At 34.4% G+C, this 225,015-nt stretch overlaps 4 protein-coding genes and 1 long non-coding RNA gene across 7 annotated transcripts; 2 read left to right on the top strand and 3 right to left on the bottom strand.

Moving 5' to 3' along the window:
• Nucleotides 1–813: 813 nt before the first annotated feature.
• On the bottom strand, nt 814–44,423 carry LOC126829603 (protein diaphanous homolog 2-like). Its single transcript, XM_056102655.1, has 25 exons — nt 43,557–44,423; nt 36,558–36,725; nt 34,225–34,326; nt 32,683–32,801; nt 31,733–31,801; nt 30,058–30,121; nt 28,470–28,603; nt 27,123–27,231; nt 25,939–26,049; nt 25,485–25,603; nt 24,994–25,110; nt 23,481–23,596; nt 22,366–22,529; nt 20,993–21,346; nt 20,746–20,860; nt 19,606–19,698; nt 12,787–12,983; nt 12,537–12,623; nt 10,463–10,615; nt 9,890–10,019; nt 8,814–8,938; nt 8,098–8,262; nt 7,100–7,235; nt 6,577–6,693; nt 814–2,015 (listed from the first exon to the last, which is right to left on the bottom strand). The coding sequence occupies exons 1-25, from the start codon at nt 43,593–43,595 to the stop codon at nt 1,801–1,803; spliced, it is 3,318 nt and encodes a 1,105-aa protein (XP_055958630.1). The 5' UTR covers nt 43,596–44,423; the 3' UTR covers nt 814–1,800.
• Nucleotides 44,424–44,510: 87 nt separating this feature from the next.
• On the top strand, nt 44,511–64,282 carry LOC126829607 (tudor domain-containing protein 3). 2 transcript variants are annotated; one of them, XM_050559553.2, is made up of 13 exons: nt 44,511–44,547; nt 46,101–46,182; nt 46,349–46,410; nt 47,049–47,209; nt 48,049–48,190; nt 48,575–48,680; nt 49,776–49,918; nt 50,719–50,929; nt 52,006–52,125; nt 52,873–53,525; nt 55,232–55,300; nt 55,658–55,783; nt 60,333–64,282. In XM_050559553.2, exons 4-13 carry the CDS (start codon nt 47,082–47,084, stop codon nt 60,561–60,563), a joined length of 1,929 nt encoding a protein of 642 aa, XP_050415510.1. In that variant the 5' UTR covers nt 44,511–44,547; nt 46,101–46,182; nt 46,349–46,410; nt 47,049–47,081; the 3' UTR covers nt 60,564–64,282. The 2 variants fall into 2 exon arrangements, with proteins under 2 accessions (XP_050415510.1, XP_050415509.1); XM_050559552.2 differs by having other exon boundaries at nt 44,515–44,547; nt 46,345–46,410.
• Nucleotides 64,283–66,871: 2,589 nt separating this feature from the next.
• On the bottom strand, nt 66,872–88,381 carry LOC126829606 (protein cramped-like). Its single transcript, XM_050559551.2, has 21 exons — nt 87,979–88,381; nt 87,307–87,578; nt 86,475–86,575; nt 85,076–85,229; nt 84,617–84,685; nt 82,920–82,968; nt 82,750–82,785; nt 81,980–82,035; nt 81,378–81,577; nt 80,410–80,560; nt 79,092–79,723; nt 77,327–77,557; nt 76,312–76,440; nt 75,488–75,755; nt 74,446–74,502; nt 73,849–73,934; nt 72,555–72,717; nt 71,923–71,991; nt 70,282–70,439; nt 69,517–69,645; nt 66,872–69,162 (listed from the first exon to the last, which is right to left on the bottom strand). Exons 1-21 carry the CDS (start codon nt 88,044–88,046, stop codon nt 69,058–69,060), a joined length of 3,183 nt encoding a protein of 1,060 aa, XP_050415508.1. The 5' UTR covers nt 88,047–88,381; the 3' UTR covers nt 66,872–69,057.
• A 2,232-nt stretch (nt 88,382–90,613) lies between these two features.
• LOC130013984 (uncharacterized) lies at nt 90,614–103,772 on the top strand. The gene is made up of 4 exons (XR_008788956.1): nt 90,614–90,792; nt 95,133–95,305; nt 99,099–99,160; nt 100,767–103,772. It is a non-coding gene; the product is annotated as an uncharacterized LOC130013984 (long non-coding RNA).
• Nucleotides 103,773–111,630: 7,858 nt separating this feature from the next.
• Nucleotides 111,631–146,895, bottom strand: LOC126829605 (inverted formin-2). Of its 2 annotated transcripts, XM_050559549.1 has the most exons (16): nt 146,706–146,895; nt 143,163–143,278; nt 128,403–128,562; nt 127,284–127,317; nt 125,780–125,918; nt 124,101–124,793; nt 123,432–123,596; nt 122,526–122,611; nt 122,035–122,135; nt 119,466–119,536; nt 119,007–119,114; nt 118,691–118,761; nt 118,440–118,560; nt 117,523–117,687; nt 117,025–117,106; nt 111,631–116,730 (listed from the first exon to the last, which is right to left on the bottom strand). In XM_050559549.1, the coding sequence occupies exons 1-16, from the start codon at nt 146,770–146,772 to the stop codon at nt 113,105–113,107; spliced, it is 5,805 nt and encodes a 1,934-aa protein (XP_050415506.1). In that variant the 5' UTR covers nt 146,773–146,895; the 3' UTR covers nt 111,631–113,104. The 2 variants fall into 2 exon arrangements, with proteins under 2 accessions (XP_050415506.1, XP_050415507.1); XM_050559550.1 differs by lacking the exons at nt 111,631–116,730; nt 117,025–117,106; nt 117,523–117,687; ... (2 more) ...; nt 119,007–119,114; nt 119,466–119,536 and having other exon boundaries at nt 121,274–122,135.
• Between the last annotated feature and the right edge of the window lie 78,120 nt (nt 146,896–225,015).

The following is a 225,015-nucleotide window of genomic DNA, read 5'->3' as shown; positions in this document are numbered from 1 at the left end:
ATTCCTTCAAGTAGTTCTTACAGCATTAATATTAGGCCATAATAATACATTTGTCAGTAATGTATGGAAGACCAAACAGCTCTTTATTTAGTGTTCTTCATTCGTAATTCATCGTCCTGAATTCTTATTTCTTCATTTGTTGTCGTATTTCGTTGGATACTTTAATTAACATTTATTTCTTAAAATCATTATTTGTTTTACAAATCAAACATTTGTCATATCAGATTTGTAAGTTGTATCTTTGTTTAATTTAATTGTATTTTAACAAAGTTAAAAATAGGTTGCCTGGCAACGAAACATACGCCCACAGCAGCTAAATCATTCAAGTGGTCGATAAGGGTTGACGAATATTCATTCTTTTGTAGGTAATTGGGGGCATATACAAGACAATTTCATACAGATTAGATTCTAATATTCGTCGTTTGAGGGTTCACAAGGTTCTACAAACAGAAACAAGGGCCTTAACGCTGGAAGCAATATACAGAAATCGTTGAAATTTAACAGGCTATTTCGTTTTACTAATTTGAATAATGTATATAAATTTCATACAGATCGGATGATAACTTTTGTCATTTGAATGTTCACAAGGTTCAAGAAAGTAAAACAAGGGCCATAACTCTAGAAGTAATCAACGGAAGTTTCACAAATTTCAATGATGCATATAAATTTCATACACATGTAATTTTTTGATTTTCTAAAATAAATTTCATCTTTATATTAAAATACAATTAAATTTAACAAAGACACAAATTACAAATCTAATATGACAAATATTTGATTTGTAAAACAAATATTGATTTTAAGATACAAACGTTAATTCTAGTATACAAATGTTGAAATACAACAACAAATGAAGAAATAAGAAGTAAGGGCTATCAATTAAGAACACTGAATAAAGAACTGTTTGGTTTTCCATAATAATGTACATAATTCCCATCAAATTATTCAGAAGAGAAAATAAAGGGAGCTTGATACATTGGAAGACAGGCTTTATAAAACATAAAAAACCCTCAAAATGTACAGTTTGGAAATATTTAAGATGAACTAGAGAACATCAAAAGTGATTGCTTCAATAACCTTAATTGTAAAGAAGAGATTGATTTGAACTAATTCGTGTTATTGATAATGTTAATGAGTTTTGCCTGTCATAAGCAAACTGCATTCAAACATTTTCAGCAGTAAAACAAATCATAAAAATATACTTAATAGTATTATAAATCACAACCTAAATTGAACAGAATATTATTCATATGATTTTATTTAAAGTATACAATCTGATTTTATAAGCTTCAAACTAAATTTAACACAACATGCAAACTTACAAGTTCACAACTCACTTGGATTATATAGTCACACAGTGTTAAAATCAATTAATCAATCCTAATAACCCACAGTTTCGATACTGTATTATATGTAGGTAGATAAAATATATAATAAGGTACTCTTTTAATATTAAAGATGCCATTAGCTACTACACTAAATATTTATGCATTGATAATCTGTTGGTAAGGAATGTTAAAACACATTAAATCATAATTACCCACTGAATAAATATAAGTCATCATTAGTATCTACTGGATAAATGGAAATCACTTATTGGATAAATACAAATTGATCATAATTACTCACACCCAGTGGATAAAAAGAAGTCATTTTAATTGCCCACTGGATAAATAGAAATTATCACAACTATCTATTGAACAAACAGAAATGATCGTTTTTACCAACCAGATAAACATAAAGCATCATTCCAACAGGATATAATATTATAGCAGAAGTGTTTAAACATGAGGAAGTTGTTTATAACTGTTTCAGTCTAGCAAGTAATTTTTCAGCCTCAGATCCTTCATTATCGTCTTTATTTTGAGGTGATCGCCGTGTGCGAGTTACTTTCACAGGAGAATCCAGACTGGACATGTTGGAATCATCAAAGTTTATTTCACGGGCTGTTGAATTGTCTAGGTTGAGGAGGTTTTGTCTAGACCTGGAGCGTGCAAGCTGAGCCCTCCGTTCCGCTAAAATAAATAGAATAAAAACCAATATTAAAATCAATGCACATATTGATTTTTCACATAAATAAGCTAAACCTTTTAGCTTACGTCAAAATTAAGAAATTAGATATTCAGTTGGTTGAATCCACATGTAGTTTTTATTATTGACTGAACAAAATCTATACGATTGGCTCTATCTGTAGACCTAAAATCATAAATATAGATGCACTTCACAAAGCAAATCTACATATCAAAATTGATTAAATTGACAATTTTTATTTGTTAGCCAATTCAAAGATGTCTACCATTAGTCATTTTAAATATAATATTGTTTTGTTCTATATCTAGTAAAAACATCACACATATATGTAATACTAGTGGAGCTAGTTCACCATCTCAAATACTTAATAAAATTAATTATTAGAGGATTATCATTCAAATACTTTATACGTACAGTGTCATAGTATTAAACAGTGCATACCAAGTATGATAACAAAGACATCCAAATAGCCTGTTAGTATATTGAATTTATATTTCTTAAGGAAAACCTTTCAAACAAAATGCTCTTACAGAGATAGGAATTGAATATTAATTTTTACTTAAAACATCAGACAAAATATAAATTGGAAGCAATTAAAAGAAAGTATTTGGAATTAATTACCATGCTTATTATTATTTGTTAGAATAATATATTTGAATTATTAGAAATAGCAAACTTATTGAAGATTCTGATGTGAGCTTATTCTCAAACTCGTTTGATTCTATTTTTTTTGGGGGGGGGAACACCAACATATAAGTGTGATTTTCCAGCAATAAATATTATAACTGATGTCTAGAATCATCTATAACAGCTTGTATAATTTGTAGCATATATACATATTGATTATTCGTTATGTTGAATCTCTGTCTTTTTTTTTTCAGATGATATGGTAGGGTTATGTCTTGTTTGTTTTTATACATTCCCTTAGTCAAATATGACATGTTTATAAACTTGATAAATACACCTAATTCTGCATTCAAAAGGTGAAAATATTTGATTAACTATGTCATGCATTCTATCATGTCCCTTGACAGTTCTATATAATAATCAGAGTACATTTCTGTTTTCTATAGATGTCTACCTCCACTGGCCATGTGTTCTGTATGACCAAATGATCATCGGCAAATCATTGATTCTTCCTGAATTTGAATGAACTATTAGCCAATATTATGCAGACATTCAGCTCAGCATTGATAGAGGATCATGCATAGAAAATATGGGATTCAAGTTAAAAATTACAATCCCCTTCAAAGTTCAAACTATGAAAGTGACTTACAGATATTTCATTCTCCTAAAAAAAAAGTTTATGATTTAACCTGTTGTTAACTAAAAGCACTAAACATAAGTTACACGACAGACTATATAGTTCTTGATTAAACACAATACATGGAGATCGATTGGGCAAATTTTATAGCTCCTCCACACTCTTCATAAAAGACTGGAGACAAAAATCTAAGGATAGGTAAGAAATTGTACTATCTAGAAATTCAATAAAAATAGCAATAAATGAAAATCAAAATAAAAATGTAATCTACTATTTACAAAAATAACCAAATAAATATCTAAGCTACAGGAGTAATATATGATAATACAATGAAATAAAAAGACACAACTTAATTATAAGCTAGTATACAGTACTGAAAAAATGAAATTAAATAAATACACACAGACATAAAGAATTCTACAGATCAGAAAAATTAGGTTATCTTTTTACATATAATTAACAAGATCTAGATTTCACAGCATTTAAGAAGTAAAAAAATTGAACAAAATCTACATTTTGATAATTATAGTATTGACTCTTAATGACAACATTATTACTACTGGGACTTCATTCTCAACAAAATAATGTTTAATTCTAAATTAATGATACCATGCAATTACACAATCCAAGAACAACAATAATGTCATGCTCTTGAATAAATCAAGTATTCACCTCATATTGTGAGGGCTTGTTTTTCCATATTCTTGATCGGGACAGTGTACTGAAACGGTCAGCTGTCAAAAAAAGGTTTTCAATATAATGCATGTTGATAATGACCCAAACTATCCAATCAATACAAGCCGACCATCAATACTACTGTAAGTAATCCCAACTTACACCAACCTGTAATACTTTTACGGTCTATATGATATGTATCATATCTTATAAGTAAATAATACTGTACTAATATATGAAACTTGTATTTCTTATTATCAACACAAATATAACCAAAAATCTGAAAATTAAACTTGATAAAAGTAAAGTTATACTAATTACTAGGAGAAGATGGGAATGAGGTTTTCCATGAATATCAGCTACATAAAGGATGTGGGGAAAAAATCTTTACTTCAGGAATTAAAGAAAGAAAGAAAAATATTCTCTGTTCCTTAGATTTGGTGAAACTTGAACAACTAATTAATATGTATAAATAGATGTGAAGGAATTGATACTTAAATATTTTGTGCCAATTAAAAAATAAAAGAAATTCATTTAAACTTTAAATCTATAAACTTGACAATGAAGAGAATAAGAAGTAGACAGCAATATATGAATCCACTGAACATATAAGGTAACAAAATCGCCATAACCTATCAAAAAGACAGTTCAATAAGAATACCTAATTTTAAACAATAGATGTTGAAAAATCTAATTCTAGAATAATCTTACCAATACAAACTTTTTCAAAATTCTTGAGTAAATTGTACGAAACCACCAAAGGTTGTCTCTATGGCAGATAAATGAACATATAACTTGACATTTCAAACATTTAAATTAGATAATTTCTAGTCATATATATTAGAACTGTAAACTGTTCCTACCATAGCAATCATTCTAATCTTGATTACTACTGAATAAGAAAGTAAGTATATTTGTATTCTTATTTTGTCTGCAAACCTACAACCTCACCTACATATTCTTATCTTAATACTGTATCAATAATTAAATACATTAAAGTTTCAATAAAATATCAATCTCTGCAATTCTTTCACTTGTTGGCGATATCACTTCAGTGGAAGCAGACCTTAAATAAAGCTATTTCACACCCACCCACTCAATCCTTTCTTCCAGTCCCCTACAGTTGTCTGTGTATGAATAACAGAATCAAAAAGTTCCTTGTTGAAACTGGGTGATGAATTATATTTACAGACTAGCTTCACAGCTAGGATATGGTTAGAGCAAAAGAGTTAGACATTTACATTGTACTTTGTTTGACACAAGGATTATCAATATTGCTGAAACAAAGATATGTCGCCAGGCAAAGAAATATACCCACAGCAGATACATCGTCCGAACAGTCAACAAGGGTTGTCACATATATATGCTTTTGTAGGTAATAGGAGCATTTACAAGACACTGATATCAATTTCATACAGATCGAATGTTGACAAGGTTCAACAAAGTGAAACAAGGGCAATAAGTGTAGAAGTCATAAACAGAAATTGCTTAAATTCAAAAGGCTTCTTCATTTTACTAATCTCAATAATGCATACTTTTTTAGATTTATATATGTGATTACTTCATAATGCTGATTAAGACAAAGATAGTGTGAAATTCGTTGTTATAAACTTTGATGCAATTTGACTTAAAACTTTGTGAGTCACAGAGCTCTGTGTAAACAGTGCAAATGAAGGTGTCTTACGTTTTTTATTCTTAGTCAATTCTTGCATTTTGGAAAGGAATAATTAAATATACATAAAGTTTTATGTGAGTATTGTGGTCTGAAGTCTATTTATTGAACATTAAGTTAAATATTCTTGCTACCTGTTAGACTTCAATTTCGTTTGTTAATGACAAGTAGACAGGTAAACATTTAGAGTCATGCATGGAGAATACCTGGGCGCTCAAATAGATCTTTTCTCGACATTGATAATATCTTGTGTAACAATTACCTTTTATTACCTACTACCCAACATGTACATTCATCATTACTTATCCACAAAACACTCAATATAATCATCTGTTGACAACTATATATATCTATTCAATATCAATCCTGAAGTGATATATGGCTTCTATGCGTGTGCACTAATCTTTACAGACCATTAAATTATAAAATGACCAATGGGTTCGAAAACATTGCTATCATGACCAGCATACATGGCTGAGTTAGAACCCATGCTCAAGGTATATGCCATGTTCTTTTCTTCTTTGGTGATTAATTTGATCTTCTATTAGTTCAATCATAAATCAAAGCCATAATTAATTTGATCAAAAAGGTCTATGGTCGAAAATTTATGGATGAGATAGTGAACATTAGTAAATGGCAAATTTGTGGTTGCTGGTCTAATCCACAATTATTAACCCTTCAATTAACCTTTTATAAGTGAATGCACTAACCAATTAGTTACCATGGTACACCTAATGATTACGCTATTGTCACTGATTGGCTATCATGGTACACAAAATGATTACATTATTGTCACTGATTGGCTACCATGGTTCACCCAATGATTACATTATTGACACGGACTACCAAGAATCACCTAATGATTACATTATTGTTACTGAATGTCTGATTTCTGTATAATTTAAAAACAATAAATACATGTATAATATATTACCTCCAGCTGCTCTAGGAGTCTTTCGTTTATTATCACGTTTTTCTCGATTAACACTAAATGCAGAACCTGTTTTTAATGCTTCAAGTAGATTATCCATCACACCCTCTTGGTCATCATCTATAAATACAGAATACAATATTTATTCTCAGAAACAGTTTATCTATTTTCAATCTTAATTAAATATAAGTAATCCAAGTGCAAAACTAATAGCAGCGAGAACAGAAGACATGAATTTTGGCAACCCCTTGAATATCACACACCTATAGTTCAGAGGAGATTGTCGAGGGCAAAAAAAAAACGTGTGTGTTTAATGTATGATCAATAAACAAATTTGTGACAAATCCACCAAGCGCTATCTGAGCTACTCCATAGTGGTAATATAAAAATGTTAGTGCAAAAAATAATTGCCCTAGACTTAAAGCTTTTGAATCATTGTTTTGTTAAAGATAATGTTTACAAATAACATCAATTGAATCATATTACCTTTGATTCAAAATATGAAAATTAACTACAAAGACTTTACCTGTTGTCATATCTAATAACGCTCTCTGTCTGGCTTTTTTATCTTTCTTTTCACGTTCAGCTTTTTCTCGTGATTCTTGAGCTCTTCTAATCTTTTCATTGGTTTCTCGTATTTTGATATTTTCTTTCTGTGCTGCCTTTATTGAAATTATATTTGTTAGTATTTAATATTACCATGATTAGGCCTGAGTAAAATATCAATATAAACTGATAGTATCTATTGGACGGCACTGAAAAGCACTATCGATAGGGATAGGTTACCATCGAGTATCGCTCTGCCTATTTTCTTGCATCTAAAATGTCAGTGTTTTGTGCCAGTTGATCATAATACATCGAAGAACATAATAACCTCATTGTCGTGCACATAAAAGATCCCTTGAAAATTGGAATTTGATATAAGAGTAGGTTGTAGCGCTGCTGTTCGAGCAAAATTTTCCTCATAGCTCATTGTATGGTGTATGCCCGTCTTCATTAGCCCAGTCAGAGCAGAGCAGTAAGATGTTAATGTTCATTTCATTTTCATAATAATAATGTAACAAAATAACAAAACGTCACTGATTAACGAACAGCTGTTTTCATAAATTCAATCATTTAAACAGTTTCGAGAAAATCTGCGAGAACGACCCTTACAGTGTTTAGAATAAAAAATCTATCTCAAAAGTGAGCTAATTAGGTATGTTAAGTTTCGAGAAGTTTGTCCAAAACTTGCAGCCTGTACGTGATTCACATTGGTCATGTGGACCAAAATCAATAGGTGATTCATAAGATTTTTAAGCAGGGGCCGTAACACCTATATCGGCTCATCCCTATAAATAAGATTAATTAAATTTTACCCTTGAAACTGCCCTGTTGCTGCCCTATGGGTGAATGCAATATCATTTAAGCAAATCAGAATATACATCCTCTTGGCAACATACCACTGAAATCTACCATGTGGTTTAGTAAAGTCAAAATTAAAATAAATTCACTTTAAAGATAAAAATCTGTTTAGTGACTTACCACATAACATTCTTTAAATGTTTTTAAATCTGTGAAGAATTCTTCTAAAGAGTATTTTTTGTTGTCAAAAGTAAGATATTTAGAAAGTTTAGTAAATAAAGTATCAACTTTTTTGTACATATTGTTTAATACTTCATACTGATCTCTAGCTGTAGTTACAAACTTGTATACAAGGTTAAGGATACAATTTACACAACAAAAATTATAAAAAGATCAAATAAAATACGAAGAGAAAGCTTCATATAGATAAACCCAGACATTGATTACAAGCCAACATCTCATACAAAACATTCTAAAAGACATCTTTTGCATTACTGAAAACTATTGCTCCAAGTTGCTGTAAGTTGTGACAATAGTGGGTATGCTAATTCTCTGTAGAACATCTAATACCATTTCTAAGTTCAGATATGTGTAGTTAGAGCAGACTTTTCCTCTTTAACTTAGGCGATATTCAAGTTAAATTGAACATGCTTTTTAGATTCAGTGTGAGATAAAATATTCACTGAGTCGAGTTAGCAGATATCGGACTATAATGAAGACTGACTTTCATCTTACGAAGTAATTTCAATTTTGAATTAAACCAAACTGGCATTTTTTTTAACCTAAATCCAAGAGGTCCTATCCCATTAACAGTTTCTGATGTATTGTTTAGTTCTAGATGAAAACTTAACATACTAAATTACTAGTGCCAGTAATTCGTTTTAACAAAAGGATATATTCATAACATTTGCAAACTGATCTCCTTCCATTTGCTGCTTGTTCATATTTTTCAGATCAATTTCTAACTGTTTTAATTGCGTTTCCATTGCCTTTAAATTTTTTGTTAACTGTTCATCAGAGACTGTAAGAAAAGATGATACATATTAATTAATTGCTCATGCATCTTTTTGAAAAGTATGGAGAAATCAAACTGATTATCTATACTTAGTGTAAGCAAAAAATGTTCACGATCGTACTCTGTCGAGGTTTTGAAGTACCTGGTAGTGAAACTCTACACTAAGTTTCATCACTCTCCATAAGTTAGAATCAAAGTTATCTTGTCCAAAGCATCGACCAATGAAATTTAGCTTTGGTGGAAAATGTTAATCACTGAACTCAGTCAAGACATTCACCTGATGAACATCTACATCAAGTTTAAACATTCTACCTCAATTAAAAGCAGAGTTGTTATGTTCCAAAGTCTTAACCAATCAAATTGCTTATCGCTAATTAGCCTTAGCAGAAAATTATTATCATCAGACTTAGTCAAGGTATTGATATCATGAATCTATACTCTGGAGTTTCATCATTCTCAACAAATTAGAATAAAATCTATCGTGTTCCAAAGTCTCAACCAATCAAATTGCATATCTCTGCTAAGCCTTAGTGGGAAATGCAAATGATCGACCTCTGTCAAGGCATTCACCTATTAGATACCTACACCAAGTTTGAACATTCTTCTTCAATTAGAGGAAGAGTTATTGTGTTCCAAAGTCTTGACCAATCAGATTGAAGTCTCTACTTAGCCTAAGCAGAAAATGCTCATGATCGAACTCCATCAAGACGTTCACCTAATAAACACCTACACCAAGTTTGAACATTCTACCTCAATTAGAAGGAGAGTTATTGTGTTCCAAAGTCTCGACCAATCAAATTGCTTATCGCTCTGCTTACCCTGAGCAGAAAATGCTTATTATCCAATTTAGTCAATGAAACTATACACCAAGTTCCATCACTCTCACTTAATAGGAACCAAAGTTATCGTGTGACAAAGCATAAACCAATCAAATTGCTCATCTGTGCTTAGCCTTACCTCGTGCTGCTTTATCTGTATATGATAATTCATCAATAAATCCAGCTATATCAGGATATTTATCCTCAACAATCTCAGCTAAAAAGTTTAATAATGTGGTTTTTCCATCCTGAGATTTTGTATTATTCAACTAGGAGAAAAAAATATAAAATCACACAGCTATGGAGTAATTGTATATACTTGTTTAGAATTTCAAGTAGCCTATCTAAGGTTTAATTTGTAGCTATAATCATAGCTTGGAAGAACAAAGGAGATGAAGAATGACATGTAATAGCACATGTTTACGGCATATATGAACTCTCTCATTAACTGTTATTATATGTTTATACAGGAATCTGAATGGCTGAAGGTAAATCAATTGTGAATGAAAATCAAATCCATATTACATGTGTATATTTATTATTGAAAAAAAACCCAACCCAGTTGATTCTAAACAAAGAAGGCAACACTTAAATACCTTAAGGCAATTTAGGATGCCCTGTTAAATGTACATATTTGACTTTTTTATTATGATAAGTGTAGTTTTTACACTCAGTTTGGATTTGAATCTACAAGTAAATGGCATCAATATACCTTCGTTAAAAAGCTGATATCAAAACCAACTGTTTGCGCATTCCTAGAACCTGCATTTAAATAATTTCCAACAAGTAAGACTAATTCCATTAATTTAGCAAACTTTTTACTGTTAAGAACTTCTTCACAAGCCTCAGTTGCTGCTACTAAATCCTAAAAACAAAAATGATATAATTTGAAAATCTACAAATAGGGAGGAGAAAACACAGATCTTTTCATTCAATGATAATCAAGGAAATGGTAAAGATCCATCTCACCTGGCTATCATCAGTTATTACAAATAGTACATGTAAGGCACTATATATCAATATACCATTAACCTAAAACCATCAGGTTTTCAATCAAAATACCAGTTCACCGTGGTCACACAAAAGTACAAAACAAACATGCCAACCCTACACACCAGTCCTAAACATGGGCAAAATATAAATCCCATACTTCTTTACAAAAATTCATGTCTGTGAATGTGGTGATATAAATTTCACATGAATTTCCACTTATTTTTCGTTGATAGTAATCCATCAGAAACACACACAAATGGAAATAGTGATTTTAAATACTTCTGTTATCTGCATTATAGAAAATATTAAAAATCATTATTCCTTTTAGAGTTAGAAGAAGCGCCTCAATAAACTAGACCTCATTCTACCCGAATTTTCAGGAATAGGTATTTTAACTTTTTCAGAAACTTGGATTCCTAATTCATATGATATTGATTTGTTGAAATTTAAAAGGTTACCATTCACCCATCCTATGCAACCTTAACACAGATATTGGCAGCAGAGTTGCTATTTATATTTAAGAATCCATTATTTTAAACATCGTAAAAACGTAAAAGTCTTGGGTCTTGGAGCCATAATGGTAGAAATAACCAAAGACCAAAATTCCCTCATAATAGGCACATTTTATAGAAACATACGTCGTATATTTCATTCTGGAAATTATCAGAGGAAAGTTTTGTTTTCGCTATTGACTTAAATAAACCATGTATTATCCTTGGTGATTTTTACATTGATTTTTTGCTCAATCATACCAGTAGAATCCATGATATCATAAACCGGTTCAATCTTATGCAAACAGTAAAGAATGCTATGTGTATTACACCTAATTCGACAACCCTCTTAGATCCTGCTATTGTTAGGAGTGCTGCCTTTATAAAACACACTGAAGTTCTTGAGTGCAATTAGCAAAGACTTTGACCATGTGTGGCATAAAGGTTTGATTCACAAACTGAGTTGTATAGGTATTCGATGTAAACTCAGTCGTTATTAAAGCTCTAATTTAAATAATAAAACTGCAGAGGTTCCCCAAGGATCAGTATTGGGTCCAGTTCTTTTCCTTATTTATATCAATGATATTACTGAAAATACCCAAATATTACTACTTCGGTCAACAAAAATCTCAGATTATCCATTCCAGACATTGGAAGTGTAAAAATGTTCTAAATTTTCATAGATTTTTAATGCATATTTCTGATAACCGGATAACATTAAATACCCTGCCACTTAAAATCCAAACATAGTAAAGCAATTCTTTATGGTGATCCCAATGAAAATTACTTGTACACCAAAGTCATTTTTAGACAAGTATTTTAAATGATTTATTCATTTATATATTTATTTATGTAAATATGTAAGCTAAATGATTAGAACTATGATGATTTATTTATCTATTTATTTATGTAAATATGTAAGCTAAATGATGATGATTTATTTATTAATGTAAGTTTATACATATAAATATATAAATTACATGGAGATGAATTTATATAAGCCTTGGCTTGTTTTCAAATCCATTATATCAGTATTGTCTACTCATGTACTCGAAATAAAATATTGTTTAAACTAACAAGCCAAATTACTGGGGAAGCAGAAATTATGCGATCAAGTTTATACCAGATCCCTCAACCACCTATACATTCAAAATAATTACCAGTTTATTTTGTTAAAAAAATTAGATAGTACATTAACAATTGACATCAGTTTAGGACAATTTCGTTTTTTAAGACATTTTAAATAAAACAATATCTAATGATTAATTCTGAAACTAAAACAAGAGAAATTGAGTATCTTACTGGTTTAATATCTGCAACAGCTTCTGCAAATCCCATTTTGAATAGCATAGATTTTAAACGTGGTGTAAGTCTTTTAATACTACTCATCTGAAATAATAATAAAGACTTCCATTTTAAGATACTACTTTTCTGGACCATCTGATCAAAATGAAGGGTGACATACATAATAAATACTATCTGCAAAACATGGATTCCATTGATATCTAATTAATTAATGCACATTCTAGCTCATATTTCACAGGTAACTCACTGTAAGACAGAACTGTTCAGCTTCAGCCAAATCATTGTAATCATCTTTTAATGCTGCTATTTTGTTCATTTCTTCTGGGGACGGCATAAATTTAATAAGTTGATCAATAACTTGAGCGGATAAATTTTCTTCATCCATAGCTAGGATACGTCTCTTTATTTCAGCATATGGTACTTTGATAGAACCAAGAAAGATGGCTGAAAATGAAAAACAAAAAATTAACAAAGACTGAAATATTTGTTTGCACATGTAAGAAAGAAAATTTACAAATAAAGAGTTCTGCGTTAAACATACATTATGTAAGAGCTAAATCTGCCTATTGCAGGTCTTTGTTTAGGCCTGAAATGTTTTCTAAATTATTAATTAGACATTAATTAACTAATCAAGGCCATAATCAACTCTCGATCGGATGGCATCGGATTTCTCCGATATTAAGAGCCATTCCACAAGAAAACCATGCAATATCAGGCCGATGTTCGAAGGTGGGGGTCGGCCGATTGATTTCATACTCACAGGGTTTTGTCAACCCATCGAGCCTACTCTCCAGCCAAGATCGCCGATTTCAGAAATCAACCGTTTCCGAGATACAGGCCGATTACATTTTTCGGCTGATTTTTGTCATTTTTAGGGCAAATTTTAGCTATTTTTGTCGCTCTACTACCGCTGTTGCATGACCCTGGCGAACTAGGTTTTGGTTGTTCGTGATAGTCGGGGTCTTACCCTATCACATTATCATGGTCACCCGGTTCAAGTTAATTTTCCATAGGTGTCAGGAAAATACACAAGATACGTGTCTGGAGATACCTGAAATGTACCCTATCTTCAGATCGCGATAACTCCACTGGAGCAGGATTAGCAATAAAAATTAAAATCAATTTATTTGCAGCTTAACCGGTTCTAACAACATAAGAAATAAAATCGTTGTCAGCTAACTTGCAAAATTATGAAAATTCGTGTCGAAAGTTACCAAAAACTTTAGTTTTGATTGGGATACATCGGCGGATAATTCAGGTACCCAATCGCCAATATTGTTATTCAAAGGGTCAATATATCAACTTCGGCTCCCCTTCAACCTGCTTTGCCAAAATATTCAGTCTCGGTGTGGTTTGGTATCTAGTCCACAAATACAAGATGGCGTCTCCAAGTGAATATGGATTTTCGCAAATTCTCGATCTAAAATGTTGATCCTGATTATTTAAACATTTTTTTTTTCTATGAAAAATGAGAAATTTCAATTCAATATTTTGAAAAATAGTCGAGTTAGAGCAGATGAAAGTCGACAGTTATGCAAAACAGACGCAATTTCCATGAAAATCGCCTATTTAGTCTTCACCGTGACCTTCAATCGCGAGGTCATCAGGGAAACAATTTGAAGTTCACACGTTGCTCTATCGACAAACCATATATCATTCGAAAATATTGAAAAACAAATGAGTTATAGTTGGGATTTCAAAAATTTGCTTGTCGGACATTTTACCAAAAATAAAGGGGTATAACTCTTATCGTTATTTAAGCAGACGGATTCATACCACAATTAAAAATCATGTGTCAACAAAATATTCAAATCCGCATGTAATAAAAATAGGAACACCTCGCTATTTTTGTACGCCCACATTCTCGTGTGGACATATATTGTCGTCGCCCCTGTCCGCCCATCTGTCAACCATTTGTTTATGGGCACTCTACAGTACAGGTCACAATTTTTATCCATTTTCAACAAAACTTGAAATATAGGTTTATGCCCCAAAGAATTCGGCTCCTGTCGATATGGGTATGTATCCGACCGTAACTTCATGGACTATGGCCCCTGAACTTACCAAAAATCACGTTTTTAGTTTGTGGACACTGGAGGTTACAATTTTTTATCTGATTTTGATGAAACTTAAAAGGTATGTTTATAACCCAATGAACTCGTTTTTTTTCAATATTCTCGCATATCGGATCTTAACTTCCTGGATTATGGCCCATGATTGTACAAAAAGTCGCGTTGTACAACTTTTATTCGATTTTTAAAAACATTTTAATATATCACCGTTACACGCTAATGATGGCGGAGTTCGAATTTCTTGAAAATCGGATCAAAACTGCAGGACAAAATGACAGCTCCTCGTACGCAAATAGTGTAAAAGTATGTAATTCCAAAGTTGTGGACACCCTCGAGGTCACAATTTATATCTGATTTTCATGAGACTTAAAATAATTATGTTTAGATCCCAAAGATCTCGGTCCCTGTCGATATTCGCGCATATCGGACCGTAACTTCGTGGAATATTGCCTGTGATTTTAAGAAAAATCGCGTTTTTAGCTGGAAGTTCCTCTTGAGGACACATTTTTTATCCGATTTTAAAAACTGTTTGAATATCACCGTTACGCCCTAATGACAACTAAGTTCGAATTTCATGAAAATCGGAGGGAAGCTGCCGGACAAAATGGCCGCTCCTCATAAGCAAATAGTGTAAAAGTATGTAATTCCAAGATTGTGGACACTCTAGAAACACAATTTTTATCCATTTGTGATGAAACTTAAAAGGTATGTTTATATCCCAAAGATCTTGGTTCCTTTCGATATTCGCGCATATCACATCGTAGCTTCCTGAATTATGATCCCTGAATATACAAAAAAAACACCTTTTGATCTTGTAGTCCCTCTTAATGTCACAATTTTTATTCGACTTGATGAAACTTTTATATTATATACTTTTATATCCAGAAGATCTTGGTTCCTTTTGATATTGTCTCATGTCGGACTATAACATACTGGATGATGGCCCCTGGTTGTACGAAAAATCAGATTTTATTTAGCTTGTTCTCTGTCCATCTTTTGCAAAATGGGGTTGTATCTTGCATGGCAACCACTTATTCTTATTTAATTCCCATGTGGTATTCAAATTTATGTCAGTAATATTCCTACAAAATTACGTGTTTTCGTAATACGATAGAATGAAATTTGCCAATCCGCGCCCGTTTCAATCAAAGTCACGCCAGTAATATTCCCCCAAAATTACGAGTCTTCGTTTATACGTCTGCAAATGAAGAAAGGCGTCCGAAATAAGAAAAGTCCAACAAAAGAGAAGCAATGACTTCTGTTCAAGATTAGATTGATGAATTTCCCGACAAAGTAATAAGTCAGTCAAGCAAGGCAGATTAAGCAGGTAAACAACGTAGGTGTATAGACGGTATAATACGATAAATACGCTGATCACTTAAAGGTACATTATGGGAGATAAGATAAAGAGATGGTAGTTCTCGCTATAATAGTTAAAAACTAGATAGTGTAAAGGTAATTTGCTGAAAATTTCAGTCAAATTGATCCACTATGAGTCGAGAAAGAAGCGGGTGAAATTTTTGCATAGTCTCGTTCATCATTACTTAAATCATTAATATAAACAGCATAGTCTCGATTATCCACTTTTTCTGATTTAATTATCAAAGGCCGTTGGCGGCATATAGGAATCTAATCCAGCCAACATCGAAGGCTAGCCTTGACATCGAGAGTTTTTTATGGTCTGGATAAGTTAATTAATGTCTAATTGATAATTTAGATAACATTTCAGGCCTAAAGAAAGACTTGTAATAAGCAGATTTTGCTCTTGCATCATGCATGTTTAATTACCTAATCAATCCAGCCTATTATCAACAATTATCGGGATGAGTGGTAGTTATACACTCAGTTTACAATATTAATTTTGAAATTCTGAATATTATTCATCATATCTTGATGTCCGATTGGGCATATTCCTGGCTGGACATTAGGAAAATAGCGTAGGACATGTCCGGAATATACCTGACACCTACGGAAAGAGAGGTTGCATTGGGTAACCATTATAATATGGCAGGGTGAGACCTGGACTATAATCACCAACCAAAACTTAGTTCGCCAGTTTGATTAACGGCTATCGCAATGCTACAAAAATGGTCGAAATTTGACCTGAAAATGACGAAAATCATCCGAAAAACGTAATCGAGCTGTATCTCAGAAACGGTTGATTTCTAAAATCGACGATTTTGGCTGAGGAGTAGGCTCGATGGGTCGACCAAACCCTGTAAATATGAACTCAATCGGCTGCCCCCCACCTTCAAAACTTCTGCATGGTTTTCACGTGGAATGGCTCTTAAATAGATTAGAACGGTTCAGCCATATTTTGATTTAATCTAAAAATGGAGGAGCGAGACTTAGCTTCGAACAACCAGTACGGTGGTCGCATTAGAGTAATTCAAATGAAATTTTCAAATTATTCATAATTTTACATTATCTATTTTCAAACTATTATAGCAAGATTGGCTAGCTCTTTATCTAATTCTTACATAATGTATCTTTAAGATCCAATAAATATTTGTTTGCATATGAAAGAAAGTGGATGTACATTGTACAGATATAAATGAAATGAAATGAAATTGGGTTTAACATCCTACAGAGGGTTGTACAGATAGCTAGGGGTCTACCTTATAGGTATAACCCAATAAATATTTGTTTGCATGTAAAAAAGTGGATGTACCGATAGAGTTCTACATTATAACCCAGTCAGTTTAGAGGCTGTAGAGGTGGTAGAACTAATTAGGCATATAAAAGTGAAATGTAATGACATGTGGTTTTACTGGGCAGATGAAGGTGGGCATGCATCATGCAGTGCGCTATGAGGGAAATTTTGCCTAGACAACGACACTATGACCTACTCTTATTTCGAATTCCAACTGTCAAGGGTTCTTTTATGTGCACGCCAATGTGTACACGGGACCTTGGTTTTTCATCCCATCCGAACAACTATACGTTGTCCCTTGTCAGGCACACCGACCTAAACCACTGACAAGGGGGAACCATTCCAAAAAATCCTGATGAATTTTCTCGATCAACGCAGAGATCGAACACTAGACTTCCAGGTCAGTGAACAGACATCCTACCCGGCTGAGTGAATGAGTGATTTAAAATCAAGTAAACACAAATGACATTACACATGAATGTAATGGACCCAAAAAGAAACATTTAAAAAGCAACCATAGTCACATAGTGACTTGAACAATTTAATTTGGATACAGTTAAATGAAAATTTGGACTTATAAATGCCAGATCTGTACTTAATTATACACCCACAAAGAGATTTATAAGGCTGAGAAAAATCGCGTTGCTAGACTGACACTAACAGTGATAGAGGAGGCAAAATCCAAATTCTATTCTGAGAAAATTGCATTAATAGACTGATAGAGGAGGCAAAATCGAAAAGCGTGACAACAAACAAAAAGAATTATTGAAAATAGTGAATTCTCTATTGGGTGGTCATTGTGGTAACAAAATTATTCCAGAAAGTATTTGTGACAAAGTATTGTCAGACTCATTTGTTTCATTCTTTCACAATAAAATCAATATAATCAGAAAAAAATTCATTGAAACAAACAATTCTATCAACTTTGATCCACACATCTCGAAAACCCATCTGTATTTTCAAAATTTCATCATGTTTCTGAATCTGAAGTCTGTAATATTATAAAAGCTTCCCCGTCAAAATCGTATCATCTTGACCCTCTGCCAATCCATGTGTTTAAAAAATGTTTATCTCAGATTAATTCTGTAATAACAGACATTATAAATTTGTATATTTCTACTAGTACTGTTCCTGATGTTTTTAAAAATGCTGTTATAACTTCTATGATTAAAATTACAAATCTTGACTGTAATGTTTTAGAAAATTATAGACCATTTTCCAACCTTACTTTTATTTCGAAAATATTTGAGAAATGTATCACTTCCCAGATAATGTCTAACGTTGAACAAAACTGTTTAAATGACCCATTACAAAAGGTTTCACAGCACAGAGACTGCTCTGACACATGTTTCTAACAATATTTTACTTTCACTTGATAATCATCATTGTATTAATTTTATTAGACATGTCTGCTGCTTTTGATACTGTTGATCATTTTATTCTTTCAAATTGTCTTTGTTTTAAATTTGGCATTTGTTCTGCACCGAAACTTTTAGAAAGCTATTTATGTGGAAGGAAACTGAGTCTTATTATTGTTATAAAATGTCAGTCATCCTCTGAATGTGTATTAGATTTTGGTGTACCACAAGGCTCAGTCCTTGGTCCTATTTTATTCACTTTGTATACATCACCTCTAGGTGATATTTTCAAAACAATGGTCGTGATTTCCATTTATATGCTGATGACACACAGCTGTATAATTTGGTGTACCACAAGGCTCAGTCCTTGGTCCTATTTTATTCACTTTGTATACATCACCTCTAGGGGGTATTTTCGAAACCATGGTCTTGATTTCCATTTATATGCTGATGACACACAGCAGTTTATTATGTATATATACTAAGAAGTCTAAGATCTTCTGGTGATAAATTTCTTTTAAAACCAAACTCTCCAAAACTTTTAACTTTTGGTCAATGCTCATTTACTGTTAAAGCATCTCTTTTATGGAATAAATTACCTATTACTTTAAGATCCTGTAATACTGTTTATAGTTTTAAGAAAAATATGAAAACACATTTATTTTTAAGAGCTTTCCCATCTTACAATCTTTTTTTATCTTTTAATTGTAACTCTGTAAAGCACCCCTGAACATCTGTATGAAACTGCGGCTATATAAATTTTGTAATAATAATAAACAAAACAAAATAATAATAATAAATATCTGTTTGCATATGTAAGAAATGGAATAAATATTTTCAATAAAAAAGGTGGCAGGAGAAATGCAGCAGATAACAACAATACAAACACATACATTAATCACACAATTTACATGGAAAACAAAATTTTTGAAAATCCTATAAAATAGTTTGTATTCTTTATAAAATATTATTTATGTACTCACATAAATTTTGGCCCATTTTACCATCTAAAACTTTTAATTCTTTCACTTTTCTACCTTGTTTCTTTACTTCCACACCGTCAATCTCTTTTACAGCTGTAACATATAATATTCTATAGTCTAGTATATATTGTTTCTCTTAAGTTGGTAATATCAAACAATGGATGGTAATAGCAAACAAGAGTTATTAAAGGAAATAGTTGAAATTTGATCTATAGGCTTTTCCAGTTTAGCAATTTAAATAATGAATATCAATGTTACTGCTGGCACAATATATTGTTGAATTGATGCATTGCGAATCACCTTTGTGTATTGAATCGTGAGCCTCTATATCGATTTTTTTACAATTCTTTATGTTTTTTTCTTTTTGTCAATTTAGTAACTACCCGTAAATAGTTTTAGTCCTTATTTTGATCCACATGAATATCGTGATATAAAACTAGTTTATTTCTTCATCATCGGCAGGACTAAAAGTTCTCGCATCAGCAACTCGAAACATTCATGCAATTACATAACACAATGCTCTAAATTAAATATAAAGTCCAATAACTTCGCAGTTGAGAAATGTGTAGAATTCAGATTTTATAATATCCACAATAAATTGAATATCAAAACATGACTGCACACTTGTACGTGGAACTATTCTATTATTAACCATGTGTTAATAGGCCCCCCTGGAATTCCTTGGTCACATAACAACTATATTTACGTTTAAAATTATATTTATAAAATACTCTCCAGCACAAATTATTTGATTTTATCAAATGTTAGTGAATTATACATAACCTTTATTTTTGGACAAGGTTATGAATCATAAGTGATTTAATACCTAATATAATGATCTGTGGACATTGCAATTTGAACCACAATATATACTGCAGTGCCGTTATGATGATAGCAGAATTCGGTCACCTAAATAGGACTTGGTGGATGTGGGTGTATAAAAATGTAGCCTCAATCGTGTTCATAAAATTTTTTGGTAAAGGGGAACATAAAGTCGGAAAAGTACAGCCTCTATCACGTTCACAAGGTTTTTGAAAAAAGGGTTATAACGAAAAATTGTGCAATGTTGAAAATCAATAGGGTTCATCTTCTAATGACCACAATATTTCACACCAAAATGAGTTAATCATGTTTACTTACGAGCTGCCTTCACAGCAAAATTCGATTCTAATCCTTTTAATAAAGCCTCAGTTTCCAACTCTTCTTCATTTAACTTCACCCACAGTGCCTCTTCATCCAAATTCCTTACATTAACCTTAACAGATAATATATTGGTTTTTACCATAGGTAATCACAGATATTAGAATTTAAATAGTTTATAATAGACAATTAAGTGCATTACCAAAATTCTCTTACAATATACAATACAATTAATGTATAAACTTACTTTGTTCCAATTTAATCTTTTGGTTTGCGTATTTGTTGAGTATTTCTTCTTCATTGTCATTCCAAATGGTAAAACATTAGTTGGTGGTGATGGTATACCTGGAGGGCCTGGAATACCTGGCATACCAGGAGGACGAGGGACGCCTGGTGGAGGAGGGGGCCCCCCCATTCCTGGTGGTGGTGGAGGAGGTGGTGGACCTCCACCTGGGGGCGGTGGTGGTGGTGGTGGTGGAGGACCTCCTCCTGGTCCAGGTGGAGGTGGTGGTGGCGGGGGACCTCCTCCTGGTCCAGGAGGGGCTCCTGGCACTCCTTTAGATATAGCTGAACTAACAACAGCACCTATTCCATCATTTAACTACAATTAAAATGAACAATTTTATAAATTAAAGTAATATAGCTTCCGAAAGGAAAACTTGGATGTTGAGCAATTTGATAATGATCTAGGATTGAAGAAGCTAACAGTGAGTCTGATGTCCTCTGCCAAAATCCAAAATAAATAGATGAAACATATTAATTAATTGAACATTTGTTTTTTTATCGAACTGCTTATCTATACTTATTCCAAGCAGAAAGTATTCGTGATGGAAATTAGTCATTGTTTTCATGTAGTGAAACTACACAATAAGTTAAGTTTCATCGCTCAATTAGAATCAAAGTTATCGTGTCCCAATGTATTGACCAATGAAATTGCTTAGCTCTGCTTAGCCTTAGCACAAAATGTTAATCATTGAATTCAGTCAAGACATTCACGTAATGAGAATTTACACCAAGTTTGAACATTTATTGTGTTTTCATCAGATAACAGACAGTTAACTTAAAGATACATTATGGGAGATTTTTATAGAGAGTTGGCCATTCTTGCTATAACAGTTCAAAAGTAGATGATGAAAGAAGAATATTTTGAAAAATTCAGTCAAATTACTTTATTCTGAACATAGTTATCATCGTTGTAATATTTGCCTAGAAATGGTAGCGAATTGTGTCTTCACCTTCGCTGATCGTTTGATTGACAGGCGTTAACTCCACCTACATATCTCGATTATCAAGTAAAGTTTTCAATGGCATACGGAAACGCTTTACAGCGGCCTCGCTAAGTACACTCTATCATTTAGCCTCGATCTAACTGACGTATTTTCATCAGGTTACCCCTTATCTGATTTAATCAATTAGTGAAATCCTATTTAAATCCGAGCTGTAGCCGAGCCATCCGTGGGTCTACAGAGTTGATTTTGGTCTTGTTTAAATAAAGATCTAATTTATAATTTCTATAACATCTGAAGCCTAAATTAAGACTTGCAATAATCAGATTTAGCTCTTGCATAATGCATGTTTAAGTGTATTACAATTGTTAATTACTACCTATAGTCGTCTTACCTTTTGTTTTAATTGTGTATTTTCCTGTTCTAATTGTTTTAATTTTTCTTCTAAACCTGTTGTTTTAGCCTCTGCTTCTTGTTTAGATGTTAGAGCACTTTCTAATTTAGCACTTAATCCACCACCTGTTAGCTCGGAATCTTCAAATTTTTCAGTTAAATTGCCTGAAAAAGAGAGAAAATCCTAATGGTTCATATCTAATGGTTACTAATTTCACCTGATAGGTACTATGACATACAAACTAGTATTTCTTCACAAGTCCCACATATATAAAAATAATTGGCATCATTATGTAATCTGGATGTTAAGGACTAAAAGGAGTTAATGAGACGCGTATTATATATATATAATATATTGGTCAATTCAGTACCGTATCATTTCAAAATACTAAAAGTGTGTCATCATTATGCATAGTTTATCATGTTTTAAAAAAACAAGCGGTTGCCATGCAAGATACGTCCACATATTGCAAGAGATGGAGAGAGAACAAGCTCGTGATTTTTCGTACAATCAGGGGCTATAATCCAGGAAGTTACGGTCCAATATGCATGAATATCTATAGGAACCTAGATCTTTGGGATACAAACATATTTTAAGTTTCATCAAAATCAGATCAAAGCTGTGACCTCTTGAGGGTCCACAACCGTGGTATTACATACTTTTACACTATTTGGGTAGGAGGGGACGCCATTTTTTCTGGCAATTTTGGTCCGATTTTCACGAAATTTGAATGCAACCGCCATTACGGTGTAACGCTGATATATTCAAACTATATTTTTAAAATCAGATAATAATTGTGACCTCTACAGGGACCACAAGCTAAAACCACAATATTTTTTTACAATCTGGGGCCATAATTCAGAAAGTTAAGATCCAAGATCTTTGGGTTATAAACAGGCATTTAAAGTTTCATCAAAATCAAATGAAAATTGTGACCTCTAGAGTGTCCACAAGCTAAAGACGTGTAGAGTTTCCACAAACAAATTGTGGATGCACGGAAGTCCAGGGGCAATGGCATAATACATCCACGTGAAAATGTGGGCATATAAAAATATTCCAGATGACTTAATAAAGTTATTTATTATGACAAAAGAGAATGGGAGCCATCTACTTACTAAGTAAAGGTTCTACATCTATTTCAAATCTCTGTGTTTTAAAATCTGGATCTACACCATTTCTATGTAAAACTATCTGAGTAACACATTCTTCTATTAATTTATAATACTGAGGTCTAAAATGATAAAAAAATATAATATACATTTCAATCGTCACTGGTCATTGATAGTGCAGTTATTCCCATTGCCAAATAAAACATGCCGATTCTAAGATATAATAGACGATAGCAGTTCAGTTGTCAAGCAGTCCACACAGGTTGTTACATATTTTTTCTTTTGTTGGTACCATAATGAAAGCATTTACAAGAAACTAAAAACTGATTAAGATTAAAAACCCATAAGTAATTATCAGACATCATTAGGATTTAGCTGTTCAAGCTATCAGAAATTGTAATAAGTCAATAGGATTCTTCGCCTCAAGAACAAAAACACTGTGAAAAATTAAAGTCAATCAGATGATAACTTTGGTCTTTAGATCAAGGGCCATAACTCTGGCAGTAATTATCGGAAAATCAGTATGATTCTTTGTCTCATGACCTTAAATACTGTGTATAAAATTTAAAGTCAATTGGGCGTTGACAATATATGACCACATTTCAATATGAAAAATATCGATATTAAAATTAGTTGATATACAATAATAAACAGAAAACAATACAAAAAACATAATTTTATCCAACGTTTAGTCCGTAAAGATACAAACTTCTTCAGGGATGAAGAATTAAACACCAAATGAGTGGAAGTCAATTATGCCATCATAGCAAGTTACGACATCATAGACTTTGATTATATCATAGTAAAAATGATCAAATGAAATTTTGAAGGAATATTATGCATGATTATGAATGATTTTGAAACCCCCTGGATTTACCTCATTTAAACCATTTGGTCAAACTGAAAGTCTAGGAATCCAAATATTATCTGCTGTGTTCATTTTTTTATTCTGATCTTTGTATGGTACTATGGTAAACACAAATTAATGACCAGCCATATTGAAATGGGGGGCTACATGGGAATGGCCAGCTTTCAAAGCTTTATATTACAGCTATACCTATTCAATCTAATGCTAAATGGAGTAATAGTTTGGCCTACATATTGCATTTTACAGGTTTTACATGTTAAACAATAAATTGTATATACTTTGAAAGATAATAAATTGAGAACTACTAATACTAATAATAGTATTGAAGACAAAAGTTTATATGGATGTCAACCTTGTTTAAGGAAATTATGCAAATCATGTGAGACTATGTGTACAACCCAAGAAATAACCAGTCAAGATATGAAATCATTCAAAATTAGAGAATGTCAACTGTGCTAGTACTTATGTTGTCTATAGAAGTAATATAAAGCTTCAAAAACCTGGACATTCAATGTGGGCATATAAATATCAAAATCTTTGGTTTAAAACAATGTTGTTCAAAGACATTCTTAGATCTGTGATGCTGTGAATAACAAAGAAAATATAAAAGTGAAACAAAGATATTAAAATTGATAAGCTTATACTACTAACCTGGAGTATGTATCATCTCTGATAGATAATAAATGTTGTAATATTGATAAAAAATATGGTTCAGCTACTGTATTTCCTACTGTATTGATTATTATTTTAAAACACGCCTCAGGATCAGTGACAACATTAAGGACAATAACTTGTAAATGACTACATACATTAAGCTTTGTACAGTATTCTATTGACAACCAATTTACGAAATGAAATGGGGTTTAATGTCCTACTGTTCTGCTCGAGGTCCTGTGTACACAATGGCGCGCATGTAAAAGACCCCTTGGCAGTTGGAATTTGATATAAGAGTAGGCCATAGCACCACTGTCCAGGCAAATTTTCCCTCATAGCACAATGTATGACATATGCCTGTCTTCATAAGTCGAGTTAGAGCAGAACAGTAGGACGTTAAAACCCATTTCATTTCATTTCTTTTAGGAGTAACATTTAATTTTGATCTGATGGTAATAAGTACTAATTGTATCAATAATAAAGGATATTCCAACTCCAAACGAATATTGTCATAACGATGTGAAAACTCTTCATGATCTTCTTCTTTATGTTCATTAAAAATATTTACATGTGTCTTTAATTCACTATCAATAGATTTTTCTAATTGCTGAAATAATAAAACAATACAGTGAGTATATTATATACAGGGTAAACATTTCTTCCAAACAAACTGTTGGAATGCTAGATATATGCCCACAGTTTGCAATGAACAATGATCAAAATATACATTGTTTAATATGTTCATTATAACATCTTAATGTGAAAGGTATTAACAAAATAACTCACAGTGAATATATATACATGATATAAGTGGGTATATCACACAAATTTGAAACTTGTATACAATATGCATTCTGATAAGGCATCTGACTGACAATTTTCTAGCCCACACTTGAGATATTAATAATGGAAAAAAAGATAGGAATAATATAAATAACTTACAGTTAAAAGTTGATTTAAACCAGTTCTCATAAATTCATTTCTCAAATGTAATCTAAAATCTAAATCTTCTGGTGTACTAACAATGGCATTTACTAACTGCATACAGGCTACCTAAAATAACAAAATATACAGCATTTATGATTTACTAACTGCATACAAGTCACTTAAAAAACAAAATATATAGTTACTAACTGCATGCACGCCACCTTCAATAACAAAATATATAGTTACTAACTGTATACACATCACATTTAACAAGAAAATATATAGATACTAACTGTATATATTTAACCTTCAATAACAAAATATATAACTTTACCTAACTGCATCCATCAATAACATATTATTTAGCCTATTATTTAGCCAAATACAAATATTATTAGCCAAATCAGAAACTTCTAGCCAAATTATTTATTCATTTGTTATATAAAATAAATGATTAATTTACTTATTTATATATTAGTACACAAGAGTATTATTTATTTCATTTAGCCGTTGCAGCAAGTTTGCTTTGCTATTTACCACGAATTGCCGTATGTGCTGGAAATAAAATATTAAGCCAGTCTAAATTAGAATAAAATGTTCTTTTGTTACTAATATTTGACCGAAAGAAGTGTGGATGAACATGATGTTTAGTTCAGAATATTTTATTTACAAAAGATTTTTCGCCTGGATGTAACATTTTATTGCAATTGACGAATGTTTAGTGTGGTCACGGATCTATGGATGAAAAAAAAAATTCATTGAACGTTATTAGATAAAAGGAGAAAAATAGAAACAGCCTGTACATTTCCTTGTTTTTATTTATTCTATACTTAATAAAAACATGGTAATGCACAGACTTTTTCTATTTTCTTTTTGTTTTCTCTTATCTAGTTGCAGTCAATTCTTTTTATAAATTGTCATATAACAACTTTTGGTCTTCGAAGGAATTATCAGTGAGCTGAAATTCGCAAGGTATCTGTTATCGCTTGTTACTTCAAATCTCCGTTACGCACCTATTGCATCAATGATCTAGCTCTGTGTTAAAATTATATTTGGAACGTGTTTAGTTTTATCACATATGTGCTAATGGCCGACATCAATATTGTCCTTTAACAATTCAAAACGTTGTACTTTCAATTTCAAATATCGTTTGATATAACAACTAATAAATTCACTCCAAAAATATTATATGTACCTACCTGCATGGGTAGATTATCACTCATGCCTAAACCCATAATTATAGGTATAAACCTATCTTGACTTCTAATTTCTCCACAAACTGTTATTCCTTCTAAAGATTTCTCTTGACTACAAATAAAATATTATATACATGTTTAAATAAATATCAATAAAGCAAGGGTTATTCATACCTAAACAACACAGTTTGTACAATTTCTAGCAAGTCATTTGCAGTGGATAAATTCTTAAATCACAAGTAATTATCAGAAAAACCATTAGAATTTGTTTGGTTTTTATAAAGTTCTGTCCCATGTTAATGTTTAGTATACAAAACTTTTAATATCATGGATTTAGCTGTTCAAGTTATAAAATTTCATTGAAAATCAATATACTTGTTCGTCTCAAGACCTTAAACTCTGTGTATCAATCTGAAGTCAATTGGATGATAACTTTAGCCTCTAGAGCCATCAAGAGATTTTTCAAAGTGATCAAGGGCCAATTTGTTTGGCTTCTATTTCTGCCCCACACTAACGTTTAGTATACAAAACATGAAAAGTCATGAATTTAGCTGTTCTTTCTATTAATCAGAAATAGTTGAAAATCAAGGGCCATATTTCTGGCAATATACATCATACACCATTGTAAATAGGCTTCATTGCAATTGTCTCATGACCTTAAACAGTACTTATAAACATAAAGTAAATCGGATCATAAATTTGGTCTCTAGAGCGTTCATAAGATTTTTGGAAGTGATCAAGGTCCATAACTCCTACAGTAATTATCGCTGTTTCATGAACTTAAACACTGTGTATAAATTTAAAGTCAATCAGATGATAACTTTGCTCTATAGAGTGTACACAAAACTTTTCAAAGAGGTCAAGGGCCATAAATTTGGCAGTAAATATGTACAAATTTGAAGTCAATCGGATGATAACTTTGGCCTACGCAGTGTTCACAAGATTTTTTCAAAGTGATCAAGGGTCATAACTCTGGCAGTAATTATCGGAAATTGCTGAAAATCAATAGGCTTTCTCATCTCATCTCACAAGCAGCTATTCAGGGGCTTATCTCCTTCATGCGGTGACATTTCACAGCATATGAAGCTGCTAGTGGTGCACAGATTTTATTCAGACATGGATATAATGATTTTAGATGATATTTGATGATTTGAAATGGGTTGTAAGACCTGAAACATTATGAATTAAATTACTACTGTAATCTATATAAGTCTGTACTTCTGTTCAGCAGGGACTACTCTATCTTCTATAAATATATATATATTTTAGTATATGATGGGAGATTATTCAAAAATCCCAGGAGCAATAAGTTAGCTGTGGTAAGATATTGATATGTGTACATAAACCTACCCATTAGGAGGGACTAGACATAAAGCTGCCAATATTCTGACAGCTTCTAACATGGTAGCAGGATCAGACGGGTCTATGGTACGAGCTAATATTATTAAGGCTTCTTCATGGTTTAATATTTGTAATAAACCAAACTGAAACAAACATCAACATGCATGTATGGTTAGTAATACAGGTGCAAAAACAATACCAAAACTACATTCTTATTCAATATTCATCAAAGTAATAAAAATAATTTCTTTCAAAAATTTCAGCCATTAAAAAATATATATATTAAAGTGTCTGATCTTCATTTGCGGGATCATTAATCCATTGCTAATTACAATGTTGTTAAAGTTCGATCTCTAAGAAAGAAATATCTGTCCAACAAACGTTTGCCATGCAAGATAGGTCAATATTTTGCAATAGATAGACATGGAGAACTGCGAAATAGGGCTCATCCTCTCATTGTTCAAATGCTTCACACTGAATTAGGAATAAAGCTGTTAAAAGCTGTAGCACCAAGGTTTCCGGAAAAGGGCTTTGGAACCGAATGTCACAGATCGCTGACTATCGATATGGTTTGTCCTCTCATGAACCGGATGCTACGCACCAAATTTGAAATAAATATGTTAGAAATTGTAGCCTTTATCGCATTCAGAACCTTTTTGGAAAAGGGGGCTAACTCTAGAGGGTTCGTCCTCACATGAACCCAATGTGAAACTTTGTACATATTTCACATTTGGTGTAAAAGGGGGCATAACTCCAGAACGGAGGGTCTGATGCACACCAAAATCAAACTCATCCAAGATCTTTTCATCCCTAAGTACCTAACACATATTTCAAATTTCTAGAGGGGCTACAACCTTGACATACATATCAATGGAGCAGCCATTTTGACGGAAAGTTTCTGTCCCATTTTCACCAAATTCAAACTCAACTATGATTATGGTGTAATGGTGATCTGATTGTACGGTTTTTAAAATACACAAAAATTGCGTTATCTAGAGGGTCTTCAAGTTAAAAACTATTTTTTTTGGTACAATTAGAGGCAATAATCCAGGAAGTTACGGTCCGATTTGCGCCAATATCCAAAGGAACCGAGATCATTGGGATATAAACATATTTAAGTGTCCACAAACAAATTTGAACGGGTGGAGGGATGGAAACAAGGACGGACAGGGGTGATGACATAATACATCTACAACATTTGGCATCCTCTATTGTAAATGGGATATGGTCAAAACAAGCTATCACCACCTATAATCTTCACTAATATCTTCTGATGGGTCTCTTTTTAATCTGACTGAATCCAAAAACCGGCAGATTCTGTTGATATTCTCAACAAAATATTAAATAATCAGTTTGACAATAATTTTATCAGCGAAAATTATATATTGCCATATAAATGCAAATGGCTATCAGCGGTTTTAAGAATTAAATAATACATTAAAAGGATTTAAAAAAGAAATAAATTAGTTGAAAAACAATTCTGAGATAAGATAAACAAGGTATACAATAATAGTAAGTGCAGGTGGACAGGAAGAGTTAAATTAAGTGTCCAATCATTCAAAGCATGATACAGATATAATAAAATGAATTGACAAACCTTGTTGTTCATAAACGCCTTTAAACACCGCACACACTCGTATGTACTTCTTCTTTCAGCTTTACTAATAATGAAATAAATAACATATGATAATAACTCACATAGGGACCGAGACCTCCAGGATATAACCATATATTTTAAATTTCATCAAAATTGGATAAAAACCTTGGTATTACATGCTTTTACATTATCTACGCAAAGTCCCATAATTCTGGAAGTCGAAATGAAATGGGGTTTACAGTGTGCTATGAGGGAAATTTTGCCCGGGCAGCGAACTATGGCCTACTCTTATTTTAAATTCCAACTGCCAAGAGATATTTTACGTGCGTGCCAATGTGTACATAGGACCTTGGTTTTTCGTCCCATCCTAATGACTTGACAGCTGTCCTTGTCAGGCCCTCTGTCCTGCACCACTGACAAGGGGAAACAACGTCGGAGAAAAATCCTGAAAGTCATAGTCTGGTATGTGCTAATATCGAAAAGAACAGATTTTTGGGATAATAAACATTTAGGTTTAACCAAATTGAATAAAACATTTGTGACCTCTAGAGGGTCCACAAAATAGTATTACATGCTTTTACACTACTGGTACTTGCGCAAAGTGGAGAAGCCATTTTGACGGGTATTTTCACAAAATTCAATTATTAAACAGGCATTATGCAAGAGCTGATTCTGCCTATTGCAGGTCTTTCTTTAGGCCTTAAATATTACATAGACTATTAATCAGACATTTATTAACATGACAAGACCATAATTAGCTCTCGATGCCATCTGATAGGTCCGATTTTAAACAGACTTGAATCCGATCTTGAACATTCTACCTCAATTAGAAGGAGAGTTATTGTGTTCCAGTCTCAACCAATCAGATTGAAGTATCACTTAATTAGAACCAAAGTCATAGTGTCCCAAAGCATCAACCAATCAAACTGCTTATCTCTGCTTACCCTAAGCAGAAAATGCTTATTGCTCTACTTACCCCGAGTAGAAAATGCTCATTATCAAACTTAGTCAAGTTATTGATGTAATGAAACTATATACCAGGTTTCATCACTCTCACTTAAACATGCATTATGCAAGAGCAAAATCTGCTTATTACAAGTCTTTCTTTAGGCCTGAAATGTTATCTAAATTATCAATTAGACATTAATTAACTTATCCAGACCATAATAAACTCTTGATGTCAAGGCTAGCCTTCGATGTTGGCTGGATTAGATTCCTATATGCCGCTAACGGCTATTGATAATTAAATCAAGAAAAGTGGATAATCGAGACTATGCTGTTTATATTAATGATTTTAGTAATGATGACCGAGACTATGCAAAAATTTCACCCGCTTCTTTCTCGGCTCATAGTGGATCAATTTGACTGAAATTTTTAGCAAATTACCTTTACACTATCTAGTTTTTAACTATTATAGCGAGAACTGCCATCTCTTTATCTTATCTCCCATAATGTATCTTTAATTAGAACTAATGTTATCGTTCCTCGGAGCATCAACCAATCAAATTGCTTATCTCTGCTTACACCTACACCAAGTTTAAACATTCTATCTCAATTAGAAGGATAGGTATTGTGTCCCAAAAAGTGTGATATGCAGACGGAGAGACCCATTTTAATCTCTTTGCGTAAAAGGCAATGGCCATAATTAGAGGCATGATTAATCCTTAATACTTACGAATCACAGCAGTATGTTAAATTTCTTAATATTCCATTAAATCCTTTTTCTCCAAATTCTTGTACCCAACTGTAATATAAATCAATACAAGACGATCGGTACAAATAAGGCCTCATCCACACATTGTCCCAATGCTTCACATTGAATTTCAACAAGTGGTTGCCATACAAGATATGCCCATATTTTGCAAGAGATGGATAGAGAAAAAGCTAAAAATAATAATAATAATGTATATTTATAATGCGATAAATTAATCCATCCATATAAGCATGCGCAAAGCACTACATTTAATAATAATTGATAAATATAGCGCCAACAATTCAACTCAGCGAGCTGCTCTCGGGCGCTTTACAAAAGTACAACTAATATAAAATTACAACAATCACAACACATTAATCCATAAAATAAAAGATATAAACAAAAAACGGAGAATATTATTTAGTACACATGGTAAAAGTCTGACACAAACCCAGCTAGAATTGTATTCAATCAGTTGTATATTTGATTAAAAAGTTCGGTTCTGTATAATAGAGTTGAAACAAATGAGTTTTTAGTTGTGATTAAAGAAATGTGAAAGTTTGAGATTCTCTTTAAAATGTTTACTGGCAACTGATTCCACAGTAGAGGTGCAGCAGCACTGAAACTTTTATCACCACAGTTATTTTTTGTACATTCAGGGGCCATAATCCAGGATGTTACAGTCCAACATGCGTCAATATCAAAAGGAATCAAGATCTTTGAAATATAACCTACATTTCAATTTTCTTCAAAATTGGATAGAAATTGTGACCTGTAGGGTGTCCACAAAGAAATGTGAACAAACGTCAGGACATCGTCGACAAAATACTTCTGCATAAAAATATATTGCATCTTCAACTATCTACAGTAAAATGCATTGTTTTATACATGGATGGTTACAATACAATTATTTTTAAATCAATAAAACTAACCTGACAGGATTACTAGTTAAAGAAACACGCAATGATTCTAAAACTCGCAATCTTTTATCTCCTTTTAAATCAGCATTTTGTAATTCTTGTATAAATTCTTGTGGTGTTTCTTTATCAGGCTTAAAAAAAAGAATAAACATTTTGTATAAGGTAATGTGCAGTCAGTCATGTTAACTGATTTTTTTTGCTATCGTGTAATAATGGTAAAGCTCAGCCAGTCATGGTAACTGAGGTTATTGTTATCATGTAACAATGAGAAACCTCTATTAACATGTAATGTATACTATACCATGTTTATTGATTCTAGCAGACCTTCACATTTGACATGCACTGTTCCTCTCACGCACCATCTCTCACCAAAGGCCCAATCTAGGATTGCTTTTTTTTTTATTTCTCTCAGTGATTACGGCATTATCGGAACATGATCTCAAATGGAAATCAACGCTTTGAACTCTTATTACCACAAACTTGTTTAGAATCAATCTCTGATTCAGTAGTAGTGTTGAAAATCGGATCGAGATTTGTGATCCGAATACTTTTCTTGGCTATCCGAATACTATTCGGATAATTCGGAGACGTGAAATTCCACTAATTAATACGCATAATGTTGACATTTATGCTCAGAGCTGCGTACGTGATCAATTGCATTGATGAAAATTTCAAAGTAATCAGATGGAAAAATGGCTAATTATAGAGATAGAGCATACAGGATGTCAGAATATATTGTAACGAATAGTAAACGGATAGTAAAATGATTCGGATAACCCTTATTTTGTATCTGTTAACGAATATCCGAATAGTAGTTTCAACACTATTCAGTAGTGTTAATAAATAATATACAACTTTGATCATTGCTCATCCTGTTTTTTTATTAGAATTGTTTTAACAAGATTATCAGTAACCCAGTAATCTCATAAAACAAACTATTTCTCTGATTTCATAAGTTTTTTATTTTAATGGAATTTACAAAAGTTAATCAAAAATTAAATTGGAAACAAAAATTACCCACAAATATTTCTGTTAATATTTCAAACGAGGTGGAAAACACGCATATTCTATATCTGATATTTTTTTAAAACTTTTCCTTTGGAATCTAGAAATTAAGATTCAGAGACATTTTGAACATCTTCTTCTGTTTGGCTAAGCCATGTTGTGAAAGACTACCCCAGTTCCTTGAATAAAATTATCGAAAAATGATAAATTTCATACCGTGTTATATCCCTGAGCAGTCCCAAACTGTTCAATAAAGCACAGCAAACCACCCCACCCACCCCCAGTCATGAAAATAGTTCTCTGTGTTGTTTGGGGCAGTCCAAGTGCTAAAGAGTTAGGTACTGACAATGGCAAAGTTTATCAACTCTGTATGTAAGGAGGAGAATTTCTGAAGTATTTCAGATAATATTAAGAACTGAAATGATTCCAACCCAATAACTTTCTGCATTTTCTTGACTAATAATAACAATTTACAAACCTCTAAAACATTTAGTAAACTACAGTAACATTACATTTAAAGAGTATTGCAATTACTAATCAAACCATTACCTTAGTGGCCCCTTTGTAGTGCATAGAAAGCATTGAACGTTTTAATTTTACGTCTCTCTGTCTTAATGGAGCCTTTTTCTCTTCTGTTAAATTCATGTCATCCTACAATACATAACATCAACATTATATTCAACATGAAATATCAAGTTTATTCATTTTCTATCTGATTAAAATGCTGATCTAAATTTAGGGGATACCTGGTGCTGTAATATGGTTGTCCTATATTTTTTTCTTTTTTCGGTTAGGTAATGAAAACATTTACAACACACTAAAATCTGATTAAGAGTAACAACACATTAAGTTATCAGAAATCATTACGTTTCTAATGTTTGTATACAAACATGTAATATCATGAATTTAGCTGTTCTATTATCAGAAATCATTGAAAATCAAGGGCCATATCTCTGTTAATATTTACCAGAAACCATTGTAAATCAATAAGTTTCGTTGTCTCATGACCTTAAACACTGTGTATAAATCTAATATCAATCGTATGATAAATTTAGTCTCTGGAGCATCCACAAGATTTTTTAAGGGGATCTAGGTCCATAACTTTGGTAGAAATTATCGGAAATCATTGAAAATTAATGAAAATCAATTTGAAGTCAATCAGATATTAACTTTAGCCTCTAGAATGCATAAAAGCTTTTTTTTAAAAGGGCCATAACTCTGTCAGTAATTATCAAAAATCAATCAGCTTCTTCATCCCATAGCAATAAACACTGTGTATAAATTTAAAGTCAATCGGATAATAGCTTTAGTCTCTAGACTAGAGTGTCCATAAGATTTATCAAAGTGATCAAGAACCATTATTCTGGTATTAATTATCAAAGATGGCTGAAAATCGAAAGGCTACATACAGGTACATGTATCATGATCATAGTCACTGTGTATAAATTCCAAGTTAATCGGATAATATCTTTAGCCTCTAGAATGTCCACATGCAATTGTGGAAGTCTGATGGATGGATAGATAGTGTGAGACAATATACAACCACATTTCAATTTGGGCAAATAAAAACTAATATATTTTATGGATGAAGCATTTTATTAGCAAATGGTAGCCACAATGGCCTAGTGAGTAAGATATTGGCTCACTAACCAGGTCCCAGGTTCTACCCAGTGTTGACTGAGAAAGTGCCCCCGAATTAATTGTTCAGTGTGCGTTCAGCCTGTCACTGTCAGAACTACATCTAGCCATTTGGATGGGATGGACATCAAGGTAAGGTATCATGTACACGTTGGGGTGCTCGTAAAACAACCCACTCCTGACAGCTGGAATTCGATGAACAGCAGGCAGGAATGGTCGCTGTCAGGGCAAAATTTCCCTCACGGGAAATTGTATGGCAAGGATGGTTGATATCTGCTATTTTCAACATTACAATATTTCAGTATTCATACTGCGATATAACTATATATTGCGGCAATATGCAACATTCTGTTTATTTGTGAAATAATTGTGATATACAATAATATCGGCCTGTGTATAGCCTTTTTATATTGTTATTTGTTTATCCGGGATGACAGATCAATATTATGCAAATGTAAACAGGGTTACAGGGGGTTACTTTAGTTCCTACATGCCAAACTTCGTCTGTACATAAATAAGAAACAAGTAGTATTTACTATTACCCAGAATAGTAAATAACAAACTGCTAGGTTCAAAGAAAAGACTGTCATTGGTATAAAGCTAATTTGCCCATTTAATTAACAACATTCTGTCTCATTTTACACAATCAAGTAAGACTTTAATTAATAAGGGAGTAGGGTCGCCTGTCCAACCTCGTGGGTTTTCTCCGGGTCCTCCGGTTTCCTCCCACTGCTAAAGACCCCTACGTGCATGCAAATTATGGAAATATAATTGAACCATATGTTAGTCCCGAAATGACCTAGTTTGTGCCAAGTGGACATTAAACCCCATTTCTCTCTCTCTTTTAATTAATAAGAGTACTACCAGTATAATGTTAACTACTAAGATAAGAAGATAAAAACAAATATTAAGAATTATGATATAGTACAAAAACGTCACTTCAAAAGTGTCATACGCAAAATGATGTATTTATCACAATTTCTCAAATTTTTCTGTAAAAAAGGTATGTGAAGCATGACCATAAACACTGTATAAATTTAAAGTCAATCGGATGATAACTTTTACCTCTAGAGCATCCACAAAGATTTTAAAGATACATGTAAGATGCCAGGCAATGAAACATATATATGTATGTCCACGACAGCAATGTCGTCCGGGCAGTCAACAAGGGTTTTTTCTTTCGTTGCAAGATACAACCTTTTGATTTCCCACCGATGATCAATTGTACAAAAACTGAAACTCACCAACAGTTTTTCAAATTTTTCATTTATGTCTTTATCAGTCATCTGTGAAAAGGGATCTGGTGTAAAACCACCATCATCATCTTGAAAACCACCTTTAGGATAGCTGGATACACTCTTTGGTTTATTTCTTTCTTTACCCATTCTAAATGTCCCTCCCACTTTATCAAACTGAAATATATATCAAATGGTAATAAAAACTAAAGATTTCCATGTGTATATAAAAAAAATTACATAGAAAAAAGAAATCAACACATGTTTTAAGCTAACATTTTCAGTTCACTTAAACCTCTTCAGGCCATAATATAGTACAAGATAATGACATTATGTCATAGCATATATGTAGTTCCAGAACAGGAAAATATATTAAATTAATTAAACATGCATTATGCAAGAGCTAAATCTGCCTATTGCAGGTCTTTCTTTAGACCTGAAATGTTATATAAACTATTAATTAGACATTATTTAACATGAAAAGACCATAATCAATTCTCAATGCCATCTTATGTGTCAGATTTTCATTGAATTTGAATCCGATCTGCTGTTCAACATCTGTTGATGATTAAATGCAAAAATGGATAATCAAGATTTTGTTAATTATCGTGACAGTGGTAGCAATGACATTCGAGGCTACAGAGATTTCAAAGCAAGATTTTCTCAGCTTAGAGTGAAGCAATTTGACTGAAATTTTCAGCATATTCCATTTACATAATCTAGTTTTTAACTACATGTATTGTATAGTAGCTAAATCTTTAACTCAGTATCATCCACAGTCTTCGACATTGCAAACACGACTTATTGGTCAATTTAAATCCAAATTGATGTTGTTATCTTACAGTTAAAAGATGGGTTTCTGGTATCCCATATTTAAGACACGGTGAAAATTTTAAACTTGGCACACGAATCACGTGCCAAGATGCACCATTTGTAATGAAGTGACTGGACAAACAAGGCTAAACATATTCCTCAAGGGAAGACTACTGGAGTAGACTGGAATAAACAGATGCCAAAGACTGGCATACAATTGTACTCCATACAATTTTCAATGAAGACAGATTGTCATCCAACTACAAAAATCAACATTTAAAATCAATGAAATCAACAACTTTATCTTTTACCCAAATAGGACAAGACTGCTACAGACATTGTTTATAATATCTTAAGGACATTGAACAAACTCCAAGAACTCAAGCTTTGATTATTTGTTTATCCCAATCAGGTCATTCTCAAAATAGAACAACGAATAATACAATTTCAACTTGGTTGTCAGCATACCTTAAATAACATATAGTAATAGTAATACTACTGATATCACACCTATTTAAAGTGCTGGTACAAAAAGTCTCTCAATGATTTATTACTACAATAAATTCATTCATTTATCAATAATTCACAATGATTTCATTAAATTATGTTACATTTTACATAGATCTACACTACATAATGTACCTGAATATTGATTTTTAGAGAATTTTGGAACTGATATTCAATTGGATTGGAATTTCTCTGCTAGGCATTTAGTAATTGAATATATAAACACAAGGTACAATTTTATGGATACACAATTACTGGGTTTATTAATATTACTCCATGTATAATATGTTTCAACCAGGAAACTCTCGTCTTTATCAAGTAAACGATATAAATATGTGAATAGTAGACAATCGTATACAGAATATGCAACAAGAATAACACTGAACTACTTAACACCTTTGATTAGGGGAGAGAGAGAGAAATGGGGTTTAACGTCCACTCGACACAAACTAGGTCATTTCCTGACTAAAATATGGTTTCATTTTATTTCAACAATTCGCATGATTTAGAGGGGGGGGGGGGGATCCTGTTAATTAACTCAGATTGATCATCAACACCGTTATTAATGGGAAACAAATTAACCAAAGTCATAGATAAACAATAATTAAAAGAGAATGTGTGTTGGGGGGGGGGGGGGTAATATTGAGTAGAAAAAAGTAATCCATAACGCAAAGGAAACCGTAAATATATTAATTCAATAAACTGAAAAATATTAAAAATAACATCTCTAAGTTTTTGCATTTAGACTGTAAACTTAGATAAGTGAGAGGGTACTGACGTGGACAGTATGGATATAAATAACAGAGGGTGGGGGGTAAGGGGCAATGTATAAGTTGGTCATAAGCCCTTGGTAGTATATCAAGTCCCACTTTACGGTTTAACTTGGGTTTATTGAATTAATATATTTACTGTTTTCCTTGCATTATCGATTACTCTTGTCCACTCAATATATTCATCGACTAATATCATTTGCTTGATAAAGACAAGAGTTTCCTTGTTGAAACGTCGCATAGAATAAACTCGGTAACTGTGTATCCATAAAATTTTACATTGTTAGTGGATTGCAATTATTTACAAGTTGGGTACCATACTAAATATATTGTCTGCAATCTCCCAAATATATGTTAAAATGGCAATCAAAGTTTCCACTGTGTCTTGAAACATAAGGCTTTTAATGTAATTGTAAATCAGTGCTTATATAATAGAGAAATACCTTGGCATGTCTGACAGTTGTCAAAGAGGTTTATCCAGCCACAATGTGATTGCTAGTCAAAAAGCCTACCCCCAACTGGTACATGTACAGTACATGTAGTACAGAAAACTGAGGATTGGTATTATTTGAAATCACAGTTTCAAATATATGAAATTTCCGTGAATAGATTATATTTCTTGCTCTAACTTATATTGTCTTCGCTTGGAATACAGTGAATATTGGTTTTGGATAGTACATGTACTAGCATCCATTTTGTGGTAACTGGCTGTTCAAGACACTTAAAGGGGATCACGTGGCTAAGTGGGTAAGACGCTAGCTCGCTAGCCTGGAGGTCGGGTGTTCGATCCCTGCATTGGCCGAGAAAGTTCATCCAGATTTTCCGGCGTGGTTCCCCCTTGTCAGTGATGCAGGACGGAGGGCCTGACAAGGATAGCTGTCTAGTCCTTCGGATGAGACGGAAAACCAATGTCCCGTGTATACATTGGAATGCACGTAAAAGATCCCTTGGCAGTTGGAATTCGATATAAGAGTAGGCCGTAGTGCCGCTGTCCGGGCAAAATTTCCCTCATAGCACACTGTATGGCGTATGCCCGTCTTCATTAGCCCAGGTTAGGAGCAGAATAGTAGGACGTTAAACTCCATTTCATTTCATTTCATTTCATTTCAAGACACTTAAGAGTACACCTGTGAAATGTCTGAATTAACCAGAATGATCTAAATTGGTACTTGATTAGTAAGGCATAGATGGGACAGGTTAAATGGCTATCGTGATGATGTTTTCAACATGTAAGTCAGCACTATAAATGTACATAACATTTGGACGTAATTGAGACATGATGGTCATATTTCAAATACAAGCTGAAGGCCACTTTTTTCCCCCTTAGCCACTGTTATACATGTATTTCACTAATATTCTAAAACAAAATAATATTATATTTTCTTATGATCCATTTATTTTAAATCAAGAATAAAGAACTCTTTCTATTACATGTAGACTACATGTACATGTAGTTTATCATTAACATTTCAAAAACATAACATAATTTATCATGTGTGAAAAACACTATACATGTATGGATTTAACTCGATCCCAAATAAATTATGTCATACTTTTAGATGTGTTATATATAAATAAACAAATACAACTTATCTGTGTGTATATACATGTACAGAGTGTAACTCTGTGGCGTAAAAAAAAAGAAGACATTTTTATACTACATGTAAATACATGTACTTACAGACATTCGTAAATTTGGCATAATGTATATTTTAAATTCACTTATCTATTTCACTAAGTTAGAAAATATGTAAAGAAATCTGATCTTGAACGTTATCAATAAAGTGGCAGACACACTAGGCTAATTTCTGGCTGAAGGAATCAGCACCGAAATGACGACTGGGTGGACATTCTAGACAAATTCTCCGCATCTCCTTTCATATCACATAATTAAACATGGCAATGACCAAGAAAAAGAAAAAAATAGCTGCAGCAGTGGGATTCTTTTATTTTACGCTGTATGCGTCGGCATAGAAAGAGGTGGGCGAATAGTAGTGTCTGGACAAAAACAGATTTTTTCTTTATCAATCTTGTTTGAGAATTGGCCGAAAAGACGTTGGCGGTTATGAAGCCATGATAGCAGCCATTTTGTCTTCAAGAAATTATGTCACTTTCTCAACATCAGTGATTGGCTAATGAATTCTACAATCAGGCGGTGTCTTCGGCAAGCCAGGCACACTAGGCACATATACACGCGGCGAATGAAAATGTGCCCAAATATAGCAAACATGTTTGATACAGGCGAATTCTAATTCGGCCTCTGGACAGACTAGACGAATTTCAGCGGTGATTTGGCCGAATGGGTTCAGCTAGCTTAAAAGAACATGATGCATACATGAAACTGTTAATATCAGATCATCTTTACTGTAAAGATGATCTGATGTTAACACAGTTTCATGTAAGAATGTAAGCTAATTTACTGATGACAAGAAGTTTATGAAAAGAAAAACAATTTATTAAATTAATTTTAGATAAATGTTAGAATTATTTCCTCATCTATAGCATAATTTACATTACAACTAACATTCTGGATTGTCATATGAACACGTCTATCTACACATACAATATAGGTGGTTGGGATGGCCTAGTGTCGCGCTTCGACCTCCAGCTGGTCGTCACCCCTGGCTTGTAGTAGTTACTAGTTGTAGTCGTGGTTTTAACCCCTGGTGTGACCGTGTGTGGCTTGAAGATAGAGGTCCCTTCTGAACCTCGTAGGTTTACTCCGGTTTTCTCCCACAGGAAAGACCTCTGTGTGTGCGCTGGGCCCTTATTCACGAAAACTTAAACTAAGTTACAACCGAAATTTTAAGAAATACTGCAACTTCATTGGATATATGCAAATTGATTTTACTGGTCAGCCAATCGAATTGCAGTATTTCTTCAAATTTTGATTGTATCTTAGTTTAAGTTTTCGTGAATAAGGGCCCTGAACATAGTAAAATAAGACAACTTGTCTGTGATATCACCCTCGGTGGAAGTGAATGTTAAACAATAATTGAAGAGAGAGAGAGAGAGAAATGGGGTTTAACGTCCACTCGACACAAACTAGGTCATTTCGGGACTAACATATGGTTTAATTTTATTTACATAATTCGCTTGCGCGTAAGGGTCTTTAGCAGTGGGAGGAAACCGGAGGCCCCGGAGAAAACCCACGAGGTTGGACAGGCGACCCTACTCCTTGCCACGTACAACCGGGGATTCGAAACCACGCCAGTCGACTCAATGACAGACTTTATGATACAGCGCGCGCGCTAACCATTCAGCCATCCAACCCCCCCAATAATTGAAGAAGAACATACAATATTTTATAGCCTACCAATTAAACAATTGCTAATTAGTTTGCATTTTACACCAAAATATTAAGGCTGATCAATAGTTACAATGTCGTACAACTGCCAATTACCAAGCATTCCCTGTCACTGTCAGTAAGTGTACAGTACTCACTCTCCTAGATTTTGGTATAATATACATGTAAATATCTTCTGGAGTATTTGGTATAATATGTAAATATCTTCTGGAGTGTTTGGATTATTTTGGATGGTAGGCTTTTTGGCAAGGTACATGTAGCACCACAGTCTACTGACTAGTACTGAGATACATGTATCAGCATCAGAGAAATAAGAGGCATGCCATTGCCATTTTACAGACAGGGTAGTACTAGTAAACCAAGTTTATTAGCCTACCAATATCATACATTATGAGCCATGGTTATTAATATTTCAGGATGACTTGCACTTACAGTTACATGTACTTCATATCAAATGATTCAATTTTACAAATTAGAGCTAAATCTTCCATTGTAGGTCTTTGTTTTGGCTTTAAATTGATTAGGCATTTATTCACATGACATTGACAAGCCCATAATCAAATCTCTAGTTCATCGGATGGTTGTGATTTTGAATGGATTAAAACACAATCGCCATTTAATAATTGAATGTAAAAATAGATAATCAAGACTTATTGAGGCTATACTGTGAAAACTTCAAATACCCATATATATAACTGTGGTCAGAATATAGTAATTTGACTGAAATTTTCAATATTTTCATTAGCTCTTTATCTAAAACTTACATAATGCATCTTTACTATACATGTAAGTTTCTAAATAAATGTGTAAATAATTCATCATTCTGTCACATTTAGCCATAACCTTTCAGTTTGAGCATTATGTACCTTATAAGACAGGTCCATGGTTTGAGGTCTACGGTCTACCATCTTTATCCAAAGAACTACATTTGTATGCATATGATCAATTTATGTCAAGACTGTTCACCTGGCCTACATCCATTGCAGTCATGTACATTGTATTTAAGTTTCCATATCGGCATAGCTACAAGAACTCACCAAAAATGCTTAGCCTACATAAATACGATGATGTCACAGTAAATGCCATTGTGATTTATGATAATGTACATATAGCTCTACTAGGTAGAAATATTAGTGTGGTACCCCCTTCCTCCTCATCTCGAGACACTGAGGTTGTGATGAGGTAGGCCTGCAGAAGCTAAAATGGGTCAAAACCTAAACTGATTTAAATTCAGTTTTAAAATGTATTATTGCAATTTCTAATCAGGTCGATGAAATATGAGAGTAGTACAAATTGAATGGCAGTTATTTACATCTGGTTGATCCATAATCTTTAAGTGGCATTTAGCGATTGGGAAACACATTAACATAACACAATTTTTATGGGAGACAATCACTGGTTTTATTCTAAAAGCATGTTTTGACAGATCCTCTCATCGTTATCAAGCATTTTGTTCCGTAATGGTTGATCCAGTCTATGACACTACATCAGTCGTAGGCCTGCATTGACGCTTAACTTGCCTCGTTCATCAATGTACTTCATTACAAATAAAACAGAATAAAAATACATAAAGTGATAAAGTGTAAATAATAATTAATACCAGGTACTTACAAAACTATTTCTTTTATCTTTTGAGTCTTTCTTATCCATTTTGATTCCTGTGCTTTACCTTCCAATTATTTAAATTTACAATCCTATCTATCTTTGCCTTTTATAGTTTTATCTGGATATCAATGCCAATTACCAATCACTTCATTAAATAATTGATTACAACAGGCTTAATTCCGAACTTACTCAGTTATTGGTTTCACATTCAGTGACATTGACACTGTCGAAATAACAACAGTCGTTTTTATTATTTCAAAGTTCTACAAAAGTGGATGGTCTTTTCAGTGAAAGTTGTATATTAGAAATTAAATGCAGGGTACCATATAAAACCCATCCACTAAGCAACTTGATATTACTGCCCATGTTATCATGCATTTCATAAGTATCAACTATATTTATAATATATTATTATATCTTGATCAAGTCATCCAATTTAAACTCAAGAGAAGGGTGGTGAGTCAAGATAAAGAGATCTCGATTTTTGACACTTTTGGGGTTCTTTGGACGTTGGTTTAATCATAACCTTTAGAAATCAAACATTGTTTAGTTACTAGTTAGTTCTTACAATCATCAGTACCTAAATGAAAGAAACTCGACGAATATAATTCAAGTTAACGCAGAAGTTACACTTCCCATTTAGATTTAGTCAACTGTTTCCGCCATTACAATATGTACACAATAAGGACATGACACAGCCTATCAAAATTGCTGTCACATCTGGGCGGCCACCTGTTCACGTGCAGGACTGAATACGGCGAAAAACACTATTTTTTTGTTGACAGCTTTACTATCACTGTTAGTTTAATGCATTTACACTAAAACTTGACCACGTTGTAATCAATTAAGTTTTTCAATCAATAGATCTCCTCCAAATTACGCGCAACCTAACCCAGTTCATAAACTGTAGCAGACACTTGGTCTGATGCACCAATGAAATCACGTTTAACAAATAGGTCGGTAAGATGGCGGGTGATGAATTGGCAAGGAAAGGATGGTAGGTGTCAAAAGTTTTTTTGAGCCCATGTCCAATATTGTACGTCTGTTGCACAATAATTGGCGTATAAACGAAGTATTCTAGATAATGAATAGGTAGAATATATCCTTAAATAAGTATTTGCCTAGCCAGATTACTTTGTATTCGAGAATGTAGCTGACAGACGAGAAATGTCGATCCATCATCATGCACACCGACACACACATTTAATACTGACCATACAGATAGGTACTGTTCTGGGAATGGCTGTCATTTTGGTAGGCCAAGCAAAGCAGCAATAGACAACATCAGAAATAAAACTATTTATAACAATTCATTAAAGTAATGCCTACATATAACACAATATTGTATTGACATTGTAGACCTATCTCTGTCATCAATATCAATAAGCTTTTATTATAGACTTCCCCCAATCCAGATGGCAGATGCTTTCATCATCAGTATTTGATGGAAATGATATTCAAAATCAAAGATCAAATTCACAATGTAAATGTAATTTTTTAAAAATGTTTTCAGAGGCTTGTTAAATGCTAGGTAGTAATTGATGTAGTCTGAAGTGAATCTCAGCTATGCTATATCTTATCATGAAAAGTTCACATTAGACTACATACATGTCTGAGCCATCTTTTTATGAATCAGAGGTTTTGATTTGCTCCAGAACAGAGCAATCAACAATTTAAATCCCATACCACTAAAATTTATGTTATGTCATGGTGCTTAAAATTCATTTCACAATAAAATATTTGCACAATTTCATTAAACTGGTGTACGGTACCTTAACAGTGTAACCCAAAATACTTAACTCCAAATGAAAAGTATTACCAAATTGTGTGCATCAAAAGTGAATCAAAATATATCTCTTAACAAAAATTAGGATAATGAGATGTTAGAATCTATGACCCCATTATTGGCATATAATATATGGTATAGTCAGACATTCTCTGTGTTTTTTAAAATGAATTTCAGATACATGTAACAATTATAACGAGGTATTCAGTTACAGAGTAAATATATTCTAGTTTATACAGTTTCAAAAACTGGTCTGTTTCCGCCATTGATAATTATGTGAATCTTTTTAAATATGTGTTGAATTACTTCCCGAGTTGTTGTTCTTGCTCATTTTGTAGAATCTTGTCAACTTTGATCTAGCAACAGAAGTTACAATATGAGCTGCTTGAAATTTATATGCATTATTCAGATTAGTGAAACAAGCAAGACCATCATCTTTCTACAATATCTGTTGAGTAAACTCACATATAGAATCTTGTGAACTGATGAAATTTATGTGCATTATTCAGATAAAATTTGAACAATTTATACTCCCTGCATTGAGACCAGATTCATCCATTGCTCACTGGCACAATTGTTCTTTGAAATCACGAAGACAAAAGTGCAAAGGTATGAGAAACTAGCTTAAAATTAAAAAAAAAATATGAATTTCAATTTGATAAAGAAATTGAACGGTTCAATATGATAATCATCACATTTTTGTGACCATTGTCGTTTGTTCGCAATGTCCCTGACTGCCTCAGTCTTTTATTTATTACTTTCAGGCATTTAACAGAGCAAGGATTACAGGAATGTATGGAAGATGGAAATAAGAGAACAGATGTAATCGTAAAAAATGCTTTAGACGTAAGACAACTGTACAGTTAGAATGTCGAGAGATATTAAAAAAAAGTAAAAATTTTAAAAAAAAAAAAGTTTGCCAAACTACTGATTCTTCTAATGAACCAATGAATAAAGCATTTACTTTTATTATAATTAATGATGCACACTTTAAAATTTATCTTGCAGACAGATTTAAGAGAAATTGGTGCAAAATGGCTTCCAGAAGAACTTCAAAGAGGGAAATTGGATTATGTATGTAACAGAAGGTTATCATTTCTTGTCAGAAACATAATAGTTCTTTAAATATCAATAGGAAGAAAGTCTTAAAGTATTATCTTAAAGCTTGAGTTTATTAATCAACATAAGTTAATACAAAACTATTTGTATGAATATTATCTTTCAATAAGGAAGTTTAAAGATACATTATGGGAGATTCGATAACGAATTGGCGGTTCTCACTATAATAATTAAAAAGTAGATCACGTAAAGGCAATTTGCTGAAAATTTCATTCAAATTGATCCACTATGAACCGAGAACTAAGCGAATAAAATTTCTGCCTAGCCTCGTTCATCATTACTAAAGTCAGTACGTTAAAGAGCATAGTCTCGATTATCCATTTAATCGTTTAATCGAGAAGGAAAGTTATGCAGTAAATCGGATCACAATCCACTTAAGATCGCAGGCTAGCGATGCCATCTAGAGTTGATTATGGTCTGGATAAGTTAATTAATGTCTAATTAATAATTTTGATAACATTTCAGGCCTAAAGAAAGACCTGCAATAGACAGATTTAGCTCTTGCATAATGTATGTTTAACTTGTTTATCAATTATAATAATAAGCCTATATATAAAATGTTTGAACAATTTTATGGTGTAAATTTGTTTCAGATCCAAGGACCTACTGTATTACAAATAACCAAGATGAAAAATATAGCTGCTCCAAAAGAAAATGAAGAATCTCAAGGGGCACCACGTATGATGAAGATAATATTAACAGATGGTCAAACCAATTGTACAGCTGTAGAGACAGAAATACTTAAAAACATGGGGTAAGACAATATTGACCTGACAACGCATTCATCCAATAGCCTTATTTTTAAATCTTTTGCTTGGTGGAGTAGATGCCAGATGCAATCAAATGCCACATTATAAAGATGTAGCTTATTCACCTTGAAGTTCCAGCTCAAAATATTGAGCTGTTCCTGATATCATCACCAAAATGTGCTTAACAGGTTACATTAGGTAGCTCAAATATAGAATTTTGTCTGATTATTTACAGTACTGAATACCTTATAAACACAATCAGGTCACGTAAGATCACAGACATGATTATCCAGATACTATGTCTGGGAGTTTGGAAACTTGTAATTTTTAATTCATCAATACTAACCATTTGTATTTTCTTCGAAAATGTCTTTATATAAACATGGGAGCGGGATAAATGTTTCTTGACTTTTCTACATAGAAATAATATTGGTGATGCTGTTTTGGGCCAATATGCCGGACATGTCCTACGAGGAGTGACAATCGTCCATCCAGGGAATTATGACCAATCAGACATCAAGATATGGTGAATCATATTCAAATTTCCTGTGAAAATATTATCTGTACTGAGGGTACAAGTATTTTCATCTCAGCTGATTAGCTTGTGTTTGTGTTGTATTAACAGAGACGCATAATTATTGCAGAATATTGTCGGCATGAATTTGAAACTGGTACATAAATCAAATATTGAAAATGTCGAGCAGTTACTGAGCTCTTTTAGCTCCAAAAATGTCTGACATGCAAAACTTGGAAACAACATCTGTTATTTTATTCAACAGAATATATATCTGAGACTGCGGATATAAATGATGTTTTAATTAAGCTTATGTTTGTTTTATTTTAGGTTTAATACACCTCCTGGTTCTAAGATATTTATAGATGGAACAGTTGAAGTTGAATGCAATATATTACTGCTGAATAATAAAAATACACGTTTTATCGGTGGGCATGTGGAAAAACTGGCTGAGAACTGGCAATTAAAAAAGGTATTTTACAGATATCTTTTATAATAATAATTAATTAAGCTTTCCTGTCAAATTATTAACATACTAGCTTTTTACCTTATTTTACTCACATTGAGCTGCTTGCAACGCTTCATTATAAATTTTTCTTGAAACTGGAAGTGGTACAACTCTGAAACCTAAAGTGGTATTGCAATGTTACTGACTAGGATCTGGAAGAGTTGTTATATAACCCGCGTTGTGGCTGATGTGAGGGATGTCTGATGTCAAATTTCAGCCTTGGGACAGCCTTAGTGTAACCGACAACCCTGAACAGACAAACAGACAAATGACAGTCAGAAATATATGTATAGATTAAACAAATTTTTATGAAATTTGGATTTGAATATTTGCCATGTTACATTGCAGTCTCTCAAATATCAGACTAGATCTAATGTACGCTCAGAAGGTGGACCACCAGCATATGTGCCTTTTGGACAGAAAAATACCTCACAGTTACCTAATCCTAGAAAAGGTATGAAATTGATAATTAGTGGTGATGAATTTCTGTTTCAAAAAAAGTGTAAATTTATATTTTGGTCATTAAAATGCTTAAATATACAACATTTTGCTAAATCTCATTAAATATGCGTAAAATCATACTTTCTGTTTTTTGAATATCTGACGACTATATTTGAGTGACTACTTCAAATATTGCTATTTTATTCACCATGATGAAGCCCACCGTATGCGTAACTTCGCAAAGATGGGTGTGTCTTTGCACTGTCTACGGATGCCAAGTTATTATCCTTACGAAATAACAGGAAATGGTCTCTGTTTTGAGGGAGGTTGGATGGTTGAATGGTTAGCACGTACGCGCTGTATCATAAAGTCTGTCATTGAGTGAACAGGCGTGGTTTCGAATCCCCAGTTGTACGTGACAAGGAGTAGGGTTGCCTGTCCAACCTCCCACTGCTAAAGCCCCATACTCGCAAGCAAATTATTGAAATAAGATTAAACCATATGTTGGTCCCGAAATGACCTAGTTAGTGTCGAGTGGACGTTAAACACCATTTCTCTCTCTCTCTGTTTTGAGTGATGACGGTAAACGTTTATTACAAATCCATTTCCACAGCAGAACTGGAACTTGTTAGTAAACGCCAGTGACCTAGTGTTTTTAAACATATTGTTGCCGTAACACATTATTTGTTTTTCATAATTCATTTAGGTATTTAGACTTCGAAGTACATTCAAATATTCTTGAAAAGTATCAAATTTTGATCTTAAACTTCCTTGAAAATACCAAATTGAGGTCTTTGAAAGTACTGAACCATGTATAAAGATTTGTTTACGGTACTATAAATCCATATGATAAGCATATACAAGATGGCATAGGCACTATTCAGATGTTTCATTAAGAGCTGACTGGTGAAAGAAATGAAACTGTCGATGATTTAATCAATGGGCGTTGGAGATATCAGATAAATGTTAATAATTTTTATACAACACATTTTCATATTAATGTATTATGTCATCGATCTTGTCCATCCGTTCACATTTATCTGATATTGACAAAACTTGAAATATAGATTATTATCTAATTGATTTAAACTTTATACAATTGTTGTAGAGAATTTCAAGTCTTTTGACACAAATAAGGAAAAGTCGAGTGGCGATAAAAATGAATTTCAACAACAGAGACAAGCAACAATTGCAGAAGCGTTACAAGCCAAAGATTCTAAAGCTAAAACATTTGGTGGTGGTGGTAAATTGGTGAGTAGAATAATAAAACAATCAAGTCTGGACATAAGGCACATGTAAGAGACATTGTCAGACACAAATTATCACATATATACGTTCTGGTATAATTTGTGCCTGACAGGTTCCAATGTCCAGGCTTGTATATATTCGTTGTGTGATAATTTGTACTTAACAAACTCTGTGATAGGTTCCTTATTTTCAGCCTTCTGCGACTTTCCGTTCTGCTGTTAGCCTCCCTTTGCAGAAAACCTTGTGAATACAAAATAGGCTACAGTTTTCCAGGGATTCTTTTCAAATTTAGTGTGGGCCAATTATGTCGTCAGTCCTGTGAAGCATCGTGGTCATGTGAGGATGAATCTTTTAAATTTTCAGCATTCTGTGACTTTCTTCCCGGATTTATAGCCCCTTTTTATTCGCCCGCATTTTCATGTGGACATATATTGTTGTCACCTCTGTCTGTCTGGACATCTGTCCACATCTACTGTACTGTCATTAATCCAAGAATAAAAATTCAAGTGATAAAAATCCTTTGTGTTGTAAAAACCAGAGTTGAAAACTCCTTGAAAGCTTAACTTTCCAACAGTCGTGATTTAATAGCAGACTTGATTATCAAGTCTATTTCTTTAATTAATAAAGATTACTACTGTACCATACTGTTTAATATACTTCGGATGAAGTGTCTGGTTAAGAAAGTGGTTCAAAGATAGTGGGGGAACTGTTGTTTGTCACATGCAGTTGTCTTTTTTGCCTAAAACAGTTTATTAGATATGAATAGATGGACAGGCTCTGTAAACTTATGTTTATAATTACAGGCTTTAGAAGACAATGATATTGCTAAGATTGTTGATATGGGATTTTCAACAGAAGATGCAACTAATGCTTTACGTTTCTCCAATGGCAATGTCAGTGATGCCATTCACAGTCTTCTTAGTAAAGGAAATAACTCCCGAGGTCGACCTCGTCAAGATAAACATGAACGACCATCTGAAAGAGTGGATAGAACAGATAGAAAAGAAAAACCATGTATGTATTGGTTATTGTATATAAGTTTAGTTTATATTCAATTAGCTTTAGTAATATGACTAGTGTAACTATTTGATACAGATACAGAGGATGTGCTCTTATGCCTGGTTACGTTTTGTTTCATAATGCATCCTTCATTTCCTAAACCTATAGGCTAGCAGTACAAGTCCTTACTTTTTCCGATATCCCTACCTATGGTAGAACAAAGGTTATTTGGTATGGTTGAAAACGTAATTTTATCAACAATATTAAACTGGTTCTTGGGCGATTTTCAAAATGGGATATAATTGTCATTTCTCCTGGTTTCCATGGCAACTGTAATAAAATAATAGATTACAACTGTATACGTAAAATTCAACTATTTAACGATAAGGAAGTATGAAATCAGCTATATTTTGTGTTTTGCTCTAGCACACTCTGTTATTTAAATTTAAAAAAAACGCAAATAGCACACACTATCATTTTTGCATCAGGTACTTGTCCCTAAGTGCTACTGATATTGTTGTCCCCCGCCTTTCGAAGAAAGCAGGGAGCCACAGTGGCTAAGTAGGTAAGACGCTGGCTCACTAGTCTGGAGGTCACGTGTTCAGGATTTTCCGACGTGGTTTCCCCTCATCAGTTCTGCAGGACAGGGGGGCCAGATGAGGACAGCTGTCTAGTTATTCGAATGGTGTAAAAAAACAAGATCCTGTGTACACATTGACGTGCGTATAAAAGATCCCTTGGCTGTTGGAATTCGATATAAGAGTAGGCCATAGTGCCGCTGCTCGGGCAAAATTTCCCTCATAGCACACTATATGGCGTATGCCCGTCTTCATTAGCCCAGTCAGGAGCAGAACATTAGGACATTAAACCCCATTTCATTTCATTTTGAAGAAAACAGGGACTATTAAAGTGCTTTGGCACAAGATAACTTTGGTTCTAATTAAGTAAGAGGGATGAAACGCGGTGTATAGTTTCATTACATCATTCGATAATGAGCAAGAATAAATATGTGACAACCCTTGTCGACTGTTCAGACAATTTAGCTTGGCATATGTTTCATTGCCTGTCAAACTATCTTTGTATTTTTACAGCTAGTCGTCCAAGGAGAGGTGGGAACCCTACTAACACTGAAGAATCATCAGCTAATAGTCAACCTAGTGGCCCCAGTACATTATTTGATTTCTTAACAAATAAGATACCAGTTAAAGAAGGTTTGTATAGATGTTAAATTTGATTCTATTGCTTTCTAAATTCACATCAGTTCAACCACTTCAAAATAAAGATTCTCCTACTCCCTACAAACAGATGATACATGGTGTCAGAATTGAACACAGTGAACATGTTTCGACTGTGGTTATTGATGGAGAGATTTCTTTATTCAGTTAGTACATGATTTATTACCCGACACTCTTCACACTGATCAGCAGTGAATTTTCACTAGGCCGCTACAATCACTGATAAGGATGACATTGATGCGACTTAATGAGCCAGAAATATTAACATTTTTCATACGACAAATTAAATTCTAAAACATTTTTTTAGAAAAATACATAAAGGCGTTTTATGTATTTGTAGGTAAAAAAATATTTCCTATTTAGGTCAAATGGGTATTAAAATGAGTAAAAGGCTCCATTCTGCCCGAACTAGAACGTCTCATGTAAACAATGCACGTGCCATTGAGCCAATGATTGACGCCACGTGATGTCATGAGATGTCACATGTTAAAGGTAGTCATCTTTTATAGAAATATTAGAAGACTTTCGTAATCCTCTGTGAAACCGATTGAACACTCTTGTGTTTAATTGTCACTGTAGCATGGTAAAAATTCAAAAGAATGTTTGAGTACCAGTAGATGTACAGTAGGAGGTATTCTTTTACAAATTAAACCATTCATTTAAACTTGATGTATTGATATTTTAAATGATATTTTGTTTGCAATCGATCATTAATATTTTCAGAAACAAAACCATCTAGTTCTACCAGCAACTACAAATCACAGAGTCGCTTTGTAGCAGAGCATAATGAAAACAAAACCAATCAACCATCACAGTCAACTAATAGTTATGATAATAAAAGCAACCCTAATAGAACTAACAGATCTAATCCTCATTATGAAGCTAGTAGTTCAAATCATCCTGATAATAAATCACACTCATCTTACGATAATCATAATTATAATAACAGACGTCAAAATGTGCCACCCCGTTTTGCTCAGAAATATGGGAAGGACGCTGCTGATGGTCACTATAATTCTGGTATGTCCAATAGTTCTAATTCAGACAGTGATAATTTTGACAGAACACGACATAAAAGACAGGAGAACTATCGAAATGACTATAATGGAAGCTCGAGAGACTCAAACTATCGTTCTCAGAACAAATATTCACAAGATTCACGGAAAAGTGATAATTACGATCCTCCTCCTAATCGCTCTGGTGCATCTTCACGACCTATAGAAAACAAGAAATATAATGACTATTCTAAAACAAAGTCTGCTGACGTGAAATATTCTCAAGCTGGTGGAATAAAATCTCAAAGTGATAGATTGGTCAATTCTCAAGTACAGAATAATAGATCTACTGCCACTACCACAAGTTCTTCTAAATGGGAGGTAAGATGGTTTCTTTAATTTACCCTTTCATATTATATTATATCTTTATACTAAAATATATTTTTATATCATTTTCACCCGTATAGATAGTCCATTTGTTTGTCCATAGTTTTTTTTTGTGAAAACGCTTGACAGATTGTTTTTCAGATTTGCTGAATCCTATCAAAATTCATTTTTCTTCTATCATAAAATTTTCTAGCATCAAAACAGATTTATTTGACTATTAGAGGTTATTAATTAATTGCCTGACCCAATAATTAGCTGTCACAACTCCATTGCTCGCGTTGGAAGAAAGTCGTTTATTACCGATTTGTAGCCTTTTTTTTTTAAAATTATGTAGTTGCTATGGCAACCACCCAAAGTTCTTAAAGATACTTTCCCAGAAAAGTATTTATAGGGTGGTTATTTTCAATAAAAGTACAGCAATTTTGGTATATATGGAAAGTAGAAATATCCAGTCTTACTAGAAAAATACTGGATTCCCTTAAAAACATCCATGGAATGCATACAGAGCAAAAATGTAAGGGTTTCCCTAATTGACAGCTAGGTAGTGCCTCAGCTAAGTCACGTGACACAAACATGACTTTTTTATACGCCCATATTTTCATGTGGACGTATATATTGTCATCGCCCCTGTCCGGACGTCCGTCCACAATTTGTTTGTGGACTCTCTACAGGTCACAATTCTTGTCCGATTTTGACGAAACTTGAAATATAGGTTTATCCCCAAAAGATCTCGGCTGCTTTCGATATTGGCATGTATCGGATCGAAACTTCATGGATTATGGCCCCTGTTTGTACGAAAAATCACGTTTTTAGCTTGTGGACCCTATAGAGGTCACAATTTTTATCTGATTTTATTGAAACTTGAAATGTAAGTTAATAACCCAAAGATCTCGGTTCCTTTCGATATTTGCGGATATCAAATTGTAACTTCATGAATTATGGCCCTTGATTGTAGGAAAAATCACTTTCTGTTGAGCTTGTTCTCTATCCATCTCTCGAAAATGTGGGCGTATCCTGCCTGGCAGCCGCAGGTTAAATAGATTTTTTATAAGTAGGGGTATTCTCTCACGAAAACTGTGTTTTGAGAAGGATTTGAAGCAAAATTATGATAGATTATGTTTTTAGTCCAAATATATCATCAAATCACCTAGTTGTATGCGGGAACGTATCTTTAATATTTTACTAAAAAATTATGCAATTAATAACATTTATTGTTATATATTGGTTTTAAATATGCTAAAATGTTTTCTTTAAAATGGGGTGATCACTTTGTTTCATTATCACATAAATGTTTAGATTTTGTTTATTGTTTTAAAAATTTCTATAAATTACTTCCAGAATTAAGGTCCTTAATTCAGTTTGTATGACCTTGTGAACCCTCAACCACAAAAATTATAATCTGATCTTTATGAAATTATTTTGTAAATGTCCCCAATTATCTACAATAGAATGAATATGCGACAACCCTTGTCGACTGCTTGGACAGTTAGATGCTGTGGGCGTATGTTTCTTTGACTGGCAACCTATCTTTTCCAGAGCAGGCCCTGTTATTATTACTGTTATTATTATTATAATTCAACTTCTATAGTGCTTCATTATATCCGGTGTTCTGTTGGTTGGAAACCTCTTAAGAATTCAATTTTGGGGGAAAAAACTCAGTATGTTTAAAAACAATTCCCACTTACTTTTATATTTTGTAGACAAGAAATGATCTAGCAGGCTGGAATAAAGGTGACATGTGTTTAGCCAAGTACTGGGAGGATAAACAGGTAACTATTTCTTTAATTCTCAAATGTAAATAATTGATAGAATACAACTTTAAATACTTTACAAAAGGGGGTGGGGTAATTCTGCTGAAATGTGTTGTGTTCCACAAAATGTGTCTTGTTTCACATTTACTGGTATGTACTGTTGTGTAATGTCATGCCCCAATGCATAACCATTATCCGTTTTCCAGAATTTTTTCCACTTTTGGATCTTAAGCGGAAATCTGATCCATATATAAAGAGTATGGTTAGATACAGATGAAGCAATAGAATAGTTGTGTAAAATGTAGATAAAGTTTGCTACTTTTATTGTGTAACTTACAATGTGTATAGATGTATAATGATTATATTATATTCTAGTTTTACCCTGCTGTAATAGAAGCTATAGCACAGAATGGTTCAACTTGTGTTGTAACATTTCCTGATTACGGTAACCAAGAAGAAGTCTTTTGTACAGACATGATGCCTATGCCAAACCAAAATTGGGTAAGGGTTGTTATATTTTTATACGCCCACATTTTCATGTGGATGTATATTGTCGTCGCCCCTGTCCGTCCGTCCATCCGGACGTCCACAATTTGTTTGTGGACACTCTACAGGTCACAATTCTTATCCGATTTTGACGAAACGTAAAAATATAGGTTTATCTCCGAAAGATCTCGGTTCCTTTCGATATTGGAATGTATTGGATCGAAACTTCATGGATTATGCCCCATGATTGTATGAAAAATCGCGTTTTTAGCTTGTGGACTCTATAGAGGTCATAATTTTTATCTGATTTAAAAAAAAACGTATTATTATATCACCGTTACACCCTAAGGATGGCTGAGTTCGAATTTCGTGAAAATCGGCCCAAAATTGACAGACAAAATGGCCGCTGTTAGCTCTCAAATAGCGTAAAAATATGGTATATCAAGGTTGTGGACCCTACAGAGGTCACAATTTTTATCCGATTTTGTTGAAACTTGAAATGTAAGTTTATAACCCAAAGATCTCGGTTCCTTTCGATATTCTCTAATAATGGACCATAAATTCCTGAATTATGGCCCCTGATTGTACGAAAAAACGCATTTTTAGCTTGTGGACCCTATAGAGGTCATAATTTTTATCCGATTTAAAAAAAAACGTATTATTATATCACCGTTACACCCTAAGGATGGCTGAGTTCGAATTTCGTGTAAATCGGCCCAAAATTGACAGACAAAATGGCCGCCGTTCGTTCTCAAATAGCTTAAAAATAAGGTATATCAAGGTTGTGGACCCTATAGAGGTCACAATTTTTATCCGATTTTGTTGAAACTTCAAATGTAAGTTTATAACACAAAGACCTCGGTTCCTTTTGATATTTGCGCATATCGAATTGTAATTTCCTGAATTATGGCCCTTGATTGTAGGAAAAATCACTTTCTTTTTAGCTTGTTCTCTATCTATCTCTCGAAAATTTGGGCGTCTCCTGCCTGGCAGCCGCTGGTTGGTTTGTATCATAGATTTGTTTATAAAACTATTTGTAATGATTAAACAATTTATCAAATTCTTGAAATTTACGATAACTATGTATCCCAGCCCTCACACATCACAAATGACACCAGCTGAAGAATCTGATATATACATAATCTTTGTCATGTACTTATGGTGACAGGTAAGCATTGCAATGAAACAGATGTCATCTATGCAAGTGTGGTTTCAATTCTAATTGTGTTTGACAATGAATAAGGTCCCTGCTGCTAGAGCCTGCAAATAAAATGATGACCTTCGAACTTCAATTAGAATGCTGCTGTGTGATACCTGTGATGCTAAGTCCGATTCCCATTGGAATCAAATTAAATATGGATCCAAGTGAATCCAGATCGAGCAAAAACAATATCGATCATTCAAGCAATGTAGATAGTATTATTACATCCAACTAAATGGTCTTTAGATCCTGAAGATCAAACAAAATTTGTCCTTCATTAAACAAAATATAAGAGTATCAAGTTGCATATCATTCCGTTGAAACCCAAATTGCCTTCAATTGATGCCAGTGGGAATCATGCATTATATTTAATATGATGTTTAGTAAAACATGTTAATACAGTATAAAGTGTGTAGAATTACGGTTAATATGACAGTATAAAGTGTGTAGTATTATGGTTCATATGAAAATACAAAGTGTGTAGTATTAACGCTATGGTTAATATGAAAATATGTATCCCAGCCCTCACACATCACAAATGACACCAGCTGAAGAATCTGATATATACATAATCTTTGTCATGTACTTATGGTGACAGGTAAGCATTGCAATGAAACAGATGTCATCTATGCAAGTGTGGTTTCAATTCTAATTGTGTTTGACAGTGAATAAGGTCCCTGCTGCTAGAGCCTGCAAATAAAATGATGACCTTCGAACTTCAATTAGAATGCTGCTGTGTGATACCTGTGATGCTAAGTCCAATTCCCATTGGAATCAAATTAAATATGGATCCAAGTGAATCCAGATCGAGCAAAAACAATATCGATCATTCAAGCAATGTAGATAGTATTATTACATCCAACTAAATGGTCTTTAGATCCTGAAGATCAAACAATATTTGTCCTTCATTAAACAAAATATAAGAGTATCAAGTTGCATATCATTCCGTTGAAACCCAAATTGCCTTCAATTGATGCCAGTGGGAATCATGCATTATATTTAATATAATGTTTAGTAAAACATGTTAATACAGTATAAAGTGTGTAGAATTACGGTTAATATGACAGTATAAAGTGTGTAGTATTATAGTTCATATGAAAATACAAAGTGTGTAGTATTAACGGTATGGTTAATATGAAAATATAAAGTGTGTACTATTGTGGTTAAAATGACAGTATAAAATATGTAGTATTATTGTTATTATGACAGTACATAGTGTGTAGTATTATAGTTAAAGGACAATATTGGTGTCAATCATTATCACATATGTGATAGAACTAATTAAACACATTCCAAATATAATTTTAACACAGAGATCATTGCTACGATAGCCGAGTAATACAGGTTTCCTGAATCGGAAGTGACAAACGCCAAAGGAAAACACGAATCATACCTCTATATAACTGACTGATGTGACGAGTGATAACAGATATACGGCCGAATTTCTTCCTTCCAAGACCAAAAGTTGTTGTGTGAGATTCAATTACTTTATTGAATTGTCAGGTATCCTCTTACAGTCCCATATAACAACTTTTGGTCTTTGAAAGAATTATTAGTGAGCAGAAATTCGACCGTATATCTGTTATCACTCGTCACTTCAGTCAGTTATATAGAGGTATGACTCGTGTTTTCCTTTGGCGTTCGTCACTTCCAATTCAGGAAACCTGTATTACTCAGCTATCGTAGCAATGATCTCTGTGTTAAAATTATATATGGAATGTGTTTAACCAGCTCTATCACATATGTGCTAATGACTGGCACCAATATTGTCCTTTAATATGACAATATAAGACATACAATATAATGTTGCAATAGTAGATATACTATTCAAAAAAAGTAGGGGATATTTGATTTTGGGGGCATAATACTAAAATATGCAAATGACTACGAAAAAAGTCACTATAGAACCTAACAGAAGAAACATTTCCAGTTACATGTGACGCCCAAACGCACCAATAGCTACCGCATGGAATGCAGGTGAGGCTTGGGATCATCATGGGGGTCCAACCCAAGATTTGCACGACTCTGACTTTGAATGTTACAGTCATTGTGGCATTGAATTCCAGGGTGGAAACATCAGTTTAATTGTTTTAGTGACCAGAAAACAAATTTTGATATGCGTCGGCTTACCCAAAATGAAAGGTTACGTGCCCTTGGCATGCTACAGATCGGCACAACACAGGCGGTTGTGGCGCGGACGATGAATGTTTCTCAGTCTGTCATAAGCAGGCTATGGTCCAGATACCGTGATACACAATCTGTACAGGACAGACCACGCTCAGGTCGACCAAGGGCGACAACTCAAGCCCAGGATCGATTTATCCGTACCTTGGCCTTGAGAAATCGTGTCATCACAGCAAATCAGATCAGCGCTCGTCTTCAAACAGACACTGGTGTGAGAGTGAGTGGCCAGACGATTCGGAATCGACTGCATAGGGGTCACCTTCGCGCCCGACGTCCTCGCGTGATCCCTTGTTTGAGAGATCATCACATTCAGGCAAGACGTCGTTGGTGTAGGGATCGTCAACACTGGGATAATCGACGCTGGAGCAATGTGATGTTTTCAGATGAGTCAAGGTTCACTGTTGATTTTTTGGACAGACGTAGGAGGGTGTGGCGTCGTCGAAACGAGCGCTTCCAAGACGTTAACGTCATCAGACATGATCGATTTGGGGGTGGTTCTGTTATGGTGTGGGGAGGCATCACTGTTGCTGGAAGAACGGCTTTACATGTTGTTGCAGGGCGTGTTACAGGCCAGTACTACCGGGACAACATCTTGGCAGTCCATGTTGTGCCGTTCGCACGACGTCATGGCCGCCGTTTCATCTTCCAGGATGACAACGCAAGATGTCACAGGTTACAGGTTACCTCCAACAACAGAACATCACCACATTACCTTGGCCAGCACTGAGTCCCGACCTCTCCCCCATCGAGCATGTCTGGGACATGCTTGGACAGAGGTTACGTCAACGTCAACAACGTCCTGCCAATGTCCAAGAACTTGCTGCTGCGTTGCAACAGGAATGGGACAATCTGGACCAAAATGACCTTAGACGTCTCATTAGGAGTATGCCACGTCGGATCAATGCTTGTTTGGCAAACAGAGGAGGATTTACCCGTTACTGACTTGGTTGTGATGCTGTGGTAACTTTGCTGTTTGACCCCGGGTATCATTTTACCCTTATAATGGTCAGTCTGTGCCTTACTTAGTCTAACGATCATTTGGAATAAATCGATGAATGTGAACTTCATTTCATTTTGTCATTTGTTTCTTCGTCAGTTTCATTAGGTGACTTTAATAACACTTAAAAATCAAATATCCCCTACTTTTTTTGAATAGTATATAATATTGTTTAATTTCAGACTGATGGTGTACAAAGTATGAATCAAGTTACGTTTACAGCTCCTCCACCATTTTATCCAAATCAGATGCCAGTATGTCCACCTTATCAACCAGATCCATACATGGCAGCTGGTCATTTCACTATGGAGTTTAGACGGGGCGGTAATGGTCCACAATACAACCGTAAACAGGACAAGGGACGTCCAACGCAACAGTTTTATCAACCACCTAGTAACAAGTCATATCAATAACAGTTATACAATCAGTTATTCTTAAACTTACAGTCTCTTTTAAATCAACACAAAATACTATTATAGAAATCTAGTCAAAAATATAACACGAAAATAACTAACTGATCATATTAGAATAAAGTGCCTATCTTATTTTGTTAATGATTGTCTGCTTGATGTGAATTTCAATTACCAAGGAAATGGCACTAAGGAATACTCATGATTTTTCTGTAATATGATTACTTGCTCTTTATATTTGTATAATGTCTTTGATAAGAATAAATGTTTATATTTAAAGTATTTTTAATATTAGACTATATTAGGAGACTGTAGCTTTAAACTTGTATTTATTTTGATATTTGATTCAGAAAAAGTATTGACCTGATCAATGCAAATATTGATTTCATGGTCATTTAAAATCCCCAGCCAATGTTTTGTTTATTTATTGGTTTTGTGCTTATTTCTTGATAAAATAATGTGAGTCTTACTTTCATGAACAGGAGCTTATTGGTCAGTCATTGTGATTATAGATAAATAAAGAAAACCAAAGATCGATATAAATCATAAAAAGTATATATTGTATTTGCACAGAAATCAAAGATGTGTAACATTTACCCATTCCTGTTTAAAACCATATTTCGTGGAATTGGTAATTATTGTGAAATCCTAGCGTCTTTGTTCAAATTATTAAAATATTGTTGAATAATAATGGTGTTACGACAGTTGCAATTAATACCTCATAGTTTAAGATGGCTTATGACAGTTTTTATATATTTTATATAGTTTACACTGCACTTAGATTTTATTAAGTATTTGTAATAAACTCGACATGTACAATATTTCCAAGTAATGACTTTTATCAAAATTTCATCATTTGTATACAGAATAATAGTTATATAGAGGTTGAATTTTCATTTGTAGATCAACTGAATAAACAAAGAGTTTTCTGTCAAAACAGGGCAGAGGGCCTGGCAAGGGACAACGTATAGTCATTCGAATGGGATGAAAAAGTAAGGTCATGTGTACACATCGACATGCACATAAGAAAACTCTTGGTAATTGGAATTCGATATAAGAGTAGGCCATAGCGCCGCTGTCCGCACAAAATTTCCCTCATAGCACACTGTATGGCGTATGCCCGTCTTCATTAGCCTAGTCGGATCAGAACAGTAGGACATGAAACCCCATTTCATTTTCTCTTGGAAATACTGTATTTTTTTTTGTATTTTTGTGCCAATTATATTTATGTTTATATTTTGGGTTAGTGTATAAGTAGTTACTGTAGCATATGTTTATTGTTCTAATATTAACCACTACTGAACTACTACTTAATATTTAGAACTTTGTGCTAGACATGTATTAATGATATCAATAAAAACACAGAAAAAAACCCCACACAAATCAGTGCTGGATAACATGACAGGTGTCCTATTTCCAGGCTTCATACAAGAGCTACTATAATATATAGTCCCATAGGTAGGCATCTTCAATAGAAGGCTTGATCTCGCTTCAACTCTGTACATCTTATCAAGACCTTCACGTAAATACTCTGCATTTTTCGTCACTAATTTTGATTGGTTAATGACCCAGCTTGTGACCTCTCAGATTCCTCGATAGAAAATAGCATCACAAGTTGAAAGATTCAAGGTTCGTTCAATTTTACGATTGCTGGAACTTTTCCACTTCAAACTCAGCATTTAACATATCTATTCCTTTATGTGTCTGTAATAAAGTGAGATAACGTACCTAAAAAATTTTGAAATTCAGACTTATCCGGCAATGGCCAGATAAGTAAAAACCTCAATCGTTGCTTCAGGAACATGACAGCTAGGGTGCCCCATCATAAATTAAATATATTGACAATTATACCACAATATTTATATAACTAGCCTTAACTTATTTCTAACATTTATCATCACTAAATAACGGTTATATTGAATTTAACAAGTTCTAACCATTTAAACAGCAATAAAAAAAAATAGACTAAAAAAGTAAACAACTACCAACTGTTCTCCTGCTGATTGACAGGCCTGGATAATCAAGAATTATTTTCTACGAAAATACTACTGGTATCCTCTTGCCTAACGTGAGTGTTTTGGAGATATTAAACCAAAAGATGCCACTCCTAATGTTATAGTTAATAATAGAGTAAATTAAAAAACAAAACAACAGTAATTTTCTAAAGCTGCTGTAACAACCTAAACGCTAAATATTACTGTTATTCAGAATCATTAACAATAGATTTTTTACGGCTTTAATAGTTTATAAATGTGTAGAAATTGTCTCGTGCGATGGATAATAGAACATCTCCAGATTATGCACATGCTCCACCTCAACCCGGTTATCACATGGGAACTTGTCATTTGAGCATGAACAACTTTTAATTGAGCAACATTTTACTGTGTGGGGCACCCTACGATAGGATCAAAACAAATATTCAGAATTTCAGATACTGTCTGGTCATTAAGTATTAAGAGATGTAATAATTTAAATATATGGTAAACGATAGCTGTCTGTTAAGTGCAGGGATGAGTATAATGCACAATAAAACACTGACACGTTATTATTTTTGTTTTAGCATGACCACCTTCTGCTTTTTAGTTCATACATCATAGGTTATTTCAAACATTTCACAGGATATTCAATTCTGACTTTAAACTTCATATTTTCTATTTTCTGAATGATAGTTTAATTTAGAATTATGGTTGTATTCCCTTCCATGATAATATAAAGCAAGGGATTAATTAATGTCTCATCATTTTAATGTGAGCTGAAAGAGGTTTATAGAAGTACTTATAAAAATGATACGACCCAATTCTTGTAATTTTAACATATAAGTCTGGTTCCATTTACCATGGTATAAAATATCATTGAGTAGCCTATCATTTGATCAGTCACTGTTTATTATTGTTTGGAAAAGTATTATAATACCACCGATTTATGGGCTAACTACACCCTGCTGTATTTTATGGGACATAATGTGTTGAAATTACTGTGACTGTCAAGAGGGTTTACATTAAGAAAGGTATTCACATTTTCAAGTTATTAATGAACTGGATTATTATTTTGTTCCTGATTTGTGAAAAAGGTGAGCAAAGGTGGTAAGGTAAACAGATTTTTGTCTCAATTTGAAAAAAGGGTTTTGTTATAATATGGAATGTTAATTGTTTGTCCAATGATTTATATATCCAGAGAATGAATCGAAAATCATGATTACTTATGGTGCATAAATTTATATGTTTTGACAAGAGCCTGTTAACATATACTTAAATATTCTATTATATGTAAATGAATCTTGCCATTATGTTAAAGATTTATGACAACATGTGGTGTTAGTTTTACATATAAAACTATGTAAATTATAATTGATTTATAAAATGGTATTATATAGTGGGACAAATTGTACAGATTGATATTGGAATGATTTGTATAACTTGTAGTTAAAATATATTATTGAGAAATAGAGTCTAGTTTGATTATTAAAGTCTTTTTATGACTGGAACTGTTTATAGCTTTGTCTTTAAGTACAACATAATTCCTGATTGGAAACAAGCTTTAGCTGAGGTAAATCAAATGCATCATTTGTGACCCGTGCTGGCTAAATGTGTTGGAATGCGCAAAATCTAATATTGAGCAAGACAAAACAAGTGAAAATATTGATTTTGGTCGAAATTGAGTCTATAAATATGCTATCAATCAACCTAAAAGATCAAAATAGCAATAAAATATTTTGAAACACATTTATTTGGACATTTTGTGAGAGTACCTTATTCATAAATTTGCTAATGATACATTAATTTCAAATTGGCTAGTAGACTGTTCATGTGATTTTTAAACCAGATGTGTGGGCTAAGGGGAGACAATATGGGGTCAGTGACTTTTCTACACAGTTACTTCCCCTCTTTTCACAGCTTTTTATACGTCCACATTCATAATGTGAACGTATTATGCCGTCGCCCCTGTCTGTGTGTGTGTGTGTGTGTATGTATGTATGTGTGTGTGTGTGTGTGTGTGTGTGTGTGTGTGTGTCTGTGGTTCGCCTACAGGGCGCAATTCTTCATGGATTTTCTTCAAACTTGGTATACTTATTCCTTATACCCCAAGGAAGATCCCTATTGTTTTTGGTGCATGCCCGACCCCCAGGGGCAGAGCCACGCCCATTTCTAGTATTTGTTTGTTTGTCGTCTACAGGCCACATTTCTTAACTTATAATCTTGCATACACATTCTTTGTACCCTAAGGAACATCCCTATCGTTTGGGGTACATGCCCAACCCCCAGGGGCAGAGCCACGCCCATTTCCCATTTTCTTTTCGTGTGTCTTTGTGTCGCCTACAGGGCGCAATTCTTACTGGATTTTCTTCAAACTTGGTATACTTATTCCTTATACCCCAAGGAAGATCCCTATTGTTTTTGGTGCATGCCCGACCCCCAGGGGCAGAGCCACGCCCATTTCTAGTATTTGTTTGTTTGTCGTCTACAGGCCACATTTCTTAACTTATAATCTTGCATACACATTCTTTGTACCCTAAGGAACATCCCTATCGTTTGGGGTACATGCCCAACCCCCAGGGGCAGAGCCACACTTTATATACTTATTCTTTGTACCCTAAGGAACATTCCTATCATTTGGAACATCCTTATCATTTGGAGTAGGCCCTACATGCCCAACCCCCAGGGGCAGAGCCATGCCAATTTTCTTTTTGTGTGTCGCCTACAGGCCACAATTCTAAATCGATCATCTTGAAACTTAAAATACATATTCCTTATACCCTGAGGTTGGTCCCTTTTCTTTTGGGTGCATGCCCGATTTTGGGGAGATAACTCCATTTAACAATGTCAAACTCCATTTAACAATGTCAAACTGACGTGATATGCTTTAAATAGTTGTCACCCATGTAACATTCGGGTTTTTGTGAGTGGTTTCTGAGAGCCTTTGTTCAACTTATTTTTCAGAACGCTTTGTAAGTGTTAGAAGTATTTATACCGGTTATTTGTTGACGTTTCAAACCACCGTTTTCTCCCCCTTTCCTCCCACTGCTAAAGACCTTTTGGTACTGCAATGACAATGTCTCTCTCTCTCTCTCTCTCTCTCTCTCTCACACTAAATAAATTATAAATTCATGTAACTGCAAGTACATGTGCGTTTTCAGGATGTACATTTTTAAAAAGTCTTATGTTTGGGTGTCATTCGTTATTATAATTTAGTACCAAATTTATTATTAATAATTTGTCTTTTAAGAATATTAAGTACTTTTGTCAGATTGGGATTTAATTTCAGACTTCGGTTTCACTTGGTTCGGAGGAGATAACTCCGTCTAACAATGTCAAACTGGCGTGATATGCTTTAAAGAGTTGTCTCCCATGTAAAATTCGGCGTGATATGCTTTAAAGAGTTGTCTCCCATGTAAAATTCGGGTTTACCCCAAGGAAGATCCCTATTGTTTTTGGTGCATGCCCGACCCCCAGGGGCAGAGCCACGCCCATTTCTAGTATTTGTTTGTTTGTCGTCTACAGGCCACATTTCTTAACTTATAATCTTGCATACACATTCTTTGTACCCTAAGGAACATCCCTATCGTTTGGGGTACATGCCCAACCCCCAGGGGCAGAGCCACGCCCATTTCCCATTTTCTTTTCGTGTGTCTTTGTGTCGCCTACAGGGCGCAATTCTTACTGGATTTTCTTCAAACTTGGTATACTTATTCCTTATACCCCAAGGAAGATCCCTATTGTTTTTGGTGCATGCCCGACCCCCAAGGACAGGAACTATTGATGTTGATGCACGACCCTCAACGCTAAACAAACCAAAAGCCTAGCCTTCTTGACAAAGTACCTTGTCAATCAAAGCAGAATTGGAATGTGGACGTATATTGTAGCGTTAGCGTTATGTTTCACCTAACATGTAGAGATGACCTTAATCCAGTAGTCACAATCAGATAACCTTATGCTTGTACAACAGTGATAAAAATGAATACTGGCTGTTTAATCTTTTTGTCAATTATTCACAGTAGAAATTTGCGATATCTATAAATTCCATTTCCGTGATCTGATGTTACATTCTGATTTGAAATATCAAAATGCATCTTTCAAACCAGTTTGACAATCAGCCTTCTATAAAGTGGTGTGTTTTCATTGAGTCTCAGTATATATGCCACAGATGTAACAATCAAGCAAGATTTGCTTTGAGGCCACCCTGTTAAAATGTATGGGATAAAAAGGCAAGGTTTTTAAATATGTCCTTGAAAAACAAGATTAACTTGACATGGGTTATTGCTCTTGGGATATTGTCGTTTAAATAAAAGGCTATAGGAAAAATAATCAAATTAGTCTTCTTGGTATTGCTTTAATGAGCGTTCAAAATATATCGATTTTAAAGAAACAAAACAGTTAAACTGTTACTTTAGAACAGGAAAATATACAGTTCTTTGGTTTTAAGGATAAGAAAAAAATCACAAATGATTCAGAACAAAAAACCAAAGGACTGTATAACAAGCGGTTGCCATACAAGATATGCCCACATTTTGTAACAGACGGACAGAGAACGAGCTAAAAGCGATTTTCGTACAATAAAGGGCCATAGTCCAGGATGTTACAGTCCAACATGCATCCATATCAGAACAAAGAAGGTCTTCGAGATATAAAAATATATTTTAAGTTTCATCAAAATTGGATAAAAATTGTGACCTCTAGAGTGTCCACAAGCTAAAAACGTGATTTTTCGTACATTCAGGGGCCATAATCCATGAAATAACGGTCCGATAAATGCCCATATCAAAAGGAACCAAGATTTTTGGGATATAAACCCAAATTTCAAGTTTCGTCAAAAATGGATAAAATTTTGACCTGTCGAGTGTCTACAAACAAAATGGGAACCTTCGGACGAACAGGGGTGACAACAATATAAGTCAACATGAAAATATGGGCGTATAAAAATTATTCAAGAAATATTATAAGCAAAACAAAATAGGCTAATCAAATTAATATTAGGCCATCTAGCATCATAAAATAAACAACCATTTTCCATGCCAATTTCATTCAATAAATATTTTAATCTGACATGGTTCTCAAGGATAGTATAAATATTATTGGTAAATGTCAATATTAACATGCTATGGTTCATTAAATGATGACTGCAATATAAACTGTCATGTAAATCATATATAGTTTTAAGCTGAATACTTTGTCTTAAATAAATAAAAATAGAAAAAAAAAAAAATATGCTATTAAAAATTGAAGCTTTTAATACAATATTAACTTGGAAATAACATAACTTAAAGTAATAAAAGGCAAGATATGCCCTTTTTAATCTTGAATACTGATTAATATTAAGTAACATTTGGGACACATTCCAATATTGTAAGAATAAATAATATTTTACATATCACATTAATACGCAATTAAATTGTACACAGCAAGCCGCAACACAACTTACTGACAGAAAATACTTTACGTATATATATTAAACAAAATATAATAATTTTTCAATAAATCAATATTACCTAAGCTGAGAAAAATATGAAAACTTGACACATGTTGGAATTATCTGTAATTAAGGTACAAAAAGGTTTTAATTTAATTAAAAAAAACATCGAAGCTTTTGCACATTGAGGCCTTTTTGTTAATTCAACAAACTATAAAAATCTAGTAGGTCCTATTTCAATTATGTAGCCGATTTACATTGTCGTTGATTTTATAGAATAATTATCAACATCTCTATCAACAGATCCACATTTTTAAAGAAAACCTGTAAATACGATGTGACTGAATATAAAACTCAAATTCCTGTGACAGTACTCTTACGACATCAATCATGATATGGAGATCCATTTTATTGCCATTTCAAATTTACCAACATGTGGTTTATCCAAACACCCAAATATCTGTTGATCCTAAATTGCTAAAATAATTTCACAAACCCACTGAAAATCAAATTGGTTTCATTTATGATGTAATGGCTGGGTTCTTTACATTCACAGCTGAATTTTTGATAACTTTTATTTGTGGGAATATATTATTCTGAAATAAATTTAAAGCAACCGCAGATAACACTAAGTTTAGTGGTAAGGATTTTATAGTAGGTTATTGCTTTGTTTTGAATTAAACTGATATCTCTGATTTATAAAGTAGATGGCTCATATAATAAGAATTAACAATTAAATACATACAAAATCAACCAACTGATATCTATATCACAACTGTTTGCAAATCATATATGAAAAAAAAAAAAATCAAACAATCCTTATTTCAGAAATAAATTGTATACCAGTACATTGAAAAAACACACTCCAATCAAAATCATTTACTATTACCTTTTTTTTTACAAAATCTATTAATTTATCTAAGTTCATTATGAACATAACTACTAAAATGTATTTTTCTTGAACTGCAAAGACTATATATTACTATAGTAATATTAGTGTGACTATTTTGTGTAATGTGCAGTATGAACATGTAAGTATTGTAACTATATAGTAACTATCTATTGTGTACAAGGTAACTGTATTATATTTTGACTACGTTTTATCTTGTGGACCAGCTATGTGATCAGCTAATTTAGCAAACTTGCTGACTAAATCTATACTACTTTCATTCATCATAGACTGAAAAGACGTCTCTACCTGAAATATAACACAAAAGGTTTTACTAAAGATGACAAGAAATGTTGCAATTCAAATGACTGATTTGATTCTTTATAACTGTACCTTTTTTAGTTTGTAATCTTTGTTTGTATAGTTATAAAGAAAGCAAAAGGCAGGAAATTCGGCTAAACATCCACTTGAACACAAGTCAGTCATTTAGAAACTAACTCTGTATTTCTAAGAGCGGTTGGCGTTTAAAAATGTATTTGCACAGAGCCATTTAGTAGTTGAAGGAAATCAGGGAACCCAGATAACTCTGTGAGGTTACTTCTGGTTGTATTCATTCATGAGGATGAACCCAAAAACAAAATAACATGTTATAATAAAACTTACTAGAGAATCCTGAGAGTGTTCGCTGAAGATATTTTGTGGTGGTCCAAAACTATTAGAGTTGGAGGAGCTGCCTGTATTCTTTTTCAATGGTGAATCAGTCAAAAAACTGCTCAACGATATGTCTTGTCCCTAAAAATATATAATAACTTTATAATGAAATAACAATTTAAATCCTAGAATTTTATATGAAACAATTAGGATATAAACATCTGTCTAGAATTCGAAGACTGTTATTTTTCATTTGATACTTCTTATCTTTCAAATACACTCATTCATTATTTTTTTGTGAGCATGTGTTTCGGGCGAGTGTTTCTATATATGTATGTAAAATTTCATGAAAATTTGCTGGAATAAAGTTTTGATATAATGGAAGTGTTAAAATACCTCAAATTGATAATAATATACCAGATGTTACTCTAAATAATGTACTTTATTCACTGGCACTGATTTTTAACAACATATGTCTATAATGACCTATGGTATTTGATTCTGTTTGTGTGTGGTGCAGTTCTCCTGCACTAACTATAACTAATAGTGGAAGGTAAAATGTGAATTCAGTTTATATTGAAGATAACCACGTAAAGCATTGAAATATGCCGACGCAGCAGCTTGGTCTCAACTGCAGCTTATCTGAGAAAGGAAAACTTGGATGTTGAGTAAAATTGATAACACCGGAACCGAAAGTCCCAGAATGCTCATCATCAATAGGGTTCATCCCCAATGCTTCTAACCATAGAACAGTGTTTAAATTAAGTTAATACATACCTCTCCATTTAACCACTGAACATCTGAAGCTGAGAAACCAAGTTTTAGTAGGGTAGGATTAGGACTGGTTGGTGGCGATATATTACTTCTATCAGGGTATGTTGATGTTTTTAATAATAAATCACTTTTACTGCTCTTGATAGGAGTATCTAGAAAGGCTGAAATTATATAATAAATAACATAAATATATATCTTAGAATGTGTGTTTAAAAAGGAAGATTTTAACAAAATGTTTAAAAGTATGCACAAGTCTTTCTAGAAGACCAGATACAACTCCCCAATATGGAGTAAGGAGTTTGTATAATTAATAAGCGGTTGCCATGCAAGATATAACCATAGAACGAGCTAAAAAATTAATTTTCGTACAATAAGGAGCCAAATCCCAGGATGTTATTGAGCGACATGTGTCAATATTAAAAGGGACTGTGATCTTTGGAACATAAACCTCTATTTCAAGTTATGTAATTTTTTCTGATTTATTGATCATAACTGCCTAGATGGGACGTAAAATTTCAAGAGATTGCACAGCTACTTTGGAGCATTTTCATCCACTGATAGCCAATAGACAATATTTTGAAATCGATCCTGGCTTGAACAGACAACCAATGTAGTTTCTTCAGTACTGGCGTGACATGAGTGCGTGGATTTGACATAGACAAAATGTGAGCTGCTGTATTTTGGATGCATTGAGTTGTTCTATTTGATACTTTAAAATGCCAACAAGTAGACTATTGCAATAGTCAAGTGTAGACAATATCAAAGATCTAACTAGAGCAGGCCTTGACATAAGGTTAAATAAGGGGATCAACGAATCGTTCTCCTGGTTTTTCAATGAGGTGATCAGTTTTATGATCGCCTCAAGACACAAGGAGATCAATTGATCTCCTAAAATGATCACCAATCGTGCAGTCCACCTGCCTTGATAATGACGGAATAAATTTCCACGATGCACACACTCGACACCGTTTGCGAGGTTAACAATTCCCTTGAAGGCGATACCTTTGACATATCTCCGACCGGCTTCAACACGTATCACTGACAGATGACTTGAACATATTTTGCACTGAAGTTTGGTTATATCATCATCCAGTTGTAAAATTGTGAATTCGTCTTTGAAAGGCAACTTATTGAAAGTTTTCAGATGCACAGTTTAAGGCTTTTTCGTAGCCATATTTGGCGGACTTCGCAAAGTGTAAAAAACGTGATATTTCATTGGCCATGTGTATTCCAGCTGGCCAAGCAAACGCTTTATAACTTACGGGTCACTCTGACTTCGGCTCCGCGAAGCTCGTAGTTCTTGCGGAAAAACCCGATTGAGACTGAACCATGAATTTTTTCACTATAGATATCTATGGATCGAACACAATTCGGCTAATTACTTTCAATCTTACGTACACGAAAATTGAATGCTGAATTTTGTTTTGAATAACACAGGAATTGATGTAAAATAAGGTGAACTATTCGTCCGTTCGCCTGCTGTTCATATCGTGATCGAAATGTTGATCCCCCTTATTTAGATTTTGGTGATCGGCAGGCGATCGACCGGTTCGATCTCCTCTTATGTCGAGGCCTGCTAGAGCTGTGGATGCATGTTCACTATAATAGTTGGTAAATGTATACTAAGTAGATAACTAATCTTACTTGCAAATCCTGAATTAGAATTAACCAGAGCAATATCAAGTAATTTTTCAGCTGTACTGTTATCAGCTCCTGAAAAAATTATGAAAAGTGGATTTATAAAACTGACAACCTTACCCATCATCTGTGTACATAAAGAACATCAATAGCTTTGCTCATGTACAAAGTAAACTCCAAAACTCCCAAATTGTTTAAGGATGTATTATGTGAAGGTTAGATCTGTCTATTGCAGGTCTATTTTCTAGCTTCAAATTTTATATAAATTATCTCTGGGCCAACGGATGGCTTCAGATATTTAATGAATTTAAACTTGTCTTAAAATTTAACAACAAAAAAGGTAATCAAGACTATTTATTATTTTAGCAATGGTACTTGATATGACGACTATATTGTCAAAACTTCAAACACTTCGATGAGAATAAAGTAATTTGACTGAAATTTTCAATATTTTCATTTCTCGTTATTTATTTTTGAACTATATAGCAAGAACGGCAAGCTCTTTATCTAAATCATACATAATTCATTTTTAGCTAACATTGTGTACTTTAGTTTTGGTTAGTTCCCATTAATTGCTGAATTAGCAGCAGCTGGAAAGTAAAAGAATGAAATGTTTATATAAATAATTGTATAATTACCATTAGGGGGTCCAGGTAATGACATGTCTAATAATGTTGATAGATTAGGTGGTGATGTATGTCTGATTGATTGCATCCTATCTTTGACAGGTGAAGATAACATACTAGATAATCCACTACTTGAATTACTACATGTAACTGTATTATCTATTCTTAACACAGACTAGAAAATAAAAGAAAACAAATTTTTTAAGCCGCCGATTGTCATTTGCATTTTCGAGATATTGTTTCAATTTTCACAGCTCAATCCACAATAAAATGGACTCAAAATGATGAATAACAAGCCAACAGTGAGGCAGATGACATTATTAGAAGCAAAGTTATAGTGTCCCAAAGCATTGACCAATTAATTTGCATATCTCTACTTAGCCATAGCAGAAAATGATCATCATCGAACTAAGGCAGTCAACTTCTACACCAATTTTATAAGTATTTGCTACAGCAACTGTTCTGGTTATGGCATTTATAAGACAAATGCTGAATAGGATCTTAATAAGCTATGCTAATTTGTTTCATATTATAAAACAAATTATTCTATAGTTAAATTAACGATGTGTCATTTGCATTTTTTGCTAAAGTATCAAATTTCTCATGGGTTGGTCCAAGTTAAATTGATTATTTAACATTTAATTTAAAAAAACAAAAAAAACAAATCAAAATATCAATGCTTGAATTCAATCTGATTTTCACAAATATTCCTCCAATCAGGGGCCATAATCCAAGAAATTATTGTCTGAAATGCACAAATATCGAAAGGGGCTGAAATCTTTGGGATATAAATGAAACGAAATGAAATGGGGTTTAACATCCTACTGTTCTGCTCCTAAACTGGGCTAATGAAGACGGGCATGTGCCATACAGTGTGCTATGAGGGAAATTTTGCCCCGGCAGCGGCACTACGGCCTACTCTTATATCGAATTCCAACTGCCAAGGGATCTTTTACGTGCACGCCTATGTGTACCATGGTTTTTTGTCCCATCCGAACGACTAGACAGCTTTCCTTGTCAGGCCCTTCGTCCTGCATCACTGACAAGGGGAAACCACGCTGGAAAATCGGAATGAAAATTCTCGGCCAGTGCAGTGATTGAACACCCGACCTCCAGGATAGCGAGCCAGCGTCTTACCCACTTAGCCATTTGATCCCCTTTTTGGGATATAAAGACAAAAATTGTGACCTCTAGAGGGTCCACAACCTTGGCATTACATACTTTTACACAATTTGCTTTTTTAGTTTTATGTGCTGTTTAATAAAATAATCAGTATGAAATAAAATTACATTAAATATCAATTTACCTGTTGCATATTATTATTAAAGGGGATATCTATCGAGAGATTTTCTTCACGGTTCTTCTGTTGTATTAGATCCAACTGTCCTGTTTCTGGAAAATAATAAAGTAATTTATAAGATGATCATCATTGATATCAACATTTTCACATTTCTCGCCAATTTTAAGCATTAATGTTTCAGAAAATAATGTTTTACTTATCTACAGGGGGATCATCAAGACCAATTTGAAACCAAATTTAGTATTGCATCCTACCCACAAAACTCAAAAGATGCCCATAGGGCCATTTTATACGCTTATTTCATGCAAGAAATTAATGTTTTATCAAATTTACCAACAATTTTACGCTTTGCTGCCCCCCCTCCCCCACAAATAAATACCACCCCACAAAAAGCAAAACAGTTGCCTAAGGACATTATACATACTTCTATAAAGATGTACAGTGCTATAAATAAATGTTATACTAATTTATAAGATTATCGAATGGCCTGCCTACATCCCCTCCCGCACCCCCCAATACACAAAACATTTATCCAAGAGGGTCATATCTTTAGACATTGAAACCACCACACCCCAGTAGTAGTAGTAAAGAAAATGAGCTCACCTATAGTAACCGTTTCTGTAACTGGAACCGATATAGTCGACGGATTTTCACCCATACCTACATAAAAGAATGTCAAAAATCTTCAGTTTTCATCTAAGTAGACAATTTATTGTAGGTGGCCAATGTAAATAGAGGTGGTCTAGGTTGATATAAACATACCTGTTTTCATAATAGTAAGTGCTGGAGGCACATCAAACTATATAAGTACTATCCAATCAAGTGAATGGATGGATGTGGTAGCCAGCTGCACATAATTACAGGGAACATAAGTGGATTAGGTTTAAACATAAACATTATAGGTAATACAATCATACCTATGGTTACATGTAATATAGGTGGACAGGGTTGATATAGACTTACCTATTATTACATGTAATATAGGTGGACTGGGTTGATATAAACATACCTATTATTACATGTAATATTGTAATATAGGTGGATTGGGTTGTTATAAACATACCTATTATTACATGTAATATAGGTGGACTGGGTTGTTATAAACATACCTGTTATTACATGTAATATAGGTGGACTGGGTTGTTATAAACATACCTGTTATTACATGTAATATAGGTGGACTGGGTTGTTATAAACATACCTGTTATTACATGTAATATAGGTGGACTGGGTTGTTATAAACATACTTGTTATTACATGTAATATAGGTGGACTGGGTTGATATAAACATACCTATTATTACATGTAATATAGGTGGACTGGGTTGATATAAACATACCTATTATTACATGTAATATAGGTGAACAGGGTTGTTATAAACATACCTATTATTACATGTAATATAGGCGGACTGGGTTGTTATAAACATACCTGTTATTACATGTAATATAGCTGGACTGGGTTGATATAAATATACCTATTATTACATGTAATATAGGTGGACTGGGTTGTTATAAACATACCAATTATTACATGTAATATAGGCGGACTAGGTTGATATAAACATACCTGTTATTACAGGTGAACTAGGTTGATATAAACATACCCGTTATTACATAGGTGGACTAGGTTGATGTAAACATACCTGTTATTATAGGTAATATAGGTGGACTAGGTTGAGCTGTTTGTAAAGATGAGTTGAGACTTATTGGAGAAAAAGGTTGGGTGATAACACTGCCTTGGTTTAAAGGTAAAGTTGTACCACTGTTTGTTAATAACTGTTGTTGGTTAGATGGTAAATTTGACATGATAGTAAAAGCTTGTTCTTTTGTTGTTTTCGGTAAAAGTGTTCGCTGAATGATGATGGACTTATTCCGCTGTTTCTTTCTTTTACGTGGTATAAGAAAATTAGCCTGAAATGGATAAAGGTACATCGTAGTTTATATGCTGAAAATATTGTATCAGTTTATTTAAAGGACTTTTGTGTACGTGTGGATAAAGGAAATGAAATGAAATAAGGTTTAACCTCCTACTGTTCTGCTCTGACTGGGCTAATGAAGACGGGCATGTACCATACAGTATGCTATGAGGGAAATTTTGCCTGGGCAGCGGCATTAGGGCCTACTCTTTTATCAAATTCCAACTGCCAAGGGATCTTTTACTTGCATGCCAATGTGTACACGGAAACCTCGTTTTTTGGTACCATCCGAATGACTAGACAGCTGTCCTTCTTAGGCCCCCTGTCTTGCACCACTGACGTTGGAAAATCCTGATAAAGTTTCTCGACTGCTGATAAAGGAAGAGGTGCATATATCTATTTATAATTATAGTAGCATTGTAGATTTTTATCCACTGTCTTCTGCTTCATAATGAAAATAAAAGGCTAGACACCTAAAACTTGATTAGTGCTTATTCCTTGGGAGTTAAAATATGTTTATACCAAGACATTGTTTGAAAATGTAAACTTACTTTTGGTTCAGGTGGTCGTATTAATTGATTAACTGCTGCCTGTGAAACTCGTGTTTGTTGACCACCACATCCACGTAATGGTACAGCCATAGGTACTCTAAATACACCATTTTGTTGTGATATAGGTATCTATAGAAAAAGAACAAAATAATTGATATCATTTTTTGAAAGAGATAGACAGAGAACAAGCTAAAAAAGTGATTTTTTGTACAATCAAGGGAATCCAGAATGTTACTGGCTGACATGCATCAATATCAAATGGATCTAAGATCTTTGGGATATGTGATAAGTTTCATCAAAACTGAATAAAAATTATGACCTGTAGAGTGTCCACAAACAAAATGTGAATGGACGTTCGGACTGACAGGCGTGACGACAAACTAAAAACATGTCTTTTCGTATAGTCTTTACCACATTCACAAGCTGACGGACAATGGACCGACAAACTATCGTTGCTGCATTCAGTCAGTTAATTACATGACAATTTCGTGTATATCTTTGTCCATTGTTGCCCAAAAATTAAATTCTAGTGTTTTGAATATCAACACTTATTTTGTAAATCTTTTGAAAAATACAGTACAGATCATTCATTAGAAGTAGGTTCTGTACAGGTTATGCATTCCACACCATTAAGACAGGTTGTCAGGCAAAAAATCATAATCATATGCCCACAGCAGCTAAGTTGTCCACGCAGTCAATAATTTTAACTTGTCACTTTTGTGGTTCATTAAAACTGGTTCGATCTCTGCACTGGCCGAGAAAGTTTATCAGGATTTCTCCTTGTCAGTGGTGCAGGACGGAGGGCCTGACAAGTACGCATGGAAAACCGAGGTCACATGTATACATTGGCATGTATATAAAAGATCCCTTGGCAGTTGGATTTCAATATAGCACACTGTATGGCGTATGCATGTCTTCATAAGCCCAGTTTGGAGCCGAACATTAGGACGTTAAACCCCATTTTATTTCATTAAAACTGGCATGTTATTTTTCTACAAGATAAAACATAGATTACCTGAGTGGCCATAACCTGACTTGCACATGGGTTAACAACAGAAATATCTGGTGAAATCATATTCCCAGTCATACCATCATGTGAGACTGTATTCATCATACTCTCTGGTGGTTCTTCTTCTATTGTTTTAATACATTTGGTTCTTGTATTAACACCCTTGTTAGCTGTTTGAACTTTTGATCTTGAAGCAACAGTTCCACACATAGAACAAGGAGTAGTTTTGGATGAGTGCTGAAATGAGAAAAAGGACCAGTAAAAATTAATAATTAATATCTAGTTAAAAAGCTGTATAAATAGCCATTGAAAAGGGCTTGTTTTCTTTCTACTCCACAAAAGCTTGAACTTGTAAACAACAATGAAAAACTTCACCAAGTTTTAAATAAATCCACTGAGAAATTCATACTATAATAATGTCCACAATATTTAAGACAAAACGTGAATAGACATTATGCCATAGAAAGCGTTTCATATTTACAATCTGAAAATTGTGAAATTGGATAGGGGTTCATTCTAATGCTATAATGAGCAATCTCACTGTGTTTTAAAAAATTCTTTTGAGATCTTGGGTTTACAATATTGCATGAATTTAAAAGCCAATGGTAGGGGGAATGACAGAAAAACTTGACATTCAAACCAAATATAAATTTGAAGAAATACTAATGAGTAATGTTGGAGCAATGATTATCTGCATAACGTTTTAATTGATTAAAATCTCTGCTCTTAACCCTTTAACCATCAGATGTTACATATGGAACGTTTCTGGAGGCCATTTTACAGGTCATGATATATAAGTAACATTAATCAATAGGAGCTTTTACAGGTTTCCTTTCTGAAAACATTTTTGGTCATGCACAGTGCATGGCCTTTTTTACTTGCAGAAACTTGTAGGGCATAGGCTGTACATGATTTTGATTGCTTGTATCGCTTAAAATGGAACCCACAACTATTTTCATTTAACTTAAGTAAAAGGTTTACCGACCAGTACCAGAAGTTGCTATTTATGAGACAATTATTTATAAAGGGTCAATCAGTGGTTATAATTCTCCGATTCACGTAAACACAGGTCACCTCTCTATTATTTACGCTGATCCTTGCATTTTACAACTAAATAGATGATATGTATCAATTATCGTATTTACATTCAACGGCCGACTGGACAGGTAAGTCAGTTCAAAAAATTACTATCATTATTCGTTTTCATATCATATCTGACTTTCAAACCATTAATCGTTGCTACCATATTGTTTTCTTTCACTAAAGACAACACAGACCTACATACTTTATAATGCACTTATTATTTGTAATAAATCACAGAAAGTTAACATCTTTAAATTCCTGCTAAAAGTTTTGTTTTTGTTATTACCACTCTCTCAATCATGACTTAGCCTTGATTATCAGGTACCAACTGACTGACAAATTGTTTTATCACTCTATATATAAACAGTCTCAAAGTTTGATGTGATGAAATAATATTAAATAGGATATCGAATGCTAATGAAAGGCTTGTTTTAATTGGATAGAAGCCTGAAATAAGCCAATAGAATACAGTGTCCACAAACAAAAAGTGAACGGACGGACAGGGGCGACACCATAATACGTCCACATGTTGGCATATAAAAATGTATACTAAGCTATTTCTTAAGTACTTTGGCTTATTCATGGGTAAACAAATATAGAATCTAATGTGTTCACAAGGACATGTGGATGGATGGAAGAACACGGGTGACAAAACATTAAATGTGGGCATAGAAAAATATGAACGTACCGATTTTGATTTTGTATTTGAAAAGTCTGAGAACTCTGTTGCTGCCAAATGAGCCAATCTCCGTAACATATTTGCTAAATTATTTGTGAGAAGTTCATTACTAACTGTCTTAGGACACCATTCATACTCCAAGAATAACTTTTTGTCTTTCCCGCACATGAGCATTAGCTGAGCTAAGGTAACATTTTTGCCTGTTTCAGCAGTCCATCCTTGCTTTGAATCTTCATACAGTTTCTGAAGTTTTTCCTGAACGGAATCATGACTTTCATCACAGTTCGTTTTGCCTTGTGGTGTATTTGCACTTTGCATGGGGCTCTCACTGGTTGAACCCTTAGAAGTTTTATTATTATTTTCAGTTGATGATGTACTAGGTACAGAATCACAATTAGAGAACAAGTTGTCCGGAAATACAGCATTTTCATCTTCTAAGAACGGAACTGTATCCGACTTAATGGACAGCTGTTCTTCAGGTAAGTCTTTTGATTTACCAGGTGGTGTTTTGTTTATTTGTTTTGGTGGTGTCGTCTGGTTGATCATTTGCACACTGGGTTCACTAGAATTATCACAAACAACTTTTACACTTTCATCCACTACTGGAATCACAGATTTCCCTTTATTTACACTTGGTGAATCTGCAATTTAATTAAACATAGTTTACTTAAAGTGGGGCTATTCTGTTATAACCATTATTAAATGTAGAATACAGTAATTTATAGATTTTCTGAAAATATTATGGAACATATACTTTTTCTATTTTTTTATGTTTTTTTTAAATATAACACTTAAATTCTGATTGTCAAGTTTTGTCAGGTATTGCTATTGGTCAACGCTATCATTGTCAGTCTGCGAATATAGCCACATTGGCTGGCACCCTAGGGGAAATTTAAATATTCAAGATGGTCACCATGAGGTATCTTCTGGTTTTTTAGTGGAGAAAAAAATCGGTACAAATTCTCTCAGACCTCGGTTTGAAAGTGGTTTCCATAAGAATTCAACAAGCTGAATCCAATGTAGTCTGTTCACAAGAAATTGTGGACGACCGCTGGACGGAGGCGACGACAATATACAACTACTTTCCCCGCCAACATTGGGATCAAACCCAGGATCTCCAGGTTAGAACATATTTTTAGGCCATTCTGATTTAAGACCATTTTGTCTGTAACTAAAGAGCTTGGAATTTTGAGCAACCAATATAGTTTATGTTCTTCATTGTGATTTTAGCACCATTATCTGCCAAAATTGCAAAGATATCACCTTTGAGTGTTAATGTGAAATTCTGAGTCTGATTAACAACTCCTAAAAAAAAAAAAATACTTACTCAAAAAGTTTTCTTTATAATTAGAGAGTGTTAGATCTAATCTGGGAACACTTTGTGGTAACATGGTTATAGCTTGGTTCAATTTACAATGTCTACTGGGAAATATTGTCAAATCATCTTTATTTACTTCACATTGATCCATATTCTCCAACTTTTTCATATGATTAAGGAAATATTTATGACACATGGTTTATGAGATATGCCCACTAGAGCATAATATAACCTAGAACAAAAATTTCAAGATATTATCAGTATATCGCGATATCTTGCAAAATGTCAATAATGTATGGTATATCACATTTTAAGTAAATAAACATGCCTAAAAAGTTGGAAATACAATCTGAGTATTCACTTGACATTTTGTAATCAATATTATAAACAATATATTTACAAACAAATGATCAGATTCAAACATAGATCTAGCCACAACGACTTGATAAAAATGCTGGTCTATATTGTTATTGTTTATTACAAATACATTAATCATGATATTATGGACAAGTCGATTTAATTAAGAGTATTTATCTGTCTGCCCGAAAAGTCAGCTGCCCTACCCCTCACAAATATGTCGCCTGAAAAATGTCGCACAAAGCCGAGTGGCTCCAGACAAAATGTTTTAATCCATAATCAATTCAATACAAATTTGCGGTATTCAATTGAAAGAAAATTAAAAATAATGTTTTATTAGATTTTGGGCACTTTATTTGGCCAACCAGACGATAGATTTTATTTTTTTCACTTTACCTGTCTGCCTGAAAAGTTAGCTGTGCTGTTTGGAAATTATATTTATGCAACAGTCCTCAAATCGAACACCAATATTCTTTCAAACAATTATAAATTAGCGAAATTATTTACAAGTTGACTTATATAAATTCATATGAAAATATCAAATAGGATTTTTAATGTTTCAGTCAATAAGACTTCAACTTAAGTCCTACTATGGGATTATTTTAAAGTTCAAAGGATACCACTCTGACACGATGACTCTTCCATTTTTTATTCAAGTATTCTAAGACAGCTCCGAGAGTTCTATCGGACATTAAATTCATGCGCAGACGAGGGTTTTGAGAAATAGATTGAACTTGTGACCAGGCTTTATTGGTTCGTGGACAAAGCTCTACGGTAATTTTTTCTGGTACTTGATGAGCTTGATGGACTTCTCTATTCTCTGAAACATAAAATCAGCAATAAAATATCTATGAACATAAACTGTTTCTTTATAAAAACTTGGATTCTAAAATACAATTTGGGCATTACAGGAAACATGATTCCTGATTAACATCTGTAGAAAACTCAGGTTAGTATTCATCCTGTAGTTTCTTGTCTACTCTCAAAGAATTGTCTGAAATCAGTGCCCAAGTTTGAGTAAATAAGATCTTGATGGTTTCGGCATCACACTGTACTATGGAATATCATGTATCTGTATAAACCATTTGAAAAACAGATCCAAATGTGAAAAATAAAATCATCATTTGTAAAATATGTTATTTGTGGGATTCACAGATAAAGTGAAGGACAAGTAATTGCTATTAGTGTTGGGTATTCTACAAGAAATAAATGCTTAATTTACCATTTCCAAAAAGTCCATTTATCTTCTTCAGTGCACTACAAACTGGTGTTTTCAATCTTTAAATACAATAAAATTTTTCTTTACAAAATTTATTTATGTACAAAAAATTACTTATACATAAAAAATATTCATAGATCATTTGCAAATTATGACTATTTAATAATATCATAAGAAATAATTGCCGCTGTCCGGGCAAACTTTTCCTCATAGCACACTGTATGATGATGCCTGTCTTCATTAGCTCAGTTCGGAGCAGAACAGTAGGACGTTAAACCTCATTTCATTTCATTTCATTTCCTGGTATATCAGAGATTTCTCTCAGTTATTGAGGTGAATCAAATAGTCTGTGAAACCTGATTATCGAGCAAATGAAGATAATTTTTTAAAATGCTTCAATTTTATCTGGTGTGGTAAGATATACAATAAATTTCAAGGCAATCGGATGATGACTTTAGTCTCTAGAGCATTGACAACATTTTTCAAAAGTGATTAAATTCAAGGGCAATAACCCTGACAATACTTGTTAGAAATCAATAAGTTTCTTTGACTCGTGAACATAAACGTTGCGTATAAATTTCAAGTAATCAAGAGTCATAACTGTGACAAAAATAATTAATAAATCTATAAGCCTTTTATGACCATAAACACTGTGTATAAATTTCAAATCAATCAGGAGATAACTTTAGCCCATTGTTATACCGGATGACTGACAGACAGGGGTGACAACAACATACGATCTCATATCAATGTGGGCATATAAAACAACTTACTTCTTTGTCTTTCCTTTTATTCTTAGAGTTGTGTAGCTGTAACAAATCACAAAAATAATAACACAATTTTATTGATAATAATTTGATAATCTGAATTAAGGAATGGGACAGAGATTTGGTATACTATTATTGTTACTATTAATGGTATAAAAAATAGTAAATTATCATACCCTTTATTAATTAACTCATTCAGTTTCACTGCAGTCTTTTCATTTAAACCTGAAAATCATAAGACAAGGAAATAATTTCTTGTTTAAAATGTGTCCAGCACGATAAAGGTACACATGATCTCTCGAATAGTATCCATTTAATAAAGATATGTTGCCAGACAACAAAACGTACGCTCACAGCACCCAAGTTGACTGAGCAGTCAAAAAAGTTGCTGCATATCCATTCTATTGTAGAGGTTGTCACATTCTTTTTTAGGTAATGAGAGAATTGACAAGATACTGATATCAATTTCATATCGATCAGATGATAACTTACATTGTTATTCCATTCACAAAGTTCTACAAGGTAAAACAAGGGACATAACTATAAAAATAATTAATGGAAATTGTTGAAATTCAACAGCCTTATTCGTCTCACTTATTCAAATAATGCACATAAAATTCATACAGATAGGATAACTTTTGTCATTCAACAGTGAAACAAGGATTATAAATATAGAAGTTATAAATGGAAATTGCTGAAATTCAATAGGCTTCTTTGTTTAATTTATATAATGAGTATAACTTTTGATAACGGATGATAACTTTTGAAGTGAAACAAGGGCCATAACTCTAAAAGTTATTAACAGAAATTGCCAATATTCAAAAGGTTTCTTCATTTTACTAATTTGAATGATATATATAAATCTAATACAGATCGAATAATAACTTTTGTTGTTAGAAGTAATTAACAGAAATTGCTGAAATTCAATAGGCTACTTTGTTTTACTAATTTACATGTAAATATTGCCTATAAACCTAAAACAGATCAAATGATGACTTAAGTCGTCAGAGCGTTCACATGGTTCCACTTTAAATAATGCATGTAAATAATGCCTCCAGGACATCCACAAGACTTATGAAATTGATTAAGACCTATTACTCTGACAGTATTGAAAATCAATAGAATTTCTCTTATGAACACAAACATGCATAAATTTATAGTCATTCAAATGATAAATTTAACTACAAGAACTTGGACAAAATATGTAAGATCATAAATTTAGCAGTTCTTTCTATTTATCAAAAATCGTTGAAAATCAAGGGCCATAACTTTGGCAATATGTATCAGAATCCATTCAAAATCTATAGGCTTCATTGTCTCATGACCGTAAACACTGCGCATAAATTTAAAGTCAATCGGATGATAAATTTAATCACTAAGGCGTCCACAAGATTTTCCAAAGTGATCAAGAGCAATAACTCTGAAAAGGTCAAGAACCATAACTTTGACAAACCAGTAATTGTCAGAAATCATTGAAAATCAATAGGCTTCTTCGTTTCATGGCCTTAACCAATGTGTATAAATTCAAAGTCAATCAGATATCAACTTTAGCCTCTAGAGCGTCAACAAGATTTTTCAAATTGATCAAGGACTATAACTCTTGGCAGTAATTATCGGAAATTGTTGAAAATCATTTAGCTTCGGTGTCTCATGACCATAGACACTGTGTATAAATTCAATGTCAATCAGATAATAACTCTAGCCTCTAGAGCATACACAAGCAATTGTGGACGCCGGACAGACTGACCGATGGACACGGGCGACGACAATATATGACCACATTTCAATGTGGGATTATAAAACAGCAAATATTTTCTTTTAAAATTATGCTATTTTTGTATCCAAGTATTAGAAAAGTGTAAAATAGAAATACCTTTTACTGTTTTACGAAAAATACCATAGTTGATAAGACCATACAGTTCTTGTGTTTCCTTTCTCACATCTTAATAAAAATAACGACAGTACTATTAATAGTAAATCTAAGCCTTTTCTACTACATATGTAAACTTTATTGCTCTTTTAAAGTTCTGTTTTGTTTATCTCTGTAGGCTGGCCAGTTTTAACTATATAATTTTCACTGTTCTATTTCCCAATTTGTATCTGCCTATGCATTTTCACATTTTTTTTATATATTGTATTAACATGAATTTTGGTAACAGTGCTCAAAAACTGTGAAACAAAGAACATAACACTTACAAAAAAAAATATTACTAAAGATTAAAACTATAATATAGACTAAAACATAGTACAGACAGAATTCCATTAGAAATTATGTTCCGACACATTCTATTGAGGGGAAAAAACTTAAAAACTTCTGAAAATAAATACAAACCTTTAGAAATATTGATAAATTTAGCAATTTTATGCCATGTTCTGTAATATAAAAAGCGAACTTGATCTTTTCTCTTCAATAATTCTGGTGTTAGACCTCTTTTCTTCCCTCTCTGTACTAACATAGTTTGGATAGCATCAAAATCTTTCCCATACTGAAAGATATGGAATAAAATCAACATAATTAGTTTCTTGGTAAACAGTATAACGAAAACTTTAGGGTAACCTTGTTGGTATTACGTACTTTTACACTATCTGCACGAAATTAGAACTCAACCACCATTAGGGTGTAACGGTGATATACTTAAAGTTTTTTTTTAATTCGGATAAAATTGTGACCTCTAGAGTTGATTGAGACCGGTAAGATTGAGACAAGATACTACAAACAGACACAACAGTGATGCAATCGAAACAGATTTCTCGTACAGTTCTATATTCGAAAAAGATGTTGATCAACTCATTATTTAGTTAAGAATTCACAGATTTACAATATTTTAGTCCAAAAAAATTAATTTGCCAGAATTTTTGCCAGGATATCACATTTTCTTTGACTGGAAAAAAACAGACATCAATGCAAATTTTAATAAAATTTTAAAACTCTGACCATCAGATTCACAAGTAATTAAAAAGGGACACGAGACAGGTACAATGACAAATTACGTCCTCATTAAATAGGCTAAACAATGGTAATTTAATCAACGTATATGTTTCCTACCTATGTGTTAAAACATTGTAAAGTTTCCTGATTTTGGTATTGTATTTGTAATGTTAAATTAGAAAATAGTGGCAATAATTTTGTAGGTTCCATTTGGATACACCAAGAAAGTGGAAGGAAGAAGATTTCTTTGAACTAAAGTTATTTTAGCATTTTTACATCTCTTATCTGCTTCTGGTAGAGGAATTATGATTATGTGGTGCTCACCTTTCATGGATGTTATATATATTTTCAGATGGTGCTAGAGACAGAGAAATGGCATTTATAGTCAACTTAATGTAAACTATTTCGGGACTATTCGCTTGCACATATGGGTCTTTAGCAGTGGGAGGAAATAGGAGGATTCTAAGAGAAACTCATGAGGTTGGACATGCAACAATACTCCTTGTCATGTACAAGCTGAGAATCGAAACCAAGCCACTTGACTTAATGACAAACCTTATGATCTAAAAGCATGCGTTAGACCATTCCATCCAACTCCCCTATTTTCAGATGGGTATATTGCAAAAACTAATCAACAGCTTAACTTTTTACAGACAATCAATTGAAAGGTACGAACTGAATTTTTTAGAAAAGATCGTAGTCAAATTAAAGTGCTACAATGGGCTACATGTATATCCCCACAAGGTTCTATTGTATCTAATTTAAATTGTATATTTTTCAAATGAAATAAAGCTTACGTTACCTCAAAAAGGGCTTCAAAGAATATATTTTTATCTTCAGTACTCCATAGCTCCCAGCCTCTTTTTGTTTTAATTAATGGTGTTGTGACCTTTGTTTCTTTAGCTGTGTAAAACAAAAATAAATAATATTTGATTATCCTGTCTTTTATGTATTTTTTTGGGTATGGGACAAAAGTGTGGAACAAGCGGTTGCCATGCAAGATACAGTCACATTTTGCAAGAGATTGACAGTGAACAAGCTGAAAATGTGATTTTTCATACAATAAGGGGCCATAATCCAGGAGGTTATAGTCCGATCTCGAAAGGAGCCAAGATCTGACTTTGGAATATAAAAATACATTTTAAGTTTCATCAAAGTTGGAAAAAGAATTGTGACCTGTAGAGTGTCCACAATTTTCTCGTACAATCAGGGATCATAATCCATGAAGTTATGGTCCAATACATCGAAAGGAACCGAGATCTTTGAGATATAAACCTATATTTCAAGTTTTGTCAAAATTGGATAAAAATTGTGACCTCTAGAGGGTCCACAAACAACTTTATGTGGTAAGGCCAGTAATTTTTTGTAATCAAATGATTACAAAAATTGGGAAAAGTAAGTCCTTATAACCAAAAAATTAACCATCCACTACTGTAGAAAGCTGGCCTTGTAAGTTGTATGGATGCATAGGCCTACCGGGGAATATTTTCTGTAATACTAATGTATTCATGTATGTAGGCTACCAGGAAATTGTTTTTATTACACCAAACAGTAATGGGGATTACTGTGTTGGATGTATGTACCGTACAGTAAATATATTAATCTACAATGTAGGCTATGGGTAGGTGGTCTACCTGTTTTTTTAACAGGTGATTCAGGGGGGCTAAAATCTTTTCTTGTTTTCCTTATTACTCTTGTACTGCTTCTCAGAGGCACACTGGTGGTGGCAACACTTGTTGACGGGGTTGATGGTTTTTCATCGTCTGTTACAGCACTTTCATCTGAACGACTTGTGTGTCTTGATCGCCGTTCTAAAGTTGGAAAATTTTGTGTTTTTGCATCATCTGTCACTGTGCATCTCTTATCCACTTCTTCTTGTGCAACATCCTGTGTTGTAACACTCACCCTGTACAAGAAAATTAGATTATATATAAATAAACGACCGGAATCAATCTAGTAAACACTTAAAATCAATTAATAAATAGAAGAGATCCGGCGAATTCACAAGGACTTGGGTTTAGTTACGTCTTGGTGTTTGAATAAATTCAACATGGCCGCTAGGTCCAAATACGATAATTGTAATAGGTCTATTGGGGGGTTAATTCTCATGATTTAATCCGCGATGTGTCCTGTACTTAACGATGCAATGTCAAAAAACGACATGATAGTATGTTTTAGGAGATTCACACATAACCTGGGGTGTTAACCGTTCTCTATCGAAGTCACCATCTCGATATTTGTGTCAAGATGGCGGTTGCCTTCTCCATTAACGTCCGAAACTAATCGTAGAAAACTAGACTACGTACCGATTTCCAGATGCATCCTTTACGGCACAGTCCTCATTTAAAACTTTTCTCCGTTTAGCTAAAGGCATAGATCTTGAAAAAGTACAAACACTTATGTGATATTCACACCAATAAAAACCAGATAACTCGTAGCAGTTCTCTTTGTACAGTCATAATACTCGTCTCGGCAACTACCCAACACAAAACATCCCTCGGTTATCAACATTGCGAGAGGTTTATACGGAATAGGCATACCGAGCAGCCTAATTATTTTTAGAGCTTTGAATTTGCAATTTTTGATAACATCAAACGATTCTTGGCTAGAAGATAATATGGACTATTATTTTATTTGTGGGGGTGGGGGAAACCTCCTCGACAATCAATAAATTTAATTTGGTTGATTCTATAATATTCCTTGATTCGGAATCGGATTGTTGATGCACCCCAACCGTATAACTTGAATTTGTCTGGATTATGACAGTGGTGTATAATAAGGAGTCAGGACTAATTGTGTTTGGTATTTTTTTTTTTTTTTTTTTCATTTATAGATATAGACCCCACCCTTTTCGAGCACACTTTTTTATTTTAATTTTTTATCATTCGGGAAGCGATGGAAACCACATACATACATGAGAATTATGTGTTTTGGTGACTGGGCTTTTTTTGTGGAGTAATAATTAATATTTAGTCGCTGGATATTCTATTTCTGCCCCCCCCCCTTTTTTTTGTTAAACCGGAGTATTTCTTTCTTATTTTAATAAATAGGATAAGTAGATTTATAAAATGAAAATGTATATATTACTCTGTCTGTATACACAGTCACATGCATATCGAAATATTTCTATTTTCTGATTATCATCATTTTCTAAAAGTAAAATGTCTTAATAATGATCAAAAAATTATCTACGACTGTATAACATGTATCCACATAGAAGTGAACAAGATTGGTTATTATGGTTAGTTTACAAGCTGTGCATAGACTTCCATTATTATGCACCAGCTAACTGGTGGACGAATAAGTTATTCCGCACGGTGTGTTGTCAAAATACTTGGCGGGAATCAAAAAGGGGAATCCCAATATCTGATTGGTTGAACAGCATCACATGACTGGAAACTACCGATATTTACATAATTTATTAAGGTCACAATGACGTCAACAATATTGTAGACGAGAATATCATGTCTATTGACCTATTTTCATCAATCAAGTATTACCGATAGGTTGGTCTATTAAAATACAATATCACTAATATGTGGTGGCAGACGTTAAACCAATAGCTACTACTACTACTACTACTACTACTGCTGCTGCTACTACATGTCCACAAACACCTTTCTATGAGTACTTTTACACACGAAAGACAAAATAGACCAAATAAAAATATTCATCTAAAACCTGCTATTATTGGCTATTACTTTTTAGTATTAGTTATATAGTATTACTACTAACTATTGTCATTTCATTTAAACAAATTATTACGTCGGAACATTAAACTGTTCTTCAACTTCAATAATTTATTTTATATTCTGTGTGTTATATATTTACCGTGTTATATTAGTATTAGGTCATGATTCTTTATATAAAAATAAGAAAATCTGCTTCTTTTTTTTCTAAAACTAGGCCTAATTCGAAGTCAAAGTGGATCTTATAATTCTTACTATCACTACTATCAGTATCACGAGGACAGAAGCCATGCAAACGTTAATAATGAAAGAGCAGTCCCCTTTTTATATTTCGGGATAACCTATGGGCCTGGACCTCGAAAAAAAGTGTACCATTTTTCTAAAACTAGTTCGAAGTGGACCTTATCTATTATCAGAAGCCACGCCAATGTGAAGAAAGAATATGCCTTTTTGTACCGAGGGACAAACTCGATCCATTTGCAAAAAAACTGTGGACCTAAACAGAACAAGGCAGGGGAGGTTACTCGGGTTTATATTTTCAATCGGAAATACCAAGTCATATTTACGAACACTTTTAAACCAAACTGGTCAGCAGTGAATATCGGGTCGAGTTAGCTCTTAATATTATTAAGAAAAAATATGAATGTGATGCAAGTATGTCTGGATAAAAAATATTTCCTGTTTAGTGTAAATGGGTACATAACAGTACACGAAGTAAACACTGCACACGCTATCGCGTCGTATGTGACGTCACACGTGGACCTATGCACGTGACATTAAGGCCAGCCATCTTCTACAGACTTTTCCATAACCTCTGTGAAACAGATTGCTTAATCGGACAGGGCGATTTTTTTACTCAATAGCACCCAATACTAATCAAATACTACAACATATCGAGCATCTGTTTGTTATTAAAGAAGTTTAACGCACATACTAATACTTCTCTCATTAGAGACAAACATACGGTCATTTTGTTTCCTGCCAAGTAAAAAAGGTGCAAGTATAAAATGCAAAACATTTGGTTTCAAAACAATTTCATCCTAAAAATAAATTGTAACCTTATTAATTTGATATCCACTTTAATAACTGCTACTCTTTTTGTGTTGTCTTGTTGTTGTCCCATAGGCCCACAGCCACAATTTAGTGTATTCTCACAATGTTGGATATCGAGGCTTGTATGGGGAATGACTTCAATGGTGAAAGTTAAACTAAAAAAAAACGAGGGGTTTCAAATGAAGATGTACCGGAAGTATGACGTCATTATTAGTGTGCGTAAAATTCGAACGAAGGCAGGGTGAGGCGAAGAAATCTGTTTTAGGCGAAGTAGACTGCAAAAATATCAACCAATATTAGCCATATAAATCGCTGATATAGCATGACGTCGACTGGAATTAATCAAGGTTTAGGAGATGAACAGAAACCCACATCAAGGTTTGTCGAAAGAGTAGGAAAATTAGTAAAAAATATCGACTTGCGTGGCTGCCATGTTTTTATTTTGAGATAGATTAGACTCAGGCCAGTCAGGGATTGACGTTTGAAAAATGCAGGTGCTCGAAAAATCGCTGTCCAGGTCAAGTGTAGGCGGACTGTTTAGACTTCTCTCCTCTAAGTGTTAAGAAGGATTTAAAAAAAAAAACCAAAAACCACAGATTGTTAGATTGTAATAATTAATAATTTAACATTTCTCATCTGAAGAAATTTTGAAATTTGTAAATTGTATTGTTAAGTTATTTAGCAAACAAACATATTTAACAACACATCGTTGTCATTGCCGTAAAATATACCGATAACAACTACAAGTCACTTCACTCCTGTAAAATTAATCCCGGATAACTGCAGAAATTGTAGCTGCGGCCTGTATCATTATGTATGTTTGTTAGAGTTAGATTTACATACGTCAACTCCCGACCGTGCATGTCTCCAGGTGAGATTTAATACCAATAGTTAACCTATTCCGGGCACTTGGCTCGCCGCTAAAATAGAAATGCAAACATCTTCTTTAAAACAACGATTGATTATTGTGATTTTATTACATAATTTAAGCCACACCCAAGTAACACTACATGTCCAGGTTCAAGGTGACACCCCGACTAGAAGATTGCTTGCCATTTCTTAATATTTAATTTAACTTAGTGACATACCTGGAATTTTTTCATCATCAAGCCTTAATGCCTAGAAGTTCGATAAAATATTCTCTTGTAAATTGTACGGGTCAACTTTCTAAAAACATCAATTTCTGTGGCGCTTTTTTGGATACCCGTATTTTAATATTTCTCACTGTTTATTAAATCATACATATTCATAATTTGTATTCATTGGACATACAAGCCTGACCAGCTTGTGTTTCAGGGGTTGTGGGGGGAAGTGAAATGCTTGAAAAAAGTTCTGTATGCCCCCCACTGCCCACTGTGGTGTGACTTTCCAATCGAAATCCCGCTCCGTGCTTGCTTGAATTCCAGACTTTGGGGAGAGCGTGCAGAAATAAAGTTTCCGAAACAATTCACATTATGATTCCTCGCCTCAAAGTGCACTGTCATGGGATGTAATTGATGTAACAAATAATGACCAATGCCCAAAAACAATGCACAAAGCAGAGGGGCTCCAGATTTCGGGCAGTTTATTCTACCCCCCCAAAATTTTTAAAGAACATATACATTTTCGATATTTGGTTCAAATTTTTAATCAAGTTGAATTTGCAGTTCTGGTTTTGTCATTTGCAAAAACTTTAAATAGCAATAAAAGTATTTAAATAAAGGGAAATTGGTATCCAGCCTATTGCTCACATAAAGCAAATTTGTGTGTGTAAATTTAACCACTCGCTATACTTCTGCATGGTTAATTTTGCACAAGTTTTTGAATTTCGATTCCTTGTCAGTTTTTGGTTTGATGATTTTTAGGAATTTTGAGCAGAGGAATAACTATGCAAACAATCATGACTATTACATATTATAGACGATTTCTGATTATTTTAGGGGTACATGTATATCCTCTAACCTCCTTCCAAATTTCCATCAGTACAATATCACTAGTAGGTTAAACTTTGTAGATATCTACATGTATGTACAGACAGACTGTCATTTGGAGAAATATCTGTGGTCTGAAGGCAAACTTATATTATCTCTCTTAAATAGGGCTTTAATAAGGTACATTCTACTGGGCTGAAACAACTAAACATGCAAGTATGCCAAAATGACTCAAAGTCAAAACTACACCCCTGGTCATCTTAGGCAGTTCGCCATTTCCAGATAATTAGGTCAAACATGGCTGATCTTCAGTGACGCGATGTAAACAAACCACGATTTTTCAAGGGAGAAGCCCAGAAAGGCTATATAGCTTGATCTGAAATTAGTTCCCAAGTGGTAGAAAGCAAAGGAATTAACTTTTAATTAGAAGTTGAAGCAATTGAGTGTCACCTGAAACAGATAGTAAGCATATAAATCCTACTTGATACAGGCACAAATCATCTTATTTAAATCCAGTCAGTCAGACTGATGCTAGGCATACAATTTTTTATTTCGAGTTCCACTGAAGTGTTCAGAAATCAATCTAGAAGACAAAAAGAAAATTCGCTTTAAGCAATGAAATCATGTGATTGGTATGTCTAATTTGAGCCTTCTAAAAACTTAATTGTCTGATAACATCACTAAGGACATATTTCTTTGCTCAAACTGAAGAGAGTTTTATCCCTGTTAAATTACATAGTCATAAAATTATAAATTAGCAATAAAATAAAGGAAACAAGAATGATAACTCTATCACAATTTGTGTTGTTACGATTAATTATAATATCATAACTAGTAGTTTGTAATGTCCTTAAAACTTTAAAGTTTATTTAACGATACATTATGGAAGATTAGATAAATAGCTCGCAGTTCTCAACTTCTCACTATGTAATAGTTAAAAACTAGATGATGTAAGTGGAAAACCTTATTTTAAAATCTCTGTAGCCTTGAGAATGTCATTGTTACCACTGTCACGATAATTAACACAGTTTTGATTATCCATTTTTGCATTTAATCATCAACAGACATTGAACAGCAGATCAGATTCAAATCCAATGAAAATTTGACACATAAGATGGCACTGAGAGTTGATTATGGTCTTTTCATGTTAATAAATAATATGTCTAATTAATAGTTTATGTAACATTTAATGCCTAAAGAAAGATCTGCAATAGACAGATTTACCTCTTGCATGATTAATATAAAAACTTTATAGGCTCTAGGCCTAACCTTGCTTTTTATCTTCCATATATTTTCTTTTTTTGTTTCAGAATTATTTTTTTAAAAAAAGAGTAAAGTTTAAGGAATATTAATCATCCATACATATAAAAAGAAAGAAAGACCCTACAAATATGTTGTAATGGGTAATTAAAGTTGTTTTGGGTAAACTAAATCGATGAACCGATTAGATCTACTAAATAAAAGTATCAGTTAGAAATTTATTAAATTAGGCTAGGCCAAGGTGATTCTATGTAACACTTAACGGGGGGGGGGGGAGATGGCTGGCTGAATGGTTAGTATGTATCATAAAGTCTTGTCATTGAGTCAACTGGCGTGGTTTCGATTTCCTGGTTGCATGCGACAAGGAGTAGGGTCGCCTGTCCAACCTCGTTGGTTTTCTCCCGGTCCTCCGGTTTCCCCCCACTGCTAAAGACCCCAACGCCTAGTTTGTGTCCAGTGGAAGTTAAACCCAATCTCTCTCTCTCTCTCTCATTTGTCACGTGGGATGGCCGAATGGTTAGCATGTGCGTGCTGTATCATAAGGCCTGTCATTGAGTCAACTGGCGTGGTTGCAAATCCCCGGTTGTACGTGGCAAGGAGTAGGGTCGCCTGTCCAACCTCATGGGTTTTCTCCGGGTCCTCCGATTTCCTCCCACTGCTAAAGAACCCTAGGCGCAAGCGAATTATTGAAATAAAATTAAACCATATGTTAGTCCCGAAATGACCTAGTTTGTGTCGAGTGGAGTTAAACCCCATTTCTTTCACTTTTGTAACACTTACATTCCATTTTATCCTTGTACAAAGTATGATTATGGACAATCAGATAGGGTGGTCCATCTAGACTTACATGTACCTATTCATTTAGTAAATAATGATTAATCCAATTTGGAATTGAAAAAAAAAAACCAAGTGTCATTCCCGTCTTTCTTTGACAGCTGTGAGGCACAAATCTGTTTCAAGGGCCAAGGCTAGCATAAAAATTAATTTGCAAATTAGAGTTGGTTTTTTTTTTCAGATTACCAACCAAGGGATTCAAACTTGAAAGTTGATCAAAACATCCCTAAGTAATAGTTAACAATAGCAATCAAAATCCTACACTACCATTCAAGAAATTTGATAAAACAACTTGTAAATCCTTTAAAGGCTCAAAACGTCATTTGCAATTTTGTAAAATATCAATTTCTCTCGGCTTATTAATCCACACTAAATATGTACTCAGATTGATTATTTAACATGTTGATTAAGAAATTAAAATACCAATGCTAGATAATCTCCCGCCATGGATTCAATTGGATTCAAATTACATATGTAGGGCCATCAGATTGCACTATCAATATTAGCTAGCTGCATAGATCGATGAAATTTCAATTTATCATAACTTTGTAATTACTGAACGGAATTGAATCATTTTTGAACTGATATTCCTGTTACTAATAGTATTAGTAGAGATTAAAATTTCATAATGTTGTTGGTTGCAGAGATTCCTATAGCACTAAATCATGACACATCAAGTCTTTGAGATGTAAAGGAATGTTTTTGTTTTTTTAGAGTGTTGAGACCTCCAGGAGGGGGTGCAAGTAATATTTTTGGAGGAGAAGCTGACCCACCACCAAAGCGTCAATCACAGAGAGCACATGTTTCCCAACAACCAACCCATGGGCAAAGCAAGAAGTTATTCGGCGAAAGTGATCATGTTGAGAAAATTCTTCCTCAAACCAGAGGTTCTGATTCTAAAAATAGAATTTTTGGTGATGCTGTTGAATGTGTAAATGTAGATAAAGTAGTAACCCGTACTCCTCCTAACAATACCCATAGTAATATATTTGGTGAAGATAACACACCCTCAGCAAAGCAAAAAACTCAGGGTATGTTTCCACAATTTACGCTCACTACGCATAATTAAAAACACAACATGTTATACATTAATTAAACAATGGAACTTAAAGCAGAATATTTATGAATAAAAATAATTGGTTATCTAACTGTACACATTAATTTATTGCAAGTATTTCACTTAAGCACTCGATTAGGATTTTACAAGATCTTTATTAACCTTTGAGTTTTATAAGATTATTCTTTTGAAGTATTTAAATTATTTAAAATGAAAGTTTGACATTTCTTTTTAGGAAAACTAAAATTTTTGACTGAAAGTGAAAGGTATTAATAACCATGCAATATTAAAATTTAAAAAGGAAGTTATCCTTTGTGACATTCAATAGATTTGACAAGTATGACTTTTAATTACGTAGTACTATTTATTAATGGCTATTTGTGATCTATGCAAAGCTGTTTTTGTATCTTCACTATTTTTAAATTTTTAATAGAAAAGACCTTTCCCCAGTTACGAGTAGAAGATGTTCCGTCTCCAATAATGAAGTGTTTATTGTTTTCAGTTTTTTTTTTTACTTAATTTAAATCTTCTAGACAAATGAACACCCGTAACTCTGATTAGAATTGGATTACAAATGTACGTTTCTACTAGGGTACATGAACAAAACAAAACTATACACCCGTGGCCATGGACTGTTTTTAAATTCTTTTTTTTTTTCATTATGTCATTAAACAGAAACATCAGATAATATTCAAGTATTAGATATTATTGACACTGTACTGGTTCGCGAACAACAAGTGAATAGACTTCGTAGAGGTATATTATGTTCTTTCGAACATAATTAAACTAGTTCAATTCATTTAATTAATTCCAGATTAGTTTAGTATTTGATAATGAATTTTCATTGTGAATGTTTACATTTATATTTTATACAAATGTGGCAGGACACAAAATTTTAAAACTCTACAACTTGAGTCAACATTAGTTGGTAAGAAAAGTACACTTCACCAAATATAAATTTCTATTCCCATTTTCTTCCTTCCTTCCTCAGACTAATTTTCTTATTCCCCTCTATCTTTTTTATCAGTATCATGCTAGCTTTTATTTATACGATTGATATATGTGCTTCCGTTTTATTTCTGTGGGTTTTTTTACTTCTTTTAAAAAAATTATTCGTTAAATGTCTACAGTAGTTGTAAAGAAAAGATGCTGTTTAAAAACTTAAAAGATTGTTAGAAATCTTCCCCTCTTGACTGTATGTCTCCTTGATGTTGTTGGTCATTCAATGACTCATGTTTTCAAATTTGCAGGGATTGTTCATTTGATCATAAGTAAAGGACCCCATTGAAGATCAAAACTTTTAGATCACTTTTCATGGAGTAATCTTTTCTGTTATATTTATACGCCCACATTTTAATGTGGACATATGACACTGCCATTTGTTGTGCCCCTCTACACTTCAAAATTTGTATCCGACTTTGGTGAAACTTAAAATATATGTTTATGTCCCAAATATCTCGGATGGGTTTGATAAGACCTTAACTTCATGGATTATTGCCCCCAATTGTGCTAGAAATTAATTTTTTAGCTTGCGGACCCTCTAGAGGTCACAATTTTTATCTGATTTTGATGAAACTTAAGAAATATATCCCAAAGATAACAGATCTTGGCACGTATCGGAAATGAAATAGGGTTTAGCGTCCTACTGTTCTGCTCCTACTGGGCTAATAAATTCCAACTGTCAAGAGTTCTTTTACATACATGCCATTGTGTACACGGGACCTTCATTTCCATCCCATCCGAACGACTAAACCATTCATGTGAAACTTAACATGTTAAGGATCAAAAGATCATGCATGAGTTCAATTTTGCATAAGATCTTATGTTCTGGATTTATGCCCCCTGCCTTTTACGTAAAATGTGAAATATGTACAAAGTTTGCAGATCTGCCAGAGACAACAATTTTTCATCCGATTCGTATGAAACATATGTTAAGGATCAAAAGATCTTGGTGCAATTAATGCTTGTTCCCCTTGTCAGGGATGCAGGACTTGGCAAGGAAAGGGATCTAGTTGTACTGATCCGACCAAATAAAATGTTCCGTGCCAGGGCTCTCTCTTGAAAATTTTGCCAGATGGTTAATGTGTGAAGATATAGACCATTCACAATGCTAATCTCTTTAAATAAATCTGAATCCCAATTTTGAAAAGAAAAATTATATAAGCATGAATTATTTATTTCTGTTCACCTGTAGACATTAGAACTCTTTAAAAGGCAAAATTAGTATAGTTTAAGTTATTCACCTAGCAGTAGAGCTATGTATCACCTAATCTAATTACATGTATACACAATATTTTGTCTTTTTTTTTCTATTAATTTTTTATTTGTAAATTGTTTTTTTGTCTTTTATATTAATTGCATGTTTTTGTTGAAAACCTTTTTTATTTTACACAATTTACAAATCTTTTTAAAATACAATCACATACTGATGTAAATGAATATTGTCGTTGTTCCTGTCTGTCATTTGGTAGTCTGTCCCATCTCTTTGGAATTAATAATAATAATATTTGTATCGCTCAAGTATTCAATCCACAAGGGAATGCACTAGGCGCTAGAAAATGTTCTCACTTTGGAGTGGTAATGATAGTATCTAAATAACCATGTTTTCACTTTGGATGTAAAAACTGACACAGAATCACATTGTTGGAATTAGTCCAAACGTCAGAAATATTAAGATTTTTTTTTTTTTCAAATTTTCTGGGCTTCTTTAATTGGTCCAAAAATTCAGAGAAATGGGGTTTAACGACCACTGGACACAAACTAGGTCATTTCGGGACTAACATATGGTTTAATTTTATTTACATAATTCGCTTGCGCGTAGGGGTCTTTAGCAGTGGGAGGAAACCGGAGGACCCGGAGAAAACCCACGAGGTTGGACAGGCGACCCTACTCCTTGCCACGTACAACCGGGGATTCGAAACCACGCCAATTGACTCAATGACAGACTTTATGATACAGCGCGCGCACGCTAACCATTCAGCCATCCAACCCCCCTTATTCTTTGAGACCTTATAATCTGTTTTTATACGCCCACATGGAAATGTGGTTGTATATTGCCGTCACCTCTGTCCATAATTTCTTTTGAAAATTTATTATCGGATCGTTTGTGAAATTTATATGCATTATTTAGATTAGTGAAACAAAGAAGCCTGTTGAATTTCAGCAATTTTTGTTGATTATTTCTAGAGTTATTGTCCTTGTTTCACATTGTTGACCCGTGTGAATGCTCTAACGCCAAAATTTAGCATCCGATCTGTATGAAAGTTACATGCATTGTTTAAATCAAAAAAGCCATTCAAATTTCAAGAATATTTGTAAATTAATTACTTATAGAGTCAAGGCCCTTGCTTTATTTTGTAGATAAAATATGCGACAACCCTTATGGACTGCTTAGACTTGGCTGCTTTGGGCGTATGTTTTGTTGTCTGGCAACCCATCTTTTGTTTCCATCATTGAAAAACTGAATGAACAATTTTTTAAAAACAACAATTTTTATCATTGTAATCTATTTATTTAAAATAAAAATAAACTTGCCCAATTTTATCAGTATGGTCAATAATTACTAATTATTACAAATGATACTGTTATTTCCCTGATCATAATGTTTGATATTTATTTGGTAGGTTTTTATAACCCTATAACTGGAGAAGCATATGAAAAGACAGCATGTTCTGCACCACCACCTGTAAGTATTTATCACGACCACCATTAGAAATATTTGTTTCCAGAAAATATACAAACTCCTTCAGATTGGCTATGTTGCTCTATTTTACCAGATTCACACCCATAGGTAGACAGTTAAGATTGAAAGTGTTCAGGGCTAAAATGAGGTAATCAGACATTACATGAAATACCCATGACTTTACCCTTGCATGTGCAATTGAGACTGCAGTCTTTGATATCAGTGATATTTAATTTACATAATAATCATTTTACATGTGTCATGCTTGTTTTAGAAGGGGTATCTTTTATATTGCATGTGTCTAGATATACAGATATTTCAATAAAAACATGTTTCATTGATGCTACCAGAGTTATGTCCCTTGATCTCTTTGAAAAATCTTGTGGACGTACTCGAGGCTAAGGTTAATATCTGATTCACTTTAAATTTATACACAGTGCTTAAGGTCATGAGATGAAGAAACCTATTGATTTTCACCAATTTCCGATAATTACTGCCAGAGTTATGGCCCTTGATCAAAAATTTGTTGACTCTCTAGAGGCTAAAGTTAATATCCGATTGACTTTAAATATATACACAGTGTTTAAGGTCATCAGATGAAGAATCCTATTGAGTTTCAACAATTTCTAATAATGACTGCCAGAGTTATGGCCCATGATCACTTTGAAAAATCTTGTGGACCCTCTTGAGGCTAAAGTTAATATATGATCTACTTTAAATTTATACACAGTGTTTAAGGTCATGAGACAAAGAAGCCTATTGATTTTCGCAGATGTCCGATATTTAATTTACTGCCAGAGTTATGGCCAGACCTGGAAATACCGGTTTTAGATGTACCTGACAAAATGTCAGGCACTAATGAAATAGTACCTGACATTTTCAACTTAGTGCCGGAAAGGTATTAATGAAAAAGACAAATCAGTGCCGGACAAAATAACAGGCATCAGACAAAACCTGAATCTGTGCCTGACAATGTCTGTGACAGGTGCCTTATTTCCCAGGCTTGGTTATGGCCCTTGATCACTTTGAAAATCTTGTGGATGCTTTAGAGACCATAGTATCATCTGATATATTTTAAATTTATACACCGTGTTCATGCCTATATATAATTGTTTCAATTGACTTTAGATTGACACACAGAGTTTAAGGTCTTGAGACGAACAAGTATATTGATTTTCAGTGATTTTTGATAACTTGAATAGCTAAATCCATGATATTTTAATACTAAACGTTAGCATGTGCCAAACAAATTCTAATGATTTTCTGATAACTACTTAATGAGTTGTTAATCAGATTTTAGCTGCTGTTGGCGTATGTTTCGTTGCCTGGCAACCTATCGTTTTTTTATATTACTCATAAATATTATTCAAGACGAGATATGCTACATAACATGAAAAATATTATGAAATGAAATAGAAACTTATTTAACCTGTTGCCTGAAACTGACAATGACTTCTGGTGACTTATTTTCTGTCTCTATTAACCCCAACTAAAAATGTCCAACAAGCCAAAATTTTAAACGGCATCCCTGCCATAAATCATCCCTATTTTAGCAATTTTTGGGTTGAATCAAAGTACTTTAGCTAAATTAGATATTTTTATGTTGTAGAAACCTAAACCTGTGGATAACTACCAACCTCTGCCATCAGCAGGTGATGGACCTGGTGTAATGCAGTCTACAAGTGGTAAAGCTCAAGATGTAAGAACATCTTCACGTGTATTGAATCCACCTGGTGGACCAACAACTAAACTATGGTAAACATTATACAACTGATCTCTTCACCAATGATTTATCTGAATTTTGACAAATTTCTTGTGACCTTTCAATGATACTCTTGATTATAATTTGGTTTACTGTAACAGAAAACGATATTGAGATTATTTAAAATCTTTGATGTGCAATTATTTTTGAGCTTGCCTGTCTCCTGTTTTTAACATTAATTTCTTGTATTGGCTATTAATGTATGGAGACTATACTAAATTACTCAATTACTGACAGTAGAAAGAGTCGGGAATGAATTGAATTGGATTTGATGTGTCTGGAATACCAGTGAAATCTCTATTATTGTCAGTTGAATGTATTTTCTAATACTTTAGAATTAACTTTTCTTTACTGCCAGCAATGATCAACCTTTGCAATGAATATCAAAATGTCAAAAATGTACCTCAACATGTCCATCAGTTATAAAACATGATATTGCTTTCAATATAAATAATTTGTTCATCATTGAATAAAAATACATGTACATTGTACTTAAATACATTATCAGCATTTGAATTGTTGTGTGTGTACTTTCAGATGAATTATTTGTTTGTTGATTGTTGTTAAAAAATAGCATCAACTAATCAATTTTTATTAGGAATGTGAATATTCTGATGTATCTTTTAGCTAGATATCTATTGGTGGATGTATTCTTAATAAAATGGAGTCGATGTTCATGGAAATCAGAATGTATTTTAAAAAATATAAAGTAAGGCATCTACAAGCTAATTAAATTATTACTGATAAATGCTGTTGAAGCAGTTTAATTGAACTATATATTACAAAAAGATGAACCAATGTTTTGATGTTGCCTATTGAGACTTTTCATGAACAATCTTCATATTTATGTATCTAATATTACTCCATTTAAAAAAATTAGTACTTTTCTTATTTTTTTTATTATAATTTACTTTGTTAACTGTTATATATTGGCCTATAAGCTGAATGAGCAGTTCTCATTTTGGTTGATTATCTACCAATGAGAAATTTATAAACCACAATCTATATATTGGAATTTAAAACAAAGATTAGCATTAGGTAGAGAGGACTGTTTGTGCTGTTGTTGGGCACTCCAATATACTTGCCGGTCCTATTACAGAAAGTAATGGTCCCTGTGGCATAATATTAGTTGATATTAGGACCTTATAATCTTCTATAGTATGTTTCAGTTTATTAAATTATATTAATGTATATGTAGATGCAAGATATTCCTAGAATTAAGATATAAGTTTCGAGAGATATATATTTCTGTTTTAATGTTTTATATTAGTTACCAACAAATCTTTACTTATATATACACACTTATAGAAATGACCAGTTAAATTTACATCAATAGAGTTGTGATTCAGTTTCTAGTACATTTCTATTGTTAAATTTACCAAAAGTGCTATTTGAATTTTAAGAGATGTTTATGGAATTGTAAAACTAATATGTTTATTTGCTAACGCTTATTAAAGAAAGGGAAATGTATATATTTGGTTTGCTATTATGAATCTCTGTGTGAAATTTGTAAAAGATTGTCTTTAAATGACATCAGTAATTTCCAAACCTTGTTAGTGATGTCTCATTACGACCCCCAAAAATATTTTTTGCTTTAATTTTTTTCTGAATTTGCTAATTCTTTAAAGAAAAAATAATCTGATTAAAATACAGATCTAAATTTTGTTTCGTTTCATTATACTTTCGATGACCTCCATTCCATATTGATCTGACCCGTTTATGTGGAAGACTATTATATTTAACTTTTTGTACACCCACATTGAAATGTGATATACAATAATAAATAGAATAGGCCATGAAAATACTAACTTCTTCAGAGATGAAGAATGAAATACAAAATGGCTGGAAGTCAGTTATGACATCATAGGAATGAACTTAGATACATAACATGAAAGGTTAGCTTAAGTTAAATCATCATGTATACGAATGATCAAATGAAATGTTAAAGGAAAGTTATGGATTTACCTCATTTCAATAATTAGGCCAAACTGAATTCAGTCTATGAATCAAAATACTTCCTGCTGTTTTCAACTTTTTGTGATCTTTATAAGGAGTTTTTTGTACTATTGTTGGTTTGTGTCACCTGTTTCTATTTATTGGAAGTCTCTCACATTGAAATATGGTCGTAAATTGTTGTCACCCCACCCCGTCTGGCGGTCTGGAGTCCACAAGCAATTGTGGACACTGTACAGGCTAAAGTTAATATCCATTGACTTAAAACTTATATACATTGTTTATGGTGATGAGACAACGAAGCTTATTGATTTTCAGCGATTTCAGATAACTACGGCCCTGGCCCATGATTGCACGAAAAAATGGCATTTTCGCTTATGGACCCTTTTGAGGTGACGGTTTTATCTTTTTTTAAAACCTGTTCAAATATATAGTTCAATATATATATATATATATATATATCACCGTTAAACCATAATTATGGTCGAGTTCGAATTTTGTGAAAATTTGACTGAAAATAGTTTTTTTTAGCTGATCTTCAATGGAAACCGTTTGTTAGTATCTTGTTAATGCTTTCATTACTGACAAAAGAAATAATATGCAACGCCCTTGTGGACTGCATGGACAACTTACCTGTTGTGGGCGTATGTTTTGTTGTCTGGCAACCTATTTTTTCTCAATTTCTCAATATTTGACCCACATAATTGTGTGCCAGCTTGCATGTTGCTTGACTAAACAAACCATTTCATTTATAAACTCATCTGAAGACAAAACAAAATTGGAACTACAAAAAATAAAATAAAAAATGATCTGTGTTTTAATTAGTTTGAAGAAAAAAGTTTATTACTGTCATTCTGTACTGTGTCTTTGTGTTAAAAGAATTAAAGTCGTTATAATATTGATTGTAATTTTACTGAGAATGCCTATGAAAATAATATTCTTATTGATTGGTTTGGTGTATTGCTTTCCGGCCCAATGATATTTTCTCACTATTTACTTTTTATGCGCCCACATTAAAATGTGAATCCAAATAATTAAAAAAAAGTGAGCCAATGCAGTCCGAAATCTGTGCCAAAATGAGTCACAATGGCTAAATCCAAAATGGCCGCCAGTTTTAACTGGAAAAATGCCAATTTTTATCCACTTACCATAATATGAACGAGTTTGGTATCAAAATATAACCTTTTGGGGTAGCTGAATCCATTTCAATACACATTTTGGTGATTAGTTATACCGCGGAGTCAATATTGGGAAATAATTCCAGATGGCGGGAAAATTCGAATTTTACAAAGTGACCAGATTTGATGTCAAAATATTATACGTTTTGGAGGCAGCTGATTCCATTTTCGATACATTTTTTTCATTTTGGTAATTACCGGTCACTGGTTCCCCTGGGTCAAAATATCTGGAAGTCCCATTGGAGATTTGGGAAATGCTCACTGGTCCGCGGGTGCAATGTAGTGACACGACTTTCGTTTATCTGCAATTATTGTCAGTAAAGTTAATCATGCGGTGTTTTTAACGAAATTGGAACGGTCATTCATAATAACGGTACATTAGTCATGCGCGCCCATAAAGGGCTTCTACTAGCGATTTTAAATTGTCTAGCCCTGCCTTTATGACGCTAAGACGTCAAACCTATTTCGTTTTAAAATGTCGGGCAAAGTCCGCATTGAACGCTAAGATTTAAAAGAGGTGATTTATACACGTCTCAGGTATGATTATATGCTTGCTTGTAATTGGGTGTAGCAGAACTAAATAAATAAAAATAATGAATCGTTGTTTTGAAGAAAACATTGACTGTTTGCTTAACGAGACACGCAGGGTCGAGAGATGTTTTTTTTTTTAATTCTTTATCTATATTATAGACCCCCCCCCCCCACTCGGATAGGTTTGGTTATAACCGTTATGGCACCGGTATATGGTACTCTATGTTCCTGGTTTAGTGCCATATAACGTTCAAATATATGTGTATTAAAAACAATCGAGTTTAGGTTCGATTCTGGTGGAAATCGGACCGTAATTTCCCGTTAAAATTGTCCGTGGACCCTCCAGATGAAACTGGTTCGAATTTGACTATATCTTTGTCGACCCTTCAGATGAAACTTAACATACATCGGTATATCGGTAATCAGTTTCCCGATGTCTTTCCTTCAATATATATGCCCTCTTAGCCGTACCTTTGTAAATGTTCGTAGAAATCAATCTGTTTCACAGAGAATTACGAGTCTCGTATATCTCTGTCTTAGATGACTGCCTTAACACGTGCTGTCACAGCACGCGGTGTGAATCATTGGCTGAATTGCGCGTGCATTGTTTACACAAGACATAACTGCTTCGGAGAGAATGCTGCATTTTAGTCAATTTAATACCCATTTACACTAAATCGGAAATAATTTTTACCTACAAATACGTCAAACGCCTTTATTTATTTTTCCAATATATACAAAAAATGTTTTAGAATTTAATTTGTCGCAGGAAAAAAGTTAATATTTCTAACTCATTAAGCCGCATCAATGTCATCCTTATCAGTGATTGTCGCGGCCAAGCAAATATTCACTGCGGATCAGTGTGCATAGAAATATGTGACATAGTAAAAGAACATACCCATACTTTATATAAAGTTTCTGGATAAATGAATTAATTATGAAAAGGATATCTGTTCAGTCAAACATCAGTTTTATTGTAGTTACTTCCCCTGATCCACCAAAAAAACTTGAAAGCTTCAAAAAGAAGTGTGTCACCCCTCTAAAAAGAGTAAAATAAATCCCAAATCTGCCGGTAGTGTTCGGCAAATCATTAGTGAGTAACCAATAAAAATTTAAAGACGTGCATGCAACTTGGCGACAGTTTTCGAGAATATTTCGTACATCACAACATCCTATGTATGCCACTGTTCCAAATGCTGCTGGTGGACGTATATATACTCTTCAAAAAAGTAGGGGATATTGAAATGCAAATACCTATGTAGGTTGTGATATGATAAACAGTCATGGACACTTGACATGCTTTGAGAGTATGTTCACACATGAAGAACTTATCGCCCTCACAGAACCACTGAGCTGTACGTGCGACACGCAATAGTGTCATACACGTGGGAAGGGTTCATTGTCAAATTTAACACTTCAAGGAAGGGTTGATGAAAACTGTCGCGTGCTGGTTTATCCTACCCATGGTTGCTTTCCTATCGGTTCTTGCATAAGATTTACTGTTTAGCGCATCTTTGCTTTAGTGTGTTACGTTTAATTTGCAATGAGACGTCTTCAACATGATGAACGTCTACGTGCTATTGGCATGCTTCAAATGGTTTCTACACAGCGAATTGTAGCCAACATGCTTAATGTGTCAAGTTACAGGAATTCGAGTTACATCCCAAACGATTAGAAATCGGCTACATGCAGCCCATGTGCATGCACGACGACCGCGTGTTGTGCCTCCATTAACTCGCCAGCACATGGCAAACAGGTGTCAATGGTGTAGGCAGCGTAGAAATTGGGGTAATCGTCGATGTTCGCGTGTAATGTTCTCAGATGAGTCCAGATTTACTCTGGATTTCACCGATAGGCGTGCTCGCGTTTGGAGGCGTGTAAATTAGCGTCATGCTAACGTTAACGTCAGAGAGCATGACAGATTCGGGCGTCGGTCTGTTATGGTGTGGGGAGGAATCACCATGACTGGCAGAACGGACTTGCATATTGTTGAAAGAAGGGTCACTGGTGTATACTACCGTGACCCCTAGCACCGATAGTTCTTTCAAGATGATAATGCCCGTGCCCACCGCGCTCGTGTCGCAATTTTTAGAACTTGATTTTAGAAGCGGCAAGTTTTCTAAGTAAACCGGTGTTGTATAGGCGTAGGTACATATCACTTCCCGTCATATAGCCGAAGCTAGATGTAGACGTAGAGTAACGGAATCTGCCGCGGTTTGCCTAGTGTGGCCTGAACTTGGGCGGTCACGCGTTGAACTTCGCTGTCGGCACCTGTCCCAAAGGCGAGAAATGGTACTCTGGGAAACATTCAGCAGCCTGGCTATATCTGTCTGGTATTCACCTGCTTGTAACCGACCGGTAGCTTTCTTGCGTTGGTATTCGTTCAGATGTGGCATCACTTGGCATCACGTGTTTACACGTGCAACTGATTTTGAAACCGGTAACCCTGGAATTTATATAATTTCCATCGATTTTAAGTCAACAAAATTCAGTGTACGTACCATGAGGGAAATTTTGCATGTCTAGCCTACTCTTTGTCGGATTCCAACTTACATGTACTCGACTTTTCGTTACATCGAAACGCCTAGACGATGTTCCTTGCTAGACAATCCGTCCTGCAGCACTGACAAGGAACTCTTAACAACCCGTTATATCCTGGTTAGTGGACCAGCGCTTTACTCATAAAGTAATAATTTATGATAAGTCTTAAATCCTTAAATTATGTTCCACAAAGAAAAGAATATCTTTTCAAGTGTGGAAAATTTGGGCTAAATTAATGAAATACTATAGAAGATAATTTCTTTATGAAACTTTTTTGGTGGCTCCGAAACTATAGCGATGTAGTTTTAGAACAAACCACTCTTCACCACTAAATCATCTTCAATAGAAGGCTTGATATCGCTTTAACTCCGTACATCTTATGTTGTAAATCTCGCAATCGTTGCTTCAGGAACATGCAACTAAACGGACTATCAGATACCTTGGAATACGTTTGGCTTGATTACACGGTTGTCATCGACATGATTAAGCCATTTTTAGTTAGCTCTTGATATAACAATGACTTACTTTAATCCACAGAGATCGATACCATGTAAAGAAGTAAACAATGACCACTTAGTGCAGGAATGACCTAGTTGAATTGAGTGGGCGTTTACCTCCACGAGACTGCCATAAAATTAACTCTCCGAAAAAGGTTATTTGACTTTTTCATTGATAGCTATTTAGTACATATTCGATTTTTTGGCTTAGATAGTATTAGTTTCAACCGGGTGGATAAAAAAGGGACTTGGCCTATTTCTTGTATCCACACTCTTACTATGTAGGTCGTTAAGATTTCCGGTGTATGAAGTGGTGGTGCATATAAACAACCACTTGCTAATTTCAATTTGAATAACAAATTGATCGCATGTTTATCTCAAAATAAGAAAAAGTATAATGCTGAAATGCGAATTATCTTTTCTTTTCTTTTCAACAGGTGCCAAATCACACCCGATGACCCATGAACCTTGACGATTATAATCACTATTCAGTTCCCTATACGACATATTGTTTACTAACAATAAAGATGACCATATTCATAAAGAAATAGACCCATGCAAAGATGTATTGCTCACCTGCCAACGTAAATAAACATAATATAAACATGAATGTGGACGAAATTGGACGAGAACTGGTCAAGAGCACAACAGGGGGTCATTTGAATTATTGTGTAAAATTATGGGACCCCAAGAGGTGACCTTGAGTAATGACTAGTGATTTACACCGACATCTGAACAACAAATTAATACCAAGAGAAAACCTTTGGGCTACTTGTCCGGGCGTAATTGTCCTAGAACCACTTCCCTGGACCCCAGTGGAGTTGAAGGGTCCCAACAGGTGTTCAGTTTGTTCAGTGGGCTGACCCTGGATCATGTGTGTGACCATCGGTGCTTCGAGTCTATAGCACAGTGAGGGCTCAGATCGGGCCCCAGGAAGCCTTACTGCGAGTTGGGCGCCAAAATGAGCCAATACAATCGGGACCTGGGAAGGCTTGGAGCCCGGGAACCCAATGGGGTCATTCTATCGGTAATTAGTGTTGCTTTTTTTCGGTGTTTAGTGATTTTTCGGTATTTAGAGGTTTTCAGATTTTTCGGTAAAAATTAGTATTAAAAAAAGGGTTTTCGGTACGTTTCGGATTTTTTTTTATAGTGCATTCGATTGTGTCAATGATGATTTCGGTTAATAGATTTGAATCATTCCAAAACATTTAATTGTATCTAGAACAATTGGCATATATTTAGATATAACTCCTAGACCATATTTATAAAACATTTTTTTTTTTTTTTTGTTTTTTTTTTTTTGGTTTTTTTTTTTTGGACACAACCTTTAGGCCTGCAGCCAGAATTTCTAGCGTGAAATACCGCTACATGGTCTTCGAAGCTAAACAAACTATAGATTTTTAGACAGCTTATGACACCAGGAACACAAATCCGAGAGTTCCAAGAAAAATGTTTGCAATAACTCGATTTAGAACCTCGTGACAATCGTCATAATTGTCAAGTAAATGCTATATTTATACTAACAGTTCTAAAGTTGACATAAAATTAAATATTGTCTAAAAGACTCAATGCCTTCATTCTCGGTAGGTAAATAATAGGGTATTAGTTAAATTTTGAATTAAACAAAAATGCAGAAAACATAATGGACAGGGGAATATACGGAATTTTGGAAATCTTTTAACGGTACAAGGTACAAGGAATTAATCATTGATAACGGTATTTAGTTTAAACAATTTATTCCATAAACTGACAAGGGCCTATAAGTTCTCCACAAAAATTATATCTACTATAATATCTGTAAACCTTTTTTCAGATGGGGAACTAAGGTTAGTTAAATATTTAAACTGAAACAAAGCATCTCTAAATATTTAGTTTTCACACTAAAATAGATAGGGCCATAACTAGAATACTGTAATGTGAGTGACAATATTGTAATGAAGAGAAAAAAATCAAATGGAGTTTAATGTCTTACTGTTCTGCACCAACCCGTATAATGAAGATGACCATGGGCATTACAATGGGTGGGGGGGGGGGATTTTGTAAATTACATGTACAGCTAGTATTCCTGTTTTCCATGCAAGGTCCGGGGTGGTTTCCCCTTGTCAGTGGTGCAGTACGTAGGGGTTTGGTGCTCATGTTGGCCTAGAAAGTTCCCCCAAATTTTCCAGCGTTGTTTCCCCTTGTCAGTGCTGGGAGTGGACTGTCATGGGCGGCGTCTAGTTATTCGGATGGTATATAAAACTGTGGTCATGTGTACACGTTGGCGTGCACGTAAAATAACTCTTGACAGTTCGAATTCGAAAAAAAGAATAGCCAGTAACGTCGCTGTCTGGGCCCAATTTCCGCTATAGCATAATGCATGGCGTATGCACATCTCATTATCCCGGTTGATACTAAACAGTAAGGCATTAAACTCCTTTGGATATGTTTTCTCTTCATTACAATTGCCACTCCCTTACAGTATTTTTTAGATTTTGTCAAATATCTATTTTAGTGAGAAAATTATACATTTATAGATACTTTGTTTCAATTCAAATATTAGTTTTTGCCTTGTATCTATTTTTTTTATAAAGCAAATTACAGAATTATAGATACGGTTTCGGTTTAAGTATGTTTGTAATTTGTCCTTAAATCATATCTGAACAAGAGGTTTACAGCTACATGTAGTACAAATACTGTAGGGTCTAACGGAAAGGGTATGTGGGTTGTGGGGTTATATTTTAGTGGAAACGAGCCCATGATTTCTGGGTAAACACCTGCCTAGCAGGCCCCTGCGACCCCATTAACGATATGTGTGCTCACATATGGCCTTGTGCGCCATACATCATCGGCAGTCACCACGCACCTCAAATACTAAATTAGCAATTAACAGAAAGGGAGATAACTCTCTTTTTTTTTTACCGTTAATGGATTTCCAAAATTCCCTGTTCAGCTTCAACTTTTATGTTTTAGATATTTTTGTTTAAATCATAATTTAACCAATACACCATGTCTTGCCAAGGACTATGACACCGGGTCTTTTCGTCAATATTAAATTTTATGCCAACTTCAGAATTATCAGTGTAGCATTCACTCGACAATTTCCAAAAATGTATAGTTTGGTTAGCTTCGAAGATCTTGTAGCTGAATTGTATTTCTAAGCAAGCTAGAAATTTTGGCCGTAGCCCGCAGGCCCACTTGTTCAGGATATATAAGTATACTATGATGTTTCAGGACACATTTAAAACAATAGAACGCACTTGACGTCACGGGCACCTACAGCTTTCAGAGTGAAATGAAATGAAATGAAATGAAATGGGGTTTAACGTCCTATTGTTCTGCCCCTAACTGGGCTAATGAAGACGGGCATATGCCATACAGTGTACTATGAGGGAAATTTTGCCCGGACAGCGGTACTACGGCCTACTCTTATATCGAATTCCAACCGTCAAGGATCTTTTACGTGCACGCCAATGTGTACACGGGACCTCGGATTTTCGTCCCATTCGAACGACTAGACAGCTGTCCTTGTCAGGCCCTCTGTCCTGCATCACTGACAAGGGGGAACCACGAAGGAAAATCTGGATGAACTTTCTCGGCCAATGCAGCGATCGAACACCCCACCTCCAGACTAGCGAGCAAGCTTTCAGAGTGATAATTGTCATTATCTTTAACCCCTTGAAAATGAGGGGCCGGTTTTCAGCTTATATCCACTAGCCCCACAATGTGAAATATTGGAGATAAACAAAGAAAACAATGTCGTAGTGTCACTATTATACTGGTGGCCGACTCTCTGCCAGCGACCATCACTTGTTTACGTCAAGATATCGGGCTTCTTAGATAACAAACCGCAACGTTTTCGTAGTTACGGGCTTCTTAGTACCAGAAACCGAGTGTAGAGGCCCCGGAATGTTCGATGGTAAAAGGGGTCAAACATGTTTGTGAATACAAAGCAAAATTTGACAATTTGTTGCCCACTTTTACGTCGATCAAAATGAACATTTCTAAACAAATTATTACACAAAATTACACTCTAATTTTAATAATATTTGTAAAAATTTATTACAGACAAAATATACAAATGTACGTAAATATATTTACAAAATACATATATTACAATATAAGTTATATTCGATTGTTATCTATCAAGACTACAATAATGATAGATCAGGTAAAATTTATTAAAACCAAAATGTTTTTATTTGAAGACTTTTCGATGATGGAAGCGTTACGATTTTACACCAATTGATGTATTCATACATGTCTTGATATATTTCTATAAACACACACTATTCCTATAATAAATATTTTAAAAGACCAATTTCATTTTTCAATGTAAAGATGGACGAAGTTATAATTGTATACAATATTAAATGAGGATAGATTATATTATGTACAATTTTTATTTTCGGTGATTTCATATTTACAAAAAACTAACCTGTATTTTTTTAAGCATTTAATATTAAATTATAAAAAAAATAAATATCCACTTCTACATTTTATGTTAAAATATTCACCAATACATAAAAGGCATTATTAAATTTACTATAAGAACATACGTGCACTAATATAAAAAGTGTCCGTTTGCATATTGTAGACATATCAAATTTTACACCAAAATGGCTGTACAATAATATCGACACCCTGTTCTGAATTTTATTACACAATATTAACTATCAACTAATTTGTCTATACATATTTATATAAACATCAATGTATAAACTAACTAAAGCCATACATGAATTACTAATTGAACATTGGACGTTAATTTTACTACAATAATATGTAAATATTTTTACTACAATAATATGTAAATATAACATAAAGCTATTCTAGCACCGGTTATTCATCTTTGATTACCTTTTAAGGTCGAATTTAAGGCACGAAGGTGCTTCAGGAGTGATATTTTGGTTCATTTTCAATAGATCACAACAGTTCAGTCTTCGATTTATTATCTTTTAAAATTTAAATTATTACACTAAGATCAGTTTTAGACGTGATGTTTATGCCCATTATAACACCAGTTCAATCTATGATATGGGGCTATATTTGTGCCCGTTTATCACAAATTTCGAGAACATCTTAGTTTTATGCTTTGTCTTCTGCACGAGATACTATTGTTCTTTTCAGCGCCCCTCTTTTATCGAACCATGAACAATTTACTAATAAAATAAGACAACAACGCACGATGCATTATTACTTTTCAAGTTGTTCTCTGACACAGTGGGGTCATCCGGGGTTTGTAAGCGCTACATAAATCGATAAGCACACCCCTAGCCACAATGATAACTGGCGAGGTTTGTAAATCTTACCATAATGGTAGAAGACGCTTTGTGTCTAGATTAAAGACGTTTGGAGCACCAACGTGACATTATCAGAAGCCTTCTAGTTTGAGACGTTACAGCTTGAGATCGAGGAGAAGTTCACTGTGCAGTATAATACAGATATCTCCTGGTGTCTTTTTTAGTTTGGATTTCACATTACAAACATGATGTTAGTTAGTACTTCACTTAACGAGCTTTCGCTTCGTTTCTGTTGACGCAACATGTTTCGTTCCGTCCCGTTTCTTTGTTTCGGTCACTGTTGGTAAATGCTTGTGTGTCTCTTTCGATGCAAATCGTTTGGTCGGTGTCATTCTTCCCTGTTCTTCAATAGTTGAAGTTGGACCCTTGGAAGATCGTCTCATACTACCATGTCGGGTAAGTGGAGATGGGGTTGAGTTACCAGCCGGTTTAAAACCAGTTGCAGCCGGAGATCTTCTAGGTGTGCTATCTGGTGTCTGCGGAAGCTCTTTGCGAGCTGCCCTGAAAGATGCAGTTGGTTCCATAAATCCAGGTGTTCGACTTCTTGTCGTTTCGACGGGTGAGGAGACTGATTTCCTTGTGGATGATGTCACCCTCATTGATTGTGTGCGTGAGAATGGTGTGCTTGTTGGAGTAGATCGACTTGTAGTCGAGGGTGTTGTAGGTCTTCTGCCAGTGGGCGTAGATGGTAGAAGGCGGGATGACGATGTTGACGTTCGCGATGACGGCGTGATTGGTCGGTCGGCAGGCGCAGTAGGGCGGTTTGATGGCGTTGTAGGCCTGTTAGATGGGGCAAGCTTTCGACGAACTGTTGAAGCTTTCGATTGAGCTGTGGATGTACTGAGATCGGATGCATTGCTGGCAGTTAAACTATTGTTTGAACCCGTAACTGTTTTTGAATTGCTCAGATTAGTGGATGGAGCGGCCGATCGCCGGAGAGTATTTGCTACTCTCATAGATGCACGCACATTGGAATTACTTAATTTAGTGTCACTAATATTTCGTCGGGTACTACTACTAGTCGTACCTCTCATGTAACTTGCTGTTTTAACAGTCTTTGGTGTCTTTGGAGACTCGGTTGTTGTTGGTTTCTTGGGAGACTTTGGTTGTTCGATACCCTCTTCAGGGGGTGAACTCAGTTTGACAGTATCGTTCATATTACTTGACCAGACATCCTCCGAGACGCTTTCGTGAATGATACCAGGAGCTGAGACAGGATATTCGACAGATGAGTCTAGCGAAGTAGGACGACCTTGCGTTGCCTGTATGGTAGACGCCGTCCAAGATTCTGTTCGCTGTTTTTTATCTTCTTCTACTATTTCTGTAGGGAAGGGATGAAAAGTGTTGCTTCGGTAGTAACTGCTAGGAACATTATCATTAGAGTCCAAAGTACTGGCCATAGAAGCTCGTTGAGATCCAGTACCGGATGTGCCGGACATACTCTCAAATCCTTCATCACAACTTGCCTGGCTGCTGGCATAACTACTCCGTGAGCCACTTTCATTTTTCATGTCGTTGATATCGGTTCGAGGACTAAGCGAGTGGCTGAATTCGTTGCGAATAGAATTGTGTCTGTGGCCAGCATCGTTACCTCTAAGACTTCGTCGGTTTAGTTTCCATCTATTTAATGAATTATATGGGTCATCTAAATCCTCAGCAGGATTGACCCATTCGGATTTTGGTGAAAATTGTTCATATTTTATATTTTCGGGATTTCGATGACCACCTTCTGTAATTATGTTAATAGGTGAATTTTTTCTTCGTTGTTCGGGTGAATTTTCACCTTCACTATGATGAGCTTGTAAGGTCTCAGTGGAAGTATTCGTTGATTTGATGGATAGTCTATGTTGAGATTTCGGACTGCCAATACTACTTCCGTGTAACGTGCTGCTAGAGTTCGATTTAGTGTCATTATCACTGTCATCACTTTGAATCACAACACCATGTCGACGACTATCAGACGACGACAAACGATTTGTACTACCCCGTCGTATAGCTTGTTTTTCAGCATATGTATCGGGTGTGCTACCACTATTACGCAAAGTTAATTCACAGTTGTCACTACCGGCCAATCTTGACACGGCTTCGTCGTAGGATTTGGATCGACTCATATTTCCCTGAGATGCCATGTTCTTAAGCGCCTCGTCGACAAGATCCTTCTCTACATCACTCTTACATCTATCAACTGAAGTATCACTACCAGTTTTATCTTTATCACCAAAACGATCCTGACGGAACTTTTTCTTTCCAGCCAGCTTAGCCGCTTTACTTAAAACTGATTTCTCATCTGCAGAAGTTTTATTTCCTGTCGAAACATCGGCTTTTGTAGAATCACTATTGGACCGAAATTTCCTTGGCGGAGCTTGTGGTGATTTGGGTGTTGGTTTGGGGGGTGATTCGCCAGGTTTTAGTGCTGCATGAACTTCTTCAATTGAAAGTTGTGAACGCATTTTCCTCCTCTCTCGTTTTTTCTTCAAGTTTTCCTCAGTGATATCAGAAGGCGTTTCGGGTCGACTATTGGGTTGGTTGATGGTGTTTGAAACCGAACCAAGGGCCTTTTCTCCCATTTCTACCTTTTGAAGTTCCTCTTTGAGATTATAAGCACGGTTGAGTTTTTCTGATATAGAAACATTTACTGCATTAGGTTCTTGGCGCACGTCTATATCTTGCATCATTTTACTTAATTCTGCAGAATCTAAAGTCTTTCGGTATCTATTTGAATATTGTTCTTTACTGCGTTCTAAAGCCGATGACAGTTTGTTATTGTTATTGTCATCTTCCTTTAGTTCGAATTTATCCTTTTCTGAGATTGTCTCTAGAGCTCTCGGTGACTCGTTTAGAACACAATTTTGGATACCGCTTCTCCAGCGATTACGGGATCGAACCTCGGGCGATGTTTCGATGGGTTTCTTTTCGCTATTATCGGGTTCCATTATCACAGGCGAGTTTCTAGAAGAGTCAACATTGGAGTCATTTTTACTATGAAGTTTTTGTTTTATTCGAGACAAGAATTCTTCATGACCAGAATCATCGACACTTCGTCTAGAAGGAGGCGTATCTTTACTTCTGGATAATGCTCGGTCCACACTCATTCTGTCCACCATACTGCGTGTTCTACGTAACGGACTATTGGTTTTATTACCGTCTACAATGTCTGATTTGGATGTGTCTGACACTTTAAGCGGACTTCCGGGCGTCGATTGCGATTTATCACTGACGTCTGTTAATGCTGGCGAAGGTGCCCTTTCTCTTCCAGATCCGAACACCTCTAATAAACCCCGCCGTTCCAGACGTTCCTTTCGTCTTCGACGCATGCTTCCGTTTTTATCAAATGGAATTTTGTCCGGTTCTTCGCCCGACTGCATTAAGAAATCTATCAGAGATTCGTCATCCGATGTCGCATAACTTCTACGAGAGCGTTTTGTGTTTACTGCATCCGAACCAGATGTTTCCTCCAAACTACTGCAAGTACTTTCCGTATCGGTACTGTCCAATGGCGTTGGGGAATCTTGAAGTGGTTGGTTCTGGGATCGACGTCGCCTCATACTCACGCGGCCCACGCTGTTTCGAACAAAGCTTGGGTCCGTCTCAGAAACAGACGTGTCTCCTTTTGACTTTACTTCTCCAACTCCAGACTGAATTGACCCAATATTTAGAGGACCACCTAAGCTGACCTTTTTAATTTTGGTAACAGAAAATGAGGTATTGCCACGTTGTCGTGTTGCAAAACCACTGCGTACATCAGCTAATAACATATCCACAATATAACCATCTTCATCAACATCAACAGATCTTTCCATGGCCTGTTCTTCTGGTTCTTTCACATCACCTGAAATTAATTAAAGTAAAAACAAAATAGAGCTATGTTCATTGACGTTCTTTTTTTTTTACTTATGGTTGAAATAGTTCGTAATTTGAAAATACATACACAAAATCTATACTAAATTCAATAAGGGCAATAATTTCACAGCCTTCAACAAATCAATCACGTGAACATTTGTAGTTTCAAAAAACTTATTTGACAGAAAATAGACTATGTTAACACAAAACATGGGTAAGAAATTCTATATAGAGTCTTAATACAAAAAGAATAATTCACTCTTCGATTTAAAATAGAACTTACGTGATCGTTTGCTTTGTTCCAGTTCTTTTTGTTTGAGTCTAGCTTTAGCCTTTTCTTCGTCTATCTTTCTCGATCTGTTTTCCTGTTAAGCAATACGAAACATTACAAATATATTAACATCCAAATAATGGTTTTACTGTGCAGAACAAGAATGTACCTATGACTTCACACATCATCTTAAAATAGTTGATGGGCGTTTTCAACATTTAGTCTTCAAACTATAAATGTTGTATATATAACTGACAAGTACGTCTACAACTGTCAAATATTTATACATTCTTATACCTACACGTAACAATAGTTAACACAAATTTGATTTATAGCTATTATACATGTACGTCCCTTGCAATCACAAAAGTTCGAAATAGAAATGATATCGTGTTCACGTATTCTATTTGAGGGGAACGGAATTTTCTTACATCGGTAAGAATTGAAAAGTAGTGACAATGAATATACTCGTACTTCAAGAATTCACAGAGTCAATTAAGTAAAACCTACCTCTATCGCCTTCTTGAATCTTTCACAGAAGATGTTTAACGTCTTAAAGCATTCCTCCAATTTAAATGTATTAGGATCTTCACAGAAAAATTCGGCTAATTCAATTCGTAAAATATCAATATCTTTCAAATCTTCTTTTAACTCCAACATTTCGTAATTGGCTTCCTATAATACACAATAAATTTACATTTATATATATATATATATAGCTGATATAGGAGCGGACTGGGTAGATCTTGATCCAGGGTCCAGTTTTTGTAGAATGAGAAAACGAAACTAGATTGATTCACTTTTCCATCACCCCACTCACAGATAACTTATCTCCTCGAATTTAGGCCATTACAGTTTTCAGTGGAGGTACAGATGAATTTTATTTATTTTCGATGGGCCCTTACCCATCCTGGGTCCACGGCCCAGTCCGCCCCTGAATGATACATTTAAATGATAAACGGGTCGATATAAAGTAAGTAATGTATATAAGCCTCCTTCTTAAACTTTCATGCTAAATTGATTTTTTTTATTTTGAAAGAAACAATTATCTCAGTGTTAACTAAGCAGATTTTTGTTTACTGCTTGACAATACTGAACGTTTAAAATAGCTGTAGTAAGACCAGAATCTACATAGTTATATAATTTATATAGTGCATTGGATGTGCTTATATCAGTCCTCATAATCTAATTAAACATGTCTTTTACATAGTCCTTTTATAAACTGTATATACAATATGTTATAAAAATCCTCATACGTATCACTAAAACGGACTTTTTTTTATGCATAAACTGATATTTTATGATAAAGTACTAACAACTTATATACACATAAAATTGCATAAAACGGCGCCACAAATATATATGTACTTGAGTTTTACTTGTATTATATTTAATTCTTTTACATAAAATATAATGAAGAATTTTACCTTTAGAAATGAACTCATTTGTTCTCTAAAGTTGTCATTCAGCCTGTTTATGTGATCGCTGACAGCCGAGACTTTATTAGCTAAGCTAAGAATATCAGATGATAAACTATCCAATGACGTCCTAAAAATGGAAAAAATTAAATATAATGAATAAATCTGTAAAATCCTTGAAAAGACGAAAGTTAAAACTGTTTTTTAAAGACGTCCAAAATACATCACGAGTATATAATAATTAATAAAGAAACACTTACATTGAAGCATCTTTCAAAGCTTTCATTTCTTCTGGGAAAGTTAAAAGATGTTGGTTTTTCTCTTCAGCTTCCTGAATAAAATAATATTGAAATCTAAGAACATATAATTGGAACAAAACACCACAATGTCTAAATTAAAATGATATCTCAAGCGATTTTTAGGGGGCAACAACCATTTGGGACTTTTAAAATACATAATTTAGCCCAGACAGACCAGTTCATATGAAGTATAGTAGATAAGCTTTATCCCCACCATAAAAGAATCCACACCAACAGAAAACCATACAACAAATGAAAAAATGGAAATTATACGTACCATGACAACGTAATGCATCAAGTTCATGCGTGGTTTGTTGGCTCGAATCTCTGTTAATTTTACAAGTGACGACAATCTAAAGCCAGCGGCATTTCCAGCGTAGTTTCCCTAAAAAAGTAATTTGCCATGAAACAATGTCCCACCATGCAAATAATTTGTCATGCATCATTTATTCGTATCACTGTTAACATAAGTTTAAAAAATATATATTACTATTAACATAGGCATATATATATCACTCTAATTAAAACCAATTAAAACATATCTATATGATCAATTTGACAATTTATAACATAATATATAACCAGAAATAACATGCTATAAAATTATAAACAAGGGGTCGTGTAACTAATCAACCAGTTAAAACATAATATTTAAGTAATCAAAACATAATACATAACCAATTAGGACATACTAATATATGTAACAAATTCAAATATTAAATAAAACGTAACTTACTGAGTTGAGATAATTGCCGGCTATTAAAACTAAGTATATAAGTTCACGAAGAGACGGGTTATCTTTAATATCTGAAAATATAAAACATTAGTAAAACAGTGTTAATATATAACAAATTAGTAAAACAGTGTTAATATATAACATTACTAAAACAATATTAATGTAAATCTAATAACCACAATAGTTAATACACTATGTTTCTTTGATTATAACAAAAAATAAAGAAAAAAAAAGAAAGGTTGAACAGCCGATAAAAATTCTTTTTGTAAAATTCTTGCTCATGACATCCATTAACAAAAGCTGCGCAAGTGCATTTATATCAAAACATCATTTCATTATCACAATCAGAATTGCATATTCAAATCAAAATACGTGAAATAAAATATTTGTAACAAATGTAACATACACATTAAAATAAATAATAAGTAAAAGAATGCAATTTATATAAACCGCAAGCATCTTCAACCCAAATAAATATATGATACTGTTAGTAAAGTAAGAATGATAGAATTACATGACAGTCAGAAGATAAAAATGAAAAAGAAATGCAAGTTGTAGGAAACAAAGTGAATATTAATTACTATGAAAAGTATAATATATCCTAGGTTTTCTAAAACAAGATATCCTACCTAATTTTCGAAATGTGTCATTAAAGCTGCGTAAAGGGTCATTGGTTGCAAAAATTGGCTAAGACGAAAATTGTAAGGTCCCTTCTGTGAGCACATATAGTCTATTTCACATACTGGATACAAAACTATCTCTTTGCTGACAAAATACTTATATGTACACACATATATATATTAAGAGATTATCATTAAGTATACCTATATACATAGACTGGGTTTTAATACCTCAATCATAACAACCCCATATAATCTTCATAAAAACAAATAGGTACCTACGTTTATTATTTAAAATACAGCATGTCCTTCTTAAGAACTTTTCAAGCATGCATAATCTTTCGGGATGATCTACATTTAATAGGTCTATTAAACTGAATAAGCCGCCACATTCGCTACTGTCCATTAACCCATTCCCTATGACATCTATATTTACTTACACGCTTGGTGGGTTTCCATTGGTCATTAGCAGTATTAACAGTTTAAATCCCTGCTTTTGTCATTAAAGATATAAAAAACGAACCCCACAAAACTTACTTTCTTTTTTCGTTTCATGTTTGAATTTGAACTAACCACAATATACCAAAAGCTGAGCCATCAATCTCCTTTATTATATAACGTTTAAAAACCTCCAACGCTTATAGATATAAAACAAACCATACCTGATTAAATCATGGTATTATTTATATATATATATATATAATATATATATATTAGAATGTAGCCCCCAGACTATACTAAAAAACTAGAATACCTTTCTATTATTGTCAATACTATCTATATACCTCTTAATACCTTAAAACAGAAAGTCTCATAGAAAAATTAGAAAAATGGAGAAAAAAATCATTTATGAAAATATATTTAGAAATATATTGAAATAAATTCAAGTATAAGTTAACATTCATTGGCAAAAACTTCAAAATCCTCATTCTGATAAATCCAGTTTAAATAGCTCAAACAATCTTTCAATTGATCATATTTATATTGTCACTCCTTAGCACAAACACAACTCCATTCAAACAAGATTAACATTAACACTAGATAACGTTTTTGAGGTCATCACAGAAAGAAACTAGCTCCAATCGACATTTCTCATAAAAAAAAGAGTTAGCATTCATTTTCTAATACGAGAGCATTCAATTAAAACATTTTTATTTTTATCATTATCCCTCACTTCAAGAATCCCTCATATTTTTATTTACCCCTCACTTCAAGTATCTTGATATTGGTCCCATTTTATTCTTGATTAGAAATAACTTACATAACATTATATAATTAGGGTGTAAACTTGGTGGACAAAAACTTGCTAAAAGTTGGAAAACTAAAACGTTGGGTTATGAACCAGCTTGGTGGCTAGTCCGCAATGGTGACAAGAATATTAAAGATATGCTGAATAGTGTGCCAGGTGAGTGGGAATTGTTCGGCCAATTTGATCCAAAAATTGGACCATGTGTGGTTGATCGGAGCACTACAAAATCCGCCTAGGTGGAAGCAGATGTAAATCACTACAAGTCTAGCGTTACAGCTTGATAGAAACTATTGGTTATACGATGAGTGAGTTCAATAGAAACTATAGGTGATTCGATGAGTGAGCTGAATAGAAACTATTGGTGATTAGGTGAGTGAGTTGAATAGAAGCTATAGGTGATTAGGTGAGTGAGTTGAATAGAAACTATTATTGGTGATTAGGTTAATGAGTTTAACAGAAACTATTAGTGATTAGGTTAATGACTTTAACAGAAACTATGAAACTATTGGTGATTAGTTTAATGAGTTTGAAAGAAACTATTGGTAGTTTGACAGAAACTATAGGGGACTGGCGAAATAGTTTGACAAAAACTATAGAGGACTGGTGAGGCAGTCTTATAGAACAGTGCGATTATTGGGTATGGAAGATTTGTTAGATAGATATATGAATAAATACCTTAATAACGTTTTAAATCATTTACCTTTTGCTGCCTGTATTACCGATTCTATAGATGGCCGAATCCATTCCATATTATCATTAAATTCTTCTTTTATTAACATGCCTTCTATTCTTAAGTTATAGCTAAAAGAGAAAAATACCCGACAAAGTTTGATTTTGAGAAAAGAAATAGCCTGAACTGCAAATAAATATTACTAAGATAACAGAGAGCAAACTAGGTCATTTCGGGACTAACATATGGTTCAAATTTAATTCAATGATTCGCTTGCGCGTAGGGGTCTTTTAGCAGTGGAAAGAAACAGGAGGACCCGGAGAAAACCCACGAGGTTGGACAAACGACCCTACTACTCCTTGTCACCTACACTCGAGGAATCGAAACCACGTAAGTTGACTCAATGATCGGCCTTATGATACAACGCACACGCGCTACCCCCCCCCCCCCCACACACACACACAACTAAGATAACAGACTGGCACACTTATAATAATGAGACATAAAAAACAATAACTTACTTTGGTAAAGCCATTAAACAGACGAAGAATTTCTCTGCTTCTCCAAGTTTTTCTTTGTCGCCTTCAAACGACTTTATTATGTCAATCTACAAAAGGCATTCAAAATATTAATATAAGACAAAAGCTCAGCTAGAGTAAAAGTCTGAAGGCAAAGGCAGAACAGATTATCACCTTTAACAAACATCTAACAACACAAACAACAATTACATGCATGATGTATTCTTGTCTTTACTACTAGATCAACTAGACATACATAAATACCCAAAAAATAACAGAAAACTTAGTTTACTATTGTTACTAGCCATATCTACATAAAGATATTTATGTCGATGACGCTGGTGGCCTTTCTTGACCTGTCAACTATTCAATAGCAGTTGTCCACTTGTAAAATATCCCTTTGACACAGGTATTACGGTGTTCTTTGCGAGCTAACAGTGGATATTGAAAAGCTGTAGACAAATGTATAGACATGTCAGTTGTTTACTGGGGTCAATTCTGGGGAATGGAGATTCATTTAAAGATACAGTAACATTTTAGCACCAATAAAATCTTCTTTTTACCACTGTCACCTTTGAAGGCATTATTAAATATATTTGTGACAAAAGTCTCGTTGGTCTAAATTCTTAAAAAGTCATAAAAATAAAGCAAATAAATACCACGGACTTGTGTGTGACTCTAGTTTTTGCAGGTTGACCACTGTTTTATTTGACTTTCTCGTTTTCTAAGGTCAGTCATAAGTCATAGAGGACTTAAGCCTTCGCGCCATAGCTCAATATATATAGAAACATGTGTTATTATTATCATTGACCATTCTGTAGAGCTTTTTTTTTCTAAATGTTATATAATTGCACAGTTTCATTTGTACTGACCACTTCCATATAAAATAGCATTTTAAAAGCTAAATACCTCATCATGTGTTGGTAACAATTTTTGCAATCCGCGTAATTTTTCAGCGCCAAATTTATTACTGTTCCCTTCCTGAAGTAGACGTACAATTTCATCGTTTGGCATTCGGAATTGTTTAAGAAATATGTTTACATTTAAACTTCTTCTACCATCAATTAACGTCACCTGCAAAAAATAATCCGATAAAAGTTAAACAAAATTATTCATCGCTAGACTATTAGCTCTCTGTCTACCTTACAACCGAGACAACAGATTCTTTCGTTTTTTATCTTAGATTAAGTCATCTAATACTATCACCTTCATTGTATTAATTTATCAACTGCTTTTTTTGTCATACAGTTACATGGCAGTGTCTATAAGAGTCAATGAATATGAATTCTTTAACATAATTGACCCAAATAGTGTAAAAGCTGCCAAAAGGTGAGTTTGGTTGTCATTTACATTACTCTGATGTTGATCGAACGGTTCCAGGGGCCTGTATACTTAAGTTTTTATAGCTTATAAATGGCGTATTTACTTGCCACAATTTTCGATGTAGATCTGAATATTTATAGAACATACTTTACTAAAGTATGATACAAAAGTCCATTGTTTAAGTCAAATTCGGAATATCACAAATATTTGAAGGTTGTAAATGTCAAGATACATATATACAAGAATGACAGTTACCTCTAGGTTTTCTTTCTTTTTTCTCTCTGTTCCCGGTGTCCCACTTTCTGACTGTGTCTGTGGGTTGGGGTTAACACTGAATAAATCATCCATTTTATGATAGTCAACCTTATAACCGTTAAATAATTTCCCAACCATTGTCCAAAGGTTGGATTTACCCAAAACTTTCACAATGGGAATTTTCTGCCACTGTAAGCTTCGCATTTTTGATTTGGGTTTAGGTGTGTTTTGTTGTGGTAACGCTGATTTAGTATTCGGCAAGCCTGGGGCGGCAGGTGCTCCTGGTGGAGGAGGAGGAGGTGGGGGTCCACCTCCAGCCATAGGAGGGAGTGGTGGAGGAGGGGGAGCACCACACGATGGTGGTGGGGGCGGAGGAGGTGGTGGTGGTGGGTTAGGTGCTGCTTTTGGCATTTCATCAGTCGTGCCACTCCGAACCGTTGGTCCCATATTTCCTCTGTCGCCCCCATCTTTGTGACAGGAACAACAACAACGAACATCTCCCTGTTTGTCTAACTTTCTTGTAGATGTCACTAATAGTTTTTGAGCTTCCTCCGGAGATTCGATTAAGGCACATTTACTGATTAGTTGTTCAATTGTCTGCCATATTTTATCGGCAAGAGCTTCGGTGTTATCAATCTTCAATAAGTGTTGGAGACATGTCACAAAGTACAGTTCCAGCGGCGTCTCACTCACCTTAAAGAAAACAAAATTAATATAAAAATGTTAAGGAAACGATATTGAATTGACAAGATAATAATTATTATAAATTCATTGATGATGACATAATCAAAAATATTTGCTAATTCACATTGCCGGCGGAAACTTTAAAAACAGACTATGCTGCGTATTTATATATTTATGCCTTTAAGCCAATTTAATTTATACCTATATCTAAAAATAGGCTCACAATCCCTTTCGTCGGTAAAAAATATGTCTATCTATTTTATTATAATGTTAAATTAGTCAATTCTTTTATTGTTACAAAAGGCCCTTTTTAAATGATGCAGTTTGGCTATCCAGATAGACGTATTTTCTTCACTTGTTTATAAAGGGAGGCTAAATACAGTTTATGTGGCACGTGCCCTCTGTGCTTTTAAACATACAGATTTGCAAGAGTTAATTAATGGGCCTCTTCGTATCTTTTGATGCTGGCTAATAATAAGTATTGTCCAACCTACTCTAATTCTTGAAGTGTATAATAAATTATGATATTCTATGGTGAGGCTATCCCACGCACTAGGGTTTGTTTATTTGAATACATTAGTAGATCTATGAATATATAATATATATAGAAGTATAAACCACAATATATGACATAGGTATATATATCTACGTGTATATCTATCTGGGCGAGGTACGAATGACTCATTCAGTCACATGACTGAGTCTACATATACACACATATGCTTGGCAACAAATAACTGTATACTTTATAAGGCTCATAAAACATATACATTAAAATATACGACAACTTTCAACACACCGTTGATTTATTCTGTCCATTTAGATTAATTTGAAAGATTTATAAAAATTAGCTGTACTTAAGTAGCAGTTGTATATGTCCTGAAGTGAAAGATATTACTAATATATTATGTAAATAAAGGGACATCTCTATAATATATTATATCCTTTTTAAAAATTTATACCAGTAATAACTGATTTGCATCACATGAACTAACCTGCTTAAAGATAGCATTAAAGAGATCTAAAGGTGAGTTTAAATCAAGTCCCTTTAGTCCCGGAAAATGTTCTTCATCGTTTGCCTTGTGATCTTCAAATACCTGAAGCTGGAGAACAATGTGCTGTTCTTCTTCACTCCTATAAATAAACATACACATTTAAAATAACGACTATTGCCACATGCGTAATAATCATTTTCTGATTTGAATGATACAACGTTTACATAATTTTGAAAGTGCAGCTGGGTTTGTTTTTTTCTAAATCAAAATACAAAATTACCCATAGGTTATGTTGACAGGAATTAACCTAATTATAGACTTATCTATTGAACCTATGTTTTGTTAATCTCATGTGAATAGAAAGCATTGATTTGACATTATATACTTTTATTTTTCTTCTAGTGAAGCGAATCACGATTTATTCAGTGGTATTTACTAATCAAATTATTCTATTTATATAAACCGTGGGTAAGGATATGTATTTTTTATATGAATCATTGTTTTGATGACTTATTAGTTCATCCGCGTGTTAAATTTAAATCTATACATCTCAATTCAGGTGGAAAAAGGGGTCATCATAGTCAAAATTAGATCCACAGCGTAAAATGAGGATAGTCAAAACTCAATCTGATTAAAATACAGATCTATATTTCGTTTCGTTTTGTTATACTTTCGATGGCCTACACTACATGTTTTGGGAGGTCGCGTCAGAGGTCATACGAGCGGCTTTTGACCCTATGCTGTCAGACATTTGTTGAACCAATTAGCATTGCTGTTTCTAGTGGATTACCCACAGTTCCGTGCACCTCACGCCAAAAGCTCGCCGTAACAGACCGTTTCATTGGCTAATCCCTCACATCATCCAGAACACGTCAATGATAATAACTCTTCCAGATCCTAGTGTAGTAAAGACAGATTAAACGAAATTTTGAACTATAAAAAACGAAACCAAATAGGATCTGTGTTTTAATCAGATTGGTCAAAACTGTACGTATAGAAACTGTCACTTTTTGTGTCGTTTATATGAATAATAATAATAATAACTTGAATAAAGTCTTTGTATATTTTAAAAAAATATAATGGCCCTCGTGGTAAGTTGATCTAAAATAAATATATGGACACCTTTTGAAATGTACTTTATGATGTCTATTAAGTATCCTAAGGTAGCGTAGTTTTCCTACTGTCTTAATTAGACAAATATACAATCAAAAGACAAGAGTTTGATATATATATCTATATATATCATTACCTAGTATCTAATACAAAAGACTTGTGACTAGATTTTCAGTAAATGATGAACCAGAACCATAAATATATTTATACAAAACCGGAACAGCCGCGACTAAATACTGAAACGAGCTAGTGTTGAAGTGGGTACCTACGTGATATTTGTTGATAGTTAATCTGAATATATCTGAATGTTTGAGACTATTTAATAGTAAATCTCGATATATCTGAATGATAGAAACTATTTAATAGTTTAAGAGAAAAGTCAACTACTTACTTTAAAGAGTTCAGTATTTCTTGAAGCTTCAGTCCTGGAAATAAAAAAAATATATGTATAAATTCATTAAAAAATACAGCACCAGTTCCACGTGTTTCCCGTATTGTGAAATCGTCAAGACATAGCCCACATTTGGCGTACAAAAGTGAGAATTTTTCAATAAACAAACTGAATTGCAAGTCGCAGCAACACATTTCGAGTGATAGCCAGATTGGTGTTAGATTTTTAGTGGTCAATGGCCCGAATTCATAGAACAGCAACGCTTACATTTGGGTAACCCCGTCAGATTTTGTTTGTTGATCTTGTAAATAGAAACGCTCTTTGCTCTGCATTTAACACGTGTTACAACCCATCTTAATGAATGTGAAATAGTTAGGAAAGTCTTCTTATTATCATAGATATTCGCTTATATTAGATATATTAATTCTACTTACTAAATAAATATACTAATTAAGTACTAAAGTCAGGGCCGTCAATGCAGTGTTGAGGTGTTAAGGGTGGTTTTATGAAAACTGTTCAGGTATAAACTAATGATCAGCGGGGCCGCCATTTTATCGTCCAACATGTTTCGAATTTTGACTTTTTTATTATAGAGTTAACAGACCAAATTTAAATATTCGAACTTTAATTGCATGAAATCGTAGAGAAGATAACATTATATATCAATGTCAAAAACATGAATTGATTTATTAAGTAACACCATATTATTGAATTCCAGTTAATAAAAAGAGTATTTAAATGTACATGAATATAACCGCATGTTTTTTTTTAATTACATAGATTTATATTATATAAAAACATATATGCACGTGTACCTATTATACGAAGTTAATAAAATACTATATCATATTACCCCCTTAGAGATTAAACATTATATATGTCCATTGTTATTGTCGTAACAATATATGTATATATATGCCGTTAGATCGCGTTTATTATAATCAAGCCAAAACAAAAATAGTTTATAATGATCCAAAACTATTTCATATTTTAATCTACATAATGTACAATGATAACGACCTTTGTGACTCAAAATCACTAAGCTCTTTTTGTCGTTTCTATTCCGGAACCAGTACATATTATTTTGTACTAGAAAATTAGTAGTTTATAAATACGTACCATAAAATTCATTTCTTATACGAATTCTGTCTTCTGCTTTGGAAGTGTAGATGATCAAGCAGTTTATAAATTCTAGTAAAATGATCTTGTAATGCACATTATCTGTTGCCCTTAGATCATCAACCACCAAACTAAATCGATACTTCTTTTTCTTCGTATTCTGAAAAAAGGAAAGAAAGGGCAAAGCGTTAGAATACATATATATATATCACGGTACCTTCCTGTATATTTTTTTAAACGTTAATATCCATTTGTCTGTATTATCACCAATTTGATAGATATATTATGTTTAATAATAAAATTTGATGTCTATTAATATCTTTATATTTGAACTGAGCCATGGTGGCACTGGCTTACTAACTAAGTTTTGCTGCTTCGATCCCAGCGTTGGTAAAGAAAGATGTCGGGATTTTCCAGCATAGTTTTCCCTTGCCAGTGTTGCTGGATGGAGGAACTGACAAGGAAAAGCGTGGAACAAAAAAACCCCGAAGTCCACCTGTGAATTAGTTGATGTAGTTGATGTGTATGTAAAAGAACTCATAGTAGAACAGTTAGGACGACCAAAGTCATTCCATTTGAGCATATGTCTGTTAACATAAATAAACATTCGTTTTTTTTCAATTTACAAAATCGACCCTCAAATTAATCCGTCTAGAATATCGATAAGTGAGTCTAACAAAGGGGAATAATGGGCATCATATATATGTTAATGAAATAGTGCCCCTACATAACCCCTTTATAATTCAACCAATCTATGTATATAACTCTTTTTTATGTAGCATTCTATTATCATGAAATATACAGCGTTACATCTCTTTTAAACAGACCATATTATCCTGTCAAATTCCAATTGGGAACGTGTAATTCTTTAACCTGCCCTGGGGCGAGCAGCTTGTACTAAGATCAACTAAAACTTGCAAAGTGAAATTTGTATTCTTCACCCCTTAAGATGAGTGATTATTTTTCCTATCCGTATTGTGACATGCGTATTGTTAAAACAGAATCAAATCAAGTAGAAGAAATAGAAAAGGATTTATCCATTATAAAGTTGTTGATACAGTTCTTAGAGGTTGGTGATAAGTCTCCAATAATACCCAGAAGATGAATGGGGTATTTGAATAATTTAATTATCTCATGACCCAGAACGACCAACAACGCGAGTTATTCGGTTAGTTGCGTTGACGCTTCCAAAAGGAGAGGGGTGATGATTGCTTTTTTTTATCTTCATTAATTTACAAAAGTTCTCTGTACGTTTGTGAAAAATGTATGTCCTTGGTTTAGAATAATAATTGATTTCAAATGGTGAACTGACAGTAACCTTAAGATCGATGACATATAATCAAATATACACCTGATCAAAACAAAATTTGTTGTGACATGGGACAGGGGTAAGGGGCAATTATATAGGATCAATGAATACACCATTCTCAGGTGCTATGAGATAGTATCTGGTTTCAGACGACCGAGGGGTACCTTTACACATAACAATCAACTATTCAACAGATATTTCGATAAACAAGCACAGTGGCGAGAAATCGCAAAATTGGCCTTAAATCCCGCGTATCGATTACACCGTTGTTCATTCTTTGTTATTCGACAAGTCTGTAAATCCTTTAAGACGCGTAGAAGGTACCGGGGTCGTATGATCAACTGAAGAGAAACAATGTGTGCCAAGAATACATAGCTTCTTATAAATTCCCCACCTTTTTTCTTTTCTCATCGGTGTTTCTTTGTTCCTTTCCCTTTCCTGTGTGTTAGAGGATCGCAACGAGGTCAAGGAAACAATAGCAAGAACTATAGAAAATTTTGGGTAAAATAAACTTTCTCCTACACGTACGGTGCCCCGTTCCTGCTAAATCTCCCTTGGCCACTCTTTGACCAATGTTAAAAGAAACAACGATAATTCCAACTTTCTCACACTCGTTGCTTGTTGATTTAAACCCAGCAGAACAAAAAATCTAAAACCTAAAAATACACACAAATAACAGAGAAACAAACCAAGAAAGAACAAAGCCGTTAACTTATTCATTCATAAACACGTTTTGAAAACCATTATTTGTACATTTTAGCATCTGCTCCGATCACATATAATAACCCCACCAGAGAATATTAACAAATAAAATATAAGTTGTTTGTTTAAAGATAATAAACGTGCAGTGTCGTGTAGAAAACTATTATAGCCTTTCAGTAAAATTACACGAACAACGTGTAGAAGAATTTATAACTATTCAAACGATCAGATTCTTTTTTTAAGAATTGCAGATCTCCACATACGCACATTTTAAAAATAATTTATTCATTTCTGTCCAAATTCGTGTTTTCTTGTTGGTACAAATTTCCAAGCTGTTAGACAAATAAGAATATTGTAGAAACTATTTGTCACGTCAGTAATAATTAGTGTTTGGCATGTTTTTGTTATTTTGTTATGGTTATTAAACGTTTTCATATGTCGCTACACAAATTTAGAGAATCCCCGCTGATCAATGGGTTTCGCGCCACTGAAAATAACTCATGTCAATAACCCTAAAAGTCAAAATAATATAGACTATTCATTTTTTAACAAATGATAATTACTGTCAAATTATTATATATGCCTTTTAAATCCACATTCGTTTCATTTTCTATCAACTGGTTTAGTCTCTTTGGAAATAACAAGAGTAGAGCGCCACGTGATGCAGACGCTCGGGATGACAGAGAAAGAAACATGATACAAAAGAATTGCCCAGGACCCTGAATAAATCGACAGTGTCTCCGTAACACGAACACCTGGAAGGTCAAATGGGCAGTCTGAACTAAGCCAACTAACATAAGATGACCAGGAGATAGTTATATGTCCAACAGTCGACTACATGTTTTTAATTAGCCTTCAACCCTTAAATCTGTTCTCTGACACATGTTGATGATATTCGCAAACAACAGAACATCAATGTCGAAACTGCCGAACCAACAAGATGATATCAAACTTTACTTGACCCTCGCCATCTATGGACGGCTATAACACCCCAGCATGGGGCAGATAGTTGTACAGAAAACATTGCAAAAACGAGATAATACATAAAGTTTATTTTCTAGAAATTTAATCACAGGGTTGATAGAAAGGTGATTTATTGAGACATATCTTAGTTTTACAAACGCGTTCAAACTTAACTGAAGTCTACATTTCGGCCGGTACAATTTAAGTCCCAATTATAATATTGTGTGCATCGTTGGACAATATGAAAGAAAAGGCACCATTTAAATTATCGAAATGAAATGAAATGGGGTTTAACGTCCCACTGTTCTGTTCCGAACTGGGTTAATCATTTCAATTAACAATTGATATCTCATAACCTACTCAAATAATCAAAATGAATTAAAGAGCAGCGTCGCCAGGTGAATAATATATAACCAACAGAATAAAGGATATCGGCAGCGTAGTCCGAGCGAAATGAAGTGATAAACACTGATTTTAGTCTTCTTATTGGACACAAAGTAAAACACAAACAAAGTAGACAACAAAGATGTTAAAGATGAAACTTGGCACAAAGCTGAAAGCCAAATGTTGATTTTAAAGCGGATAGGATGGAAAAGTTGTCACTTGGTCATTCTTTTCTTTCATACCCGTTACCAAGACAGGATGTCCAATATTGTATTTCATTTTGACATGCTCAGTACAAACCCAGGGTTTTAACAATCTAGTTGAACGTGTATCTAATTAAATTCCTTTACGAGCAGGAGGTGAGGGATCTGATCAATAAAGTTGGTCTCGTAGTTTACAGGGATTGACCATTTACAAATATGTACGACACGTTCATTTTATCACGTTTCATTCTCCCAACACCAGCGTGTGAAGACAGTGGTAGATACAAAAGCGATTCAAACTACAAACTAACGATCCCCAAATCCTACACGTGTACCCAACACTTTCTTTAATTGGGCTAACGTGTTTACGTTCTTTTTATGGAATTTTACTTTCTTGTCAGTTATTTTTGGTCAGAACAGAACAATAATTTCCCACACTGCAGTAGCTGCGCGAAAATTATGGATTAAGAATACTGGTACTGGACTACCCGGTAAATACCAAAAGTTTCATTCGATTAGAATACATGGATATTTAATCTTTGTTATGTATCTAATGTGTCAATGGACAAGTGTATCTTTATTCATGATCGGTTTAAATACTTTTTAAAATCTTTAATCCAAACGAATCGTATACTCAAAGCGTCTGGATTTGGCAAATAAGGGAGATGATGCGAAACAAAATTAATAATTCTTTAGTTATGTTTCGGTGCCAAATGGTGCAGTATTTGTACGAAACTGGAAATATATAACCTCTGCGCCCCTCCCCACCACATCGCCTATTTTTCTTTACAGTATCGCAAGCTGTATGTATTATATTGTAATGAATGGGTCAAAATATGTGAAAACAGTATTAATTTAAGATTAAACCTGACTTTTAAAGTTCAAGAAACACGATTTATGTGACAAAATATCATTTTAAACAAGACTTTGTTAAAGACTGCAATAGGGGTCAACAAGTTAATACATCAAAGTAAAGATCAAATGAATATTCTAATAACGAAACATAGTTTTATAAAAAAAACTTCTTAAGAGAAATAATCTTTGACGAATGACACACTAAATTTTTCAATTCCTCTTAAAAATACAACATGTTTTTATATTTTGATATTAAATGCAGTGAAACCAACTTGAATTTGTCCTACACAGTAACTAACATGTTTTTGGCGGTGTCTATTATAAAACTGGTTAAAATCAGCACAGATGTCTGCCATTACATATACATGTAGTAGACATACATTAATCACATAGAACACGAGTACATCTCGATTAAACAATCAAAGTAATGAAAGCAGAAAGATTAAGGTATATCTGTAGAAATGATAATGTAACTGGTCAGGCCTGTAATGTGGTTAAGTTTGGCCTGAAGCTATGTACAGACTGACTGGACACGAGTGTTACCCAATATCATTATGACAGTACAACCAACACAACGATCTCTGGGTCCAGTATTACGATCAAGTTTAATAGATAATTTATTCCTCCTAAAATGAACAGCAAGATTTCGAGTCGTCTAGACACTAGCATTGACCTCCCCTAATAGGGGGTCAATTGCTGCATTTGTAAATATATAACTATTAATAAGAAATGTTCAAGATATGAGCATTTGGTCTTAACATGTGTTGAAACCCCATAAGTTAATAACATCTAACTCACAATGGTCTTATTAAGTCTGCAAAATGCAACCTCGACACCGGAAATCTACGCGTATACCAATCGTTTTGGCGTATCTGCACATCAATATTTAACCTGTGCATATTTATTACATAAACTCTTATACTGGAAATATATAGATCACTTGTTAGAAAGGAAGACAACCCGTAAATGCTTTACAAAGTTCTTTAGAATTTCTGATCCTTCAGATGTCTGTTATCATGTGATCAATGACGTGAGTAGACATTACGTAAGACAATATTGTGTATCGTTTGACTCGTGGTTACTGATATCAATTATTAGCTCGAGTAAACAGATTATTACTGTCCAAGTAAATCAGCCCCGATATCCTCGTTTAATTGAAAAGTAATGGTAGTGTCGTGAGCAGAATCATTTCATGGTCATTGGCGATAGATAGTCGAGGTTTAAAGATATCAACAATTGGCCATGGCATTTATGTAATATAGAAATGAAATAAGGTTTAACGCCATACTGTTCTGCTATGTAATACAGACATAAGATGATCGAATTGTTGTTTGCAAAATCTAAGTTTTTAACTTTATATACTCGATGTAAAGATCGACTGCAAATTATTAGCGACTAAACAAAATTGTAGAAAGTATGGTATAATCGCACTTTAAAAAATGCCAATACGCTTTCCTTTGCACAGATCGGCCTACTAACCGTATATTAAAAATTCCTATTTTAAATCAAATTTAACACAACAATCAAGTATTAATAGTCGTCTATCCTAATTCATATAGTTGACGAAATATTTATATAAGTTATTAAAGCCCCAGCTTCAAGGCGATTAGCGCTCTTAAATCATATAAATTTTACAACCTTGAGACAGATTACAGATCCATATCCTTAACGTACCAACTTATTGAGGGCTGGCTGTGAGATTTTAGTAGGGCTTAAAGATACATATAAAAATTATTAATTTTGAATCAAACGAATATTTAGCAGAGTTCAATCTGACAAAATATTGACCAAATGTGCTGAAAGTCGATTGGGATGGCTTAAAAAGATCTCAATGAATATATACGTTTAGCCACTAAACTTAAAGTGTTTTTTTTACGCAGACAAAACCAGATTTATTTATTCTCTAAATAAACCTCGTATTTTTTTATATAATTTCTCACACCCGATGACCCTTAATGGTTGCTTTTGGTAAGAATAGCCGCGAGAATTGAATAGCTTGCTAGGTGAGGAACAACTAAAATTCCAGTTTGACCGCTAGCTACAAATTTATTATTAATATCAGTCGTGCCCAATTATGGATATATATCATCTTGCTCTGGGTAATAAACCTATATATTATTTGTCAGAAGTCTCGTGAAAAGAATAATAATATATTACCAAAAAAGGTCAGAGGGCATCAATTAAAGTTAATATCAATGGAATATACATACGTACAGAAAAGGTTCACGGGCCAGTTACTTATACTAGTTTCCAAGTTAAAACTTTGTATATGAACCAGTGTATTATTCGGTTAGAAATTCAATCAATGAAATGAGGTTTAACGTCCAACAGAAATAGGGATTAACGTCCACTCGACACAAACTAGGCCATTTCGGGACTAACACATGGTTCAATTTTATTTCAATAATTCTCTTTAGCAGTGGGAGGAAACCGGGGGACCCGGAGAAAACCCACGAGGTTGGACAGGCGACCCTACTCCTTGTCACGTACAGTTGACCTAATGACAGATCTTACTATATAGCACGCAGGTGCTAACCATTCGGCCATCGACCCCCTCTACAGAAATTCAAACATACAATTTAAGATAGTAGTACTAATTAATGACTAGGCGGTTTCTCTGAAGTAATATCTATATCAGTATATCGTGGCCACACAATCCCAATGATATAATGATTTAGAATACTAAAGGTTAATTGTGGAGCTAAACAAATATGCGAATAAATAGTGATATACCATTATACAAAAGAAAACATAATAGAGCATATTATATAGATATATATCCAAATCAATGTCACTCAATTCCCTTTCAATACATTTATCAGCAACAGTTGGCGATGTTCGATACATGGTACCAATTCAAATTTTACTGTATGCTTAATTTATGGGCATTGAGTGGAAAAATAACAATACTAGTCGGATGAGCGGAAGGATATGCGATTGTCAGATATGTGTAATTGGGACTAAGATGGCTGGATACAATCTACAAGCTGTTGGAGAAAACTAGATAATATATAACGTAAGTATATGTAACTGTGCGTGATAAGTATTAAGTATTTTACAGTGTTATATCATACTATACATTTGTATGTAATAACAGACTATGATAGACATAACAAGACACCACAAAGCCATGTTAAGCGTTTTGTCACATAATCACGTGACAAGGGAAAAGGTACCGAACCTGTACCTTCATTCATTATCGTCTGAATCGATTACACGCTACCATCTAAAACTAAAGTTTTAGCAGAGTAACTATTTATTTATTTTAATAGATGAACGATAACTGTGTGAATAAATTAGTAAAGATTTGTGGATTTTGTGTTCATTTTAACTGACAGCAGAAGCCCAATCACTAGAAATCAATTTGAACCAATACAAACTTTGGTTTATTTGATCAGCACTTGTTAGGTTACCCTAGTTATACAAATAACCTCATTCAACATAGCCGTTTATAAAAATATCACTTGAGATATTGTTTTTTTTTATTTAGTTGAAGTTGGGATGGGGTGGTACGAATAACTTTAAGTTGGTTCTGACCAGTTACATGTATTAGATGATAGTGTAGAATACACGACCAGTAGTATAGAAGGGGAAATATAAAGTTCAGAATGCTTCAACATTTGTCTTTCAATCGTTACAACAGGGCAAACAAATCGGTAACGTTTAGGTAAATATGGCGGCAATAGGTGGAAGGCAGAGATACGTGCTAAACATAGCAGCTGACATTATTCATAGCAACATGTCAACTAAAGACATTTATTGTCAACTAGAACAGCCCCCGGCAAATCTCTCAGCTGCCATGTGAAACTTTCAAGCACCACTTTTCATATTATCTTCCAATCGCCACCCTCCTTTTATTCTATAATATATACAATAACATATACATCTTTTTTATTTAAGTTTTTCTTCCTTACAGGGTGTGGTATATTAGTTACTCTAATTGAACAGAGCATAACGAGAATAGAAATCGTCTATTTATGAATCTATTGAAGTATGAGGATGTGTGGTAATAAACAGTTTAAACCCACTCTTGATGGTAATGATGATGTAGAGTTTTCAAATCTGATCTATTTATATATCGTTAATGGTGCATCATTAAAGTTTCAGATATAAATTGTCCCGGGTGATTGGGTTGTGTAATATTACTATAACAAATAAAAACATTTGTTAAACTGCAACATTAGTTTAAAATCTTTTTATGGAAACATAAAGTATCTAATTAGATGAATACATTTATTGTTGTGAATATTCGCACGGGAAACTTTATTGCGATAACTATGAACGATGACTCAGCGTCGGGGGGAAATTCGCTCGAGCCAATATCATTTACTATCTACTTATACCCTCCAGTCATAGTAGAAATTATCGGTTTGCTCCTAAACTTGACAAGTGAAATTTAATCTACAGTGATTTTTAACAAAACTCAGCCCATCATATTATCTGAAGCGAAATAAAGGGTCACGACCTCCATCTTTCAGCCAAACTTAAAGGATGTTAGCGTATGTCACAAAGATTATTCCGCTTAGTGATTAGGCTGACATATTTTTGATTATCTATCGTTTCCTTTGATTTTAGCCGATCGTTAACACCAACAGACATAGAACAATATCAGGATTAACTATTATATTGTTGCCAAATACCATAACATTAGGTTCAACAGTACAATAGACACCATGCTTTTATTGCCCCGTGGAGCTATACTACCAAACTGCGCGGGAGTTCTTCAAGACAATACAAATAATCATTATCATTCTTAAACAAACGCTGATTAAAAGTATCAATTAAAGGGGTTTGTAACAAATTGCTAAGCTGACCCGACTACTAGGTTTATAAAATGTACAGGGGGGGGGGGGGGGACAATGAAAGAATGTTAGACTTTCCTCAGATAAACCCAATTCTGGGTTCGGAATCTCTATGGGTGACATTTACGTCTCGACTCCCTGCTGAATCTTATTACAATAATCGAAATCCGATATCTTAATACGTAGTGAAATTTGATCATGTCACAATCCAGGTAATTGAATGACAATATTACAACCCCCTTCCCTTGGAAAGGTCATTGCCTTCTAGGGTCGATGTGACACAATCCAGTCCATCATAATCAACATGTTTTAAATACACCAATCAAAGAAATTTGTAACATTTAATCTCACCTTTTAAGAAGGGGGATTACCCCAGTACAAAAGGAACGAGGGCAATATTAATCAAACTTACAAAACCAGTGACATTAATAAAGCGTTAATAGTTTATGAAATGAGTATAAATGGCCTAACAGGTAACATTTGCTTTGACAAGTGTTAAGAATTAATGTTGATACGTCTAAACAAATGGAAAGCAAATCCCAGTTAATCGTGAACATCTTCCGAATGAGAATCTTGACCTCTCTAATCAATTCAAAGCTACAATGCAATAAGTACATCCATAAACCGAGACAGTCAAGTCTTGTGAACATTGCTGTGCACCATGTTAAAATTATGTCATTTGTATTAAGAGAAAGAGAATAAAATCTAAAATTGTTCATTACGATAACAGAAAGTGTTTACTGCCCCAAACACAGCAGACTATTTTTCACGAATATTAAATTTTGTTTATAGCATACATAAAGATAAATCCTATATCATGTTGGTTGTCCGGTACCATAAATTTGTTTTATACTGAGTTACTAATGTAAACAGTCCCAAATACTGGTCAGTAGCGAATCCATTAACTGCAGTTTGTGTTCCTAATTCTATGAATTATTAAAACACGTGTTTAACATCCCAGGCCAGCATCATTGTAAGATGTCAAGCAGGATGACAAGAGAGTCCTTATTCAAAAGTTAATGAATCATTAGGAGCCAGCAGACTTACAGAAAACATCAGTCTTGTACAGGTGGTGGTGTCAATATGTAATATCTGGTACATGTCGAATGTGACCCAGACAGTTTTGAAGGAACGAATACTCTATATGTAATTGTCAAAAGGAACATGGTTTTTATAACATTATCTTCATGTTCAACAGCTTTATTATCAATTTTCACATTATATTGTTTATAAGGTGAGTGTATCCACGGAATAATGCTAAACGTATATAAGAATGTCTTATATTGTCCATTTATTAGATTTGTCGAATGTGTGCTTACATGCATTTAAGCTATAGATATATGGTAAATTCCATAATGAATAAAGGTATAATTCAGATAGCTATTATTATACTATTCTTAAACAATTGTTTAGCCTATTTGACTGGTGACTAAATCATAACAATTACTTTGAAGGTGTAACGACATTATTGTCTATATAATATTTGAAAAGCCTAACGTCTAATACAGTTGCCATAAAATATAGATATAATACTACGCTATTATGATTTAAGGTAATGCATGTAAAATAAATTAACCTAAATACTTTTAACAAATATATAATATGTATATACATGTATTGTTAATCCACTAATCCTTTGTGCGTAAGTCATTATGGTATTCGATTGTTGATCTGTTGGCTGGCGATTCAATAATGATCTACCAAATTTTAAACGGTACAAACCACAAAGGCTATGACAATTATAGATCTCTTTAATTTATGTATATTTAATACGCTCTGTACATAAAATCAGAACGACTATATTAGCTATGGAGAGGTTTTTGTTGTGTAACGTATTACGATTGAGACAGAGTTGGGTGAATATATAGTACAAGTATTCTATTACGTCTTGTTCTCGTTTTATGCAAACGAGCAAGCCTAGAGATCCTGGATAAATAAAACTCCCATCAGTCCGTTACACTTAATTCGGCCCAGACGCCCATGACCTTGCCATCACATGCTGGTTCATTCTTCTATTGCCATTATATGAAAATAAAAGAGTTTTTTTTTTAACCTATAATTGATCTACAATATTGCGTTTCAAACACGCAACGGGCTATGCATTTCTCCTTTATGTTACCCATAAAAACAAAAGCGTTGTTTGAAAATTTAAAGACGTGTTTAGGAATTGACGTCAATGGCCACTACTGGAACAAATTTTTTTAGTAATTGTCACATTTAAAAGCTTGTTTTAATCAAAATTCAAAACAGATGTTACACGAAGCTTTTCTCGAATATAGCAAAGTTGGTCTAGCCCAAATTCTGTCTCGACTAGATAAACAGGTCCTCAATATAGCTTACAAACCAATTCAACCAGTTAAAGCTGGAAATGTTGAATTTCAACAAAGATGTTGAAACTCGCAATGATCAATTATGCAACCAAAATTAGTCAACGCTGTTTTACTTCTATGCATATTTCAATCATGAACATTTTTTTCAGGTTCGCTGCACAAAGTTTTAATTTGCATAAGGCTGCGTGTAGATCACCCCATCACTTTTCTTATTGTGTGACATCGCAAAGTCACAGACAACGCCTATAATAAACGATACGAATATTTATTTCAGAAACGGCGGATCATATAAATGGATGGGGCCAGCGGGCGTGCTTAGCCCCACAGGCAGTGATCTGAACGGCGGGCGGTAAAGACATGTTTTTGGGGTTCTAGGGGCAGAGTCATCGAAAATTTTGGGTGGTAACGCACTTTTCCAAGAATTAGAACGCCTATCAAAGCCAAATTAAACGCCACCGCTGAGACACCATGCCCTTCAAAACCGAAAAAACACTCCGTTATATGTATGAAATGGTTGAACTACCACCACAAGGAACGGAATACGAATTACTATGAAATGTACCTTCGATTATATTTCATTTGCAATCATTTTGTCCCGTACGAAAAGTCCCTTAGACTGGGATCGAGTTAACTATTTTCATAAAACCTCGCTCTTAGTTTACTTGGTTAAAAAAAAAATATAAAAAAAATAAAAAATCAACAAAGCAGTCAATACAATCCCAAAGTTAATGTTGAAAACCTTCGGGTGTAAACATACCAAATTGGTTTGAAGGGTTTCGTTCAAAATTATATACGCAATGCATTTGGGGAATTCAAGACTTGTTAAAAGAAATAATTAACCAAAAATAAAATTGTTAATTTTTGATAAAAACGTAAGGGTCTAAAGAGCTCCTAGACCACCCGGCGGCACAATCCATGTATATACAGGCGAAAACTAAGTACATGGTTGAAAACAATGTCAAGCAGCTATTCAAGTATACACTAAAATAACCAATTCGTTATGTGTAGATGAGATATTTCTGAAAACCAAGAGACAATGTTCTTATGAAATATTAAGTAATCTCCTGTCAAAATACTCTACATTTATCTTACATTTGGATGCAACAATACACAGGCGTCAGATTCATAAACTGGATTCATCCATTAGGATAAACTAAATGTCCTAAATATAGCACTAGTTTCGTAACATTTTTAACTGTTACGGCCTTTTACACAATGAAATTTCTGTTTGAGATTTATGTCAACTATTTCTGTGAAATAAAATAATTTTCGATGGTGACCTTTAGAGGTCAAGAATACTAATAGTGTCATGAATATAGATAAGTTGACCTACTCCTCACATGTTTCATATATTTTACCGATACATAACACACATAATATATATAATAAATTAATTCGCCTTATTCTAAAAATAGGTACGTAATGTGTCCAATTAGCAGATATGAAGTGTAATAATCTTTCTTAATTCATGATCAAGCCAAATTAGCAAGTGCTTGTTTCTCGACAAAAATAAAACCCATCCTTAGTAGGCTAATCTCTTATTTGGCATGGAATGCATGCTGAGATTGATCCGCAAAAGATTCGATAGAAACGATACTTTATAACTGAAGGTTTACGGTCTGGGAACTGTACACTTGAATTATTAGTATGCGTAGTAAAGAGCGAACTCGCTAGATTAAGACGAACCAAAGTTAAAAAAATATTGAAATCTATAAATTCTAAGCCGATTTCTATAATATTTATATTGATTGGTTGTTCCTCTATTAATTTCAACAGAAAAATATAATACCGTAGTGTAAGCATTTTAGCTTAAAATAGCCACAAACCCTCGCTTAAGAAAGGGTAATCAGCACAGAATGACAATATCTCAGATTATTGGTTGACCAATATTTTAATTATCCGATGTTTTAGAACATTTGTATACTGATGTAAAAAGTAAGAGTGACAAAATGAACATGGCAAAGCAAGGTAATGAGTGATTGATGGAAGTGTTCAAGTGTTGACAATCGGTGAGCCAGATGTTAATCAAATAAACTTGTGTTTCTAGTGTTTTATTGTGAACTTGACAATGTTTGGCTGTCGTCAACTTTAATTAGTTCAACACACACATCAATAGTTAAATATACTGGAATCGTGTTCTAACACTTCTACATAATTCCTTGTCCAATTTCGTATTGCGTTCTAAGCGGGGACAGCGTTCCAAATGTGTAAGTTTGGTCGAGGTCGGTCTAGGCCAGATTACCAGTTAACTTTCCTCTGACCTCCATTTATGTTTATTCATTGAATGAATTGTGTAACGTTTGTTGTTGATTTATGTGGAGGTGCACAGAACTGTAGTGTGAGAATATTAAATTGTTATTGAAAATACGCAAATAAACTATTCTAAACCCGTGGTCTGCCAATGGTCTGATGTTCGCGTATACTACGTACTAACTGATGATTTACCTTTCTTGTGGATTAAAAAGTATTATATTTTTCAGAATCCTCTTCAGAAAGTACGACCCCATGCTTAATACAAGGCGTGGTCTGTTATTCTGGATTACGAAAACAATTGTTTCGAGCCCAGCTTTAGTCAAATCCCAAGGTGAAATGAAACAAATAGAATATGAAAAGGTTCTTTTCTTCTGGCAATCCGTATCGTAATCTACTTGTACCCTTGATCCCCTTTACTTCAGCTTTGGTCATCCAATATCTAAGTCGGAAGTAAATAGTAGGAATGAACTGACCGATTGTCATGTGTAAATTTATTGTCAGTGTCCATAGCCGGTATTTACCGTTCATCTGACATTCACACAAGACAGTAAATAGAACAACATAGAATCGGTGAGAGTCAGCTTTGTCTTGTTAAATATTGCCAAGTTTTTAAAATGTATCTAACATACAGAGAATTATGACTGAACCCTTGCTCTTGTATACTATGTGATGTGTTAAACAACTACTATCGGTTGGCATTACTTTGAAGTCATTAATTCAGACAAAGACCGATTCCTATTAATAACAATATACAAATATTCCAAAGACAGATAAAAGAGGGCGAAAACAAATGGGATTCGAAGAAGAGTAGGAGAAAAGCGCCATTTACCTAGCAAAATGCCCACCACCCCAACTCGACATTGATCACGTAACAAAATATAATTACTGTATGATATTCTCAAAGTCAGCAAACCTCGAATCCCATTATTACCCTTTCAAATGTCGCTCTAAAAACTTACCTTGTAATGTTCTAGCACGCCTAAAGCACGTGTATAACCATCTTGGGAATATACACACAATGCCGCCAAAATTTCGAATATCTGTTTCCTGACAGCGACTTCATCTTTCTCTAAAGCTGAAATTATAATGAATTAGACATATCCCTGTTAAAAGTAAATATTTTCAGTACTTGGATAATAAATAAGATAACTTTTTGAATTTCATTTCCCGTAAATACCCCATAATTTTAAAAAATAACTATTTCGAATTTATAATATCTAAAGCCTTTGGAAGTATGGGCAAACTTCGTATACATGTGGAAAATTACGTATACGAGTAAAATGCTGACAAATATGAGTGAAATTGTTACACCTTTCAGTGATATCTTTTCATGACACGACTTGGGCTACATTTCGGTATTTCAAAATTCAGCTTGTTGATGACTAATATTGAATCTGTGTCAAATAGCCTTCTTGTCCAAACCACGTGGGTAATATTGTTTTAGTACAGTCGTTAAAAAGTTTACTTTCGTTGTTGTACCATAATAAACTCTACTTGTATGTTTTTTGTTTAAATAAGATACACCATGTTTGAGCAACTTAAAATATTAGACATGGACTGGTGGCGTGACAAAAGAATGGTTATTACAGTTAATTATGAAATGTATAAATCAGCAATATTAAGAACATTATTCGCAATTGCTTTCACAGCTCTACATCGCAGTTCTACGAATGCTCTTATAATATCATACCTTTGGTGATTATCGTTATCAAGTACCAGAGCCTACCAGTATCATATGGTAAAGAATAATGTGAAAGCAATAGTTAGACGTCGGGGTACGGCTTTAGTATATCCAAGATTGACTAAGAACAATTAAACAGCCTAATGTTAGGGTGGGTTTATTCTGCGGTATATTTGTTTGGATAATTACCGTTTAAGAGATCCATTTAAATATGTTAGACAGGAAGGGGATCCAGACTTTTTGGACCTGAAACTGTGCCCCAGCCTAGTCTCCGTCAATACGTGTACGATCGACATGAAATGTGGCATGCATGTTTCTTGGAATTGTGAGGCCATATAACAAATCGAAGTCTGCCAATCGATGCGTAATTGCCCAAGGAACACGCATGCTGAGTTCTATGTTGATATTACATGAATTGACGGAGCCTTAGGCTTTATTCAAAGAGTGTGGCTCACCAAAACAACAAGCTGAGTAGCGGCTGGGGCCCAGTTACTGGTCCGAAAAGGTCTTAGGTCTAAGATCATTTCAAGGGGCCCTCTATCAGGTCACTATTTACTTGAAATATATTTATTAGCACATATCGTGTTATTATTGATACCTAGAATAGGGATAAAATGTATTAATAAAAACATTTGTTTTGTAAGGGTCCCTAAGCTCCCACTTAATCCCGCACTGGTTAGGTATGCGATTATATTAAAAGAAAAGTGGCATCCAGCGTTTCAGAAATTCTAATATACAATTAATAGTAATATTTTTATTTTTCTATAGGAAATCGAATACATTTTCTCACCCTGAAACAAGTTAATCTACCTTAAATACCCCCCCCCCCCCGCGCGGACTTCCCATTTTAATTTTCGACTTAAACAAATATATGTGTATAATTCTGCGTTCTGTAGTTTGTATTCATGCTACTTCATATTTTAGGGCCTATATGTCTTTTATCTAAGAGATTTCTATGTATATTGCTGTTAACTTCCTTCGCGAATGCATACCTGCGTTAAAAGGGCCACAGAGCCATTTAAGAGTAATGTAGCACGCTTTATAACTGACACTGCTACACGTTGCGCTGAACAACAATATTTTGTGTTGGACATTGAATGGTGTCATTTGTGTAAGTATCAGCAATAATGTTCATATATATTCGGGTATTCGATTCGAGCAACTCGGTATTACAATTTAACAAATCCTGATATAAAGTTCCCAGGACTTTAGTAGCCATCCCCACCACGTATGTTTGACAAGATTTAGGGATTGGCGTTTGTCCAGTTTGCATTTTCCGTACCTTTTGAAATGGAAGTAAGACGATCGGGCATCTTGTATGTTGTATTAACTCGAGACAGATAAACGAGATATGTACGAATAGCTAACTTAAAACAATAAGGATCATTCCACAATGTTGAAAGATACAAGTGTTATCGCCGCGCAGATCAAAAGATTTTTACCTTAAACGTTGTTCGTTCATCTATCTAAAAGATGGGCTTGTTGTCAATGACAAACACAGCTGAAGCTCTTACATGAAAAAAGGATGCGCCATGTTGATTTTGGCTTTGTTATATAGCTTCTGTCTTTTTGAACAGTAAATAGTTGAAACTTTATTGAAATGTTTCTACCCAAGTAATTTTTATCAAAGTTAACAGATATCGTTGTTATAACTTCAGACAGGAAATGCTGGATTTTCTAAAACTCCAGTGTTTCTCTTTTAGACTTAAAATACGATGGTCATCATATACACACGATTGTTTGCTATGATCTCATGTCCATGAACATTTCACATTTTTTTTTAAATACATGTTTATAACACATGAAGAGAACTAGCCCAAGTACATCTCTATGGTGACTACCGCTTTAGGATTACCTTCCCCACTCAATTAACATTATCTCGCCTATAAAATGGCCGAGTTTTAATGTGTTAAAAATCTTAAATACAGTTAGTTTCTAGAAGTCAAGCCATTTAAAATTTCGGTGTGCTGTTTATGTTTTATTCAATAATGAAAGCTAACAGTACGAGTTACTAAAACCTTTCGCCTCTCGGTTTGAATGCAAGCAAATATGTATAGCCATGTTAAGTAAACAGTTTCTAGTGGCTTTGCCAATTTACACATTCTAGATGCATATTCAAACATTGCCAGATAGCTATTGTACGAATATTATTTCAAAACTTCGGGTAAAGATAAATATCCTTGAGGAAAATCTTAACACACAGTTTGTGAGATATGACAGAATGGTGTAAGTAATATAATTTCGGACCATTAAAGTCCAAGATTACCACCCCTGTATCCAATATGAAATATATTTTTAACCTAGTGTATCTGAAGATATTACAGATGTTCGAATATATGACTAATATCCTCTTTTGGATACTAGCTTAACGAAAATATAAAATGATCAGCAATAATGTTGAAGCATGTCCCAAAATAGAGTTGGTTTCTATTAAACTTAGACATAAAATTATACGACAGCGATTTTCTATGGCTTAACACAACAGTTAAACTTTTAAATTGATAAAAAAAATTATATTCTTAAAATACCCCCTTCCCCCTCCCCCCCCAAAAAAACCCCCATAAAGTAAGGTATTTATTTTGTAATAAGTTAATAAAAGTACAATATCTTATAAAGATTTGAACAATCTGGCAAATTGCTATAGTTATTTCTAATTGTCATTAATCGATAATAAATATATAATGTACTATTAAGACTATGTATAAATTATGCAATACTGTTTCATTTAGGTCAAGTATTATTTGGGATTGACCGGAACTAAAACCATCCTTCATTTTTCACAGATATTCCCCCCAAAATCATAATGGTAGGATTTTCTTACCTGAGGCGAATTTGCCCAAAAAGTCTTCAGTTTCAATTAAATAATCCAAACTTGTTGTGGATTCCATTGTTTGATTAATTAGTTATTCCAAAGTACTAGAGAATGAATTATACACAATAAAACACGCATAGTTTCCAGTTTCTTACATCGTTAACTTTAGAAAATATCTCTATATCCATTGTACATTAAGGTTACTTCTACTTTGAGGGTAGTCAATGCTATCAAATTGTTTACCTGCCCGAGAGTTTTGATTGACGTATTTAAGCGACCAATGAGATAAAGGACACGCCTATCTTATTTACCTGTATGGACTGGTAACACTCGAATCTTTATTTTAACAAAGCTAATTAACTTGGAAGATTCCAGAATTTACAAATCGAGTTTATTTCAGCGAAAAATTTTACACTGTCTATTAAAAAGTTCATTTTAAAACGATTTAAGTTAATTTCCATGTCAAATGTAGTCCAGGTGTTTAAGATTGATACGACCGTTAAGATTTAAAAATATGATTTGATGCTAGCCACCCTTCATTGCCTTATTTTATTTAAACCTGAACAACGATGGAATGTATAAAAAAACTAGGATGATATATGATGTATATACTAACAACTGGTGTGGAAAAAAGGGATGACGCTGCTTTATTGTTAGAACTATGTGGACAATTTTCATATACATCGACCCATTTACATAACAATATTGTAAGCTCTATTTAAATTGTTATAACACATGGTTACACTTTCTAGAACATCTGATATCATTTTGATTTGAGGAATTCACATAGCTTACAATCTTTTGTTATACCACAGTATTAAGTATAAACATTAAAATGTACGCCCTACACGAATTTATTCGATAATGCACAAAAATGAGAAATAGAAAAACTTTCGCATTTTAATGAATCGGGAAATTAATTCTATAATCGTCGTCTAAACATTTGTCATATGCGCATCGTCGCTGATCTATCAAATTTAGTATTTATCTCGTGGTGGGTGGTGTGCAAACTTCTGGATATGCTTAACCGTTCCGAACCACCTGGAAAATGTGTGGTCAATGCTACTACTGTTCGTCGTTTAATGTCTAATTAAACGGGGGGGGGGGGGCTTTTCATTTTATGAATTTACACTGTCCCTTTGATTATGGTGTATGTTTAAGGGGCTGGGGACGGGGGTGGGTGGTATATCCGTACACGAAGTTTATGATCAAGAACTGTTTTCAGTAGATTTATTGAAACTTCATATTAATTTTTGACAGAATAAATACTAATGTATAAAACATGTCTTCAGTCACAAACCAGTTATTTACCAAAACATCAAAATGTAGGTACGTGAATATCCTAATATAAGTTATCATTGTCTAAGCCTATTATCACGAGAAAGGCGGCAATTTAGATTAAGTGTGAGTTATAATGATTGTGTTATCATCATTAGGAAAGTTTAGTTAGTATATGTTATTTATTCTTACATCAAATCTTCAATTATCAAACCCGTTAGTGTGTATAGGAAAAGCTTATATCACCTACATACTGATATCTGATCATTACTTATCCACAAAACATGGAATTTACACAGGACAAGATAAGCAAACTTTATAAATATAGCATCTTTACTGACACAACACATAAACTGCCAATCATCTGCGAAATTGATAATTTCACTCACAATTAAAGAAAATAAGACATATTCTTAAACATACACGCGGAATCAGAATGATATATGCAACAAAATGTTTAAATATTTCGAATTCCAGGATTAAATATTATGAAATAAAAGTAAAATAAAGCTTCAAATGCTATGATAAATATCATTTTTTACATATATCATACCTTGTGTTATTATGAGACTGTAAGATAACTTGAATTATCGTATAAATTAGTCATTTGTATAGTACATACATTATCATAATATAAAGTTAAACGTAATATATGTTATAGTCATTACAATGACTGGATAAATTATGTTCTAATGATAATTACAGTCATTTTCTTTATCTTAACACCTAATATACTGTCCATTTGAACCTGTTTACATTCAGGCCACCGACCCATCGTATAGCCTTATTAGAGTTTTATTCTACAGGTAAGTTCTTAAGTGGTCATAACCACCTCTTTATGGTCGCTTCAAAGGAGACTGACCACTACTCTAAGTATATAAATATAAATATGAAGCTACTACTAAAATTGCCAATGACTTTTCACTGAGTCTAGCGTTTATCACTTGTTGATGTTATTTACATACGATTTAAGGCTACGGGGTCAGACTCATCAGAATGTTGAATACAGACCTTGAGATATCTACCGGTGGTATATAGTAATATAGTCCACCAATCTGCATAATATTACCCTAGTTAAACATAATCAACTCATATTCACATGCTTTATTAAATAAACTTCAGCCCACAAATTTTCATATCAGATTAAAAATGTCGAAGTCATAGTTTGCATTCGCTTCCATTCTGTTTTAAAAAAATATTTGAAATTAGCAGTTGCTACTCACTGTTCTTGAAATGTTCGGACTAACTTGTGTGCCAAATTTCCGATGCGTAGTGTGATTCAGAATTTCTGATGGAATTGGCGTTTCATTTAGACTTTTCTTTTTGTATCCCAAAAGAAGTCACTTGACCTCTAAAGATTCATCTGGCAAATATTTTCGTCATATGTTCAATTTTATTTTGGTTACGTGCACGCTATGGGGTGTAGGGTGGGGGTGTTGGGGCATTATGCATAACCCTTGGCGTTATTCCGCCAAGGGGGTCACGGTGGCTAAGTGGCTAAGACGCTGGCTCGCTAGCCTGGAGGTCGGGTGTTCGATCCAATTATTGGCCGAGAAAGTACATTCAGATTTTCCGGCGTGGTTCCCACTTGTCAGTGATGCAGGACGGAGTGCCTGACAAGAACAGCTGTCTAGTTGTTCGGATGGAACGAAAAACCGAGGTCCCGTGTACACATTGGCGTGCGTGCACATATAAGTTCCCTTGATAGTTGGAATTCGATACAAGAGTAGGCCGTAGTGCCGCTGTTCGGGCAAAATTTCCCTCATAGCACGCTGTATGACGCGTGTCCGTCTTTATTAGCCCAGTTCGGAGCAGAACCGTATGACGTTAAACCCTATTTCATTTCGTTTTATTTCAGTTATTCCGCCAATTACGCTTATGGGGGTGGGCTTGAAAATCTCACATGTGCCCCACGGCCTTCCTTGACATAAAAATCAGGAACAATCTCGTGGTGAATCCAAGTTATCTAAAGAGTCTAAAAATAATATAGACCTTAGACAGTAAATTATGTTTTAAATAAATACAAAAGAACACAAGGTAGTCTTAATTAGATTACTCTAACCTCTCGTTTTGTTCTATATACATAAATATCATATCAATTTGATAAGGTACTTCCAATTTTGTCTTCAAAGAGTTTAACAGATACAGCAATAATTTATGTATGTTTAATTAGTACATATATATACATATTTAAGTGGACGTATTGTACACGTAGATTTAACAATGTTAATGGCGTATTGTTATGTTAATGATAAGAGCAGGAAGGTGTGATCCAGCATAATTGAATAGTTTGATAAAAAGATGTTAATAGAGAGAACATGGAAATACCCTATTATTTATTCTCTGTTTTACACGATTTTCAATTTACCCTATTGTTATCCCACGGGATGACAATACATATAAAAGTTTGGAGGGGTTTTACTTATTAACATAGTTTTATCGTTACTTTTGATACCATTAGTTGTGGTGACTTTTTAAAAATGTATGCCCATTGATAGCTGGTATTTAATAAATAGCACACTCTTTGAAGTCACCTACCTGAAACCCGGATTGTTATTACATAATATTATGAAAGCATGCACCTTGTTAGGACATGAAACAAAGTACAACTTATAGATCATATTTTAAGAGGTAATTTGTTCAACAACTCACTCACTCCCTTTTCTTTAAATACAAAATCCAGATTTTAAAAGTTTAACCCACATCTGTGAATATCTAAGTCCATTTCTAATTTCTAATTTTTTACATCTGATTTATAATTTGTATTGCCTGCGCTATTTTATATGTTGTTTTTCTAGCCATGATTTGTTAAACTTAAAAATGACAATACAGGTTTTACTGACACACCTGCATAAGCAATAACTGTCGTTTGTCTTACCATTAATTTTAAGTTGTTGTTAAGAAAGAACCATAACATTTTGACAAAAAGGAAAGTATCAAGACTAGTATAGTGGCTCATTTAAAGATAAATTATGTCAGAGCTTTATCTGTGTATAGTAGATCTTTTTTTTGTGGCTTCAAATGTTATATAAACTATTATTTGGGCACTTATTAACACAAGAATTAACCGTCTAGAACATCGGATGGTAGAGATTTAAAAATTAAATCAACAGTATCTATTTTTGAACTATTATAGTAAGAACGACCAGCTCCTGATCTAAATCTTACATAATGCATAGTTAAAGGAACTGTCGAGGTTATTTGTACCATTGATTAACTTGTGGAATCTTAGACGGTTCCTTTAATGGAAGTTATACTTTGTTTTGCACATTGCAAGGACAGTGAATTGTGGACAAATCGCACGGAACAAGTACCAACAAGAATCTAACAACGAACTCGAAGAAACACACTTTTTAAAATTTCAGACTAGAAAGATACAACAATCGAATAACACATATTATATACTACATGTATAATATTTCAAAACCTTATTTATTGAAAAAAAGTGTGGGACATTTTATGTTTGTGGCTTACAATGGCTGTGCTTATATGTATTTGATGGGGTAATTGTCAGTTACCGTCAGCTCATAGAAAACAAGTACCGAATTAAATAAATGAGAAAATGTGACATGTTTCTAGGTGACGCCCTGTATACACGTATAAACATTTATTAAATGACTTGACACAGGACAAAATCATAACCATCATTCTCTAAATCATCATCATCATCACCATTATCACCATTATCACCATTTAGTAGGAGGCGCTCCCTTCACGGAATCAGGAGGTTGGGTGATCTAATGGAGGCGCGTTGAATCAGGCGGTCATTTAGTCAAGTGACCTGGTTTCGATTCGCCGTTTGTACGTGACAAAGAGTAGGGTCGCCTATCCAGCCTCGTGGGTTTTTTCCGGGCCCTCCGGTTCCCCCTACTGCTAAAGATCCTTACGTGCAAGCGAATAATTGAAGTATGCGTCATACAAATTTTCAGATGAATTCTATATTGCAGCTTAAAATGTCGAAAAGCGGCCAAACAACCCCCAAAATATTTGGTTCACAAATAAAGTCACGACAGAGGCAACGACCCGAAGTTAAATTATCAAGTGTCAAGATTTATACGTAAAAAATGACGATTGCTCATATATATTACATATATATTATATATACAATGATAAAATCCATTGTCTAACATGGTTTAAACATTCTCAATCTTTTAATCGCCTTAAAGTGTGAATAGAAATCACAGAAATAGTATGGAATGATATATGGATAACTGGAGCCAGTAGGATAAACTTTATTAGATTATAAGCTACAATAATCCAATATTTATTGGGAATTAACACTTTATAATAATAAAAACTACATAGCTTCCTTCCAGTATTGTTTATTACATTTCAACACCAACTGTCTTTTGTTATATCGTGACCTTACTTCACCTCAGATAGATGAACATTTTAAAAACAGGATTGACCCGTGAACATAACAATAAATATCTGCTAGTATTTACTATACATGCAAATGTTAAGTAGTAAGGAATGTTACTATTATATTTATTTGATTACTGTAGTTACATGTATGTAGTTAACTGACATTTCTATCTCAATTTGGAACTGGTATCTCATGATGCGTATTAATATATCCGTCTATTAGAATCACTCGCTTCAACCAGAACCTTTAACTCCTTAGTCCTTACAAATATTAAATCTATTTTAAATCTTATTTAGTATCAGTTTAGTGATAATAGAATTGCCGAAATTTTCAAAATCATGAAAAATTTAAAGGATGAATAACAAGGAAATTCGTGCATTCTGAAACATTATAAAATTCAGTACATACAAAGCTCTCTACCTGTTACAAACATAAATAATAATGTTAGGAACAATACTATTTGTAGACGTGTTGACGTCTGTAGGTCTGTAGATAAATTGTTAAGTGAATGACTTGATTCCGCTAAGTTTAATGAAATATAATATGACAACATTGCTCTGCGATTAGTTTTCCTGGCAAATCACTATGATATTGTTCTCTATTTTGTTATCCTTACACACTGAAATAATTGATCTATTATTGATGATTGGTTTACAATATAAACTTTACAGTATATTCTACGTTAGTATAAATAAGTCTCTTCACAACATTTATAAACATGACCCTGTCTATCATTCTATTCTTCGGTTGTTTTATTTAACAACGCCTGGAAACAGAAGAAATAGTACTACATGTATATTGTTTAAATTTTAAACAGTATAACTTTAAACCATAATATACATGTACTGATCAAGTGACTCTATTGGTGGCCAGTGCACCGAGGTTATCATTTACCCATTTAATACGACTTCTGAAATCCTAATCCAAACATTCGCCCAATTTAACTACCAGGGGTGACTTTTGTTGTTGGCGAGATAGAATATGCACCCTAGAACACCCAATAACATTATTCGAATATCTGGGAAGTATACATAGCTAACTTTTATGAAACCTTATTGATTAACGTTTCTAGAGACTGCCAATAGTAAATGGGCGATTTCAGATCTGGCCACGTTAACACCCAAATCCTACCCCGTTCACTGTAGATTTTAACATTTCATTGGTCGCCAGATTCTAGCATAATAATTATGTGTTTTAACATCATGGGGTCATAAAACATTTTGTTTTTCCCTTGCTACAACACTTTAAACGTATAGGCTTTTATCCTGTAATCCAGTAAAGTTCTGGATCGCCTGCCAGCTATAATTTGTGAGAAGATCCCGTAAGTTGCACGTAAAAGGCATAGGACAACAGTTCGTCATGCGTCATATATTTACCGACTTCATGTTTACACTATTGAAGAAAGGTCCATTGTAAATATTGTAAAAAAAAACATGCATATAAAATCTATATTTAAGCATTTCCTATTATTACTTATTTCTATATGGGACAAATATAATTACCCTAGATTTTTTCAAAGACTTACAAGTTAAAGGAAGTAAATAGGAATTATTGTACATTCAAAGCAGCTACGTTAATTGTCGATTTATAGATATGGTAATTCTTTTGTTCAATAAATCGTTTAGCAAAAATGAGAAACTACGGAAGCGGGAAAAATTCACAATGTTAAGCCTAGCCCGTCGCCCTACGACGCGATAAATCTGACGGATACTCGAAATCGGCGATTAGTTTACGATCAAGTGGGACTGATCATTCGTGACTATGAGGGCGACCTGAGCGCTCTTACGGTTGGTCGTCTCAATGATTTACTCTTACGACTGGAGACAACTAGTTGTCCCTAGTCGCAAGCGTCATAGGCGCACCTATGACTGGCTAAAGTCGAGGTTTCGCTGACGTAGCCAATAAGATTCAGTTATTTAGTCACGTGGTACCAAGGGGGCGGTTATAACCACGGGAGACAAGTGGAATGAAGCCGTTTTGACGGTTATCACGTGTCAGTCATGTGATCAGTTGTGGCTCGGATTCTTCAACTGACGCCGGGCGACATGAACGCCCTTACGACTATGATCAACTGGTTGCTCGTTGTTGCGCCCAGTCGTGGATAAATTCACTCGTAGCGACATAAGCTGTCAGTTGCCGTTAGTCGCCGTCAGTTTTATCGCGTCGTAGGGCGACATAAGCTAGGCTTTAATCCCGGCCCATACCGCCACGACTTGCCCAGACTCTACCCAACGCAAAGTCCCACGACCACGATTCAATCGATTTCCGTCGCGTCGTGGCCCGTCGGATGCAGTTGGTTGCAGTCGTAACTTATCGTGGACACTCACACGACGCGATCAATTGTCTTACTGATGTTTAGCCAATTAAAGAGTAGCATTTAGTCAAGTGACTGTGCAGGTCTTGTGCTCCTTGTTTAACTGAGGGAAAATTCAAGATGGCAGATTCGGGCCTGTGTGGACTGGTATCGTCGTAGGCAAGTGAAGTAAAGCCCGGCTCATACCGCTACGACTACACACAAGCCGACAGGACTCAGCGTCTTGGGTAGTTGTAAAAAAAAATCGAGTCGCGCCTTTACTTCACTTGCCTACGACGGTACCAGTCCACACAGGCCCGACTCTCACAGATTATGCGTCGTGAGTAATTCCAAAAGTAAACCGGAAGCATAAAAGTAGGACAATTGATCGCGTCGTGTGAGTGTCCACACAAACACGATAAGTTACGACTGCAACCAACTGCATCCGACTATGATTGAACATGTTCAATCTGGCCGACGGGCCACGACGCGACGGAAATCGATTGAATCGTGGTCGTGGGACTGTCCACACTGCACTGATTATCTGAGACAAGACGTTGCGTTGGGTATAGTCTGGGCAAGTCGTGGCGGTATGGGCCGGGCTTAAAGGCGCGACCCGATTTTTTTACAACTACCCAAGACGCCGAGTCCTGTCGGCTTGTGTGTAGTCGTAGCGGTATGGGCCTGGCTTTAGGCAGACACGATTACGAGTGATCGGGGCCTATTTTAAGGTTTTATTTACCAAGCACGGTTTCCGGTGTTTTGGGGTTCTGTGAAAATTTTCAGAATATTTGACTTGCGCTAACACGATATCACGCTTACACTTTTATAACCAAAATATAACAGAATTAACATATTTATAACCGTAAATTTATAACAGTATCATTAACAGTCGAAAGAAACATCGATCCAAAGGCAAACGAACTTCCACTATCACCTGCACCTGACGAAGTTCTGCTGTGTAGTGGGAATATGTTATAAAACAAAACTTTTGAAAGAGAAATCGGAAGTGATCGATGATCATAATGATAGCTAAGTTTCCACATACAATCTTGCCATATTCACAAGGCTACATAGCGTTTTTGTTTTCAAATCACGGATTTCAGATTTGCAACGCACGGATCTTTTAACCAGAGGCACGTTTGTGTCTGTAGTCACTTTAAAAATAGGCCTTCCGTGTGATTGAACCCACGATTGAGTTAGTGGAAGATCCGCAGTATACTGTAATGGTGTGATAATCTGCCAATCGCTAATAATTAATGTTCTTAAATTAACCACTTTAAGATCAACTGGCTAGTAAGTCGTTAACCTGTCACCACTTTTCAAGCCGTCATTGGATAACGACGTTAATCCCGTCTGTTGTTTTTGTTGATTTATTATATTGTTTAATCCTTTTGCATTATTCTTCTATCGACATGTCATTTTTAATTACATTTACCTTTATCCTATTATCTGATTTTCCTTAAATATAACAAAATTTGTACATTGAAGGGGTCACTAGTTAGGATACCTTACTAAGTTCCGTAACTGGCCTGTCAGTACTGTATTACGATATATGTATATTTATGTTTCGGTATATTGAAGAATTGAAGAAACATTCGAAGTCTGTTATATCCGAAGAGAGAATTTACACCTCTAAACTACTCTGCTATGGACGGTCAATTCTGCAGACCTGATAGCGAGAGAGAGAGAGAGAGAGAGAGAGAGAGAGAAATGGGGTTTAACGTCCACTCGACACAAACTAGGTCATTTCGGGACTAACATATGGTTTTAATTTTATTTACATAATTCGCTTGCGCGTAGGGGTCTTTAGCAGTGGGGGGAAACCGGAGGACCCGGAGAAAACCCACGAGGTTGGACAGGCGACCCTACTCCTTGCCACGTACAGCCGGGGAAGACCTGATAGCAGTAACACACTAAAAACTATATCTGGAATAAGAATTACTGGTTTATTAACATGCAACGTTTTGAAGACTCTCGTCTTTATCCATCTTTAATAGAAGGCTTGATCTATCTTTAATTATGTAGATCTTATCAACTCCTTCACATAATGCTCTACATTTTTCGTCACTAATTTCGATGATCTAGGACCCAGTTCTAGACCTCTCAGATTCATCGATATATCATCGCGAATACAAAGTCTAGTTGCAAAGTTCAAGATTCGCTCAATGTCGAGGTTGATGGAACTTTTATACATCAGTATTAGCTTTTCCGCTATGATTATGTTATGAATCACTTCACGTCGTACTCCAAACCTTTCTATTTTACTTTTCTGCTCTTCCATTATATTTTTTCCTTTATGTGTTTGTATAACGACCTCTGATTGGAAAACGTCATTGTTCACATGTCCGCGATAAAGGGAGATAACGTACCTAAAAGTTCGGGAATTTCAGACTAATCTAGCAACGGTTAGATATTGTAAAACTCGTGATCATTGCTTCAGGTACATAGTATTTATCAAGCAAATGATTCCATATATAGCTTTTAATGTGTTACGCGCACTGCCACAACTAACTCATGATATAAAGACTAACAAGATAATTATTTTATTCAGATAAAATGTGACCAGAACTTTGTTTACAATTCGGTCACGATTCGATGAATAAAGAGAGTCAAAAATAACGCTCATTTTATGCTTTTATTTCTGTATAGTTTTTCAACCAATCTTCTCTCTTGCCACCAGTGGCACAGAGAGGCGACAGCGTATCCTAGTTTTCTCGACCATATTCACCAATCCTAATCATTTTAAGTCATTCCTTAAATTTTTAAAACCCACATGTAAATAGTCGCGGTTTAAATGCAGGTGTGTCGTTTGCATTTATTGCCACTGCGAGGAATATCCTTAAACCTAAGCGTTATTTAAAGGCGCTCATCCGATGCAAAAATTAACTTTTGTCATATTTGTCACAATAAACTTTCCTCTTCCTCTTTGAAAAAAATCTAACATAATTTTAAAAAATGCCAACAAACTTCAACACACTCGTCCAGTATGGAAGTATATAACGTTGCCAAAAGTTTGAAGATAGACAAAATTTCAAAATACATTTTTCGATGTTTCAAAATGTTTAAAAATATTTCAAAATACATTTTTCAATGTTTCAAAATACATTTTTCAATGTTTCAAAATACATTTTTCAATGTTTCAAAATACATTTTTCAATGTTTCAAAATACATTTTTAAATGTTTCGAAATACACTTTTCGATGCTTCAAAATACCAATTTCATGGCGTAACAATGCAAAGTACACTTTTCTAAAGTACAATTGTTAAGTTCTTACATTCTAAAGTTCATTCATACATTCTGTGGAATGAAACTTTGAATTGCTACTTTACACTCTAGACATTGCATTATGCACTTTGCATTGTCAACCATCTGACAGTTTACAAAGTAGAACTTATGCCATGGAACGGTTACGTGACCATCTACATAGAGAAATCACCTTAAACATCACATCAACATCTTCTGCCAGAAAGTGAAGGTCGTCGATCCTCGTGCAAAGGAAAGGCGTGAAAGTTTTCCAATTGATGTACATGTAATTTATTAATCAAAGATTTATGACTAATTGTGTATGTTAAAGATACTGAAACTATAATAAAGCTACGAATGGTCAGACTATGGTATTCTCCATCATGGACGTACGAGCCTGATACGTTTTTTTTTTTTGTTGGTGTTAATTGTTTTTTTTTTTTTTGGGGGGGGGGGCGGGGCAGAATCTGTCACGACTGGAAAAGGCGCGAAGCACGGCGACGGGGGTATGGGGAGTCCCCCCACCCCCAAAAGAAAAAGCAATTGTGAAAATTAGATTGTTGCAAACGCGTTTTCCTGCCATTCCGGAAAGTGGTAATATAGCCTGAAAATGTATTTTGAAACGTTGTCTATAGACCTATTCCATCTAATCAAAATTGGCACTTAATCATAATCGTATAGTAGACCACACTATGCGCAAACAGAGGAAAAGTTAGAGCATTATGATCGTATGAATTTATTGTGGCAATTGACCACTATTTCACACAGTCACGTAACCCCGTCAATCTTAAGCAAATCTAGCGATCATTTCCAAGTGAGGTTAGATACTTAAACCCACCTTTATCCACGGACACCACGGCGGAATTCTACGCGCTGTTTTTTTTTTGTAAAGAAATGCACGTTAAAGCATACCAGAATCCATCAAATACGACGCAACTGTCAAAATTTACATGGATTAACGGTAGTTTTATGGATGACGTAAATACAGTATTACACACTTCACCATTTAATCTTATTTCAAAAATGGCGAAGTGACTCTACGTCTCCAAATTTAAATAATACACTTGTACTAAAACGTGGATCTAAATGACACACTTTCGTTGTGTTTGTCAGTGTAAGTCTCTACATAAAGGTTTGGTCGGCTATCTCTTTACTTCTGCAAAAGATGCGCGTGACACCAGCAAAAACATTTCTGAAATTAGATAAACTTTTAATTTCGTCGTTTTTTTGCCTATCTGAATTTAATTAATGGAAGTAAATAAGGCCCTTCTCTAGCTGTGTGCTGATGAATGTCAATGAGTGTAAAGGGGTACCGAATCGACCCAAAATGAGGCTGTTATTTACTAATAAGGCGGAACCAGACGACCTTGAAGTGTGCAACATGACGACTGTCAAATTAGGTATATTTTACTACTTACTCAATCGACATTATATAAACAGTAAACTGGAGAGTATAGACACCAGTTAGAAATCCTGATATATGTATGTGGATAGTTTCCTCTTTTATCATAAGTAACAATCCTTTATTAATTTAATCATTCTTCATCACTTTGGTTGAACAAAATAATGATAACGAAACATACGTCGTCTGAACCATCCATACATTTTATGGAATTGTGAATCGTTATGTAAATAAAAAGTTAAATCTTTATATTGTATAGTATCATTAGTGTTTTCGTTAGATTCATGGACACGAAGTAATTACCAGAAATTCTAATAAACGTAACAGATAATGCCCTTTGTGGATGAAGCACTCGCAAGGGTCGTAATGGTCAAAGCAGATTGGATTATAACTTTTGCCGCTAGAGCGTTAACAAGAGTCTACGAATTTAACAAGGGCAATAACTCCAAAATCCCAGAAATTCGACAAACATAACCATTACATAAACATGCGGTTAAATCAAGAGGCTAACTGAATGTCGTTTAAATTATTACTTCTGATACGGGGAAAATTTGTAGTAGCCGTAGAATGATCTTCAGTCAAACTAGTCATTCGGACACAATGCACATCTTCATTGCCTTGTTCTTAATAGAAACCTTGACCCAATTGTTTCTCACTGTTCCAATCCTATCACGGGCAGAATGAATCGTAGGAAGACTTCTTCACAACGAAAGTCATACTTAAAAGGATTGGGTAAAAAATATTGGATCGCAATGACCTAAAATTATTGGGTCGTAATGACCTAAAATTATTGGGTCGATTTGAGTGGCATTTATTGGGCCGAAATCTATAGGGATCGTTAGAGTCGCACTACATTTTTTTGGTCGCTCTCCGTAAAGGCCTAAAATTATTGGGTCGATTTCACCCATATTAACGGGGTGTCATTTATTGGGTCGATATCAAAGTGGATGTTTTGGGTCGCCCTTCGTTGAATCCCCCCCAAACAGGCGTTTCTAGAACAGCAAAACATGATGCGCGACCCCAGAATATGTGGCCTGTATTTAGTGAGTGAACTGATTCAACGCGAATAGATTATTCTCCATACTAGGGTCGAATGTCGAATCACAAGACTGTAAAAAGACCAGAGAAAGACCCCGCATTTCAATACACAGGGTCACTTCCATAAAAATGGAACAGCTTTATACACCTGAATATAATTTATTTGCAACAGTGGTAAAAGATAAATAGAACATTTGGGCCAGGATTGCTTCCTCTTGGTGTGTTTAAACTTGACCTGACTATGGATATGGTAGTCTCTTTCGGTGACAATCACTCGGAACACTGATGCTGGTAGGTCATTTTTCGATCCAGGGCATTTTGGTGGTGGCGATGATGGCGATCTGGGGTCATCCTCGCACTTCGGAGCAGGCTCTTCCGCCTTTGAAAAAATCTGTGGCACTTCCGGATAGTGAGACACTGATGGCAAAGTCTCTCTGGTGGTTGATATCGTCAACTCGAGCATTTACTTCACCATCTACCCCCTGCTCTAAATGGATAAAAAAAAAGTTATATTACTTATCAGATACTTGCTAAGAAAAGATATAATATTATGTCTGTTGACTAGATAGATTTAAGATGGCGTAGAACAGGTCTAGATCTATTGAAACATACATATCTATACTTTGATCAAGGCCTTCGCTAAATAATTCTTAATTATAGATCTACCAAAAAAAAAAAAAAAAAAAAAAAAAATTGTAAAAGCATACAGGTTATACATCAAGTTCCAAACTAAAGGCACATTCGATGACGTTTGACAGATAATGTCGACATTAAATATTAAAGAGGCTACTCGCCTACGAACATTACATAGAAATGCCAGGTCTGAGAGTTCCAGTTTGTCGGCCACCGAATCCCATGTTTCTTCGACTGAGAGACTGAAAATCCATGGCGCAAACAGTGCACGGACAAAGTTGGCGGGAAAGTTAGTTTCCTGAACATTCAATACAAAAAGAAGCCTAGAGGCCAACACACTAACAAGTATATCTTATGGAATAACAACTACTGGTTTATTAACATTTCGATGATGATACTCTCGTCTCTATCAAGCAAATAATAATTCTTGAATTACTCCAAAAAAACTGAAGTTTGCTATTTTGGCCGATTGGCGTCAATTCATAATCATTAATATGGTTTGGGAGTGTTAACCAGATTACCCAAGCGTCTCAACATATAGAACTGGAAAATCCAAAGTTTGGCTGTAAAAAGAGAAATGTACAGTAACTCATGGCGCGGGTATTCCCCCCCCCCCCCCGGGCTAGTTTGCGTATTCCCCTTTCTATATTGGTGATAAAAGTGTTACTTTTTCTCTGCTGAACTACTGGTGCATAATTCAGACTTTGTGGATAGTAGTGTAATCTGGTCATCCGACAGTTGCTTGTCACTTAGGTTCACTACTGTCTGAGATAGGTATTATATGGTTCTCTTTCCTAGTACCAGCTAGTAGATTTTGGAATTTGGTGCACTGCCTGGTTCCAACCTTCTTATTCAGGACCGCATTAAGTGTGAGTATGTTTGTTAAGGAGCACACGAAAGTCATCAGGGCTAAACATATTTTCTAATTTAAAAATTTGTTGTTGTTTCAAGACACTAACACGCTGGCCTTGTTCAAAATCTTTAAAGCTATTTTAGACTTAACTGGTGACTTGAGACGTAGACCATTAGTTACAAACTGTTTGTCACGACTTCACAATAAAAATGTCAAATTATTACATATTCTATAATACTTCCCTTATGTTTTACCTACACTGTTAACTAATTTGATTGCTTCATCTCCATATCGATATGTCAGAACTTCTTTGCGTGGCATTTAGTAATTCAAAAGTAACAACACACTAACACTTATTTATGGAATAACAATCACTGGTTTATTAACATGCAACGTTTCGACGATGATACTCTCGTCTTTATCAAGCAAATGATAACCATATAAGTAAAACCTTAAGTATTTATATACTTTAAAAGGAAGCCATAAATATATACATAATAACGAGCACTTGGTCAAAGCGATACCACGAGCCTATATATATTATCTTAAATGTTTAACGACTTCAGATGTTATCATACAACTTGACAATAAATTTATTATTCATATGTTGAACAATTATTATCTTGATTATTATGCAGTTGGTGTAACAAACTAGTTGACCAAATGTCAATGCTATTACCAAGATTTTAACCCAAGACGATTGGGTCAGTTAGTGACCCAAAAGAGTAGCGACCTCATAATTTCTGACTAGTATATTTGGGGTCGGTCTGATTCAAAAATCCTGATCACCAAGATTTTATACTATTCAAAAAAAGTAGGGGATATTTGATTTTTAAGTGTTATTAAAGTCACCTAATGAAACTGACGAAGAAACAAATGACAAAATGAAATGAAGTTCACATTCATCGATTTATTCCAAATGATCGTTAGACTAAGTAAGGCACAGACTGACCATTATAAGGGTAAAATGATACCCGGGGTCAAACAGCAAAGTTACCACAGCATCACAACCAAGTCAGTAACGGGTAAATCCTCCTCTGTTTGCCAAACAAGCATTGACCCGACGTGTCATACTCCTAATGAGACGTCTAAGGTCATTTTGGTCCAGATTGTCCCATTCCTGTTGCAACGCAGCAGCAAGTTCTTGGACATTGGCAGGACGTTGTTGACGTTGACGTAACCTCTGTCCAAGCATGTCCCAGACATGCTCGATGGGGGAGAGGTCGGGACTCAGTGCTGGCCAAGGTAATGTGGTGATGTTCTGTTGTTGGAGGTAACCTGTAACGATCCTGGCCCTGTGACATCTTGTGTTGTCATCCTGGAAGATGAAACGGCGGCCATGACGTCGTGCGAACGGCACAACATGGACTGCCAAGATGTTGTCCCGGTAGTACTGGCCTGTAACACGCCCTGCAACAACATGTAAAGCCGTTCTTCCAGCAACAGTGATGCCTCCCCACACCATAACAGAACCACCCCCAAATCGATCATGTCTGATGACGTTAACGTCTTGGAAGCGCTCGTTTCGACGACGCCACACCCTCCTACGTCTGTCCAAAAAATCAACAGTGAACCTTGACTCATCTGAAAACATCACATTGCTCCAGCGTCGATTATCCCAGTGTTGACGATCCCTACACCAACGACGTCTTGCCTGAATGTGATGATCTCTCAAACAAGGGATCACGCGAAGACGTCGGGCGCGAAGGTGACCCCTATGCAGTCGATTCCGAATCGTCTGGCCACTCACTCTCACACCAGTGTCTGTTTGAAGACGAGCGCTTATCTGATTTGCTGTGATGACACGATTTCTCAAGGCCAAGGTACGGATAAATCGATCCTGGGCTTGAGTTGTCGCCCTTGGTCGACCTGAGCGTGGTCTGTCCTGTACAGATTGTGTATCACGGTATCTGGACCATAGCCTGCTTATGACAGACTGAGAAACATTCATCGTCCGCGCCACAACCGCCTGTGTTGTGCCGATCTGTAGCATGCCAAGGGCACGTAACCTTTCATTTTGGGTAAGCCGACGCATATCAAAATTTGTTTTCTGGTCACTAAAACAATTAAACTGATGTTTCCACCCTGGAATTCAATGCCACAATGGCTGTAACATTCAAAGTCAGAGTCGTGCAAATCTTGGGTTGGATCCCCATGATGATCCCAAGCATCACCTGCATTCCATGCGGTAGCTATTGGTGCGTTTGGGCGTCACATGTAACTGGAAATGTTTCTTCTGTTAGGTTCTATAGTGACTTTTTTCGTAGTCATTTGCATATTTTAGTATTATGCCCCCAAAATCAAATATCCCCTACTTTTTTTGAATAGTATATTTATGTGGAATATTGATATCAATGGACGTTTTAGCACCTATTTTTTATATATCAAATCTCATTGATAGATATCTGGCACGTTGCTATCCATGTTTTCCCGCCGTCGCCCCGTCATCTCTTCATAGTAAACTTTTGTGGTTTTATCGTAAAATAGTATTCTGTGGAGTAGTTAGTAATGTCAAAAATAGTATTAATATGTATAAACCGAATGGTATTACATATTGATTCACGATTTTTTTTGTTTTGTAACCCGGGTTTATACTTCATGTATTTCTGAATAGTTGGACTTTAAACCACATTTCATTTCTTTCCATATTCCTTTGACTCATTTACACACATTCATTTCTTTCCTTATTCCTTTGACTCATTCTTTCCCATTTCTTTCTTTCCTTATTTCTCCGACTCATATTCATTAGTATTTCCTGTCCGTTCTATTTCAAACAGAAACATGATAAGATTATCGCATCCGGTTTACAAATATATCATAAAATCGCACTTCAGGAAATATCTATGATGAATCATGATCATTATCGGTTGGTGGTGGTGGGGGGCTGTTTCGGTATGACTGTCCAATGAGTCCGGAGAGGGGTATGAGGGGTACGGACCCCTCGACCCCTACCCCCCCCCCCCGGACACGCGGCTGGAATTTATCAATATAAGGCTGACCGACTAAATTTTCAGTTTTTATTTACAAACTATATCTAAAATGTATTTAACGATAGAAATGGAATGCTTTATGGGTAGGTTAAGTTGATAGCGAAAGTGTATTTTAACGCTATTTTTACGAATAGTATGTCAAATCAGGTACAGAACAATGTATATAAATCAAGACCAGACGATACGTGTTAGATCAATAAGCAGTTAAGGTATTTTGTTGAAATTTAGTAGGTTTCACGTAGATTAGATTCTACAAAATGAGCAAAAAATATGATTTCAGGCGTAATATATACGATAATTGTTAAAATTCGACTGGCGTCTTCACATATGAAAGTCAACTAGATCGGATGATACAGCCTCTACAAAATTCTATAAAATAATCAAAGACAATAACAGTAGAGGCTACAATTAAAATTTCCAGAACCTTTTATCTTTAAATGCAAATCGGATGATTAGTGTAGTCTTTAGAGTGTTCTCAAGAAGTGTCCCCATTTGCTTCATATGTATAACCTGGCAAACGGTAAGGTGAAAACACACATTCGTTTCGTGCTTGTAAGTCGTTTTAATGATAATAATAAATTGTTATAAATAATGATACTATACAAATAACATCACCAAAAATCATGTTAAGAATTACAGACTAGTCCATCAAATTCTTGTTTATGATGCATGATCTTTTAAACTTGTAATTAGTATACTTAATGTCGTCTGTCATCAACAGTTTGATAACCATCTAAAGAATTGGATTTTGACGAACCCCTCTTGACTTGACAACCACATGTTACTATCTACGACATCGTTCATTATTCCCTAGTTTCTGTGTCATTAAGGGATTATATACAGCTAGAGTGAGAGAGAGAGTCCTTCTTCTAAATTTATAAATAGGTTAAAACATATCATTGGATGGTCAAAATTCATTCTGAGTAGATGTGTTTATTTTTATTTAACAAAATCTATGTTGGTTTCAAAATCAACCAGTAATTTGCAGTTCAAAAATCCATTCGAATGTCCTTGAAAACGTCATTTAAACTTCAGCTAACCGATTTATTTATATAGCTAACGTGAGTTAGGACAACACATGCATATTGACATGTTGTATCCTCCAACAATCTAACATTTAAAGTAGAATTAATCCTTTATCAATTATTTACGGTTATTTGTTTCCAAGATACTGCAAGTTTAACGATCCCATTTTCAATCATAATAAAACCTTATTTACGATATTGACAATATGAATAGCCGGTTTTTATCAAGATAAGAGGTAAGGAAAATTCGGCGATACATGTTGAAGTGAACTGTTGATCAAAGAAATCTAACTTTCGTATGGAGTTTTGGTGTCAATATAAAGGACGTTATATCGACACTTTGTCTTCCTACAGAAAGATTATTACTAGACCACCACACCGAACATTGACAATTTCTACACTAAATCATAAATATAATAGCTCATTGATTATATAGTTTAAATATACACAATGTAGCCCAAGTACCTAATTGGCGATGGGGAATAGTGGGTGGGGGAGGCGTTCCCCTCATTCGGCACCTTGTTGCACTTTGCTGGGGCGCAGCACTTTGCTGGGGCGAAACTTTCGGTAAACTGCACGGAAATAAAAAAAATTAAAATTGTTTAGGCAGACAAAGGATACGAGATACAATTTTATTTTTCACGAGTGACACAAACTCTAGTTACGCCTTTGTTGTGAATACAGTTAATATATTAGTAAAATACGGACTTCCTTGTCATATCTTTGAGTAGCTGTACAGATGCCCTTAACACAAATGAATATAGTCATATTTTAATCTTTTAATATTTCCCACTTTTTAGATAATAAATAGCTGCACATGTTAAGAAATGAGTCATCGGCATATATTTTATCAAACTTGTTTTTCAAAAAATATTATGTTGATAGCTGTGTTAGCGTATATATTTTTTTTCAATGACGAATTTACACATAGTGATACTAAGACAAGCACTTTTGTAAGTTCGAGTGGCACATGACTTAAAGATACATTATGAAAAATTAGATAAAGAGCTGACAGTTCTCACTACAATTATTAAAAGCTAGATAATATAAAGAGAATATGCTGAAAATTTCAGTCAAATTGCTTCACTCTAGTAAGCCGAGAAAACCTTATTTTAAAATCACTGTAGCCTCGATTGTCATTATTAGTGCTGTCACGATAAGTAGCAAAGTTTCGATTCTCCATTCTTGCGGTTAATCATCAATGGGCGCTGAACAGCAGATCGGATTCAAATCCAATGAAAAACGGACACATAAGATGGCACCGAGAGTTGATTATGGCCCTTGTCATGTAAATAAATGCCCAATTAATAGTTTATATAACACTTCAGACCTAAAGAAAGCCCTAAAATAGTCAGTTTTAGCTGTTGCATAATGTATGTTTGATATATTATTTCCTGAACCTACAGTTTTGGTCATGAAACACTTTACACTATTTCCTGCATTGTAACTTTGCTATGTTAACAAACTGACGTTTCAAAGGGAAACGTTATGATATAGATTACGATTAGGTAGATAAATTCTTTATAAGAACGTTATGTTTGTTTCTACTTTCAGTTTGCCTCCTTACAGTTTAGGTTTCTATAATATCTGTATGGGGCATACCACACGACGTCTTGTTCTGATTATAACTGTATCATCCGTTGTCTGGTAACTGTCTACTAATGTATGTTTCATGTTTCTGTTTTTCTATCATGTTTGATCCGTAAACTTTGCATATGATGTCAAAACACTCAGAAAAACCTATTTATATCTTCCTCGTATTACAAACACATGATAAAAATGTGAAATAAGGAAATAAGGTTTTAATCATATTATTTGCTAATAATGAATAATAACTATACTCTACATTTCACTAATTAACTTATGCATATCAACCCGTCAATTGCTGGATAGGAATATGCAATAAGGGTGATGCCATAACATGATTGAAATCTTGAGGTGATTTATTGGACGTGTTCTGCCGTTCACCAAATTTCAGTGTATCTATGATTAGAAAATATATGTACCTATGTAATACTATTTAGCTTTAACGTATAGAAAGCCTAAGTTATTCGGATACAAATATAAAGATAGGTCATAGAGCGTGGCGAGTTATAGGAGTGTATATAATAGATTAAGTGAATGAAAACATGTTTGTTGGCCAATCCAACAGAAAAAGGACAGTCTCTCCATTATATAAAGAATGTAACCAAATTACATAGTGACAGTTTAAAATTGGATATTAACCCACGCAATGTCTTATATTTTAAAGAGGCAATCTACAATGATTGAAATAAAGATCTATATTCCGTTTCGTGTTTTTAAACTTTCGGTGACCTACACTACATGAAGATCTAACCAGTTGCAGTGGGAGGTCGCGTCAAAGGTTATACGAGCGGCTTTTGACCCTATGACAGACATTTATTAATCAACCAGCGTTGACGTTTCTAGTTTACCCACAGTTCCGTGCATCGCACGCCAAGAACTCGCCGTAACAGACCGTTTCATTGGCTAATGCCTCACATTAACTAGTACGCGGCTTATATAATAACTCTTGCAGATCCCCTGGGAGTGTGAAGTTGAATCGTTTTTCGTTATTCGTTATTCGTTATTCACCAATAAAGTTATTCAACTTTATATTCGGGATTCCAATATGCAGCTAGCCATGACTAGAATGATGGATGCCAAGTATCCCCCAGTAGTATAAAACATAGCAAAACGTATTAAATAACGTATAGTCGGTAAATAAACCAGATTGTTATTCAAGCGGTGAATAACGAATAACGAGGTGACTTGCCTCGTTAATGGCGAATAACGAGGTACAAGCTACCTCGTTATTCGTTATTCAACTTTATATTCGGGATTCCAATATGCAGCTAGCCATGACTAGAATGATTGATGCCAAGATCCTAGTGTTGTGAAGACAAGTAAAACGAAATTTTGAACTATAAAAAAACAAAACGAAGTGGGATCAGTGTTTTGATCAGATTGAGACAATCTCACGCTTCGTAATTGTTTTCGGTGTTGCCTTAATTTAACTATATTCTTCAATCGGAAATATTAATGATCTACTAAGCCCAATTAATACTTTTAATTACTATGTTTCAGGAAATTAACTCCCCAGAAACGACGACACTCATTTCAAATGCCTAATCGAGTAATAGATCGGGTAGATAAAATGGTCACTATTTATTGTCAAAAAAGAGTGAGCTATAATTCATTAAAAATTAAATTTCTTCTGTTAGCTTCAATATTTCCCACATGTCATAAAAAACAAACCCGAAAATGAAATACCAGACGAATTTTTTTTTATAAACTTCATTTTTATGTAGTAAATATCTAAATTTGAGTTGGGAAATTGGCTATGGCTATGTGTACCCCACCCCCTCCCTGTAATTAGATACGTCATGTACAACGTATATAAAGTATCATTATATAAATACAGAACACGTAAGATACATATAATGGATAATATCGAGTTATTTTTATAAATATTTAAATAGATTGAAATTATTGAGAATGTATTGGTTATTGTAGTATGGTACAGGTCTGTACAGTGTACAATCATCTGATACACCCAAATCTCCGGAACCAGCCGAGAGAGACGAGGATGTACGATAATGCAGTGTTGAATGTGACTTTAGAATTATTTTATGGAGGTTTAAAATTTTTTGCTAAATAAATAAAGTTTCGAACTTCTTGGCTGATAATTGTGTTTGTCTTAGGACTATGTTCAGTTCAAGCGTATCGAGAGAGACAACCGACAGTTTTACAATTATATTGCAGGGCCCTTATTCACGAAAACTTAAACTAAGATAGTACAATCGAAATTTTAAGAAATACTTCAATTCGATTGGCTGACCTGTAAAATCAATTTGCATATATCCAGTGAAGTTGCAGTATTTCTTAAAATTTCGATTGTATCTTAGTTTAAGTTTTCGTGAATTAGGGCCCTGGTTTTTGATTGTCTGTTGCCTGAATGTAAGGGTCATACGAGCAAATAATGTTCGGGATCCTGGAACTCGTGACTACAGAGGCAAGCAATGCTATCATCGACGTGTCTGTGGAATTTATGACCCAGCAGATCTGAACAAGATACTTTTCTTTGTCCTAGATAGTAATACGGTTGCACGATCTTTTTAGTGAAAGACTCGGAGAAAATTTCGGTTCTGATTTCATTTATCATTATGTCATCTTTGTTTCTAGGAGCAGAATTACTAGGGATAGCAAAAGGTCAGAAAGATATATTGGCACGAGATTGTTTTCTTTTTTAATTTTTGACGTCTCTGTGTAAAGGCATGTTACAGCCGGCCGCCCCCCCCCCGCCACACACAAACAAATAGTCCGTAGTGCATCTAATTGTATGGATTCTAACCACTGCACCCATCCCAGATTATATCAGCGTAATCGGAGCGTGGAAAAATAAAAGAACAGTAGAGAATGTTTAAATATTTTCTATTCAGTCCATATTTTATATTAAATACTAGTTATGTTGTAAGATTAATCCTAGATGTTTGTGTTTGTGTGGGGTTTAGAAGTAATAGTCTCTGTTTTCAGCGGGTTAAAGGTAACTAGCCATGTCTCAACCCAATTGTGTATGCTATTTATGTCATCGTTGATGGTAGCAGGAACAGAGAGATGTCGTCAGGAAGTAATCTGATGTTTGTTCACAGGGTCATTTATATATATTAACAACATCAGAGGGCCCAGCAAAGATCGCTGTGGAACACTTGTGGGATGGTTCTAGTGTCCGAGTAGGTGCCATTATTGTTGTCTATTTTTTAAATACTCTTGGAACCGGGGCCCTGTTTCACGAAATTTTAGCTAAAGATAAAATCCAAATTTTAGTAGATACTTCAATTTTGATTGGCTAAGCACTAAAATCAATCTAATATTATCCAGTCAAATTATTAAAATTTGGATTTTATCCTAGTTAAAATTTCGTGAAACAGGCCCCAGAGCAGTACGTCTCATCGAACTCTAGCAGCATCCAGCTTATGACAGAGCCCGGCATGCCTAACCCCATCAAAAGCCTTGCTGGTATTATAGAAGACTATTCTGGTATATTTCAGCAGAACATTCAACATTCCTATACGTTATATTCCGATCTTGATACAGGCGACATTAAACTCTTGGGTGACCGACTCTTTCATGGTCATGTGATGCTGGAAACTACATTTCTTAGTAAGACAGGCCACTTCCCATGTCAGATGATTTAATATAATCTAATAATAAAGATTCTATAATTTATATAAAAAAAAACAACAGATAATTTAAGGAAATGAAAAGAAATGGGGGTTTAACGTCCTATTTTTCTGGCCCATACATGCCATACAGTATGCTTTGAGGCAAATTTTCCCCGGACAGCGCCGCTACGGTCTAATCTTATTTCGAATTTCAACTGTTGAGGGTTCGTTTACTTGCACGCCAACGTGTACACCCGTCCTACACCACTGACAATGGGAAACAAAGCCACATTCGAAGATATGGATATTTTACTAGCCGATATAATCTGGAACAAATATGTTGATAAAGGAAAACATTCCACCTTTATAATGTCATACAATTGATATATTACGTCCAAGAATGACACTTTCTTTATAAAATGGCCACCTACATGTTTTGTATAAATACAGAAAAGATACATACTTTTGTATATCAATCTAATTATAACCGATTGATATGATACAATGTGTTTTACAAAATACACACCACTTTAAAGCAAGCACCCTTTAGTTTTCTTTACTTTTTTAAAAATTGCTTCCCACATCACAAGCGTCAGATCTATTTTTGGCAGTGTCATCGCGATTGAATTGTCACTTTTTTTTTACCGACTTCTTCACTTACCAAATACATTAAAAATTATAATTATTATATCCGAATTGAGTAGTTTATTATCTTCAGTGCCCCTTTAAACAAGATTTTTAACGTGATCATATATTTTATTCACCCACAATAAGTAATCATATGTTTAGATAAATAATATTATATATTCAGTAAATACCATGGTTGATAAAAGATGCGAAGATAACCAATCCTTATCCCAGCAGCTGGAATTTAAATACCGTTAAAAGTAAATACATCAACAACAAACATGTGACTAATGTGACACCAAGAGTGAGGCGTAGGAGTACCAACTGAAACACAGACAGAACGTCAAGCTAGGTCTCATATTAAACATGCATAGGTATGAAAAAACCCCAAAAAACCACACCCAAATTTCCATATATTCACTTGCCTACATTATTCATAGAAACAATTTTTATATCAAACTTGGATCCTGAATGGGTATTTTGTTTTCTTTTGCGAAGTTGCGTTTAAAATGATTGTGTATACAAAGTAAAGTACACGTTTGTTAGCTTTGTGATCTCCGCCAAATATACGTAGTATAGGGTGTTCTCAAAAGAGCAAGTATACCCCGGTTCGTGCACGATAATCGTCACTATATTAAGGAAATAATTTTCTTATTATGAAGCAGTATTGAAATAACTTACCACGTTAATTAATTTAATATAGTCCTTAAAATGTAATCTTTAGACTGTGATGTTATTATCTAATTTCTTAATCATTTGAATCCAAAAATCCAGTGAGGTAACTGTACATTTCCTTCACCACCAGAGGATCACCAATTGACAAAGGAATGTAATAAAATATTGCAAGCTTTTTATTAATGATATATAAGAGGATGCAGGAAATTCGAAATACACCTAAATATTGGGCTAATAAGTACAAAGAGCTAAAGAAGGAGGACTACTTCAAAAATGATGAATTAACTACGGAACAAACATCTTCCTGATTAACTTAATAACAACTGTCCCTTTTTTCAAGGTGACATGATGCCTGCATATAGCGTTCCTTCAAATTGCTTATTTGTAATGATCATCTGTCGGCAACTTCTAAGACAGAATCAGCCGTCTTTTTACAAAGGAAGTAAAACATTACCTATGGCCATTAAATTGTAACCCCAACTGTCTATGTCCTGCAATAACATTTCACCTACAATGACCCCATGTTGTCCCAGAGATATAGTAAGTATTTATATTATTAAAAATTCCTGAATTAACGATAGTACTCCTTCTTTATTATTTGTGAAGGTCTATTATAATTTATTATACGTATATGCCTATGAGTTTAAAGACCTTTAAAATAATAATAATTCAGTAAAAGTATAATGAAAATATTGTTACTTTTTATGTCTTAGTTCGACTAAAAGAAGGTCGTAAAATTAGGGTACGCTAAGGACAAGTACTCAAGTTCATTCTTTTTATTATCAACATAGAAGTACTTTTGATCTCTAATAGATCGTTAACAACCTTTCATTAAATTATTTCAAGTTATAGTTTTTATAGTGAATTATTTGTATACATTCCGAAAGACCCAGCATTATGAAACTATGCTTTATTTATAGGACATAGACACTCTTGTATTCATTTAAATTTCCCAAACAGCATTGGGAAAGACTTAGTTTGAATTTTTTAAAATTTATGCTTTGCATCTTTTGTATGAAATTATGTTGGATAAGTCTTAGTGCACCACCCTGCGGCCGCTATAATCTTATAGGAATGTCACTAGATCCACAACCCGCTCGATTGTCAAACCTAGTTCACATCCATATGGACATAGATTGTCCCTCGCCTGTCAGAAATCCATGAAGAACGTGCGAAAGTACAACAATCTTCTCGTTATTAGCTTTTGAAATTATTTTTTTATTTGTTATAACGCTGTTAAAATGTCAGATTTGTTACCGAAATATTGTACCAGATGTGTACATCCTCAATCTATACTTCAGGTACAAGGAAAAGACGTGTTTCATAAAACATTGAGGTGAGTTAAACCTGACAACAGATTCAGGTGCTGATATATTATAAATGTGTCACTGGTGTATACATAATGCTATCTGATAACTCTCAACCTTTTTATTTATCTTTATGTCTTATATTCGGGGGTTATTTTTGCTCCAATTATGTCAATCAAAGCTAAATAAATTATCAAATATAGAATAAAATCATTCTGTTCGTTGTTCAAAGTTACGTAACATTTTTGGACCGAAAATGCAAATGTTATGAGAATTAAAATATTTTAAGATTTTTAACGATAACCATGGAGTGGGACCATTGTCTGTTTGATATCGTCTCTTTCATGGATCGAAGAAGTCACACCAGCTCTGGACAAAGACTTGTATGTGTGACCATGAACTGTATAATCTACAAATTATAGAAAACAACACAGTATACAAATGGTCAAATGCTAAGGGCTTTATAAACCATTTATTATACATGAAAGGTGAGTGCGACACTCTAAAGATGGGGTCAAAAGTCGTTAACCTCTACCCTGATCGTTATTATAACGTCGACGACCTTAATGCGATGCATAAATACTCGAGGCAAAAAAATACTTGAAAACAGTTTATATCAACAGTGTTCCTGTGGGCACCTGGTTTGATACAAGGCAATCTAATAATTATCCACACACTGTTTGTGTACCTGTGAAGACAAATACACATAAGATTTACTGTGGCGATTAATTCCATGTATCAAACGCCGCTCGATTAATACTAAACTTAACAACTGTACATGTGATTTGAGGTCAGGTGCTGGCTAACGCCTTCTACGTCTATAAGAAGATACGAAAACAAGCCAACCCTTTGATTATCTTTTATAGTTTTCAATCTTAAGTAGATTGCGGCCAATCTGTGACTCATCCAAAACTAACCATCTTTAATAATGTCCATTATGGGGGCATCACTGATTCGTACTAAAGCCTTCGTCGTCTTGAACTTCATTGTTAGTACGATTATTGTAAGGTATTATGGTAAATCTATACTAGGTGGTTAGATAGTATATACTTTAGGTAAAGTACTAGAGGAATAGCCTTGATAATATGAATATGACATGTTTACTGGTGTCAAATGACATTATTGTATATAGGTGTAGAATAATTCTCGATCAGAGAGAGAGAGAGAGAGATATGGGGGTTAACGTCCACTCGACACAAACTAGGTCATTTCGGGACTAACATATGGTTTAATTTTATTTCAATAATTAGACGTGCGCATAGGGGTCTTTAGCAGTGGGAGGAAACCGGAGGACCTGGAGAAAACCCACGAGGTTCGAAACCACGCCAGTTGACTCAATGGCAGGCCTTATGATACAGCACCCACGTGCTAACCATTCGCCCCCCCCCCCCATTCTCGGTCAGACGTTTTCATGTAACCAATGTGAAATCTGTTATTATTATCTTATTTATATAGCCCTTTTTTATACTGGCTCAATGAGTAAGCCACTGGCACGCTAACCAGAAAGTCTTGGGTACGATCCTGGTAGTGATCAGGATTTTCCAGTGTAGTTTCCCCCTTATCAGTGGTGCAGTAAGGTGGGGGAGTCTAGCAAGGAACGGTGTCTAGTCGTTTGGATGGGCCGAACAGTCGAGGTCCCATTTACACTTTGGGGTGCACGTAAAATAATTTTTGACAGTTGGAATTCGAAACGCCGTAGCAGTTTTGAAGATAACGGTGACCAGATTCTATGAAAGGTGGCACGTATTTCCACGAGGAGGACCATTATCGATCATCTAAAGTTTTCTGCTTGTGACCAGTAAACAATATCTAAAAAATAAAACATATTTGGTAAATTGGTCTGCCATTTATGTCATTCTCAGTATTGGTGAACAATTTTTAATATCATGGAGAAAATAAAAGCAAGAACCATATCCGATAAGTCTCTTGTAAATGTGAAACAGACAATAGTTTCACTGATGTAACACGAAGAAACGTTCTGCACTTTTAGTGAATGCCAAAAACAGCCTTCACCTTCTTCAGCGTCTCAAAACAACAAAGATGACGTAAATTCCACCCATCTCATCTCATAGCAGCTGTGCTAACACCCAAATATTTAAAAAAATAAAACAACAAAAATAAGACCAAAATTAAACGATTCTCTTTGATGACTTTAAAAACCTGCTTATCCGATTTTATCCAGAATAATAAAAGTCAGTGGGACATTATACTCTTATACTGGTAATCTTTCACCTATTCACAATGTTCACTTAATAATTGCTTTTAAATAAACCATCCAACAAGAAAACTGGTTAAAAGAGATACATTAGTTGATAAACAAAAGACTGGGATGCATACTGCACAACAATGGATTAAACTAACAATTTTACTAAATCCATCACATTATTAAACAATATTAAAGATAACCACGCAAAGCATTGATTACGCCCAAACAGCAGCTTTGTCTCAACTGCAGCTTATTCGAAAGGAAAACTTGGATGTTGAGTAAATTTGATGACCCTGGAACGAAAAGTCGCAAAACACTTAATATCGATAGGGTTCATCCTCTTATGACCCCAATGCTTCCTACAAAATTTAAAATAAAATCCGTTAAAAGAATAGCCTCTATCAGGTTCACAGGGTGTTTGGCATATGGAGGATTTACTCTGGAACGCTGAAAATCAATAGCGTTTATCCTCTCATGATTCCAATGCTTCCCAACAAATTTGAAAAACATCTGTGAAGAACTACATCCACTATCGCGTTCACAAGGTTCTTGGCAAAGGGGGATAATTCCGGAATGGAAATTCGCAGAACGTTGAATATTGCTAGGGTTCATCTTCTCATGACCGCAATGCTTCCCATCAAATCGATTAAAAGACTACAGCCTCTATCGCGTTCACAATGTTTTCGGCAAAGGGGGATAACTCTGGGAACAGTGAATAGCGACGAGGTTTGTCCTCTCATGACCACAACGCGTTCACAAGCTTTTCGACATATGGGGAAAAATCTGAAACGCTGAATATCGATAGGGTTCGTCCTCTCATGACCACAATGTTTCACACTAAATTTGAAAAGAATTTGTTGAAAACTGTAGCTTCTATCGCGTTTGCAGGGTTTTAGGAAAAGGGGGCATAACTCAGGTACGAGAGGTCGCAGAACATTGAATATCAACGGGGTTCGTCGTCTCATGATCACGATGCTTCATACCAAATTTGAAAAGAACCCTTCAGGAACTGTAGCCTCTATTGTGTTCACAAGTTAGTTGTTGTGGACAGACGGGCTAACGAACAGGGTGACGACATAATAGGCCCACACTTCGTAAACATATTGTCAGTATAAACAAATGAATTTTAGTTTAGCAAACATCAATGGGAATCACAATACGATATACCTCCACCTCCACCCCCACCCCGCTCACCACCACCCCTTTTCCCTTCTCGACGTTAAAATCTATGAATCTGCGTCAAATGATTTGGATGAAAGTGAGCGAAGCTTGGAGTGGCTGATCTTCTGAAAGAGGCCAGATATGCTTTCTCTTTTCGAAGCCTAGTCGCTGCAGAAAAGTAGGACGTTAAATCACATTTCATTTCGAAACATCCGATTCTGTATCATTTGAATACATGAAATCCACGTACTATTACAGTAATCTGTCTTTTTATATCTACGGTACTGTATTTTATTTCAAAATAGCGGACTGTTCATTGTAACATCCCGCCACCAGACGTTGACATTGATGGCGTTGCATTTTGACATAAAGTATATATGATTAAAATGTAAATATATATGTTATTATATATATATATATAGTCATTGCTCCACTGATTCTATCTATATAATTATATTATGATGGTCTTACGTAGATATACTGTCTACCTTTTAATTAATGTTGATGTTGTTTGACTTTATAAATAGCATACCTTTTTAGGTAATTTATACGCAATGATATAACAAACTTGAAACAGCCACATGCTTCACACATGATGTAGCTCAGAATATTATATTAGGTTACAAAAAACAACAGGTGGCTGAGTATAAAATATAAACCGTTTCAACATCCAAATGTAAATACTTACAATGTTGAAAATTAAGTTTTTCATTATGTCGAAACGAATAAGTTAGTTCCATACCACTGCATCAGGTTTATAATTCAAAGTCTGACCAAACCGACAGATCTTCCAAATTAGTATCAAAAGGACAGTGGTTTAAAAGACTTTTTTTTCGGTTATTTTTAACCTTCACTGTTGTGACTTTCCGTAATGTCATAGTAACCAAATCACAATGTTATTTAAATAGAACACCTTATTACCCTTGTTGTATACTCTTCAAAAAAAAGTAGGGGATATTAAAATGCAAATACGTGTGCAGGTGCGATATGATAAATAGTCATGGACACTTGACAAGCTTTGAGAGTATGTTCACAGATGAAGAACTTGTCGCCCCAACAGAACCACTGAGCTGCACATGCGACACGCAATAGCACCATACACGTGGGAAGGGTTCATTGTCAAATTTGACACTTCAAGGAAGGGTTGATGAAAACTGCCGCGTGCTGGTTTATCTTTCCATGTTTGCTTTCTTGCATAAGATTTACTGTTTAGCGTATCTTTGCTTTAGTGTGTTAGGTTTAATTTGATCGGGAGACGTATTCGTCGGCGCCAAAGATCAAAAACGTTCATTTTCACTTTTGACGGTGTATCTCTTTGCGAGTGAAAAGGGGCCGTCAGATAAACCACCCATATGAACTGTTTATGTTCATGTGTAGGCAATTGGCCTGTTATTAACATACACTGGTTACCTCTAATAAAAACAGCAGTGCATTTCTGCAATTTAGTATTGTTTCTGAATATCCCCTACCTTATTTTGAAGAGTATATTTAACGATAGAGACTAAATACCATTCTTACCAACTGGACGCAGGCGATGATCAGGATTCGATTCGGGAATTCATAATTCGCGTGCTTCGAGTCAAACTCTGATCCAGTGTTGCCACGGTTATAGTCATTGGTTCCGAGAATAATGTTGACCATTGATGTATTAATTATTTTTGTTCAGTATGTTTTTTTGTTGCAAAACGCCAGGAGGAAAATTCATTGTCCGTTTAAAAGACTCTTTGTTTTATGGATGACATGTTGATTTGATTTGATTTAAAATGATCATATATTATACTCCATATTTCCTTGTTACCCCTTAGATATACATCAGGAATAAATAATGAAAAAGACATACCACGACAAGGATTTCTTCTTGGATTTCATAATAATTCGATCAGTAAGTTTGATCTTTGGCTTATCCTGTTGGTTTCATTTTAAAAGAAATAACAACGCAAAATATGATATCTCTACATTATTTGGTTTGTGAAATACCCAAATATAATTGGTTATAGTTTTAAATTGTTAAATATTCACCATTTCGCAATATTAGATCCGTTTTATGATAGATATACTGAACAAGGCAGAGACTAGAAGCTTACTGTTAATTCTGTGTACAAGACAGCACAAGAGACCCGTCAACATGTTATGGAAAGATAGAGTCTTGTTAAAATAAAAATAAATTCATTTCTTGTTATTCCTCAAATTTTGTATCACATAAACACAAAATCGTGCATGGAATAAATTTAACAGGCCGAAAATAAATGACTTATCAGGTATCTGTATATATGACACTTTCTAAGAAAACAAATTTTATGAAAAGACTACATTTTTATAAACACTTTTATCAAAGTCACGCAAATGAGTATTCTTCTTCCAATATTAACACGCCATAGAGATTTTATCAACGATCCCATTTTCAAAAACTCTTGCAACACCCACTGCGCCAGCTTACAAAATAATTCAATGATGTTGTTAATGAAATATGAGATAAGACATTGTATGCACGTTTTCTTATTATAACGCATAATGACGTGCCTCTCATTTTACAATGCAGTGATCTATTCTATTTTTTCTTCTAAATTTTCAAAGAGATTTCTTAGAAAAGATCTTGGGATTTATCTTTTAAATTATATTGCATAAAACGGAAATTTTCAAATCAAATATTATTGTTTGTAAATATTATTTAAGAATGTAAATAATCTTTAGGAATAAAAAAAAGTCTTAAAGAATTAAAAAAATAAAGACATTCTAATTGAACAATAAATCTTGTCTGCATGCAGACTAACAATGTGTGTTACAAAGAATGGACATTTTATTTTATTGTTTGAACCTTCTTGTTTCTAAAATATAACGTTTTAAAATTAAAACAACTAATATATTTATTACAAAAAGAGCTTGGGGCCAAGATTGATTGGGTGGGGAATATGGAACACCAAGATAAAAACAATAATATTCGTAATTGAATTCATATATAAATAGGCCCGCGGCGCAGGTTTCTTGTTTTAAAGATATATGTATCTATGTGACTTGGGTTCTCAAGTGCGATATATCGATTTAACTAATAAAAATAAACCAACCCAACAAACACAACTGATTTAATTAAGCTAACTTTTTAGAGTCAAAATTAATGGGTCTCATGATGAAGGTATACGTAAGAATAAAAAAGTTATTTTACAGTATTTATAGACTTTGGTCAAATACCAGAACCAGTCATTTATATTACGCACCTTATCATCATCACCAAAGGAACTGTTTTGTTCGTCATTGGAGTCCTCGCTTTCTTGGTCATCCTCTCCATCTACGCAAATACTGTCAACTAATATATGAGCAACATCACCATCAAACCACTTTAATTCATACAACCCATCATTATTTAAAACCCACACGCCACTATCTGGATGGCAATTTGGGCGATTCTTCTTTGATGCATTTATCCAGACAATGCAGATGAAACTAGCTCTCTTGATTTTCAAGAGCCTCATTTTTAGGGTGTGGTCTGAATACTTTAGCGCGATATGACTTGGCGAAAGCCCCCAAATTTTTGGTTAGATTTTTGAAAATTATATTTTCCAAGTATGGATCTTTGTTTCTGGTATGTTTCGGTCATGTAACTGATGACCTTACAAATAGTCCCATTTTAGGGTGTGCTCAAGACATATTATATTTTCCAAGTTTCTGGTAAGTTTCAGCCATGTAACTGATGACCTAAAAAAAGTCCCGTTTTAGGGTGTGCTCAAGACATATTTTAGAGCGATCTGACTTCGGGAAAGCCCCTAAATTTTTATTTTTGGTTAGATTTTTGGCAATCTGATTAAAACACAGATCCTATTTCATTTCGTTTATTATAGTTCAAAATTTTATTTTGCTTATCTTTACTAAACTAGGATCTGGAAGAGTTGTTATCATTGATGTGTTCTGGGTGCTGTGAGGGATTAGCCAATGAAACGATCTGTTACATCGAGCTTTTGGAGTGAGCTGCACGGAACTGTGAGTTATTCGTTATAAGCATTAATGCTGATTGGTTATTAAAATATCTGACGTTATAGGGTCAAAAGTAGCTCGTTTGACCTAAAAAAAACAACACTGGTAAGATCTTCATGTACTGTAGACCATCGAAAGTATAAAAAATTAAACGAAATATAGATCTGTTTTTTAATGAGATTGGATTTTTGAAAATTATATTTTCAAAGTATGGATCTTTGTTTCTGTAAGTTTCATCCCTGTAACTGATGACCATATTATTTGCCTTGTGAGGAGATATGGGGCGTGGTCTGACTTGGAAATTTTGGTTCAGCCCGTGGAGGCTACATTAAGGTGCTGCTGTGGATATGTATGAACACCCACTACAAATTTGTTTGGTCAAACCTTTTGTAACTGATGACCATATTATTTTGCCATTAGCCCCTGGCGAGCAGATTCAGAATGTAACCTTGTCAGTGAGTTGTTCTCTTAACTCTATCAAGAGATATCATTCCACACACTCCAATCATAAATAACACATGAAAACTAAAAAAAATAAACTACAAAGAGAACTGTTTTAATTATCTTGTTCAAACAGATTTTGTCATCATATATCAGTAAATTGATGACAATGTGGACCACGTGTGTGCAGGTGTCACTAAAATCCTAGAACAAACGAAATATAGGTAAGTATAGAAATTAGTGTTAGGTAATCCACTTTCTTCACACATTCAAGTTCAGATTAACTATTCATAGCTTTTTCAACCCAAGGCTAAAGTTTCTCTTTTCCGTGGCCTATCACAAATTCTTCAGCTGATTTTCGGCAAATGTAAACAAATTTCAGGGTATATAGTGATGTAGGTATATGTATAGTTTAAGTGAAGTCACGTGGTCAAGAAAAGTTAGCTTATTTTATGAGGTGCGATTTCAACAATACATAGCTTTTCACGATTCTGACTTTACAGAAAGTATAATATTTTAAGTTTAGTTAATGACCCTTAACCTTGGACTTCCGGGAGATAATTTTTCTTGGCACGAAATAGACATGAATACCTATACGCTAGTCTCAGAATTACCTGTATTGAATTGAAGAAAATTTAAACTCAACCCGTTTGATCCTTATTCCGCACTATATACAATGGACAATAAAGTTAGAAGAACTCTGACAATAGACCCATGGTCTTAAAACCAAAGGATGACAATCATAAAGAATGTCTCTTTATATTTTTTTCTAAATTTACTAAATTAAAACGATTCAAAAATGAAAAGTTAAAACAGAGAAAATATGTCATTCTCTCATACGAGTACATTTTATTTGAACTGTATAAAAAGATGTCAATCTGTTCTGTGTTATTGTTTTGACGTCAGTTACAGGATTTCATCTCACTGTTTGGAATTCCAAACATTTTTCATGATGTCAACTTTATCAGAAATATGCACGGTAGTGCCTGTTAGACTCACAAAACACCTGTAATTTCATGAATAGCGGCCTTTAGAAGACTTATCTAGTTTAAATCTTTCAAACAGAGCATTAATAAAACCTTAAATGTGAAGTGCTGAAATCCAATATTGAAACTAAAGTACCGAAATCTGAGTGATCGCTTTATCCTAATTCATATCAAACATGTCTTTGTTGTAAGCGACACAAATATGTCGGTTGCTAAGGGTAAAGGGTAATGGCATCCTTGTTTGCATGCTGTAAGCCACGTTTCTTGTTTTTTTTTTGTTGTTATCAACAGCTATATATATATTTAAAAGGTCATCTGTATACAAGACTGAATCTCTGTTCATATTTCTGAAGCTAAGTTGTCAACTATTATTTAAAATTTAATCTTGTATTTATTACCAGACAGTATCATTGTGGGTTATCTGCTTGAGCGTGCTATTACATTCAGAATTTTTCTTTTGCCATTTATTTACGGCTACCAATACGGGCCTTTTAGTACATTATTTGTACGACCTAACGCTATCTGTAGTGGTGTAATTTGATAAATATATCTAATAAAATGTAATCCTATGACGCTATCAAAAGACATCATAAATTATCAAAGTCTATAAAGAGGAACGTTGTCTTTATGCATTTACAATCCTATAGGTTTAAAATCAAAGACATAATATATTAGTCACTACATCTCGATCTGTTGCTAGTGTTTTTGTTTATTTTGCTTAGAAACCACAATAAAGTTTAATAAAGGTTAATGACGTTATCTCTTTTTTGGTATCAGAAAGAAAATGGCTAAAACGTGTTGAGTTACTGAAGTATCTAACACAGAAAATACGTTAAAACTGAAACAGATGTATACTCTATATTCATGTGTGAAATAATGGTCAATAGAAATAAGAAATCACCTGTTGAGATAAAGACGTTGAAATGATAACAATGTAATTTATATTAATGTATGTATAAAAGTAGGTAGAACATGGATTTTCCAGGCGTTTTTAGAAACCGCTTCCTGATTACACAATATAGAAGAAACGGGATGTAATTCGAATTAAAAAGATCCCCAAAGTCTTTAAAAAAAACTTTTCTGAATAATGCTACGCATGGTTAACCAAGTTGGTCCAAGTACACCCAATAATTTCTTTCTTCCTTGTAAAAATAAAAATAGTAGATTTAAGTGTGGGTATTTCATTTTAATTTGTTGTAAATTTAACGACCATTGGAAAACCCTGATACTTTTGTGCGAATCAAGAAATTTATGTGGCTTCAGTTCATACATTTTACATGATATTTAGACTGAATATAGGGCATGACGTGCAGTATTATGACAACTGACGTCAGGTATATCTTTATTGTATTTTATCTCTTTTTTATTGTCCTCAACATTGTCATCTCATATACATAAAGCATGTCGTGTATTGTTAACAGCTAACAAATTGTAACCGATCCCTGCAATAATATTACAAGAATCCACATCAAAATTTATGAGGAACCCATTTTGACAGGTTTTCATGAAATAAATATAAAAAAAAATAAAACATGCCTTTCCTGAGATAAAAATATATTGCATGTATAGTGACCTAGCAGTGATTTTCGACTATGATGGAGAGGTTAAACGTGCACATTAATGTTAACTGAACCAGTAAGCGATCAACGAATGAATATTGGCTACCGACAGTTTCCTTATTTGGGTTACTGAACGGGATCATTTTAATAATATATCTTTTGAAAAAATTATGCAACCACTGTTCCCTGCTGTAGAACACGATCTCGCCCTCTCTGTCAGCAGATATACCGGAAAATAATAGCAGGCACAAAAATAATTTCTTTCTTAAATTTCATTTTGAGGTGCTGTTTTTCCAAATATAATGGGGTTAAATATCTCACTTTTTTATTAAAAAATGGTGTTAACGAAGACGTGCTTACACCGAGCTGATTAACTGGACGCGAATTTAAATCCACGAGGACTTTCTCGAGCAACCTCGGGATCAGACCTGGAACATCCTGATTTCGAGCCACAACCATGCTCACCGAGCATTATTGAGCAGAAAAGTAAATAATAATAAAAGCATCGATGGAACTTCTTTAAATAAGCTAAGAACAAATGCAAAAATAAAAATTGATCTAAATTATGAAAGTTACTTTGATATGGTAAAAAAACTCGAAAACACAGAAAGATATTAACAAATCTGAGGATAAGTGCATATAAATTGAGAATTGAAACAGAGATATATAAAATTAGAGGTAAAAGATCATTTATGTAATATATGCCAGGAGTCAGAGGACGAAATTCATTTTATAACAGACTGCAAAAAACACAGTGAAAGAAGAAAAGAACTGTTTAGATTAATTTTATTTCATGAACCAAATTTTGATACTGTTGATGAATAAAAATGTGGAAATTGTAAAATGTTTAGGCGATTTTGTCTGCCATTCGTTCCTGTCTTTGTAAGTAATGTATCGCTATATAATTATGTATGTATGTCTGTTTCATGTATATCTTTTGTTACGTTTTATTCATATATGCACATAACCTTGTAAGGTTTCTTCTTCTTCTTCTTCTTCTTCTTCTTCGTCTTCTTCTTCTTCTTCTATAGCTTTGACATGGTCAAAATCACAGATGCATGTGGATTACTGAACTGTTTGGAATATATGTAATAACACTACTGTGGAAGCAAAAGCTAAAGACCACGGACTACTCATACTGAAACAAAACATCGCCCTTTTTGTCAAATTATCGGAAGGCAGTTCAAACTCTGACCAAAATAACTACCTGCACCAGGATGACCCAAAGCTCAAATATAAACGTCATGGAAAAGGGAGCATGGTACTGGCATAATGCTGATTTCTGCGATAATCTCGGTTCACTGATAATAAGTTATATTAGCCCCAGCTCCCAATTAATTTATCAATTATAACCAGTTACCTGTGGATAAACTTTTTAGTATGTGGTCATATTTCGATAAGCCGTTGGAATTCTGCCAGATAACATAGTGAAATCGCGATAAAGGGAAAGTATTCTTTCTAGTTTCATTAATTCCTACAAGTTCTTACGATACGAGTTATCTAACGCCAAGAAGAATTCAAGATAAGTGTTTCTATATTGGACAAACTTTTGTTAACTCCTTTAACATGTCATGATTCCTACAGCCATAACTCAGATAAAAAAGATATTTTAAGTTTTACTTATGGACTATCTTGACCCCGTTTCCCTTAGGTGATAGGCTAATTCGTGTTTGTTCAGAGGGTCGGAATTCGACAGGCGCTATAAACTTGACATTTTGGGGGGTTAATCACGGTGTTGTCCAGATAAAATACAGGCTTGTTGGATTGATTCTTTTACATTGATTTACTTTGGACACTAAAACAGACTGATGTCTTCGCGATCGCGTAAACACACAACAGATCAAGTATCTTAAACACAAACTATAGACACTCAAAGCATGAAAATACTTCCACACAGCAGCTATGCCCCGAAAACATGATAGTCAAGGACAACAGATTATCCGCAAGTTTAACTTGGATGTTGACCAAATTTGATAAGGATCCTTTATGACTTCAAGAAATTCAATCTCTATCGTGTTCACAAAGTTGAAAAAAGTCCATTAAAAACTGTTGAACATCGATCGGCCCACACTCTCATGACCTAAATACTTCACACAAAATTTGGAAAAATCCCCGCTAAAACATTAATCTCTATCGCACTCACGAGCTTTACGGCAAGCGGGAGGGTAACTACGGAACGGCAGATCACGGAAGTCTGAATATCGATAGGGTTCGCCCACTTTTCACCCCAAAGCTTCACTTCTAAATTTGAAAAAAAAATCCGTTAAAAACTGTAGCCTCTGCCACGTTCACAGCGTTTTCGGAAATGGGGGAATAACTCTGGAACGGAAGATCGTAGAACGCTGAATATCGACCTGCAAAGACTACAGTGCTTTACACCATTTTTTTTTAAAAAACCCAAACAAAACACCTGTTAAAAACTTTAGCCTCTAACGCGTTCACAATAATTGTTGACGGACATTTATTATATCTTTGTAAATACAAAACGGAATTCAATAATTTCTGGACTGATGTGTCTTTTAAAAGTTCAATTTGTACAATATTGTTCATAGTAAAAGATTTAATACTCTCCAAATGACGATCCGAGACTTTAACATTAATATGGATCTATCAACATCAGTAAACTGACAAGATAAAGTCTCAGTATAATAGCTTTCAGTCTAAGAACAAGACGCTGTTATTAATAGTTACTAAGTTACCTAATACAATTTTAAAAGTACTAGACAGTTTCTGAAAGCAGACAGCATCAGACATTTTGTCTATGTTCAAGATAGTGTCAACCATTGTTTTCCCTCAAACATGTCTATAATTGGTTAATACATGTATATGTAAACATGTAAATAGAAGCATATAAACACTTTTAAATTCACAGGTTTATGTACAAATTATCTTATACCAAACCAAGGATATTATATAAATGGTAATTACCAGCAACAAAATTTTGAGGAGGAAGTTTTGTTAGAAGATAAACACATAAATCATGTTTCTAAATACTAAAGTTCCGCACTAATAACTAACATTGAGGCATTTGTTTGTTTGACCTCAGCATGGGTATATATGTTTTACTTGGATGCTTTTCCACACTATGTATAACTCAATACATCATAATTTCATAAAAGAATACATCAAGTGGAAATGTAATTTAAACTACAAAAGATCTTTTAAAATTATTATATGATACCTGTACATCAAAGTTCTTTGTTGAGAAAAAATGTAAACAGTTTTATGCAAAACCCAAGAGCAGTAAATATAATATGTTAGTTAATTTAGATCATGTCTATTAATAATAAAGCGGGTTAGGTTGACAAAAGTTCTAGACAACATGAGCTATGAAAACATATCTCTTCGTCCACATCATTTACATAATGTTATAAATCTGTTGGTTAAATTTCTTGGTGTCATACACGTATTAATAAGGGGCCATAGTCCGGGATGTTGCGGTCCTAAATGCATCAATATCAAAAGAAACGATGATCTTTGGGATGTAAACATATATTTTAAGATTATCAAAATCGGATAAAAATTGTGACCTCTAGAGGGTCCTCAAGCTAAAAACGCGATTGTTCGTACAATCAGGGACCAGAAACCACGAAGTTGGTCCGATATGCGCCAATATCGAAAGGAACCGAGATATTTGGGTTAACAACAAAAATTTTAAGTTTCATCAAAACCGGATAAAAAATGGGACCTCTAGGATGTCCACAAGTAAAAACGTGATTTGCATACACACTTTTAAGTTCTTTGTGTACAGGACGCGGCCATTTTGTCCGGCAGTTTCGATCCGATTTTCACGAAATTCAAACGCAACAGTACTTGTGGTGTAACGGTGATATATTCGAACGGTTTTTAAAATCGGATAAAAATTGTGACCTCTAGGGGCCCACAGGCGATTTTCGTACAATCTGAAGCTATAATCCAGGAGGCTATGGTCCGATATATAGTCCGGTGGCTGAAGGGGAGGAATCGCCACCCGATCTGTGAATTTATAAGACCAATTTTTTCTAGACCAGTTTTTTGTGTAGATTCCGAATCTGGGTGGTGATCAGGCATTTGAGGGGGCGTTTTCGAGATATAGGGTGTCAAATGTCTACAATGGAGGGGGGGGGGCAATGTCATTATGTTGACATAATATATTAATAAAACATAAATTTCTAGTTTGCCCATCTTTATATAAGTGTTCATGATGCCCCTGGACAACTGTTTTGATTTGTGGGGAAGTGGGGGTACCAGGTGTAGGTGTGCGTGTGTGGAGGGTGGGGTGGGGTGTCATTATATTGACATAAATGATGATTATGTTATATATTAATAAAACATAAATTTGTAGGACTGTCAATCTCTAAAGAAGTGTTTATGATGCCCCTGAACAACTGTTTGATTTGTGGGGTGGGGTAGCATGTGTGTGTGTGTGGATGAAGGGGTGGGTGAGTAAAATTGGCGGGAAATGAGTTCACGTTGATTTAATTGATGATTTTCTTACAGCTTGGTAAAAACATTACTTTTTAATTCTTAATTTCACTGCACATCTCTAAATATGTGTATAAGATTACCATTGTATGGGGGAGGGAGGGTAAATGTATTTTGTGGGACAGAAACCATTTCGTTCAAAATTGATCTGAAAGGTGTTTTCTTGAGTTTTGGCTCAGTACCAATATTGTCATTCAAAATATTAAACTATAAAGGTACTTTTCGACAGATCTGGAAATGTACATAAAAAACACATGTTTAGATATTAGATTATTCTTATAATATGAGCGGGATAGATATCTTTGTGATGGCTGATCATGCTTTGGATATGCTTCAGATACCCATTCACATTGTAAATCTTCATTCCAGCCTTGTATCACAGGGCCATCTTGTTCGATCATTGGTTTTGCAGCTTGTCTCCCTATTGTTGCAACACTATTATTGCGTTTAATGTGCAGCAAAAGACTACTCAGGCAAGATGGTAATACAGAAAGAAAGTTTTGTTATTTTTCATCACGATTAAAATTCCTCCAGAAGATCTTTCTTCTTGTGTCATCTACTGTTGTAAGTCGGTTTTCGCCGTACAAGATACAAACAAAGATACAAAGTACCTCATCAGAAACATCATTTGTCTAACCCAGCTCTTTAAAAATTGTAAGAAAGTTGGGATTATCTTGAAAAAGAAAGACAGATAGTCATTACCACTGAAAGCATGTACCATAGGCCGAAATATTCTCGACACTTTCAATACTAATCTTGATTGGATCAAAAAATATCAAGATTAGTATTTAAAGTATCGAGAATATCATAGAACTGACAACCAACCACGAGGACACCAAAATATCTTACCTACTCCTCTTCGCATTGCAAATTAATCGAGGTGCTGAAACAAATTGTATTTTGCGTTCTTGCTCTTGCGAAAATAGACATCCCAATCATTCTCTTCGCAAATGATGATCCAAATTTTGATCGATAATGAGACGGGCAAAGATAGAAAATATCGCGAAAGGCGTCTTACATCAGCAGATGACACAAGAAGAAAAGATTTTCTGGGTGAAAAAATAACCGAACTTTTTTTATTACCATCTTGACGTATACGTGGTCTGTTGCTGCATGGCTGGAATGAAGATTTCAATGTGAATTGGTTTCTGAAGCATATCCAAAGGATATGCGAGCTGTTGTTCAGCTACAAAGAAAATATTTATCTCGCTCATATGAAGTTTTGATTTTGAAACTTCTGATGAAGACAAAAAGAGAAATGGGGTTTAACGTCAACCCCACACAAACTAGGTCATTTCGGGACTAACATACGGTTTTTAGTTTTATTTCAATAATTCGCTTGCGCGTAGGGGTCTTTAGCAGTTGGCGGAAACCGGAGCACCTGGCGAAAACCCACGAGGTTGGACTGATAAAGACAAAGAATAAACTAATAACTAAACATATCTCTGAGTTACTGTGTTTTTGATTTACTTATCCAGATCTCTTGAAAAGTACCATTATGTCCACCCCACACAATGGGAATCTTTTAAACATATTTAGAGATGTTTCATCAAGCTCTTAGACAATCATCATTTAAATCAACTTGAACTCATTTCCCGACAATTTTATCCCCACCCCACACGCACACCTGCTACCCCATCCCACCTCCCCACAAATCATAACAGTTGTCCAGGGGCATCATAAACAATTATTTATAGAAATTTATGTTTTATTAATATATTAGGTCAACATAATGCCCCCCCCCCCCCCATTGTAGACATTTGACCCCCTATATCTTGAAAACGCCCCCTCAAACGCCTGATCACCACCCAGATTCGGAATCTACACGAAAAACTGGTCTAGGAAAACTTGGTCTCATAAATTCACAGCTCGGGTGGCGATTTCCCCCCTTCAGCCACCGGACTAATACGCAAATAGCGACAGGAGCCGTGATCTTTGGAATTTAACCAGAAATGTTAAGTTTCATCAAAATCGGATAAGAATTATGATCTCCACAGGGCCAACAACCTTGGTATAACACAATTTTACCGTTAAGGTTTTAGACAGTATTGGTAATGATAAATACCATTCTAGAATGTATTGGTAATGGTAAATGTCGTTTTAGACAATATTTGTACTGGTAAATGTCGGTCTAGACAGACAGCATTAATAATGGGAAACGACAGTCTAGACAGTATAGGTAATGGTAAAAGGCATTTTAGACACTATTGTATTGTTAAATGATGTTCTAGACAATATTTGTATATGACATCCTAGACAGTATTGGTAATGGTAAATGTCGTTCTAGGCAGTATTGGTTGTGGTAATGTATCGGGGTGCCTTTGGATGATCATCTGTTAAAATTAAACCTGAACCATTATTTCTAAAAACTCAACACACTGTTTGTTTTATGTAGTTTCATATGTTACTTTATAATTATGCGAGAAATTAAAATATAACATGTATTTAGGTTAGATGTTTATCTTGGCATGTTTTGTGAAGCGATAAACCATAAAAGTATGTTCTGCATCAAACACATACTTCTTGCCCTTGGCTTCTCAACATAACTGACATTTTAACACATTTCAACACATTTGCATATGAAACAATTGTTTCTTTGTCGTTATTTATTATTGTTATGAAGAACATGTTGTTTATGCAAGTTATTTGTCTCGGAGATATCACCATATTTTTGTTACAAATTCCTTATAATAAAGTGCGTAAGTATATAAAGCCCACAAAATAGTATAGCTGCTAATTAGAACTATAAGGAGACGTCTCTTTCTAAAATACATTATACCATTTATACCTCTGTTTTGTTAGCTTTCCAGAAAAGTTCGCGTTTCAGATGATAATCGTTCAATTGTTATGCAATTTCCTTGTAACCACATCACATATTCTTAATTAAGACCACAATCAGCTATAAATAAATATTGACGAATTTATGAACGTGTTTGTGTACGCGTATATTTCATATGCTCACGTGGCTCATAGTTTCATAAACGTAAAATAAATGGCACTTCCAATATATACATACTTGTGAAATAGACAAGTATGTATATATTGGAAGTGCCATGAGTTTTTATACATGTAAACAAGGAAAGAGATTAAGGTTTATTGTTAGTACAACATGTTTTTACATTTGTTGTCTTGTATACAAAATAAAAAAATATGTGTAGTTTTGTATCCAATTAACTCTTATACTTTTTATGTACACAGATATGTCACTTTTCTATACTGTCACTAGACAATAAACGTACTGGAGACATCATCTGTCATATCTGACAATCACTTATCCCTTTCATCTTCAGCATCAATTTATATATTATAAAATACATATTGTCCTCGTTTTTTATTTATCCATGTAATACAGCAAATCTTTAACAAGTGCTACGAATTGTATAATTGTATAACTGTCAAATATATAATATTGAAAACGTGTATGTTTAATATCATCACTGCTGCTCGCCTCAAGAAACGGCACTAACAAGGACGCTGAACATACAGTGGTGAAGATTCTAACCCTCTCATACATTGTTTTTGTACAATACATTAGTACGCGTTTTGCAGCCTTCATACGAACTATAAGCGAAACTGTTCTGACAGACAATGCCAAGTATACGGATAATTACGCATACATATTCTATTTGAAAGCGTACATTTCCACGAAAAGTAACCCGTTCAAATAAACCAGCTTAGATAAAAAGCCTTCCAGAAGACTGTTAGCGAGCTAGGGTATTTGACGTTCATATAGGTTCAGACGACAGAAATTAAGCTGGTTTTACGATCGCCGGATTTATTACTGCCTGATTCAAGGAAACATGGAATCGACACCCGACTAGAGTGTGGCTCGAACATATAACCGTATGGCCACAAAGTTCGTTGTGTTGCTTGTCTCACTAATGTCATCTGAGGTGTCCCACTTGTCACGGGGTTATTTAGCCAAAAGCGCCCAAAGTATTCCAAAAAGTGATCAACAACGAAAGACATGTTCTAGATATGCATATTCTACATACATCCAACACTTATTGTAAAAAAATATGACAAAATGGCGTGATGACTACGGGGAAGGGCTATAGGGTAGACTGGATGAAGTACAAGATTAAATGTATGATAGTATATAGATAAGTAACGCATAAAATTGTTTTAGTTCAATTGAACTAAAATTAAGAACAATATAAGGGTTGGAAGAGCAAATGCATGTACCTACAAACTATGTATTATTAATTAGAAAGAACACAGAAGGTGGATGCACCTTTATTATTTGTGATTTTATAATCTCGAACACGAACTTAAACAATAAATATTATCACTGTTTAGCGTGTATCTATATAAATTATGCTTACCAGAACATTATTCACCTACAGGCGCTTGAATATTCAGTACACCAGTCCTAGTAAAATAAGATATTATAATGATCTGTTGACTTTGATATATAGCTACATAAAGATGAACGTTAATATAGATTAATATTATAGGGTAGATATACCGAAGCTTATTATAACAATGATCGCCAGATGCAAAGTGGCAGAATTAATCCTGCTCATTGAGCAGAAGAATTTAACGCATTACATGGTGTAACGATATACTTAATGATATTTTTTAATAGACAAATGAACCAATATAAATAGTTCAAGGGATTTTTTTTTTTATAAAAAAAAAATGTTTCAGTTTTAGAAACGATAGCCCCCAGACTGCGCATATACAAAGCCTTGTTAGAAATAAATTAAACGGACGACGATAAAAGGTCTTAAAGTTAAACCTTTGATTACCCACAACAAACAAAGACAGTCATTTGCCAAAATGGGATCCATTTAATAAAAATTGGAACGAAGATTAATAAACACAAGAAAAGTGTTTCAGCTGATAAGTTGTGGGATATCAGTGGCTGACCTATTTGTGAAATAACACATTTCGGTATCTCCCCAAATTGACTGGTAATTGTTAGAGATTAGTGATAGAGTAAGATATAAACGGGTAGCAAAAATATGAATTCCCATACATAACTCTCAAACAGCACGATCCACTCAAGAGCCGTGATTAGGTATCTTCATTTGAAAACTAGGCCAAAGCAAATTCAAGCGGACATGACACAGACATTGGATGACAAAAATATGCTACTTCGTATACTACAGTCAAACAATCAAAGGTTCGGGATCAGCATTGAAGGCGAACCACGGTCTGGTCTCACTGACCATCCAAGATAAAGTTCATGCTGTTCCCGGCACAATCATGTGGGACAGACGAGTAACTATTAGACATCAGTAGAACAAATAATCCACGTAATTTGTACATGAACAAAGTGTCTGCTCTTTGGGTGCCCAGAAGAAGCAAAACGTCAGAGAGTCATGGTTAGTCAACAGCTTCTCGAGGACAAATGAAGAGTTCCATGTTCTTTCTACGGTTCATCACTTTGACCCAGAGACAAAAAGTCAAAGCATGCAGTGGAAACATGTGTCGTCACTGATGCCCAAAAAGTTCAAAAGCACACCCTCCATTGGCAAAGCCCTGTCTTTCTTTTTCAAGACCCCGAGGGCATAATCATGATAGATTATTCAAAGATGGTTCCACCATAAATGTTGCATATAAAGAAGACAAATTGCGCAGGTTGTGTGATCGAATCAAAGGCGCCGAAATGTCTGGCTGCTCCAGGACAGTGCTCCAGTTCACAACGCCCAAGCAGCATTAAGCGCTGCAGGGGAATGTAGCTTCACGACCCTCCCTCACCCAGCCTGTTCACTAGATCTAGCTCCCTCTGACTTCTTCCTCTTCCCACAGCTCAAATGACAGTGGTTTTCTGATGGGTTAAATATGCTGGAGAAATGGTGAAACAAGTGCATTGATGTCAAGGGAATTATGTTGACCCCCCCCCCCACAAAAAAAGACAAACGTATAACAATTTTCATATAGTCGCATATTACTTATACTTTTGAGATGATTATGCATTCAGTATACAAGCAGGTAATGTATAAATCACAGGACTAACTATGGGAACATGTAAAATAGGGTAATTGGTCCCCTAACTAGATCTAAATACAGGTTCTGTCTTGATCCACACGATGATTAAACATTAAACAAATTCACGGTGACAAAAAAGACGAGGTTTGAGACATACTTGACAAAAACTAGATGTTATTATTACTACTGACCAGCCTGTCAACTTGTTATACATGTAAACTCTAGACGTGATTACTGAGATTTACATGAAACAACACTATCATCATACTGACCCCATTTTATTCACAATGGCTGTATTACAGACTATTAAATACATCATGAACGCAAAACCTGGAACGTCTAAGGGTTCTATAATATAAATTAACTTATTATAGAGTCTTGAAGAACACCATATTGTAGATGAGATTTTTCAGTGAAACAGACTATTAAATACATCATAAACGCAAAACCTGGAACGTCTAAGGGTTCCATAATATAAATTAACTTATTGTAGAGTCTTGAAGAATACCATATTGTAGATGCGATTTTTCAGTGAAACTTCCGGTGACATTACCACATTGCGTTCTACCTAATAGATACAACCGTATAAGTTAATTAGCAGTTCCAGCGATACCAAATAAATTTCGAGTCGATTAGGTAGGGTGGTGCGGTGTACAGCATCCAACGGGTCTGCAGTGTCCAACGCGGTCGACAAATCGAGCAGCAGTGGTAGCACTACTTTTTGATTGTCCAGGACTCTAACTAATGCGATAAAGCTTCCTGCGTGCGTTCTGGAATTATTCTAGGTGTTTATTGCTTAGATACAATACGTTCCAGAGATAAAACTCTTGTTAAAAACAGGGCAATAATGGTGTTTCTGAATCAACGGAGATATCATTGCAGACAAAAGTCGTCCATCTTCTCATTCGGTCCGACTAATCACCGACAAGAACCGATTTTTCTTTTTAATGAAGTCATTTAAATGTGGGTTATATGCAGAATATGCATATCTGTAACTGGCTGGTAACTTTTTTTTGCGATACTTATGACGTCTTTGACTTCAGGATATGTGGTACCCACCTATTGTTGTGACAAAGAAATGAAATGAAATCGGGTTTAACGTCCTACTGTTCTACCCCGACTGGGCTAATGAAGACAGGCATACGCCATACAGGTAAAGTTTGCCCAAACTGCGGCGCAACGGTCTAGTCATATCAAATTCCAACTGGCAAGGGTTCTTTTACGTGTCCGCCAATGTGTACACAGTACCTCGGTATTTCATCCCACCCCACCCCATACGCTGTCCCTTGCCAGGACCCCCGTCCTACACCACTGACAAGAGGAACCACACCGGAAAATCCAAATGAGCTTTCTAGACCAATACTGGAATCGACCACGGGACCTCCAAGTTGGCGAGCCAACGCCTTACCCACTGAGCCACCGTGACTCCCGTTGTGTCAAAGTGCAAGTTTTAAATTGCAGTATTCAAGTGTCCTGGAAAGTCTTCATCTAAGTGTCAGTCAAAAACACCTGCTACAACAGGACAACTTTTATATAAGATTTACACCCCCGGGTAATCTCTAACCACATCTGTTAATAGGATCGTTTTAAAATAGTTCTTTTTTTTAAAAATGTAGACCGGATCCAACAAAACATAAAAAAACACATCCTTCTACATGTATTTTGTGTCATTAATCTAGTGTTAAATTGAGAATATTATTTCAGTATTACATCCTTATTAAATGAACTTATTTAAATTAAATTAACAGAGCCTGACAAATTGATTGACTGTAAACTAAATTTGCTTAAAGAATTATCCACATTTACTTTAATATGTGTAAATAATTTAATGATCCCTCAGTTACTTTAGAAAATAGTGTATTGTGTATTTTGCAGAATAAAAATCGCATTAAATAATGCTTTTACTAATTTCAAACTGAGAATTTCACTTATACACACATATAATGGAACCAAAGTGTGCATAGTGCATGACACCGAGGATACCCAACTTTAAATCTTATGATTATTTAAAGTAGCTCATTCTCTAACGCAATATCATCCAAAGTCTTCGACAATGAAAACACGAATTATTTGTCAATTTAAATCAACATTGATGTTGTGGTCTTACCAGAAAGATGGGCTTCTGATATCGAATATTTACGACAAAATAAACATTTTACCATTGGTACACGAATCGTGTACCATAATGCGTTTCAGCGCTATTTGTAACAAGGGACTCGAAGAAGAACGAGGCTACACATATTCAACAAGTTATGTCAAACGGTGACGACATAATTCTTATCTGGAGAACATGCGCAATAAATACTATCGTTGTAGACTGGAATAACCAGACGTTAGAGAGTGACATTCGATTGAGACTTATGTCGTATTTCGCCGAACATAACTGATTTGAAATTAGAGTAAAAACGGACACGGTTGAATGTAAATCAGTTTATATACATTCAGATAACATTATTATATGCGTTGCGACCCATTTGTGTCAATTTCTAGGTCCCAAATATTAGCGATTTAACTCCTTTAATATCCAGGGTCCTGTTTTATAGAAACTTAGAATAAAATCACTAAAATTGATTTTAACTAAAATCAAAATGAAATTTTAAATTTTAAGCGTTTCACGAAGATCGATTGTAACTTAAAACGCAATTTTAATAGATTTTAGTTAAAATTGCTTGCGCCCGACAGGTTGAACCAACGGTTACAATATCAACGGGGAGAGTTTCATAAGTTGTAGCAATGTTTTCACATGGTCAGACAGTCGTAGACAGATGAAATAAGTGAGTTTATTGCGTATTATTTGTTTCGAAATGTTTCAGTGGGTTTGCCTTGAACTTGCATGCTGTTTTCGTGACCTTGGCATTTGATTTACTAGCAAGCTTCAATGGAAATAATGCGTATCGATAAACTAAATCCCTTGAATTTCGTAGTTTTATGGTATTTTGGATAACAGAAACTATTGATATGATATTTGTGACTCAAACGACTAATCTAGGCTGTAAATTATTGTTCCAATGCCTAGATTTGAAATGTCAGCCCTATAGACCCCTTCAATGATACTTTGAAAATTCCAATGTACCACACTTCTTATTGGATAATGCCGATTAATCTTACTGAATCAAAATGAATTTTTCCCAAGATAAAATACCTTTTCTTTGGCTCCTAGTCCTAAAATTTCTCTGATTTATGTCGCGTTATTAACGCCAGCCTTCATTATATAAGCAATAATAATAGATTTGATATTAAAATTTAATTTCAAATAGGTTATTTGTTTACTGGGGTTTTGCCCTTTTTCTTGGGGTTCTAATTTGGGGCGTCATCTAAGTGCTTACCCCCTCCCCCCCCCAAAAAAAATAAAATAAAAAATAAACAACAACAAAAAAAAACCCGGGTGAAACCTAGCTGTATTTCCCATGCTATGAAAAGAAATTGAATGAGAAATGTTTTTGTGAATGATGGAATTGTGTGATATTATCATTATTCCAAATCTATCTATATGTCGCAATAGATCTAACAACGTCGCCCTAATCAATGTTTTTCTCAATGTCGCGACTTAGTTATGAGACGGTGACGGTTGTCCTAAGTTAAAACTGATTTTAGTTAAAAATGTCTCTTAAAATAGTTTTGTGAAACTCCTCTATTTTAAGTTAAGAATTTTGGTGGATTTTATCTAAAATGCTTAAAATCATTTTGTGAAACTCATCTGTCTTAAGTTGGGATGAAATTTTCGTTTAAGACGATTTTAAGGAGATTTAAGTTTTTGTGAAACAGGGCCCGGATCATTATTGTTATCCTTGCTCAGGAGCAATTTGTTTTAGGACAATTTGTCTTAACTTTTAGTCGGAATACTTACGTTGCATGGCAACATGTTTCCATTAAAAAGCAGCGCATTATCCAGTTTTATGGACTTTACTCAAACCAATTTTATAATGTTAAACTGTAGTTTTCCTTAGGTTATTTGGAGTCAACTTCTAAGTTATCTACAACAGTTTGAATCAACTAGAAATTATGACCAGATGAACGACTCGACAATATGATTCTCTTTAATTTATTCGGATATGTGTGGATCATATCAACCGGGGATTGCTCTCTTAATTTAAATGTTTTAGTTGTGTTTACTATGATCAATATGATGGTGGTCAAAGATTACATGATATCAGTAAAAGAACTTGTTGTATCGTCCAGCCATCTCCGATTATTATACCTATAGATGATAGATGATGAAAAGATAAAAGGATCATTATTTTATGGTTTTGTTTATGTAGGTATATAATGTACATTATGATTGTCAGTGATAGTTACTTACAGCCTTGACATTGTCAATGTTTGATGTGTCATTATTGCAGCTCGAGTGAATGTTATTTCTTCAATATATGAAAAAATTATAAAGATGTATTGGTTTCAGAAGTCTAAGGCACTTGATAGAATGTAACCTAGACGTAAATGGATCACCCGTCAAGTTATTCATTTGTATTAGAGTAAACTAAAGACCACGTAGTCCCGGGCCTAGCGAATCAGGGGAAAACGTGTGTGTGTGTGTGTGTGACTAACACATGGTTCATTTTTATTTCAATAATTCGCTTGTGCGTAGGGGTCTTTAGCAGTGGGAGGAAACCGGAGGACCTAGAGAAAACCCACGCTGTTGGACAGGCGGGCCTACTTCTTGTCACGTACAACCGGGGATACGAAACCACGCCAGTTGACTCAATGACAGACCCTATGACACAGCGTGCACATGCTAACCATTCGACCATCTACCCCCCCCCCTCCACCCACGGGGAAATGTAAACCTGCAAATCATAACGTTATATTAGCTCAGTTTAGGAGCAGAACAGTAGGACGTTAAACACCATTTCATTTCATTTCATTTTATTTCATAACGTTATATAGAAGTTAGTGATGTATTTGATTATTAATTATGTAACAACCCCCTCCCCCCCAACCACCCCCCCCCCCCCAAAAAAAAAAAATAAACACGTAAAAATATCAAATTTTTCTGATGTAAATAATTGAGCCCTGATGAAACATACATTATGCAAGAATTAAATCTGCCTATTGTAGGTCTTTCTTTACGCCTGAAATGTTTTCTAAATTATTAATTATACATTAATTAACAGATCCAGACCATAATCAAGTTTCGATGGCATCAGATTTCTCCGATATTAAATAGATTAGAAAGGTTCAGCTATATTTTGATTTAATTTCAAAATGGAGGAGCGAGACTTAGCTTCGAACAACCAGTACGGTGGTTGAAATTATTGCACACGTCTTGTCAAACCTTCAAAGGCTAATATCTTCGCTCGCAATAGAGTGATTAAAATGAAATTTTCAAATTATTCATTTTACATTATCTATTTTCGAACTATTATAGCAAGAATGGCCAGCTCTTTATCTAAATCTTACATAATGTATCATTTCAATAAATATGTAAAAACACATTAATGATAGTACACTTTTGGATGGCTGGATTGAAAATCACAAGCTGACAAATGATTTGGTGTAGATATTTGGTGTAATAATTTTGTATATCGACAATCCCCATTAGATGTTTACATAATTTATGTTATCATTTGCTTGATAAATACGAGAGTATCATCGTCGAAACGTTGTATGTTAATAAACCGTGGTAATCCCCACTTACCTAAAACAAATTATTATCAATAACGACATTCTTTTGGGAAGGAAGTAGCATATTTTATTACATAGTTTGATAATATATCCCTTTTCATCAAAGTTGATGAGTTCTTATATATCTGTAATAACCTTATAGTCTACAGTTATTTGAGGGGTGAAGAAAGGATGTGCAAACGTAGGGGTGACATGGGGTTAATCCGCAAGGCGCCGAAAACTGCACGTCTTGTTTGCAATAACTATTCAAGTCTTGGGCTTTACAACTTTCATTTTACTTTGATGACGATGTCGGGTGAATATAAGACAAGTAGGTTTTATGTTATACTTTTAACCAGCATATCTTTGGTACAAGATGCGTTCTATATACTTACTGTACAAGATCACAAACAAGAACAGCACAAGAAAGATTGTGGACGTTACCTACATTTGTTGACAGACCATCAGAAGCAGAAAGTTTCAGGGACGTTGATTACCCATGTCTTGATCTGTAAACACAATTAGCGAATGTGTCCCCACCTTGACGACAAAAAAACCTGTTAAAATATACCTAACCACATGTAGTCATGTTTATTTTAAAACCTTTGATTGAAGTAACTCTTAATACAAACCAAAGTGCAAGCACCTAACTGACGCACAATAATTCTTAATTTGAAATGTTAATGATTAACAAAAAAGCTTTTTGACTCATATAGATAAAAATATGACCTAAAAAAATTTGAAAATAATGACTAAAGACGAAAACTCAAAGTTATTATAAAAAGAATTGTCAAGAAATCTGATTTGTCGTTCCATTTTAGTTTTCTTTTGTTTACTCATTATGTGAATTATTTTACGTTTTTGGTCTGTTTTTGGACTTATTAATTTAAGCCGATGTTACTTTTAACCTAGAACCACTATGGTTGACCGTTAAATCCATTGCATTGGAAATGTGTTTCGTAATCGTGCTATTAAATCACAAATAAGTAAAAATATCATAATTAGAAATAATTCCACGACCAGTAATAGCAATCCGACGCTAATAAAGTGAAAATAAGTGAAGATAGTAAAGAATATAAAAGGCAATTGAAATAATATGAGTACAGTTTATAAAATTTGAACATTTTTAATCAGGATAACGAAAACGTTATAGCGTACTGACGCTAAGGAATATTGGAGAATCTTAAACCAGGATCGTGAATATTATTTTTAAAAAAAAGAAGATAATCCCTTGGAACTCTCAGACTTGTATGATCATTTCGCCGCATTGAACAGTGGCGATAAAATCACAGACAAGACGATTTTAATCATGAGATACTCGAAAAGGCTCTTCTGGACTCTAGTTTGCTTGGGGGTTTGGATGGCCGAATGGTTAGCACGTGCGCGCTGTATCATAAGGTCTGTCATTGATTCCCCGGTTGTACGTGACACGGAGTAGGGTCGCCTGTCCAACCTCGTTCGTTTTCTCCGGATCCTCCGGTTTTCTCCCACTGCTAAAGACCCCTACGCGCAAGCGAATTATTGAAATATAATTAAACCATATGTTAGTCGCGAATTGATCTGGTTTGTGTTGAGTGGACGCTAAACCCCATTTCTCTCTCTCTCCTTCATATTAGATACAGGAATTATACCGACTGAATGGGTAACAGCGGTTATTAGCCCTATTTACAAAAACAAGGGAGACAAGCAAGATGTAAATAATTATAGGGGAATAATACTGCTAAGTTGTCTGGGCAAATTATTTACATCAGTAATAAATAAGAGATTGTCAGACTTTGTTGAATCATGTCGCATAATTGGTCAGAGCAAGCAGGCTTTCGGAAAGAATTTTCCAATACTGATCATATTTTCACCCTTAAACACATAGTTGATATATACTTGCTCAAGAAAGACAGGCTTTATACCATTTACTTTAATTTGTCGCGCTTTTGATATGGTTCCTAGGTTACATCTATGGAATAGAGTTCTAGACTGTGCTAAATCTAATATTCGGATAAATAACAAATTGAGTGTAACTTTTAAGTGGATGGTTGGTGTTCGTCAAGATAAAAATTTATCCCCTCTGCTATTTTCTATATATCTCCAGGACATTGAATCATTTCTGTCCAAAAATTATACAGGAATTAAGCTGTTTTAAAAAACAAGAAATGATTGATAATTTACACGATTGTAACGACTTTGATGTATTTCTTTATGCAGATGACACCATAAATCTTGCTGAGTTTGAGGAGGGGCTTTAAGATGCTGCGAATGCCACGTACGATTATTGTTCCAAGTTGAATCTTGAAGTTTATCCCTCTAAGACAAAGGTTATGGTGTTTTCAGGAGGTAAGGACAAGGCCCATAATTAAATATGGTTGTACGTGACAAGGAGCAGGGTCGCCTGTTTCCTGCCACTGCTAAAGACCCCTACGCGCAAGCGAATTATTGAAAGAAAATTGAACCAGGTGTTAGTCCCGAAATGACCTAGTTTGTGTCGAGTGGACGTTAAACCTCATCTCTCTCTCTCTCTCTCTCTCTCTCTCTCTCTCTCTCTCTCTTGAGATATAATCCGTACACTTTGCTTTAATTGTTCTGTAATGTCAACTAACATCACCATAGAATGTTTCTTAAAGGTTACCCGTTAACCCTCTTGGCCTGCTAACCTATCTAACGTCTTAATTAGTTGGGTCAAGTGCCATTTACAATGTCCACCGTCTTATATAAGTAGTCAGCTGGTTAACAACTTTTTTGTCGTCATATCTGTCCATATAATGATTTGTGTGTAGTGATCGAATATATTTAATTCCGTCTAGACTGCTATAAGTGACATGCCATCGTACACATGGATTGCGCTAATCTTTATCTGAACATGAACAATAAATCAATAAATAAATAAATCAATCATAGACAAATAAATCATACACAGCTATTAATCAAAGAATTAATAATATAAGCCAGTGCTGTTGTTATTATCAGCAGCATCATCTATCACTTTGTTTACTTATTGTATTAATATTAAAAAAAAGGCATACTACTAATATATATTCATCTTAATTTAAATGGGTAAATGACTGCATCTCAGCTATAGATTAATATTTTATAAAATAATACACGTGTTAAAAACTTGACCAAAGGATTCGTTTGTAATTATTTTGTTTCATTATTCCTTACATTTGGGATCGTGATAATGAGTCGATATGCCCTTAGTGACCACTGTACCCAAATGTATACAGAAAACTGTGAAAGATACATGGGTGATTCAGCGGAGGCTTGTTGTGACCTGATCGCAATTACAAAGTATTAATCATTGAATTGGAGTATAACTGAATCCTGAATCCGGACGCAAATCCAGATCTATGAAATTTAAGATTTTCATTATAATTACAGGTTCCACGACAGTAAGTATCAGAAGGAATAAATAAATTTGATGTACTGCATCTAAAACATATTTTGTTTTATAAACAATATTTTTATTCAGATTTGTATCTGAATAGGTACATACATAATGCTGAACTAATATGTATGCATTTGGTACAGAAAGATTTATTCCTATAATGTTTCGGAGTTACGTTTGGTGGGCATGTCTTTTGATATAGTAACCGTAAAAGATACTAAGTTCACCCGTTTACATGAATATAATTAGCCCTTGTACTATACATGTAACCGCCCATTCATTTCATCAGTTTTAATTTACATGTATTTGAGAATACATTTGGAATATTTACTGAAAGCTATTGTTGGTCTGCAGAGTGTTGGTAATCCCTTTTCAGCCATTTTCTTAAATACACAAAAATATTAATGATGGATTAAAACGAGTCTGCTTGTCGTTCTTTGAGAATCCCTAGAAACCCTATTAAAAATGAATGTCAAATTTAAAATGGATGGAATCAACATTCTTGTTGACCTACAATGCCATTGAATTGTCAGCAGGACGGAAATGAATGTATAATACTTAATAGCTCTAGTATTGCCCCTAGGCCATTATCACACTTGTGCTTACACTTCGCATGTTTACCAAGAAGCTGTACAAACTAGGCTCCTAATAATGCCACCCTTTTCCTTGTCATCAAAAAATCTCACCACCCTAAAAAACAAACATGTTGCGCTTAGTGACTCATTGGAAGGTAGGTGTCAGAATAATAGCTTCTATCAAAAATATGAAAATAAAATCTCCTTTACTGCAAAGTTGTACAAGCATGTAGGTGTATATCATGTTGAAATATCGTGCTATTATCGTGTTACTTATTTTATTAAAGAAAGCAGCCCCCTTACATACGCAATTAACTAATCTTCATAATTTATGCGAGGGTTTAAAAGGTTTAACGCAACGCTAGTTTATAATACAAAAATACAAAAACATTGTTAGTTGTGTCAACTCCTCAGATGAAAAGTGGTATCAGCTGTTCTAGTGAAGATAAACCGTCTGGTAGGTGAGAGAGAGAAATGGGATTTAACGTCCACTCGACACAAACTAGGTCATTACGGGGCTAACACATGGTTCAATTTAATTTCAACAATTTGCTTACGCGTATGGGTCATGTACAACCGGGGAGTCGAAACCACGCCAGTTGACTCAATGACAGATCGTATGATACAGCGCGCATGTGCTAACCATTCGGCCATCCAACCCCGCCCCCCCCCCCCCACACACCGTCTGGTGATATAACGTCGGTGGGAGAGGGCGTTAAATAATTCACACATACGGTTTGAACCTGACTTTCATGGGTCGAATATATCGTGCTTGGCTAAATCCGATTTAAAGGAGTAAAACAGAAATATCCATGTTGATATAATGAATACAGTATGTGTACAACACAATGCCAGCAGACACTATCAAATATGCTCAAATCAAACATTTCAATAGTTTGTTTTATATGATTCATTATGTAAGTTTACATATGGTTTTAAAAGTAGCGCACATACAGTAGAGCACATACGCATCCGTTACAATAATAACTATTTTTATACATCGTGTTTTTTTAATTCATCAAAGGTGAGTCGCCACCCATTTATTTATATCTTAAAAAGTTTTTGGATGTAAGTAATAAAGTTCTTTGGCATTGTTGACAGTATTTAAACTTTTTTAGAGAATAAGCAGTTCAATTTGAACGGCACACGTTTCTTTGCGCCTGGTTAGTCCAGCCTACGTTGGTATAGTACGTCAAGGCGCTTCATTACAAAAGCGCTCGAGAACTTAGGGAAAACGACGTCGAAAACTGATTTTAAATGTTCATTGTGCCTTAAACATTGGGTATCAAGAGCCTATATTTTCACGGTAAGATAATAATATCAATTTTGGATGCAGTCCCCTCTTCGCATAAATCTGGAAGGAAGGTTAATGTTGAAAACCCCCTGTTTCCAGGTGTAGAAAACTCTTTCATGAATAAAGGGTTCTGTTATACACGAATACATGAATAAAAGGTTCTGTTATACACGAATACAACAGAAATTTGGCGAATTTTCTTTTTTCCATCATTAATTTCCCAATACTACCACAGATCATGATGGACAAAATGTTAACAAGAGAGGGTGGGGTATAAAAATATTTTCACTTTTCAGCGATAAACGTATGTACTTAAAAATAACTATGACAGAGACTCGAGCATTCAATCAAATCTGACCAAATCCTAACATTTACTTTATATTATTTCTAAACGTGTGCCATATTAGACTTATCACGATTTATGTAAACCCTCTTGAGCACGTCTGGGATATTTATACTCAAGTTCAATGTAAATTGTTTGATTGTTTCTCTTTATTTTCTTGTCGTTTACATTAAGAAGCACGGGATGGTCTAAAAATTATCCATTGTTAAAATATTGAAGAAACTATATCGCATATCAATGGGCAACTGTCACTTCGTTGCCTTTTCTACTATACATAACATGAGACCCCTGTGTTAAAATGTTCTACTACAACAGACTGATATACGAGACTAGAGTCTTGTGGTATAAATCTAATATTTTAAAACAATGACGCTAGGTAGTCTAATCGCATCCTACCCGCACCTAAAGAACATTTTCTATTGGACTGTAGTAGGAGTAGTAAAAATTCAACACAGCAAAACGAGTTTAAAGGGGCATTAGGGAAGATTAGGAGCCGGCAGTTCTCGCTATAATAGTTTAAAAATTGATAATATAAAAATATGATGAAAATTTCAGTCAAATTACTTCACTGTGATCCGCGATATTAGCCATCGATTTTTAGGCTAATATCATTCGTCATTATTGACGTTGGTATGATAACAAAGTCTCGATTATCCATTTTTAAGATAAATTATCCATCACAAAATGTATTCAAATCCAGTAAATATCGCAGGCTAACGATGGCTTCGAGAGTTGATTATGGTCTGGATAAGTTAATTAATGTCCAATATAACATTTCAGGCCCAAAGAAAGACCTGCAATAGACAGATTTAGATCTTGCATAATGTATGTTTAAGAAATCATAAAATGCCTAGTCATAGGGATAAATCTCTTTAGTCATCTCTTATTGACTAGAAATGCTTACATATGCCACAAATCTTCAAAATTCATTGACAAAGTTATTGTACTGGACACTGAAGTCACTAGGCCGCTGTTAATGTGCCGAAGCTTCATGTATGTGTTAGTAGAAATATGTCACGTAAATTAAATCTGTATTTTCGGGAACCTTTAACTGACCTTTTGGCATCATTAATTTCAACGAAATGGTTCCTAATACATTGGGAATACGCTAATAAATTAGTACGAATGAATGAGTTTGAAATTATTCTCAAATACTGATCTGAAATATGTGATTGCATTTTTTTCACAAGACTAGTAGTTTGTCCATTCTCTTGTAACGTTCAAAGACGATAATGGAATGTTTCGCTAGTTAAAGATCACCCAATTCCTTATAATGTCAACAAATATATCTATGTCTTGAATATTTAATCTTCCAGGAAACCCCACGAATAGTAATTATCTACTATGCACGTTATTAAAAATATATATCCTAGGTTTAGCTTCTAAATATATCGGGGAGTAGTATATACCACAATTTCTGAATAGGAATGATACTTTTTCGACAGAATTATAAATATTAAACTTAACATTTAAAATAGATTTTGACGATAAATACAATTTCGGCTATGTAAACGTTACCAACGTGGAAGTAAGACTTGGTTCATTCTAAATAAATTACTTATTCAAACTAAAATTGTAGTTTCTTTGCAGAACGTATAAGTTAATACTACCAACTTGGCGTATTTTCTAAGTGCTCTTCAACTCTTAAATAATATCAGATCTGAAAGATAATGTTATATTATATATAACTAAATCATTGGTGTTAAAGAATATCTGAAAGATATTGTTATATTATATATAACTAAATCATAAGTTGCGAAACTATTAAACCGGGAGAAATAGAAATGTTAATAAGGAGAGTAGAAAAAGTTGGTTAAAATGCACATGAAGCTGTGAGGTATGTGCTGGGAGGATTAAAGTGATTATACGTGTATTATTATACAGACAGAAAACGAAACAACGGCCATCTAGAGATAGGACCAACACAATCCGGTATGTAAGTAGCCCTTTTGAACAAAATGTCGACCACACGAAAAAATTAACTCTTGGGGTCGAAATTAGAAAGAACAAAGACACGCGAACACATAAGACATTTTTCCGAGCTATCCAAGGCGGCTAAATGGACGCATTTCTGCTGCCAAACAACACATCCCCTTACTTGATACCAAAGGTGTGCGAGTTAACAGAAGTAGTAATACCCAACAAATTCTGCCTTGTCATACAATAACAGTAGCTAGCGCGAACAGTTTATTCTGTAGAAGATCACATATTACAGCTTAGTGGCAATCACTTTCAGAAGATGACCCCGTAGTTTCAAGTTTTGACCATTTGGCTCTCAAAGATAAGTGCCTAAGTCGTGTGCAAATGTACAGAGCATCGGGCGTTGAGTCCTTACATAATTACAACAAGAACACCTTAAGTAGAACGCTGTTTGCTAGAAGGAAACAAGTGTTCTTAACCCAACTATTTATAGAGATAGTGATCAACATTTTCAAAAATGAATGGCATTTTGCACATTGCTGCACGGATTCAGATGTGTAAGTACCGAGAGTAATGCATCTGTAGGGTTCGTGCTTCGTTTTAGAGAATTCTGAGGTGCGAAGGATAGCAACCATTTGTTGACACGGCATGAAGAAATAAAAATGTATAAACGCGTTTGATCAAATACACGGCGTGTTATGCGAATACATTAAAAGGCTGTATTATTCTTAATCATTTACTTACCACATATACTATAGGCTAAAGGATGATTTGTGAAATACGTATGTTTAAGGTAAACTAAGGAAGGCAATTATATAATATGTCAATAAAATATTAATTCTCACTCGTGTGTTTAACACGTAATGTGTTTAAGCCATTACAGATAGCCACTTAAGAGGTAACTGATAAAGCCCGTATTATAAAGTAGGTGAAAAGTGGAGTCTTGATGTAAGATTTGTGTTCATTGGGCATTACCGTCTTCACACGTAGAACATTCCGCCTTAAACACGTGTTCGGAACAAGGGAAAACTATTTACCTACCCACCGCCGTTTAAGAACTGTTTCTCAATTAAAATTTAATGGCCGATTCTAGATGTATTATACACTCAATTACAAATATATTCAAATATATTGACATACTTGCTTAATGTAATCGGAAATAATCTTTGACACAACTGAATTAGATCAGAGAGTGTGAGAATCTAAAGTAGTGCAAAGAAATACTCGTTAAAGAGTTTAAGTTAAGGGGAATTTTGGAAAAAGTCGTGAACTGGTGTTTAAGTTTTGGGCCTTGCTATCATACAATAGTAATATAATTAAGACAGCTACACTTTTGGTTGATCAGGATACAGATGGTATATAACTATTGTATAGACTGTGACTATGTCAGTTTATCGGACGGCTCATAAACCCTTTCTTGATTATCAAATTGCGTAATAGAGGACTTTTCCTCAATTCCATTACAGTTTATTCCGACAAGTAAACAAAACAAAGGGAAGAACTCATTAAATTCAAGTAGAGAAAGTCAACTCGAGGCACGCCACATTAAAAGGATTCTCGTAATACTAGTGGTACATTGTTCTGAAAGGGTATTCATATCACTACATTGGAGATTGCACGTTTTGCTGCTGCCCATTGACTGGTTCCTAAATAATCAGTTCTCTTACGTTTCAGTGTATATGTGATAATTTCATGAAAATTGGCTAAATTTCACTATATGACTAAAACCAGACAACAGTACCAAGACATTACCAGAGACATCAGCTATACATTGTGAAAAGTGGTGATAAGGGAGGTTTTATACGGTCGACAAAATCGCATTTTATGTTTAAAAACAAAAGTGCAAGAGCCTAAGAGCTGTTATACCATAGCCACACAGTGTCGGCCACTGCTTGAATCCCCTTTAATTTTGGCACCTGACCAGCTAAGTTATCTGGCGTTACACGGATGAAAAATCTTTTTTTAAAACAATAATCATTAATTGCCAATTTTATTATCAAAACAGCACAAAATACACAATAATTAGCACCATTATATTTCTTGTAATAAAATTGGTTGTTTTGAAGTTTGGTTTCCTATAGCGAACAGACAAATTTTGTAGTTGTTCACTCACCACCATTTTGTTTAGTTATTTTCTTAGTAACCGTTTAATCGAAAAGTCACAAATCTAACACTTCCGTGCTCTTCTAAGTACTGTTAAACGAACATCATTGGATGGGAAGTGAATGACACGCATGTTGATAGTTTTAATTACCAAGAGTAATTAATATTCATTGCCACCATCTTGTTGACTGTTTTAAATTAGTGTGACCGTTAATGTCAATTGACCGGTCAGCGTGAAACTTTTCTCCCGGGATGACACTCGGGGATTAGGACAAAGTATTTATTTGATGTAGGTAATTGCTTTCGTTAAGGTTACATCAAACAATTCAACCAGTTTGTTAGTCGGGTTAAACTACATAATTATTCATGCAACAAAACGTACTAGCTCGGCTATCTTAACTGACAGAAGAAAGGGGACAGACGACGAAACGTCTGGCTTAACTTGATTCAAAAATTCCAACAAATGGATTGCCAGAGTTGTAGAACATTCTGTGAATGAAATACTAATCGTTTTACTAATACCCCGTTGTTCATTCATGTTGGAAGACAAGGATGATAGCTGTCAATGTGTCTCTGTTTGGTTATCTATTATAAACGTGACATCACAGGACACTATAAATCAACAACACCAGTTGTTCTTTAGTTAAAATAGACCATAATGTAATCTGACTCGCCCAAACTCATTTACATGCTGACCTAATCTACATACTTTAAGTCAACCATAAATAGTCAAAGATGGGAAATTCTTCGCTTGGTGTTTCTGAACATGACGTAATTCGAATTTCGTTGATTTGAATTATGAGACAAGCATTATGGTGAAATCTATTGTTCATCAGCAGAATTCGGTGGTTTGATATTATACAAATGTATCATTCTATAATTACCTTTTGAGAAAAGATGAATATTGTTGGTTGTTAATATTTCTACAACAGATCAACATAAATTACAACACAATTTTGTAGAGAGAGCGTAATGATGAGTTAACAATCTTGGTACAAATGGTTGACAGACTCCAATATTTATATACGAATAGACGCTAAATTTTGTCTGCAATAAGACAATTTGTCTCTAGGAATGTGATCTACTAATGGCATTCGGCGTTTAAATATGCAATAATCCAAATCTAGGTACAGTTTTTGTCTGTAGGAATGTGATCTACTAATGGCATTCGGCATTTAAATATGCAATAATCCAAATATAGGTAGAGTTTGTCTGTAGGAATGTGATCGACTAATGGCATTCGGCGTTAATAATAATATTATGCACTCATAATGTAATGCCCAGATCAGACATAACTTGGATGTTCAAAACATCAATCTTTCAGTAAAGAAATAGTTTGTATATTTACATCATTTATTCAAAGGTCTCTTTACTCTTTATTTAATTTTTTTTAAATAGCACATACCAATTATAAATTATTTAAATTTTCACACGTCCACATTTTCATGTGGACGTACATTGTCGTCGCCCCTGTCAGTTCACATTATGTTTGTGGACACTCTTCAGGTCACAGTTTTTATCCATTTTTGACAAAACCTGAAATATACGTTTATATCCCAAAGATCTCGATTTTGCGCATATATATCGGACCGCAACTTCATGGATTATGGCCCCTGATTGTACGAAAAATCGTGTTTTTGTGGACCCTTTAGATGTCACAATTTTATCCAATTTTAAAAACCGTTCAAATATACCACCTTTACACCCGAATGAGTTCGAGCCGAAACTGTCCGACAAAATGGCCACTTTCCGTATGGCAATAGTGTAAAAGTATGCAATACCAAAGTTGTGTGCTCTCTAGAGGTCACACTTTTTACCCGAAGTTGATGACACTTAGTATATATGTTTATATTAGAGGGATATAGATTCCGTTCGATATTCGTGCATATCGACTTTAAATTCATAGATTATGGCCCCTGATTGTACGCAAATAGTGTAAAAGTACGTAAGTATAGGTCACAAATTTTATCCGATTGTGATGAAATTTATGGAAAGATATCGGTTTCATTCGATATCGTGCATATCGGACCGTAACTTCCTTGAGTTTATTTGATTTTTAAAAAAAAAGTCCATATATATCCCCTGTAACACTGTAACTACAATTGAGTTCGAATTCGTGAAAATCGGACCGAAACTTCCCGTCAAAATGTCCGCTTGCCTTTTCGCAAATACATGTAGTTATAATGCATGTAATATCAAGGTTGTGGACCATCTAGAGGTCACACTTTTTATTCGATTTTGATGAAAATTAAAATGAATTTTTAGATTCCAAAAAATCTAGGAACCTTTTGATATTTACGCATGTCGGATCGTGCCATCCTGGATTATTGCCCCTTATTGTACGGAATTATTTTTTAAGGCTTGTTCTCTGTCCATCTCTTGCAGTCGTCGGCCCAACTTCGTGGGTTTTATCCGGGTCCTCCGATTTCTTCCCACTGCTGAAGACCCCTACGCAAGCGAGTTATTGAAACAAAATTGAACCATCTTTTGTTTCAAGTGATTTTCTGAAACGTAAATAATTTTTAACGATTATATCTGAATGTTTCTGTGAAACAGTTTCAAAGACTTAAAGCGACCGTCTTTCTCTTCCATTTGAATTTCAGTTGTATTTTAAATAGAAAACCCTGCATCTATAGTCGACTTAATCGAGATGTCCAACTGACATATAAGTTAACGATTTACTAGACAGTAGAAATTTGATAAATTTATAATAGTTTACAGTGTAAATCACCACATGGATAACTACCAAGAATGTGACTGGTCTTTATTTAAGCGGAAAAAAGATATATTACTTCTTTGGTGTTTAAGCCCCCCTTTAATTTAACCTGATTCTGTCATGAATCTTCATGATTTTTATAGCCGTTAGTCTTGGCTTAACTACTTTATTGTGCATTGTAATTAAACATGATGAAGGCGTACGTCTTTGTTTTACTAGGTAGGATGGTATAATGTTTACTTCCTAGTTAACTGAGATGTTGTATTAACTGTTCTAGAAATAGAAAGCATAATCATAATAGTAAGCTAAGATACTTTGGGCTCGGATTTGAAAAGCAGGATCTGCTGGGTATAAAGTAATATTGTGTCAGTGGGCAGAAACAGACATCTTAAAAGTACAACAATTGCTTAAGAAACAAATGGAGTGGGGTGGGGGCTCTGAACTTATAAACAATCAATCATATGCAAAGAATCGTGGGGTTGGCCAACACTTCTAACTATAACGTAAACAGAAAACAAGGTAAATGTTCCACAGAATCATACGTAACATAAAGTTTTAAATCTTATTAATGTACTTTGTTGTCCTGATCATATCCCCTTATTTGGTATGATTCTTGAATATATTTCAAATTCCCGCATTTCAATTTTGAACCCACTGTTTAGATTATATTAGTAAAAATGCAATATATGAGAAGATATTTTAATCATTATTGAGATAACTGGTTTAATGATAATGGTCAAGTAGAAGTTGGTAATAAATCTGTCACCGGGTCAATGTTTTTGTTAAAATAAGTAGCCATTGAATTTATTCATCTTGTGAAATTGAAACTCTGTGAACGCCATTGTTATGTAGTTGATTTGGATGTCTATCTATAGTTAATATCGGTCAGTGAAATCAAATAATCACCCTCCCCGCTGTTAGCTTTAATTATTCGACCGTCTTCATTACATGTGCCGGTCACTTGATTTACGTTCCAAACCTTTTACAAACATGGTGTTATATAGCGATAATCACTTTAAATATTAAAAATAGAATATAGTCAGAGCTGTTTTCTAGCGATCTGTATAAAGAAGATCTGATACCCTTTATGGATCCATTCAATCTTGTAAAAATTAATATTACGCTTGATAGCGAGTACAATTTTTAACAAATATTAAATAAATCACGCATTTTTGGTTTAGAAAAAGCACTTGGTTTGGCTTGAACGACCATTAAATCCTTTAAGTAATAACTTTATAACTGTCCCCATATTTCCTTTTATTGCCGCATATCTTCATATTTCAATTTAAATCTGCCTGAATGACTGTGTTAAAGATGTTTTATACGTCTTATAGAAAATATGTCAACTAGGTGATAATAAAGATGATAGTCTACTATATAGATTAGCAGTTTAGTTGGGCCCATTTTAACAAAACAACATAATGACCACCGTTTATCGGATTTTGAAAAGGCGAAGCGGGTTTTACAATAGAATTGAAAAGCGGCCACGGGTTCAACCAAGGCTGTCACGATAGTATCATTTAATATTTGACCATTGTCCAGACTGACCGATCACATAGACAGATAGAAAAAAATGGTGTTAAGTTCACAAATAAGCGCTGTTCCCTGTCCTTATAAGATATATTGTTTGTCTTTACAGTATCCTTATCTAGATCTATTAAATCTACACTTAAAAAGCTGATATCGAAGATTATGACAATAGACGCCGTCCTTAAGTGAATAGCACAGAAGGACTCTTGCTTTGAGTTAATGGTTGACAATATATTTGGCTATATGAAATCATCTAGATGACAAAATCGCTAAAATATCAACAACTAACACAGCTTGGGAATGACAATATCATTGACCATGAACACAGTTTAAGAATTTGCAGATCAAGCATGAATTGTCGTGATCTTTCAAAGGATTTGAGGAAAGTGACAACGCGGCTTTCGTTTTGATTAATTTATTTTGCAAAAAGGCCACATAACTTATCCATGTCTGTTCTGTCTTCTTTGTTTTAAAATCTGTTAAAATGAATTAAAAATAGACATTTTACATCTTCCAAGATGAATGCAGTTTTAGATTTGCACCTTCCTAAAGTAAAACTATTCAAATAATGAGGGATGAACGTAATGGTCCGGACTGACTAACAAGTAAAATCAGATTCACATGAGTCAAGTGAAATTTGTAGAGATTAGTACAAAGAGACTGTTACCAATAGGTCTTACATTCTAGACGTATTTATGGTGGATAGTGTATCTTTGAGAAGCACTGGTGACATTATAACTTACTAGACTTGTTATTTCAAGCCATCTTTAATCTCCTCCATTTTGTTTTGAAATACGTGGAATGAGTCACATCAGTAACCGATCAGTCATGTAATGGCAGGGATAAGAAAAACAAATTACCAATTGAAGATGTGAAATGCAGTGGCAATAGCAAAGTTGTTCGTTTCATTCGAATGCGCGGGAATTTTTTTTTTGTTACAACATAATTTGAGAGATTACGTTTATTTTCAAACCCCTTTTAACAAGATTTAATTCATAATTGAAACCGGACTTTATTACACAAATTGTTCCTTTATCCTTTTTAACTAAAAAGTCCACAACCAGCACAGGTTTTTATTTATCATGTATTATATGAATAATATATTCTATTTTTAGAATTCAGATAAGAGATTTTATCACAGAGCTAGACGAATACATGTTAAAAGGGTGGACTATCACTGCTTATCCTTAAAAGAAATTGGATCAGATCTGTTATGATATTACTTCCATATTTATGTGCGACTGTTTTTTTGTGATTCAGACTACTCACCAAAGAATAAACAGGCTTATCCTTAAACCCATTAGAACATACGTTCTAGAAAAATCTACAATTTATACCCCCACCCCTCCCCACTGAAATGAAATGAAATGTGGTTTAACGTCCTACTGTTCTGTTCCAACTGGGCTAATGAAGACAGGAAATGAAATGAAATGGGGTTTAACGTCCTACTGTTCTTCTCAGACTGGGCTAATGAAGACGGCATATGCTATGCGAGCTACAGTCTACTCTTATATCGAATTCCAACTGCCAAGGGATCTTTTGCGTGCACGCCATGTGTACACTGGAACTCGGTTTTTAGTCCCACCCAAACGACTAGACAGCTAGTCGGGCCCTCCAACCTGCACCACTGACCAGGGGAAACCACGTCGAAAAATTCCGATGAACTTTCTCGGCCAAGAACGGGAGCGAACTCGCGACCTCCAGGCCAACGAGCCAGCGTCTTACTCACTTAGCTACCGTGGCCCCCACCCCACCGCACAACATATATCAGAGACAGTTCTCTTTTAAACGGTAAATAATAAGCCTGACCTAGGCCCTTATTCACGAAAACTTAAACTAAGATACAATCGAAATTTTAAGAAATACTGCAATTCGATTGGCTGACCAGTAAAATCAATTTGCATATATCAATGAAGTTGCAGTATTTCTTAAAATTTCGGTTGTAACTTAGTTTAAGTTTTCGTGAATAAGGGCCCAGAATTATAAAATGTGACGAATAACACAAGTCACATAAAATTGATTTCTTTAAACGACTATAGTTTATCTGACGATGGAAGGGAAGAAAAGATAACTGTGGATAACAATAAAAAAAAATCAAATTGAAATTAACTGACTCATACACACCAATTCATCCTGATGCTAAGCAAACACCTCAATGATTTTATTGGTATGTTCGGGAATTTTCCAAGATGTACGATAGAATGTTGTAACTAGAGCGAAACAAGATAGGATAATATTTTAATATATTTTTAATACATCAAATTCAATTTACAGCTGACACATATCAATAAAAGCCCTCCTCATATGAAACTATGTCTTAATAGTGCCCAATTTATTACTGTTTCTTTCATTACTTTCTTAAGACTGACCACCTGTGTTAAACCCCGGTCTTTTCTTTGGATTTAGAATTCTTTTATCATATATTTTCATATAATAACAAGGAATTATTATGAATTAGTGATATGAGTAAAGAATAATACACGAACACCGTTACCTACCGAAAAAAATATCTAGCCAGAAATAAATCACCAAACCATGCATCGATCGTTTAGATTTGGGTACTATTGGGTGCGGACGAATATTCGATAAAATAATCAGTTTTAAAGTAATGTGAACATGTATAGACGAACTGACAATGTTCGGGTTTAATACTTAAATGCTGTTTTTCTCATATATACATGTGATGACAGGAAGCTAAACTATGCCACAAAGCTGATATTTGGTCGTGAATATTGTCAGGTTGCTTTAATTTAACTTACAGTAATATATTTCTATTTTTTTCATATTATATGTAACACGGCGCGAAAATCCACCCTCAGCGGCGCTAATAAGCAGGTAGGCTAACGTTATGGGTATTCTTTTAGAAACAGCGGGTATGAAACTTAATAGTACCGAATAAGGAATTACTGGCCTATACCTATTTTAATGTTGGTCGCTATTTTCTTTGTAGTAATTCTAAACCTAACTTTAAAAATACTAATTATCTAGGTGACTTGAAGCAGAACCAAGGGTTTGACGTTATATTCCTTGTCGAATTTGCATCTTGTGTGTTCTATACACGAATCGCTCGGATTACACGCCAAATATATCACAACGGGTTATCGCTGATCCTGTTTGTGCAAAAACTTTAATGTGTTTGATAACGCAATTTAAAATATATTTATAATCTTCCTAAACCCACAAACGTGCATTCGAAATCTCTAAATTTCACATGACCTGGGTAGCAAATGTTACTTTTAAAACATAGATTCAAAAAAGTAACAAAATAAAAGAGATAACAGATGCTGATGTGTTGAATTCTTCTTAAATTGAAAACGAGATATTCACCAACATGCAACGTCGACTGCACCTAGTAAGTAAACAATACTAGAAATGTGTGCTTTGTAGACGGTGTGTGAATTGGTCCATTTCATTTAGACTTGATAAGAGTGTAGGGTTGACAAAAAACTTATTTACAATTACTTCTGTACTTACTACTAAAGTAATCTTTTTTTTTAAAACGAGAAAATAAACCATGTTTATAATTAAGGAAAAACTAATCCATGCTGTTGGAAGGTGCAAAATGTTTTTCACGCAAATATAGTATATAAAGATACAAAAATATACTTAGCAGCAAAAGAAACATCAGGTTGGTATGTTACTCTGAATAGACGCATTACATAAAATTTGCCAAATGTTTTTATTGTATATTTGTGACCACATCTCTAACTTTACCTGAGCAATAAGACCCCTTCCCAAACACAGAATTGAACCCAGGAAATGTTCTCAAAAACGCAACCTGACTTCTGAGATGGTAATGGGTTCTCCATGATTTTCATGTAACTCATGCTGCACGCGCTGTTCACCAGGACCATCCCTATAAAATGCACCCCCATACCTGGTTGAATCATTCACACTACAACGTCGGCAGCATGCCACGACTCACGACAACTTAGAGGAACCAGGCGCTTTGAGACTCGACGCTGGCCACACTGCCCAAGCCATTGCCAATCACTTCCAGGTCAATGTTCGGACCATCTACAGGCTTCAGAAACGCTTTCGGGACACCAACACCACGGATGATCGCCCCCGAATTGGTAGACCAAGGGTTACCACATGGCGACAAGACCGCCATGTTGTGCGACATCAAGTGCAGAATCCCTTCACACAGAAATCTGAGACAGTACGTCAGACAGTGGAAACACACGGAAGACCCATCAGTACCGATATAGTGCGCCGACGTCTCACCAGAGAGAACATCCATTGCCGTAGACCTTACCGTGGACCGATCCTCACAAATCGTCATCGACATGAACGTCGACAGGAGGCGGCATCACAGCAGTGCGCTACATCGATCAAGCTCTCGGACCCCACGTCATACCACATTTCGCACGTCATCGAAACAACGTTTTCCAGCATGACAGCGCTCGTGCCCACACCTCCAGAGTTACTCGGGACTTTCTACAGCAGAACGGTGTTAACGCTATGCACTGGCCAGCACTTAGTCCGGACTTAAACCCGATTGAACATCTTTGGGATGAAATTCAGAGGAGACTTAATAACGTCGTACTGAGACCAAACACAGATGATGGATTGCGTCAGATTTTTCTGAAAGTGTGGTTCCAGGAGCCAATGGCGTTCATCAATCGTCTGGTCCACTTCATGTACTGCGCTGCTGTTATTGACACTCGCGGTGAACACACCAGATACTGATGTATAGACTGTGTACAGACTCTAAACATTCTCGTAATGTCTTGGAATTGTGATAAATTAATCACTAATGTGTCAACATACTGCCGTTTTCTTGAATGACTTGATTAAAGTGCCTCTCTAATTTTGAAATCGCTGTGTAGTATACAGTACATATTTTAAGCAGACATCTGAATGCATAAACATGTACCGGATAGTTTAGAATATAGAAGCATCCACTGTTTCGAGCACGATACATTTCACCAATAATGATCATATTAAACAATGAATTAAATTGACCCTGAACCCGAATATAACTACCGAAAAGGGAACCGATAAATCAAATTATTGCCAAAAGCGAAAGACAAAACAGGCTTGTGGTTGATGTAACCTTCGTCGTTTTCCAGATTTTGAAATAACGACTTGTTTACAACTACTAATAGGGATTTACTTCCGCTCCAATCGCAGACATTTTATTAAAAGTACACAAAACAAGGATAGATATAGGAAAGCTAAGCTGCTCGTCATTGTTAATAAAATGTATGCAATATACGAGAAAGAGAAATGTAGTTTAACGTCCACTCGACACAAACTAGGTCATTTCGGGACCAACATATAGTTTATTTATTTCAATAATTCGCTTGCGCGTAGGGTTTTTTTAGCAGAGGGAGGAAAACGAAGGAGCCGGAGAAAACCCACGAGGTTGGACAGGCGACCCTACTCCTTGTCGCGTGCAACCGGGGAATCGAAACCACGCCAGTTGACTCAATGACAGACCTTATGATACAGCGCGCAAATGATGCAATATACGGAAATATAGGTAATATAGATACGAGTCAAACTCCCTTATATACATCTCCCAAATGAGTTGGCAAAATAATTTGCAATATTAATATTATGCAATCAGGTTATTTTTGGGTAATTCCCCATTCACAGAAAAATAAAGCTATAAAAATGTTTAAGGGTGTAGACTGTGAGAAATTTGTGCATGTTATGAACTACTGATTGTGTGATTTATTTATTTTTTTTACCCCATGGGCAGATATATATAAGATACCAATATAGATGTGTGATATATATAAAATTACAATAGGCAATAGGTTATTATCACCATTTCATCTTTAGCTATACATTATATACATGTATACACCAATTATCATAAACAGTTACGCCCATATTATACTATATCAATTATATTTGTGGGATACGAGATAATCTTCCTTATTTACCAGGTAAATCATTATTTTCAACTAAGAAATCATTTGGTAGACCAGGATCAAATGTTTAAAAATAAAGAACAAAACCCCTTTTGTAGTCTTCTTTCACATTTGCGGCCTTCGGGTAAAACTACGATTTTATTTCGAGAAAGTAATTTCTATTAAGTCCGTTGGGGGCATAAATAAGTTATTTAGTCGTACATTCCACCGACGTACAATAATATATTATTTGTTCAATTTATTTTTATGCTAATCGGTGCTAATCACGAAGCGGACATACGCCAAAGGTAAAACGTTGTCTAAAATGCGCTTCGATAACAGAATTTGTAGGACTCAAAATAAATGTTATTAACATTACGGACAGGCTACGATGCACTTAAGCTTATATTTAATTTCCTGTACTTCAGTTGTCTAAAATATTACCTGATTGTAATCGATATCTTAATATTTATTCTGCTCTTATTAAATCTAAATCATCCATACCAAAATCACCAGGTTAAAATTTTACATGATCAATTTAAAGATACGAAATTACAAAGATGTTGTCAGACAGTCGCCAATGACCGTGATTTAAACTATGATACTGGACGAACAGTTTCTATGACACAATTTGGCGTAGAAATGGCACTGGGCACCGTTATGCACTAATCATGAAAGACGGGATATTGGATATCTTTCTTGAAGGGCGGGGTCGTTTCTTTCAAGTGAGGTCAGGACTTTATCTGTGTCTCTACATTACTAGAAATAAAGCCCCAACAATAACCAATGAATTCAATAAGTGCTTATTATGCGAAGATCAAACAAAGATCACCGTTCAAATTATCATAAAGATCCAACCCACGCCTTGACAAGCCTCATACGTTGGATGTTTATCAGAGAAATCTGATCTCTTTGAATAAATGTATGGGTTATTTTGAAGAGGCTTTAGTTGAATATGGTTTAATTAAATTGAGATGTCATTAGTGAGTCGATATATATATATCAATGGTGTATATAACATTCTATCACCTTATCTTAAATCAGATTTAAATATTATAAATTTGATTTAAAGTAATTACGTTGGGAAGGCGAGAACTCGTGTACTTTGACATAATACCAACATATTAATGGCGAGGGTTTTTTTATGAATGAAACTGAAGAAAGTTTTTATATATATATCATAGTAGGGAAAATCACAATACAGCTGTATAAAATTTGTTTACCCTTTATTGTCTATGGATTCATTCTTTAAAAATGTAAGTGAATGTGTTTTAATTTAAAAGGGGGTTTTATTGTATTCCTTATTTATAAACCAATATATTATTTACTTCTGATAACTTAAGAATAACTTCAATAATCTGACATTGTTTATCAACTTGAAATTTAAACATCATTTGCCTTGAAAGTGATACTAAATGAATTTATAATCGAAATTACTGGTCGTGTGTATTTCGGACTGATACAATGTTTTTTTTTAAGTCGTAAGATATTTGGTGGATTTTATGTACCATGTCGAACTTGATGAGGACCTTTTAACGGGAGAGTCATGTTTGAAAGTATGTAGCACCATGGGTCTTTTGTTAGACGTGGAAAGCGGGGAACCAAATCCGGTCGCCACATCCTACTACGTAGGACCCATGCATCTTTTCTTACTACATACTTAACAGCCTTGTGATCGTCTAGCATTTGCCTCTGGTTGTCTTTGCTCCACCTTCACGTTGTGTATTTACTTCTTACTGTTTTCTTAAGAAGTTTGTCTTACCAGGAATAACAATGCAACAGTTCGTTTTTACATTTTATAATTCTATTTACAATGCAAAATAGAATAAAGTCATTCTCCCAAACCTCATCCAGCCAAAGACTCGCTGGGCGAGTCTGCCGATAGATATTGCTACATCTTTTCCCTTCCAGAATCTGTGTGCTGTGTAGGAATTCAGATGGTAATCCCTCCAGAATCTAATGAAATCTGGCTTAAAAGTTTGCCATGATTTCTTTTATAGGACCTATGGACATCACGCACAGACTAGGCTATTCATGACCCTGAACCTGTGCAATTACTGATATGATTGATCCCTTAAACCAAATGATGCAGTAGGTAAATTTCCAATCACGTGTAATCTGGTAACATGTTGTTGACACATAGAACCAGTCATGTTTTGTTTCTATAACTCTTTTTTATATACCCATCTGTCACTCATATTTTAGTGCACATTTAGTACAATTAATTAATACAATATAATGCCATCATTAATTATAAGAGCAAAAATTCGAGCAAAAGTCTTACAAGAAGCCAAATATCTTTATTGATCCCTGTAGTTCTCCCAGTTTTGAGTGATTCGCCTATGGACGTGCTCGGAGTAGACTAGTTCACCCCAAAAGAAAAACAAACTGGATTCATTCCAAACCGGGTTAAATTTCTTTTTATTTCTGAAATACGGATATTACACGAACATAGCAGAGTATACAGATTATTTTAAACAGAACATGAATTATTGACCGTTTTCAATTTTTTTCTTTGTGATGTATTTTTCTTAGCCGAATATTACATAGTCAAAGAACACAATGGGGAAACGCATTTTTCATATTTTAGAATTTGATACCTATGCAAAGCTATACAGGGGGCTTGTTGAGATCTGAACATCTTACATTAATAATAACAGCTAGATCTGTTTGACATCTGCTTAGTGACTGAAACGGGTCTCATTCAATGTCATAAAACGATGTTGATGTTTCTATTAAGGTTATTTAATTGTCTCCATTATCAACATATATGTGCATGGATTATTACCAATTATGACTCTTTGAACGCCTGGTTGGGTTTACATCAATGATTTCTTTTCGACAAGACAGGACGATAGACTAACAGACTGAATTGCTTGAAAGGTTTTGAAACAAAATGGTTTCGCCTGGTTACCATGTGTGAGTCAATGAATGAAGGTTTGTTATTGTGCTATGTTATAAGTATAATAGGTTAGATGGTACGTATACAGAGAACATTTCACATACAAACTGTACCTCAAATTTATACTGCGTTAATAAAAGACGGGGGACTCGTGTTTTCTTAATATAAAAATAGATATACTGTGTTAGATATAGAGGTGTCTACTTTACCATCATCCATCTTTATCAAGTTGCTCAAACTAAAGAATGAAAATGAAAGATCATCGACGGGGGCTAAGTAATATGAGTAGGGTATGTTGAAGTTCTAGTCGAAAAAAGGAGACATAATAGGCACATCTCGAGTTGGATGTTAACCACTAATTATTCTTTATAAAAGTAGACTTGCACAACAATGCATTAATAATAGTTGCCGAGGGCAGATGATTCAGCTAGTTTAAGAAAACAGAGACCTCTTTCAAGTTATGACTCATCTGGCTTTCTCACATTCACCTTGTATAATTCACGGAAAACAAAATATTTGTTTATTTCATGTCTTTAATCTGGCTTAGAGTGATAATCCTCTTATCAAGTTTCAAGAATTTCTAATACATATTCACAATTAATATCTGTTTTAAAGATTCGCAATACGGATTTGTGGAATATAAAATAGAGACGCGGACTACCACATCGCCTACCTTACAAATGGATTGCAATAAGCCCCAAAACATGCTTGTTATCCACAGCCAAATTAAAAGAAACAAAGCAGTGACATCCAAGAATCAAAATGTGCAACATGGTGACTTAAAGGGGCATTAGGTAAGATTAGATAAAAAGCCGACAGTTCTCGCTGTAATAGTTAAAAAAATAGATAATGAAAACAAGAGATATTAGCCATTGAATCTTAGGCTAGTCTCGGTCGTCATTACTGACATTGGTATGATACAAACAAAATCTCCATATTTACGTTAAATTATCCATCACAAAATGTATTCAAATCCAGAAAATATCACAAGCTAACAATGGCATCGAGAGTTGATTATGGTCTGGATAAGTTAATTAATGTCCAATTAATAATTTAGATAACATTTCAGGCCCAAAGAAAAACCTGCAATGGGCAGAATTAGCTCTTGCATAATGTATGTTTAAGCTAAAACTGTATGATAGAATCTAGAATAATACACTTGCCAAGAGATGCAAAACTTTTAAAAGTCATAGTCTCTTTGATTACCTACTGTCAGTTTAGTTTAGTTATAAATAAATTAATAATCGGTTTCTTTTCCATTCTACACTACATTAATGTTATCATATCAATAGCTGAACAAAGTCAACAAACTAAAAAAAAAAAAAAAATCTGATTTGATAAACGTTAGTAAGACGGAGTCCTGATATGTATTTCCGGAAATGTTGAACATTTATTTCTTTCAGCACAGTATTGTAATTTCATGCACATTCCATGATAACTTTATTTGGTCCCTATTGTGTTTTCAGAATTTAGTATCAAAGGAGATATCTATGGATGGCATCCCTATAAAGCGCCAAATCATAATAACGATCTTCCCTTTACCAATCTGGGGGGTTGGATGGCTGAATGGTTAGCGTGCGCGCGCTGTATCATAAAGTCTGTCATTGAGTCAACTGGCGTGGTTTCGAATCCCCGGTTGTACGTGACAAGGAGTAGGGTCGCCTGTCCAACCTCGTGGGTTTTCTCCGGGTCCTCCGGTTTCCTCCCACTGCTAAAGATCCCTACGCGCAAGCGAAATACGTAAATAAAATTAAAACCATATGTTAGTCCCGAAATGACCTAGTTTGTGTCGAGTGGACGTTAAACCCCATTTCTCTCTCTCTCCCTTTACCAATCTAAACCACATAATTTCATAAAGATCCCAAAATATACAGAGGTATATAATATGTAACTAATGGAACATTACCCAATCAAGTATGGACATAAGTCAAGCGGAATATTCCTTTACCAAGCTAAATAACCTACTACAATTTCGTCAATATCTAATTCGAATTGAAGCCCCTTGCGTGTAAACGAGGTGTCTTCTTTTTCCAAGCTTAACAAAAAGTTCATAATGAACGAATGATACATGTAGCCCCTGGAAATTTAACAAGGTTTCGTTATCAAGGGACATAACTCGTATAGTTATCAGAAATCAGCATGACCTTTCTCTCACAAAAATGAACAATAAAAGAGATCCAGCCAGTCTCTAGTTTTAAAGTAACTAATTCTCTAACTCAATATCATCCAAAGTCTTTCACATTGAAACACGAATTATTTGTCAATTTAATGTTGCGATTTTGCCGGGGAAAGATGGGTTTCTGATAACCAATATTTAGACAAAATAAACATTTTAACATTGGTACACGAATCGTGTACCATTTGTAACAAGGGACAAGGAAGAACGAGGCTAGACATTCCTCAAATCATGTCAAACGGTGATGCAATATTTTTATCTGGAGATAAATAGACTGGAATAACCAGACGCTAGAGATTG

The sequence above is a fragment of the Patella vulgata genome, chromosome 8 (genome assembly GCF_932274485.2).
Source record: "Patella vulgata chromosome 8, xgPatVulg1.2, whole genome shotgun sequence".
In the NCBI taxonomy this organism is placed as follows: Eukaryota; Metazoa; Mollusca; class Gastropoda; family Patellidae; genus Patella; species Patella vulgata.
The sequence above is the reverse complement of the archived record's forward strand: the minus strand, read 5'-3'. Positions and strand labels throughout refer to the sequence as shown.

Bases quoted from the DNA above. Each gene is read 5' to 3' on its own strand.
- LOC126829603 (XM_056102655.1), bottom strand. From the start codon at position 43,595: ATGGATAAGAAAGACTCAAAAGATAAAAGAAATAGTTTT. The intron at 36,726-43,556 runs GTAAGTACCTGG...TATATATTTCAG, and splicing joins AAGATAAAAGAAATAGTTTT to TTTGATAAAGTGGGAGGGAC. The intron at 12,624-12,786 runs GTGAGTTACCTG...TTATTATTTCAG, and splicing joins CTGAACAGTTCTGTCTTACA to ATGAGTAGTATTAAAAGACT.
- LOC126829607 (XM_050559552.2), top strand. From the start codon at position 44,516: ATGGCGGGTGATGAATTGGCAAGGAAAGGATG. The intron at 47,210-48,048 runs GTAAGACAATAT...GTTTTATTTTAG, and splicing joins GAAATACTTAAAAACATGGG to GTTTAATACACCTCCTGGTT. The intron at 53,526-55,231 runs GTAAGATGGTTT...TATATTTTGTAG, and splicing joins CAAGTTCTTCTAAATGGGAG to ACAAGAAATGATCTAGCAGG.
- LOC126829606 (XM_050559551.2), bottom strand. From the start codon at position 88,046: ATGCCTTTAGCTAAACGGAGAAAAGTTTTAAATGAGGACTGTGCCGTA. The intron at 87,579-87,978 runs GTACGTAGTCTA...TTTCTTGTACAG, and splicing joins AAGGATGCATCTGGAAATCG to GGTGAGTGTTACAACACAGG. The intron at 70,440-71,922 runs GTAAGATTAGTT...ATATAATTTCAG, and splicing joins TTCTAATTCAGGATTTGCAA to CCTTTCTAGATACTCCTATC.
- LOC126829605 (XM_050559549.1), bottom strand. From the start codon at position 146,772: ATGGAATCCACAACAAGTTTGGATTATTTAATTGAAACTGAAGACTTT. The intron at 125,919-127,283 runs GTAAGTAGTTGA...GTTTATTTATAG, and splicing joins GAAATACTGAACTCTTTAAA to GAGTGAAGAAGAACAGCACA. The intron at 119,115-119,465 runs GTAAGTTACGTT...TTACTTTTTTAG, and splicing joins CCGGCAATTATCTCAACTCA to GGAAACTACGCTGGAAATGC.